The sequence below is a fragment of the Nothobranchius furzeri genome, chromosome 9 (genome assembly GCF_043380555.1).
Source record: "Nothobranchius furzeri strain GRZ-AD chromosome 9, NfurGRZ-RIMD1, whole genome shotgun sequence".
Classification (NCBI taxonomy): Eukaryota; Metazoa; Chordata; class Actinopteri; order Cyprinodontiformes; family Nothobranchiidae; genus Nothobranchius; species Nothobranchius furzeri.
The window spans coordinates 33,387,084-33,675,441 of NC_091749.1; the positions used below are offsets into that span (position 1 = coordinate 33,387,084).

Here is a 288,358-nt window from a genome sequence, read left to right on the forward strand (position 1 = left end):
AACCATGCACACAGAAATGCTCAAAACATTTAGAAAATACACTGAAAAAGCTAGAATAAAGTAGATCATTTTAAGAAGGGATGCACGATATATCGGCATCAATATCGGTAAGAAATTTTGTAAAATATCTGCATTGGTTCAATAAGTAAAACTGTGCTGATATTAACAACAGATATTTTTTCCATCTTGTATCAGTTTGTGTTTCAGGGGGTGAGGGGGGTGATGATGTGTAATTGTATAGCCACATGACAGTGATGGTAGCCATCTCAGAAACAAAAAATGTGTGTGGTGTGTGTAAATCATAATTAGTGAAGGAGTATGAAACTGCAGGTTTAAAAACATTAGACCTTGAATCCATAGTAGCAGCAAAGCAAACAGAGTCACTGGTAGAGCCGCGTTGCTTTTAGCCAATCAGAGGCGAGATGTCCAAATATCAGGAAATAAGACTGCAAATTTTGCACACTTTCTTCACCAGCTGACTTCTACATCCTCTAACATGTGCATCTGAGACCCCCCTTTAATCAATTAATTAATTAATTAAATGGGGGACTAATTAGTTAATCATAATTATTTATTTATTTGACAAAAATTACGTATTAAAAAATTCATGGTGGAACCTTTGTCAATGCATGATTTCCTGGTAGACCGAATATCACTGGTGCACACAACAATGCACAGTGCTCTGCTAACGGGTACGGAAGTGGAATAATTTGAAGGAATTGGCTTGCTTGGACTGCTGCAGTAATTGGGAAAAATAACTTGTAAAATAAAAATAACTTCCTGAAAACTCTGGAGTTCATGACACAGACATTTTTCAGAGATCATCTCTGATCTCCGCTGCTGCTGGGTGGTACAGAGAGCTTAACAAAAGTCGAGGTAAGCTAATTATTTTACATTTATGCAACAGTAATTCCTCTTCATGACCTTTTATCTTTCTATCATCCTCCAGTCATCCAACTGGAACCAGTACGTGTTCCTGATCACTTCTTTAGTCCCCCTACAACACTCTGGTGTTAAAAGTTAGTAAATTTAAGTTCTCGATCATATTTGCACCTGTTCTAGTCTCATTTTTAAGGGTTTTTATTTCTAGATATGCTTTTACCACATTATGAGAAATAGAAATGCTAAATAAAACACCCAATTATACAAACAAGTAAAACTGAAACAATTTGAAAATGGTGCAAAAGTCCATTAATCTCAGTAATTCAACCACACAGAGACAATTTGAAGGGCCAGGAACCAGTTTCAGGTGTTTTCTATTTGCAATTATAAATTTATGTTGATTTGTGACTTGTATACTTTGCAAAGCAAGAATTTGGTCTAGTTCACTAGGCTACCATGGACCTGGAGAAGCGTTAAGAGAACGTGGAATTTCAGAAAATGGCTTTGGATCAAAGCATTTTGGACTTCCATTATGCCTGTGAGAAAATTAGCAGCCTTGTAAGCCAAACAGAGAAGTTTATAGATGTTACTAGCTCTCTGATTGAGGATAATTAATGTTTGGAGGAGAATGTTGAACCATTAACAGAGAAACTTACAACAGGTCCTAAATCAAGTCCTTCAGGAACAAGTCCTGTATCTAAAAGCTAAACACACAGAATCTGAAAAATTAGTCCAGGCAAAGGCATGTTTGTCTCAGCCAGAGAACCAAGAGAAGAAAGACTTAAATCTGAAATCCAAGCATCAGAAGAAGAAAAATTTCAAAACCTTCGAAAAGAAATGTAGCTCTCCAACACATTCTCACTCCCAGCGTGTCAAAAACAAACGCTTGGTCAGCCACCCTCCACGTCTGACCCCTGACGCCAAAAGTGCCCTTTTTCATCACTTATGTGCAAAAAGGGGTTTTCCCTTTTCTGACTGCAGATCCCAATGCAGCGTAAAACTGAAGCTGATGCGGCACCGATCCAACTCATTTAACCGCACCTAAACCTTAACGTTTCGCTATTTATAACCTTCCCCTCACCCTCATCCTAACCTTAACCCTCTTGCTACCTAAAATGTTACTCTCACTGTGATCAAGCGTTTGTTTCCCATGCATTCTGACTGTGAATTTTCGTATTTTCCGCCCAAGGGGAACATTAGAACTTACCATCTGGCGAGGGGGAGGTTACAAATACCCTCTACTTTTAACCTCCACCTTGGTAGTTGAAACCTCCCCCTCGTGTTGGCTCGGTCCAAACCCGACCAATGACGAGGCGGCTCCCTCTGTTCACTTCATAGAGCCGGCTTTTAGAGCGACCGACACATCACTAATGTGTTAGCTAGCAAGACGGTTATGGTTAGGACAGGGGTGAAGAGAAGGTTAAATACAAGAGGATAAGGTTAGGGTGAGGTACAATGAGCTTGTTTGGTGCCCTGGCTGCGGACATCCCATCGCGTCAGTTTTATGCTGCATTGGGATCTGCAGTCAGAAAAGGGAAAAAACCCTTTTCGCACATAAGTGATGAAAAAGGACACTTTTGGCGTCGGGTCTGACGCGGAGGGCGGCTGACCAAGTGTTTGTTTTTGACACTCTGGGAGTGAGAATGTGTTGAGCTCTCTCATTAAGAAGTATGAATAAGCAAAGGGCGAGCTGCCAGAAGCACTTAGGGATGGGTGGTAACTCAAAAACCGTTGGGGCCAGACTTGCAGTCAAGTGTGGTGTGACGTTTGGTGAAAAGAGAGATGTCTGTACATGTGAGGAGGTGTTTCTATCTAGGATCTACTCCGTCCACCATGGAGTATAAAAAAAATACAGCACAATGATTATCTCACAGGAAAAAGATCACCCAATCAATTTATTTGTGTGTATCTTTGTGCTGCATGGGGGGTTTTCTCTGGGGGCTCCAGTTCACCCCCCACCCAAATTTCTAAATCCCTGACACGTTGTACCCTGATGGATCTGCTGGAAAAAGGTAATAGAATTGAACAAGCATTATACACCCTTTTGGGGGAGCCAGGCTCCCCAATAAATCGAGCCCTGCCTATGAGAAAATTCACTGCCTGGAGAAAATGAGATCTTACAGCAGAGAGGAGAGCATCAAGAATCAGAGGAGTGTTTGTCTCCTACAGAGAACCAAGAGGAAATTTGTGGAGAATTAAATCTGATATCAAAGCATCATCGTCTTCGTCTTCGTCTTCCTCCGCTTATCCGGGTCCGGGTCGCGGGGGCAGCATCCCAACTAGGGAGCTCCAGGCCGTCCTCTCCCCGGCCTTGTCCACCAGCTCCTCCGGCAGGACCCCAAGGCGTTCCCGGACCAGATTGGAGATGTAACCTCTCCAACGTGTCCTGGGTCGACCCGGGGGCCTTCTGCCGGCAGGACATGCCCGAAACACCTCCCCGGGGAGGCGTCCAGGAGGCATCCTGACCAGATGCCCAAACCACCTCAACTGGCTCCTTTCGATCCGGAGGAGCAGCGGTTCTACTCCGAGTCCCTCCCGAATGTCCGAGCTCCTCACCCTATCTCTAAGGCTGAGCCCGGCCACCCTACGGAGGAAACTCATTTCGGCCGCTTGTATCCGCAATCTCGTTCTTTCGGTCATTACCCAAAGCTCATGACCATAGGTGAGGATTGGGACGTAGATCGACCGGTAAATCGAGAGCCTGGCTTTCTGGCTCAGCTCCCTCTTCCCCACGACAGATCGGCTCAGCGTCCGCATCACTGCAGACGCCGAACCAATCCGCCTGTCGATCTCCCGATCCCTCCTACCCTCACTCGTGAACAAGACCCCGAGATACTTAAACTCCTCCACTTGAGGTAGGACCTCTCCCCCGACCCGGAGGTGGCAAGCTACCCTTTTCCGGTCGAGAACCATGGTCTCAGATTTGGAGGTGCTGATCCTCATCCCAGCCGCTTCACATTCGGCCGCGAACCTACCCAGCAAGAGCTGAAGGTCAGAGCTGGATGAAGCTAGGAGGACCACATCATCCACAAAAAGCAGAGACGAGATTCTCCTGCCACCAAACTCGACACACTCCACACCACGGCTGCGTCTAGAAATTCTGTCCATAAAAGTGATGAACAGAACCGGTGACAAAGGGCAGCCCTGGCGGAGTCCAACCCTCACTGGGAACAGGTCTGACTTACTACCGGCTATGCGGACCAAACTCACGCTCCTCTGGTAAAGGGACTGAATGGCCCTTAACAGAAAGCCACCCACCCCATACTCCTGGAGCGTCCCCCACAGGGTGCCCCTGGGGACACGGTCATAAGCCTTCTCCAAATCCACAAAGCACATGTGGATTGGTTGGGCAAACTCCCATGCCCCCTCCATCACCCTTGCAAGGGTATAGAGCTGGTCCACAGTTCCACGGCCAGGACGAAAACCACATTGCTCCTCCTCTATCTGAGATTCAACTATCGATCGGACCCTCCTCTCCAGTACCTTGGAGTAGACCTTTCCAGGGAGGCTGAGGAGTGTGATCCCCCTATAGTTGGAACACACCCTCAGGTCACCCTTCTTAAAGATGGGGACCACCACCCCGGTCTGCCACTCCCTAGGAACTGCCCCCGATGACCACGCAATGTTGTAGAGACGTGTCAACCATGACAGCCCTACAACATCCATAGCCTTGAGATACCCAGGACGAACCTCATCCGCCCCCGGGGCTCCGCCGCTGTGTAGTTGTTTGACTACCTCAGCAACTTCTGCCCCCGAGATCGGACAGTCCATCCCCAGGCCTCCCAGCTCTGGTTCCTCCTCGGAATGCGCATTGGTGGGATTGAGGAGCTCCTCAAAGTATTCCTTCCACCGTCCGACTATAGCCTCAGTTGACGTCAGCAGCTCCCCATCCCCACTGTAAACAGTGTGAGCGAGTTGCTGCCTTCCTCTCCTGAGGCGCCGGACAGTTTGCCAGAACCTCTTTGGAGCCGATCGATAGTCTTTCTCCATGGCCTCACCAAACTCCTCCCACGCCCGAGATTTTGCCTCGGCAACTGCCACTGCTGCACCCCGCTTGGCTATCCGGTACCTGTCTGCTGCCTCCGGAGACCCATAGACCAGCCACGCCCTGTAGGCCTCCTTCTTCAGCCTGACGGCTCCCCGAACCTCTGGTGTCCACCAGCGGGTATGGGGGTTGCCACCACGACTGGCACCGGCCACCTTACGACCACAGCTAGCAACAGCCGCCTCGACAATTGCAGAGTGGAACAAGGCCCACTCGGACTCAATGTCCCCCACTGCTCACGGGACGTGGTCAAAGCTCTGCCGGAGGTGGGAGTTGAAGACCGTCTTGACATGTTCTTCTGCCAGGCGTTCCCAGCAGACCCTCACTATGCGTTTGGGTCTGCCAGGTCTACGCGGCATGTTCCCTTGCCATCTGATCCAACTCACCACCAGGTGGTGATCAGTTGACAGCTCCGCCCCTCTCTTCACTCGGGTGTCCAAAACATACGGCCGCAGGTCAGATGATACGACTACAAAATCTATCATCAACCTGTGACCTAGGCTGCCCTGGTACCAAGTGTACCGGTGGGCATCCTTATGTTCGAACATGGTGTTCGTTATGGCCAAACTGCGGCTTGCACAGAAGTCCAATAACAAAACACCGCTCGAGTTCAGATTAGGTGGGCCGTTCCTCCCAATCACACCCCTCCAGGTCAAGCTGTCATTGCCCACGTGAGCATTGAAGTCCCCCAGCAGGACAATGGAGTCCCCTGATGGAGCACTATCTTGCACTCGTCCCAGGGACTCCAAAAAGGGTGGGTACTCTGAACTGATATTTGGCCCATAAGCACAAACAACAGTCAGGACCCGTTCCCCGACCCGAAGGCACAAGGAAGCTACCCTCTTTTCCCCCGGGGTAAACCCCAACACACAGGCAGAGAGTCTCGGGGCTAACAAAAAGCCAACCCCAGCCCTCCGCCTCTCACCCGGAGCAACTCCAGCAAAGTAGAGTGTCCAACCCCTCTCCAGGTCTCGGGTTCCAGAGCCAATGCAATGTGTCGAGGTGAGTCCGACTATATCTAGCCGGTACCGCTCAACCTCTGCCACAAGCTCCGGCTCCTTCCCCGCCAGCGAGGTGACGTTCCATGTCCCAAAAACTAGTTTTCTTGTCCGGGGATTGGATCGCCAAGGCTCCCGCCTTGGTCTGCCACCCGATTCGCATTGCACCGGACCCTTCATGTTCCTCCTGCGGGTGGTGGGTCCACAGTTGGACGAGCCCATGTATCCGGTTCGGGCTGGGCCCGGCCGGGCCCCATGGGCGAAAGCCCGGCCACCAGGCGCTCGCTCACGGGCCCCAACCCCAGGCCTGGCTCCAGGGTTGGACCCCGGTAACCCTCCGGGCCGGGTACTCCGACTCTTCGTTTTAACCGCCATGAAAGATCCTTCGAACCGTTCTTTGTCTCACCCTTCACCTAAGACCAATTTGTCATGGGAGACCCTACCAGGGGCACTAAGTGCCCCAGACAACATAGCTCCTAGGATCATTAGGGCACTCAAACTCCTCCACCACGATAAGGTGACGGTTCAAGGAGGAGGATATCAAAGCATCAGAACAACATTTTTAAAGGACTTATAAAAATGTAGGCAATGTCTTTCATTAAGTAGTCTAAAAAACAAAGATATTAGATGTGCTGTGAACCAGCAGCCAGAAGTACTGGCAGCCAGGTACAGGTCCCCTTGAATAACCCACTAGTCCCTCTCCTCAAAGAGGGGTGCATCCCACTGCACGGCCCTCTCCCAAGGTAGAGGTGTGGCCTCAGTGGTGGTGGCTGGACCATTTCAATGTCCTGTACACAGACTGGGACCAGGCTATCTGGATACGCCCATCTCCTTCTGTTTGGCCAGTCCTTCAAGGCTATCCAGGCCAAGTTGAAGTCACAGAAGGAGAAGACGGAAGCTTTGCACTCCATCATCCCCAGCTGTGATGCAAGGCCCAAGGTACCTCTCAACGCTCTCAAAGCCATAGCTTCCTCGCCTAGAGGAAGATATAGACCACTTCACTCATATATTTATTACATTTGCAACTGTCTCTTGAAGGAATGAAGGCCTTCTAAGTCACACTCAAGAGAATAAAAGCTCTGGTGCACATTTTCCTTATTTTTCCTGAAATTTGCACATCTCTCGTCTATATGGCTAACAGCAAATGAACATGTCTTTGTAACTGTATTTGTTTTTATTAATCTAAATAAAGGTGCAGCATGTAAGAATATAGTGAGAATTCTACAGTAGAAAATCCCAAAAGAGTCTAATGTTTCAGTCATTTTGGAAGGAAGGTTATACTGAAAGATGTTTCATATTGCAGCACTACAATTGTAATTTAACGATGGCTGGCGTCAAGCTCCAGAGTTGTTTAAAGTGGCTGCAGTAACCAAATTTTACCACAGGATGTCATTTTTCCTTTATTTCTACATAGTGCATCTTTAAATAATGTAAACAATTTAAATCAGCTGTTATAATCAGTAACTCAGTGCTTGAGGACCCTTGATACTTTTAATTTTCCTGGAATCTTTTGTGGATTAGTAGTATTTACTCCTACTTGAGTAGAAACTTTACAATAATGCTCTTAGAGTACAGTCTTTGGTCCACCCTCATACCTGTTTCACTCCCACAGGTGCGGCCCTCTAGATGTTTGAACCGCTTAGTCTTAGCCCTAAGCTGAGACCAGGTTGTCACAGGAGACAATGGCTGATGTCCCTGACAACACAGCTTCCAGGATCATGGAGCTCCTCAAACCCTTCCACCACGATAAGGTGGCAATTCTGCAAAAGGGACTTTTTTAAAACAAATATTTTGTTATTTTTTTAAATAGTTTTTGATATGGAAGCGTATTGCATTCAGCCACAAAAAATGAAAAAGGCTTTATTTTTCTGAATTAACGAGATAATTTTTACAGAAAAAATATTAAAATTAAAATAATCCCTCTGAAGTGCTAATCATGCTCTGCGGCATTGAATGGATGAAGTTTTCTGAGAGGGGCGATGCAGGACGTTGCTGCAGTCTGCTCGATCTTATGACTTAACGACATTGCTGTCTGTAAGTTGAACTGGTTGCGGATGATCAGCTTATTAACTGATAGCAGGTTCAAGCGGTGATCCTGCTACTTCAGAAGAGTTTTTCGACACCCCGCCCACCCTCACTCAGACTGCCGGACAGACGGAGATATTCCAGGGCTGAACTACCATTCCTGCCCATTCAGTTCAGAGACAGTAGCTCTTTCACAAAGTGTCTCAATTCCAAAACAAAGTGAAAGTGAATTAAACTCAGCAAACGACATGTTTGAGTTCGTCTATCAACTCATCAATAATGCCGCAGAGCATCATCAGCACTTCACAGGGATTGTTTAATTTTTAATTTACGTTTTTCTATAAAAATTATCTTGGTAAATGGGAAAAGCAGAGCTTTTTTTTACTTTTTTTAATTAAAAAAAATCTTGTTAATTTGGAAAAACAGAGCTTTTTATTTTTTGTTGCTGAATGCAAAACACTTCAGTAGTTTTATTTTCTTCCTTTTCAATGCTTTTAAACATATTTGTTGTTGTTTTTTAGCTTTTAGCTTTATTGAGTTTAAATTATAGCATCAGTAGGGCTCCATAAAAACCTTTAATTTCCAATATAGTTGTCTGGAATTTGCTGTAATTAAGAGAATAAAAATGTCACAGCCGTCACTGGAGCTAAAAGGGCCGTCAGCCATCACCATTTCCTTATTACTCTTTAAATACATTCACCCTCCAACAACATGTGAGTAGTACATCCCTGATGACTTCAACTCACTGCAATGTAAGAATACAACATACTGGATTGTGGTAACTATAATAGGTCTTTAGTACGCTTGATTCATGACAAAACTTTGAATCTCTGAGTGATTCTGGCATGCTTTTGAGCCAAATCCTGTTCAGGAGTTCTGCGGAATAGTTTTTCTGTCACATGATTTGAGTTAGATTAACAATTTGAAAGTGGTCAGTCCAGAGATCGAAAACACAGTTCTCATGAACTCAAAGAGATTTTGCTCCTCCGAGGGGTGGCAACTGGTAGAAATGTCCTACAGACTGCCACGATCTGTCTTGTCTCCCCAGTTTCTGTTCAGTCCTGTGTCCATTTGCTCCCACCTGCCTCTTGTCTCCCAGTCACTTAAGTCCCCAGCTCCTCATGTATTTAAACAACACATTTTCACACCCAAAGCATCAAATAATGACGCGTGTGACCAAGCGTCAAAATATGACGATTAGGGAGCCCCAGCGAGTCGGGAGAGGACACGCAGGGACACGTGTCACCGGGGGCGTCAGTATCCGATGCCAGCGTTGGCACGGACATTATTCCTCGAACCTCTAGCGATCTAATCTTCCCCTCACCCCCATCCTAACCTTAACTCAGTAATTTCCTATTAAGCGTTGCATGCGCACCCTAGTTAAGGTTTGAATGGGGGTGAGGGGAAGGTTAAGAAGTTCACAAGACGGTCAAATGTCCGTCTCACCGCTGGCGTCAGTATCCGACGCTCTGGGACAGCACGTCCCTGCGCGTCCTCTCCCGACGCGCTGGGGCTCCCTAATCGTCATATTTTGACGCTTTGGGTGTGAGAGTGTGTTGATTTAAACCCTCTCAGTCCTGAGTGTCTTGTCTGTTCATTGTTTCCTTGGCAGCGTGCTTCTCATTAAAACCCTTTTACAAATAAAATTGGTATGTAAGGAAAAAAGCAAACCAGGCTAAATACTCACACACTGTTTAGCAAAGTTATTCCTCACTTATTTTACTAAGTTCCCAAGCTTTTTTGTTTGTTTGTGGTGTGGTAATGATGGATGATGTAAGAACTCAAATGGCTGAATACAATAGGAAAACAATACACTAAGCCTCATCACCCAGCATTATCTCATTTGTTTGGTGATCGATAAATGCTTTGCAAAGTGCTGGATCAGTCGGAGATGTAGTGGAATTTACTCTTAGTGTTAAATAATAATTTGTTTGTATTGATTAATGCTAATTAATTATGCTAATTGAGTTGGATTAAACCAGTTCTCCTGCCAATGCCAGTGTTGCGTCCCCTCCTGTCTAGGAGCTCGATGAGGGAGTAACACAGGAAATTAAAACAAGAGGAATGAACTAAATTCTTAGCAAAAGTCAAATGTTTATTATAAGAAAGGTTCATAAATTAGAAGAGGCACTGCAATATAGTAAACAAAAGCACATCTCCTGTATCTAATACTAAATGACATAAATTTAACCCACTGGGAGAAAACCAACTTGACTAATTCAACACAAAATACTGGATAAACCCACAGCAGTATCTGAAAAACTACTCACTAGTGGAAACTGAGTCAAACACTAAATAGGAACTAAATCTAAATAAACTGCACACACACCTCTAAAAGATGTCTTACTGACAACATTAAACTACTAGTCTCACTACTATAAGTTATGTAAGTTCTCAGAGAGAGAGAGAGAGAGAGAGAGAGAGAGAAAGAGAGAGAGAGAGAGAAGAGAGAGAGAGAGAGAGAGAGAGAGAGAGAGAGAGAGAGAGAGAGAGAGAGATAGAGAGAGAGAGAGAGAGAGAGAGAGAGACTTAGGCCTAGTCCACACGTAGCCGTTTTTTTTTAAAACGAATATCCACCCCTCCAAAAACTTGCATCCACACCACCTTGTTTAAAAAAAAACTGTCCACACGTACCCGGATAAATACATTGTTAAGCACATGCCAGACCTGTAGGCGGCAGTACTTCCCCTGTTCTTAACCTCGTCCTTCGTCTGTGGTCTTCCGCAAGGAGCAGTAATTCCGCTTGCAAAAACAAACAGGCAAAAAGCGCTTGAACAATTGATAAAGCGAGCGCAGCTCTGAGGGCATCCATGCTGTCGGCTAGTGTAAACACAGGTCGCACACGTGATGTCAGCATTTTTTTGTTGCGGAAAGTGACGTTGCGGACCTTAAAACTCCGGTTTTGTCTGTCCACACGCAGACAACCAAAACGGAGAAAACGCAGATCTTTACTTTGGCCGGAGTTTTTAAAATGATCCGTTTTCGTGTGAAAAAACTCCATTTTCGTGTGGATGACAGGCCAAAACATAGAAAAACATCTACGTTTTGGCAGATCCCTGGCTACATGTGGACAGGGCCTTATAAGGGCCCGAGCTGTCAAATTGCAGATTCCTTGCAGCTTGTGCTTGTGCTAGTCCTGCGCAGCAGCCACACCTCTCGCCATGGCAGTGAAATGGAGAGGCTGGAACAGTGCTGGAGAGGAGAGTGGCAACCCACAAGCACTGTGGTAAAGCTGAATATGATAACAAGCAAGGTGAACATGCAGAAAGACTTCAAATGACCCAAAACTGCTGTAAAAGAAAATCCTTACTTTATAAATATTAAGATCAGTGCTTCTAATGCTCACCATTAAATCACCAATAGCACCTGCAAGTACCTCTTTTAGGTTTGTTCGTCTGTAGTATTCTGAAGTCTCCAACTCTGGTCTTTAGGATCCATTATTCAGCAGGTTTTAGATGTTTTCCTCCTTCAAGAAACACATCAAGATAATGAGCCATTAACAGGCTTCTGCAAACTTGATCACATGCTGAGGAGGTGATGGGATGGAAGCAGAGAGGAGAAACAAATGAAATATACAGGGCATTGGTCCCTGTGGACCAGGGTTCAGGATCTATGTTAATGCAGTTTAATAAAGGAGCGAGAGCGTGGATATTAGAGAAACAGTTGTTACTGATCATCAGTTTAAAATAAAATGAATAGCAATTTATAAATAAATTGGTGTTCAGCATACAACAGTAAGGAAGAATATTTTCTGATGGAAAACACATCAGTTTTCCAAAGAGTGAACAGCCCACCAGTTTCACTCTGGGGTTAATCTGTGTTCTACAAGCCATATTCAGCAAAAAGAACAACAAACTCAATATGTACATATTAGTCTTAAAATCATGCTAATGTATATTAGAATGCAATAGGAAAATACAAATCGTTTGTGTAGAAAAAAAGAAAATAAGCAACAAATCCCTAAACAACACAAACATAAATTAACCAAGATTTATCAGAACAAACTTCTGGAACAATGTCTAAGAGGTGAGAGCATGTTTGCTGATAAAACATCATAAATTCTTTCATAAACTAACTACAATTAGTCCAAATTTCAGCTGCTAGGTTTTTTACAGGCATGGCACATAGGGAGCATATCGCTCCTGTGCTGGCTCCTCTGCACTGGCTCCCCGTGCACTTCAGGGTGAAATTCAAGGTGCTAACTCTGGTGTGTAAGGCTCTTCAGTGAACTGATCCTTCTTACCTGGCTAGCCTTTTGAACAGTCATGCGCCATCAAGAGCCCTGCGCTCAGCTGATATAGAACTGTTGGTAGGGTTGGGCATCGATTGGAAATATATCTGTGTTTTTTCAGGAATCGTTCAATTTTTTTAAATTTAGATTCCTAGTTTCAATTCCTAGGCTGCCAACTGAAAGAAGAAAAAAAAACATGAAAAAAGAATGTGGTCTGCAAATTCTGATCACCTCTCAGAGCTGATCATACCAGCTGTCTGTCGCTACTACTCTCTACTACTCTGCAACCCGCAGAGACCCTAAGAGCAGCATCAGGGATAGCCATGACTACAGTGTAGCTTATCACTGCCAGTGTGTGAACATGTGTGGGTGAATGGGTGAATAATTGATTTAAGTGTAAAGCTCTTTGGAGTCTTCTGACCCACACAAGTGCAGGGCATAACATATTGCTAAAACCTTTAAGGTAGTGACAAAGTTTGACTTGACGAACTGAAATGGTGTATTTATAGTCATTTCTGAGGTTGTGTGAAAACCTTATTATTTTTCTAAATTTTGCATAAATGAAATTATTTTGGGAACAAATTAAGTCATTTAGTATAAGGACCAAAATATATGTTTGTAAACTTAAGGCTGAATATGTAGCTATTTGGGTTGAAGTACATCAGACAATGTAATGTCCTCTGAAGTGATTGAAACCCGTGTGTGTGTGTGTGTGTGTGTGTGTGTGTGTGTGTGTGTGTGTGTGTGTGTGTGTGTGTGTGTGTGTGTGTGTGTGTGTGTGTGTGTGTGTGTGTGTGTTGTGGTGGGGCAGCAGGCTGTGCTGAGCCGCATGGATTTGCTGCTAAAGTTTGAACAGTTTTAAATTAAAATGTATTGCTCATTCTCAATCTATTGATCTCAGACCCAGCTGTGTCAATACGCCGCCCCGACTATTTTTCCAATAACTTATAAAGATCTGCCAGCCAGGCATAAATTCATTACATAGCTCCGAGTATATATTCTCTCTCTCTCTTTTATCTGTTTCTCTCCCATCTCTTTTCCTCCCAGATTCACCGTTTTCCCCCATCTCCTTCTTTTCTTGTCTTCTTCTACACTCCTCCTCTTATAACCCATATTTCTCTGCATAGAGGTGCTGTTTTCAGGTATGATCACTGATACCAGCACTCTCCGATATTAAAAAAACCCTTCTATTTTCAGTCACTGTACCAAAAATATTTTTGTATAATGAAGGATTAGAAATGAAGTCAGTTAGATAAAAAAGTTCCTGTTTTCATGTTTTGTTTTGTTTTTTTGTCTGGAATAGAAACATTTTTGTTTCAACCCACTGGGGGTCAAATGCTTTTCTTTTAAATAAAGAAAATATTAGAAAAAATATTATATTTTTATGTTACTGAGATCATTTCAACTTCATAATTTCTTCAGAAATGACCTGTTTTCAGTTCTTACTGCTAAAATCCTCTTTATTTTTTGTTCCTCCCTCTCATCTCTATCTGCCGTCTTCTCTCTTCCTTCTCTCACCTCCTCGTCTTTCTGCTTTTTCCGTTCCTCTTGCTAATCTCCCACCTCTTCTCATTGTCAATACCTATCTAATTCCACTTTAGCACCAGTAATTGGCTGATGGATAGAAGCTATGGATTGGCCTCTTCCTGATGACTGCATGACACTTTTCCCCCTCCTGTAGAGCTGGTAATACTAATAGAATTCCAAATCCGCAGCGCTGGGATCCTGTCATGAGTAGGTCAACCGTTGTGTCAAGGTCCTATTGGAAAGCCAGCATCTAACATCTAAATTCAGACTTAGCTGTTTTTTTCTGTTATGCTGGATGATCAGTGTGTGCTGCTGTGTTTTTGCTTCCATCTGTAATTGTTGACTGCCATCATCCTTGTTCATTTTTTTATCCTTTAAAATAAAAATTCAAAGTTGTCTTGATGCTGGTGAAGGTTCTCAGTCATCCAGGTCATGGTAATTCTTGTCTTGATGGTTTGTGAGGTGACGACTGAGTCGTATTTAGCTTGAACATTTGAATAATATTGAATGTCACAAATTCAATATGAACATCATATAAAATATAAAAAAATAGTAGAAAGTGGGAATTCCATGTAAATAAGAAACATGTTTGTTCTGAACACAAGGGTAAAAGAATCTTCAAAACTAAGTCCAATACATGCAATAGAATCTGTTGAATACATTTTTACGATATCACATCTTAAATGTGTGTGTGTTTGTCTGTGTGTGCATGCGTGTGTCTGTGTGTGCATGTGATTCAGTGATGAACTGGGGGAAAAGAGGTTGGCTAAATCAGGTTGCAATGCTAATTCGGTCAGCTGACTGCATAATACAGTGCAGCAGGGAGATGGACTGAACTTGACCCTGTTAAACCCGACCTTGGCCTCTCTTTTTTTCTTCCTTTTTCCCACTCATGCGTCAGCGCAGGGTTCCCAAATTAAGCCAATAAACTGAAGCTACTCAGCCAATTTGGGGATTGAATTCTGTTTTTAAACAGATTTCTATAAAGTGTAGAACACGTAATTCAGGTCTAGAGGTAAGTTTAGATCATCCAGAACCTTCCTTCAACATCTCTTGAATGTTGTCTGTCACTGAAATAAAATAGTTCAATGTTTTTATTTTGACTTGTTTAGTTAGGTGAGTTGCTGTACCAACCTAGAGTAGGTTTCCAATTTAGCAACTTTGTCCTCTTATTTAAAGGTCAACTTTATTCGTATTTTAACAAATGTGCAGTGGTCTCAAGTATGAATGAATGCCCTGTAAGTCATTATCTGGGGAATAAAAGCTCTGGTGTGCCTGGTTGAGGATGTAGAAGTCCACTGGAGGAGAAAGTAGCTTCAGACAGCAGGATTTGGTGTCTTACTTCCTGATATTTGGACCTCTAGCCTTCCTCGTCTGGAGCCAAGGTGGATGAGTCCATGAATGTTAAGTGACATTAGCTACGTTTACATGGGCACAAGTAATCGTAATGAATGCCCTATCAGATCAAAAATTCTTCATGTAAACATGATACAAGTGGTTTCGTCCAATCATCATTCCAACTGGCATCCATGTACACACTCATTCGTATTCTTGGAGTAAAATAATGCCCACTGCGCATGAGTGCAACTTAGGCGTGACGCCTTTGCAGCCGCTCAGGACAAGTCAAAAACATGACGGGAGGTAAACAGAAGTCATCCTGCTCTCCTGTGGCGGAGGAGCTGTAGTGTTATGTACCACTGAGCCTGTAGCTTAGTTAAAGTGATCGGTGAAAACAAAAGCATACAGGTAAAAATGTGAAGAAGGTCCATAACGGGGGGGAAAAAAATGTAAGTTAATGGCTAGAGAATAAGAAAATAAAATGCAAGGGGAAAGACGTGCTTGTTTACAATTTTTTTTCCAGGAAAGACAACTCTGGGCATGCTCGACCTATTTAATCTGACTGAATGCTTGGTGCATGTATGCTCACGGCATGATTGCATAATTTCAGTTATTGTCCATATAAACAGAGATTTGGGACTTTGATCAACAAAGATTTGATTCGGATAGGGGAAATTCGGCGCATGTAAACATAGCTAGTGTAATGTAGGTCTGTCAGGCTTTTCTCAATCAAGCTGTTTCCATTTATTTTTTATCAGAAGCTAATGCAGGAAGTAGGGGGTAAAAGACTATTTTCACAATCAGCCTGCATGTTAAACTCGGAGTGACTGATCATTTTCAAAGATAATAAGTTAAAAAAAATGGTTTCTCAGTGAAACTGCTCTTTAACACATTTCCAAATCCTACTCTGACGTTTTCAGAGCAGCCGTTAGCTGCAACGCTTGCTTCTTCTGATTTTATTCTCAGCAAGTAGTGGGTGATGGCTTGAGCCACTTCTCCATCCCAAAGCACTGCCAGGTGGTCCAGTCCTCAAACTGCAGACAGAGCAGGAGTTGTTTACCCCTCACTGTACAACTGTAGATAAAGGCTGTTACACTTGTGTGTGAAACTTGTTCTACGCATTTGACCCACCCCTGTGGGAAGCGGTGAGCTGCAGCTGTGGCTGCACTCGGGAACCGGTGGGTTATCCTCCCCAATCCAACCCCTTAATTCTGAGTGTCAAGCATTGGGTCCCGTTTTTTTTAAGTCTTTGGTATGACCCGACCAGGAAAGAGGGAAAATAGTGCATCTGTGCTCTTTTAAATATTGAAGGTGGTTTGAATCCTTATTTTTGAAAACGTTTTAGTTGTATTCTTTTTTTTAAAGATGTGAAAACGTTTTAAAGTAAGTGACGCAGCTGCACACGTTTTGTTTTTGTTTGCTTTCCTCTGAGCAGTGGTTGTTTGATCCTCAGTGTTATGGAAGCCATTGGCTTCTTTATTGGCTGACATGTTAAATGAAGCATGTCAGTGCCATAAAAGCGAGTCATTACAACCGCATGTGCAAGAATTAATTCTGTTAACTTACTGTGAAACTTAAATTTTTGCTAAGATGAAAAGTGCATTGCTTTATTATTGTTTCAATTTTGCAATTTGGGAGAAGTTCATTTTTTGTTTGCTTCTTTTAAAAGTTTGATTTTGCAATAATAATTCAGCTTTTCACTTTTAGGGCAGCTATAGCAAGAACACGCTTTCCTGTTAAATATGGAATTGATTATGACGATGATGAAAAAAGAAAAGTTAAAAAGCAATAACAGATGAAGAAACAAGTAGCAGCAAATATGTAAATCAACCATTCACCAGCTTCAACATTTGTTTATTTTAGCTCGGTAATTGATGGTGGGGTTACACGTCTGTGGAATGTTCCTTTAAATTATTCAGAGCCCAATCAGGTGTCTTTTTCTCCTCTGATCTACAGATGGGTATCGGGGGTCATTCATTCTTCTCTCCAGGGTCACCTTTCCCTTGTTTCCTTTTAACACTGACACCCCCTCTCACCCTGCCGATCTCTTTCACTAATGTTATATAGGCTGGTGATGTGGTGCAACATTTGCTCACACGCACGAGAAAACAAAGCAGCTGTGTGCATATATGCGTGCACGCCGGCAGCCCGCACCACGATGCACACATAGCATTCACACGGACGTGCAGACATTGACTCGGCCGTCCTTTCTCTCCTGCAGTGAGCTCCATTGTGTGTCGGGACATTGTTCATTCCCCTTTCTGTGTTTTCATGTATCTGAATGCTATTTGACCTTCTCACAGGTTGCAAGGATGTGATGCTGTGTTGCTCCTTCTGCAGCTTGCTTTGGTGTGGAAACAGCAATAGGTGACATCGCAAACTGCAGGAGAGCAAAGGCTTTTGTTGTTACATGATAATGTGGAGGTGTCGCTGTGGATGTTTGTGTTAATGGAAATCTGCAAGCATGAATCTGTAAATCGTTTAAGTTTCTGTAAGCAGAGATATTTATGTGCACATTCATGATGTGGTGCTTATTTACATACATGTGCAGTTCCTTGCCGTGCATACTTCTGCAGAGTGCAACTAACCGCTGCTATATGTGAGAGCTTCCACTTTACAGTATGTGTGTCTGGTCTGTGTGCTCACCGCTGGGGGCTTGTTGTCAGAGCTTCTCTTGACTGGCCAATTAATTATGATGGCCTACTTATGATGTGTAATGGGATGATTTATTAGTAAACACACAAACAGAGCAGGGACACACAGTCAGTCAGGTAGCAGAGCTACATTTTGTGGGCCGGGATTACATACTGGGGCAAGATCACAAGCCACCTCTGGCTATGTCCTATTGGATCAGAGTGAATATTACACTTTATGATCCATGCATATTCAAAAATAGAGCGTGGGATGCAGCCAAGGCACGTGTATTACTTCTGTTTTCTTTCTGTGTTAAATGCAGTGGAGCTGGTTTAGGATGAAGTCTGAGGAGTCGTGTTTACCAGTTAAGCAAATAAATTTTCCTTACTGGTTTTTGTACCTTAAATCCTTAATAATAATAATAGATTACTGTGGTACTGAATTGTAACTGTCTCCGTTTACTCTTAGATCCAGACCTTAGTTCGGTATTCCAGCGTCTTCTGCCTCTATTGACAGTAACACTCCACCTCACCTTTCCCACCTTTTTTATTAAATTTAAATTTAAAACCCAGAAACACCTGCACATGCATCCAGCACCTATGTACTTATGATTTTTAAAATACTCACCCTTCAAGAGTATGCTTTGTCAAGTTGGTGTCCAAGCATCAGCTGTGCATGCACATTTACGCCGTGTGTGTGTGTGTGTGTGGGTGGGTGTGTGGGTGTGTGTGTGTGTGTGTGAGTGAGAGAGAGAGAGAGAGAGAGAGAGAGAGAGCTGTGTTAGATGTGGCAGCTATAGGTGAAGCAGGTCTGTCCTGGTGGTGAGGAGGGCTATTTGTTTCCTCTGCTAGCCGTCTGAGCTGGGTGGGTGTCCTATTTCTGGATGACACACACACACACACACACACACACACACACACACACACACACACACACACACACACACACACACACCAAACTCTGTGCCCCTCCACCATACGTTGTGGGACATAATTTATGAAGGCTCTGTAACATATGGACTTTTCATCACTCAGTGGCAACAAACTCTCCTAGCTCAGTGTTACACCACATTGTTCTGTTCCTCTCACCATCCTTGTGTTGTTTTTTTTTCCTGTTCTGTTTCCCTTTTTGCTTTTCAGCCAGGCTTTTATCTACAAGTTCTCTGTTTGACGTAAGCAAAAAATCATTTTGGGAAGAATGGTTAAGAAGTTTAAAATATAATCAGTGTCCTTTATAATAAAATATTTAGCCTGTCATGATTTAAATAGCTTGTTTCTTGTCTCAAACAGATGACCTTTGATTTTTCTGTGTGTGTGTGTGTGTGTGTGTGTGCGTGTGTGTGTGTGTGTGTGCGTGCGTGCGTGTGTGTGTGTGTCAGAGATGGAGCTACTTGGTGGTGTGATGACTTTGACACATTCCGATCTTCATGAATCTAAACACGGTGCTGATGCTTGGCTGTCCTATCTCATGGGTGGCTGTATGTTTTCCCTCATTAATCAGTTAAAACACCAAGCATGACAAGTTTACAAGTTTTTATTCAGATTAATATATCATTGTCTTTCCATACGCATGCCTACACGCTGTCACCTGTGTTACGTGGCTCCTCACACCGATCCATCTTGTTTTGTTCTCGGTCTCTGTTCAGACACTCTCCGTGTAACTATTGATGCTACTTTGTCCTAGTGATGAAGCAAGTGGGCCGCTGTTGGGTCGATGTATGTCATTGTTATATTGATGCGAGGACAGACCCCTGAGGCCTGCAGCCTTCCACTCCCCTGAAAGCAATAAATCTATGGCCTACCGTTCCCCGTACACTGTACCGAGCAGAGAGGAAACCTGCATCCACTGACCAACACGCAATCGTTTCACTGTAAATGCAAAATTATGTGCAAAACATTACATGCTGCAACGTCGTTCTTGCAATGTAACTCTTTTTGTTTCAGCATTTTTTTATGCATGCACATCATTTTCAGTGATTAAGCATAGTTGTGTTTAGTTTCAATGAATCATTTTAATTCCCTTCAATCAGCCAGTAGAGGCCACTCACAGCATTCACTAGACAGATAGAACACAACTCTCTCCAACACACACACCCGCGCGCGCACACACACACGGACGGCAGCTGTCCGTTACAAGGCAGAGGAAGTGAGGCTGCAGCAAGAGCATGAGGTGGCAGAAGGCCAAGCAGAGATGAAGTTAAAGCATGTTAAATGTAACAAGTTAATAAAGAGAAAGAAATAACATGAAGTGTTTTACTCCATCCCCTCCTCTTCATACATATCAACTCTGCGCCGCTCAATTCTTTGCTTTTGACTCAGGCAGAGAGAAATTGGTGAGAAATGGAATTGACATTCACTAGATTTCCCGGTGAGGAGTGACAAGTGGAGTTTAGTTTCATGCTGTTACTGTAATCATACACAGCACTGCTGAAAATGTGCATACACAGAGGAAAACAGCTCAGGCAAAACAAATAAAAGAATGATGGAGGATAAAAGGGAAATTTAAAAAAATGAGAACATTTGGAATAGTAGAAATTTAAATTAGCCATCTTCTTAAAACCAGGAGTTATGTAAACTTATGCTAAACTGTTAGTCTGACAATGCTCCTTTGATGGTTCTCGTCGTGGGGCGGGTTCTTACGTTGTCTTTCAAAAGGTCTCAGCATACTACTGGACAATGAACAACGTTACGTACTCACCACAACGAATGTCGGTAAGCGAGGCAGTCCACTGTTAAAAAAGGCAAAAATATTTTCTTTGATGTGGAATTAAGAAAGGGAAAAGTTTAACATGAATCTGTATGTGTGTCTGACAAATGGAAATTGTATATAAATAGATTATTTCTTCTGGAAAAGGAGGCAGAAATTATAAGATGTTTTTCTTCATTCTGCTCCTTTTCGTTCAAATTTGATTTTTTTATATGTATATCTTATTGTTTATATGTTTTATTTGTTTTTATTTTGAATGAAATAAACAAACAAAAAAAAGAATAAAGGACTTAAATACATGTATCTGCTCCTGATTCCAGATGAATAGAGGACCCCGATTGGTCCACAAAGTGGATAGAGCGCTGTAATTGGCCCATCATTGTCGACCAATCACATCACTCTATCAGTTTTAAACCCCTATAGAGAGCTGTGATTGGCCCGCCAGAATACTGTTAGAGGCCACGGAGGTTCCCTAGGCTATTAAACTGCAGGAGCAGAATGCAAACTGGAATGAATGAATGAAAGAATGAACAAATGAATGAATGAATGAATTAATTAATTAATGTTTATATAGTGCTTTACAAAACCCAGAGGGTGACCAAAGTGCTTAACATTGAAGGGACTTTACGGAGTTTAGAATTTTTATGCTCGCGATTGCCCCGTCAGGCCAAAAGCGTAACGGCAGCTTCAACAGTAGACTCGTGCACGAGGCGCACATGCTGTACGTGCACACTCCTTAACGAAAATAACAGCTGAGACAGTCCTGTGTGTGTGTGTGTGTGTGTGTGTGTGTGTGTGTGTGTGTGTGTGTGTGTGTGTGTGTGTGTGGCCCGGAGGACAGGAGAACGCGCAGCTAATTAATAAAATAATTTGGTTCTGTACCTTTCTCTTCAGCACAGCCGACAAAGGTTTATGATGGGTCAGTCCGTCAGCTTCACAGATCATTCCCTTCCCTTGCTTGAAAAATTGTTCCAAAATGAAAAGTTGAACCCACATCTTTTTTATCTGTGAATACAATGCCGTTCGGCGAGTCTCACATAAAAATGTGGGCATCTTACTGTAAAAAAATATACCATTAATGTAAAAAATAAATTCTAAATAAATTATATTCACATCCAGAATCAAACCCGGACCTCTTGCGCGAATGTCCGGCGCCTTACTAGGTGAGCTAAAGCACCAGTTATGTCTTTTGTATCTGTAACTTTTATATCCTTGATGACAGCTGAAACAACGTTCAAAGAACAGTTCGGAGCAAAAATGGCTAGTTTGTTGCTAATTTGCAGGAAATATCTAGAAGAAAGTAGCTAAGGGTCCTCAGAAATGTAGCTAGGTTCATCACTAGGCATTAGGAACAGCGACAAAGTCGCTGAGTTGGCACTACCTCACTCTCTGCTGCTAAAGCTACTGATAGCAAATGCTACGGGCTATGCGTGAGCGTGAACGCGCATGAAGCAGCCTGCTCGACCCGAGCATCTCTCTTTTTCTGTGATTTTACAGAAAAACAGGCAATCACAGTAAAAATGCCAGGGAGGAGAATGTATGAAGAAGAAATTTATTATTTTATTTCCTTTTTTTAGCTGTCAAACTTCCATAATGCCCCTTTAAATATGGAAAGAACAAAAAATTAAAAAGACAATAAAACAATAAAAAAACCACTATAAAAAAGTAAATTATCAAAGCCAGTGTAAGACAATTCAGGACAAATTTAAACGCAATAAAAAAATAAAACCAATATAAAATAATTAGAAAAAAACACTATAAAATAGTAAAAAGAATAAGCACAGTTTACATCACTTCAGGATTTTCAAAAGCCATGCGAAAGAGGTGCGTCTTTAATCCAAACTTAAATAAGGTTGCATCAGTAGTCGTGCATAAGTGAAGTTTGAGTTTGTTCCATAGCTTTGGAGCCACCACCGAAAATGAGCGATCCCCCCACTGACTGTATTTAGATCTCGGAACATGAAGATAAAATTTACCAGAGGACCATGTTTCTCTACTCTGCTTTTGCAGTGAAAGACTGTCACAGATGTAGGATGGTGCAAGCCCATGAATATCTTTAAATGCAAACATTATAACCTTGAATTTAATTCTGAATCTAACAGGAAGCCGATGAAGTGATGGGAAAGCTGGAGTGATGTGTTGACGCCTAGCGATGTTGGTGAGCAGATATGCAGCTGCGTTTTGGACTAGTTGGAACCTGGCAAGATGTTTCTGAGTTTGACCTGTATACAAAGCATTGCATTAGTCCAAACAGGAGCTGATAAAAACATTTATGGCTCTTTCTAGGTCTCTGCAATTTTAAAATTGTTTTACTTTAGCAGAAAGACGGAGCTAAAAGAAGCTAGTTCTGAAAACCGAATCAATCTGCTCATAACAAACATGCTGCTATCAAATATGACACCCAAAATTACTGACATAATGTTTAAAACTCGATGCTAAAAAAATCTAAATCCGAGTGCGGTTCGGGGACTGATGTAAAGGGATACTATGCAACTTTTTCCCATTTTAAATCATTTTCTTGAGCCAGTGTGTGCTAAAATGACCCTTTACAGCAGGGGTCTCAAAGCTTTTTTGGCCTTGAGCTACTTTTATACAATGAAAGTTCAGAAGAGCTACTGCCAGACTTTCCGTGTGTGAATATGGTTTCTATGTTAAAAAAGTCTGTACTTAATGTATCAACATGCATTTTATTCACTAGTTGGTTTCTCTGTATTTCAGTACATCAATATTTTTAAAAAGTACAAGGAACAAAGAGACATTCTGAAAATCAAACAAAACAAAAACATTTTGTTTCTTTTGTTTATTAACTAATCAGATACTTTCAGATAATGAAATACAAATCTACATTATGTGAATATTTTTACTTTTTTTACTTTTTAAATGGATCAGTAACAAAACTTTATTTCTTCATCCACCTGCAGTTGCAGCCGCTGAGATCAGAAACGGAGATGTGTTCTACAAACTGAGCAATTATTCTGCGTATTTCCAGTAGAACATTTTTGCTGAAAGATTTGTGCAATAATCAGATTTTTATTTTACTTTGACAAAATGCTAATTTTAGATGAGATATTACAGAAAACAGGGATGGCTTACCATCAAATTTGAAAGCCATCCTTCGTTAATTACAAGTCAGGCAGGATGGCTCGCTGGCTGCTTCCAGGTGAATGACTTTCAAGTGCAACGCAAACTACCGGTAGCTCGCAAGCTGCATACTGGGATCCCTGCTTTACAGGGTTGATGAAATGTCACTCAGACCCCCACCACACTCTGGCTAGATTACCACATTTGGGACTGCAGAGTGCCAGGTTGGCACCTGTTATTCTTAGAAAAAGGGGAGATGACACCTAGCACAATCTGCTTCCCGCACGTTTCCTGCTTTTTATAGATTTTGAATACAGCTGATTTGTTTAATTAGTTATGAATCACTCCTGAAGACACTGATGAAGGCCGAGGAGACATTTAAGCCGCAGATAACTATTAACAGACTCTAGGAGGTGCTAACAACATGCAAAACTGCCAAGTGTGCCTTTAATCTGACAGAGTGTTTCACTTAAAAATGTTAGTTGATACATATTTTTCTTTATTTGTACCTTTCTTTCTGAGTTAACTCTGATTCTTTCTGGACTCATGTTGTTCTCTTATTATCTTATGATGTAAAGGTATTCTCACCTGAAAGTACAATATAAAAAGTAAATAAAATAAACAATTTAGTAAAAGGAGGAGCAGAAATGGATGGTTAATAAAAGGGAAAACAATAAAAATTATGAAGCTTTTAGTGAAGTGTTCTGCCTTCATAGATACCTGAATTGACATTTAGACCTTGTTGCCTGTAAGAAAAGTAAGAAAAAGTAAATAAAAACGAAATGTGCTGAGGAGCATTGGAAACCTTACGCTGACCTTCACGAGGCAGGAAGGACAGGGCAGTTCTGCAGGATTATGCCTCAAAAGTCTTTGTTATATTTCATCCAAGTTGTGATGCCGTGCTGTGACTAATGTGATGCTTGGGATGTTTGTTCAAAATAAACTTTTTCCCTCCCCTTCAGACCCCCCCCCCCCCCCCCCCATCTCACACACACACACACACACACATCTTTAACAAGTTCTCTCTTTTAACCCTTTTTTTCGGGAATAGCTTTTTATTTATTATTAACGCTGCTTTTTTTTGTTTTGTTTTAGCCTTGTCTTTACTCCACAGCTGCCCACCTGCAGGTAAGGAGCCTTTTATACTGTACGTGTGTGTGTGTGTGTGTGTGTGTGTGTGTGTGTGTGTGTGTGTGTGTGTGTGTGTGTGTGTGTGGTAACATGTCTTGAATTCATTGCCTCTGCTGATCCAAATGTTGTTTGTGATATTATATTTGTGTGTGTGTCTGTCTGTGGATGAATTTGCCTGTAGAGGTGCTATCTGTGCTCAGATAAGACTGTAAACCAGATTTATCTGGCGTGGAAGAGCTTGTCAGTGGGACCACTGTGTGTGCAAGTCTGTGCGTTTAGGTGTGAGTGTGCATGGACGCCACTCTCCTCTCAACTGGTCCATCAGGTGGGCTACTACCTCCTGTAGTGTGTGTGTGCGTGTGCATGTGTGTGTGTGTGTGTTTTAAGGAACTCTACAGAGAATGCTGTATAAGTGAATGAGTGTGTAGGGTCCAGCACAAGATAATGTGATCATGAGTCCATGTAACGCAGCATGACACAGCTTGTGTATTTGTGTGTGCGTGTGTGTGTGTGTGTTCGTGTGTGTGGGTAAATCAAGGCATGACTAGAGTGTCTCTCCATACCATTGTGGAGAGAATGGATTACTCCAACTCAATGCACCAAAACACACAGTTCTCATCTTTAGACCAACTTCTCAAACACATACTTACATTTGCCTCAAATAAACTCTAGGTCAGTCATGGGAGCATACAGGTGTGTGCAGAATTTTTCTTTAATTAATCACATGAGTCTCTTGTAATAATATTACGTCTGCTTGCACTCTTTTTAACTGATCAAACATTTTTAATCTCTTCTCTGCACATGAACTTAAACCACCAGAGTTTCCCAGCAAGTTATCTGCATGCTATAACTCTAGGCAGAGGGGTGTAGCTATTTTAATACACAAAAACATCAATTTCACAGTATTGGACACAATTTCAGATCCAGAGGGTAGATTTATAATGTTAAAAATATCTATACAGAACCAAAGCTTATTTATCGTCAGCATATACTGTCCAAATATTGATGACCCTCCATTCTTTCATAATTTTTTCTCTGTACATTTGGATTGTCCACTTATACTTGGAGGTAATTTTAATTTTTGGATGAACTCTTTAACAGACAGGCTCAGTACAGCCGGGACTCAGCGCAATTGGCAATCCACTAACATAGTTAAACAGTACATGAGTGATTATGGGCTTTGTGATGCATGGCGATCTCTTCATCCTAACCGTAGAGAGTATACTTTTTTCTCACACGTCCATCACTCTCATTCATGTTTGGATTATTTTCTAGTCAGCAGCTCATTGTTGGCTGACATTTCAGACACTGAGATACTCCCCATAGCTGTCAGCGACCATGCTCCGGTCCATGCAGAAAGAGAAGAGCAGAAAAAGATGGGACACACAACAATACATCAGGAGCAAGCTATCACTGAGTCAACGTGATGATGAAATATAAAATCAACATTGTTTAACTGAACAATCACACGATAATAAATCACAGTGCATTTAGTGGCAACGACAGCCTTGAGACAAGTGTTGAACGTGCCCAAGCCCATACTTTTGAGAGCACCATGTGAGCACCTGTGTGTGTACACACGCTTGTTTATGTAAGGTTTCTCTATAGGAGCGTCCATTAGAGAGTGTGAGGGACCAGAGATCTGCCCCCAAAGATGCGTAAGAGACGGGGGAGCTCCAAGTCCCAGAGATCCAGGCGCTGTCCCAGAACACAGGAACCCCAAGGGGACTGCAACCAGAAAGGCCCCCCGCCCCCCTCGAGAGGCGCAGAGGATCGCCCCGGGGGGCCACAACCAGCAGCCGGCAGGGCCCCGGGAGATATCAGCGGCAAGCCCACAGGCCCGCCCGCCACCTCCCACCCCCTAGCCGGCCGAGCCCGGGACCCAGCGACCCGGGACCCAGGGGCGACCACCTCCCCCGGGGACCCAGCAGAGCCCAGGGACCCAGACCCCACCAGGCAGCCACCGGGATTGACCAGGCAGGCACCAAATATTTTAAACCCTCTGACCCGGGAGCCACGAACACTCAGGCAGACCAAGGCACCACACCCCACACCAAGTGTGACGGGGGAGGGCGGGCGAAGATGTATAGCATGCTCCCCATACACACCCTATTCACTTTGGTCCCGGTACTGCTGCACATTGGGTACAACCATCACCGGTTACCAGAGTTTGACCCTTTCTGCTGGGGTGCTGGTGAGCAGGCTCCCCCGCCCAACGCCGAGCACAGCAACCCATCACCCCAGACCCCAACCAGACGGCCAGATCTCCCTGCTAGTCTCCAGCCCCAGGAAGCCAAGCAACAACAGAGGTGTGCTAAGACCCCTAGTCTCCCTCCGCCTGCTCCATTATAGTGTTGTGTGTTGATGAGGTGTATTCCATGGCTGTGGTGAGCGGGCAGTGCAGGCATTGTCTGGCCTATGCCAGCGGATGCCACCGCACCACCCCACTTGCACCCACAGCCCTCGGTGTCTAAGTGCAGTTTAAAATTGGAAGTGGGCACTGGCACTCGGGAGGAGGCTGAGAAATCCCCCTGCCAAATGCCGTTGAATGTGCTCACTCCCAAGGCCCTAAGTTTGTGTTTGCGTGGAATATCGTCGGTGGAAGTGTATAAGGTGCAAATAAAATTGGGGGGTAGGTTGCCACAGGAATGCGGAAATGGGGTCCATACCCGCACTCCCTGACTTGTCCACCCCCCAAGGTCCTATGTGTATGTTTGTGTGATGATGTGAGGGAGCAGGAGGAGAGAAATATGCAGGGATGGGGAGGAACGGCTGGTTTGGCTTAGCCCTCCAGGGAGCCAGCTCCCCCACTGGCCCCAATAGGCACCTCCGTTGTCAAATTGCCACCAAGGGCATGGAGACCCCAGCCCATCCTGCCAGGGCCCAAAGCAGCACCATTACAGAGCCCCACGGAGTCCGAGGGCACCAACCCAGCCCCACCCCAGCAGAAAATCTATGCCCATCCCTGCATTTGCACAACTTCCAGAATATATAAGACATAGGACATCCAGGTAAGGTTGGGTCCTCCCCCTCCTGGACCTCCCCCTCCCCTGTGATTGAACAGCAGAGGAGCCAAGGTCTACATGAGGCCCCTGAACCCGGGCCAGGCACTGCTGCATGTTCCCGCCTTCTTCCCGGCAGCACACATGTCAGAACCCGATCCCCAAGGCCCCGCCCAGATCCCCACACAGGGCCGGCCACCCCCACTTCCCGGGCCCCCAGGCTCCCACCCAGACCCGCCCAGTGGCAATGCAGCCACCAGGCAGTGACCCATGGCCACCGCCAAGACCTCCAAGGGGCCCCACTCACGACCGCAAGCATTCCACCCCCCGATGCAACCCAAGCACCTCCAGAGGGGGGCAACGGCCCCCCAGTCCCAGACACCCCCAGTGAACCCACCTCCAGGGAACATCTGGATACTCCAAACTCAGACCCCCCACCCACATCATCCCGCAGGACAACATCAACGGTCCCCCATCATCGCTATATGATGGAACCGATCAAAGGAGCCCAGAGAGATTGATTTGAAGTGGAAGCAGAGGCTAAATCAAGTGCAATATGATCTAACAAAAGATTTCTATACTGGTTAATGCAGAGAGTTTCTCTATTTTTCCAGTTCAAGAGGATAGTTTTCTTAGCAATGCATATGGCAGTCAGAACCACGTGAACCAAAGATGTTTCAATCGGGACATCATCCAGGTTTCCCAGTAAACAAAGTGAGGGGGAAGTTGGGATATGACATTTCAGACATTTTGACAGATCCTCACATTCTCTACCCCAAAATTCCTGGACAGGTGGACAGGACCACAGTGCATGAATGTAATTGTCAGGAATGTTGTTTGTGCAGTGTGTACAGGTGTCAGACGACACAAACCCCATCTTGAACATCCGATGACCTGTATAGTGTACTCTGTGTAGAATTTTGTACTGAATTAATTGTAAATTGGGGTGTCTGATCATTTTAAAAGTTTTTAAACAAGTTTGGGACCAGAAGTCCTGGTCAAAGCTAATTGATAGATCCACCTCCCATTTTTCAATGGGGATTGCAATTTTATCGTCTATTTTGGACAGTGTCTTATATACTTTAGACAATAGTTTGGGGGGTTTTAGATTATAAAAGTCATATACCCTTGGTGGTGTTTGTAATTCTATTTTATTGAGCATAAATTTTTGTTTGACTACAGATTTAATTTGGTGATATTCTAAAATGCTATTCTTATCCATTCCAAATTGGGAGACTATTCTATTAAATGGGATGAAGTTCAATCCTTCATAAACGTGTTCCAGGTATAGGATTCCTTTGTTTTTCCAGTCCGGAAGGTTCATCATTTTGTTATTTTGCAAAATGTCAGGATTATTCCAGATAGGTGTGCGTCTGCATGGTACTAGTGAAGACTCTGTCATTTTAAGATACTCCCACCATGCTGTCAGAGAGGTGCTGATACTAATACTTTTGAAGATTTCATGTTTTCTTATGCTTGAGCTAATAAATGGTAAGTCTGAAAGCTCTATCGTATTGCAAAGTGTCTGTTCTATATCTAACCAGGACTCATCTAGTGGGTTATCTTGCAACCATCTTGGTATATATTGCAGCCTGTTGGCTAAAAAATAATAATAAAAATTGGGTAAATCCAGTCCTCTGTCCTTGGTCTTCTGAAGCGTTTTTAAGCTAATTCGTGGAGGTTTTTCCTGCCAAAGGAACTTAGTAATTGAGGAGTCCAGAGATTTAAACCAGTCAGCTGGTGGTTTGTTTGGGATCATCGAGAATAAGTAATTTATTCTGGGTAAGACCATCATTTTAATTGTAGCAACTCTCCCCATGAGTGATATTGGTAAGGATTTCCATCTTGCAAGATCATCTTCCACTTTCCTTAAAAGTGGGATGTAGTTTAGTTTGGTTGGATCTGCTAACTTGGGAGAGATATTAATTCCCAGGTAGGTGATATTCCCTGACTCCAATTGTGTATTAAGCAAATTGACAAATGAGAAATTAATTGGTAGAACTGTGGATTTTAACCAGTTTATAGAGTAATCTGAAACTCTTAAAAAAGAGTTTATCAGTTCTTTTGCTTGGGAGAGAGAGGATTGAGAAATCTGGAGAAAGAGTAAAACATCATCTGCATAGACTGATCTTATGTTCTATTTTCTTACACTTTATCCCTCTAATACCTGTTGTTTGCCTAATTGCTGCTGCTAGTGGTTCGATAAAGATAGCAAATAGTGTGGGGGAGAGTGGGCATCCCTGCCTGGTCCCCCTCTGAAGACAGAAGCTAGCTGATATTTGGTCGTTCGTCCTGACACGCGCTGTTGGTGAACTGTATAATGTTTGTAGCCAGTTTATGAAGAAGTTCCCAAAACCAAATTTATGTAAAGTTACAAATAAGAACTTCCAGTTAACTCTATCAAAAGCTTTTTCTGCATCTAGAGATAATATACTAGTTTCTTTGTTTCTACTGTAAGAGAAATCTATCAAATCAAGTAATCTACGTGAGTTAGTGGATGACTATCTACCGTTGATGAAACCAGTTTGTTCAGGGTGTATTATGAAGGGGGTTACCTTCTCTAATCTTTTTGCCAGGGCTTTACAAATCATTTTGAGATCAACATTAATAAGAAAAATTGGGCGATAGCTGGTTGGATATGCTGGGTCTTTGCCTGGTTTTAACAAGAGACTAATAATGGCTGAATTCATGTTTGGCTGTAATCTCAAAGTCAAAGTCATTTTTATTGTCATTTCTACCACATGTGCAGGACATACAGAGAAACGAACTTGAGTTTCAGTGCACACAATTCAGAGATCAGACATACATGGGTAAGACACATGACAAGAATTGGTGACTGCGGTCATTCGCAAAATGAGTCGCGCTACCTTAATAGATAGATGAAAAGGGTGTTACATGAGGATAATCTGCCGCTCTTTTCGATTTCCCTCACCGTTCTGAAAAATGCTGGAGCCAGAATGATCCAGAATTCTTTGTAGAACTCTACTGGGAACCCGTCTGGACCTGGAGCTTTCCTATTAGTCATGGATTTAAGGGCTTCCTGGAGCTCCGCTGATGTTAGTGGCGAGTCCAGGACTGTAACTTGGCTGTCTGATAATTTAGGAAGTGTTATCCTGTCAAGGAACTCATTGATCTCATTATCTGATGGGTTTATCTGTGGCGAGTACAAAGTTTGGTAAAAGTCTCTGAAGGTGTTGTGAGAGACAGAATGTGAAAAAAAAATCCATGAATTCACATGGCAGGATTTTTAAAGAATTTATTTGTAAATCAGGGTGGAAAATTAGTATTTGGTCACTTCAAACAAGGAAAATCTCTAGCTCTCACAGACCTGTAACGTCTTCTTTAAGAAGCTTTTCTGTCCTTCATTCGTTACCTGTATTAATGGCACCTGTTTGACCTCATTATCTGTATAAAAGACACCTGTCCACAGCCTCAAACAGTCAGACTCCAAACTCCACTATGGCCAAGACCAAAGAGCTTTCGAAAGACACCAGGAAAAGAATTGTAGACCTGCACCAGACTGGGAAGAATGAATCTACAATAGGCAAGCAGCTTGGTGTGAAAAAATCAACTGTGGGAGCAATTATCAGAAAATGGAAGACATACAAGACCACTGATAATCTCCCTCGATCTGGGGCTCCACGCAAGGTCTCATCCCGTGGGGTCAAAAATCATGAGAACGGTGAGCAAGAATCCCAGAACCACACGGGGGGACCTGGTGGATGACCTGCAGAGATCTGGGACCACAATAACAAACATCACCATCAGTAACACACTACAACGGCAGGGAATCAAATCCTGCAGTGCCAGACGTGTTCCGCTGCTGAAGCCAGTGCATGTCCAGGCCCGTCTGAAGTTTGCCAGAGAGCACATGGATGATACAGCAGAGGATTGGGAGAATGTCATGTGGTCAGATGAAACCAAAGTAGAACTTTTTTGTATAAACTCAACTCATCGTGTTTGGAGGAAGATGAATACTGAGATGCATCCCAAGAACACCATACCTACTGTGAAGCATGGGGGTGGGAACATCATGCTTTGGGGCTGTTTTTCTGCTAAGGGGACAGGACGACTGATCCGTGTTAAGGACAGAATGAATGGGGCCATGTATTGTGAGATTCTGAGCCAAAACCTCCTTCCATCAGTGAGAGCTTTGAAGATGAAATGTGGATGGGTCTTCCAACACGACAATGATCCCTAACACACTGCCCAGGCAAGAAAGGAGTGGCTCCGTAAGAAGCATTTGAAAGTCCTGGAGTGGCCTAGCCAGTCTCCAGATCTCAACCCCATAGAAAAATCTGTGGAGGGAGTTGAAAGTCCGTGTTGCTCGGCGACAGCCCCAAAACATCATTGCTCTCGAGAAAATCTGCATGGAGGAATGGGCCAAAATACCAGCTACTGTGTATGCAAACCTGGTAAAGACCTATAGTAATCGTTTGACCTCTGTTATTGCCAACAAAGGTTATGTTACAAAGTATTGAGTTGAATTTTTGTTATTGACCAAATACTTATTTTTCACCCTGATTTACAAATAAAATTCTTTAAAAATCCTGCCATGTGAATTCATGGATTTTTTTTCACATTCTGTCTCTCACAGTTGAAGTGAACCTATGATGTAAATTACTGACATCTGTCATCATTTTAAGTGTGAGAACTTGCACAATCGGTGGCTGACTAAATACATGTTTGCCCCACTGTATCTCCCGGGACTTTGCCGGCTGCTGGTTGTGGCCCCCCTGGGGCAATCCTCTGTGCCTCTCGAGGGGGGCGGGCGCCTTTCTGGTTGCAGTCTCCTTGGGGTTCCTCTGTTCTGGGGCAGCACCTGGATCTCTGGGACTTGGAGCTCCCCCTGTCTCCTACACATCTTTGGGGGGCAGAACTGTGGCCCCTCACACTCTCTATTGGACGCTTTTATAGAGAAACCTCACATAAACAAGCATGTGTACACACACAGGTGCTCACATAGTGCTCTCAAAAGTATGGGCTTGGGCACGTTTAACACGTCTTAAGGCTGTCGTTGCCACTAAATGAACTATGATTTATTATCGTGTGATTGTTCAGTTAAACATTGTTGATTTTATATTTCATCATCAGGTTGACACAGTGATAGCTTGCTCCTGATGTATTGTTGTGTGTCCCATTTTTTTCTATTCTTTCTCTTTCTGCAGGTCTAGAAGCAAACTCTTGTTCATTATTGTTTATTTTGTGGAACCCCCCACCCCCTTCCCCCCTCTCTCCCCACCATTTGTCTTTTCCTTTCTCTTTCACCTCTGACTTCGTGTCTGGTCGGAATTACAAAGCATTCAAAAACAATAACAATAAAGTTTTAAGTATCAGGCGTGACATTAAAAGCAGACGCTTTGATGCTCCACCTGAGAGTAAATCTGTAAGGCTTGTTACCAGCATTCAGACATCAATTCTGTTTGCTTCACAGCCAGACAGGACATGGTAAAAAATAACTATGTAAAATAAATAAAATAATATGTGTGTATATATATATATATATATATATATATATATATATATATATATATATAATTAATCACATGAGGAAATGCTATAATGGAGGAGTGAAGGGTTCATTTCTCTGACTCACACTTCAAATGTTTTGGAAGGGTCTGTATCATTCGTTATTTCAGTAAATTTGCAGTGGTCTGTAGAATGAATGAATGCCTTTTAAGTCATTTTCTGTGCTCTGGCGCTCCTAGAAGTTTGGTGGAGGTTGGAAAACAGTAGGATCGTGAGCCTTACTCATAAACATGATATGTGAATATCTCTTCTCTGATTTACTAAAATTAATGCCTCTTCTGCTGCCTCTGTTTGCTCTTTTTTCTTGGGTAAAAAATATGTAATGTTGATGTTTTATCTCCACAAATAACAAAAGCCTGAACATATTCTGTTGTGTGATTTGCTAACTCTAACGTTAGCTTCTGCTAGCTAAGATATGTTCTGCTCTTTCCCAGGTGCTAAATGTACAACAGCCGTCCTTGGTCTCAGGTCAAGATGGCTGAGTGCATGACTGCAAACTTTAGTATGACAGATCTGTGGGACATTTTCTGAGCTGCAAGTTTCCTTGTATTTTCTCTTGGTGGCTAATCCAGGGAATAGGGGTAGAAGACTACACGTTCATTGAACAATCGTTCATGAATTCATTCAGGGTTTTTTTGTGAACGTGAACTGACCTTGTTCGTATTTTGCCTGACGAACGTAAAAGTGAGTGCGTTCGTCCTAGCGTGTGTGAACAGATTTGTGAACGCGTCCTTTCGCCTGTCTAGCTCCAGATCTCCACGGAGCTTTTCCGGAGCTAAAGCCTAACTGAAACATCCTGTTAACCATAGAGTTTATAAAAAGTAGAACCCGCAAAAGTGGCCAAACATATGCAGTAGCGGTTGGTGCGGCGTTGTCACGGTCTGCCCCTGCCTCCCTGACTGTGTCTCTCTCCTGCCCTTGATTAGTCCTTATTGTTTTCAGCTGCCCCTTGTTTACCTGCCCATGTGTTCCTCATTTTCCCTGTGTATTTATACCTCCCTCCTTGTACCAGTCTTTGTCAGATCATTGCCGTTTTTGTCATCGTTGTCTTGTGCTGCTCGTTCCCATTCCGCCATTAAAACCATTTTACTTCACCTGAAGCCTGCATCTTTACCTCCTGATCTGCTCCACCACACATGGTCCATCATCTCCACACCTGCAACGTGACAGAATGATCTGACCAACCTGGACCTGTGGTGAGCTCTGAAACATCTGCCTGGAGGATTATTTTTTTCTTTTTCTCGGTTCAGCAGAGGGAGATTCTGACTCAAGGGTTTTTGGCGCATACTACCTGTTTCCCAGGTGGTCGAACCCTTTCTCCTCTCCTGCTCTCTGCCCTGTCCTGTTTTTACAATGGAAGCCGAGGATCCTGGAGTTTTGATGGAGGTAAAACCCCCTACGCACGCCAACGTTCTCTGGGGTGGTAGGGCTGGTCTTCCCGCTCCATGTCTGCTTCCCTTCACCCGAACCTCCACCAATGGACCCAGCGAATCGGGATGTGCACCTGCTCAGACCGTTTGTCGAGTACCTGCCGTCAAGCTGGTTTTCCTCGCGTCGCTCCTGCAGTACACTAACTTCCTGGTCCACGCCTGCAGGGCCTACGCCTGCAGGTCCTCCATGCTGCAGCCTCTTCTGAGTTCCGCCTACTGCTGCAGCCTCTTCAGGGTCCCACGCCTGCTGCTGCAGCCTCTACTGGGTCCCACGCCTTCTGCTGCTGTCTCTACTGGGTCCCACGCCTGCTGCTACAGTTCCTACTGGGTCCCACCCTGGCTGCTGCAGTTTCCAGGTCCAGTTCCAGTTTCTGTTCATGTCAAGTGTTCCAGTGTCCGAGTGTCCTGTCGAGTTCCAGTGTCCCGCGCCCGCTGCTGTCGAGTTCCAGAGACCAAGTTCCCGAATTCAAGTGTTCCAGTTCCCCGAGTCAAGTGTTCCTGTTCCCCGAGTCAAGTGTTCCTGGTCCCCTGAGTCAAGTGTTCCTGGTCCCCCGAGTCAAGTGGTCCAGAGTCTCCTGTTGTGTGGCTTGTGGGCGTCTGGTATCTGCCCCTTAAGGGGGGCTACTGTCACGGTCTGCCCCTGCCTCCCTGACTGTGTCTCTCTCCTGCCCTCGATTAGTCCTTATTGTTTTCACCTGCCCCTTGTTTACCTGCCCATGTGTTCCTCATTTTCCCTGTGTATTTATACCTCCCTCCTTGTATCAGTCTTTGTCAGATCATTGCCGTTTTTGTCATCGTTGTCTTGTGCTGCTCGTTCCCGTTCCACCATTAAAACCATTTTCCTTTACCTGAAGCCTGCATCTGTACCTCCTGATCTGCTCCACCACACATGGTCCATCATCTCCACACCCGCAACGTGACAGGCGTCTACTCTTCTATGTCTATGCTATGTGCAGGAGTCAAAGTTCATTCAGAAAAATTGAAAAGAGACTTAACTGAAAGATTATATGTTTTTTAATATTTTGCACTTTTAATATGTTTAGTTTGCTACCTCCGTCTGCCTCCTAATACTGTTTAATAATTTCCCATAGGAAAAAAAAATCAAATAATGTTTTCCTCTTTATTGAGAATATACTGTAGGGTATAAACTGCAACTGTGTATGAGTGTTGACTGAACGGGTGCTAACCATTGAAAAAGTTATAGTTATATATATATATTTATATATATATATATATATATATATATATATATATATATATATATATATATATATATATATATATATATATATATGAGAAAAGGAACTATGAACTAGTTCGTTTTTGGAACAGTGAACTTAGTTCAACGTTTTTTTGATTGTGAACTAAGAAACAAACTAGTTCATTTTAAAATGTATGAACTGAACTTTGAACTAGTTTGTTTTTTCCCAACACTGTGTGTGTATATACAGGTGCTGGCCAGTAAATTAGAATATCATCAAAAGGTTGAAAATATTTCAGTAATTCCATTCAAAACGTGAAACTTGTACATTATATTCATGCAATGCACACAGACCAATGTATTTCCGATGTTTATTACGTTTAATTTTGATATTTATAGGTGACAACCAATGAAAACATCAAATCTGGTATCTCAGAAAATTAGAATATTCTAAAGGCCAATGAAAAAATGTTTGTTTCTCTAATGTTGGCCAACTGAAAAGAATGAACATGAAAAGAATGTGCATGTATAGCACTCAATACTTAGTCGGGGCTCCTTTTGCCTCAATAACTGCAGTAATGCGGCGTGGCATGGACTCGATCAGTCTGTGGCACTGCTCAGGTGTTATGAGAGCCCAGGTTGCTCTGATAGTCGTCTTCAGCTCCTCTGCATTGTTGGGTCTAGCGTATTGCATCCTCCGCTTCACAATACCCCATAGATTTTCTATGGGGTTAAGGTCAGGCGAGTTTGCTGGCCAATCAAGGACAGGGATACCATGGTCCTTGAACCAGGTGCTGGTGGTTTTGGCACTGTGTGCAGGTGCCAAGTCCTGTTGAAAGGTGAAGTCTGCATCCCCATAAAGTTGGTCAGCAGCAGGAAGCATGAAGTGCTCTAAAACTTCCTGGTAGACGGCTGCATTGACCCTGGACCTCAGGAAACAGAGTGGGCCAACACCGGCAGATGACATGGCACCCCACACCATCACTGACGGTGGAAACTTTACACTGGACCTCATGCAACGTGGATTCTGTGCTTCTCCGCTCTTCCTCCAGACTCTGGGTCCTTGATTTCCAAAGGAAATGCAGAACTTGCTTTCATCAGAAAACATAACTTTGGACCACTCAGCATCAGTCCAGTCCTTTTTGTCCTTGGCCCAGGCGAGACGCTTCTTGCGCTGTTTCTTGTTCAAGAGTGGCTTGACACACGGAATGCGACACCTGAATCCCATGTCTTTCATGAGTCTCCTCGTGGTGGTTCTTGAAGCGCTGACTCCAGCTGCAGTCCACTCTTTGTGGATCTCCCCCACATTTTTGAATGGGTTTGTCGTCACAATTCTCTGCAGGGTGCGGTTATCCCTAGAGCTTGTACACTTTTTTCTACCACATTTTTTCCGTCCCTTCGCCTGTCTGTTAATGTGCTTGGACACAGAGCTCTGCGAACAGCCAGCTTCTTTAGCAATCACCTTTTGTGTCTTGCCCTCCTTGTGCAAGGTGTCAATGATTGTCTTTTGGACAGCTGTTAAGTCAGACGTCTTCCCCATGATTGTGGTGCCTTCAAAACAAGACTGAGGGACCTTTTAAAGGCCTTTGCAGGTGTTTTGAGTAAATCAGCTGATTAGAGTGGCAGCAGGTGTCTTCTATATTCAGCCTTTTCAGAATATTCTAATTTTTTGAGATACCAAATTTGGAGTTTTCATTAGTTGTCACTTATGAATATCAAATTTAAATGTAATGAACATTGGAAATACATTGGTCTGTGTGCATTGCATGAATATAATGTACAAGTTTCACGTTTTGAATGGAATTACTGAAATATTTTCAACCTTTTGATGATATTCTAATTTACTGGCCAGCACCTGTATATATATATACATATATATATATATATATATATATATATATATATATATATATATATATATATATATATATATATATATATATATATATATATATATATGCCATTTTCTGACAAGAGTGTATGCTTGCTGATTTTTGTGCTCAATTTATCAATTTCCCAGACATCCACATGTCTCACATTCAGCTTTGGATTTGTGTATACATGAAGGATCCTCAAACATGTTTTGTGGAGTTTTATTTTCTTTTACCCAAAGCTTTTATCATTGAAGTTCCAACAATCACATATAATTTAGAGAAAATAAGGTGAAATGGGCAGTGAACCATGAACAACACATGGCATAAGGTAGTATAGCTTTTCTAACTGCACACTAAATGTAAAGAGTCTCCGTTAGCTTGTTGGCTTGTAACAGTTACTGTCTGAAATCATACAGACTGGTTGAGTTTAAGATGCTAAGTGTCCATATTTCGTCCTCTTTCATATGCAGCACCCTGCATACATTTACATTTCATCAGAGATGCTAGAGTCCACCTACAGTGCAGTGGGACTCTGCATCTTATTCAAGGACATCGCTGGTGAGAAGTTTAGAAGTAAAATCAAAATCCTCCAGCTGCCAGCCCACAGTCAGGAAACCCCCCTGTCTGTGGTGGGGATCAACCTAACAACCTTTTCCTTATTAGTCAGCCTCTACATCCAGGCTGACCTATGAAGAGACGGTGGGTGGGTGTGGGATGGCAGCCAAATGTGTGTGTGTGTTTTGTTGAGTGGGTGGGGGTGTTGCTTCCCCAGTGTAAGGACTACGCTGTATCTTCCTCGACTACTCTGTGACAAGACTACATACATCACCACCCCAACACCTCTGTTTCTCTCGCCTCTCCCTCTTCATCATCCTTATTCCCTCTCTCCCTTCCTCCATCCATCCGCCTCCCCTCTCACCCTCCCTCTCACCTGCTCCCAACTCTCAGGAGTGTTGGTGTCTGAATTTCCCTTTTCACCTGCTCACAGCCCCCCACACACGTCTTTCTGGGCCTCCCTGAGTATCATTTACATCGATGATGCCTCATCATTACCCCTGCCCTACTTTATCTATCATCCAGCGGCTCTGCCCTTCTGTGGAGGCAATTCCTTCACCGGAGGCCTTGTTCATATGGTAAATCAACACAGGTCTCAGTTACTAAAACAAGACCTGAAATGTTAAAGTGGAATTGGGCCTCTTATCAAGATACTATTGTCTTTCCCAGGATCCCGTTCTACCTTTTCTTATTCATTTTCTTGTCAGATGACAGATTTATAAATGTTCAGAATAAGCTTGAATCATTCTAAATATACAGAAACATTAAGGTTCCCTCCTTAAAACTCCACCAACTGGTTTTTGTGCACCTTAGAAAGGATACATTTAATATTATCAATGCCTTTTTTTCCAATATCAGTTGGAAAAAACCCTAAGTGAACATAAAAGGCCAATTTCAAATGATGAAACCATTTATAAGACACAAACAACCATTCACACCAATCTGGACCAATGTTTGTAATGGGTAATACAGAGAAATTCTGTTCTACACATTTATTTATTTAACTTTTTTTTACATAATTGTCGTAATTCAACCACTTTAGGTTGTTCAGTATGAACCACTTGTTTAAGGTCAAAGGTCAGAAATTCCCCTTTAGGATTTAGTTGAAGAATTCAGACTTAATGGTTCCAAGAATTACATCAAGTCGCCCAGGTGCAGTGGGCTGCCATTTGTGTGGCACCCAGGTAACCTGTTTAGCTAATTTTGATGTCTCCATCCCAGAGTAGTGTAACAAAATAATAACAATATTAGCAGGTAGAGAGTATGTAAAATAAAATCATACATGCTTTTAAAATTAATTGTAAACCAAACATTTCTTGCTTTTTGCCTTTTTAGATTAAAAAATTGTATTGAAGCTCCTGTGAAACTCATCTGTCTCCTCTGAGCTCCCTGTGATTAAACTGCCGATACTTGTGGAACGTAGAGCTTCTCAAATTTATGGGCCTGAACTCTGGATGCTCTATTGTACATATTCCTTATGCATCAATTGGTTTTAAGAGCAGAGCTAACTTGGGTCATTTGGAGTTGGCAAGATTTCCTGTATGATGACTAAATCCTTTAGATTCGTTTATAATGAATTCATTTAAAATTGTGATGAGAAAGTAATTCTGCACTGTGAGTGGAAACTTGAACAGAGTCCTGGAAGTATATATCACGGGCAGTGAAAGGTTTACTGCATGCTGTGAATTTATCAGGGCTGATTATAAAAATAAACAGCACGGTGGAAAAACAAGAGAAATCAAGATGATACCACGAGACTGTTTGTGAAGCTTAAACTGATCACAGCTGAGAACTGTGTAGCTACTAGCTAGTTTCACATTTAAAGTATTGTGTAAATTTGCTCTTGAAATTCACACACGCACACACACACACACCCACACACACACACACACACACACACACACACATACACACACACACACACACACACACACACACACGTCTTTTTGTTTACTCTTTGATCCACAATACAGCACTGATTACCCATTTATACATTGTTCTACATACTTAATTGTAATGTTAAATGTTATTGAAAAACGTGCGTGTCACCAACATTTTAACATTAAACATGTCAGTTTAACCCTTTAACAACTTTTGTTTCTTATCTAGACACACATTTGAGTTTATAAGAGCTCTTTTTTAAATAGATTTGAGTTTTCCTCAAAAAGCTGCTTTATTGAATCAGAAACATATTTTCTGCCCTCTGGTGGACGCTAAAGTAGCCAAGTACAAATTGTATTTAGTTTTATTGTTGTATTAATATTAGACAAACATGTTTCAATATGTAAAACACAGTATTCAGATTTTTGTTTCATGCGTCAGGCTTTAAAGGATTAACTGTCTCAAGGCGGATAATATCTTTGCACAAGGCTGCAGTTTCCTCCGAGGCTGGTGGAAGTTAGACTCTGAAAGAGAAAGAGAACCATGATTAACCTGGTTGGTTCTCTTGCTCTCAGAGAAAAGTAAACCAGATAAATCACCTGTAGCTCTGATGAGGTACATGTGATTTTCCTGCTGCATGCTGAGGCTAAAGCCTAACACTGCCGAAAACATTACTCATTTCATTAGCAAACTTATCCTTAAGCGACTTGCACATTTCTTTGGAAAATAGCTCCTCATTTCCTAAACCTTCCTTTTTGCCTCCATCCTCAAACTTTTGTGAGACTCTTATTTTGATAAAGACAGGATGTGGTGTGCAGCACTTTTATTGTGATGACCGGAAGTGTGTGGGTTGAGTCCGTGGCCGTCGTCCTCTCTTCATGTGCAGCTTTTATAGAGTTAGCATCCTCCTCTCAGGACCCTCGGTTACACTTTTGGCCCCACGTGTCACGTCGCATTGCAAACACAGGAGTCTTGCATTTGACTGGAACGTTTTCCTCCGAGCTTTGGTGTTATCAACAGATGTAGTTTGTTTCATCCGAGTGTCCTGTGTCAACATGTGCAGCCAGTTACACTGTCCATATGCGTTAGGAGGTAGAACTCGAGGAGAGACTGTCGTTTAACCCTTTCTGCACCGCTAGGGTAACGAGCAGTGTTGGGAATCTTGCGTTAAAGAAATTGATTTATCATTACAAATTACTTTTTTCAAAAAAAAATATTGAGTTAGTAACTCAGTTACCACATTGTGAAAGTAATTAGTTACCTAGTAAACTGTGATGTTACTTTCATGCTCAATAATGCAGTTGTCATGTTTTGCTGTAAATGTCTAACCCACGACATACAGAATCAACACGGAGACTTGGGTAAAAGGTTTAAATAATAATTTATTAAAAGGGGAACAAGGGAGGAGCATAAACGTAGCCGAGATCTTCAAACAGGAATCCGGTGCAGGGATCTGCGGACAGATACTCGAGGGTGGGAACAGGGAATCAAAATTATGTGAAGACATACAGTCTGGAGAGGTGAATCACTTGAAGGAGGAGTGGTCCGGTCTAGGTTGAAGGGGTTATCCTGAGGCTGAGATCCAGTGAGTGAGACGTGGAAGGTGCTGGGCTTGAAGACATGTAAATCCAGGAGGGCATAGGTGGGCTACCGGAGGTGGTTTTGGACAGGGAGAGACTGAGGGACGAGCGGGGTTGGAGTTCCAGCAGGCTGCCAGTCTGAGATGAGGGTGGGGGTTTGTCTGGCAAGAGCAGGAAGGTAAACATGCTAAAATCCAATATTCAAAAACACATCAAAATCTCAAAAGGTCTAAGAGCTCAAATCTAATACGCGAAGTGGCTGTTAGAAGGTACCCAGGTAGAGTAATCATCCAGCGAAGTGAAGGTGTCTCTCAGCTGCTTAAACACTCCCTGGGCGGCTGATGAGCATATAGTCTGCAGCTTGGCCACCTGCGGACACACCCACCTGCAGAAGGAAACTCAAAACCAAAGGGTGATGGCAGAAACAACCCAGTCCATGACAGCAATTGTATTCTATAATATTTATAATGTGAAAGAGTTTTGTAACTGAATGACTCTTACTGTCTAGAATGAACATGTGATATATCAGACATGTTCGAATGTTCTATCTGGAATGTTGATTTCTACTAGGAACAATAGAACTATAGATATCCAGAACACCAGTCTGCCTAATGAATGTTAAAACAGCCACCTCAGGTTTTCAGGGATTCTGAGATAACTCAAACTTATTTCCTAATAGTGCATTTGTTATTATGGAAATCCTTAGTTTTTAATTTCTATAGGAACAGCATAGCTGCTGATGTCTTCATTTGCAATTTTAACTAACAAGAATACAATTAGTACTAGGATAAATTTAATTATTGTTATATAAAATAGGAATTACAGAGTTGTTGGCTAAAAGTAAATTGGCTTGCAACAGTCTTGGTATCATCTTGCATGTGCTGTTTTCACTCACCTTCTCACCTTTCTGAAGTTGTGTTTATTTTTCTTTCCTCCTCATTTACAGATTTGCTTCCATCAATATTTACAGATCCAACCACATTAATGTCATAATTGTCCCAGGCATTTTGCATGGGCCACCCTCCTCGCTGCTTTATAGTGATCGGGAGAGACGAGTGTGTGCGCAACGCTGCACACACTCGTCTCTCCTGTGGCATCATAAATAACTTCAACTTCTCATTGACTTATATTGACATACAAATTTCTGCTGGTGAGATTAGTAACATTACCTTGACCTTGGTTTATTGATTTTTACGTCTTCTGTGGTCATTGAAAGAGGAATGGTGGCTCACACCTTTATGACTCAAAAGCAAAGTGCAAATTGTGGTGACGCTGCAGGATAACGATGTCACCACTAAACTGCACCTCCTGTTACATTCAGCTGTATATAATTGCAGCTAAAACACGTATTTAAGGAGAGCATGCACAGAATAAGCATACTTTTGGTTCAAGTTACTGCACATCCATTACCGTACCGTAATGGATGATGGATGTTGGTACAGTAATGGATGTAATTTCAGCTCATGAAGTTTGCCCAAGATAGCATTTTGCCTATTTTTCATATGTTCTGTCATTTTCTACAGTGTTGAGCAAACCATCAAACTAATCATCAATTTAGGCTTGTGTCCAAACAGAAAGGTTTCAAACTGCATGAAACTGCGATGCTATTCTACTTCTGTGTGGCCAGACAGGTTAAAAAGTTTTCTTTTTCAGTGGACTCACTTGATTCTGTATTTTATGTTTCTTGTTCTGTTTTCTGCACTTACCATTTAGTCTGCCGAAGTCACAGGAGACGTCGCATCAGCGCTTATGAACAAAGCTTGCAGGGCTCTCAGGGTTAAGTCTCTCACTGTTGCTCTGCAGCGCTAAACCAAAGGAATCACACCTGCAAGTGCAGTAGAGGAGGACTTAATAATATGAAAGAAAATTGATTTTCTGGAACGAGATTTCTTCTTTGATAAGGTATTAGCTGGGAGGGGAAAATGTTGTGAATCTTCATTAGGAGCCTCTGATATGCACTGGGATAATCGCAGGGAGACGAGTACTGATGAAAAATGAACACAAAGGGAAAGAGGAGAGAACCATACATTAGGAACAGAAAAAAAGAATGATGCAGAGAGCTAGTGAACAGACAGAGAAAGAACGCTAGAAGAATCACATACGCACACACTTGAATCAGTGACTTAAGCAGGAGTAGGCCTCCCCTAATAAGAGTAAAAATTGATTTCCTTCCACTAGGGTAAGAGAAGATCTAAAGATGATGAAGGTTGCAGTTCATTATAGAAAATTAGACTATATTCCAGCTGCAGGTATATCCCTAATATCTCTACTGTGGCTTTATTCACCATTTCTTCAGGGACAAGTCCAAAGAGGAGAGATGAGGGATCAGAAGAAGTGTATAGCTGAGTAAATATCAGGTAATGAGACAAAAAAAGATCAAATGTGACACACATCAAAATGATAGAAATTTTGGGAATGAGGCAGAGGAAGAGTAGGGAAGTCAGTAAAGTTGGAAGGATGAGAGAGAGGACAGAAGGGAAGAGTTTGCCAAACGGCTCTCTCTTGCAAGAGTGAGTATTAGGCAGAGCCGAGGTGATAATGAGGATAGAGTTAGAGAGGATAACAAGCAGACGGACTGACTGTGGAGAGGGGAATTGAATGAATCTTTACCTTGACTAATACTGCTGAAAGAATTTTACCACAGACCAGCAGAAAACTGTAGATCAACTGCAGCAAGAAACAATTGATCCTGAAGAGCTGAACTGATTGGGGGATGAGAGGCAGGTAGGAGCAATTAGTAAAGACACAGGACTGAACAGAGTGGGGTGACAGGACAGGTTGTGACAGTAACCCTAAATTTGTGTGTGTGTATCCTTTCCTCTCTCTGTTTCAGCCGGTGGGTTCTCTGTTAATGTGTGAAAGCAGAAAGTGGAAAAGATCAAATCCAACTGACCTGAGAATGGTACTGACACCTTCTCACTTTCAGTCACAGATGTGTGAGCCGATGCATGTGTGCTTACTCACATGCAGAGGCGGGTAATAAAGCAAACAAAAGTACATTTATAAAGATGGAAGTGATCACAAACGAGCTGGCGTAGGAGAAATTATAGCTTAGGACATAAACTGGGTAACTGATAAGTAATGAAAGGATGGAATGACAGAGAGCTGGAAGGAAGGAAACAGACAGAGAAATAGTGTGTGTGGGTCAGAATAAGAGAGTGAGGAAGAGATGGGGGAAGGTGAGAGGTAGAGAACATTTATTATGCTGGAGCTTCATCTACAGATACAAATCGCAGCCTGTTATCACGCTGAAGCAAACCTGGCTGGGACTCTAAACTTGGATCCATCTCCACCGCGACATACGCGCACACACACACACACACACACACGTGCGCGCGCACACGCACAGATGTAGCAAGGTGCAACAAGAAACCAGAGGTGTGTCTACTCAATGATAGGATTATAAATGGAGCTATGTACAGTCTCTGAAAGGTGAGAACATCCAGTGGATGGGGAATTATCAGGGAAAGACCAGCAGGTTTTCAAACTTTAGAGACAAAGGTCTAAACTAGTATTTTTTAATTTGTTTTCTTTTTGCATGCTGTAATATAGTTTAGAAGTTTCTTAGTGTTTATTATACTGACAATATGGAGATAACTACAGTGGGATTGGAAAGTTTAGGCAGCCTTATTAATAATAATAATAATAATAATAATAATAATAATAATGAAGCCCTTTATTGTCCCTCATTGGGGAAATTTTGGTGCCACAGCAGCAAAGTTATAGGTAAGTTAAGAAAAACAGATTCACCCAAACACACACACACACACACACACACATATATATATATATATATATATATATATATATATATATATATATATATATATATATATAAATGGAAAGAAAAATAAGAATAGAATCAAGATGGTGTAAATTACTTACAGCAAGGATGTAGTAATGACACAAAAATTTTATTTAAAATGTTATAATAGCAGCATGAGACTAGAGATGGAATAATGTACTATCATCCAATGTTGGACTTCGATTTTGTGTCACGGAGGCTAAATCTGAAATCATGTTAATCTTCATGATTTTCCTGTATAAATTGTTGGTTGTTGTGATAAATGATCTGTTAAATGCATCGTATAGGAGACACAGACGGTGATGTCTGAGAAGTGAAACAAATTTTATAGGATTTACAGAAAGTGTGCAATAATTGTTTAAACAAAATTAGGCAGTTGCATGAATTTGTAAATTAATATATTTAGCAGCTCCACCTTTTGCAGAAATAACAGCCTCTAAATGCTTCCTATAGCTTCCAATGAGAGTCTGGATTCTGGTTGAAGGCATTTTTTGACCATTTCTTTGTACAAAACGTCGCTAATTCATTCAGGTTTGATTACTTCCGAGCATGGACAGACTGTTAATCACCTGCTAATTGAAATAAGGTGTTATAAAATATAATCAAATCTAAAACGTACTGGATACTGGCCCTCCAGGCCTGGAATTGAATACCTCTGGTCTAGAGCTAATGTACTGTGTTTTTGAACATGCATTGAAATAGAGGTACATGCTCAAGGCGCTTACTTTGTTCTTGGGCAGTTGTTACCATCCAAAGTGCTGCATGCCTTGTTGGGTCTAGGTTAAGGTCAGAATTCATGATTCAATAACAGGTTTCGATAAGAAACTTGGCGAAAATGGCCTTCCTGCTAGAGTCCCAAGGTCAAAATGTCTGCTGACCAAAAAGACACAAAGTCCCATTCCACATTTGTCTAAAACAGCTTGATCAACCTTAGGGGAAACCGACTGTTGACTGACAACACAAAGGTGTAGTTTTTTTTAAAGTGTGCTTCCTGGTAGGGGCTGCATGACTTAACTTTTTTAAGTCGACTGTCAAGTAATGAAAAATCGAGTCAACTTCGACTAGTCGTTGATGACGTCATACACCTAAAGCAACTAAAACTGACGATGGGTAACCAAGCATTTATTTTTCTGACGCATGGGTGGGGGGGTTGGTTGGTTCGCTGGAGTTTTTGACATTTAAAATTGCGCCCACATTTTCTAAGTTAAACACATCTCTTTTAACGACGGTAGTTTCTGCATCTTGCTTCAGCCATCTCCCCGCTCCACCTGCGCAGTGGCCGCAAACTCACTGATGCGCCTGCAGCCTCTCAGAGTTGCTGCTGCTCTAAACATTAAAATAATTATTTCATTTTCTGTTCCTCACTTATGATTACCTTCAATGGTGTCTGTTTGTTGCAACCACCAGGTACAAAAACTAACTTGTTTTTATTTGACTTTTTTTCTGTCCTGTCTGTTTATTTTCTTCCTGCATCTCCTTTCAATCCTAAAGAAAAACTGCTACCTGGGTTCATATATATTCACCTTATGAGTTACCTTTGAACTGCAGTTCTAAAAGATCTACCGACCGCAAAAACAGCGGAGTGCACGCCGGCCGCACCAGTGAGGTGCGTCACCGGAGGGCAAAACAGGTGATGCGCTCCGCTCCACAGCAGCGAAACGCATCAGGCACAAATAAAGGACAGAAAACATAAAAGGAAATGAGCCGACATGAACGATCACGTGTTAAATTAGTTTTTGAGGTGGCGACACCTGATTTGATAATGGTACTGTGGCCGTGCTCAGGATGCAGATGTCTGGAGCGCGTCAACGATCAGAGCTTTGCATGCGCAAGCTGGTTAAGGTTAGGATGGGAGTGAGGGGAGGGTTAAATTGCAAGAGGGTAAAGGTCACAATTCGGTCAAATGCCCGTTTTACAGTGGGCGTCAGATGCCGACTCTCTGGCACAGCGCGTTGCCTCCCAATGCGCAGGGGCTTGTCACCTGTTGTCTTTTCCGAGGACTGCATCTTGTCAGTCGTTATCACGTGACAGCGACTAGTCTATGAAAGGCATAAAAAGTCACTACAGAGCAGTGAAGTCGACTGTCCAAGCAGGTAGTACCCATGGAGTTCACACTTCCCTGGAAAGTCTGGAAAGACTGGATTGAGGAGGCCCACGTGTGGAAAAAGGCAAAATACCAGAAGCTCATTGAAATCTGCAGAGGGAATGGGTGTAAAGCCTGATTTATGCTTCTCCGTCTGCGTCAGCGCGGAGCACTCGCAACACCATTATCCGTCCTTGCGTAGGGATCCGGCAGGCACGCAAGTACGTACGGAGTCGAGCCCACTTTTTTAAACATCCGTCGAACGAAACGGATTACGCAAGCTTGTGATTGGTCAGGACGCCGCTGTTGTTTACAGCGCCGCCATTGCAAAGAGAACCGAGGATAACTAGCGGCAGACACGGAGAAGCTTGAAGAATGCCTCGTGAAAAAACTCTAAAAATATGAACGTTTCATCCTCCCGTGACTGGAGGAGTGAAAAGATGCGCAGCAAGTGTTTTATTTGTGGACGGAAATGACAGGAAACGTGGGTTTAGAGGTGGGGAGCGCATGAAGCGGTGGGAGAATGAGAGACAAATATGTCCGTGTTAAAAGTCTCTTATATATACACAAAAAACACAATATAAACACACGATCTTGGACCGATACATGACAGGATACCACAGAACAGCGCTACGCCTTCTGTGGTCCTGCTGGGCAATTGCTTTGCAACTCTCTCCAGGAGACGGAGAAGTAAAAGAGCAAAATGCTTCCGTCAATCCGTGCGTGTCTGTCCCTTGCGGAGCTGACGGAGAAGCATAAACCAGGCTTAAGACTCGCCTTGAACCCACTGAGTTTGGCTGCAGGGCATTCCCAGGACAACCATTGCACCACTTAATCAAACTTCTTAGTATTAGAAGGTTGCAGGAGAGGAAAGCCAACAAAGAAATAAGCAAAGTGGCAGAGAAATTGTCCAGGTGGTTGTAGATCAAAATGGGTGATCCACAGTGGAGCACGCAGGCTGGAGCATGAGCCGGGGACTGATCACCCCAAGCTGAGTTGCCCAGATGAGGTTGTCTGAAAATCAAAAATTCATGAAGAATTTTCACAGATGCTTGAATGTAGTTGTTGCTAGGGTGTTATAACCAGGTATTACATTTGCAAAACATTTTTTTTCTATTCACAGAACAAAAGGGTTTGGATAAGTTTTGTTTTTTTTATTCAACAAATTCTCTTTACTCAAGTTTTTTTTGTCTGATGCTGAAATACGTTCTGAAGTGTTTAGTTGGTTTTGAGATGCCAAAAGCAAGAAAAAGGGGCATCTAAAAGATGGCCAATGTATTTCCACCTCACTTTTATGGACTGTAGAAGGAAAACCACAGAATGGCGAAAACATTCAAACTCGACACAGAAAAGTCCACACAGGATTTAAACCAGGGGCCTTCTTCCTTGGAGGTGGTGTTACTTGTCGTCACACCCACACTGATACTCATAAACATAATTTAATAAACATTTTTGGCGAGCACAGTGGAACAATAGGAGACCTTTGACCACTTCCTTTATGTATTTTTAATGAAACACAGATTTTCAGTTTTGTAAACCAAAACAGCTTGACCTCTTCTCACTTCCAACCACCTTCTGTATCCCTCCCACTTCACTAACTACCTCTGGAATGCAATCCTCCCCCCATCAGCAGCTTGAATCTCTCTGTGGGAGCGAATAATTCATTGTCTAATAAGAGTGGAAATGCAACAGCTCACTTTAGGGAGAGGGTATACGGAGAGCAGGAAGGGGAAAAGGCTTCAGCCGGTCTGCATTTGAAGAGGTGACGCACATCAGTTCTGTTAGCCCCCCCCCCCCCCCCTGCTCCCTCAAACACACACATGCACGCACACACACACAGACACACACCTATACTTTACTGTTTTGCTTTCATTGCTTTTTTCATTCACTCCCTTGCTGCCATTGTTAAACGAAACCTGCCACACTTTCCTGCGCCGAGGCAATTGTAAGGTTAAACACCTGAAATGAACTCTAAAGTACTGTGGGGGTGGGGGGGGGGGGGGTATGGGAAAAGGTTTGGTCCTTCACAGACATTGGACTTTCAATTTCATTTACCTTTAGCCTTCAAGATTTGAATGAAAAGAACAAAAAACATTTTGTTATATAGCGCCTCTCTTGAAGTTGAAGAAATTCAACCTATCACCACAGTCGATGAGGCAGTTCTACACCGCTATCATCGAGTCCACCCTGACCTCCTCCTTCACCGTGTGGTACGCTGGAGCCACCACCAGGGACAAGAAGAGGCTGCAGCGTGTTGTGCGCTCTGCAGAGAAGGTCATTGGCTGCAAACTCCCCTCCATTCAAGATCTGTACACCTCTAGTCTAGGACATTGAGGCGTGCAGGTCGGATAATAGCTGACTCGTCTCACCCTGGACACAGTCTCTTCGACTCGCTCCCATCTGGCAGAAGGCTCAGATCCATTCGGACCAGAACCTCTCGCCACAAAAATAGTTTCTTCCCCTCTGCAGTTGGACTTTTGAATGAACATCCTAGGGCAGCCCACTCAAGTTGATTGGTCCCAGTCACGTGACCCAATGCTGTGCTTGGACCATTCAACAAACACTCAGATAAATACCTACACGGAGTAGATAGCTGCTTCTCTAATTCTTGCCACTTTTTACATTAATAATTGTATCATGAGTGTTTTATTAGTTCTTATATTTGCTTATCTCTTAATTAATTTTTTTTTCAATCTTACCTTCTGCACCTAAATACTGCAGCAATTTCCTAATGTTGTGACTTGGCACACATATGGCAATAAAAACTTCTGATTCTGATTCTGATTCTGATTCTCAAGGTAAGAAATCATGAGACGCTTGCCAAGAACAAAATTATTATTATTTTTTTTACTGTAAATCCTCTAATATTGGCCTTTATTCCATTACCGACCAGGGTTCTCATTTATCAGACATTACTTAGGATCCTTTCTAAAACCGTACTTAAGCTCAACAAAAAAATGTACTTACACCAAGTAGGTTTGTGATCTATCAAACATGGAGTACGCACAGCTGCACGCAATCCCTGCTTCATAAATCAGAGACTAACGAGAAAGGTTCTCAGCTGCTTTTTAGTCACTTCCGCCCTCACCACGCCCACTTACTGCCATAAATAGTCAATGCAAAGTGCTTTGTGGATCTCATCCATATACATACATTTTTGCAGCATTTCGATCACGACCGCAGATCAAGGAAGCGCTATTTCACAAGCAGAAATTCAGGTACTTTTGGGTGAGGTGGACAAATGAAAGGAGGTGCTTTTGCAAAACAAATAAGAGAAAATCCATGGAGTGGCACAGCGTTGCTGAAGCCGTCAATGCTGAGTTCTTCAGAGAGATCTATGGCGGATATAAAAAAATGGTCCAAACGGGATTCGATCCCCAGACTCCCAGGTGAAAGTCACGCACGCCAACCAGTCACCCAAACGGAGATCTCCCTTGTCCAAGTAGCCAGGGCACATGATCAATCGGGTCACAGTGACAGGACACACACTGTCACAGACTCATGATATTTTGGTTCAATCTGTTCCCCTGCTGATATTCTGCATTCCATATTCTGCATTTGCGTGGAAAGTTGCTTACGCAGTTTTCTGACCCCATTTTGTGCGAACGCAAGCTTGATAAATGAGGCCCCAGGTCTCCTGTATTAGCTGGTCTCGCTGTCAGCGGGGGTAAATGAAGGCCGGTTTCTAATAGTGGACGGCTTTAAGGCTCAAACCTAACTGCCGGCACAAACCCATCTGCAGTTTTGATAACTTTAAAGTACTATTGATCTTAAAATATTTTAAAAAATAGCATACTTACCCACTGTTTATGAATTAAAGTCTCACAAAACACAATGGTAAGTCTGATCACGTATAAACAATAGCGTCACTTCCTGCTTCCTTCTCAAGTCTCGCGTGATGTTGTGACTATCGCACGACTTTCCACGAAGCACTCAGCGGCATGGCGCAGTGCCATGTGTGCTGTGTGACCACTTGACTGATAGTCACAAAATCTTGTTTTTAATTCATTCAACTGGCAGTTTATTTTGCCAGTTGAATGAATTGTTGTTTCTGGCGATTGTTTCTTTGGCCTTTACTGTTTAACAATAGGTCCGAACTTTGGTTTTTAACTCTTTAAAAAGTGAAGTACTTGGTCGAACACAATTTAGTTCTCATATCTTTAGCCACATTGTGTGAGCTAAAAAAAGCTACTAAACTAAAAGAAAATACAGAAATTTTTAAACAAAGTTCATATTATGGCATTTTGTTAATATTACCTTTTTATTTATATTATTTTAAATCACTAATACATTTACTGTACTATAGATCTTGTTGCTCTAAATTAACAAAAATGCAAATAAAAATAAAACAAACTCCTAACATTTTTCTCGGTTAGAAAGTTAAGGGGTTAAATTTCAACGTGTGTTTTTGTTTTTATGTATATTTTTTACAATTTGTAATATTTTTCTCATTTGCTTAAAAATTTAGTAAATTAAGAAGTATTTTATTTAAGTTAAATTTACTCTATTGTATTAAAAAAAACTTGAAGTGAAAAATATTTTATGTGAAGGTCACACAAGCGCATTACATCCCTTTCTAATGCATTATCACATTATGACTAATTATATTATTCTGTGACTTCTGTGCTTCCATTGCCGAGGAGGCCGACCGGAGCTGCGACCGCAGAGTTGTCGGTGTCTGTCATGGTGGCAATGCTCGAACCCGATGGTGGACACCAACGGTTAGGGATTTCGTCAAGCTGAAGAAAGAGTCTTATAGGGTATTTTTGGCCTGTGGGACTCCAGAGGCAGCTGAAAGGTTCCGGCAGGCCAAGCGGAATGCGGTTCAGGTGGTCACAGAGGCAAAAACTCAGGCATGGGAGGAGTTTGGTGAGACCATGGAGCAAGACTTCCGTACAGCTTTTAGGAGATTCTGGTCCACCATCCGGCACGTCAGAAGGGCAAAGCAGTGCACTACACACACTATTATAGTGGGGGCAGTGTGCTGCTGACCTCGACTCGGGACGTTGTGGATCGGGGAGCAGAATACTTCGAAGACTTCCTCAATCCCACCGGCACGTCTTCCAGTGAGGAAGCACAGTCCAGGGACTTTGATTTGGGCTTTCCAATCTCTGGTGCTGAGATCACTGAGGGGGTCAAACGCTCCTCTGTGGCAACGCCCCAGGGGTTGATGAGATCCGCCCAGAGTTCCTTAAGGCTTTGGATATTGTAGGGCTGTGTTGGCTTACACGGCTCTGCAATATTGCGTGGACATCGGGGGCAGTTCCACTGGACTGGCAGATCAGGGTGGTGGTCCCTCTATTTAAAAAGGGGGGCTGCAGAGTGTGTTCCAACTACAGAGGAATTACACTACTGAGCCTCCCTGGTTAAGTCTATTCTGGGGTTCTGAAGAGGAGGGTCCAGCGGATTGTCGAACCATGTATTCAGGAGGAGCAATGTGGTTTTGGTCCTGGCCATGGAACACTGGACCAGCTCTATACCCTTAGGAGGGTCCTGGAGAGTGCATGTGAGTTAGCCAAACCAATCTACATGTGTTTTGTGGATTTGGAGAAGTCATTGGGCCGCGACCCTCGGGGGACCCTCTGGGGGGTACTTCGGGAGTATGGGGTACCAGGCCCTCTGATACGGGCTGTTAGGTCCCTGTATGTCCTATGTCAGAGCTTGGTCTGCATTGTGGGCAGTAAGTTGAGCTCAATCCCAGTGAGAGTTGGACTAGGCCAAAGCTTCCCTTTCTGAGTGATTCTGTTCTTAACTTTTATGGACAGGATTTCAAGGCGCAGCCAAGGTGTTGAGGGGATCCATTTTTGTGGCCCGAGGACAAGGTCTCTGCTTTTTGCAGATGATGCAGTCCTGTTGGCTTTATCAGAACATGATTTCCGGCTTTCACTGGAGCGGTTTGCAGCTGAGTGTGAAGCAGCTTGGATGTGAAACAGTTCCTCTAATTTCGAGACCATGGTCTTGAGTTGGAAAAGGGTAGAAGGCCTTCTCCGGGTCAAGAAGAAGGTCCTGCCCCAAGTGGAGGAGTTTAAGTAACTTAGGGTCTTGTTCACGAGTGAGGGAAAGATGGAACGTGAGGTCGACAGGCAGATTGGTGCTGTGTCTGCAGTGATGCAGGCATAGTACCTGTCGTGGTGAAGAGAGAGCCTGGCCAGATGGCAAAGCTCTCGGTTTACCAGTCGATCTACGTTCCTACCCTCACCTATGGTCACAAGCTTTGGGTAGAGACCAATTGAATGAGATTACGGGTACAAGCGGCCGAAATAAGTTTTCCACGCAGGGTGGCTGGGCTTTCCCTTAGAGATAGGGTGATAAGCTTGGTCATCCATGAGGGGCTCGGAGTAACCCAGCTCTCCACATCGAGAGGAGCCAATTGAGGTGGCTCAGTCACCTGGTTAGGATGCCTCCTGGACGCCTCCCTGGTGAGGTTTTCTGGGCATGTCCAACCGGGAGAAGGCCTAAAGGAAGACCCAGGACACGCTGGAGAGACTATGTCTCACAGCTGGTCAGGGAACGCCTTAGGATTCCTCCAGAGGAGCTGGTCCAAGTGGCTGGAGAGAGGGAAGCCTGGGCATCCCTGCTTTGGCTGCTGCCCCCGCAACCCGGCCCTGGATAAGCGGCCGAAAATGGATGGATGGATGGATGAACTAATGATGCTTGATGGAAAAAGGCAAAAAAAAAAAAATAATAATTTTAAAAAAACGTATAAAACATCTCAGCGCAGAAGAGGATTAAAATATTTTGACACAATTTCCTGTCTTTTTATTTCATGCATTGTTTAGGGTGCAGATAACACTTGTTTACAATACCTTATTGAAGTAGAAGAAGTCGGAAGTACATTAGCTGAAATATATCTACTGTCAGAATATGAGAGCAGGAAGGAGAGAGAGGCCCTAGCTGGCAGCAGTGCTGTCTTTTCACCCCTAATTTTTTCCACCTTGTTAGACACTCAGCCGTGGGCCGGGCAAATATAAACACCCTGGCAGGATAGACAGGGATGGAGGCAGGGAAGGAAAGGAGAGGGAGTAAAATGTGTGTATCTGAGATACAAAAGGCAAAAGGATGCAAATAAAGTTGTGGAGGAAAGGTTAGGAGAAGAAAGGATATTTAGAGTTTGATAGAGAAAAAAACAATAATGGCAGTAAGAAGATAAACAGCAGATGAGTTTATTTTAATGTGAGTTCTCGGGTCCTGGCATCTTGCATTAAGTTCTTGGAAGTAGTTTGTCTCCCAAACACAATAAGCTAACATCACACCATCCATCCACTGTCTATACCCACTTGTCCATGCAGGGTTGTGGGGGGCTGGTGGCTCTGGGCAAACAGGTGGGGTACACCCTGGACAGGTTTCCAGTCCATCACAGGTCAACACACAGGACTAACAACCAAGCCAACACACTCACATCTAAGGACAATTTAGAGATGCCAATCAACCTGACAGTATTCACTTCACCTGAATGTTTGAGGGTAAATACTCACACATTATCTCTGTTTCAGGCATCAATTTAACTGGTTTTCTAAAATTAAAAAGGCTCTGAAAAGAAAATAGAATGTTTTATGATTGCTTCTGTCAGTAACCTTGAATTTAAAAAGGAAAACCAAAGCAAAACAAACAAAAAATCCTCCTGTTTCACCGTTTCTGAACCTACAAAATTCCCCAGGACTAAAACCCGTCACCTCCATGTTTCTCTTGAACGGAAGAAAAAAAAATCATGAATGTGTCATTAATGAATCAGCAATGATTACGCAAAGAAACATGAAAAAGACATTCAGTGCAAGCATGACCGATAACCGACAAACACATTTCTGCTCAGTTTCTAGCTGTGATGTTTATGTTTATAGGAATAAACACATTTTTCCTGGGCTGCATTCAAGCAAACCAAATTAGAAATGTTAATGACCCCCATGCGTGTTATTAAAGCTTTTACTTGTAACTGACTCTCCAGCGCTCTCACTCCCTTTATCTTATTCTTTTCTGTGCCACCCGTTGTTGCCCTCGGGTCGTGTGTTGGTTGTCTAGCAGACTCTGACAGTATTGCCGTGGCGACAGAGACAGGAACAGATGTGACTTTGGTTGCCGGGCGTTTGGCAGGAGCACTCATCATCACAGTGATGTAAATGCAGCTGGACGTCACATCATCTGAAGCTTTGTGAGGAGATGGTTGTGTGTGTGTGTGTGTGTGTGTGTGTGTGTGTGTGTGTGTGTGCGCGTGTGTGTGTGTGCGTGCGTGCGTGCGTGTGTGTGTGTGTGTGTGTGTGTGTGTGTGTGTGTGTGCGTGCGTGTGTGTGTGTGAATGCGCACGCACGCTGGTGGGTGAGGGGACTTTGCCCAATGCCAACTCCTCTACCCCCTCACTTTCCCTATGATACACACACACACACACACACACATAGTGACCCCACACAGCCTAGAGGGACTGCAAGTGCACAGCCAGTAACCAGACAAGACGGGGGATGGTGTGTGTGTGTGTGTGTGTGTGTGTGTGTGTGTGTGTGTGTGTGTGTGTGTGTGTGTGTGTGTGTGTGTGTGTGTGAACTCTATCCAGGCAGCAAAAAGTGCTGTCAAACATACAAGATGTTTATTTTTCCTGTTTCTATATTTTGTTTCTTGAGGTATTTTCTTCTATTTTGGTGTGTCTGTCTAGTAAGTTGGAGACAAATGGTTGTTTGGGGGCTAAATGTTTGAACTTGAGCAAGGAGAACCAAATTGACACACTTAAAGAAAACTGAGTCCCGAGGATAGCAGAGGGAGAGATGGAGAGAGATTACAGATGGAGGCATTACTCAAGACATCTGTAATGTGTACACACCAACAAAGAAAATAAACATAGGAAGTGGCCAGTGGATACAAACTGCTGCTGTGCTCACTCCTCTGTGAACTCATTTCCACATTTTGTGGTTTGGAATGTCATTGCTTAAAATCATGTCCACAACCTACTGACAAATATCTTAAGATGATATTTTATTAACATCATCATAGTTAATAATAATATCAATTAGGTAGATTTTATTTTGTAAAAGCTTTCTGTGTGTGTATGTCCATAGCATGTCCGGCATGTGAAAACATAATCTGTGACAACATTAAATATGAGGTATTGTGTGTGTGTGTGTGTGTGTGTGTGTGTGTGTGTGTGTGTGTGTGTGTGTGTGTGTGATGTGCAGATCAGCGGTTTGGCAGTGGTCTGACATTTCCTGCTCTGACATCTTGTCTCAGTTCATATCCCCTGCCAGTGAATGGACAGAAGCCCTGGAGGGACACACTAGCACCGGCTACGCAAACTTGTCTTTTTGTCAGTATCCGTGAAGAGCTCTTCAGTACATTAGTCACACATTCACACAAATGCACACGTACATAAGTATTTTTGCTCCTTTTTTATCCACAGTCCTCCTTTTGGTGATGTCAAATGACACAGTAACTGGGAATTGCAGAATGTCAGCTTTCATTTTTAGTGATTTAATGATAAACGTGATGAACAGCTTGAGAACTACAGCAGTTTTTACCTAAACTGTCTCTCCAATAGACTATTTAAGGAAGAGTATGAAACTGCTGCCCATAAAATGCATATTTTTTTCAATTGTTTTAATGAAAAAAGCATTTTTTTTTTGCCTGTGAGGGTTTAAAAGTTACTGATGTCAATCACCGAGGCAGTCCACCATACTCCAACAAAGAAGATGCAAATACATCCTTTTTCTAAATAAACTTAAGTAACTCTATCTGATCTTGACTCAAATAAAAGCCCAAGTCTAAATAGTCAAAAGTTGAGGCCAAAATAGTTTCAAACGAGCTATCGCCATCTTTGTTTTTTCAGTAACATCCCGCCCACCAACATATTGCTGTGATTGGCCTAACAAACAGAGTGCTGTGGTAATAGAGTTGGATTGAGGGGTTAAACCAAGAGGGGTTCTGGACAGTGCTTGGTTTGTAAATCAAACGTTCCCAGAACGCAAATACTGACGTCAAACCAAAGTTCACTAAAGGCAAAACAGATGCCGGAACACGCACCGGGGTGGGGGTGGGGTTGGGGAAACGGGAGATTTCCCAGTGGCCTGGCCGTTAAACTGGCCCGCTCAGTGATTGCCGGTCATGACGTGTGTAAAATCTAAATAAGCAATCCGTCATGCAGCTCATCAGGGTATCTGCTGTCCTGGTGCTCGCACAAATGGAGCAAACTGGGCGCAAAGACACTCCCTCCCCTCACTTTGTCAGTGCTTTGGACCGGTACCAGCTAGGGATGCGGTATCGGCCTCGATACCACATTTTCAAAAGTATTCGTACTCTTTAAAAGTCCCACGATGCCAGGGACCGATACCACGGTCTTAGAAATGTCTATGTTTGAGCAGCGAGTAAGGGGTTAATCACAGGTGCCGAGCGCCCGCCCCCAGGGTCCCAGCTGTAGCTCAGAGCAGGGAGAAGGCGAGGTGAGACACAGGATAAACAACATGTCAGCAGTGTGGAACTATTTCAAAGTGGATGAAGACAACAAAACAAAGGCGGACTGCAAATTGTGCTCGGCGAAATTGTCCAGAGGAGGCGCAAAAGGTAGCGCATTAAACACAAGTAATTTAATAAAGCACCTAAAATCCAAACACGACAACGAGTACAAAGAGTTTACCGATGCTAAACCAACACAACCCACGCTGCAGCAAACTCTTGCAAGACGAGAGAAAATGTCCAAAGACAATCCATGTGCTGTGAAAATAACACAAGCTATTATGGAGTACATTGCACTGAGTGACCAGCCACTCTCGGAGGTAGAAAATGTGGGATTCCTGTGTCTCCTCCACGTTCTGGAGCCCAGATATGATGCCCCAAGCCGCCGCTACATGACTGACACAGAGCTGCCCAAATTACACGACTCTGTGAAAAAACATATCCAAAGCCGACTGCAAGCCTCCTCTGAGTTTTGTTTCACCATGGGTATTTGGACCAGCAGTGTTAGCCCAGTGTTGCTAATTAGCCTAACTTCCCAGTGGATAGACGAGTTTCACACCACAACGAGCCATATTACATGCGAAACAACTCTGCGGCTCGCACACCAGCCAGGCTATAGCGCATGTGTTTGAGGAAATGCTCCAGACATGGGGTATACCTAAAACATCAGTACACGTTGTGCTTCATGGCAATGCCAAAAACACGATTAAAGCCATGAATGACGCAGGGCTCCCAAGTCTGCCGTGTGTCACGCACACGCTCCAGCTGGCTGTTCACGAGGGCTTATTAGCACAGAGGAGCATAGCTGATGCTATAGCAGTGGGGCGAAAAATAGTTGGGCATTTTAAGCATTCCGCCTTAGCCTACTCCCGCCTCGAGGACATTCAGGGACAGCTGAACCAGCCAATAAAGAGACTGCAGCAGGACGTACAGACGCGCTGGAACAGCACGTATTACATGCTTCAGTCCCTCATTGAGCAAAAGCGAGTGCTGGGGGTGTATGTGTCCGAGCATGAACTCCCTGACTGTCTCACCGCTCACCAATGGGCTCTTATTGAAAAGATTGTTGCCGTACTCGCCCCCTTTGAGGAACTAACTAAAAAAGTGAGCAGCTACGATGCACTAGCCTCTGATGTCATCCCAGCTGTGACTGTGCTTGTGAGACTTCTAAACAGAAACACCGACGAGGACCACGGTGTCAAGACAATGAAAGCAACCTTACTGACAGCTGTCAAGAAGCGCTTCAGTGGCGTGGAGACCAACCCACTGTACTTCATCTCCACCATACTTGACCCAAGGTAAGTCTATATTTTCCTATATTACCCCCAGAAAGCCACATAGCTGGCATTTGTGACAGTGGTTTAGGGGAAACTAAAATCTCCTATTTTTCCACATATGAATAAATTCTTTAATTTTGTTCAGGTATAAAGATCGCTTCTTCGCCACCAACACTGCCTCAGAGGCCAAGCTGCACCTGAAGCAGGAGCTGCAGATGATGTCCAGAGCTGAGTCAGAGGGTAGTCGGGCAAAAGCTGCAGAACCTCCTGCTAAACTGTTCCTCAAGGCCCAGGCCAGCACTAGCAGCAGTCTGGACACTGTCTTTGAAGAAATCGCCATGGAGCAGGCCCAAGCAGCACAGTGTCAGACTCGAAGACTGGGTTCGGGAGTAAGAGCTTTTATTACAGACTGCTGACTGAAAGCGGTTCTGGAAAGGCTGAAGGTTCGATGAGGTCTGAGTAGGAAAGGTGGAGGTTAAGCTGTATTAGCTTCCGAATACTCTGATCATGGATCACGGTGGAACAATGACTGAGTGAAGAGCCGGTGTAGCGTCTTCCATATATAGACATGGATTGACGCAGGTGCAACGTGGAGGGAATCCCCGCGAGGGGCATGCTGGGTAATGTGGTCCAAGACGGGAGCCGGTCAGCTGGGAGAGCCCGGCCTGGGGGCTTGGACTCTGACACACAGCCGCTGGCAGCAGGAGCTGCCATTGAGCTTGACACATACCTCGGAGAGGCCCCAAGCCCTCGTGAAGACAGTCCTCTGAAGTACTGGGGTGTCAACAAAATCAGGTTTCCCACTTTGGCTAAAATGGCCCGTAAATACCTCTCAGCTCCATGTAGCAGTGTGGAAAGTGAAAGGCTCTTTAGCTCTGTGTCACACATTATAGATGAAAACAGAAACAGGCTGACTGCTGATAATGCAGAAAAGCTACTTTTCTTAAAAAAACTGCCACTCACTTTTTCTAAATAGGCTCCATTAAGTGAGACGTCTTAGAGTTTATTTTAATACCTTCCTCAGTTGCACTGACTGCCAGAGTCCCATGTTAGTGGATGTTGTTAGTTTATTCGGATATTGTGCACTAAATAGCAAAGATGTTTATTAATGCCTCTTGTGTTGTCCAAAGCGGCAGAGTTTACAACAAACTGAAAAAAATACTTGAGTTACAATGTTTACCTTTTTTTTTGTAATTATTTATTCCTTAATATGTTGCATAAAAGATGCAGCAGTTTTCATTTTAAATAAATGTTCTTAATTCCAAACTGGTGCCTTGTTTTTTTTGTTAAATTATACGACTAAAGCTGTTACCTGTAATTTTAAATCATGATTTTATTAAGTACTCGGTATCGGTATCGGTAAGTACTGAAATGCAAGTACTCGTACTCGTACTCGTTTTCAAAAAAAGTGGTATCGGTGCATCCCTAGCACTACCAGTCACTCACTACACCTGACACCTTCGGCCCCTCCCACGAGTGGTGAGCCCATGGGAAGAGAGAGCCACGTTCCCTCTTCGGACTGTGCCCAGCAGGGCTCCACGGGTGAAAGCCAGGCCACCAGGAGCTCGCCAATGTGCCCAACCTCCAGGCCTGGCTCCAGAGGGGGGCTCTGTTGACCCGCATCCAGGCAAGGGAACACTGTTTCCATGTATATTTTTCTTCATAAGGGGTCTTTTTTGATAATCATTCTCAAAATAAGCTGCATGGTTGTATAGTTGGTATTACTGTAGCCTTTCGGCAAGAAGGTTGCAGGTTTGAAACCTGGTTGTGCCCTTTCTGATCAGAGTTTGCAAATTGTCTTCATACATGCATGGACATTCTCTGGCTGTTCTGGATTCCACTCAAAGGCCTAAAACATCTATAATGTGTAATGTTTAAGTAACTTTGGATAAAAGCATAGAAAAGATTAATGAACTTAACATAAACTTAAAGAAAATCAACTTGACTGCACCCTATTGTTGTTCAAAAATTCACCTGCATACTCATCTCTCTCCCGGTTCCCCATACCTTGGTGCCATCTTAAATCAACACTCAGTGTGTTTACATGCAAATCAGAAAACCAAACTATTGCCCTGAATAGACTGACATGGTTTTTTTTAAATGCATGTAAACGCGCTAGTGTTACAGAAGGTAAACTGGTTCTGATCGTGCTGAAGCACCCAGATAATGCAGTAGAAAAATGACTGCATCCACATGTAAACGGCTTATTCGAACTGATACTGGTAACTTCCAGAAGTGATAAGATCATTTCCACAATGTGTAACACCATCAAACAGTACAGTACGTACCAAATAAACTGTGCTGCAGCATTGTTGTCCATTCTTTCAGCCATTGTGCACATCCCCTTTTAACTTTGTGTCCTTCGCTTCCCAGTTTGTTTACCGTCTGTGTTGCTATCATAAGCTAACTGGAAGAATGCCGACATGAAAGAGTGCATGTAGCCACCTACTTTCTGTGGAATGAAGTTCAATTTAGAGTTTGGTTTTCCACATATAAACTAGGATAAAGGCTCCTAGTTTATTACTCGACCTAGATTAACTTAGACGCAAATGCACTGACTAACCTCTTAAAAAAAGAAACGTTCCTCATTCTGTACCCAAGATGAACAGAATCCTCACTCTCTCACCAGTTCAGCAGCAATTTCCTAATATGGCAGTAAACACTTCTGATTCTGAAACCGAGCTCTATTTGTCTTCTTCTGTGTGCTGCTTTTCTGTTTACCAAGTTTCCTTGGTAGAAAAAACCCAAGGGTAATTGCGTAAGTATCAAGATTCAAAAAGTCTTTAACAAAGCTTTTATTCATATTGCTGCCTTTTCCGGTGGACACCCTCTGCACGAAGTTTGAATGATACCCTGTGGTCAAATTTGGTTACTGCAGTCCAACTGAAAATAAAGTGAGTTCTCAGTGACCCTTCAGTCTCCTTTTGGTGACTTTCATGGCGGTTGCCAGCTACAGCTCAGTGCCAGAAGATTCTAGATGATGAGCGAAGATGAGTCACAGTAAGTTGATAAGTAAATAAGTACATTTCACTATAATGTTGAAGTGTTGGTGAATGAAAAAAGTAGCAGGAGATCTTTTTAGAGCCAACTATTAATTTCAGCATTAGCATTATTAGCTCAGCGTTAGCGTCTAGCATGCTTTATCCTATATCGAAGTAAAACAAATGGATGTCGTTGCTTCTTAGGTGTACAAGAAATAACTCCTGGGTCGTTCCTTGCACATTCTTTCCTCAGTGCCGGTGCTCTCTGCCAACTGGAGGTGACTACAAATGCTGGTACAGACTTGGCGACTCTTGGGCCCACTTATGTTAAATAATGAATATGTCCCTCTTCAGGCCTCACCCAGCAGGGTAAGAACAAAATCTGTTTCCATGTAACCTTCCAACATGATTGACACATTAGGCTGATTATTTCACTGCTCACCAATGGGCTCTTATTGTCTTTTACAGCTCCAATAAGTCTTACTTATTGGAGCTGTAAAAGACATAAACAATGATGCTTTCTTGCACTTTTTTCCATACTATAAATCTTTGAACCCTGTGGACACTCAAGTTTTTTCAAGAAAATATTCATTTTTGACATGACTGCTTCAAAAGGTTGCAACCTGGAACCTGAGAGAAAGGTAAACAGTAAATCAGAAAAATCTTCAGTAGGACCCACCACTCATGTCGTAAGTTTTTTAGCCTAACCTGTTTTTTTTTTTTACTGTAGTTTTACATAAATCTGCACAATGGGAGAAGACTCAAGTAACATATCAAAAAGCTAATTTGTGGAGCACCTAAAGTCAAACAGACACCAAAAACTTAACTAATTTATAGGAGATAGACTCCTCCTCAACATTTTAGTCTGAAAGCAAAACCTGAATCAACATGTTACACACCTACACGTGTTGAGCCGAGATGATTTCAGCATCTGACTCTGACTAACCAGACCTGCCGTATTCAGTCCCCCCCCATCTTCAGAGTCCACAACCATCTCCACAATGAGGCTCAGGAGAGCTTTGACATTTCTAAATGAAAAGGCTCTCTTTCCAGGGCTGCAACAGCTGACGATTTATGACAACGGGGCCTTGCTGGAACCTTAGCTGCTGTCATCCAGCATAATGATGTTTTGATATAAGGATGATTGGTGGGGCTACATGCTCTGCACTGTGAATCAGGCTTGCATGCATCTGTATGATTGGGTGATTTAATGTGAACACTTCAGTTGTTTACCTGTTGTCTATTGTTTACTCCTTTGCTGAGTTTTTTATTTGGTTTTCATTTCAATCTGACATTTGCTATACCTTTAACTCGGTCATCCTTTTTGTCTCTGTTTTCTAGTGTTTGTTTCTCTGCCTGTTGATCCATCTCGCCTCTGGTTCCTTTCTCTTCATGACTGCATTTAGCTTTTGATCTCCATTTTTCAGTTCTATTTATAGACTTTTCTCTGGCCATTCTAACCAGTAATTTGAAACTTATCCTGCTTTTGCCTCATTTTTTGGTTTCTTTTCTTCCATCTCTCAACACGCACTCTAAGCTGCAACTCCCCCTTTCCAGTCGTGGGTGACAAGCATATAGTTTTTCTATAGTTTCTATTAGAGAATCATTGCATGCTTGAGGGCCCCCACAGATTGGTTACATTTTGTTCAGCAGGGCATTAGTGGGGCCTGTCGAAGGGCCCCATCATCATCAGTGTGTCTGCCATCTTCCGGCGGTGATCTATGATTCAGCCATCAGACATACATAAATCAGAGCGCTAAAAGGATTTCTACTCTACCCCACAACCCCCCCCCCCCTCCTATTAAATTTATGCCGCTGTAAAAGAAAGGAAAATTAGTCACTGAGCCCCCACCCATCTGCTAGTCTTTCTCTTTTACTTTGTAGCTCCCTCTGTGCGATGTGTGGCAGTGAAAAAAATATAATAATAATAAGAGGAAAGACGGGGTGAACAATTGCATGCGGCGCCCATCACTTTCTCCTCTCCTTCCTCCTCCCCCTCTTCTTCTCTCTAATATCATCATTATCGGAATCGTAAAGCGAAAAATAACATGCCAGAGGGGAAAAAATAGGAGAGGGAAGAGGGTTTGGAGAGGGGTGAGTGTTTCCCTCCAGCCTCTAATCCCTCTTATTTCTTCATCCCCTCTCCAATCAGCTCTCCTCTTTCACACATACTTGAATATGCAAGAAATGAATAATTAGTAGAAAATATCTATCCACGCGTTTACTTTGCTGCATGTATGCGGGTGTTTAAACAGTACTGTTGTTTATTTTTTAATTTATTTTGTATTTTGAAATGCACATGCTTTAAGACTTCCTGGTGTATGTGCTTGTGTGTCTTTACTGTTGAATGCAAATCAGCAAGTCGCCCAAGCGTAACGCCTTTCAAATCCCACCGCTGCTACGCTCTGCCCCTCTACTACCAAATGCAGTACAGCAAAGCAGGTAGATGCAGAGTATGGCCAGCGTGTTGTCGTGGGTGACTGGTTATGTGATTGGCCTCTAATCTAGTCATTAACTTCCTGCTTTCCTCTCTGTCTATCATCACTGCCCCTCACATGGAAGGTTTTCCTTGCCTCTACTTAGTGTTCTGTATGTCAGTGTAGCTGCCTGTCCATCAGGTTGTCTGTGAGATGGTCATCTCACGGTCGCCATGTTTGGATTTCTATAATGTCATCACTAAGCTTGAGCTCAATAACTTATTCTTGCCTGATGCTTTAATCATAGATATCTGGAATTTTATTTTTATATTTAACTATACCAGACATCCGCTGCAGCTGGTACCACCTCTGCTTTGCAGCAAGAAGGTTGTAGGTTTGAATCCCGGCTGTGACCGTCCTGCGCAAAGTTAGCATCTTCTCCCCAGGGAGGTGTGGGCTTTCTCCCACGGGTCAATGCCATGCATGTTAAGCTAACTGGAGACTCAAAATTGTCTCTAGGATTGACTGAGTGACTTGTAGTGTCTCCCATGTGGCCCTGTCTCACCCACCTCTCGCCCGATGACTGCTCCCTGTGACCCTACTGAGGAAAAAGCAGTTTAGATGACGAGTGGGCGAGCATGCCAGGCCATTCCCACTTTTCCCATAATAAACAAAACTTTCCTTAGCTAAGTGGAAGAGAACATAAAACTCTAATAATAATCTTAAATTCCACGTTCTCTAAGATATTTAATGCGGACACACACAAAAATATTTTAAAAATATTAATATATTTCACCCAATTTTACTGTCTTTAAAAATTAAAGGTAGTTTATGATGCTGGGAAGAAGCTTGCCCAGTTTTCTATCCATTATTCCCACCTTAGTCCTGCTTGCCATCCAGCTTACAAACCTGTTTGTCTTCTTCAGTAGACCCATGTGGTAGTGGGTTGAGTTTTAGAGACAAACTTATGAGCTCCGTCATGGGAGCTTGAGTAGAGCAGCTGCTTCTAATCAAAATGGGTCGGCTGAGATATTCAGGAATTAGATTAAGGGGGTTGGCTGTTCACTTCTGGAGGTTTTCCACGTATATTCCACCAGGAGGAGAGCCCAGGGCAGACTCAGAAGTCATTGTGCAGGTTATATACTCGGTCTGGTCTGTGAATTCCTTAGGATCCCCAGAAGGAGCTGGAGATGTTCTGTAGGGAGATGCCCCTCCTAGACCTCAGTGAAAAGAAAACTAAACAGCAGTATGGATAGATGAATATATTTTGAACTAAGTTTTGCATCCTGATCAATGTTGTTTTTCAGAGCTTGTTCCTCATTGATATTTTCACTTGATAGTTCCAGCTGTTGTCATTTTCTTGCCTGTTTGTTCTGATCTCATTTCAGTTATGAGCTACTCGGTTTTGTTCAGTTTAGTTTGTCCTGAATCCTAAATTTCTACTTATCTGCAAAGACCTCAAAAATAACTCTCATTCATTATTCAGACAGAAATGTATGTACCAGGACTTCTGTAGAAGGTAAAGTGTCAGAACCACCTTTTTATTTTGATAAAAGTAAATATTACTAGTTTCAAACTACTCAAATTTTAAAAGTAAAATTAATGTAATTTTTAAAAAGCCCAATAAAGACAATAGCTTAAGCCATGCCACAGCACTACAAACCTGCCCCAAGAAAGCATCTTACTAAAGGTCATAATGGCTATAATGTTTTACACAAACATTACTGCTGTAACATTTGAGAAAGACTCCTTGCAGCATATGGCACGTGAAAATTTAGTTTTTGGGGTAAATGAAAGAACTGTATGTTAATTACTGAGCATTAACACGTTTCATGAATTGGAAGATGACAGGTCGCCTATAAGTATTGTTATGTTGTCGAACTTCAAAAGGCATGTTATAAAAATTACTTATTGGCGTGTAAATGTACATCCAGAAGCTGTATGAATCAGTGAAGGTAACAGGTGACGAATCTGGTCACGTCTGTATCAGTGGGTCTAGTGCCCCATATTCACACACTAACAACTGTGATTTCAGTTTTACATTTGAAAACTGCTTTTTGTATTTACTCGTTTTCTTTTTGCTGCTCCGAAACACTCAAGTGTGTCAATTTAAACACAGCAAACCCCAAAAACTCTATAGAGAGATTGTGTTGTTTTTACCGTTTTACCTTGGAAATATCCATTGAAACATTGTTGAAAATGACTAAAATGAAGTCAGGTTATTGAAAAATCTGGTCTAAAGTACATAGGGTGTACACAGGGCGCAGGTCTAGAGTCTTTGGGGGACACCATATTAGACACCATGTTTCCTTCAGACTGGCTTAGGGTGCTATGCCTGTCGATGACACGAGATGATTGGCGGGACATATGACTTACGGAAATTAGGTGAACACGCTCAAAACTACATAGGCAGTAAGAAACACAAATTTAATAACACTTTAAAAGTCTTTCCAAAACATAAGTGAAAGAACAGAATCAAAAAAGAGATGCACTATATTTTGCTAGAGTAGTATTGCCGTAGTATGATGATGTCATCAGCAAGCGCAGGACCCCGAGCAGATCCAGAAAATACAGCGCCAGAAAGCTGCAATCAGCATTGCATTCTCTCTATGGAATTAACTGAAGGACCATCAAAGTATGAGGAGTCATGCCAAAGCTGCATGCTTTCTGCTCCACAGGTAACGTTTACCATATATATATATATATTTTTATCTAGTGACAGTCACAGTGGTCTGGTGTAAAACTACTCGGAAATGTATGTACTGCCCCCTAGCGCCAGGAAACTACACACTGCCACTTTAAGGAAGTTAAACACTTTTTCACAATACTTTATTGATTTTTTTTATTTAATTTAATTTTATTTTTTTGTCGCCAGAGTTGTACCAATGAGCGAGCAAGCAGTGTTAATGAATGTCATCGTTCCTAGAATCAAGACAAGGAGAATGATGGTGAGAGGGGAAAAGCAGCTACTCCACCACTTGCAGTAATCCAGTCTTTGTACGACGCTAATCATATGTAAATCCGCGTTGAAAAGTGATTTGGTTTTCCTCGTATTTGAAATAATTATACAGGCCATGCTTATGGTGGAAAACCTCTTCAGTTTCAATTGGTACATGGATTTTCTGTTGTCACTGCAGAGGAGGATGCTGGCTGGTGTCTTAATCCACCAGACCTGCGTATTTACCAACAACAAGAGAATAATGTGATTGTCATTGTCAGTAACTCTTATTGTTCATTTCACTCAATCAGGTTTGTGAAGGTTACTCTGATTATGTAGTTTATAGGAGAATGCTAAGTATGTACTTAGGAACAGATTACTTGAACTCTGTCTTCTGATTGCTTCTGATTTACGTTAAAGCTTTTCTTTCATGTAATAAAAAAACAGGTAAAGTGTAATTTTAAATTATTCTACTCTGTAGGGTTAGGTCAGTCTATGATTGAACACTAAAACTGTTTACTTTAAATATGTCTAGTGACACAAAGGTTTTAAAGTGAAATTCTGCAGGAAATATTTTTTGAAACTTTGATATTAAAATAAAGAAAAATGGAGGATAAACATAAAAAACAAATATGAAAATTTTCAATGTAAAGCTTTTACACTTGCTCAAAAATGTTAATACTTTATTAAACAAAAATAAACTTCACACACATTTTAAGGAAATGTAGATTTTTATGCCACTTTTAGATAATTGACTTCAAAAACAACTGTTCTACACTGTGCAAGTCTCTGAATCAATCAAATGAGCTCTACTTAAGGGCTCGATAAACTATATCTGTTGCTTTTTTTCTTTTAGGATAATTCCCACGCCTCCTGCTATGGAGCTGTCATTAAACACATTTATTTTTATAGTTTCTGCTTCTTAAATATTTTTAATGCTGCTGATACTGGCTCAAATTTTCAAGCATGCATGAAAAAATGTTTAAACCTAGTTTGAAGTTGCTAGTTGTTAAGTGACAGCGTGTATCAGAAAGTGTGTCTGCCTTTCTAAGCAAGTAGGAAACTGTAGAAGGAATTGGTTTAATTAATTACTAGTTGGTTGGTTTAATTCAAGTAAGTGGGAATAAGAATATTAAAATCCAAGTGACCAAGTTTTTTAAACACATTTTCAGTGGTCTCTTGTATAAATGAATACCTTATGAGTCGTTGTCTGTGGGGAAAAAAGCTCTGGCGCTTCTGTTTCAGGAAAAATAGTCAGCCACGGCAGAGCTGAAGATTTGGAGTCTCATTTTTTGATATTTGGACATCTCACCCCAGACTGGCTAACCGTACATGACTCTACCACTGGAGTTGTGTCATATTGTGGAGTTGCTAATGCTAATGGTTAGCTTCTACTAGCTGAGACGTGCTCTGCTCTCTCCTGGAGGCTAAATCAACAACAGCTTTCCCCCTCATGAGCAAAGATGGGTGAGTCCATGAATGCTAATTTACAGTGTGACATAGATCTCTGTGGCTTTTCCAACCCGAGCATTCCCCCGTCTATTTTCCGTTGGCAGATAATACAGGAAATTGGGGTAGAAGACTTTTTTCATGTTTAGCCTGCGTGTTAAAGTCAGAGTATGAAATGTTTAACCAAACATATTTTTAAGATTTTTCAGTGTAGCAATTAAAACAAATTAATTAATTATGACCAATAAGAGGTGATGATTCCATATAAATATGACAAATCAATCAGATTGATATTTTAATGTTTAATCAGAAGATTGTAGGGTTCTTTACTTCTTTAGTGACCATAAACACACTTCGTATTAATTCAGACAGAGTCAGTATATAGTTTATAAAATTAATTTTTTTTTCCTAAACTAACCATTTATACATGACAAGATATGAATAATGAGATGTGATGTGGTGGATGTGAGGTGATGTGATGGAAGCGAGGTGTTGTAGCAACCATTCTTTGTATCTGAGATAAATTGTGAAATCTGGGTGTAAAAGAATTTGTTCAAGGGTTACATCACAAATTCATTAATAGTATCTTATATGGTATCCCATCCAAATCCCTCACCAAACTTCAACACATCCAGAATCCCCTAACCCACACCTGCTCCAATGACCACATCTCTCTTGTCCATTCAACACCTCCATTGGCTTCTTCTCACTCAGAGCACCACATTCCAAGTCCTCCATAACCCGGTCCCCTCCTACCTCCCTGACCTGCTCCACCATCATGACCCCATTCCATTCCCTCCTCTCCCTCCCTCACCTATGACCAAGCTCTGAACCTGCGGAGACACAGCTTTCTCTATTGCTGCCCCCACCCTCTGGAACTCACTCCCACAGCTCCTTCACAACTGCTCTGACCTCTCCACCTTCACAACTCTTCTCAAGACATTTCAAAACAGTTTTAAGTCTACTTTTCATTGTTGCATAATCTGCTTGTTTTATCTGGATTTTTATAGCATCTCTGAGTGTTTAGAAAAGCACTTGATGAATAAAACGTGTTTTTATTCTATTATGACCCTAAGACCCGTCCTACTGTGGTGTCCCACCTGAAGGCTGAACTTCTGCTGCTGCAGCTCCGAGTCACTGAGGCATGCAAACCTCCAGACCACAATAAGGTGGCAATGACTCAGGGGGAAGAGGAAAAATAATCAACAAATAATAAAATTAAATATTTTTCATCAGGTTTTAGCTACTGGAAACATGCACACACACACACACACACACACATGTGTTGTGCTTATTTTGTTGCAAATTTGAAATAATTATATTCTGCACACAACACCACAGAACCTCAGCAGGCAAAGAAAAACAGCTGATATCCAGCTGCTGGTCTGAGAGCAGAAATAAAATAATAAAAAAGAAAAAGAATCTGAAAAGCAAAATATCAAATCTGTAAGAACACAATTGCTATAGGTCCATAAGTGCATTTGCAAAGTTGCGCGCACGCACACACACACACACACACACACACACACACACACACACACACACGCACGCACACATACACACACACACACAGCACTAGCAAATTAATATTGGACTGAACTCACCAAATTAGATTTTAGCAGCAAACTTGTTGATGGTGAAGAGGAAATTCAGTTCACTCTGCATTGTCAAAGGGGTAATTTCAAACCTGTTTTAACCAGAGAAGTTAACACGCCCTGAAATCATTTAAATTGTTTAATTGGGCAGCTCATTGTCTAAAGGTCACATGGGTGACGAAGGTCACTTGTAATATGGATCAATCAGCAGCCTTAAATGAGCATCTAAGATGACTGACTGAAAACCTGACAAATAATAAAATGATGTTTGTATGTTTATTGTTTAAGCTGAAATGATAGGCCCCTAAACCTCATAGGTCCCTGGCCACGGCCACGGTTGGCCCGTGCATTAAGGCGGCCTTTACAATGCCTGTAGTTTTTAATAATGCCTTGGACAGTTCTTAATCCAGTTTTAGTCGTTTCTCTGCTTGATGCATGCCAATGATCTGACCCTTCTTAAACAGACTAACATCTTTTCCACGACCACCAGATTTGCCTTTCTACATGATTTTTAAGAAATGAGAAGCAGCTCATAGCACTAATGGGGATTTTCTATTTATTATCTGTTTTGCTGTTTGTCTTGGGCAAATGGGCAGAGTTTCAAAATGGTGTGTGTGTGTGTGTGTGTGTGTGTGTGTGTGTGTGTGTGTGTGTGTGTGTGTGTGTGTGTGTGTGTGTGTGTGTGTGTGTGTGTGTGTGTGTGTGTGTGTGTGTGTGTTTGAAACAGACAGTCCTGCATGACACTTGAGTTCTCTGACTGTGAATTGGTTCTAAGCGGGGATCATATTAGATGTAACACCTGCAGCTGCTGACTAAAAACATCCTTTTACACCTTGTGATCAAAAAGTTGAGTCTATCTGTGTGAAAGCGAGGGTGTATTGAAGATAAAAACACAGATTAAAGATAAAGATTGAAGGAAAAAGACACTTCAAGTGTTTTGAAAGAAAACAAAGGAACAATGAAGGCCATGCATTTTGTAAAGAAACACAAACAAATTACTTCATGACAAAAAATGACTTTCAAGTCAAAAACATGTCTTTTTGAAACAATCCAGATTTGATTTCAATTTACTCAAATTACAAATGAAAGAAAGTGGATGGAGTCTGACGACAAAGTGCCACAAAGACAAGAGATTGTGTGCACGGTTGTGACGGAGATGTCAGACAGTGGAAGCAGGTTCTCACATACACACACACACACACACACACACACACACACACACACACACACACACACACACACACACACACACACACAAAGGGCGTGGCTGTTATTTACTTGTGAGAAAAAAGGCTTATCTTGCCCACAGCTGTGAGGTTAAAGAGAGGTCTGACCTCAACTCCTCTCCACTCCTCCACCCCTCATCCTCCCCCAACCTCACCCTTTCCCCTGTGGCTCAAGCGCACACGTTTGCTAAGTAACACAACAAGGGCTCTAACCTGTGACCTGGAGCACATGGCACGTAGCAATGATTCACAATCTTCTCTGTGTGGCTCTGTTGAAATGTTTTGTCTTCTCTAACTTTGTTCAAGGATATTTAATTTTTTCCCTTATAGATAAAACTGAACCATCTATTAGGAACAGCACACAATCATTTAACATTTTTATTGTTTAGTGACCGATTAAACACCTGATACCAGTATTAGACCCAAACTGACTTATTAATATTAGACACTTGTATTGACTTACAGGAGGAACTACAAACAGGAAACAGTACACTAATCTAAACTATTCAAATGTCACTGAGTGATATGAAACAAGAACACAAACAAATAAAATATATAATTGCAAACACGGCTTCCAACTCTCATACACTGATTGTGAAACACACACATCTGACCCTCTACACACGCTGTCATGCCGTCATTGTCGTCGTTTTCCTCTGCTTATCCGGGTCCGGGTCACGGGGGCAGCATCCCAACTAGGGGGCTCCAGACCGTCCTCTCCCCGGCCACCTCCACCAGCTCCTCCGGCAGGATCCCAATGTGTTCCCAGATAAGATTGGAGATGTAACCTCTCCAATGTGTCCTGGGTCGACCTGGGGGCCTCCTGCCGGCACGACATGCCCGAAACACCTCCCCTCCTGACCAGATGCCCAAACCACCTCAACTGACTCCTTTCGATCCGGAGGAGCAGCGGTTCTACTCCGAGTCCCTCCCGAATGTCCGAGGTCCTCACCCTATCTCTAAGGCTGAGCCCGGCCACCCTACGGAGGAAACTCATTTTGGCTGCTTGTATCTGCGATCTTGTTCTTTCGGTCATTACCCAAAGCTCATGACCAGCGGTGAGGACTGGGACGTAGATCGACCGGTAAATCGAGAGCCTGGCTTTCTGGCTCAGCTCCCTCTTCACCACGACAGATTGGTTCAGCGTCTGCAGTGATGCAGACGCTGAACCAATCTGCCTGTCGATCTCCCGATCCCTCCTACCCTCACTTGTGAAAAAGACCCCGAGATACTTAAACTCCTCCACTTGAGGTAGGACCTCTCTCCCAACCCGGAGTTGGCAAGCCACCCTTTTCTGGTCGAGAACCATGGTCTCAGATTTGGAGGCCGCTTCACACTCGGCCGCAAACCTACCCAGCTAGAGCTGAAGGTCAAAGCTGGATGAAGCTAGGAGGACCACATCATCTGCAAAAAGCAGAGACGAGATTCTCCTGCCACCAAACTCGACACATTCCCCCCACAGGGTGCCCCTTGGGACACGGTCATAAGCCTTCTCCAAATCCAAAAAACACATGTGGATTGGTTGGGCAAACTCCCATGCCCCCTCCATCACTCTTGCAAGGGTATAGAGCTGGTCCACAGTTCCACAGCCAGGACGAAAACCACATTGCTCCTCCTCAATCTGAGATTCAACTATGATCAAACCCTCCTCTCCAGTACCTTGGAGTAGACCTTTCCAGGGAGGCTGAGGAGTGTGATCCCCTATAGTTGGAACACACCCTCAGGTCACCCTTCTTAAAGATGGGGACCACCACCCTGGTCTGCCACTTCACAGGAACTGCCCCCGATGACCACGCAATGTTGCAGAGACGTGTCAACCATGACAGCCCTACAACATAGGTGGTTAGTTCTAGTAACACCTGAGTGGCCATGACGTGTTCTGTGACTGATACAATCAGCGTTACAGCCACAAAGGACTATAATATCATAAAACAAATGAAAGATAACAAAATACAGACTCATTATACAGATGATAAAACTAGTTCTAAAGTAGAGAACTCTGTTTAATAATACAGAAATAAACTTCTCCCTGAAAATCGATTGGCTCCAAAGAGGTTCTGGCAAACTGTCCGGCGCCTCAGGAGAGGAAGGCAGCAACTCGCTCACACTGTTTACAGTGGGGATGGGGAGCTGCTGACGTCAACTGAGGCTATAGTCGGACGGTGGAAGGAATACTTTGAGGAGCTCCTCAATCCCACCAATGCGCATTCCGAGGAGGAACCAGAGCTGGGAGGCCTGGGGATGGACTGTCCGATCTCAGGGGCAGAAGTTGCTGAGGTAGTCAAACAACTACACAGCGGCGGAGCCCCGGGGGCGGATGAGGTTCGTCCTGGCTATCTTAAGGCTATGGATGTTGTAGGGCTGTCATGGTTGACACGTCTCTGCAACATTGCGTGGTCATCGGGGGCAGTTCCTAGGGAGTGGCAGACCGGGGTGGTGGTCCCCATCTTTAAGAAGGGTGACCTGAGGGTGTGTTCCAACTATAGGGGGATCACACTCCTCAGCCTCCCTGGAAAGGTCTACGCCAAGGTACTGGAGAGGAGGGTCCGATCGATAGTTGAATCTCAGATAGAGGAGGAGCAATGTGGTTTTCGTCCTGGCCGTGGAACTGTGGACCAGCTCTATACCCTTGCAAGGGTGATGGAGGGGGCATGGGAGTTTGCCCAACCAATCCACATGTGCTTTGTGGATTTGGAGAAGGCTTATGACCGTGTCCCCAGGGGCACCCTGTGGGGGACGCTCCAGGAGTATGGGGTGGGTGGCTTTCTGTTAAGGGCCATTCAGTCCCTTTACCAGAGGAGCGTGAGTTTGGTCCGCATAGCCGGTAGTAAGTCGGACCTGTTCCCAGTGAGGGTTGGACTCCGCCAGGGCTGCCCTTTGTCACCGGTTCTGTTCATCACTTTTATGGACAGAATTTCTAGACGCAGCCGTGGTGTGGAGTGTGTCGAGTTTGGTGGCAGGAGAATCTCGTCTCTGCTTTTTGCGGATGATGTGGTCCTCCTAGCTTCATCCAGCTCTGACCTTCAGCTCTTGCTGGGTAGGTTCGCGGCCGAATGTGAAGCGGCTGGGATGAGGATCAGCACCTCCAAATCTGAGACCATGGTTCTCGACCGGAAAAGGGTGGCTTGCCACCTCCGGGTCGGGGGAGAGGTCCTACCTCAAGTGGAGGAGTTTAAGTATCTCGGGGTCTTGTTCACGAGTGAGGGCAGGAGGGATCGGGAGATCGACAGGCGGATTGGTTCGGCGTCTGCAGTGATGCGGACGCTGAGCCGATCTGTCGTGGGGAAGAGAGAGCTGAGCCAGAAAGCCAGGCTCTCGATTTACCGGTCGATCTACGTCCCAATCCTCACCTATGGTCATGAGCTTTGGGTAATGACCGAAAGAACGAGATCGCGGATACAAGCAGCCGAAATGAGTTTCCTCCGTAGGGTGGCCGGGCTCAGCCTTAGAGATAGGGTGAGGAGCTCGGACATTCGGGAGGGACTCGGAGTAGAACCGCTGCTCCTCCGGATCGAAAGGAGCCAGTTGAGGTGGTTTGGGCATCTGGTCAGGATGCCTCCTGGACGCCTCCCCGGGGAGGTGTTTCGGGCATGTCCTGCCGGCAGAAGGCCCCCGGGTCGACCCAGGACACGTTGGAGAGGTTACATCTCCAATCTGGTCCGGGAACGCCTTGGGGTCCTGCCGGAGGAGCTGGTGGACAAGGCCGGGGAGAGGACGGCCTGGAGCTCCCTAGTTGGGATGCTGCCCCCGCGACCCGGACCCGGATAAGCGGAGGAAGACGACGACGACGACGACGACGAAATAAACTTAGCAGAGGGACAAAACTTCCACAGAGCTGAACACAGGCCAGGGAACCACAGTGAAGAACATGTTTTGGGTCTGGAAATGAAAAAAAAAAAACTAATAATACAGGGAGATATGAGAAGAATTGGTTAGTAGAGATAAGCAATAAAGCACAGAGTCTAATCACTAACAACTTTTAAATCTCTTGAAAAGGGAAAAATAAAACCTTGAATCATTGTAAATCAAGCGTACTCACTTCTGGTTCTTGAAGGCTCCTTCCCTGGATGTTCTAGCTGTTTCCCTGCTCCAAATCACCTGATTCAATGATTAAATTGTCTTCATCTAATTCGTAAGTTCTTCAGAAGCCTGTTAAAGAGCCAGTGATTCAAATCAGGTGTGTTGGAGCAGGGAAATGTGTAAAACATGCAGATGTGGCCCTCGAGGAGCAGGATTGAATAGTGCTGTCATAAATGTTTACATTTTTTAGCAACTGATGACACGGATTCTGCAGTGGTGAAAAGTTGCAGTAAAACATTTAGCTGAACACACACACACACACACACACTCACACAGAGAGAGAGAGAGAGAGAGAGAGAGAGAGAGAGAGAGAGAGAGAGAGAGAGAGAGAGAGAGAGAGAGAGAGAGATAATCACTAAAATGCCACATCCAACCAATACATTCCTTCTGTTTTTACAGACTTTATAGACAAATAAAGCAATAAACTGCTACCAAACATGTTATATGACAGACAGAGCTGTACTGACTCATTTTACATTTACTTAGAATTGTTTTGAAAGCATCACTGTTCGTACCTTTTTAGAGTCAAAAGCAAAGCTGAGCAGCCTGTTGGTTCAGTGATGCCAGCACTGAGTTCTGTCCTCTTTGTCACTCTGCTGCTCCATTGTATTCTCTCTCTCTCTCTTTCTTAGTGACTCTAGGAGCAGTTGTGTGGCGGGCAGTGACAGATGTGCTGTATCACTGCTTCTCTTCATGAAAGGAAAAAGGGGGAAAAAGAAATCATGTCTTGTCCTCCACATGTCTGCTCTCTTTTTAGAGCTGCTGAGGTCCTGGCCCCATTACACTGATTTACACACACTCTCTTCCTTTTTTTCCCCGTCTCTCTTGGTCTCTTCAAGTTAATAGCAGAATGCAGATGAGCACTTTTTCACAAGGAGCTGGACGAATGCGTTAGGCATATATATGTGCATGTGTGTGTGTGCACGTGTGCAAATGAGTTCCTTCGGCCGAGGGGATGAGAGGGTAGTGACAGGGGTCTTGACATGCTGAAGAGGCAGAGTAAATGGGTTTTTCTAAAGCAGTGGAAGAAATATTGCCGTTTTATACCAGGCCAATTTATGTCCCCTTATCTCTTCCTCAAACATGTCACTTTAGCTACTGCTGAATGGTAATTACCACTCTCTCAGTCATTCTTTAACACACACACACACACACACACACACACACACACACACACACACACACACACACACACACACACACACAGATAGTCGCACAAACCCATAGTTAAGAACATATTTAAGTACAAACACGTAGACTAGATGAGTAAGTGTACTTGTGCACATTGTGGCTTAGATTAGTGTCTGTGCAAATAACACACACACACACACACATACACACACACACACACACACACACACACACACACACACACACACACACACACACACACACGCACGCACACACACACACACACACACACACAAGCACACACAGACATGTATCTTACACAAACAAAAACAAACCTCTTAGGCTCTAATGCGTTGAGCTTCATCTTCTGTCGTCCTGAATAAATGTGTTTTCAACTAGATGTGAGATCTGCTTCACGTGGTTCAGATGACCTCACCAATCAGTTAATCCACCTAAATGGCCAGCTATGAGGAGATAAACAGGTAGGCACTCACACACCAGGGATAAATGGCCATTTCTACTCCTCTCATTCTAATTCTGATGGCTTCCCTTAAACTGTCAAAGGAATTGGATCACAGTAACCAGATTTTGATTATGGTTATCAAGAAACCAGATCACAGATTGCCTGAGTGCTCTCTCTGTTCCTCTTTGTTTGTTATTTTATTTTTTAGTATTTACTGTATTTTTGCTTTTGAAATAATCTTTTTTGTTCAGAATGTTTAATATAGAAAAAATACACATTCACATTGGTTAAAAAGCAAGACTTTTGTCCACTTGAGGAAGAAACACTGTCTTTATTACTTAGCAAATTAATGACAATTATTGATTTGTGTCATAGTTGTCCCACACTGGTGTGTGGTGAAACTTGACCTCGGCATTTGACCCATCCCCGTCGGGAGCCGTGAGCTGCAGACGCGGCTGCGCTCGGGAACTATTCTGTGGTTTAACCCCAAAGCTGAGTGTCAAGCATTGTGTCCCATTTTTATGGAAGAATATAAAAATCCCAATTTAATTATTTGTTAGTTATGAATAAAGAGAAGTTGAAAAACGGGGAAAGGGACACTACATATTTGTGTGTTTGTAAATGTGCCAAAGTGTTTGAATCATTGAATCAGTATGTGCATAAGAATGCTTGTGTATGTGCTGAATAGAATATGTCTGTGTGAGAGAAGGTGTGCGTGTGTGTGTGTGTGTGTGTGTGTGTGTGCGTGTGTGTGTGTGTGTGTGTGTGTGTGTGTGTGTGTGTGTGTGTGTGTGTGTGTGTGTAGTCATGGCCTGTGGTGGTGAGTGCCCCTCCTGACCTTGAGAACAGAGCGCTATGTTGTCAGTCTGAGAGCTATAGCTAATGCTAATGCAGAGAGAATAGCCATAAAGTGAAGCCCTCTCATCCACTGGAGTGTTATGTCTTTCACTCACTGGAAGCAGAAAAAAAGTCCAACGTCTTTTTGTTTCATTCAATATCTTTCTTTCAGTCTTTATTCTTTGTCTTCTGTATTCTCAACTTTGTTGAATGTCTCTTTTTTCCCCTTTTCATCAGTTTCAATCCAAGTCTCTGTAATCTGTCTTTTGTCAGTTTCTGTCTTTGGTTTCCCGTCTGTCCTCCCTTGACCTGGTTTACTCTCATGTCTTACTTTTTCTTTAAAACTTTGTGTGTTTTGCTAAAATTGTTTCTTTTCCAGGGATAGGTCAAATGCGTGTTATTGATGTATACCACTGTCATTTTGCTTCTTTTTCTGTTCTTTATGTGGCTCTTTTCTAACCTTTTCATTTTCTTTTCTCAAGCGTTAACCCCTAAATGAAATGCTGACACTCTGAGGATCTTTCCACACACATTGGCCATCCTAAAAAGTTCATTTCCTTCCATTTTTTCCTTTTTATTCCATTTTTTTTCTGCTTGTTCGTCATTTGTCTCTGTCTCAATATGACTTGCACCAAGTTTGCACCAGACCTGCATCAAACACATTGAGATGCATTGCTGGGTATATAACAGAATCCTATGACTATAGATCCACTAAATATCGGACTGCATTTGCAAAAGACTGAGTAATAGAATCAGGGAGAGAAGATGCCATATTGTGAGTATGTATGCCCATAAATCCTGTTAGAGACTGTGTCTGTATTCCTTTTTTTTTTCTATTTTATTTCCAGGGCAACCAGAGTGTCTTACTCTGAGAAACTCAAAATTTAATTTGAACCCATTGTTTAGTCTGCTTCCAATCCACAATCCTTAATTGTATGAAATGTGCTAAAGCTGTGATCCGTCATTGTACCAGTGCTTCACATTATCTCCTCTGACCTGGCTTGGTTTTGTAGAGGCTGAACTTCATCTTCAGAAATAAAAAGGAGACTTGAGGCGCATGGGTATATCAATAAACGCAGCTATTACAGTGAGATAATGCTTCCGGATTTCACGCGGTGTCTGCATATTGTGAACCGCCATGAGCCTGTAATTCAGGCTTTGTAAACTGGTGATAACTTTGAGGTGACATTGAGAAGAATCTGTTTCAAACTTATAAAAGCGCCTGTTGGTTTTTGATACGCTATTGAATCTGATACCAATAATTAATTTCAATTATTGTTGTTTTCTGGAGATGATTTAGAGCATTTCTGCTGTGACAGATAGCAGTGAATAGAGGGAGGCAGGAGAGAGGATGTGACATGGATTGAAAAAGCTGCAAGGCTTTTAAACTTGGGATGTTCCAGTTTTCTGCCACCTGACTCGTGTTTTACAAAAACTTTGTTTTCATCAAACAACTGAGTGATTTTGTTCACCTTAATTGAAACAATTCATTGTGTTGTTTATCTGAAATATAAAATTTATAAAACTATAAATCAAATATATCCACCGTGCCTGATTTTGATGTCATCAGTCCATGTGACCATGAGTGTGTGTGTGCAGGAATGTTTGTGTGTTTTTTCTTGATGTGATGATAGTGGACAAAGTGCTAGGAGCTTGAGCTGTCAACCTGTCACACACTAACAGATATGCAGCCTGTACGCCACCCAGGCAACGCTACATGGCATTTGTAAATTGCATGTGTGTGTGTGTGTGTGTGTGTGTGTGTGTGTGTGTGTGTGTGTGTGTGTGTGTGTGTGTGTGTGTGTTTGTGTGTGTGGTGTTTGTGAGTCCTCATATAAGCTGGTCATATGCTGTCTGGGCATTGCCGGAATACCCAAGCACGTACTTTACACCCAAACTCCCATGTTGTCAGAGTGAGAAAACTGTGACTGATCAGGTCTGTGATGTAGAATCTTTTTTAATGAAATGCTGTTGCATTTTTACTTTTCTTGCATAAAGGAGCAACCAGAAAGAGATGAAGAATAAAGGGGTAAAACACTAGAAATTTGCAAGAATTGCAGTTCAGCGTTTTCTTTTACTATGTAAACTCACCATTTTCATCCTTGTGTGCTGACATGTGGGTCTCCACTGCCTATAAATACTACAAACACAGAAAAAAAACATATTAAAACTTGCCATTTCAAAGTCCTCATTTCTGATGTCACAAAAGGGAAAATGTGCATTAACCACCTCTCATCTGGTTGAGCAGCGGCTCCACTCAGAGCCCCTCCTGAACATCTGAGCTTCTCAGCTTATAGCAGCCAGAGCGGGGAGGGGTGTATATAGCCAGCTCCAGCATGTTTTCTTAATGTAACAGAGGGTACAACTACTGAAATTGCTTAATGTGAGAAAGTCTTTGTGGAAAAAAAGTCCCTAAATGTTTTTTTATTGACCATAGAATGTTTTTGTTGTTGAAGAAAAAAGTCATAATATGTCTCCTTTAAAAACTACATTAAAAAACATTCAAAATGTTTTTTCCCTGAAGTAACTGACAGTGTAAAATTAATAAAGGGTTTAAAAGGCCCATCTTATGTTTTCTTTCTTGTTACTTTGAGAATTTGCTGCTATCCAATCCACCGGGCAGATCAAAACAAGAATGAACACCAGCAGGGGAATTTAGCACATTTTAGGGGGGCACTGTCCAAATGCTGCTGTGCTGCTCCTTCCACCGATGCACAGACCAAACAAGCAGTAACTGAGAGACAAGGTGACATCATTATTACAATGAAGAAATATTCATCCAAACACAATTTTCCTTTCAATAACATAAAGACAAAATAAAAAAAAGATAAAATAGAGAAATCATAACTCTGCGATGGACTGGCTCTCTGTCCAGTGTGTACCCCGCCTGATTGCCCATTGACTACTGGAGATAGTAGTCAATAACCCCCCCACCCCCACCCCCCCGCTACCCTATGTGGACAAAGAGGGTTCAGACAATGGATGGATGGATGGATGGAAATCATAACTTTGAATACAATAATACATTTTCATATCCAAAAAGGAGTGGGTCTAGGCTGACATGATCTGCATGGTAGAAATGGCTGGACCAAATTCACTCAGTATTTACCAACATATATTTTTCACACATCTATTGTAAACGCATGCATATTGGTCCCTGATCTCCATCCAGCAGGTAGACATCATGCTGGTTTCCCTTTGGCTGAACCCTCACTCCTGGTGTTTGTGTGTTGAGCCAGAACGACCAGAATACCAAGCTGTGAGTGTGAATGTGCATATGTTTTTACATGTGTCTCTGCTACAGTATTATTCTACTAAAGTATACCTCCTAGCCTTAAAACCTTTGCGTGTGTGTGTTTTAACCATTGTGATTGTGTGTTCTATACATTTGATATATAATTCTAATGACTTTTTGTGTGATTTTAAAGGGTACATGCATGCTGGCAGAACAGATGGCTAAAATTGAGGAGCTCAGTGTGAGATGAGACATCCACCATGAAACGTGTGTATCGCACACACACATTTACCAACATCCATCATTAATTTCATTATCATAATACCCTCAGTGCGATGCACCCTGCCTGTCACAAATATGATCACTCCTATCATTCTCACCGTTACACCGTAATTATTTAATTACCTTTGTGTAAGGAAGCATTGCTACCATCATTTGTACCTGCCATTGTAAAAAAAAAGTATTAATAATCAGTTGGTATAATTATTCCCTTACTTTCCTTTAACTGCAGGTTTTCCTCATTTAATTACAATGGACATGTTTAAGTGAAAAGAAGTCATATGCATCATTCAAGATAAAGATTAGGTTTTGATCTTGATCATTTTTGTAGACAATGGCAGCAAAATGCATGGCAGGTATAGACTTTAACCCTTGAGCCCGGGTGTCTCCTAACTGAAGGACAAACAAGTGTAGCAGCAAAAGGCCCAGGGCTCCATTAAGAAAAATGTTATGGAAACGTACATGCTGCAGACTTCTCACAGCCTTAGAGACAAAGCTGTTCCTCAGTCTTGAGCCTGACTCAACTCAAGATCAACTATTTTGCTTGAAGAAACTGGGTCGAATAGTTTGTAGTTTTTTATTAATTGGGTCTTTTATTTGCTCTGGTCATGCAGGCCAAAGTATTTTACTGGGGATGCACCAAAATGAAAAATATTTGCCAAAACACTGAAAGAAATTATGCCAATAATTAGAAACAGAATTAGAAGGCCTGTAAAATGAACCCTTTAAGTGTTAAAATCGCAATATTGTGTTTAATGAGTCACAGCTGCAAAAATAATCATTCATAATGTTATTACTTCACACCAGAAGATAGTGGAGATGTGTAACTTCAATCTAAACAACACTTTTGGGTGTTTCTATTGAAGTTTTCAAGGTTTATAGAGTTTGAAAGCAGCCCCCTGTCAGAGGCCCTGACTAAGGGGAGGAAGTGAGGAGCTCACAGAGGGTGAATATTATTATATATTAGAGAGGAGAAACCTTCAATGCTGACAGGTCTGTTCATCGTTGACTAAGCTCTTTGGCTGACTCTGATTCTGAAGAGGAATATTCACCCTCTGATGAAGATTTTCACTCGTCCAGTGAGGAAGAAAGTGATGTTGCTGCTGTGCAGCAGCAACAGTCTGTGGACTTCATGAGAGTAAAAACGCTAAGCACACATGATGCAAAGCTTATTTCAGCGTGTGCAGGTCATGGTGGGTGTAGAAAGGATGGTTAAAAACACCGCTATTAGTGACAGACATGGCAGGAATGTAAAACAAAAAGAAAACACCGGGCAGACACGGTAAATGTGATACCAAATATTAATATTCCAGCGATTGTAATAAACAGCTTTTCTAAAGGGGGAAAACTTAACTTGTGAAATCAGTATGAATGTACTGTTTTTATGAAGCAAAGAGCAAGTTGGAACATGAGGGGTGAAGCAAAAAATGGGGTTTTAACAGAGTTCACGTGACGGTCTGTGTTGGCCGTGGCCGAACTATTGGTGCATCCTTATATTTTACAGTTTTCACCAGACAAACTGTTACTTACCTCCTGTTCATAGACTCATCACCGCTGGAGGTCAGACTGATAACAGTGTCAAGGTACACTGCCTGGCCAAAAAAAAAGCCGTCGCCTAGATTTAACTAGACGATCAAAAGACATTTTGGTCAAAGTGTAAGAGAACATTTTAAACTACAATTAAATACAGATTCTAACACAAAAGATTGTGATATTTTGGTGTATCAGTGTTTTTTAATAGGCAGGGTGTGTATTGGCAAGGATCCAGCAATATGGTATTGTTACGGATCCTGGACTCGTGCACCTTGAACGGCCCAGTCCTGCGCCCTCCATGCTGTTCAGGACCTTGGACAGGTCCTCCGTCAGGCTGGCCTCCGCCTCGGCCCGCCCACTCTGCACCAGCTCAGGACAATCTCCCGATGATGAAATGCTATTGAAAAGACTCCTGTTTCAGTTTCTCAGCGAGACTCACAGACCAAAACCTCTGTCTTTCTCTCCTCGGTTAGATTCGTGTGATATTGAGTAGCTTTGACTAGAGTGTGGATGTTCGTAATTAGTAACCGTTTGTTCGTGTCGAGATCCTGTTTTGATTCTGCCCCAGTGAGGTCTTTCCGTTTTCGTTTTCAGCTTTATAGCTCGCTTTTCGTTTATACCCGTTTGATTATTGATAGCCGTCAAGATTTGGTTTTTAGTTAGTTCCGGCTCTTTGTTTTTCATTTTAGATCAATAGTTATTCCCGTGTTTTCTTCCCTGGGACCGTTTGTCCCAGGTGTTTTGAGTTATCTCCGTGGTGTGTTTTATTTAGTTACCTTAAATTTGAACTTTTCCAGTCGAGGACTGTGTATTTTGGTTTGGAATTTGTAAAAATAAATCCCTTTTATTTACACTCACCCCTCCTTTCTCCGCATCAGTTTTTATGTTACCCCTTACCACAACGCATAACACCTAGGGTTGTAACAGGTATATATCACATTACAGGGGAGACTATTTAGTGAAATACTAAAAACTAAATGATAAATATAATTTTTATGACTGAATATTCTTCAAAACTCAAACTTTATGGTTCCAAGACACATCGAGTGTTACCACAAGATCTTGTTCAGTCAGTCAGAAGCCCGTAAACACTGCTGTGCCAAGTTGAGGGAAGGAAGCTTGGACCCAAAATGCAATTGGACACAGGTGAGACTAATAAACTGAGAGGAGGAGCAGAAGCGGGCAGGGGAGAAAACCAGATCTAAGGCCCTGTCCACACGTAGCCGGGGATCTGCCAAAACGTAGATATTTTTCTACGTTTTGGCCTGTCATCCACACGAAAACAGAGTTTTTTCACACGAAAACTGATCTTTTTAAAAACTCCGGCCAAAGTGAAGATCTGCGTTTTCTCCGTTTTGGGTGTCTGCGTGTGGACGGACAAAACCGGAGTTTTAAGGTCCGCAACGTCACTTTCTGCGACAAAAATTGCTGACATCACGTGTGCGACCTGTGTTTACACTAGCCGGCATCATGGAAGCCTTCAGAGCTGCGTTCTGTCACTACCCGATCCATCAATTGTCCAAGCGCTTTCTGCTTGTTTGTTTTTGCAAGCGGAATTACTGCTCCTTGCGGAAGACCACAGACGAAAGACGAGGTTAAGAACGGGGGAAGTACTGCCGCCTACAGGTCTGGCATGTCCATAACAACGTATTTATCCGGGTACGTGTGGACAGAGTTTGTTTTTAAAACGCGGTGGTGTGGATGCAAGTTTTTGGAGGGGCGGATATTCGTTTTTAAAAAACCCCGGCTACGTGTGGACTAGGCCTAAATCTTGTAAAACAAAGCTACTAAACTAAAATAAACCTAAACACTGTAGAACAAAGACACAGGAGATATAAAGGTAAGTAAACTGATGACCTAAATGGGGAAGGAAACACAACACACTAAAGGAGACTAGATAATCTGAACATATAGAAAACTAAAAACAAGTGAAGTGACTAGGGGGGACATGAGGGAAACCAGGAGGGGGCTGGTGACCAAAGGGACACAGAACATGACATGCTGCCTTCCAAACAGAATGTGATGAACTGATTTTAAATATGGAATCAATATCATAACACAAAATATCACAATATTTCACCATATAAATATTTTCTTTAATCATAGATAGATAGATAGATAGATAGATAGATAGATAGATAGATAGATAGATAGATGGATAGATAGATAGATAGATAGATAGATAGATAGATAGATAGATAGATAGATAGATAGATAGATAGATAGATAGATAGATAGATAGATAGATAGATAGATAGATAGATAGATAGATAGATAGATAGATAAATAGATAGATGATGGACGGACGGACGGACGGACAGACAGATATGTGTGCCTATAGCAGTGTTTAACTCATTTAGCTGGGGCTTTTTGTCTTTAAATGCTCTCACAGTTTAAATGGTAATTAAACAGCAGTTCTGTTGTCAACAGCACACATTGACATTGGCGCCACACACACACACACACACACACACACACACACACACACACACACACACACACACACACACACAGCAAACATGCAAGCACACACACACTGGCCCTGCTGTTTAAATGGTGATTAAAGACCCATTTCAGTGTCAACATCTGGGCATACTTATAAAGGATGACATTAAACGACACACATGTGCACACTCACACAGAAGGCTGGCTGTTACAGAGCTCTTTGTCACGCTAGATTTCCTCTCACCTGAATGAACTAACAAGAATAAATATAAAGCATGTTAATAGAAATTTCATTTAGACGGTGGGACAAACGTATCTCAACATTTACCTCATTTTAGTGGTCATGTCCAGAGAAAGCCTCCGTGACCCCGACACTCAGACATATGCACGCATAAATTAACACAGTTATGGTTGAGGGTTGCTCTGCTGGTGCTTATTAAGCTGGATTATCACACAGACATGTCTTCATTAATCACAGAATCAGACAGACATACTCACGTGGCGGAGGTGTTACTCAGGTGCCTGCCAGCCTTTGCCCCCCGCCCACCGACCCCCACCCCCGCTGTAAGCTTTGCTTTCTCGCCATTTTTGCTCCGCCTCCATCTAATCATTTATCACTCCATTCAGCTCTGTCTTTTCCACGTGTCATTTTTGCAACTAACCTCATCGTTTTATGCCTCATCAATCCTTTTTCCATTGTTGCCCCTCCAGCAGATAGTCAAATGTTTTTAGATACTTTACCTAGCACCATCTTGGCTTTAACTTTATGTTTTCAGTGATTAACCTTAATCAGTGACTTTTTTTTACTTAAAGCATCTGAACTCAATAAACAACAAACACATCCATGCATGTTAAAGTGTTTAACATTTTGTTATAATGATGTTGATCATGATAGCAAAAAGTAAGTGGTTCCTAGTGATGTTTGATCCTGAAGGCCATTGGCTTAAATCTCAACTGTGGCCTTTCTGTGTTTCTGTGGTCTCTTTTTTCACAAGGTTTCTGCAGATGTTGTAGTTAATCTGATGTGTCTGTCCAAAGCGATTTTTAAAAAATTCTTGTTTTATATCAGTCTTTATGTGGTTTTACATGTACGCCATTGTCCGTGTGTTTATGCCTTTGTTGTGTCGTCATTTCAGTGTATTTTATCATTTCTTCTATCTGGCGTTAAGGGAACAATAAAGATAAAACAGATGCCGGCAGATGCCCTGTTTAAAGATGATCAGCCCGTCTCACCATACTGTTAAAAACTCACCAGGGACAGAGCAACATTTAACACAACCCATTTACATAACAAGACACATGGCGATGTGGCTCTGAAAGACAAAGTAATAGAAGGGCGGGCTGGTGTGGGATCGGAGGCTGGTAACAGCGGTCGTAATAAAAGAACAAAAATGACAAATAAAAGATAAAAATGATGACACGGCAACAAAAAAGTGTTTAGTCAGACTGTTAGACATTGAAGAAAAAGCATCACTTACTGGGGAAAAACAAGAAAACAACCTATGCTTAGCTTCTTGACACTGGTTGATAGACTGGTAAAGTGGTGAAATGTGTTTCAAAACCTGTTTTGCTGTTTTATTGATTATTATAAATTAAAGTAAAATCTATTGTAAACATTTTCTGTTAGAAAACTTTTTTGTTTTAGAAAAAGCAACATTTTGCATCAAAAATATCATTTACCTTTTTTTTCTACAATTGGAAACAGTTCCTCGAACTTGTATATGGGGCTGGACGATATAGAAAAAAGCATTTTGATAATCATTTTTTTATATTGATCAATATTAATAATTATTGAAAAATATTTTAAAAGTTGTCGAAAATGTATATTTGCGGCCCTGGCCATTTTATTTTTGGTGTTTTTATTTTTTCTCCACCTCTTCTCGCTGAGACATCTTGATGCCTCATGCTCTGTTTTGGCTTAATTCAATTCAAAAATACTTTATTAATCCCAGAGGGAAGTTGATTAAGTGACATAGCGTGCCTGATTGGTTAGGAGTAAGTAGTGAGTCTAGTATGCTGCTACCTGATAGGTTATAATGAAAAAAGGGAAAATTTTTATCTAAGTTTCTCAACCCATTTTTTTTCTATCGCACCACATGTCTATTGATAGATATATTAAACTATTGAATTATCGTCCAGCCCTACTCCTATATAACATATTAAAATTTCTTAGGGCTCAAAATGTACCAGGAGCCATGATGAAAGGCCAAACAACCCTATAATAACGCCTCACACCATGGTTGGGCGATATGTATAATTTTTCCCATTGCCAATCATCAGTCCAATAAATGTCGATGGGCAATTAATTCATGCGTGTGACATCATGATGCACAAACTAATTTGTGACCACAGAAGTCCAAAGACTGATTTTGTTTTATGGAAGCACAGTGCACATGTTTGCTGGAAGAGAATTTTTTATTTTTCATTTTGTTTTATTTTGTATTTGTTGTTTGGTAGAGTGACATCTAAACAGCCCGTATTAAACATAGTTAAAGTGGTACAAAAACACTTTTGGTATTTTATTTAAGCAAAATGTTTTTTTAACCTAGGCTACTGGGTTTCTTTCTTTTATGAGTTTGGGTAGAAAATGGAATGAATCACTGCTGCATTTAGACGCACTCTGACCTGGGAGCATTTGCTTGCAGCCAGAGGTCACATGATTCATCTATCCCTGTCACTTTTATTTTTAAAATAATAAATAATAATTCAATAATGTTCAGTTTCCATTCATTTCAATTAATCTTTAGTCCAAACAAGCTGATCAGAGTGCACCTGAACGAGAGGCGGAGAAATTGTGATATAATGCCCGGATGCGCTAATCGAGATCGTTTCTTGTTTGTTACCTTTGTGATGTTCTCTGTGCGTAACGTGTAAAATATCTGTCAATAACAAACTAACTCACAGGCAAACAAATAAATAAATAAATAAATCGTAAAGCGTCTAAAAACAACCGTAACGGCTCAGCCCATCACCGATGGTTGAATAATTCGTCCAATCGGCCAACCCTACCTCACACAGGTTAGAGTCCCAATGGTTAATTTGGAAAACAAATTAGGTTAAAGCATTATTTTCATGCCTCTTAACAACGCTCTAACTTAGTATAGCTATACATATATTGTGGAAATTAAAAATAAAATGAAGAAAAGTAACAGTGGTTCTCATGCATTTGTCTAAAACCTCCACCAGTAACACCTTTCGGACCAAAAGCAACCATTGGACCATTCAGCTGTATGCTGAGTGGTCATTTTACCCTAATAGTTCAATGACTCTGCCTGAAGGTAGTTACTCTGTGTACATGGTGGGATGCAGGAGTGTGGACTAATGAGGAAATAAGTGAATGTCCGGCAGAATGTGGAGCAGGGGTTTGCGGGCCATCTAGGAAGAGGACAAGGACCACAAGCTGTGGATCTATCTGACATTCATTTGTAGTTCTGGTAATTCCCAGTACATCCTGGAATGTGTGGTGCTCCAACATTATCTTTTGTTGTTTTCCTCTTGTCCAATAGGATATTAGCAGTAGCTCAGGCTAGCGTTGTTCGGTGGTTAGCATTACCATAACCGCCAATGTTGAAGTGGATTGGGGAATATTAATTTAAGAGTGTGTGTCTTTCTCCATTCACATAGGAAAACAGATCGGGGACACATTTAGGTACATAACCCCTTCTTTCCACCGGAGCCGTCAGCAGCACGTTACTGCAGCAGCACGTCTTGCTTGCGTAAGCTGCTGCTTGGCCCTTCCCACGAGACGCGAAGCAGCAGGGGAGCAACTGTCACCGACTGAGCACGAAGTCACACGAGTGACTTCGTCAGTAAACACAACAACAAGCAGGAGAAAACTACAACATGGCTCCAAAAGGTTTGTGTTTTATGTTCTGTCCGTTTTATAATCGCCAATACGGACCTGAAAAACAAAGGAGACCGCTAGCTAGGTGATAACTTCTCACGGGGCCGCACAGTTAGTAACCTTTTTTTAAAGTAAAGCAACCGGAAGGCAGTACGTTCTTTATTCTGAAAATCTCGGGAGCTTCGCTCCGTTTCCATGTCCGATTTCCTGTCTTGCCTTCCCCAAAAATGTCGAACTTGACCCGTTTCAGAGGCGTCGCGCGTAGAAAATAGAACCGGCGCGTGAAGGCCGCGACATGCTGCTCCCGAGACGCAGTCAACTCGCACTGCTGACGGCTGCCGACAGCTCCAGTGGAAAAGGTTCTGTTGACCACAGCGGTTCCTGTCAGCAGCTATGACGTGCTGCTGCAGTAACGTGCTGCTGACGGCTCCCGTGGAAAGAAGGGGTTAGACACCCTAGACTGCCTATATTGAACAACAACAAGGTAACAGGTTAAAATAAAATAGAATAGAATGTACTAGAATAGACTTTATTAATCCCACAGTGGTGAAATTCACTTGCTACAGCAGAACATACACAGAGAAAAAGGAAGAAGAAATTGAAAGGAGTACAGGTAAACACACAAAGGCCGTAAGCTATTATTATTACCATCAACCACTAGAAAGTTGTGTAGGTCGGATCACAGCTGACCCGTGCCACCCCGGACACAGTCTTTTTGACTCTCTCCCATCTGGCAGGAGGCTCGGATCCATTTGGACCAGAACCTCTTGCCACAAGAACTGTTTCATCCTCTCTGCTGTTGGACTCATGAAAGACAATCCTAGGGCTGCCCACTCCAGTCGCTTGGTTCCAGTCACATGACCCAGTGTTGTGTTTGTACCTGAACCGATCCACTTTGATTAGTACTTACACTGCGTAAATAGTAGCCGTTTCTCTAATTATTGCCACTTAATTATTTTATCATGAGTATATTACTACTTCCTATTTTTGGTTGTCTCTTATTTTTTTTATCTTCTTTTGCACTAAGTACCGCAGCAATTTCCTAATGTTGTGATTTCTCAGAAGTAAATATTAACAATAAAACCTTCTGATTCTAAAAACAACGAATAAAAAGGGAACTGGGGTTTCCAGAAATATGCAGCATAAGGGACACAGACATACGTATTGAACACATACTGAGTGGTGCATTGATGTTACTGTGTACCAGGATAATGCCAGTGCCAGTTAAACTGAGGAGTAATACACTCTTATCGCAGAGGAGATATGGCAGCTACAGTATGTTTTACATCTGGGATGTCAGTCTGCCACTGAAGGAGCTCCATGGTCTCCACAGTGGAACATAGTGGTTGGGACAGGTTTTCCAAGATGGAGGTAATCTTCGCTAGCATCCTCCTTTCACACATACTCAACTGAATCTAGTTGGCATCCCAGAACTGAGCTAGGTTTGTTAACTAGCTTGTTCAGCCTCTTCCTGTCTCGGTCAGAGCTGCCTGCACCCCAGCAGACCACAGCAGAGGGAATAACAGTCATTAGATGTATTTTTTTGTTATTATTCTGTAACTCTTTTAAGTCTTGTAGTGTAAATGTTATTACAACTCACAGTATTTTGTGCATATTTGAGATAAAATCTATACATTTTTTCATAAAAGAACCAAATATGTGCTGAAATCCAAGTACCCTCTTGTCCTCACAACCAACATCCATACAGAATATAGTTTCTCATTCACTCATACAGACTTTTTATTTCATTCAGCTTAGTTCATCAAGTTCAAAAGACATCAAAGTGTCTGTCTTCTGCCTTTTCTGTCATTTCCCGTCTATGCCAGCTCCCTGAGAGAGCATAATTACCAGTACAGAATGATAACACCATTAATAACTGTGTGCACAGTCAGGATGAGACAATTCCCAGAGTAAGACTCATTTCATGCTTTGACAATTCCTCCAGGAATCATGGCACACAAAGAAGCAAAGACCACTTCAGGATTTGTTACATTCCTAATACTAGTTCAGAACGTTTTCCGTTCACTACTTCTCCTTTTTTCTTCTTTTTAATTTTATTCATCTCATTCTATTCCTTCCCCTGACCTGCCATCAGTCTCACATTCATTACATGTGTTTATCCAGCCATTTTCCATTTTGATTTTTATTTCATCTTTTATCTTCTCCTTTCACCCTTCTTTTAAACCATGTTTTAACTGTTCTGCTTTTGTTCGAGGCAGTAAACTGGTCTCACCCTAGATCTCGCTATTCTGTTCCTGTCTTTTTGTCATATCCCTTTTCTCTGCCTTTGCTTCGTTGTCCTTCTGTCCTTCCATCTTTAACCCTCTATCTTAATTCGCTCATATTTTTATTTTCACCCTTCCATTGATCCATCCCTCTATTCAGCCACATGTCCATCTCCCGGTTTACAGGTCATAAATCTGCAGCTCTGCTATAACGGAGCTTCGTCCTCCCCGTCTGTAAACAGACCATACCACTGAGACCATACATCTATGAGGCAGCAGCTCAAAAATAAATAAATAAACTGCATTAATGTGCACACACACATTTATTGTGTGTTTCCTATTGAGGTCCCAAACTCTTAGGGGTTTTCCATTCCTCCCAAAAGTGTTAGATTTTATTTTGCAATATTTCTATAAATCATTTTTGTCATGCTGCTGAAATTTGAGTTTTCTTTTACTAAACATACAAGAAATGGACTTAAAATACACACTCTGTGGATGCATACCCATGTAAGTGTGTGGCCACATAAACACATGCCAAACACAACCCATATTCCCTCTACACCGTGACATGGCCATAACTCAAGCCACGCTACCAGGTTGGGTGAAATATGACAGCCCCACATTGCTGCAGCGGAGAGTGTGTGTACACGCGTGCACGTGAAAAAGAAATAGGCAGAGCATGTGTGTGTTTATGGGAATGACAAGCGTCCACCCCAGTGTCCTTGTCGGTCTCTTAGTAAACTTTTCATTGGGTCAGACATTAGCATAGGCAGCTAACTATACCCTACATGATGGATGGAGCCACAACTCTATCTGTGATGTGACCCATGCACAGAGCCTCAATGGACAGAAAGGGCACTTCCTGGTGGATCATGCTAATGCCTCTGGTGCAGGTGGGAAGGCCGATGTTGAATTTCAATAATGTTGCTACTGAATGTATCTGCAGACGATGCATGAAAATGCTATCTGTTCAACATCAGATGGTCATAAATAAATAAATGTATTAAATGGTCAGGGAAATTCCAAAATCATTGTTTATTACAAATGCGTCACATAGCCCAGAAATCATGTATTGCTGAAAATCGTTGTTCTCCAACACTTCAGTTGGCATTCAAACTCACAATTAGACCATATTTTAGTCGCTATATCGCATTGAGGCAATAACTGGATTTAACTGGGAAAAAAACACATATTGAATCATAATGTTAAACTTTGGTTCTTTACTTAAGCAATATTCTAATATTACTATTTTACATTATTATTGTCTAATATTAAATTTGAACCCTCATTCGGTGTACATTTTAGGAAATCCTCAGGTCATCAGATCAAACGACCTCAGATGTCCGATCATTTAGAAAAAAGATCTAGATTTCACTCAAACTCCATCAGACTTCTGACGAAATGGCATCCATCAGACAAAACAAACTCAGGAGAAGCATCCTGCAGGTAGCGCTGTTATCATTTGCTTTACTTGTATTGTCGCATTTGTTACAAACTTCCTTTCTCCAGGTCAGAGATGAGGTCCTGCCTCAAGCAGAGGAGTATCTCGGGGTCTTGTTCACTAGTGAAGGAAAGATGGAGCGCTAGATCGATAGGCAGATTGATGCTGCATCAGCAGTGATACGTCATGATGAAGAGATAGTTAAGCTGGAAGGAAGCCGAGCTACGTTCTAACCCCCAACTATGGTCACGAGCTTTGGCAGTAACTGAAAGAATGAGATCGTGGACACAAGACGCCAAAATTTGTTTTATCTGCGGGGGGACTGGACTCACAAACCTGAACCACTTCTGCCTTGCTGTGGAGTGGCTATTGATAATGATTAGCTTCTTCTGGCTGAGATGTGCTCTGCTTTCTCCTAGCTGCAAAAATCAATACAGTCTTCCTTGATGCGAGCCAAGATGGGTGAGTCCATGAAAGCAAGTTTACGCGCGGCGTGACGTAGGTCTGTGTGGCTTTGTGACCCGATTGTTTTTCCATCTATTTTCTATCTGCAGCTAATGCAGGAAATAAAGGTTGAAGAGTATTTTGACATTAAGCCTGCATGTGACATTTAAAGTGGCCAATAATATTTTAAAATAGCAAGTACAGATTGGTTTCTCATAAGAATGAACATGCAAACTAAGATTCTTGTTTTTGTTCTAATTTTAATCATTTTCATTCCAAAACGTACGTTTTGCAATAACTTTAACAGCAAAAGTATAAAACTTATCAATGCAACAGATATTTTTACATTTTTGATCATTTAAACCAGTTAACTTTAGCAGGTTTCTTAAAAAAGAGCACATGGACACATCTACTTTGTGGACGTTGTGTGTGGGGTTGAAGTGTGTCTTGTCTAGCTTTAGGCTGGTCAAACTATCTAAGCTGCTGATTTCTGAGTTTGGCTTTCAGAGCAGATCTCAGGAGAACACAGAACATCTACCTTTGACTGAATTACCATGAAGTTCTTCAGGCAACAGAGAAGAGAAAATAGAATCAGGAGCCGGAAGAACCGACAGTATATGCTTTCACTAATTATGGTTTCATTCTTTGAAACGGAGATTATAATATTGCCTGTGGTGATTAAAAACACATATACGCTCTTCTCCACACACAGCACAGTTGTCTATGTGTGTCTAATGAGAATGTTTTTATTCTCCTTGACATTTCTTCACTTTGCTTGATTTTAAGCCCGGATGGGGTTCCACTTTGGGGAAAAATATGCTAATGATCAATTCTGAGCTATTTGCTCCTAAAGTAGACATTTTCCATCTTTTCTTTTCTTACTTTGTACATTTTTCTGCAGATCACCAACCATTCAGTCATCTTTTCAACCAGCTGGCGGCCCCATCCCCTTCTTTTTGGCCAGGGCCAATCATGGTCAGCTGTGTTGTTAAGGGATTAGTGACAGCCCGGTCAGATGGCCTCCTTCAGATCCTATCCCCCAACTCACCAGGGATCAAAGAAGACACAAACACACACACACCAACTTATATCACAAGGGAAACCACATAACATTAGAACTCCAAAACATTCCCAACAGGAGAGCGGGGCATGCTGAGGGCTTAGCTCTTTGACAGGATGGTGGCCTGTTGTAAAAGTGTGCATCTGCTGCGCATTAGTGCAATTTTGTGTTTGCATGCGCTTGTGTCATACATCCTGATGCGTGAGACAGGTATAGGAATGAGATGGATGTTGACAACAGTCATTTGAAATGGAATTGATGTTGGGTTCTTTTCACAGCACGACGTTTCCAATCATATACAAGCTTTTCCGTAAGTGTGCTTTTGTGCAAAAGCTTTGTGTTTATGCATGAAAAAGAAAGCAAGGGGGCATATTTATTACAAAAGTGCACTAACTTGATGCAGCAATTTAACATCCCACTTCACTACTGTCATACACAATCATGCGAGTTGGGGTGGGTGCCCCACGAATGCATCTGACACACAGAAGGGGTACGCACACAGAAACTGCTTTTGTTTCTGCATAGAGCAACACACAAAGCTTATACACAAAGTATACAATGAATGATTATTAAGGAAAAACAGCTATTGACATCTAAACTAGATTAATGATAATATAGAAATAATTGCATATATTATGACTCTTAAGACTAAAATGCACATGCACACACAATAACATGGTGACAGAGTGTATAATTATCCTGTTATCAATGAGACTGCACTTCTGTCGTTCTCTGGACCACTGGAGTGTGTCATTACGTTTTCTCAAAACCTCATCTGTCTCTCACACAGACAGCCACAACCGTGTTTCACTTTTAAAGAGAAGATCATATTCTATTCCTGTTAAAATTATGATAATAATAATGTTAAATCCAACCATCTGATACTAAAATAATGTTGGAAACTCTGGATCAACACTAGGTACAGCAGACACAACTGGCATCTTATTTTATTTATTTATTTGTTTATTTAACTTATGTTTTTCAGGAGGATAAACTGCTTGAGATGTAACATCTTGTTTTCGAGCAGGTCCTCCTACAACACAACCAACATTTTAGTTGGTGGGTTACCTCCCTTAGAAGATATCAAGTTGTTAAAGACAACAAGTCGGTAAAGACGGCTCTCCCTTGCCCTGCCTCTAACATGCCTCCATCTAAAAGGCTGGGTTATCCAGAGTTATCTCTGTAGTTATGCTGCTATAGGCTTAGACTGCTGGAGGACACACTGACCACTTTCCACACTACTACTATCATCTACAATTTGCTCTTTAACTGCATTATTTCCTGCAATTTCAGCTGTTAACTATTTTTTCTCTAAGGGTCTCGACAACGGGAGGCGACAAATGACTACAATCAGCGAAATTTGTCGCTGTCACTTTTATTACCTGACACACGGGAGGCGACCCGCGGCCAGCAGCAAAGCCGTCTACGCGTTCTGTTCCATGGCGAAATCGAAACTTCCTTTGTTTTGTTTGGCTGTGTCAGGTTGGAGGGAATTAAGGTTATTTAAGCGGTTCAGAGTTTAAAAAAAGTGGTAGATGTGATGTTTCACAAGGTGCTGCTAGAGTTATGTGAAATCTTACTTCTGATTTTTCTATATAAAACATAATAATATTCAACTTCTCCATGTTTGCTCAGAGATGTACGGAGCATCCTGTCCGCTCATTGGTCAGTGAATGAAACCTCCGTTGATTGGTCCTCGTCCGAGCGACAGCGATGAAAAGTTGAACATGTTTCAACTTTCTGGGATCGCGTTGCTGGGTCGCCTGTGCACGACACGTGCACAAGCGCAAAATTTCACACGCACGTTTTTCGCGTTTCGCTTGGTAGGAGGGAGACCCGCGATTATCGCTTTGTCGCGCATGTCTCATTGAAAATGAACGTAGGAGAGGCGATGTCGCCTCCCGTGTGTCGAGCCGTAAGTGTTTTTCTCTCCAGAAGAAGCTACAATGATGTCCTGCTGAGCTGTGGTGGCCTCATGGAGGGGGCCATCGGCTTGAACACTGTTGCTAACCATTTAAACATTCTCCCTCTCCTGATAATAACATTTTACTCTTTTTGACATTGAATGTGCTACTATTAGTTTACCCGTTTAATTATAGATTCACTAGAATAAATACAATAAAGTTTATCTCTCACCAAATAGAATATTTACTAAGAAATCACAATATAACCATAGAAGCATTACTTGGTACATATGTTGTGTGTGCATGTGTGTGTGTGTGTGTGTGTGTGTGTGTGTGTGTGTGTGTTTGGGTGTGTGTGCGTGTGTGTGTGTGTGTGTGTGTCTGTGTGTGTGTGTGTGTGTGTGTGTATGTGTGTGTGTGCCTGCATGTCTATAGTCTATCCGGTAGTTTGGTGTCAATTTCAGCCTTTGGAGAGCCACTGTAACAAAAAGAGGCTCAAAGAAAGTGAGATGCAAAGAAGAGACATGCTGTTTTAAACAGACAGTAGATGAAATTGTAATAACACAAGTTTTCATTCATAATCTACAAAGTGATTTAACCCAGTTTTATTCAAAACTAAAGCCATCTCATAAGTACAAATCTAAAAGAGGGATATAGTTTAAAACTAGCACATAATGTTTTTATTTTTTTAAGTTTGAACCGATAAGACGTGAGGATTATGAAGAAAAGGAAAAGACAGAGAAAGTAAGAGAGGTAAACTGAAAATTATATGGAAGATAAAGGACCATATTTTCTGTTGTTATATGAAGTGACAGTAGCCTTACAGACCTACATCGGTCCACGACCTGTAGGGCCAGAAAATAAAAGTTTCACTGATTCGGAGTGGAAATGCCAGCTAGCTTGCGGCCTCATCCCATGACGAAACCTTCGTCGGTGGGTTGACTGGCCTCGAGAATCACCAGCCCTCACCTCTCTTTCAGCCACATATCAGCTTAAAGGCACACACACACACACACACACACACACACACACACACACACACACACACACACACACACACACACACACACACACACACACACACACACACACACACAGAGTAATAGTGGTGACCTGACAGTAGAATCAGAGGGTGAGAACAAAATCTCCCCAAACTCAACTGACCTCTAATTAGTGCTCTTGGCAAAGTGGCTTTTCCTAAACAGACTCACACTGGCACCCGCAAGAATCAACTCACATTTGTGTATACACAGATGATATAGGGGCTAGTCCTGTGCGATGTGCACAGATTACAAATAGATTAAAGGTGCATTATGTAGAAATGAAGTAAAAATGACATCCTGTGGTAAATTTGGTTACTGCAACCACTTTAAACAACTCTGGAGCTTTTTGCCAGCTGTCGTCAAATTACAATTGTTGGTGCTGTGGTATTAGCTCGCAAGAGACAGGGCAACCCCCACTCACTGATGGCAAACGGTCGTTATGTCCCTCCTTCCTTTGGTTTGAAAGGAGGAAAACTGACAATCCCAATAGTTCCCAATAGCCCCCTGCGTTCAGCAGATCATCTGCTGCTGCTCATTCAGAAAGTGAGGTTCAAATCACGGGGGGAGCATGCCTTCTCTCATGCAGCCCCCAAACTCTGGAACACTCTTTCCCTCCATGTGCGTTTGACTCCCTCTGTCAGCAGGTTCAAGTCTGCCCTTAAAACACACTTCTTCAGCATTGCCTTCCCTCCGTGACACTTTATACGAAACTCCAGCACCAGTTTAACTTTTCTTAATTTAGTTTTAATGATTCATTAGCTCACTTTTTAACACCTTGCACTATCTTGTAGCTTTTTTTGTTTTATTTGTGCCATTTCAAATGGCTCTTAACACTCTCTACATTATTTTTTACTTTGGATAGTGCTGTTACCTTTTACCTGTTCTCTTATTCTGTTAGTTTTTAGTAGGAATTTTATCCTTGCTTATTTATGCTGTCTTTGTGTATTTTACCGGATTTCCATGTTTTTACTTTGTTTTGCTGAAATGCTCGAGCATTTGACTCTTTTATGTACATAATTTTGGTTAGCTTCCATGCTGTTTTTAATGGTGCTTTATAAATAAATTGGTACAGTATGGTTTACATATATGGTAAAAATGGTTAACAGCCTGTACTAGATAAGCACCTTCTAGAGTCCCAGAACCCCCCCAAGGTGATTTATATTACAGACATTCATTCACCCATACATACACACATTCACATACTGGTGATGATGAGCTACATTGTAGCCACAGCTGCCCAGTGGTGCACTGACAGTAGTAAGGCTGGCACAGCACCACTGCTGACCCTATATAAGGGGAGCACATATTGTGACGTTAAAATGTGTGTGTAGTCAGTAATTAGCCAAGCTTAGCATGTGCATACAGTCTTACATTTGATCAACTAAGTAAATTTGACACACAGCCAAACATTCACTAAGCAAATCAATACTTACAAAGACGAATGTTTTCCAAGGCACAAACAAAGAAGCTAAGCTAAGTTCATGATTTGTTTATTCTCTTGTTTCTGATGTAAGATGTAAACACCGGGAGTGTAGGAAACAAAATCTACGTCAGTGATGTGAGCACTCACTCTGTGGCGTTTTGCTCAGACACTATAACAAATACTGTTTGTAACTAAAACATTTTAACCTTTTTATAAATATTTTAACCATTTATTAACTTATTAATCAAACTTTTTCCCATCATGAATTTAATAATTAACTATGGCCTAACGACATCACAGAGCGTTAGTCAAGATTATCTCAGAAAGAATGTCATTCAGCTGCTGTTGGAGACAAATTAAACATGACATGTTGTTTCTGTTACTAACTTAATTTAAAGTAGTTGCAGTTTTGCATGGACAATGTTTAAAGCTTAAGCGTCCATAAAAGGAGATGTGAGATGTTAGCACCCTAAACAGTTTCAATGATGTTCACAAAATAAATCCAATGTGTTCTTGGGGGAAGTAGAAATAGACCAAGAGTTCAAGTACCATGGCATCACCCTGGATCTGACACTATCGGTTATAAAACACAATTAACTTCAATGTAATGTCTTCAAAAAATTAGATCATCAATGGCAACTAACTCAGCTAAAATGTTCCTACATGAGATGATATTTTCTCACATAGATTACTGCATCGCAACCTGTTCACTCACTGGAGACACTTTTAAAACCAATAGAAATGTTATTCAAACAGTCTATAAAAATTTGTCACTTCACCAGTGTAATATTTTGGAAAAATACTATATGCTCATTTTTGAATATTTTATTACATTTAAAACTAGCTGTTTACAAAGTTCTGCATGCACTAGCCTGAGAACTGATTAAAGCTTGGGCACCAGAGCCTCCTCTAGAGTAGACCTTCAGATTCCCCACAGAAAAATAACCTTTGGTCAAAAGAGGGAGTCACTTTTGGAACAATGTCCCAACTAATATTAGAGAATGTCCCACCTACAATACCTTCAAAATCCACCTCAAACAGTATCTGAAAAGTTGGCAGTCATGTTCGCACTTTTTTTATTATAAATGTTATTTGTTTGAATGTTGTTTAATCTGCTTTATAATTGTATATTGTCATTATGTTTTGTGTTAATCTTCCTGCCTAGGGACTACAGATGGAAATTAGCAAACAGCCTATAATCTGGCTCATTTACAGTCTGTACAAAAATAATGTGTTCATTAATGTGCAGTGTCCCAAATAAATAAATTTAAAAATGTCCTTTTTATTGGGGGACCCCCACATATATCGGTATCGGAAATTAAGAGTTAGACAACATCAGATATTGGGTATTGGTTAAAAAGCCAATATCGAGCATCTCAAATATATAAACTTAAAGATGTAGTCCTTTCATTCAAGTAAAGTTTTGCTCCTTTTTGCAGGTCTTTGTTTCTTTCTGCCCTCCTCTTCTGTTTTCTCTTTCCATGTTCTTCTCTTCAGAGGCATTATCTAATCTCTTCCAGGGACAGGAGCTGTCTGTAGGCTCGTGAAGCCACCTTGTATATTCATTGAAAAAAGACAGTTTAAAAACGAAGCGGTGTTTAGGCTGAAAACTTGAGATTGTTTATTGATTTTTATTTGTGTCGTTGAATAAGTCTGTCTGACCATGATGTCCCAGAAGGGGCTTGGCTTGGGACACAGCATTAGGCACGCACATGAAGAGGCAGACACAACATGTGACTGTACCGCCACAAGTGGAACCACACACACACACACACACACACACACACACACACACACACACACACACACACACACACACACACACACAGAAAAACATATCATTGAAGCATTTTTTGGGGAAAACATTTGCTATTATTGTTATCAAGGGCGGAAATCCCATTTCAATTTTGGGGGGGGGGGGACAATAAACAGTAAAACTTCAGAGAGTAATTTTTGGGGGGACATGAAAAAAATGTTCTCTACATACAACACTGTATGTCCTTATAAGAGACTGACCTGTGACTCTGTGCCTGTGTCTGACAGGCTCTGGCTGTCTGTGCACAAGTGACTGGACTTTGCCAAATGAAACCGTTTAGAAACAATTTCATAGGCATTTCATTTCTTTCTTATAGATGTCTTTATCAAAATGCAAGTTTCTACTTACTTGACGTTCTGGAGCATTAAAAAACGACCTGATGTCTGCCGTTTTTCGTTTCTCTGCCATTTCAACTGACCTGGTCTGCTGACAGTTGGACAGCAACACACACACAGATGGGATATTGACATTAGAACGGAGCTGGAGGATATTGATCAACAATAATATCTTGCCCATTTTGTACATCTCCATAAGTATCCTTTCTTTTTGTTTTCATTTCAATAACAAGACTGAGGCCTAAAACGGAATAAGCAATTCAGAATAAAGATTTAAAAGTAGATCGTTAATAGTTGAAGCAACATGTCCTGAAATGACATGGCTATTAGCTGACCAACAGCTACACGTGTGGACGGATGTAAAGCATTAATTTTAAGTACTAAAACATATCTAACTTTTTCACAACAAAGAGAGAGAACATAAATGTCAAATTAAAATTTTATTAAATCACATAACATGAAAGCTACTAAAATCCAAATAGTTCCATATTGATTTTAATATATTTGAAAATTTTCTTCTAAATATAGCTAGAAAAAATAACAAACTTCAAATCAGCTTTCACAAGTCAAGTATCAAAATGACTGAAATCTCTTTAATAAATCATAGACATGTTTGTAGGCCAGGGATTCCCAAAGTGTGGTGCGCGCACCCCTAGGGGTGCGCGAGCTGCCGCTAGGGGGTGCGCAAGGTGAAAATTGTAATGGCTGCGGAGCTCAGAGAAGTCTGTCAGATGTCACCATTAGCGTAGAAACTCGTTTGCGGGTGGGCCAAAGAAAAAGTAAGTGGGAACAATGAATGTAATTGAAAACAAGTATATTTTTGCGCGCGCGTGTGTGTGTGTGTCCTCCACATGTGCCCTAGCTTCATAATAACAATGCGCCGAGCTTCAGCACTCTGGCCTGCGCACGCCGATATGTTCCGTATTTGATCATTTTTAACGGTGTTGGAGAAATCTGAAGGTGGTGAGTCATTCTGGCAGATTGTAATTAACACCTGTCTCATGCAGGTGTTCTGACATTGTAAACCTCACACACAGAACATTGTGGATGTAACAAAATAACAAGAAATGATTCCCATTCAGGCTTTTGACAGCGCGCTGAAGATCTGAAGTTCACAGTGCGTCTGTCAGAGGTCAGACGCGTTCCGGCTGAACCACGGCTCACGGGCGCACAAGTGAGCACATCTGGGCTGGGCAGAAGTCATTTTACAACACTGGTTTAAATAGCGCCAATAACAAGACGCGGTGACTTGAGCGGCTGTGCCGCGCGCGCGTGCGTGCACACACACAGATTCAATAAGCGCGCACGCTGCTTTAACTCCGGCGCGCCGTCAGACTGAAGGCAGAAATGAACGCTGCCTCCTCCGTGATAAAAACTTTTAAGAGGTTTTATAACAACATTTTTCATTCAAGGTCAAATTAAGATATTAGCTTCTGGGATGAGTCGGGTCCACTACAGCCAGTGACTCCCCATGAACCTGACCACAACTCCCGTTACTGCAGCATTTGTTGTTCCAATCAGCGTCGCAGCGGATCGCAGATTCAGCCACTCCATAAAACAGCAATGAGTCGGTCTGAGGTAAAAGTGAACATCATGGCTATTTCTTGTCCCCTATTGACATTTGATTACGCACAAGTAGGTGATCAGCTCAGGTTTACCCAGAGCAGAAGGAAGGAGAGCGCTCTGGCCACACAGGTTAAACGTTCCTACTTTAAGAAAACCGTTAAATTGCATTGTTTATGTGCTACCTGGGCACTCTAAATATTTATTTAAAATTAAATCAAAGGAAATAGTAATGGTATCGAATGTTTATTAATTACTATTTAAAAATGAAAGTGATCGGGATTTTTTTTAACCCTGTCTGTTTAGCTTGACATCTTACATATATATATATCTATATATATCTATATATCTATATAGATATATAGATATATATATATATAGAGAGAGAGAGAGAGCCATGCCCTGATGTGGGGGGGGGGGGGGGGGGGGGGGCGTCGACATGGTCGGGACATAGAAGGGGTGCGCGGCTAAATAAGTTTGGGAACCACTGTTGTAGGCTATTAGACAATAACTCTGTAATATTTAATAACTTTATCTAAGTCCTACTGAACAAAAAGATACACAAAATCTAAAAATATATTCTTGAAATATTTGTTTCATTTTAATAATAAAAATTAAAAACATTTACTTTACAAATACACTAAACATACTCTATACTTTATCTTTCAGTTTAATCTATCTCTCACTTTTCTCAGTTTTCATAGTGTTTTTGGGTCTGTGTGGCCAACGGGATCTTTGGCTCTATGTTTTACACTGAGAGCTTTGAGCAACGTGCCTCCACCACACATTTGCTGCAACCGGTTCATCCCTGAGCTGCACGGTGCACCTGCACTTTGACATATTGTAAACAACTGCAGAGCCTGGGGAAGACGGGATAAGAGCGGTTAAACGCTGTGGTTTTCCATATATCGGACCAGTTAGTTTTGATTCTACCATTTTCATCTGCTAAATAGGATGAAACGCGGACATTTTCATCGATCTATAAATACTCCGCAGATTCCAGGGGCAGACCGTGAAAGCGTACGTGTCTGGAAAAATGAACTTTTGATCACCTTAGTGAATGGAATAATAATAGCAGAATAATCCTGGAATGACCAGAGAACATGAAGTGACAACTTTTTTTTTTACTGTGGTGGTGGTGGTCTGTCATAAAAGGATCTCCGACCGGTGATCAAAATCTAAAGATAATCGGTGTCTATGTTTGACATTTATGACCACATTTGACATACATATTTAAGTTTGTAGAACAAGCGTGTGATAAATGACTTACTGCTGGAAACCGCTGGCTTTTTGATTCCCGCCTCCTGTGAGCCTGCGGGCTGCTGTGAAGCTGTGAGGGGGGCAGAGCCGGTGTCGGTACAATATCTGCTCGGGTGCAAGATCGGCTCGGGGACCTTCGACTGCCGATGACGTCAAAGTACGGCAAACCCACTCGGACAAAATACACTACACATCTATACTGTTGGAAAGCATTTAGCAGTTTCGTTATTAAAATAATGTTTCTTAAGACGTAAGTTTGTGTTTATAATAGTATTTGTAAAATAAAACACTATATTTGATTCATGTTGAACTCCTCTTTGAGCACATCCCTTGAAGGATCATATGGTATTAGCAACACCTGTGAAATTGTATTTGCAGGAAAGAAGTGTGTCCCATTTATTGAAGTATTTGTGTTGAGTTTTTGACGTCTTGTCCATGCGTAGTTCAGTTACGCTCATAGCTGCTAGCCAAAGCTCTGGAGTTAAAAGTTTTCTGGCTTTACTAAAATACCTGTCTGTACTTATTTGATTGATGGTAGTTTTACTTTCTATTAGACTCCAAATGTAATCATTTGGCACGTTTCTAATTCATAATTTGTAATAATGTAATCGTCAATATTAGCATTAGCATTCCTATGGGTTTTTCCAGGTATATTAGCATTGCGCTAACCACTCGCTGCCAAATTGCAGCCTTTGCCATTAGAAAATCTCCTTTTGTCACATCGCAATTTAATTGCACATGCAGTTAATCGTTCAGCCCTAATATACTTGCAGCTCTATGCTAAAAGTGTATTTTCAAAGAGGTAATGATGGATTTCTTTGTAAAAGTTGTCCATCTTTCCAATAGAAAAAATTTGCCTGGACCAACGTCACGTGATAACAACGTTACGTGATTACGTAATTCCGTAAGGTTCATGTTCAGCCAATCAATTACTTAGACGTCATCGGCAGTCGACGGACCCGAGCCGATCTTGCACCCGAGCAGATCTTGTACCGACACCGGCAGCCCCGCCCGTTGGAAACAGCGTGTGTGGACCGACTGTACCAACGTGAGGAATTGGGGGGGGGGGGGGGGGGGGGGGGTTTGGACTATAATTTCTCAACAATTAAAAACACATTGTTTTGTATTTGCAGACTAACTTTTACATTGTGGTTTTAGAAGACAATACAGGTTTACTGATAGCATTTATGTGTTGTGTTGTGAGGGGGGACGCATCCCCCCCGTCCCCCCGGGATCTCCGCCTATGGTTGCTATAAATCTTTTTTTAAACTCCTATAGATGTAGAAATAAAATAATATGTTTTTCTTGCTACATGTTTGAAATACAATTCCTAAACTAACTACATTAAAATCTTAGCAGGATTTTGTTTCTGTTGAAAACCCAAGCAAAATGAGGAAAACACAACAATCTCTTATAACAGAATTGTAAAAGCTTGATTGTAAACATTTGGATTTCTTTCAAATCATTCATCTCCATCTTGTAACAGAATGAGTCTGCAGGATGCCTAATGATGGTGACAGATGCTTAAAATCTTCTTCACAATACTCATGCCATTAAACACAAGGCAAGCAGGTGTCGCCCTAAAATTCCCCATCAAGCTATCACCTTAACTACACGGGCAGCAGAGGACATTGTTGTCCTCTGCTGCCCGCTCTCTCTTCATCGATGACACAGTCTGATGGGGTTTACACATTGGATCGTGTGACTGTATCATCGGTGAAGGGAGAGCGGGCAGCAGAGGGCAACAACGTCCTCTGCTGCCCGCAGATAAATGGAAAAGGAAGTGACGCCACCATCAGCATCAGCTCTGAGGAAGTTTACAGCCAGTAAACAAAACTGTCAGCAAGGTAAAAAGAAACCTTAAAAGAACCAAAAATGCAGTTAGAAACTAAACACAGCAAGAGCACAACAAAGATTCCAGTGCTGTTCTTTAAAATCAACACAGTTTTTGTTTTTATGGTAAAGTCACGGTGTGTATTTTCCTGGCGATAGAGGGCAGTACATACCTAAGTTATTGCTAGCAAAGCAGTATTTTTGTGTCGAGACACCAACAGATGGCCATTAGGGTAAAAAATCCTTCGGAGAGCAACCTCCAACAAGCACATCAGAGTCAGTTTCATCACTGGCAACGAGCAAATAAGTAAATGTGTCAAACAACATTCATGGATGACAAAAGTTTTGTGACAATTTGTTACAAATCAGTAAATGCATTTTGTCCTCAAAGGCTCCTGTAAAAGGAAACATGGAGTCTAATATGGCACAGAGACTTAGACCCTCGCCCACATATTTTAGACCAGATTCACTGAAAACAAATAACTCTTTGGATTTACTTGATTTTATTGTGTACATCGGTTCCGCATGATTACAATAAGTTTAACCAATAGAACATGTCTCTTTCCATCTACTAATAAACTCTCTCCCAATAAAAGTATTTTCTTTAAGTGAAACTGCTTTAAAAAATCATGTTGCCTCAACATGATTTTTCTGAACAAATGTAATTTATTTTTTTTTTATTTATGTTAAAATAATTTGCTTAGGTTCAGTGTACAATATTTAATTGTAATACCAACTTGATTTTTTTATGTTAGAATTACTCAAAAATATTGTGTAAACCTAATGCAAAGTAAGTCTGTCTATCCTACTTTACTGTTTCAAGTTGCCTGTTTCCAAATGTAATGTATTCATTGGTCCCATGTCTGTCCAAATTAGAACATGAAAAATATGAACTGCATTGACAAAAAGCCAGAGAACTGAAAAGTTGTTGTAAAACTCGGTTTATTAACATTTTAAGGGCAGAAAATGACAAAGCAATAAACTTCCATTATCACTGACTCTTAACAAGAGATTTATTTTTGTATTCACTTGAGGGAAACAAAAGAACCCGTGGAATTAAGCTTCACAGCAATAGAAAAAGAACAAAACTGCATATCAGTCAGTTTAATTAAAACTTCTCTGTCCTAAATATTGCATTTCACATCCAAGAATTTTAAATTGTGTTTCAAATGAACCTTTCCAACAAAACTGAAAACTTGCTGCTGTGAATGAGCTTCCCCTATCTAAAACATTTCTTGAACAAACAAGGCTTTCACATTAACAATGAGTGCAAAGCTGCTAAAATATCCAGACACAGAAAACCTTCTGCTCTGAATGAGCTTCCTACATATAAAACATTTTATGATAAAATCGAACTTTCATATTAATCAGAATAAAATTGATAAGTGCAAAGCTGCTGAAATATTCAAATACTGGAACTATTTAAGGACCCGCCTGTAATGACTTTTTACTGCGAGCTGCTTTTGGGACGCATCATTTCCACAGTTAACATTGGGCTGGACAGGAAATCACACACGGTTTCAGTGTAAAATCCATGGAAATTTTCAAAATAAAAGTACTGCAGCAATTTCCCTCTGGGATTAATAAAGTATTGATTGATTGATTAAATTCTATTTAATATATGAAACCTACATGTGACCCATTGCCTTATTTACTCCCAGAATCGTTCCAGAAATGCAGTGTTTTTTTTTCTCCATTGCTTTATTCCTGACAGTGGAGAGGAACAACATCATATTTAGGGATGGGTACCTTTGACATTTGAATCTATCCGGTACTAATTCCCGGTACCTACGAATCGATACCGGTACTTAACGGTACCAATTTTCGATACTTTTGAGTGTTTATTATTTTAATTCTCTTTTATAATTAAATATATATATTTTTCTCAATATATAACAATATTTGATAAATATCACGATAAATAACATACAACTGTTTGTATTTTAACATTGTCCTTGTAGTTTTATAAGTTGATTATTAAACTGAAGAAAACATCTTTACTGTGAACAAAATTTACTGTGTATCTTGATTCCTTTTGCCATCTTTTTTCATTAGATTTTTCCTACTGGGAAGTTAGAATTTCCGAGGAGAAAGCGAACGCACCATTAGCTGATAACAATGGTAGCAATGGAAGCTAACATACCAAGCTAACGTTATATTAAAGAGTTTATTTAGCTGCTGGAGCAGATTAAAACGATGATGCCTCACACTTAGATAGTTGTCACTGGTTTCGTCTTCACCCGTCACATTTAGTAAAGTGAAGCCAAACTTTAGAGCGTGTTCATGTTCTTCTAGTCGGGAATTTGGAGTTCCGAGGAGAAAGCGAACGCACCATTAGCGAAACGGAAGCTAACTTATCAAGCTAATTATATTTACCTACCGGAGCAGATTAAGATGAGGATGTCCCACTTAGATCGTTGTCGCTGGTTTCATCATTACCCAGTTACCCATCACATTTAGTGAAGTGGACCCAAGCTGTAGCCTGCATTCTTTCTACCATGCTGCTCTGTTTACAACTGGTTCGCAGCGAGCAACGACAAAACGCTCTTGCACATGCGCAGCTGTCTTGGCAAGTTCTCGTTATGATGGACGGGTACCGAAACGAGGCACCGTTTGAAATGACGTGAATCAGTGCTCGGTCGGTGCTATGGAATTCGGTCGGTAACTTAAAAAGTACCAAATTCGGTACCCATCCCTAATCATATATGACATCAAACAGCAATGACATGATTTCCTTCTTTTTGGTTTAGTGGTCGATTGCATAAACAAACCATGAGCGTTGAAGTCTCGAAGGGTTTTGTGATTTCATGAGTCCAGCGACAGCGAGGAAGACGTGCCACAGCCAAGACTCTTCCGGTGTGAAAAAGACCACTTTGAAGTTCGCAAGTAAACTGTTCCGCTGCCATTTTGCACCACTGGTGCTTCCAGTGTGAAACCGCCTTCAAAAGGAGAGCTGGCAAACACTGATGAGGTCATTCATGCAAACTAAAGATGACAGCGAAAGATTCAGGCCCGTTGGAACCGCAGGAGAGCAATTTTTTATCACTGGGGAAAATAAATAAATACACTTTAAAAACTGCTAAAACCCAGATGCACCTGTAAATGCAACAAATTGTGTTAGAAAACAACTACATGTAATATAGAAAACAAAAGGTTTTCATCACATTTTATTTCTATATGTCTTTTCAAGGTCACCATCCGAACAGATCCAATCTTGTAGTCAACAAGAGGATAAGCATCAAGGAGTTCTCTGAGTGCTACAAGAATCTTTGATCTTGTGGATACTGAGTTGAGTTCAAAGGCTCTATAGTGTTCTCCAGCCACCAAGCTCTCTTACTATGTAGAATACACTTTGATGCAAAATGCAGATTTGGTCAATTTCACAAAATTCCGGCAACCCACCTGTTGGCCTGTGAACCAGTACCATTCCCTTCTGATACGTTATGCTGTTTACTGTCACACTCTGTGTAAGGTGAACCTCTGGTGTGTCAGGGAATCTATCTCTGATTGTTTGCGTCACACCCTGTCCTGTCTTCTCCTAGGTTGTAGTCTGTGTCTCCGTTAATTGCTCCCACCTGCCTCTTGTTTCCCAATCACCATAGCTCCCGTTCCTCATGTATTTAAACCCCTTCTGTTCTGTGTTCCTTGTGGTGTCATTGTTCCAGTGTCAGCGTGCGTCTTTACTTAATAAACCTGTGGAATTCATCCTACCTGTCTGCCTGCTTCCTCCCCGGTCTGGATCCTCGCCTTTGCTCCGCTTCACTCCGCGCACGTCGTGACAGAATGACACCAACCGAACCCGTTGATGGATCCAGCCGGGAGATTATGCCTTGGGAGAACCTGCTCCAGTGGCTTACCCCGACCCACCAGCCGGCTTCTCCCTCTCCAGCCCCAGTTCCGCCTCGCCGCCGCCGGCGTCGCTGACCTTCGGCTGCAGCGTTCCTCCCTGTCCTCCCGGAACCGGAGGCATGTTTGGACCGGGAGCCGCTGCCAGATCGCTCCAGGTTCGTGGGCACGAGACTGGCGGTCTGTTCCCCCGGAGTTGGTCCGCGGCGTGGAGAAAAACGCCGAGCTCCACCACAGCCCTGTGTCCCGGCACGGAGCTGCGGACTCGCTGCTGCCCCTGCCCGACTCAGCGCCTTGTACCCGCCCCCGGCCAGGCCAGCAGTCCCATCACCGGTCCCATCGGCGCCCCCGTCGTCTGCAGGTGGAGCGATTGCAGCCCGGCTGATAGAGCTCCGGGCAGAGCTCGGCCGGTTCCGTGAGCTCATCAGCTGCCAGGAGTCTCATCTGGACACTCTAGCCTCCTCGTCTCGGGGCCAGAGGAGCGAGCCCGGGGTTCATCCAGCGGAGCTCGCCGGTCAGCGGGCTGAGCTGGTCCAGCTCCGTCGGACGCTCAGCCTCAGGGAGGTACAGCAGGACGATCTGACCTCCCGCCTCTCCTCATCGTTCCCAGCTGTCCCAGCAGCGGCTCTGCCATCGGCCCATAAGCCGACAGAGCGGGCCCAGAGATGGAGGGTACCGACCCAGAAGCAGACGGAGCCGGATCCGGTCCAAAACTCGGCGGTCCAGAAGTCGAGGGACCAGAAGCCGACTCCTCCGGGCCAGAAGCAGACGGCTCCGGTTCCGGTCCAGAGGTCGACGGTCCGAAAATCGAAGGACCAAAAGTTGACGCCCCGGGATCCAAAGCCGACGTCCCTGGACAAGAAGTCGATGGTGGCCGACGCCTGTTCCTGTTCTGAAGTCGACGCCCATTCCGTTCCTGTTCTGAAGTCGACGTCCCTTCCTTTTCTGAAGTCGATGCCCCTTCCTGTTCTGAAGTCGACGCCCCTTCCTCCTCTGAAGTCGACGTGTCCGAAGGCGCCTCCTCTGAAGTCGGCTCGTCTGATGACGTCGCCTCTGAAGTCGGCTCGCCTGATGACGTCGCCTCTGAAGTCGGCTCGTCTGATGACGTCGCCTCTGAAGTCGGCTCGTCTGATGACGTCGCCTCCTCTGAAGTCGGCTCGTCTGATGACGTCGCCTCCTCCTCTGAAGTCGACGTGTCTGAAGTCGGCTCGTCTGATGACGTCGCCTCCTCCTCTGAAGTCGGCTCGTCCGATGATGTCACCTCCCAAGTCATCTCGTCTGACGTCGCCTTGTCTGGGGATGCTCTCTGCACTCAAGAGGTCGACGCTCCATCCAGCCCGGCGTCTCCACGGTCTCCGGTTCCGATAGTGGTTTTGAGGGCCGCTCCGGCCCAGCCTGCAGAGACTTTGTCACCGGGGTGGTTTTGAGGGCCGCTCCGGCCCAGCCTGCAGAGACTTTGTCACCGGCCCAGCCTGCAGAGACTTTGTCGCCGGCCCAGCCTGCAGAGCTCCTCTATCATAGACGCAGGCCCTCAAGAGTCCGTCCTCGTCTCCTCTTCTGCTGCAGGCGCCGGCCTCCGAGGGCCCGTCGCCTCCTCTTCTGCCGCAGGCGCCGGCCTCCGAGGGCCCGTCGCCTCCTCGTCTGCCGCAGGCGCCGGCCTCCGAGGGCCCGTCGCCCCCTCGTCTGCCGCAGGCGCCGGCCTCCGAGGGCCCGTCGCCCCCTCGTCTGCCGCAGGCGCCGGCCTCCGAGGGCCCGTCGCCTCCTCATCTGCCGCAGGCGCCGGCCCCCGGACTCTGCTGATCCCTGCCGCCTCTCCATCGTCCTCTGGGCCCCCCTCCCCCCGCCCTGCTCCTGGTTCCTGTGGGCACCTGGGATCCGCCCTTTGAGGGGGGGGGGGGTACTGTCACACCCTGTCCTGTCCTGTCCTAGGTTGTAGTTTGTGTCTCCGTTAATTGCTCCCACCTGCCTCTTGTTTCCCAATCACCATAGCTCCCGTTCCTCATGTATTTAAACCCCTTCTGTTCTGTGTTCCTTGTGGTGTCATTGTTCCAGTGTCAGCGTGCATCTTTACTTAATAAACCTGTGGAATTCCTCCTACCTGTCTGCCTGCTTCCTCCCCGGTCTGGATCCTCGCCTGTGCTCCGCTTCACTCCGCGCACGTCGTGACAGTTTGAGCTATCTCGTCTTTGAGCAAGTCAACAGGTAGAGTTGACACAGCTGAAACCTCAAGTTCAGAAGTGCTAAAACTTGGAGAGCTTAGATGGTAAGCTATCATCATCTGATGCCTCAAGGCCAACGAGAGAGGAATTTTTTGTAGCAGCTTGTGTGTCTGACAACTTCTTAAAAAAGCTATGCTTTGCCTCAAAACGCATTGTCCACTGACTGACAACTGGACCAAACAGCCTAATCATCTGAGGATAGTGCTCCAAATAATGGTGTTTTGGGAGCAGTTTGATGTATGGGAACAACGCTTGGTATCTTAGCCTGTGTTCTAAGATCTTACTTTCTAAAAAAGCCAAAGAGTCATCACTATGTACAGGAGCGACTACAAGCTCTGTGATGTCCTTCAGATCCATGAGAACAAGCCAAGCAGGCTCATTTTCAGGCACAATTGATCCAACTAAAAAAGGTAAAAACCTGAGTAAGCTCCATTTCTCATGTGCATTGCCTCCAACTGTTTTTGTGCTGGAGAAACTTTGTGACACCACATGCGGTTTATTTGCCTTGTCACCAAATTTGTATGGAAATTTCAGAATAGCACTATTCAAATGGGCCAATGTGGAAAAACCTTTTGGATATAAGCACTGTTAAGCAATGAGCCAACTCTACTGGTATTATGCCCTCAAAAACATCATGAGCAAGATCGAGGGGATAACCAAAGTTGACATGAAAGTGAGTTAGATCTTTGGTGAAGATGCATTCCCTTTTTACTCCAAAACAACCTGTGCCTGTTTTTTGGGCTTGTTGGACATGAACCTGATGAAGCTCCTTGGTTCTTGGAGGAAAATCACCAGATGCAACAGAGTATAGTTGAATGTCCTTGTTCTTTCCTATGCAAAATCTACAGTAGTACTCCACAGAAAAACTCTGCAAAAATCCTGCAACACTGTGTGCTCCCAGGTTGTCAGCAACTACACTGAATAGTGTGCCTTTAACTGACTCTCTTAACAGCGGTACATACACACCATGTTCCTCTATTTTCAAATCCTGTAGAAGAGGTTCCAAGATTTTATCATAACCATAACTTTTAACATCGGTGGTTTTACACAAGACTGATAAGTAGATGGATGATAATGAGGAATTAGACCCAGTGGCGGAGCTTGATATGTGCAACATGTGCGGCCGAACAGGGCGGCAGTCTGGAGGGGGCGGCATTTAATTTCCTTTTTTTTTTTCTTTTTTTTTTTCATCAACCGATACATCAACAAAACATAGAAATCACATGTTCTTCATAATAATAATAGTGATGAGTGATGATAATAATAATATTTCTGTAATAAAAGCACAACAAAGTAATTGTTTACGTTTATATTGGGATTTTATTGCGCCCCCTTGTGTCCGCCGCGCCTCTGTAGTGCGCTCTATAGCGCCCTTCATCAGGTGGGGGGCGGAGGGATCTCGGAGAGTGATGATGGAGGGATACAGGTACCGTTTCACATATCACCGCTCACAAACATAATGGAGAAGAAGCGGTCGAAGCCATCTGGTGCCCAATTTCGGAAATAAAGAAAAGAAGAGGAGGAGAAACGAGGAAAAGATGCAGGTATGCATCTCTTTATTATTTAGTTGGTATTTTTCCCGCCTGTCCCCCAACTTATTGATTAACTAACCTCTCTAATCTGTACATTTGCATGGTGCTACGATGATCCCTTCAAATGTCTTTTGCTAGCTTCTTACGTTGCATGTATTTAGAACTACTTCCAACTGCTAGCATTTTCTTAGTCAAATGAGCTTTTATGAAAAGCTAAGAATGGGAAAACCGAAAGGCTGATAACCAAACGCTATCAAATTAAAATGATTCTTTGAGAATTTTGCTGAAATACATTAACGGCGGGCGGCAGGTCTCGCGCCGGCGCCATTCGCCTTTCTTTTTGGACTCGGGGAAATGAGCTACGTATTATTTACCCCACGAAAAACGGAGCGGCAGCGGGCCGCTGGAGGTGCCCTGCTAGTAAGATCCCGTTTAAACTGTAAACTGCCATAAAATAAAAACTATAATAGCTAGAGCGGTCTTTTTTTAGCTGAAAGTTGAGACTGTCTCGCCTTTCAGCACTGTGCGTCGATGATGTCATCGTGTTGCGTTAAGTGTGCTGCACAGCACACCGCGGCTATGTTAACTCACAGTGACCTTGAAGCAGTGTGGGAGAGTTGAGGAATTTAACCAGTTAAAATGGATTCATGGATATTTAATCAATAGTTGTGGCTCCTCTGGTCATTTAGTTCTTTGTCTGCCGGAGACATTTGCTGAATAAGGAAATAAAAACTTAAAATGACAAAAAAAAATAGGGAAAAACACTTGTTTTGTATTTTATCAATTATTAATGATTAATAGATTGGTGTTTTAACTTTTGGTAAAGGAAAACACACAATTTCCAGGCAGCCCCAGTCTGGAGAAGTGATGGTGACATCGGCCGTTAAAAATAAGTAATACTCTGAGGTTTTTATGAATACTTTGTACTTTTACTTGAGTATTTCTCTAACACCAGTACTTTTACTTGTAAATGAGTAATATTTTAACAATGTAACAGTACTTGTACTTGAGTACAGATTTTCAGAATTCTTTCCACCACAGCTGAAAACTGTAAATGCTCATTGTAACATGTTAATTAAAATGCTAAAGCAACAGGCGTGACATGAAGATTGTATTGTTTGTTTTATGCAACATCAGGAGCCCTACGCAGATATTTTGGGATGACATCAGCTGCCACTGAGGAACAGCCATCTACCTCCACTGCTCATACCAGTAGGCCAGTATTTGAACTCGAGGAGGGACAGTCTGCTGGCACCACATCTCCCCAGGAAGATACTTTAGGTGGGTTTTGCACATGTGTGTGTGTCCAGCAAATATTTAGCTATAGACATTTAAATAGTATTTTCACAGAAAATGGGAATTGTTCCATATAGCAATGTGGTGAGTTATGGTTCCATTTTCTGTCAATAGAGAGACCTACCAGTATATGTGAACTTGATGAGAGACAGCCAGCTGCCACATCTCCCCAACAAGATACGTCAGGTAAGTTTTGCACAAGTGTGTGTGTGTGTGTGTGTGTGTGTGTGTGTGTGTGTGTGTGTGTGTGCGTGCGTGCGTGTGTGTGTGTGTGTGTGTGTGTGTGTGTGTGTGTGTGTGTGTGTGTGTCCTGCAAACATTAGAGAAATTTGAATGTCACATATTGTATTTTAATAGAATATGTGAAATGGTCCACATAGCAATGTGTTGAGTTACGCTTCTGTTTTCTGTCAATAGAGAAGCCTGAACGATCAACCAATGAGTCCCATTGAAGGTGATGATGAGCCTCTTTCTTCAGACCCAGCCAAGTGACCATCACCAATTACTGACAGCATACGCACAGAGCTAGTTGGAAGAGGACCTACCAAGGTGCCAACTGCTATCATATTTCCCAGGAATGAAGGCGATGGCAGGTGTTGTCATCATCACTATTTCAGTTGAACTTTGACAAGTGGTGAGAAGGTGGCCAGGAGCTGGATGTTGTATTCAGTTAGCAAACGTTGTTATATATAATACACTCCACGCAATTTGAAACAAAGTTGTAGGTGTAATTTTTTTCTTGTGTGTGTGTGTGTGTGTGTGTGTGTGTGGGGGGGGGGGGGGGGGGGGGGGTCACAGGGGATCTCGCACAGGGCGCCATTTAGGCCAGCTCCGCCTCTGATTAGACCCCTGAGGCTAGTTAGCCAACACCCAATAAACAGCACAAAGCTTATGTTTCTTCCTTGATGTGACAAGAGGGTTGCAGGTTTCAAAGTCATCCACATAAAAATTTAGGATGATCTTCAACTTTTCACTAGCAAGAAAACAATTTCCATTAAATAGAGAACCATCTTTTGAAGAACGGTACACATACGAGTTTCCACAATCTGTCTCTTCTTGCTTTTGATAACTTTCAACAAACTGCTCAACAATATCCCTTCTACTCAACAGCTGTTGTAAAGACTTCAGTAAGGGGATATATTGGAAACTGTGTTTGTTTTTAACATGTATTCAACTGGCTCTACGACACTGAACTTCTCCTTGTAATATAGCTTACGAAGATAAGCTGTACTTAAAGGGCCACCCTTTTGAATGGATCTTTGCACAAGATTACCAGAGCAAATAGCATCAACTGTTTCTGCAACTATAAACTTCATCAACAAGGAGGTTTCTCTGATGAAAGATGTTACTCAATGTGTCATAAAATAATAGAATGGATGCAGAACAAATTAAATGATGGAGTTCCTCTAAAAATACATCAGTGGCTGAACTGGGTACAAGAACCAAATGCTCCAACTTCAGCAAAGCAGCAGCAAATCTTTGCTCTATTATTTCATGCACATTCTCAGTACGAGATGGACCACGTGAAAGAATGACAGCATCAGACTGCTCTAACTCCTGATCATTTTGCTCTAAATCATTTTCAGTTATGCTTTTTACAACTACTCCCTGTTTAAAATCAACTAGTCTGTGATGGCTATGTTTGTGATTTCTGTGTGTTTTAAATGTGCTGTAAATGTTTGTTTTGAAATCACACCCTAAAAACATACAAATGACAGTCTAATTTCTTTTAAGATGTGAATACATGTGAGCAAAATAATCCTTTTCTGATGACAAATCATTGCAACTACACAAGTGGCTGCTAAAAATTGCTTTCACTTTACAAGAGACTTCTGTGCAGTGAATTTTACTTTGATGGACAATAAGGGCATTCCATGTCTTTAAGGTACATGGACAATTCTGGTATGTGCATGGAAAGTGAGAACTATGTCCAAAATGTGGATGCTTTAATTTGTAGTTATGCAAAAGCTTAGACCTACCTGACACAGTTTCTGTGCACCCCTTACATCTCCACATTCCCAGTAACACCTAATCCTGTAAGACACAATCAAGTTAATCATGAGCCACATTATTAAAATACCAGCTTGCAATTAAGATACAAAAACAACATACAATACACAGTTCTAGAAGCATTATAAACATGTTTAATAATATTAAATAATTGTTACTGTTGTTTATAACTATAGCTTAGAATATGGCAAGATGACAATAATCTTGAATTTAGAAATTATTAAATTTCCAGTAGCATAAAACAAACATAATGATATTCATGTTATTATCAACACCATGCTGTAAATAAATATAACAGGGTTTGCTTCACAGTCTCTGATTTCATTGGGAGGGAAAGTGGCTGTCTTGTGCATTTCATACAGATTTATCTTTATTCACGGATGCTCTTTGTGGAGCTCAGGCATGCTTGTTGTTTAAGTCCGGGTAACTGCACACATCCACACTTGCTGGAGGGGAAAAAAAAAACCATCTCCAGCCATTACTCAGAGCTATATCTCTGCAATTTAGACTTTCAAAATAAAACCTAGGGATTTTTAGATAGCACTACCTTAGACTAACACATCTTTGTGTGGATGAACAAAAAAAATACATCTCAAAGTTAACGATGCAGCACAAAGCTTCCAAATGAATTTGAGGGCTGTGTCTCAATTCAGGGTCTGCATCCTACGTCGGCCGGATTCGTCGGCCGGTTACGTCACAGCGCCGCGACTAGGCCTGTCCCAATTCGAAGACTCCTTCAAATGCGGTCGACGAATGCGGCCTTCTTGTCGCCTGAATGAAGGATGGGTCCGGTGTATCATTCAATAGGTAGCATTTCCCAAGATGCCTTGCGGGCCGGCCGGCAGAAAAACTTAAAAACAATGGCGGACAGTGAAGCGGGAGCTGTTGGAGAGGATTTCGCATATAAATGTAAGTATAAACTTGAAAACTGTTAGGTTAAGGACTTTTTGTGATACATGAACGTTATTTTAGTTAGAAATGTTACAGTAAAAGTGTTTGTATTGCGGTCTCGGCTCATATGTTCGGCCGCGCTCGGTGTCGTACTTCTCCCGCTACGTTTCCCCCCTGATTTTAATAGAAGTTTGTATTTTAGGAGCAAAAGAGAAAACCAGGGAATTTATTAAGCTTAGGGCGGAGATGGACCACATGATCACCGGAGCAAAGTATTCGGCGGCTGTGGCATGGAGGTACAATAACATCTCATATTTTAAAAACTCATTTGAGTTTATTTTTTTCTGCGAAAACATGAGGAATAACCCGTTGTCCTCTTTTCTCTTCCTGTTTCTTTTCTTACATGTTTGTTAAGACTATTCTGGAGAAAATGGGACTCCAGGGGAAGGTGCCAGCGATGACCAGCTTCTGGAGCTCATCAGGGAGGACATGAGGCTGCAGAGCAGCAGAGCAGCTGATGCTGTCATTCTTTCACGTGGTCCATCTCAGGAGAGAAGGGAGAATTTTGACAGCTTTTTACTTTGCTAGAAAAAAATGGTTAATAAAGATTAAACATGTACATATAAAAGAAATATCTAAATAAAATCAGTTCTGCATTAAACTCTTGAATTTTATTTTTGTTTACAAATGAGAATTGTTTACTAGAGGGTATCCCGCTGGGTCTTAAAGTCTTAAAAGGTGATAAATCAGTTTTGGTCAAATTAAGACCCTTAGAAAGTATTAAAAACTATTATCACATCTTTGCTCAGGCTCAGCTTGTCTAAAGTATTTTCTCTGAATTAGCTCTCCAACAGTCAAGGAAATGATTAAAAAGCTAAATAAAACGTCGAGCTCCATCGTTTCAAGTTCCTTCTCCCTGCTCAGCGGTTCCACGGTTGCTAGGCGACGGAACGTTCGCCCATAGACTGTACATATACTGGACAAACGGATTCCATTGGCTTCAATAACACGTTTGTTGTCTATAATGGGAGGTGGCCACCACCGCCATTTTGACCGTGTCACAGGTTCCGTCCAGCCCAGACAATTCCATAAAAGGGAAGAGAGGAGGCGCTGAGGGTGTGGCTGTAAGGCTGGGCTCGAGTGACGACACCCAGGCGAACTAGCTACGAGCTAACCTGAAGCTAACCCTGGCTAACCCAAAGCTAAAGCGGAGGTGGGAGCCGAGCTAACGGATGTAGCCACCTAGCTTCAACCCAACCGGAGCTAACTGGAACACCCATCGACCTGAACCTCATACGGTGTTTAGGTGGAGGTTTTCTGCGCCTGTTCGTGAGAAGTACCTGTATTAAAAAAGTTTTAAATCGGTAAGTTTATAATTTATTTCCGTAATGAATACATTTTGCTTTGAGCAAGTTTTCAGTTGTTTTTTTCGGCGCTATCACTCCTGAGTCGCACCAGCCATTAAATGTATCATGAAGAAGAGAAAATATATTTAAGTCGTATTTTGGGGGGACATTTTATTATCTTTCTTACAAAATCTGAGACCAAACGTTTCACATTGCAACACAAGCACCGGTAACCATAACAGAATGAACAGCCAGCAGAGGAGAGGATGGCGGTGTTTCAAACCCTCCCGGCCGGCGTGTAGAGCTCATTCCTGGGCTGGAGCCGGCCCTCAGCACCCCGCCACAGGCTCTAACAGATGCTGGCGGTGTTTCATATATTTCCAAAACGTAATACTTGTTTGTATCTTGTACAGCCAACTAGTCTTTATTCTGGACTCAGTACAATTTACCAAAAGTAAAGAGACATTATACAGATGAAGTAAGCACAAGATAACTTACTGGAAGACACAGAGTTATCATCAGAACCAGAACAAGAGAGCCTGATAACAGTCATGTGAAAATAACAGTTAAAAAGTATGTATGTATAATAGAAATAAAAATATATTAGAATTAGTGTAACTCACTGTGATCCAAACAAATCAGCCATAGCTGATTAGTAAATATGACATGAGGTTTGGGAGTTTTTAAGTTTCATTCTTTTATTAAATTTTTTTTCCTCCATAGCCATTTGGATCATTGGGGACAGCTGAGTGAGGCGGGGTGCCCAGAGAGCTGCAGAGACAACCTTGGCCTCCCTGACGTCTGTGTCTCTTGGTTTGGTTGGGGCGGACCATCGACATACATACATGTGCCGACACTGTGCCCTGTTTTATAAAATGTAGTGTTAAAAATAAATGTTTTTGCTCAATTACTGGAATTTCTTTGGTTAAGACAAAAGTGAGGAATAATCATTTACAAGTTATTTGTACAACAGGCCCATTTTAAATCCCAACAGTTTCTTAGCAGACGATAGAAATGTGTTCTTTACTAACTTTACTTGGTTTGAAAATCTTACTAAAATAAACTTGAGTGCCGTATTGCCAAACCCAATCATACTTGTTACGTAAACATTAGCTTTGAAGATATTTTTTACAGATATATATTTGTGTGCAACAAAAACCAAACTTAAATAATTTGTCATTCTTTATTGAAAAACAACAAAATACAGGTATACAGAAGTGTGGGAAAATGATAATGTGAAAGTATTGCACTATAAATGAAGTGAGATGAGATGAAGGTGAGATGAAGGTGGATGCCAGCGGGCTGGACGCCGGACGAAGAAACCTGGAGACGGATCGCTCAGACAGGAAGGGAAGCGCTTCCTCTTACCTTGATGGAATTAAAGATAGCCGTCGTCTGAACGCCCAACCGTACGGTCTGAGGTCAAAGGTCACAGGAAACACACACCAGTCAGCAGTCATACAGATGCATAAAGATAACTGTAGCCATGGCAACCAGCTGACATGTCCCCACTTTCACCAGCACCTGGTGCCTGCCGGGTCACCTGAATTCCTGTGTGATGTCAGCACGGTCGGCCGTGACTGCTGCCATCAGAGGTGACCTCTGATCAGCTGAATGAACTCACCTTCCAGGGTGACGCCGTGTTAGAGTCGGCTTCATCCTGTAAACAAACAAACAAACAAATGAGTGGTAACATAAACACCACGTCTGGTTCTGGTTGAGGCGGAGGACAACATGCACCTTTCCAGGAGCAGAACCCAGATGTTCTTGTTGCTACAAACAGAGACGAGCAGAGTTAAACCAGGAAGTGAGAGGGACCAGCTGCTGCAGACAGGTGACGCTCACCTGAGCCTGAACCATAGGAGCCTCCTCAGCCATCAGACCTTCTGACTCCAGTTCAGATGCCACCTTGGTGATGTCCCTCAGGCGGGACTCGTTGGCCTTCAGGTCCTGCAGGACAAAAGCACCTGCTGATCACCTTGTTGCTGTCGGGTTAACAGGTCTGGTGTTAGAACGTGGTGGATAAGAATGTTCTGACGGGCCGAGGGTTCTGAACTCACCCTGCAGGACTGGGCCTGCTCCTTCAGGGCCTGGATGCTGCTGCCGTAAGCCGACAGGTCCGACATCAGGGCCTTGTGCTTCTTCAGGAGAGCCTGTGGAGCAGAACATCAGAACCTTCAGCTCGTCTGACACAAGTGGAGCTTTCTCGCAGCGATGGTCCAATCGGATCCGCCACTGTAAAAGAAACCCTGCTCAGTTCACCGCAGACGCAGCTCTGCGGGTGTTTAGTGGAAAAGCGTGAGCCTTCTGCCGGCTGCCACGTGTCATGGCTGCTCTGCAGCGGGAACACACATCACAGCTTGTAAACCGTTTGAAATAAGAGTGACGGGAACACGTTTGTCATCACTTCCTGTGCGAGGCCAGCACTTCTACCCCTAACCCATGAGACGCTCAAACGAGCAACGACGTCTGGTAGACAACCGAAGGAAATGACAAATACAGAAACACTAATTATGAAGGACTGGAAAGAGAGCAAAGAAAAGCGATTGGAGTTTCTCAGGAAGGGACTTCCATACCTCGGCCAAGTCCTCGTCTTTCCCTTAGTCTGGACTTCCAACGATGGGCTCCTTCTCCCTCATCCAGGACTCGGCCTCATTAGCATCCGCAAAGTACTGCTGGGCCTGCAGAGAGTCCTCCAGGTCCTGCCTCCTCTGGGACGCCTTGGCCTTCAGCGTGTCCCAACGTCCATGAAGCTCCCACAGTTTAGTCTTCACTTCCTCACCAGCGAAGTGACCTGGACCCAAAAAAAGTGAGCCAGAACCTGCAGACACCTCAGAAACATGTCAGGACCAGACCTGCTCTACCTTCTTCCACCATGGTCTCTCCTTTCTGGGTGACAGCCTTGATGCGAGGTTCATGACCTGTGATCTCAGCCTGCAGAGCCTGGTGCTTCTTCAGCAGGTTCTGGACACCAATCAGGTCCTTCCCTGAGGACACATGTTAGAGTTCAGCATTATGCAGTAGACAGACCAGTTTAACCCAGGGGTTTCTTTCTTCTACAATCTGCTCTTTAACTGTATTATTTCCTGCTATTTCAGCTGTTAACTTTATTTTTTCTGTAAGTGTTTTTCTCCCCAGAAGAAGCTACAATGATGTTCTGCTGAGCTGTGGTGGCCTCATGGAGGGGGCCATCGGCTAGCACACTGCTGCTAACCACTTAATCATTCTCCCTCTCCTGATAATAACATTTTACTTTCTTTGATGTTGGATGTACTGCTGCTAGTTTACCCGTTTAATTATAGATTCACTAGGATAAATACAATAAAGTTTATCTCTCGCCAAATAGAATATTTACTGTGGCGAGCCCGTGAAGAGGTGTAGGAGAATGCGACAAATTTGTCTGTTAAAAAGTCTGTTATGTACAAAAAACACAATATCATCACACTATTTTGGACCGATACATGACGGTCAGGTCCGGCTTGGGGAGAAAATATGACACGTCTTTCAGGATGGACTTCATCTTTGGTAGCTGGCAAAGCCGGGAAAAGCAGGATCTAACCACCTGGCTAATGTGGGAGTCCATCCGCATCTCTGGGTCCAAAACCACCCCCAGGTTAGTGATGGTTGGCTTCACTAAGCTGCAAAAACAGGGTTGCAGGACAGGACTAACTGCAGTGGGAAAGGGAGGAACACATATTCCAGTTATAAATATTAAATATTTGAACAAATAAATATTTGTTAAAAGGAAGAAACTGATGATGACTTTAAGATTAGAGGAATGTTCTAGAACGGGTCTGGAACCAACGATGGCCCTTTGGATCAAATTTGGATTAAAAAAATAGCTCATGATTTTATTTATGGATGGAATAAAAATACAGGTTTTAAGCATCTTCTCAGTATCTTCATGTTGCACGACTTTCCACAGCAGAAGGACACAAAAACTGCCAGAATTATGATTAGAAAGATTTACGTTTTAATCTCAGAATCCCAACTTTTCCCAGAATCTTCACATTATTCTATGAATTCAGAGAAAATATACATTTTTCAGAGGTCTCGCTCCCCTGTTGTGGATATTTCTCAAAATTCAACTATTTTTTCTTTTCAAAAGCTTTAGTAAGAGTTTGGACTCTAAACAAGTTTTACTTTGTAGACTGCTTGTCTACACCTTCATCAGATCTGCTCATAAGAAAACATTTGGGTTATATTTAATGTCTAGAGAAGATGTTCTTTCTGGGCATTAAGTTATCAAAAACAGATAAAAGTATTTTTTACCATAATTTTAACTGCTATCAGCTGATAAAAATAAAAAAAAAGGGCCTGATCATTAGAGGCGTGTAAGTGAAACCACGCGGATCACACAAACCATCATGCTGTCTATATGACTTTGAAAATATATAGTTTAATTACAGTTTGATTTATTTGACATCTGTATAATGTTTATTATTTTGTTTTTTCCCCCTAAATGCCTAAGTTTTAGTTTTACATGAATATTAGTCATTCATCACTATACATAAAGTTACACATTTTAAATTTTAATAGGGGAAGACTGCAGGAGGGAGCGGTAAAATACAGAAATCCCCAGCAAAAACAAGAAACTTTACGAGTCTGATGAAACCCGCTGGAGTTCCTTCAGCAGGCCTGGTGGCAGCTACAACGGCCCAGTGGCTGTGCTTGGTCAATGTTATCGAGCTCAGTCCGGCTCGGCCGTGAACGAGCCGTGGCGACATCCTGCTCTGCTTAAGAAGAAGTGTTATTTTACGCTTCAGAAGAAGCGTCCGTGTTTTACGCTTTCTCAGAGACATGTCACGTTGCTAAGTTGTTAGCGCCGCGCGCGAACACGTCAATAGTGCAGCGTAGCCTGCTGGAGGTTTTAAGGGTTCAGATGAAAACACCCTACCACTCAGGCTGCTTACACATCGATATTAAGTTGTCGCTGTTGCGCTCAAGCCGTAATACAGTATTAGATGCGGTTAAAGTCAGACATGAAAAACTCCACGAGCGGTCAGACCGCGCAGCAGCTAGGCGCAGCAAGTAGGCGCCGGATCGGTCGGGGATTACCGGATGAAAGAATGGAGCACAGGTGTCCCTCCAAGCGGCGCTGCGTCATCTTTCAACCCATTTTTATCTTAAATGCACTGGGTTTTCCCCTTTTACCCATCGAAATATGCCCTATTAATTATTTTACCGTATTTTACATTTAAATTTCATGGTTAAACAGTACATGCTACACGTTAAAATGATAGTTAGCTAGCTACTTCGGTAAACTCAGCTAGGCAGCAGTGACATAAAATACAAATATAGATTTTAACTTACCGAAAAAAATGAAGTGGAGACTCCTTGGACGCTCTATTAGTGCAATTAATACCACAGCAAGTCATTTTGTCCAACAATTGCACCAATATTATCCAAAACAGAATTCACAAGCACAGAGACTCAAAATCCCGACACAGTTTGCAGGAGAGACCGAGGCTGTACTGAGGCCTTTCCACGGAGCTAGCTATGTGGTCACGTGGGTCTGAGGCGGCGGTCACGTGTGTCGTATGCTCATTAATTATACAGAATTTTAGGCTTTCAATACACTTAAACAGAAGAGTGAGAAAAAAATTCACCCCCCTCAGAGTTGTCATGAGTATAAACTAGATAATTTAGACAAAAAACCATTTTTTGAACCAGGCTGTAAACATGTTTATTTCTGCTGTGAAAATGGCATTTTTAACATGGGGGTCAATGAGGATTTGCTCGCTTCTGGTACCAGCCCCCAGCGGATGAGGGTGGAACTGCAATTTTTCTTACTTCCGGGATGGGACCATTTTTAGAGCGGCATTGTGGGGGCTTGCGTTCGCCGAGGGAGTTCATGAAGGCTAGACCTGTCCAAATTCACAGCCGTTAACATCCGGTCTACCCGGTCGACGGAGGACGCAGCCCACGTCGGCCGGGTGGGCTGGGTCCTTCGAAGGATGCAGACCCTGAATTGAGACACAGCCGAGGACACCGAGCAGATAAGGCAGCCTTAGCAGATCTAGTACCGACACCGGCCGTCTGAGCACGTGACGTCACGCTGCAATGGTTCTATTCCCCCCCCCCCCCCCCCCCCCCCCCCCCCCAATGAACTGTGTATAAACGGTCCGTGCGCACCCCCTCCCCACCCCCACCCTGTGCTAACGGGCGGTGTACAAACGGTCCGCGTGTATGGCAAGCCAAAACTGCCACAATACGCCACTTTCCCAACCCGTCTAGTTAAGAGATGGCAAAAAAACGCCGTTTGATGTGCCAAGACGTCGTAAAATACGGCGAAAACTCTGCCAGAACGCCGTAATTGACGCCGTTCTGAACGGTCCCGTAGAACGCCCGTAAAATACGTCGTTTTTTCCGGACATTGGACGCCGTTTTTTACGTCACCCTAATCCCAGACGCGTTCTCTGTGTGGGTGGCGTAAAATACGGCGTTTGGTACGGACATTGAACGCCGCTTATTTCGCCGTTCTGTGACATAAAACGCCACTTTTAACGCCACTTTGTGACAGTTTTAACACGTTTAAAAGTCAACTTTACTCTCATTTATGCAGAGCCCTCCCCATGGGTTTCTCATCCACTTAATTTAAACTCCAGTGACCCAATGAAAGACGAGGAGGTTGAGGCAGCACTAATTCATCCCAGATTCGCCGGGCTGTCGGGCTGTGCGGATTGCTGTTTTCTAATACAACTCGGCTCTGTTTCAACTAAGTTCACTGTATTGAAAAAGCCTTGAAATGTAGTAATATTATCAACAATGTGTCAACATTATTATTTTTTCTGTCTACCTGTAAAAGGCAGAAACGCTGTTTCAGTCAGACCTGATGATTACTTAAAAGTGTGGCTGCCCCGTATCATTCTGTCCTCGTGGCTCGTGAGTCCAGCTGGAACATCAGAAACATGAACTGCTGTAACACAAATTCCAAATGTTCTAGATGAGCACTTGTTTCTGATAAACTAATCATTATTTCTGTGATTAGTCAGCTTTTTTCTTTTCAATAAACACATGGAAAAATTACAATTATCTCACTGAAAATGGTTTAACAGTGTTGCACATGCATAATAATCTGCACCGGTTTTCACAGTTACAGCATTTGTCAAACTATAATAATAAAATAAAGTGAAAAGTTATTTACAATTGATTACTTCAAGTTCTTACTATTTACATTTTATGCATCGATACTGTAAATGGCTGTTTACTAAGGCATACAAAGTCAGTGCCTGTACTTTTACTGGATTGGCTTAGTGTCTGGCTGTAGAAGCAGAACAGATCGACTGAAGCAACTGTCTCTTTAGGTTTTGAGCACTACAATTTATGAAAAATATTTACAAATTTATAATTAGATATAGATTTAGGAAGACATCGAATGAATGCAACATATCAGATGGAGTTGTTCCTTCTGTAAGAATCTCTGGATGTTAATTAGGCTTCCCGTGTTTGCACCTTATGACACAAAGCAGCTCAGACTGTCAGGTCTTTGAAGTGATGCTTTTGGGCCTGGTCCCTGGTGGTTTCCAGACATTATTTAGTTTGCAGATCTTTAGCTGCACATGTCACGTTTAGGAGCAGGAGGTTAGGACCCAAGATGCAGAACCCAGGATGACAAGAGGCAGGAGTGGATATGTAAGTAAAAATCCTTTATTTGGAGGAAGAACAAAAATAAATCCAAACGGCAGGGAGCCAAAATCCAAAAATCCAGGGAGTCAAAAAGCACAAGAGGGACGAGCAGACTGACAGAACAAATAACGCTGACAAACAACAATGGACCGACAAGAACAATGAGACAAGGAGGGCTTATATAGACAGAGAGGAGCAATTAGGGAAACAGGAAGCAGGTGTGTGGAGTGAGGCTGGAGGGAAGGCAGGTGACAACAATTATCTGGATGGGGAAGAGAACCAGTGGAGGGCAGATAAAGCTAACACTATGTAAAACACAAAACTAAACCTAAAGACTAAGGGAAGAACTCACACAAAGCGTTTCTTTTAAACGCGTTAAAACTGTCACAAAGTGGCGTTAAAAGTGGCGTTTTATGTCACAGAACGGCGAAATAAGCGGCGTTCAATGTCCGTACCAAATGCCGTATTTTACGCCACCCACACAGAGAACGCGTCTGGGATTAGGGTGACGTAAAAAAAAGGAGTTCAATGTCCGGAAAAAACGTCGTATTTTACAGGCGTTCTACGGGACCGTTCAGAACGGCGTCAATTACGGCGTTCTGGCAGAGTTTTCGCCGTATTTTACGACGTCTTGGTACATCAAACGGCGTTTTTTTTCGCCATTTCTTAACTAGACGGGTTGGGAAAGTGGCGTATTGTGGCGGTTTTGGCTTGCCATACATGCGCACCTCAACCCCCGACCAAGCCCCCACAATGCGGGTGAAAAATTGAAGCAATCCCAGAAGTGAAATAAATTGCAGTTCCACCCTCACATGCTGGGGGCTGGTGTCAGAAGCGGGCAAATCCTCACTAGCTGCGTTTACATGTGCCAAATTTCCTCAATCCGATTGAAATCTAGGTTGATCGGAATTTCCGAATCTCTATTCACATGAACACGAACTGAAATGATCTGATCATGCCATGTGTACATATGCACCAAGCATTTAATCCGATTAAATAGGTTGAGCATGCGCAGAGTTGCCTTTCACGAAAGAAAAATTGTAAACAAACGCCATGAAACGAAATGAAAATTGTAAAAACAGAAATAACTATTCTTCCCACTTTCCTGATCCATTTATTCAATTTAATATTTTTATTTAGCTCATAGAAGCTACGTTTTCTTCAGTGAATAACTGCAGATATATGCTTTGCTGCATTTTATTGTTGATTAAAATAAGGGAGGGTTATGTCTCTGTTGGTCCGCGGGTCTGAAGTGACAGCTGTGCTGCGACACAGAGTGTGTGTGTGTGTGTGTGTGTGTGTGTGTGGGGGGGGGGGGGGTGTTAGACTCATGTTTTATTACTGAGCTCTGTTGTGGCTTATTATTAATAACATGTGATAATCAGCTGAAACTGTTGAGAAAAATCTGTTCAAACAAAATAACAGAAGATGTTCAGAAAGTTTAGAAGCCTGTGTTCATCATTAAAAACCGCATCTCAGGTCATCTGCGTTTACGTGCTTTTAACACAGACTTTACTGTCGTCCAGAGTAATTAACCGAGGACGTTTTCCTACCCAACATCAGCCTCCAATCAGGTCTGTAAAACCCATATTATCCTGTGTTCTTTACAAGCGCGTCTCCATCACCTGCTGCAGAAGCTGCTGCGTTCAAAGCTGACAGAAACGGGGATCCGTGCGCTGCAACCCCCACAATAAACCTGCGTATTTCCAGTACACATCTGAACATGTTTGTCGAATGATTTGTGCAATAATCAGATTTTTATTTTACTTCCACAAAATGCAAGTTCTGAATTAAATATTACTGAAACGGGACGGCTTGTCGTCGGATTTAAAAGCCGTCATTTATGAATTCAGGCAGTCCAAATGACAGCGGAGAGGCCCGCTCGCTGTTGCACACATGCGCAGTGGGCATTATTTTACCCCAACAATCCGAATGGCTGTGTACATGCACGTCAATCGGAATGAAGAACGGAGTAAACCACCTCACTCAGTCGGATTGAAATTTCAATCCGATCGGGCCGAATCGGATCAGAATATTCTGATTGACATGTTTACATGCAGAATTTTCGATCTGATTGGGCATTCAATCCGATTAAATATGCGCATGTAAACGTGGCTATTGACTCCCATGTTAAAAATACCAATTTCACAGCAGAAATAAACATGGTTACAGCCTGGTTCCAAAACATGTTTTTGGTTTAAATGATCTAGTTTACACTCATGACAACTCTGAGGGGGGTGAATTTTTTTCTCACTCTTCTGTTTAAGTGTATTAAAAGCCTAAAATTCTGTATAATTAATGAGCATCCGACCCACGTGACCACAGAGCTAGCTCCGGGGAAAGGCCTCTGTCTGAACCTCGGTCTGGCCTGGAAACTATTCCGTCAGTTTCAGTCTCTCAACTTACACCATTAGTTGTGCCGTTTGTGCGTTCTTTTTTGGATATTATTTGTGCAATTGTTGGACAAAATGACTTGCTGTGGCATTAATTGCACTAATAGAATGTCCAAGGAGTCTCCACTTCATTTTATTCGGTAAGTAAAATTATATTTATGTATTTTAGGTCACTGCCGAGCTGAGCTTAGATTTTAACATGTACTGTTTAACCATGAAATTTAAATTTAATAGGGTAAAACCCAGTGCATTTAACATAATGCAACACTTAAGAAAATGGGTTGAAATATAACATGTTGGTGGAGCTGGGTTTCGACTATCAGCTTGTGGAGCTCTGGATGGAAACCGATGTTCTCCACCTGGTTCTCCCCTCCCCGCAGCTCGGGGAGGGGAGAAGCCCATCTATGTCTGATTGCAGCTTCTGTCTGCTGCGCGGGCTGCCAGCTTGTGGAGCTCTGGGATGGAAACTTTCCACCCGGTTCTCCCCAGCGGCTGCTCTGCGCATCTCAGATCGCAGTGGCACTTGTCTGCTGTGCGGCTGCCGGCTTGTGGACCTCTCGGGATACCTCTGTGTTCCACCCGGTTTTACCCAGTGGTCAGCCCGGCGTATCTCTGACTCAGAAGCTCTGGTGTTGTGCACTGTTAACTCCGGTTGTAGCTAGGTTGCTACCAAGCCCCCACAATACGGCTCTAAAATTGGTCCCAACCCGGAAGTACCAGAAATTGCAGTTCCACCCTCATCCGCTGGGGGCTGGTGTCAGAAGCGAGCAAATCCTCATTGACTCCCATGTTAAAAATACCAATTTCACAGCAGAAATAAACGTTTACAGCCTGGTACCAAAACATGTTTTTTGTCTAAATTATCTAGTTTACACTCATGACAACTCTGAGGGGGGTGCATTTTTTTCTCACTCTTCTGTTTAAGTGTATTGAAAGCCTAAAATTCTGTATAATTAATGAGCATCCAACACACGTGACCGCCACCTCAGACCCACGTGACCACAGAGCTAGCTCCATGGAAAGGCCTCAGTACAGCCTCGGTTTCTCCTGGAAACTGTTTTGGGATTTTGAGTCTCTGTGCTTGTGAATTCTGTTTTGGATATTTTTTGTGCAATTGTTGGACAAAATGACTTGCTGTGGCATTAATTGCACTAATAGAGCGTCCAAGGAGTCTCCACTTCATTTTTTTCGGTAAGTTAAAATCTATATTTGTATATTATGTCACTGCCGCCTTTAAACTAGCTGAGTTTATCGAAGTAGCTAGCTAACTATCATTTTAACATGTAGCATGCACTGTTTAACCATGAAATTTAGATGTAAAATACGGTAAAATAATTAATAGGGCATATGTCGATGGGTAAAAGGGTAAAACCCAGTGCATTTAAGATAAAAATGGGTTGAAATATGATGGAGCGCTTGGAGGGACACTTCTGTGTTCCATTCTTCCATCCGGTACTCCCCAGCGGTCAGGCCGGTCAGCCTGACTGATGCGGCGCCTAGCTGCTGCGCGGGCTGACCGCTCGTGGAGCTCTCGGACTCGGAGACAGATCTGACCGGAGAAATACTGCAGCTCAGTGAGTTGTTTGATAGTGCTTGATGTTAGTCTCCAGAAGTCTATAGGGCATACAGGGTTTCCCTTAAATCCCACCGCCACGCCGACAAGATCCCACGTTTTTTTGTTTTTGTTGGCACTGTTTCCCGAAGAAGCAGCGGGAACTACTATGTTGTCGCTTGTGATCACAGCCGGCGGGCAGCAAGGAGGAGCAGGCCGGGCAAGGTGAAGCTACTGAGTTTAAAATTAGAAAGGTAGCAGTTGATATAATTCCTTTTGGTTTACATGTTTCAATAGCATTAAGATAAACGAGTGTTGACGATCTGGACAAGGTTTCCTCCAGTGCTTACTAGGCCAGGTTTTCCTACCATCACCAGGCTAATCATCACTTCTTCATGTAAAATTTAGTTTAACCGCATCTTACACTGTATTACGGCATGAGCACAACAGCGACAACATAATATCGATGTGTGAGCAGCCTGAGAGGTCGGGTGTTTTCATCTGAACCCTTAAAACCTCCAGCAGGCTATGCTGCACTATTGACGTGTTAGCGCGCGGCGCTAACAACTTAGCGACGTGACATGTCTCGGAGAAAGCGTAAAAACACGTTGGATGCTTCTTCTGAAGCGGAAAAATAACACCTCTTCTTAAGCAGAGCATGACGTCGCCTCGGCTCGTTCACGGCCGAGCCGGACTGAGCTCGATAACATTGACCCAGCACAGCCACTGGGTCGTTGGAGCTGCCACCGGGCCGACTGAAAGAACACTAGCAAGTTTCATCAGACTCGTAAAGTTTCTTGTTTTTGATGGGGACCCCCTGTATTTTACCGCTCCCTCCTGCAGTCTTCCCTTATTAAAACTTAAATGATTCTGTAAATTCCGTGTATCAATAGAAAAAATCTGTGTGTCTGCCAGCTGCAGTAAATGTAGTCTCCAAATAATAAATAGGAGGTGCATTCATCTGTGTATCTCCTTTGATCCGCATTAGTGATATTTTCAGCACCAGAACAGTGAAGCAACAGATTCCTGAGTTTGTTAGTAATTTTATTTATTAGGTGCATCTAACCTGTTCTATTTTTTTCTGAAATGAGATCAAATCAGTGCTTCTATGGGGTTGGCTCCACTCTGCACTAGAAATTTTTACTTTATTTAGAGACGCGTCATAATTCCTCCCCAAGCCTGACCTGACCGCAGATATACTGCAGCTCGGTGAGTTGGTTGATAGTGCTTGATGTTAGAAGTCTGTATGCCATACCAAGGACGGATAATGGAGTTGCGTGTCTCAGCACTGACGGAGGAGAAGCATGAATCAGGCTTAAGATCAACCCTCCTATATTCATGAGACCTAAGAAGTCCAATTGCCTTCTTTAAAAATCCATTTGATGTCATACTGAACAATGTATTGTATTTGTATTTGATTCTAATTTTAATGATTCTATTTCAGGTGGAAATGCTGTGTGATTCCTGTGTCCTGTGGCCCATGACCTGTGTCAGTCCGGTTCTGGATGTGGCCCTGCTGACTTATCTGTAGCAAGGTTTTCTGGTGCTTGGGGCCGTTCCAGAGTGTACCTGATCCTTGGAGGTCTAACACTTCACATTCCAGCACACACACGAACACATGCTTGTTGATGTTTGTTGTTCATGATGTTTGTGGTTCATGGTTTACATGTTTATAGTTGTTCATCCCACGTTTTCTTGATGATTCTTAGAAATGTTTCTTCACAGGTGCAGCTGCTGTTTGCTGTTTTTGTGTTGGTTTCCTAGTTGTATTAATTTTTCTCTTATTTACTTGTTTATCCTCTATCAGCAGTCTTTATTCCAGATTGGTTCAGCATTTACATACTGATGTGGTGATACATAACCCAAACCAATATTACTCAAGGGGAACCTCGTACACATTAAGGCTCCTCTTGATAGAGCAAATCTGTTCAGCACATTCTGAGAGACCACCATTCTTCTGTCATGTTGCTGTACAGGACAATTTTAGAGTTTTTCTTTTTAAAAATAAATAGAATTACATTTAAAGTGCAATACTTTCACATTATCATTTTCCCACACTTTCTGTATACCTGTATTTTATTGTTTTGCAATAAAGAATGACAAATTATTTAAGTTTGGTTTTTGTTGCACACAAATATCTATCTGTAAAAAATATCTACAAAGCTAGTGTTTACATAACAAGTATGATTGGGTTTTGCAATACGGCACTCTGTTTATTTTAGTAAGATTTTTAAACCAAGTAAAGTTAGAAAAGAACACATTTCTATTGTCTGCTAAGAAACTGTTGGGATTTAAAATGGGCCTGTTGTACAAATAACTTGTAAATGATTATTCCTCACTTTTTTGTCTTAACCAAAGAAATTCCAGTAATTGAGCAAAAACATTTATTTTTAACACTACATTTTATAAAACAGGGCACAAAGTGTCGGCACATAAAAAAAAAACTTAATGATAAAATGGGCCCAGAGCGCTGCAGAGTGAGTGCAACATTGTGGTTTGAAGGAAGAACAGTTTAACAGTGTAATGGCTACAGATAAATTACATCATCAACACATTAGCTATAACAGTCAGGGATATGTTTATCCTGTTTGCCTGAAAATAAATCGGTTCTAAAGGCCAAATTCAAAAGCAGCGAGACTCCCACCTGGAAGTCTTTCACTGCTTTTGGAGCTGGCCTTTAAGACAATTTGGAAATATTAGTTAAAAAAATATCATTTCCCCTATTTGTGAAATGAACTGTCTGACAAAAATATCCCGGACTGTCATGTCTGATGTGAGAATGCACAACAACTGCACCATTTAAACTAGAAATAAAAGTAGCCATTACATTGTTGACGAACCTCCTGGCCTTCTCAATTTTGGCAGGTTTTACACCTGCCCTCCATCTACACCTTTGGGTGATGGATGACATGATGATGGTCATGAGGGTGGAGAAGGTGAAGCTGTGCAGGTCCTCCTTCATCATGTTGACCAGCTTCACACTGCTGGCCACCCCCATGTCATTGCCGCCGCAGTGGATGATGAGGACATGAGGATCTGCTCTTCCATGCAGGGAGTGGAAAAAGAAGGGGAGAAGGTCTTTCCACCTCAGTCCGCCCCAACCGAACCAGGAGACACAGATGTCAGGGAGGCCAAGGATGTCTCAGAGGGTCGCTGCAGCTCTCTGGGCACCGCGCCTTACTTAGCTGTCACCGATGATCCAAATGGCTATGGAGAAAAAAAATAACAGGTTTGGCCTAGCTGTTTAAAGTACAAAACCATACATGAAGTGGTCAAGACAGGTATTTGGAACTTACACTTGCTGCGTTGTGTAGCTGATGTTGGACACACAGGCTGCCATGGTGACCTTTTAACAGATCTAAGAAAAAAATGTAATAAAAGAATGAAACTTAAAAACTCCCAGACCTCATTTCATGATTGCTAATCAGTTATGGCTGATTTTTTGTTTGGATCACAGTGAGTTACACTAATTCTAATATATTTTTTATTTCTATTACACATACATACTTTTTAACTGTTATTTTCACATGACTGTTATCGGGCTGTCTTGTTATGGTTCTCATGATAATTCCGTGTCTTCCAGTAAGTTATCTTGTGCTTTCTTCATCTGTATAATGTCTCTTTACTTTTGGTGAATTGTACTGAGTCCAGAATAAAGGCTACTTGGCTGTACAAGATACAAACAAGTATTACGTTTTGGAAATATATGAAATGTATTTAGCCTGCTAATTTATCTCATATACTAATAACTACCGTATTTCCCGGACTATAAATCACACTTTTTTACATAGTCTGGCCGGTCCTACTATTTCCGGAGCGACTTATATAACAAAATATGTAGGCTACACCGCGCTGCTGCGGGCCGACTCCGACCCAAGAATGAGTTACCCTGTCCCGCTGGGAGGGTTTCAAACACCGCCAGCATCTGCTGTAGCCTGTGGCGGGGTGCTGAGGGCCGGCTCCAGCCCAGAAATGAGCTCTCCTCGCCCGCCGGGAGGGTTACCGGTGCTTGTCTTGCAATGTGAAACGCTTGGTCTGAGATTTTGTAAGAAAAATAATAAAATGTCCCCCCAAAATACGACTTAAATATATTTTTTCTTCTTGATTATACATTTAATGGCTGGTGCGACTCAGGAGCGACTTATAGCCCGGAAAACACGGTACTGAAAACTTGCTCAAAGCAAAATAAGGGTTCATTACGGAAATAAATTTGAAACTTACCGATTTAATACTTTTTTAATCAGGTACTTTTCACGAAAAAGTGCCGAAAACCTCCACCTAAACTTCGTGTGAGGTTCAGGTAGATGGGTGTTCCACAGTTAGCTCCAGTTGGGTTGTAGCTAGGTATTTACATCCGTTAGCTTGGCTCCCACCTCCGCGTTAGCTTTGGGTTAGCCAGGGTTAGCTTCAGGTTAGCTTGTAGCTAGTTCGACCGGGTGTCGTCAGTCGATCCCAGCCTTACAGCCCCACCCTCAGCTCCTCCTCTCTTCCCTTTTATGGAATTGTCTGGGCTGGACGGAACCTGTGACACGGTCAAAATGGCGGTGGTGGCCACCTCCCATTATAGACAAAAAACTTGTTATTGGAGCCTATAGAGCTCCGGGAGTTGACGTCACTTCTCCCGGCATGCAACAGTTCAAATCGAAACGGCGCCATATTGGCATGCAGAAGCCGGCAGCTGGACTATTTGTTATTGTCATAAAACTCAATCAAACGGGAAATATGGTAGATTCCTGTTGTGCCCCAGGATGCAGAACAGACGCGGACGACATAAGGAATGAGCCGTCTACAGGATTCCCCAAGATCCGGAGCGCCGCAAACGTTGGATCATTGTAATAAAACGCGCTAGTGACCGGGCGAAAATGAAGCTGTGGGATCCCGAGAGTAAAGGTTTTCACTTATGCAGCGACCTCTTCATATCAGGTACTTAAACCAACGTTTCCTCAACGTGTGTGGTATTTATTTTAAATGCTTTTATTATGATTCTTAGTGGGCTTCCTAAATTTATTTTGGCGTGGCTTTTTCTGTCTTATTACTCATAGCAGCAAGTAAACATCACGTAAAACGTTCCCTCGTGAGTTCTGCGTGCTGCCGTTTCCGTGTTTTATGATCACAGCAATTAACCGGCAAAGCTGTATTTAATTTTTAAGCAATGGTTGATCAATTGTCAGATCACACATAAAAAGCACTTTGGATTGCTATTAGGGATGAGCCGGATACTCGTTTCAGACGAGTATCCGGTACGGATAAAGCATTTTTGAGGAATACGAGCATGAAACAAGTAAAGCTCGTAAATATCTGTAATCGTGCTGAAGGAAAATCCTCATTGGGTAACTGACTGTCTTCACGCTCTGCGATTGGCCAGTCAAATAGAGTGCCCGCCCCTCCCTACACACAAAACTGCAGCCGGCCGGGAGCACAGTCCGTCCGTCTCATCCACGCACACACACAGACGGTAACAGATCTCGCTGTGATTGCTTCACTGTTGCTCACGTTTCTTCAGTTTTCCCTAGGTTTTCTTCAGCTCGCCTCTTTTTCGGTTGAATATTTAAGGTTACTTTTTTCGTAACTTACGTGGTGCATTTGACAAGACAGAGCTGACGTGCTGCGTTACTACCTCCGCTCTTTTTTAAAAAGTATCCCAGGGGCACGGTAAGGTTCGGAGATGTTTAGTCTATTTAATTTCTGACTGTATAAAACGATTTATTCGGTTTTAAAGTGTGAAGTAAACTCAGACGAAGTAAAATCCAAGCGGATCCCGTTCATGTTGATGGTTACATCCGTGCTTGTTTACCTTTTTTGCATGCCAAAATGGCGTCCACTAAATGAGAGTCACGTGGGGTCCGGAGCTCTATGGAATCGAATTTTCCAGTATATTTGTCGATGGTTGCTACCTCCGTTAGCTTAGCTCCCACCTCTGCGTTAGCTTTGGGTTAGCTTCAGGTTAGCTTGTAGCTAGTTCGACCGGGTGTCGTCAGTTGATCCCAGCCTTACAGCCCCACCCTCAGCTCCACATCTCTTCCCTTTTGTGGAATTGTCTGGGCTTGACGGAACCTGTGTCACGGTCAAAATGGTGGTGGTGGCCACCTCCCATTTTTCTTCAAAAACGTGTTATTGGAGCCTATGGAAACCCATTGTCCAATATTTATATGTCGATGCCCCCGACGGAACGCGTGCACCCGCCGCATTGAAAGGCTGGCAACCTTGTAACAAGTTTGTTCGCAGCTGAAGCCTAGCCACCGTTTTTAAGGTTTAATTTGATGCAGTCCTGCGCTGCATGTTAATAATTCTGAGAACTCAATGCACCAAACATGGCATCTATTTTATAGTGCTCTTTCTGTGGTTTACTTAGCTTGTTGGCCGACAAAATTGCTACACACACAGACATATAAAAAAAAGGTTACTTTCCGCCGAACAAGAACACCGAACGTTCGACAGTCCACACAGCGTTATCAACTTAACAGCATTGAAAGCAAGCTAGCATAGTGCTCTGAATACATAACTCAACAAAAACAATCTAGAAATGGCTCATGCTTAATCTTAAAGTAATTTTACTTACTTTCTCACTTAGTATCCATGTGCTTACTCAGACTCCACATTAGCTCTATGCGAGGGAAAGAGCCGCAGGCTTCTGCTGCAGGTGGTTACACCCGTCTCCTCCAATCTTGTTGGGTGATCACAATCGGCTGAAAACGCTTTCAATCGTCCAATAATATTTTATGGCGCTTTTTTTGAACAGTCTGTCATTTCCAGTTTTAGTTGAACATGACTATATTGATTTAAATTAGACAATGTAATCACTTTTTGTCAATGCAAGAAAATTTTGTACATTTAACATTGTGGAAAAATAACTCAAGTCTACTTCAATAAATCATGTATACAGAAGAAACATGTATAAATTGTGTAACGCCTACAAAATATTATTTAGTATATTCAAAGACCTGCCAATTACCTTTTTTCAGTGTTCTATAGTTATATGTTACGAAGCCGCCAATATTTTTCAACAACTGGGCAACATTTCATTTTTCTTTTTTTGAAGCATGATGAACTACATATTTAATAATGACCAATAAGATGTGATAATTCCATTAAAATATGAAATATCTATCTGATTGATCTTTCAATGAATACTCAGAAGATTCTAGGGTTCATTACTTATTCAGGGACCATAAGCACACTTCGTATTAATTCAGACAGAGTCAGGTATATAGTTTATAAAAATGTATTTATATATTTTTCCTAAACTAGTGATTATACATGACATGATATGAATAATGATATGTAATGTAGTGGGTATGAGGTGATGTAATGTGATGTGTGAAATGTTGTAATGGAAGCTAGAAGTTTTAGCAAAACCATTCTTTGTATCTGAGAGAGTTTGTGAAGTCTGGGTTGTAAAAGTGAATTGGCTGTTTATTTATTAATTAAATATTTATTTACCAAAAACCATCCGACGCAATCTGTGTCGAATCTATGCACACTTTTCTGTGGAGATTCTCGTGCAATCCAGGGGGTCAAGAGATCGTGCTGGTCATTTCCGGTGGAGTGGTCCTCTGATATTAGGAACCCGTAGATTAGCTCCGATAGGACCCGTCTGGTCTGAGATCTCTCCAGGGGACGACAGGAAGCTGGAATGCTTGTTTACATCAAAGTCTGTTTGTTTGTGTTGGGTTTGAGAATTTGAGTGCTTTAAGAGCTCAATATATATTAACTCTACTTATGACCAATAAGCTGTGATACTCTATCTAAATATAGAATATCAGCCTGCTTGGTCTTTACTGTGTTAATCAGAAGATTCTAGGATTCTTTATTTATTCAGGGATTGTAAACACTTCGTTTTGATTCAGAAAAGAGTCAGGTTTATAAAAGTAAAAATTTATTTTACAAACAATTAAAGCATGACAGGTTAACTAAGTGTTTACTGTGATGGATGGAACTAGATGTGATTTATGAAACCTATGTGTGAATGTGATGTTATCAGAACTTCCGTATCTAGGAGAGCTGAGTTCTGGATGTAAAAGAATTTGGTTTGCTTTAAGCTATGAGTTTATTATTATCAAAAACACATCAGACACAATCTGTCATGTCTCCGTACCCACTCGAAGACCCTTGTGATAGATCCGGAATGTCAGAGTCCTTGGACTTCCAGGCACCGAGGTCCGTAGAAGAAACTGCGGCACTACTAGACCGGTCTTAGAGTTGTCTCCAGGTCACAACAGACTGATGGAACCGCGCGTCTGGGACTCTTAAGGAGTCTAAACAATATCAGCTTGTTCTGCAGGAACTGTTCGCTATATCCGCTTCGCAGGTGCAAAAAGATTTTGACGACGTGTCAAAAGCTTTGATGGTTAAAGAGGTTTTGCTTCAGATGGCTGGTCTGAAGCTTTTCTCAAGAACTGATGAATCACCAGTGATCCAGTTTTAATGTTCTCATGTTATGATTTGTGTAGCCAACCAGAGGTTGACAAGTTGAGGAATATTACCAAGACAACTCAGAAACACGCCTTCTTTGATCCGGATGCTCTGATCTGGGGTAAAGGACTATCTATGTGTCACACATTTACTTTGTCCTTGTGTGAGTGCAAATGGTTATGACCTTGTCATATAAACATGCTGAAACATATATGAATCAATGTAATCATAACAAAACATTCATTTCAAACTTCAATCATTGAAGCACAGATTAATGAAAGCATTTCATTATTTTATAATTATTATAAGTAGCAATAAACAAACGTTTATTTATTGATTATTTAACTCATACATTTTAAAAGTTCATATTTAATTTAAGAAATCATTCTTTGATTTAGCAGCTAATCCGGGCTACGAGTGTTCACTTATTTGGAGGCATGAAGAGTCCTTTAGGACGATAAGGGAAGCTTGAATCTTGAGGAGAGAACATTATTGTTGACAATTCGTTATCATGTGTTCAGAGCTGCAGAGAGGCTCTGAGCTCCAGCTGATAGGATGAAGGCAGGCTGATTTAAAGGAAACACATGCAGTCTCCTGTCTCCATTTTGACCAGATGTTGAATGGTCAAACTGTACCTAAAACTGACCATTGCTGGACGTTACATTTGGCTCTTAGAAGAGCAGTGTGTCTGATATCAGCTGCAGCATTGCAGAGAGGCTTTGACTGGAGGTCAAAGGATAAAATGGTTTCAAAAATGCTTCTTCCCCAATTTGGCCGAATTGGGAGTCAGTTAGAAACTGAATTAATTGGGAAGTAATTCTTGTTTTATTAAACCACAATGTTGATAAATTTGGCAAATCAGGATTTGTCACATTTGAGGGTTTTATTAAAACATTTCTCAGAAGCCACGCCTTACTTCAGATACCAAGGTGGTTAATACTTTGTGAATGAGAATGTTTTAAAACACTTACGTGAAGTGAATATTAACATTAATAGGTATCTTATCAAAATGTGTATGAGTGTAGGCCAAAACCTTACAATATTGATTAACTTGTTAAATCCAACACATACTGATCTGGTGTAGGAAATATTTGAAATGTATCATTGCAGGAACAACATTCATTTTAAAGCCATCAAGGGTTAAAGCACATATTCAAACATTTTATTTAAACACCATTCATTCAACACAAATAATTATTTAACTTTTTAAGCTGTAGAGTTATTTATCCTTCAAGATGACTTTTCCTCAGAGTGAAAATGCAGGAGACTTGCAAGAGGCCTTGAGTGAGAATGTGATGACTTCTTGCAGGAGCAGTAACTTGGGCAGAGGCTTGTTTGGATTTGGATGTCCAAACTGATGGTGTTTTCCTGTCTACAAATATGGTGGTCCATATGTAGGTGAAAATTTATGGAACTAGGATTGGGACAATATTCAGCATAACTTGTACAACTGCATGGTGGCGCAGTGGTTAGCACTGTTGCCTCGCCGCATGAAGGTCGCAGGTTCAAAGCTCGCCTTTCTGCGTGGAGTTACGTGTTCTCCCCATGCATGCGTGGGTTTTCTCCGGGTACTCCGGTTTCCCCCACAGATCACAACATGCCCTATAGGTTAAAAAATAATTGTTGTAAGTCGCTTTGAGTAAAAGCGTCTGCTAAGCACATAAACATAAAACATAAACATTCAGCATAACTTGTACCAAGTTTTGTAACTTCGAACATGTTTCATCACATGTAACTTTGGATTCGTAACTCGTAACTTTAGTTTTCTAACTTGTAATTCTCAATTGGTACTTGTATTTCTTGTTTTGTAACAGGAGCATTGTATTTTGTACATGTATTTTTCATTTTGTAAAATCAAACTTTTATTTTGTACATTTACTACTCATTTTGTAACATCAAACATTCATTCAGAAACATGAAACTTTCGTTTTGTAACTAGCAGACTTCCAAATTGAAAAAATCAAGGTACAAGTTTGAAATCAAAACTTTCAAAACACACATTTCATTCTACAGGTACAAACCAAATCCTACAGTGTTACAGATATTTTTGTCTCGATTCTAGCGTCAGTGGGAGGAACTTGGGTGGAACCAATGAGAGCACGAGTCTTTGCTACCAATCACGTTTCTCGAATTCCTGTCCAGTCATTGGGAGAGGAGGGCAGAGCTGTAGAGACGACACTCCGAATGTCCGAATCCACAGGAAGGATGCTTATGAGTATGGATTCATGCCGGTCTAGCAAGACCGGGTCCTTGAAGACCGCTCAAACCGGAAGTCAGCGGCTCTGAATTCGGACAGCCTAGCCTTCACCTTTACGGTGGCCCGCAGGTCCCGTCACAGCCGTGGCGGCAGCTATACGCAAAGGAAAAATGCTAAAGCTAGCGAAAATGGAGCAGGAATATTAAGGAGCTGCAGCAGCTTCACGTCCATCAGCAGCGTTTGTTCACAACCGTTTTCAGGTAAAGTAATTTTGTTTATTCTAGAAGCTTTCAGGACTTACATGTTAACTTTAGATGGTTTCATGTATGTTTTAAGCTACATAATGAACTTGTTAAACGTACACAACACATTTCTACAGAGTATTATCATGTAGGTAATTATTATAAACCAAATGCATTATAAATGTTAAATGCAGCAGGATGTTTTCTAATGTAAATTGGACCTTAAAACTTCTTTTGCATCAAATGGAGGTAAAATGCTTTAAAAAACAGGCTTTTTAATAAAATAGCATTGAACTGTTTTCAATGTGCATTTGTTTATTCAACTTAAGCCTAATAATGATTAGATCTGTCTTAAAACAGTTAATTCTCTGTAGTTTTTATTTAACTATTCCCTGCTGCTTTTCTTTAAACTGAACAGAATCAGTGTACTGCAGGTTATATGTTTGTTTTACATTTTTCTATAAAAAAACAAACACATTCTTATTTAATCTATTACAGGTCAGCATACACTGTGCTGCACATCTGCCTCTGTGCTGGTGAAGTTGTGGGTCTGCAGGATGAGCCTGAGGAAGATGTGTGTGGAGGAGGTCAGTGGTGCTCTGTCCTGGAGGAGGTACCAGCAGACCACCACTATTGTTAACAGGCAAGCCATTCACAGAGATGTAACAGCCGTCGTCTGAGCCAGCCCAGCAGGCCCTGTAGATGGACGATGGAGTGGACAGTGAGAGGAAGCGTCCCAAAGCTCTCTCTGCAGACCGTCCTGTATGATGTTCCTCTGACCAGAAACATCCAGCCACGGTTCTGCTCCAGCCCTCCATCCACGTCTGGATCCTCCTGCAGCAGATCCAGCTGCACTGATAAAGACTTCCTGCTCACTCAGTTTAAATAAATGATCCAGGAAGAGTCACTCAGGTTAATCCTGCTTTAACCGTACAAAACTGTTCCATGCTGGTTTTGATCTGTAAATAAGTTTAACCTATTATAAATAATCTTGTCTCCTTACCATCTTTTCATTTTCTGTTCATGTAACATGTTCAAAAACATCTAATAAAATTGGTGATAAAATCAATGACCAGAAGGAGTTATCAGTTAGTATTTGTTTTAATAAACATGTTCAAATATCAAACAGCTAAATATTATTAACATGATGACGTTGAAGGCCTCTCTCCCAGGATGACCAGCCGGTAAAGCCTCTCCTGACCCTGGACACCTGCAGTCCTACAGAGAAAATCAGAGACCACAGGTGACAAAAAGGCAATAAACACATTTTTACATTTATCCACATGAGAAGATAAAAGTTATATTCTTCACACAAACTTTTTACTTCATTAAAACGTGTCAGCTGTGTAAATCCCTGAATGTAAAACTACTTTTCACAGAAGAACTTCTGTGGTTGTGTGTAAACAGCTTCACTCTTCACCTCTAAGCTTAATAAAAACGCTTCTTTGCTCCGTTGTCCTTAAAACAAATGACAAGTTGAATTCGCTACACACACACACACACACACACACACACACACACACACACACACCACAGGAATAACTGGGACCCGCGATACAAACTCGTTCTGGCTGATTTCTGCCTAAAATGTAATTTAAAGAACAAATATACAAATGAAAAATGTCTATAAACTGAACCGCTTTAAGCTGTTTAGATTTCTATGGCTAGTTTTTAACAAACTTACGTTTAAAACTTCGTAGCGCTCCCCATTTTCTCTGCCTGTTGAAAATCCACAGCCGGCGCGCAAAGCATGCTGGGATAGCCTTGTTCTGTGAGGAGACAACGAAGCGGTTAGCTAACACTTCACAATGCAACAAAATGATCACATTTCATCAACTTACCTGAGAAAATCCTTCCAAAACACCGAAAATGAACTGCAGTCAATGCAGCAGCGGGGCTGTTTGGAACTATACGAAACTACATGAACCACGTGACTTCCCCATTCCATAGGAGTCTATTGGAGCGTCGTAACTCTCTACAGCTCTGACAAAACTCTGCCCTCATCTCCCAATGATTGGACAGGAATTCGAGAACCGTGATTGGTAGCCAAGACTTGTGCTCTCATTGGTTCCACCCAAGTTCCTCCCACTGACGCTAGAATCGAGACAAAAATATCTGTAACACTGTAGGATTTGGTTTGTACCTGTAGAATGAAATGTGTGTTTTGAGAGTTTTGATTTCAAACTTGTACCTTGATTTTTTCAAATTGGAAGTCTGCTAGTTAAAAAACGAAAGTTTCATGTTTCTGAATGAATGTTTGATGTTACAAAATGAGTAGTAAATGTACAAAATAAAAGTTTGATTTTACAAAATGAAAAATACATGTATAAAATACAATGTTCCTGTTACAAAACAAGAAATACAAGTACGAATTGAGAATTACAAGTTAGAAAACTAAAGTTACAAGTTACAAATCCAAAGTTAAGAGTTACGAATCCAAAGTTACATGTGATGAAACATGTTCAAAGTTACAAAACTTGTTACAAGTTACGCTGAATATTGTACAAGTTACGCTGAATATTGTCCCAATCCTAGTTCCATACAATCCTAGTTCCATAAAAATTGATCACTCGGTACGTTACATTGTCAACAACATTTCGATGGGTATTTCCCGAGATTAATGGTAAAAACTACACATTGTCACATTAAATTCTTTTTAAACCCATCAGAAGACAGCACTGTTCAACCACATAAAACACAGAAGTGTTTTTGCAGAATTAAAATAAAGTTGCATTGGAGGTGACTAAATGTGGACACTTACATTGTATATTTTGAAATGACTGACATTTGTTTTACAGATAGAGACCATGGCCTTGAATCGGAAAACGATAGAATGACTTCTCTGGGTAAGGGGCAAGGTCCTGCCCTAAGTGGTGGTGTTAGTGTCTCAGGGTTCACGAATGGTGGGAAAGTGGAGCAAGAGATTGATAGATCATTTATGTAAGGAGACAGATAACTGCTTAGAGGACAGAGGCAGCTCATTTTCCCTGTCACCTTTCCCTCTTTCCAAAATAATTCCCAGAACTCCTTTATTTGAAACATAGCTACTGGTGTCTTCTGAGTTCTGAGAAAAGAGTCAAGGATGTAATTTGGGTGCTGTGTGAAAAGATGGAAAATAGTTTAATAACTGTCTCAAAATGAAACATAGTGAGGATCAACATGACTTTTATAATAGGGAGCTTTGAGAAAACTACTTTTTACTGCTCCCCATGGCACCCGCTCTTATCAAATGGTCCTTTGAAATCCTTCTAATCAAGACAGTTACCCTGTGAGTGTGTGTGTGTCTGTCTGTGTGTGTGTGTGCGTGCGTGCGTGTGTGTGTGTGTGTGTGTGTGTGTGTGTGTGTGTGTGTGTGTGTGTGTGTGTGTGTGTGTGTGTGTGTGTGTGTGTGTGTGTGTGTGTAAAAGAGAGAGAGAGAGAGAGAGAGAGAGAGATAGAGAAAGCTGGGATTGCATAGATGTACATGATTACATTCGGTCTGTTTGCATGAGCCTACTTTATGCTGTTCTGTTGATTTTGATCTGTGTGTATGTGAGTGTGTGTCACAACACGTGTTGTGCCTATATGTGCAGTAATTTGCGTTCTCAGCTTGGCGCCCCAGTAATTATTCAGACAGTACCTTTTGCTCCAACATAAAAAGCCTTCATCAGCCAAACATGAAACAGCTGAGAAGCCGATAAGGCTTCAAACGCCAAAGAGAAGCGGGAAAGGTGAAGAGATGCATGACGGGATAGATGAGATTGTTTTTCTCAGGGGATTTGCTTTCACACCAGTCTAACATCACCGTTCAGACTGCACATAGAGTATTAGATTTTTTGTAAGTTAATATAAGTTTTTATAGTGTGATATTTTCCCAAAATGTCAAAATATCATGCTAATGTGTTTACTGTGTAAATTCTTATTTTTAGTAATTAGATATGTCATTACCCATGTTGGGAGTAATGGCATTTAAGTTTAACGGCATTACTAGTGTTATATTTTATGTTTTTAATGGAGCAATCTAATTACTTTTCCCATCGTTGCAATGTTGTTAGCGTTACCGTGAATGTAAAGTGGTGCGTTACAACAATGTGGCTGAATGAAGCACAGCAGTTGTCACACCAGTGATGGTTCAGTTGTGCACAAAATGGCTCTCGAGCGACTGGGGCCAGAGTGACACCCGCCATCCCATCCCACACTTTACAAATGGCAAGAATGAACACACACATAAGGGTGTTTGTTTGCAGGTCAGAGATGACTGTGTGCGGCGCCTGGCTGGGACAGTTATTACATTAGCATGATGGGACTTGTAAATATTGGTGGGGACATAATAAATAATTCCATAAATTGTGTGCTGCATGTATTTTTTTTTGTATAATATCAATATTGCTGATATGTTACAATGGATTGTGGTTTAACCCTCTCAGGCTCAAAATAAGTTTTGATAAAAGGACGAACAACTAAGTCCTTCAGGGGTACTTCTGAGTTAAAAAATACTCATGAAATACATATGTGGAGTAACCAGGTAGGTAGGTTTTAATGTTGCAAATCTGCAACACCTGCCTCCAGAGGGTTAAGGTGTTTTAATTTAGTGTATGCATCTTCAACTGATTTAGTAAAAAGATTCAGATTTGAACCCCTAATATTAAACTACACACAGTTAAAAAGGTTACTACAATTGAAACAAATGTTTTTAACTACTAAATATGTGATTTTGTACTTAATTAAATATTTTATTTGAAAAAAAAAAAAAAACACTTTGTGTCCAGGCATCTTACTCTGTTAAAATGAACTCTCTGGTACCAAAATCCATCTGTGATTAACAGTCACCGTTGAGAGATTAGAGAGGGAGGAAGTTTTATTTTGGCTCAGATTAAAAACACACTCAGATGTGCTGAGAAGCTGAATCTTTCCATTTAACCATAAAAAAAGATATTGTGCTTCATGTTTCTTTTTACTTGTCAGTTTGTCCATACATCCATATTCATGATTTTCCCCATGCATGAATATTAATCCTGCCTTAAAGAGCGAGAAAAATAAATAGGGAAACAGGGAGTATGACAGTGTGTGCGATGTTGAATTCATGTCAGTTTCAAAGCCCCTGTGTCTCTGTTCCTGTGGCTGACTTGTACCAACATGCTAATCAGCTTTTCGTTGCACCCTGTTTTAGCTAATTGTCGACATATTATCTCGGCTCCATAGTAATGTATGCACAGCGCCCCACTGCTACATACAGACAATCCAGTCAAGTACACTGCTTTTGTTTCAACAAGCAGCTCAGTGGTAACATTTAAATATAGAATTGCGTCCAGTGTGCATTGTTATGCACGACTGGCACTCTCATTTCCACTTTTTCTCATTTCCTCCTCTTTCTTTTCCTCTGTTTATTGTTAGTTTCAGCACACATTTTCAGCTCAATTTATTCCTTTCATTTTCCATCACTGAACTTCTCATCTGCTCTATGTCTGCTTGTTAGAAAACTTTCCCTGAGTTGATGGCTGTTTATTTATTTAGGTGTGTGTAGGTAAGATTTTGCATAATTATAATTTAGCCTCACATGTTATGTTAAAAATGGGTAGTTTTTGCTTGCTTTTAGAACCCCCTAGTGTCCACTTAGTAGAACCAAAAGCAAAACATATCACCTCGCTGTGTGTTTGTCTTTGAAAGTGAAATGTATTTATCTACTTATAAAATTACTGTGTTTGACTCATCGGCACTAGTCATTTAGAATCTTCTGATGCTAAACCTCACGGAACGGCAGTAACTCGTATGTTTGGAAAAAGGGCTGCAGTACCCTGATTTGACCACTGGGTGTCATCAGCAACACAGTGTGTGCAGTGGAGCCGGCAGAGAGGAGGGATAGTGAGTGTAATTTTTTGATTAATGTTCCGTTTCTCTGGGAGGTAGACATCAAAAACTGGATTAACTAGCTCATCCAATGCCACAACAACTGCCATTTTTCTGTTAAGACCTCTCTCAATATTACGAGATATTAAATTTGTTTTTTCGAGATAATTCTTGTAAAATGTTTGATGTGTTAATTACGAGAAAGTTTATTGTTAAAATAGATTAATCTCACATTATAATGAGACACTTTCTTGTTTTTACAAGCTTTTATATTTGTTTTCCTCACACTGGCAGCGATATGCTTCAGTACTTTTCACTGTTATTTAGTAGTGAATTTCATGCTGTAGAAAAATATATCCAAAATTCAGTATTAATCTCCTTAAAGATGCAAATTTTTCTGATAATTCTGAGGCATTCAGCAGTCTTGCTCACACTGACAGGTGAGTAGGTTTAGAATGTGCTGGGAGACACACTTATTACATGCTGTATGAATAAACAATGAACTAAGATTTAATTACATAAATTGTAACTTGGTAAATTGATGGCTGGTCCATGTAGTGCATGTAACTTATCAGTGGACTCTCAACAGAATGGTAGTATCTAATAAATATGCCATGATGAGTGCAACAAATCAGCTTCTGGCTCAGATTTATGCCCTTAATAACTATATTTGGCATAATGCTGACACCCGCTCTGCAAGACAAAACGAAACATATTTCAGCCAGTGATAAAACACAAACATCTTTTTCTTCTCCTCTCTGTGTTTAAGCTACAACTTTTCCACAACACCTTTTTCTTTACGGCCTTTATCAGACGTAAGCATCAGAAGGAGATTCTCGTTCCCCTGTCCTTTTTTAAAGTGGGAATTATCTGGCAGATCTCCTTTAGGTATTAGTTTATGAGCCATGACATAAGCTATGAATGAGAAACAACGAGAAAGACCTGAGAACATTAATCATGGAGCAACATAAGGAATAGACGGTTATCAATTCCCACAGACCCTGTGATTAGGAGGGGAGAGGGGTGGAGAAAGAGGGTGAGGAGAAGAAAAGCTGAGGAAGCAAAAGTGTTGAAAGGACACATGTAAAAAGGGAGGTAAAATAAAAGCTTGACAAAAATGGTCTCATTTCCAGGAGTGATTGAAGCTCAAACTAAATTGTTGCTGTCATTGACCTAGTCCACATTAACTGAAGAGTGCTAATTTGTTATGAATTAAATTCTAAAGTTATTTATAGTTATAAATAACAGTTTTAATATTAGATTATTTGTTTAGTGGTTCTTTTGTCTCTGCTTTCTTGTAAAATAAGCCTATTTCATGGATAATTTTTTTGACCTAACACTGCAGGAAAGGCCTGTATCCCACCATAGAGCAATACATCCCATTAAAATAAAACTATGGTTTTGAAAAGATTATGTAAAAAATGTGTAAAGGCCTTTTTTTGTTTGTTTGTTTTGAGAGGATAACAACTGATGATGAATTGGAGGATTCGTGGTTCAAATTTAGTACGGAACCAATAAATAGTGGGTTTTTTCTTTCAAAAATAATTTGGCTAACAAGGCAATTTTTTCATAAAAGGGCAAATAAAAAAAGGTCAGTATAACATGAAATTTCAACTTTAGCGCCTTTTCAGAAATAGTTTTAGTAACTTAATATTTAAAAAATGCACAAGAAAATTCTGTTGGCATATGGAAAATAACTTTTAATGTTTTATGATTGTTTCACTCTAAAAAGATCTAAATGAAAAATAAAATGAATATGGATCCTGAAATTGTTTAGTCTTGTGTCGTATCGTGGGTAGAGATTGAGGGTATCCCTCTTCAAATGGGTCCAGTCGTACCTCTCAGGGAGACCGTTTTCAGTGCATGTTGGAAAATGTTCGTCGTCTGTGTGATCAGTGGACTTTGGGGTGCCTCAGGGTTCTGTTCCGGGTCCTCTACTTTTCTCTTTATATATGCTACCAGGATGTGTTTTCAGAAAGTATGATCTCGTTCATTGGCTTTCTGTTAACTCATTCACTGCCAGCCGTTTCCTGATCAGTAAAGCCTTTTGCTGGCAGCGTTGCTCACTGTTTTTAATGTTTATTAAGAGTCACAGAATGATGCGCACTAGGATGTCGACGCCAAAACAAAGTGGAGGCTCACCTCTTACATCAGGAAAAATCCACACGTTTTGAGCTTTATCCATTCTTTCATAATCCGTTGTCGAATTGTGATCGGCAGAAGCTTTTCCGGTTCGCGCCTCACTTTTTTTTACAGTAGCGGCCCAACAATCTCCTAACACATGGATTTTCTGCTTCCTGATCACGTGACGTGTGACGTATGCAGATGAAGGTCGGCTTTAGAACTGAGATGTTTGTTCTCACAGTGCGGGGGCTCGTTCTGATGCCCACACAGCAAAAAAAAAAAAAAAATGCAAATGACGACTTTTGTCATCAATGGCAGTGAATGAGTTAAGGTCAGGATTGATTTTAAGATAATGCAGTTGGTTTTTAAATGTCTGCATGGGTTGACTCCCTCATGTGACCTTATTCAGCCCTATGTCCCATCTAGGACACTGAGATAAGCTGACCATCATCTACTAATGTCATAAATCTAAGGGTGCTAGAGCCTTCTCTGTGGTGGCTCTTGTTCTGTGGAACAGCTTGCTCCTTGAGGTCAAGACAGCTGATACAATAACCTCTTCCAAAGAAGGCTTGAAATCGCATTTGTATGCTTTAGAAGTGGTAGTCAATAGGCCATGAGGTTCTCTTAATCTTTTTTCATCTGATGATATTGTATTGTTGTTTCATTCATTTGAAACTTGTTTTATGTATTTTAGCCTCTTGCAATGCAATTGTCGGCTCTTTTATTATGTTTAATGCATTTAACTTTACTGCCTATGTAATGTACCCAAAGGCCAAGTACATAAAAATGACCAGAAATTAACTTTTAATTCCAAGACACAAACTGTGTCACTCACCCAGAGTCGCATTACTCCATGTGACCAGGGTCTGCAGGTTAGAATGACTGTCTGAGGTGTTGGGTGGCTCTTAAAAGAGCCGTTGTGTCTGAAATCACTCGCAAGCATCGCAGAAAGGCTTTGACCTTGGGGTCAAAAGAGAGCATGATCTCAAAATGCTTGTTCATCCGATTGGGCTTATCAAGTGAACGGCGAAGACTGGCTAGACCAGGAAGTGTTCTAGCTTTTATTAACTTTTGTTTATAAATTAGACAAATCAGAATTTTACATGTTAAAACGGTTACCAAAATACCTCAGAAATCACACCTTCACTCAGATACTAAGAGAGGTTAACTCTTAGTGTGAAGTGCAAATGTTATCAGTTATGTGAAGCAAAAATGTGAAACATTAATAATAATATTATTATAATGTGTTGGATTGATTAACATTACATCAACGGAAACTAATCTGGTGTAATTTAAAATCTGAAATGGATCATTACAGGAAAAATATTCATTCGAACACATCATTGATTAATGCACAGATTATCCAAACACTTTGGGATTTAAAAATCTTGTTCATTCAACACATTTGATTTTACATATATATATATTATATGTGTGTGTGTGTGTGTGTGTGTGTGTGTGTGTGTGTATGTGTGTTCAATAGGAAGGGAAAGAAGCTCTGGTAGCTTGTATAATATTATCTCCTGCACAGAAAATAGTGGTATCATCGGCAAACAAAACAAATGTCAGTGTATTTGTTACTTTACTCAAATCATTAATATATAACAAAAATAATATTGGACATAACACAGACCCCTGTGGTACTCCACAAACAATGTCCAACCATGAAGATGAACCTTCACCAAACTTCACAAAGTGTCTCCTCTGCTGTAGATAGCATGTCAGCAGCTCAACACTACACCCCTAATCCCATGCCTCTCTACCTATACAGGTGTAAAGTATTTTATGAATCAAGGAAGATGATTTTTATTCAGAGTGAAAGTGCAGAAAGTCTCATCTTCTGCATGACTTTTGTTCCAGCCAAGGTAAGGACAGCACATATTATGGCTAACTTAACTGGTTACACAGTCGCAGAATCCTGCTTTACTTATTTGGAGACCAGACACGTGTAATGCGTCCTTGGATGTGTGACGCAGTTTGTGTATGGAAATTAAAAGTTAATTTCTGGTCACTTTTATGTTAATTCTTTGCCTTTGGGTACTTTACATAAGCAGTAAAGTTAAATGCATTAAACATAATAAAAGAGACAACAAATGCATTGTAAGAGACTAAAATACATAAAAAGGTTACAAAAGAATGAAACAACAATAAAAGATCATCAGATGAAAAACGATTAAGAGAAGTTCATGGCCTATTGACTATCACTTCTAAAGCATACAAATGTGATTTCAAGCATACTTTGGAAGAGGCAATGGTATCAGCTGTCTTAACCTCAAGGAGCAAGCTGTTCCACAGAACAAGAGCCATAACAGAGAAAGCTCTAGCACCCTTCGATTTATGACATTAGTAGATGAAGGTCAGCTTATCTCAGTGTCCTAGATGGGACATAGAGCTGAATAAGGTCACATGGGGGAGCCAACCCATGCAGACATTTAAAAACCAGCAGCATTATCTTAAAATCAATCCTTAACTTAACAGAAAGCCAGTGAACGAGATCATACTTTCTGGAAACATATCCTGGTAGCATAAATAAAGAGAAAAGCAGAGGACCCAGAACCAAACCCTGAGGCACCCCAAAGTTCACTGATCACACAAGCAATGAACATTTTCCAACATGCACTAAAAACGGACTCCCTGAGAGGTATGACTGGAACCATTAGAAGAGGGACACCCTCAATCTCTACCCACGATACGACACAAGACTAAACAATTTCAGGATCCATATTCATTTTATTTTTCAGTTAGATCTTTTTTAGAGTAAAACAGTCATAAAACTTTAAAAGTTATTTTCCATAAGCCAACAGATGATATTTTTGTGTGTTTTTTTTTAAATATTAAGTTACTAAAACTATTTCTGAAAAGGCGCTATAGTTGAAATTTCATGTTATACTGACCTTTTTTTTATTTGCCCTTTTATAACACATTTGTCTTGTTATCGAAATCATTTATTGAAAAAATAAAATCACATTTTTATTTTGTTTATTGGTTGTGTAGTGAATTTGAACCACGGGCCCTTTAAGTCATCTTCATGTTATCTTGTATACACAGCAGTGTTGTTTTTGGTGAGCATCTTAGTTTTAATCATAGTCTTAGTCTTGACGAAGAAAATGCAATTTCGTCTAAGTCAGTTTTAGTCGACTAAAATTCAAACGAGATTTTGTCGACAAAGAGTATTTGTTTTTAATTTTACAAAGCATTAAACAGAGTAATATTAGCTAACAAATTAACCCTTTGATGCATGAATTATGAAATCTTCAACCATGATTTTTTTAACAATTATTTTCATTCATCTTTAGGTGTGAATGAAACAAATTTCAACAAATTTTTTTTTTACATTTAATAATTACAAATACTTTATTACATGTCCACCTCAGTGGACAGCGTGCATTCTGAACATCTGTTGGCTTGACTTACTGAAGTCCAAACGGAGGGGCTCAAATGCAATAAAGTCTTCAACAGCTGTGCATAATAGCAAATAAATAAATAAAAATAACAATTTTGAATACCTGTCCACTGTAGTGACCATTATGCATCAAAGGGTAAATTTATAAGTCAGACATGTACTCTAAGCTACTGGAGAGAGTTTCATACTAACATTATTTATTTTATGGCTATGGGACAAAATCTCAGCTGTCCCAGATTTTGTAAAAAAAAAAAACATTCTCCAGACTGGTATCTTTTTTTTTTTTTTTACTTAACTGAAAATCACAAAAATGTTTATAATTTATTGATGCAGATGCATCATTCTGTAAATTTCCACTAAAGATATTTATGATTTTCTTTCCTTAACAGAATCGACTCTTAGGGAGCCTACGAAGTATTCTACACAATGTTTATATAGAAATCAAGAAATGTGTTTGTTTAATTTAGTATTCGTACTAAAGTCTTCTAATTAAACATTAAAAGACCAATCAGATTGACATTTCATGTTTACGTGGAATATCACATCTTATTGATCAATTAATATATATATATGTGGTCCATCCGTAAAGCTACACTTACTGCATGTGCAGCACTTTGGGGTAATGGCTATTGCTATCTATATGTGCTATATAAACCTTAACCTTTTAGGCGCCATAGTTTTTCAGTAAAATATGAATTTTTATATCACTAAGAGCTTGTAGCTTAAATCTGGTTAGAGATAGAGGAATGTTGAAAATTAGAAAAATCTTCATTATGAGCCAAATTTTGTGATAGGTCCAAATTCACTCACATAATTTGCATATTATAACATCATCAGGTGGCAGCCATATTGGATTGCATCACATTTGCAGATTTTTTTTAATGTTTTTGTCTTATTTTCTTAGTGTTGTTATTGTTTATGATACATATGTACATATTCCTATGTAGACATATACATATATATATATATATATATATATATATATATATATATATATATATATATATATATATATATAATATTAATTACTTTATTGGTATTTTGTTATGTTTACTGCAGATAAATCAAGAACACTATTTTTGGTGCTTCAGTGTCATTAACACATTTCACCCATCCCTTCTTTGGTTTATTTTGCTTATAATTGTTATGTATATATATATATATATATATATATATATATATATATATATATATATATATATATATATATATACGTATAAACAATTATAAACAAAATAATACTCAGAACAAATGCTTTGTAGCCATATTTGTCTGTTTTTTTTTTGGGTTGTACAGCCTCAAGGTAGACCTTCCCTTGAATGCAATGGTCATTTCATCCAAGGACAGTTCTTTCTGCGGACCATAGATGGATGTAAAGAGTGGAATTATCATCTTTATAATGGGGCGCACCTTGAACAGTCTGCCATGACCTGGTTGACCCCTTTCAACACGCTCTTCATTGTTTACAAAGTGGAGAAAAGGAAGGATGATCTCAAATCTGTTTCTTGACATCTCTTTGCTGAAACCAGTTGTGTATGTTGGCCAAAAGCCAGCCCAATAATCCTCAGTCTCAGGCTTTTCCACAAGCCCCATGCAGAACTGAATGGCAATGAACGCCTTCATTTCTGGGACAGTTACATCGTACCAGTCATTATATCTGGAGCTAGATTTCAGTTCCTCCCTCTCTAAATACTGGTGAGCATATCAGTTAGTTTTAGTTGTGATGAGGGTCCAGAATTCCTCATCCAAAAAAACTGACAGAAAATCAATGTGTTCTGAATTTGACTCATCCCTGTCTCCACAGTATCCAACTGGCTCATCAAAATGCCTGATCCACTTGAAATACTGTTCCTCTTCTCCCAAACTAACCCAGCCATCATCATTATTATTGTCACTGAGGCTGTGTTGGGCCACCCCCCTGCTAGCAGTGATTGTTTTCCCGCGGTTCCTCCCCCTCCTGCTGCAATTCCCTTGGTTTACACCCCTGGAGCTGAATCGATCACCAGCGAAGTTTTCACCGGCCCGATCACCGCCACCACATCCAGCCCCCCCACCCCCACCCCACCCCCCCCACCCCCACCCCCCCACACACACACCCCCCACCCTGGAACGGTGGAGCGAATGATCAGACCCAGTACGAGCTGCTCGAGCCCCTCCGCCACGTCTCTTCCCCCGACCCCGGACACGGTGACGCGGAACATCGGACAAGGTAAGGGCTGGATGGGCTGCTTGTGTAACCGCGTCGTTGCTGACAGACTCCATGTTGCGGCACGCTGAAGCCACGCTTTCCGTCTCTCTAGAAGACCACAGATCATCCTCGGAAACGAAATATTCTTCCTCCGAATCTGAATCTGCCAGTACTACACGTAGAGCTTTGTCAGCACTGAGCATTCCTCTCGGCATTGTGTTTTTTCCCTCTACCACTCGCTTACTCTCACCCGATCTGACTGCTCTGACAAGCCCCGCGGGTCTCTGCGACTGGTGGGCTGGGTTCAAGCTCTAAATACTCCAAAAGTTTGAATAGCAACACACCCACAAATGCTGCTTGGATTGAAGTTACAGGTGTCTGCCACCCCGCTGGGTAACATATTAACTGCATGAGGGCTCATTTCTGCTGCTGCGGCTTATTAAATCCAACATTGCTGAGCTGAGCTTGCCACTATTCATTTCTTGGCATCCAAGATTTTATCTTTAGCTGACAAATTCACGAATTTCACAAAAGCATATTTTTCGCTTGTTTTCCAGCCTAGTTCAGTAAAGATTTTTCCAAAAAATTGCTATCAATAAATTTGTATGACACTGTGACTCATGCATGTTTTATTGCAATATTTGTGTAGCCTAATAAAGAGGAAAAACATTTATTAGCTGATGTGTGAGTAAAAGTAACTGGTACCTTGTCTATACCTGTGCATTGTGAGTCGAGAACCTCCTGCCTGCTTGTTCTTGAGCATTTTCGTGGAGATTTATAGACAATTCAATCCCCCAACCCCCGCTTCAATCACCATGCAGCTGAATTATCTCATCGGTCACATTAATCCAGCGATTACATTTGATTTAATTTTCATAATAATTAAAGTGAACCATCCCTAAAATTAAAGCTGAGTGTGTGTGTGTGTGTGTGTGTGTGTGTGTGTGTGTGTGTGTGTGTGTGTGTGTGTGTGTGTGTGTGTGTGTGTGTGTGCTGGATGAAAGGACATGTGCTTGTAGATGACAAAGCTGTTTTTTGTGATATTTGCTCCTATTTTTGTCCATTTGTTACTCTTTGCCCCCAATCCCCCGATTGATAAAATTGAATAACTTAGCATAGCACAGACACCTCATTGTCAACACAAAAAGAGAAAATCATCCACTGTGCTGAAAAATGCAGGACCAGGAAACCTCAACATGCAGGTAGAGAACCCACACCCTGGAAACAAAGTAGGAGTAAAACCTCCAGATGCACCGGAGACCGAGTGTCTGATATCTGCAATAGGTGGCAGCAAAGATACAGTAGATCTCCATTCCTCCATGCAGACTGTTTCACTGACTGTACCTGTGTTTTAGACAGACATTGGCAATTAATCTTTTATCATCAGTTATTTAGAAAATTCGGAGACAAGAATTAAAATCCAGTTTAAAGAGATTCTACCTAAAAGTAGTTTTGAGCATTTCTTTCATATCACACCACAACAGCATTCACAACTTTTACTTCATTTTACTCACAGTTCATGTTTTTCTTTTGCTAAAAACAATTCTCAATTCTGCAAATATCCTAGCTTATTGATCGTAAAAAATAAAACTATCCCACTGTGCAAAGACCTAGTTTGGACATCCTACAGACGTGGTCTGGATCAGCAGATTCAATATAGACACGATCTGCACGTCCATGCAACGTTGACTGTTTGCAGGGATGTGTTTTGGTGTCATAGTGGTCCTGATGTGGGACACATATGTTCCTGTTCTTCTGCATCAGTTAACTCTGCAGATGTTCCTTCACAGAATAAAACATGCTAAGAACACACACATAATTCCTAGACAGTTTTTCCAATAATCCTGCAGCCATTTTTCTTTAAAATATAATTGTATAATGGAAACAAATATTGTATTTAACCAGGAAGTTATGTGCTTAATTCACCACTTGGACGTCGACCCTCACATGTTCTCAAGCTGTAATGCACAGCCAGCTTGGGCAGTAAAGCAATGGCAGTTCTCTGACAAATCGGAAAATTAGCCAATTGTGCATCCAGACCTGCAGTCTGCAGCCAGAATCCCACATACAAGGCAAGGAAAAATCCTGTGCATGTTTAGCTAATGAAATCAAACATGCCATGCAGTTTTGCATGTTAATGCTGGCAGTGGGTGTCAATAGCATTTAAAGACGTCAGCAGGTGGATAGCGAGATGGATGGCCCTCTGCCTGCCTTCAACTTCCTGCTACAAGGAAGCTGAACAGTTTCTGTCCTAAATAGAAAACTTCAATATCTATTTGGATGGAAGTAAGGAAGACTGCTACGGAAGTATAGGAAGCAGAGACGGATGGCTGAGTGGGGTAAAGAGTCAGAATAAAGACAAAGAGAAGGAGGAAAAGAAGCTTGCCCTTGAGTGCAAATTGCGCCGCACTGACAATGTTGTCATTTGTCAATCAGTGGAAAAACCATAGGGGCAACATGTTTAATGGTTACGGATTGGCAAACCTGTAATAAAGACTAAAACTTATTTGTTTGTTTTTTCTTTTGTCAATTTAGTCAGTTTACAACGTGAATGAACTCATAGCTGAGGCACACACGGCCTTGTGGTATGAAGCATTTGAACTTTTTATTCATGTTTTGGTTTATTCTAATCTATTTGAAAACAATTCTCAAAGTTTTGCTGCTAATTTGGGATCAAGTTGAAATAAATGGAAACATGAGGAGCAACATTGACAATCAAAACATACTTTTTAATCTCGGGTAAGGAAAACACTTTCTGTTTACACTGAATAATCTTACAGTCCACACCTTATTTAGTTCAAATATTTTTTTATTACAAACTTCCCAATGCATGGTGTTTTTTTCATGTGCATGTTAATTTGTATTTTATTATGTAACCTGCCCTCATTACACTCTATTTTCATTAATAATAGTGAAGCTTTTTAATTTCTTTTGCAGAGCCTAAATTAAATGTGTCACCGGTTAGAATAAATAGCGAGGACTCGATCTCACGTGTCCTCTCTACCGTTCCTTTTCTCTCTGTGTTCCACACAAACAGGCAAAGGGATAATTTACAGGATAAATAAAGCATTGCTCCAATTAGTCTTCAGTCAAATAAATTAGTCATAAATTCTATCCGCTCTGTTTTATGGGTCAGGAGATTCATGATGCAGGTTGCTGCAGAAATATATCCTAAAACAACCAAGTTTCTCTCCGTGTTCTTGCTCCAAAAAAACGTAAAGCTAATATTTCTAGCATTGAGGATATGGCGCTAAAATGCTAAATCATTACATTTAACCACAAGCTACTTAAGAGTAAAATGTAAATGCAATTTAGGAATCCGAGGTGTCATCCTCTCTCAAGGATCTCCAGAAAGATCATTGCTGACCCCTCCTACACTGGAAATAAACTTGAGTTCCTGCGGTTCAGTCAGACCTGCTGCTGGTAAACTCTCTCTAATTGTTGGTCTCAACATTATTGCTAAAATTTTAAATTAGTAATCAGTCTAACTTCTGTTTTGACGTTTTGCACATCTAGCTTTGCATATATATATATATACATATATACACACATATATACTGTATATATATATGTATAAATATGTCTGTGTGTGTGTGTGTGTGTGTGTGTGTGTGTGTGTGTGTGTGTGTGTGTGTGTGTGTTACAGTGAGCAAATCCAAACTTATCGCTTGGTGATTAACCCATTTCAAATGCAACGGGAAAAAGGACAGACTATCAACAAGTAGTTAACAAGCAAGCTTTGTTTTTTTTTTTCAAACACAAAACTTCTGACAGTTCAAAATTAAAACATACAAAATTCTTATTATTTACTTTAGTTTTTCCAGTTATTTATGAAACCATTTGCCAATGTGGGTCCCTCTTAACAAAATCATCTTTCTTCTTTGTGTTTTCTATTTCAACATTATTCCCTTTTTTGACACCTGAGTTAAATTCAAGTTTGTACTAATTTAAAAAATTTTTTGTCACAAAAACAGAAATATACATTTGCATATACACAATGTAAAGGTGCTGCTGCTTGTGTCGGAGTCACGTCGAGCCATAGAGACGGTGGAACACAGCAGTGTTTAGGTAGAGCGATCAAACTCTTTTCTACTTCTCTATTTTCTTTTCAAAAGTCAGAGCCCATCCACCATTTTTACCTCTTGTTTTTTTATCTGTGTGTAGTAGATAATTTATCTTTCTTTGATAGAAAGACAGTGTGTGATAACTTTGTTCTAAGTAGTTTATTATTTTTTTATTTTGACAATGTGCTCTTTCCTCCAGCATCTATCTTTCAGTTGATGGTTGTTTTCCTCTGTCCCTCTTTCCTCCCTCGCTCCCGGTCTGCTTCCTCTTTGCTGGCCCTGTCTCCTGGGCACCGACCTCCCACTGTGACCCCACAGACCCACAATGACTTTGTGCACAGTGCAGTCTACTTGGTAGAAGTCAGTGCAGAGGCTGCAGATATGAGCTGCAAACTTTTTCAGTCTTGTCAGCATAAAAGTATGTGTGTGTGAATAGATCCTGTTGCATCCAAGTCCTCCATCTGTTTGTGTGTGTGTGTGTGTGTATCCTGTTGCATGGTAGTCCTCTATCAGTGTCTCCCTCCTGATCCAATTGATTGTTCTGGGTAAATTAGGACCAAGAGCTGGTGATGGGGACAGGAGTGAGTTACACACTTCACCCCTGTCCTTGCCCTCCACCTGTTTACTTCCAGCTACATTCAGTCAATCATTCATTCATTAATCCATCAATCATGCATGTTTCTTATTTCTTAGATAGTAAACTCATTGGACAATTGCATGATGCCATTTCCAAAGTTAATAGGATAAAAGTTAAAACTGACACGTTTTTTGGACTAAATACAAACAGAACCAAAGAGAAATACACACTAGTGTAACGGGCGGAACTTGAGGACCCTTGAGGACACCAAACATAGTAAGGCGTTTTTAACAGTCTTTATTATTCAATTCAATTCAATTCAAAAATACTTTATTAATCCCAGAGGGAAATTGATTGCTGTAGTAGCTCAGAATAATAATAACAATCAAGGCATCAAAGAGTTATTGTATATTACAATGGCTGTTGGCAGGAAGGATCTCGAGTAGCCGTCAGTGTTGCAGCCAAACTGAAGAAGCCTCTGACTGAAGACACTCTTCCGTTCCACACTGTCGTTCTTTTTAAAACACAGAAACAATTTTGTTACCTGTTTTTTCGCTACGTTTCGTCTGAGGCTGCAGACTTCCTCAGGCTGATGCTGATGGTGGCGTCACTTCCTTCTCCGTTCATCCGCGGGCAGCAGAGGATGTTGTCGCCCTCTACTACCCGCTCTCCCCTCTCCGATGATGCAGTCCCATGCGCGGTCTAACGTGTAAACTCCATCGTCCCTGTTCATGGTCCCACATCCACGTCTCCTTATCTCGATAGCTTCTTTAATCCATCTTTTGTATTTCTGTTGTTCGGTGTTTATGATCCTTGTGTTGTCCCAGTCCATTACATGGTTTTGTCTTCTGCAGTGATCTGTTACAGCTGACTTTTTTATTGTACTTTCTGCTTCTTCTTTTGCTGCTCTTGTGTGTTTTCGACTTGTCTCTTTCTCACACTCCTTTCTATGTTCTATTGTTCGTGTGTTGAGTTGGCGTCCGGTTTCTCCTATATATGTTTTATTGCAAAGTTTGCATGGGATTTCGTAAATGACTCCACACTTAAGTCCAGCTGGTATCTTGTCTTTTGGGTGTACTAGTCTGTTTCTAACTGTTGTGTATGGTTTTGTTGGTGTGTTTATATTGTGTTTTTTCATTGTTGCCCTTATTTTTTCTGTTATGTCTTTGATGTATGGTAGGGTTATCACTGGTTTTGGTTGTTGTCTTTCTGGGTTTCAGGTTCTTTGCTTAGGTTGTTCTTTTCTTTCTGTTGTTGTTTGTTGTTTTCCTTTGTTGATTGCCCATGTCGGGTATCGGCAGGTCTTTAGAGCGTGTTGTATGTGTTTGTCCTCTTGTTTACGGTCTCTTTCTTCTGTTACAATGTTTGCTTGGTGATATAATGTTCTGATTACTGACATTTTGTGTATGGTGGGGTGTTCTGATGTCCATAATAGATATTGGTCTGTGTGTGTTTTGGTTTCCTGTATGTGTTCATGTTTAGGGTTCCGTCGGTCTGCCTGGTCCCTAAATGCTATGCTGCCTTCTGTTTCTGACTCATAAGTGAACTTTATGATGCCTGTGTCGTCAATGTTGTTTAAGTGTTGTGTTAGTGTTTCTGTTTGTCCTTTGGGTATGGTTTCCAGTATGTCATCTACGTAGCGTTTCCATAGTTTTATTTAGCTGTTTGGGGGGTGAGTGGCTTTGGCTTTTTGTTCTAGGTCTTCCATGAAAAACTCGCACAGGGTGGCTGATAATGGGTTACCCATGGCGAAGCCTTCCAGTTGTTTGTATATTGTGTTATCGTATGTGAAGTAAGTGGAATTAGCTACCAGTCCTATCAGTTGTTATATGTCATCTGCTGTGAGGTTTGTTCTTTTGTGTAAAGTCTTGTCCTGTCTGATTCTGTTAACTACTATCTCTATGGTTTTTTGGGTTGGTGTTTTTGTGAACAGGGATATGACGTCGTGTGAGATGAGTATGTTGTTGTCTTCTATTGTAATTTCATTTAGTTCTTTTGCCAGTTCTATGCTGTTTTTGCAGTGTTGTTCTGTATTCCCTAATAACGGGCTGATGACTTTGCTAATATCTCTTGCCATGTTGTATGTTGGTGTACCCATGCTGTCAACTATTGGTCGAAGTGGGGTGTTTTGTTTATGTATTTTTGGCGTTCCATATATTCTTGGTGTTATGTTTGCCATAGGAATCCAGTGTTTGTACATTTTTTCTGTTATTTTGCCTTTTTCTTGTAGTGGCTTCAGTAATTTTTTCATGTTTTTCTTAATGTTTTCTGTTGGGTCTTTTTAAAGTATTTTGTATGTATTTTTGTCCTCTAGCATCTGTTTCATCTGTTGTTTATATTTTTCTCTGTCCATAACAACTGTGGTTCTTCCTTTGTCTGCCGGTAGAATAATTATCTGTTCATTTTTGGATAAAGCTGTCATGGCTGATTGTTCTTCTTTTGTAATATTGCTGTGTTGAATTTGGCTGTTTTTTAATATCCCAACTACGTTATTTCTAAGTTCTGCTTTCTTTCCCTCATCTGTGATCTGTTGACATGCTAGTTCTGTTTCTACAATGAATTCATCATATGGTATTTCTTTTGGTGTGACTGCAAAGTTCAAACCTTTAATATGCTCTCTTCTGCTTCTGTTAGTTCGTATTGTGAAATATTACATACCCATGAGTTTGGTGTGGAGTTATCTTGTATTTCCTCCTTCTTTTTCTTGTTTATGAGTTTGTTTAACTTCTTTATGTGTCTTTCTTTTACTTTTGTGAACTCTTTGTCCTGTTTTTCCATCATGTGTCCTTTAAATAGTTCCTCCATTTGTTTGTCAAGCTTGTAATTCCTTTTTAAGTCCAGGTGTCTTCTTTCCATACCGTCTTATACTTGCTTCTGTTTGGTTATGACGTTTCCAAACATCCTCTGATGCCCGCGGATAAACGGAGAAGGAAGTGACGCCACCATCAGCGTCAGCCTGAGGAAGTCTACAGCCGCAGACGAAACGTAGCGACAAAACAGGTAACGAAACTGTTTCTGTGTTTTAAAAAGAATGACAGCATGGAATTAGAACCAAGACACAGCATGAACACACCTAAGACACTCTTCCGTTGTTGGACAGTCTTGTGAAGAGAATGCTCAGTGTTGTCCATAATTTTCTTGATTCTCTGGAGAATCCTTCTTTGCATTATCTCCTCCAGTGGTTCCACAGTCATCCCCAGAACAGAACCAGCCTTTTTCATTAGGCTGTTGAGCCTTTTCAGGTCCCTGCTTCTGATGCTGCTACCCCAACAGACGATGGCTGAAAAGATTACACTCTCAACAGCAGACTTGTAGAAGATCTGCAGCATCTTGCTACAGACATTGAAGGACCTAAGCATCCTCAAGAAGTGCAGTCTGCTGTGTCCCTTCTTGTAAACGGCTTTGCTGTTCTTTCTCCAGTCCAGTCTGTTGTCCAGGTGAACTCCAAGGTATTTGTATTCCTCAACCACCCCCACTTCTTCTCCCATGATGGAAATAGTGTTTGACTCCACCCTGTTTCTTCTGAAGTCTAAAATCATCTCCTTAGTTTTGTTCACGTTCAAGGTCAGATGATTGTTTCCACACCATGCCATAAAGCGCTCCACCAGCTCTCTGTACTCAGCTTCCTGTCCATCTCTGATACACCCGACAACTGCAGAGTCATCTGAGTATTTCTGTAGATGACAGGTCTCTGATTTCTACTGGAAGTCTGAGGTGTACAGGGTGAAAAGGAATGGTGAGAGTACAGTCCCCTGTGGTGCTCCAATGTTACTGATCGCCTGGTTTGATGTGCAGTTCTTCAGCCTCACAAACTGTGGTCTGTTTGTCAGGTAGTCTTTAATCCAGGCGATAGTTGAGGCCCCCACCTGTGTCTTCTGGAGTTTCTGGAAAAGGACATCAGGCTGGATTGTGTTAAATGCACTGGAGAAATCAAAGAACATGACCCTGACAGTGCTTCCTACTTTGTCCAGATGAGAGTGGATTGGTTTAAGCAGCTGGATGATGGCATCTTCAACTCCAACTCCATGGTGATAAGCAAACTGCAGCGGGGCCTGATATGTTCTAGTTTGCTTATTCAGGTGGACCAACAGGAGTCTCTCCAGGACCTTCATGGTGTGGGATGTGAGGGCAACCGGTCTGTAGTCGTCATTGACTGATGGGCAAATTTTCTTTGGAACTGGAACAAGGCAGGATGTCTTCCACAGGACTGGAACCTTCTCCTGGGCCAGGCTGAGGTTGAAGAGGTGCTGCAGAATCCCACAGAGCTGCTCTGCACAGGCCTTCAGTACTCTGGGGCTGACACCATCTGGACCTGCAGCCTTGTTCCTGTTCAGTCTCTCCAGCTGCCTCTTCACCTGACTTCTAGAGACAGATAGGTGGGAGGGGGAGGTAAATGGGGCAGGAGCATCTCCTGACTTGGTTGAAGACAGGTTTATAGAACCAGAAGAGTCCATGACTGCGTTAGAGGACAAAAGAGCTGGCGTGTGACAGGAAAATGTTGGATCAGAGGAGGATGGGATGTCTGATTGGCTGGGGACAGGTGAGGAGGATGCTGGGTTTGTTCCTGAACTGAACCTATTGAAGAACTTGTTCAGTTCAGTGGCTGTGTCCAGGCTGCCATCTGTGCAGTTCTTCCTCTGCTTGAAGCCTGTGATCTTCTTCATCCCTGACCAGACATCTCTGATATTGTTCCTCTGTAGTTTGTTCTCCAGCTTCTTCCTGTATGCCTCCTTGCTGTCTCTGATCTTGATCTTCAGTTGCTTCTGTTTACTCCTCAATAATTTCATGTCTTCCTCCTTGAAGGCTCCTTTTTTCTCATTTAGCAGATTCTTCGGTTCACTGGTGATCCAGGGTTTGTTATTAGCGAAGCATCTCACTGTTCTGGTGGGTATGATGTTGTCCACACAGAAGTTTATATAGTCAGTGACACATCCAGTCATGGCATTGATGTCCTGTTCATATCCTTGGCAAAGAGTCATCCAATCTGTGGTCTCAAAACAACTCTGCAGGGCTTCTTCAGCGTCCTGTGACCATTTTTTCACAGTTCTTCTTGTCACAGGTTGCCTCTGAACAAGTGATTTGTATTCTAAGCAGAGAAAAACAAGATTGTGATCTGGTTGTCCCAGAGGAAGTCTTGTTTTGGACATGTATGCATTCTTTGCATTTGAATAACACAAATCCAATGTCTTGTTTTCTCTGGTGGGGCAGCTGACAAACTGTTGAAATGTTGGAAGTGTAGCAGAGAGCGAGGCATGATTAAAATCACCAGATATAGCCACAAATGCATTGGGATGCTGGGTTTGTAGCTTAGCGACAACAGATCTGATGGCATCACATGCATTTCGAGCAATGGCTGAAGGTGGAAGATAAACGGTTGCCAAGACAACTCTGGTGAACTCTCTTGGCAAATAATATGGGCGACAACTTACTGCCAAGAGTTCAACCTGGGCTGCAGAGACGACTTTTCACTGAAACATGACCTGGATGGCACCATCTGTTGTTGACAAGCACTGCCACTCCACCTCCCTTTCTTTTCCCGCTCCTCTTCAGATCTCTGTCTGCTCGTACGGTCAGGAATCCTGGCAGAGAGACGCTGGAATTGGGGATATGGTCCTGCAGCCACGCCTCACTGAAACACATAACACTACACTGCCGATACTCAGGCTGAGCCCTTGAAAGGGCTTGGAGTTCATCCATCTTGTTGGCCTGTCATCTCACATTGCCCATTATGATCGATGGAAGAGATGGTTTGAATTTCCTCTTTCTCTGTCTCCGTTTTGCTCCCACTCTGCACCCACGCTTCTTGCGTTTTAGCTCATTTGGGATTTGTGGCTTCAGTTGAGGTATTATTTCAGCCTTCCCAATGTTAATCAGCTGCTGGTTACGCATCATAACAAATGCTCAAAAAGTGAAAAAATAGCAGTAAATATCCTCCAAGCTTCACAGCACCAGAAACAGAAAAGTAAAATGTCCAAAAAATACTGTTTTTCTTGAGAAACTAGAAGAAACAATGTCCAAGAAAAGACAAAACTTACATATAGTCAACTGAGCTACTCCAACATGCAGCCACCCAGAGCAGCGCAGTTCTGCAGAATCGAGCCATAAGCTAATAGGAGGCGTTATTGAAGAAAACTCAGGTAAGTGCAGTGTCGAAGGCAGGCGTGGGTCCAAACCAAATCGGAACTAAGCACGTACAGGGAGCAGGCTGGAGACGTGGTCTTAGACAGGCTAGGGTTGTGGTGGCAGGCAGAGTTCTTGGTGATGGTCAGGCGTGGAAATGAGGTCAAGGGACTGTGATCAGGCTGGAAGGAATGCTGGAAGATTTACTGGCAAAAGCGTTCAATAATCTGGCACTGGTTGGAGAGCAGGCTGGGTGTTATATAGCAGAGGAGGCAGGTGTGTGGCATGAGCTGATGGCAGGGTGCAGGTGATAATAATTAAGTGGCTGAGGGCTTGATTGGGGAGGCAGCTGAGGCAGAGGAGGGTGGCAGCCTGGGAGTCATGACAGTACCCCCCCCCCCCCCCCCCAACCACACACACACACACACACACAAAGGTGGATCCCAGACGCCCACAGGAAACCAGAGCAGGATGGGTGGACGGGGACCAGGAACGAGAACAGACAGACACCAAGAACACAAAGGAGGGCCCAGTAAAGGGCACCCGACAAAGCAGAGTTCAGGAGGGCACCAGGGAGGCCGCACAATGTTCAGGAGGGTGGCGCCGAGGCAGCCAAATGAAGAGACGTGGCTCTGGGGCTCGGCGACGAGGACACAGGAGCTGGGACCATCGATGTCTGGGAGGCCTGCGATGTGGAGCCAGGAGCAAAGGCCAAGAGGATCTGGGGGGCACGCGGCGACGACAAACCAGGGACCAGGAGACTCTGGGGGCTGGCGGCGATTAAACAGGGACCAGGAGAATCTGGGAGTCCAGCGGTGACGAGGCAGAAACTGGAGGGCTCTTGGGGGCCGGCGATGACGGACGAGGGACCAGGGGACTCTGGGTGGCCGGCGAAAGGTAACCAGGAACCAGGAGACTCTAGGGGGCTGGTGACAGGGAACCAGGGACCAGGAGACTCTAGTGGACCGGTGGCGACGAGGCAGTGGCCAGAGTGCCCTTGAGGGCCGGTGGCAATGAGGCAGTGGCCAGAGGGCAATTGGGGACCGGCGACAATGGACCAGGGACCAGGAGGCTCTGGGGGGCCGGCGGTGACGAGGCAGGGACCAGGAGGTTCTAGGGGGCCAGCGGCGACGAGGCAGAAGCCGGAGGGTCCTTGGGGGCCGGCGGCGATGGGCGAGGACAGCGCCAATGGAGACTGGAGGCACTGACTTGACTGGAGTCCCAGAACCTGGAGCTGACTTGACTGGAGGCGCTAGCACTGAAGGTGATGCCGCTGAGTTGACTGGAGGCGCTGGTGTGGAAGGCAATGCCACTGACTTGACTGGAGGCTGCGGCGATGCCGCTGACTTGACTGGAGACGGGACCTCCGGAACCAGAATCCCTGGAGGCAGAGGCGCTGACTTGGCTGGAGGCGCCGACTGGACTGGAGGTGGAGCCGCTGCAGGAGGGGCCAATAACTGGGCTGGAGGCGCCGACTTGACTGGAGGTGGAGCTGCTGCAGTAGAAGCTGGTGACTTGGTGGGAGGCGCTGGACTTGGCGCTGACTTGGTGGGAGGTGCTGGACTTAGCGCTGACCTGGTGGGAGGTGCTGAAGGCGCTGACTTGAGGGGAGGTGCTGAAGGCACCGACCTGGCTGGATGCGCCAACGTAGCTGGAGGCAGGACCGCCGGAACCAGAATCCCTGGAGGTGGGTGCGCTGACTTGGCTGGTGGCGCTGACTTGGCTGGAGGTGGGACCGCCAGAACCAGAATCTCTGGAGGCAGGTCCGCCGACTTGGCTATAGGCGCCGACTTGACTGGAGGTGCCGGACCTGGCGCCGACTTGACTGGAGGCAGGACCGCCGGAACCAGAATCCCTGGAGGCAGGTCCGTCAGCTTGACTGGAGGCGCCCACTTGGCTGGAGGCGCCGACTTGGCTGGAGGTGCGACTGCCGGAACCAGAATCCCTGGAGGCGGGTCCGCTGACTTGACTGGAGGTGCTGACTTGGCTGGAGGCGCTGACTTGGCTGGAGGTGGGACCGCCGGAACCATAATTCCTGGAGGCGGGTACGCTGACTTGACTGGAGGCGCCGACTTGGCTGGAGGCGGGTCCACTGACTTGACTGGAGGCGGACCGCCGGAACCTGAATCCCTGGAAGTGGGTCCGCCGACTTAACTGGCGGGGCCGACATGGCTTGTGGCGGGACCGCCGGAACCTGAATCCCTGGAGGCGGGTCCGCTGACTGGAAGAGGGTCTCCGGGGCCACCTCCAACGCATTGTTAGGAGCCCTCTGTGCAGGATTGCCGTAGCAGGTCTGGACCATCGACATATATACTGGACAATTCATTTCCTTGGGCTCCAATAACAAGTTTTTTGGCTAAAATGGGAGGTGGCCACCACCGCCATTTTGACCGTGTCACAGGTTCCGTCCAGCCCAGACAATTCCATAAAAGGGAAAAGAGGAGAAGCTGAGGGTGGGGCTGTAAGGCTGGGATCAACTGACGACACTCGGTAGAACTAGCTACAAGCTAACCTGAAGCTAACCCTGGCTAACCCAAAGCTAACGCGGAAGTGGGAGCCGAGCTAACGGATTTAGCCACCTAGCTACAACCGGAGCTAACTCTGTGGAACACCCATCGACCGCATGGAGTTCAGGTGGAGGTTTGCGGCGCTTTTTCATGAGACGTACCTTTCTGTGAATAAAAAATATTAAATCAGTAAGTTTATAAGTTATTTCCGTAATGAAAATATATTTTGCTTTGAGCAAGTTTTCACTATTTATCACGTACCATATTTTCAGGACTATTAAGTCGCTCCTGAGTCACACCAGCCATTAAATGTATAATGAAGAAGAAAAAAAACATATATAAGTCGTATTTTGGGGGGAAATTTTATTTTTCTTACAAAATCTGAGACAAAGCGTTTCACATTGCAAGACAAGTACCAGTAACAATAACCGAATAATGCGCCGCAGCAGCGCACCACGGTCTCCAGCAGAGGAAGGCAGTGTTTGAAACCCTCCCAGCGGGACAGGGGAACTCATTCTTGGGTCGGAGGCGGCCCGCAGCAGTGCGGTGAAGCCTACATATTTTGTTATATAAGTCACTCCAGAGTAGCAGGACCGGCCAGACTATGAAAAAAAGTGCGATTTATAGTCTGGAAAATACGGTAGTTATTAGAATTTGAGATAAATTAGCAGGCTAAATACATTTCATATATTTCCAAAACGTAATCCTTGTTTGTATCTTGTACAGCCAACTAGCCTTTATTCTGGACTCATTACAATTCACCAAAAGTAAAGAGACATTCTACAGATGAAGTAAGCACAAGATAACTTACTGGAAGAAACATAATTATTATCATGAGAACCAGAACAAGACAGCCTGATAACAGTCATGCACTGTAAAAAAAATTCCGTTGTTTTTACAAAATTATTTTGGCAGCTGTGGTTGCCAGAAAAATACTGTAAAAAATACTTTGAACATGTAAACAGTTTTACTGGACATACAGTAATTACAACATTGTTTACTTGTAAAATTAACATGTTGTCTCATTATTTAATACACATTTTTAATGTGATTTTATAAGGGATATTTTGTTAAAATAAAAAATTTTTACTGTATTTTTAACAAAATATCCCTTATAAAATCACACTAAAAATGTGTATAAATTAATGAGACTATATGTACATTTTTACAAGTAAACAATGTTGTAATTACTGTACGTTCAGTAAAACTGTTTACATGTTCAAAGTGTTTTTTACAGAATTTTTCTGGCAACCACAGCTGCCAAAATTATTTTGTAAAAACAACGGAATTTTTTTACAGGTGAATTACACAACATTTTTCTGATGAATTAACCTGAGCATGCTGTTATTTTATGCCTTTTTCCAGTTGGATTTACAATAATGTTTGTTTTGTTGTACATTAAATTAAATTCAATCTTACTGAAAAAGACCTTGCATAACAATAAAACTGTTAAAATGCCAGTGCAAAATTTTAAATACTTCCTGAAAATTTTATTTAAATTTGCTTACAATCTTTTTCTTTTTAGTAATATTTTGTTAGGCATATGTAATACTATTTCTAAACAAACTATGATAGCCAACAAACGTTCACCACCTAAATGCAACTTTAAAGAACAATGAGGCTTTATATAGAGAATCACTAATGGAAAGAAAAAAAAACGTACACTTGCATACCTTTCAAACTTTTATTTTGAGCCTAATTTAACCAACCGCAAAAATATGTGGAAAAGTTTTAAGGTCCACAATTTTCTTACAAAGGAAAAAAATACTCTGCTGTCATGAAGAGCTTTAACATTCTAATAATTTCAGAATGCAACTTTCTAGAACAGTAAACATCAGTAGCGGTTTTAGGCACGGGCAGACAGGGCAGTTGCCCGGGGCGGCATTTTTTCATGACACAAAAGGGGCGCACAAGCGCTGAGTAAAAAAAAAAAAAAAAAAAGGAAATCTGCGCCGCGCCGAGGTTTTCTATTATCTGTCATATGACAGTGTCTGGATTGGAAACAGCAAGTTGGCGCCCCCTGCAGTTGCAGGCGCTCCTGCTGACTGAGAACGTTCACGTGCACCGTGTGTCTATGAAGAACAGGAAGGGGAGGGGTGCAGTGGGGGAATTCACCCCTGCGTCTTTCCCAAATGAAATGAGCGTGCAGGGGCTGAATCAACTGTATTAACATGGCTAAAGTCAATCACATCTTAACGTTCTTCCATATTTCATTCATAATATCATAAACACAGGCCTATCATTCTTTCAGGTTTCTCTGAATTGTGTGAAATGGCCGAATAAAAAAAGGAAAAACAAAACGATTTTGTGGTCACCCCCCATTAAGGTCAAATTGTTTAGTCCTGACTAAAGGAAACTTACTGAGTCAGGAGCCAAACAGAAGAGATGAACATAAAAAGGCTAAAACCACCAGGTGCCCCATTCAGGGGGAAAAAAAAGAGGAGAAAAATAAAGGTATGTTCGCTCTCATGATGCATGTTTTCAATTATTTGAACCAGTTAACTGGGATTTTAACGGTTAAATGCGGTCAACTAATTGCTAACAGAGCTAATAGGGCTGAAATATTGAAACGAATATTCAAATGGTTCGAAAAAAGTCCTTGAATCATTTTTTACTGATTCAAACTAGGATTTGTTAAATGCTCGCTGCAGCCTGTGGCCTGCCTGAACAGCAACAAACACATGTTGATCATGTTCACATAATAATAAATAAAACAGCTCTACAAGCAGAAGAAAACACCCCAGTCACCACTAACTATCCTGTTTATTTATTGCAGATGGCTGCACTGATTATTTTACATGATTTGTTCTGTAAAAGTTGGCATTTTTGTTAGTCTACAGTTTTTTATGTCAGTTTAAATTACAATTTCAGAGGCAATTCTAAAATATCATGGATCATGAGATCTATTGGAGATCTACCCCAACTTTTGGACTGCTCTGCCAGTCACTGTGGCTCAAGCTGAGAGGAGCTTTTCAAACTTGATCGTCATACCTGAGGTCACCTATGTTTCAGGGGCGGCTCACTAACCTGGCTCTGATTAGTATCAATCACTCAGTAGGGGAGCAGATTTCATATGATGACATTATTGATGACGTTGCATCAAGGTTAGGTTTTAATTTTAGTTTGTGTTTTCTGTTCTAAGTGCAATGCTGTAGTGATTATCTTTAGTTTGTTATGTGTGAAATACTTTTGCTATTCAGAATATTTATTATATATTATGTTCATATTGTCTTAATATTTAGTTATTGTTTGTTTTTGTATATTTGATTCTATATATTTTGATACAGTATATAATGTGTATTGCTTTACATTCTGACAACTTCATAGTAATTAATGTAAATATGTGCAACTTAGAAAAATGAATGTTCAATAGTCGTTCTAATAAAACATGCCTGTTTGTAGAAAACATGCGTGTGTTTATGCAGGTGGGGTGGTGTGGTGGTGGTGGTGGTGGTGGTGGTGGTGGGGGGGGGGGGGGGGGGGGGGGCTCAAAGGGGGCCTCGCCCGGGGAGTAATTCGATGTAGAACCGCCACTGGTAAACATACTACCACAAAATCAGTATGGATTTGCTACAAAGCAAATACAACAATGGAGAAACTGCGGACACTTGAATGCAGTGTAAATTTTTATGGCGTTACTACTTCGCAACAGTCTCATAGTTTGAAAACTTTTTTTTTTCTTTTTTGACTTTTGTCCAGTTGCAGACATCACACCACTTGTGATCTGAAAGTTCTTGAATCAAGGTGAGGACCTTGGGGTACACATTATTTTTCTTTTTTTTTTTACAAAGGACAAAAAAAAAATACTCTGCTGTCATAAAGCAAGAGCTTTAACATACCATTAATTTCAGAATGCAACTTTCTAGAACAACAAAGGTACTAGCACTTAAAATCAGAATGGATTTGCTATAAAGCAAAAACAGAAATGGTGAACACTTGTATGCAGTCTAAACTCTTATATGGTTACTTCTTTACAACGGTTGGAAAACTCACTGACTTTAGTCCAGTTTCAGACATCACGCCACTCATGATCTGAAAGTTCTTGAATCAAGGTGAGGACTCGGGGGTTCACATGCAGTCTGGATTTGCCGGTTTCTTCCACTTTGGTGCCCTTTTCCGGGTTGATAGAGAAGAAACACCTTAAGACAAGGAAGACAAACATAAAACTACATCAAAATTTGATTCACAAAGCACTGAACTTTAGATTTAATGACCAAGTTCACAGACAAATGGTTTTGTACCTTTTTTTGTATTATGACTGTTCACTGAGTTTAACATTAGGGCTGAACATGAAAATGGTCTACCAGTATCTCCTGCATTAGCTGTTAATGAAAAATAGACAGGGAACACTAGGATTAGAAAATTCAGACAACTGCACATCACATTGTAAAGTTAGCATTCATGGACTTGGTGTCACGGTCTGAGGTATTTCCCTGCTGTCACTCCCTGTCTTTTGAGTTTCCCTCTGCAGGTGGGCATGTCTGTAGGTGACCAAGCTGCAGCAGATCTGCTCATCAGCTGGCCAGGGGTATTTAAGCAGCTGGGAGACTCCTACACTTCGCTGGATGATTACTCTACCTGGACAAACCTACACACTCATCTCTGACTGGCAGAACTCTGGAGCCCACATCATCTGGATCTCCAACTCCGCTCGTCTCTCAGCCTCTCCCCTGGCCAGAACCACCTCCAGCTGCCCACCTAACCTTCCTGGACCTCCCCAAGCTCAGCTCCCTCCACGTCTCATTTCTGGATCTCAGTCCCTGCTACCCAGACCGGACCACTCCTCCCTCAAACCAGTTCCCACCTCTCCAGACCGTAAGTCCTCTGCACAAGTCTGATTCCCTGTTCCTTCCGCAAATTGGATCTAACTCCGATCTGTCCACAGTTTTCCCGCACCAGCTTCCTCGTGCAAGAACTCAGCTACGTTTACGCTGCTTCCTTGATTTCCCTTCAATAAATTCTTATTTAAAACATTTTACACCATCTCAGATCTGATTCTGTATGTCGTGGGTTAGATTTCTTCACCACAACATGACAGAATCATCCAGCCATTCCTCTAACCTCAGTACAGAATCAGTTCCCTCTGTTGTTTCCGCCACCCTAGCTCAGCACAGTGATTCACTCCAAGCTCTGTCTGATCAACTCTCCCACACTAACCACACCTTGTTTGAAGTAGGAACGATGGTAAAGAAATTAAGCCACAGACTCACCTCCCCGGAGCAAGCCTCATCCCCCGCTCAGAGTCTGCCCGGACCCGTTCTTCCTACACCATCCAGTCTGCCCAGCTTCCGGGTCGCTACCTCTCCTCCACCGGAGACGTTTGACGGCAACCGGGAGGTTTGTCGAGGTTTTCTCCTCCAATGCCAGCTGGCTTTCCAGCGATCTCCGGAGTCTTTTTACACCGATGAAATTAAGATCTCCTACATCATCGGTCTTCTACGAGGTAAGGCACTCCGGTGGGCGGAGGCAAAAAGCCGGAACCCGCACTTCCTTAAGAGTCCGTTGGATGAGTTTCTGGCGGATTTTAAGATGACTTTTGACAAACCTGAGTCAGCGGCTGAAGTGGCCAGACAGATTTGGAGCTTACGTCAAGGGAGGCTCTCAATCGCGGATTTTGCCATAGAGTTTCGGACCCTAGCCGCCACTTCCACCCTCGATGAAGCCTCACTTAAGGGGGCGTTCACCCAGGCTCTTAACGAGCAGCTTCAGGATCAACTCGCTTTCTGCCAGGAACCACCTGATCTCGAGAGCCTCATCGCACTGTGCAGTAGGATGGAGAAGAGACATAAGGCACGCCAAAGAGGTAACAACTTCCCCTTACCTTCTCGTCTTAACTGCCCGCAAAATGTGTATCCAGCAGCTCCAGCTCCGCCCCCCAGTGAGCCCATGCAGATTGGTCGAGCTAAATTAACCCAAGAGGAGAGAAACAAGCGCATGAGTTCAGGGGCGTGTTTGTATTGTGGCATGTCTGGGCATTTTGTGGCCAACTGCCCCAAGCAGTTAAACTCCAGGTCCCATCAGTAGCCCCGAGAGTACTGGTGGGAGGTTATCGGTCAGATTCAAACTCTCGGTGTTTGCTGGAATGTTCTCTGTCACATAATCACATTACTCTTCCCTCTCTCGCATTAGTTGACTCTGGCTGTGAATTGAATCTGCTTGACCAACAGCTAGTGGAGCAACTCCGGGTTACCACTTTCCCTCTACAAACACCCTACCGTGTATCCTCTCTGGACGGAGGCTCCCTCACCTCTATCACTTTCAAGACTGCACCCATTCGCCTTATGACGTCAGGTAACCACAGTGAAGAACTCACCTTTTTTGTATTTCCTTCCCCTCAGTCTCCTGTGGTCCTGGGTCATCCCTGGCTTAAGAACCATAACCCCCGTATTAACTGGGTCACAAACCAAGTGGAGATGTGGAGCAATAACTGTCATTTAACCTGTTTGGGACCAGCCCGTTCTAGTTCCGAGCCTCGAGCCCTGAAGACCACACCACCCGACCTCACCGGGGTTCCGCCTGAATATCACAACCTCCAGCAGGTATTTTCTAAACACAAAGCATCCTCATTACCACCTCACCGCCCTTACGATTGTGCTATAGATCTTCTCCCTGCAGCACCTCTTCCCTCTAGCCGTCTCTACAGCATCTCCAAGCCTGAACGTGAAAGTATGGAAAAGTATATCTCCGAGTCCCTGGCATCCAGCATAATTCGGCCTTCCACTTCTCCTCTGGGTGCTGGCTTCTTCTTTGTCTCCAAGAAGGACGGCACCCTGAGGCCTTGCATCGACTACCGTGGTTTAAACCAGATCACAGTGAGAAATAAGTATCCATTACCCTTACTGTCATCCACTTTTGAACCCATACAAGATGCGACCATATTCACTAAGCTGGATCTTAGGAATGCTTACCATCTGGTTCGCATCAGAGAGGGAGATGAGTGGAAGACGGCTTTCAAAACACCAATAGGACATTTTGAGTATTTAGTCATGCCTTTTGGCCTCACGAACGCACCTGCCGTTTTTCAGAACCTGGTTAACACTGTTTTGAGTGACTACCTGAACAAGTTTGTCACAGTATATCTGGACGACATTTTGATTTTTTCGAGGACCCCCGAGGAAGACACTGGTCATGTCCGAGCCGTTCTCCAACGCCTACTCGAGAATCGGCTCTACGTTAAGGCGGAGAAATGCGAGTTTCATGCCCCATCTGTTAAGTTTCTGGGTTTCGTACTGGAGAGTGGAAGGCTGGGACCTGACCCCGAAAAGGTGCAGGCAGTTAAGGACTGGCCCACTCCTTCCACACGCAAACAGCTACAGAGATTTTTGGGTTTCGCAAATTTCTATCATCGGTTTATTAAAGGGTACAGCCAGATAGCCGCCCCTTTAACACAACTAACCTCAGTAAAGAGGCCTTTCATTTGGGATGCTGAAGCCTCCAGGAGTTTCTGTGACTTAAAGGAGAGGTTCATTCAGGCCCCTATTCTCACCCGTCCAGACCCTGCAAAACAGTTTACACTCGAGGTCGATGCCTCGGACACTGGAGTCGGGGCTGTGCTTTCTCAAACCTCCCCCACAGATCACCGCCTCCATCCCTGCGCCTTCTTCTCACGGCGCCTCTCTCCTGCCGAGAGAAATTACGATGTGGGAGATCGTGAGCTCCTAGCTGTGAAACTCGCCTTGGAGGAGTGGAGGCACTGGCTGGAGGGAGCTGAGCACCCCATTGTGATATGGACGGATCATAAAAATCTCTCCTACCTCAAAGAAGCTAAGAGTCTCAACCCACGTCAATCCAGGTGGGCCCTGTTCTTCTCACGTTTTCACTTTATCATTTCCTACAGACCAGGCAACAAGAACATCAAGCCCGACGCTCTCTCACGACAGTTCTCGGTGAATTCGGATCCCGAGCCCACTACCATCATACCACCGGATTGTGTCCTGGGAGCCGTTACCTGGGAGATACGGGATCAGGTGCTCGAGGCTCAAAGGAACTACCCCTGTCCCAATCAGGTACCCAACCGCACCCTGTTTGTTCCTCCTTCCGTCAGGCATAAGGTGATTAACTGGGCCCACACCGCCAAGTTTTCTGTCCACCCTGGTATCAGTTGTACCGTAGCCTTAATCCGGAGGTCTTTCTGGTGGCCAACAATGTTTAAAGATGTCAAGGAGTACATTTCCGCCTGCCAAACCTGTGCCCGCAACAAGGGAAGTAACCAACCCCTTTTTGGACTATTACATCCGTTACCCATTCCCTCCAGGCCCTGGTCCCATATTGCACTAGACTTTGTCACCGGTCTTCCCCCTTCTCGAGGCTTTACGGTTATTTTGACTATTATCGACCGTTTCTCCAAGGCTTGTCACCTAGTGCCGCTAAAGGCTCTACCTTCTGCCGCTGACACTGCCACTCTGCTTGTTAAGCATGTTTTTAGGCTCCATGGCATCCCTGCGGAGATACTTTCAGACCGCGGCCCTCAGTTTATCTCAAGGGTGTGGAGGGACTTCGCCACCTGCTTAGGAGCTAAGGTGGCGCTAACATCTGGTTTTCATCCGCAGTCAAATGGCCAATGCGAGAGACTAAATCAGGAGGTAGAAGCCATGCTCCGTTGTCTGTGTTCTTCTAGCCCTTCCAGTTGGAGTACCCACCTTCCTTGGATCGAATACGCCCATAACGCCCATGTCTCCTCCGCCACTGGACTATCCCCCTTCGAGGCCTCGACAGGTATTCAACCCAGTTTTTTCCCTTCTGTATTTCCCACCACAGTTTCCTCCGTTCCTCAGTTCCTGAAGGGGGCCCGATGGGTTTGGGCGGCCACACAACAGGCCCTACAGAGGACTTCAGAACGCAACCGGCGTCTGGCCGACCGGCACCGGCGTCCTGCCCCGGACTATGCGCCTGGACAGCGCGTCTGGCTCTCCACCAGGGACATCAGATTAAAGGACCACTGCAAAAAACTTTCCCCCACATTCATCGGTCCCTACACGATTTCTGCTGTCGTCAACCCGTCCTCCATCCGCTTGGATCTGCCGTCCCACATGAAGATCCACCCCGTTTTTCATGTCTCCCTCCTTAAGCCTGTCATCTCCAGTTCCCTGTGCCCTCCTGTCGACCCTCCGCCTCCTGTGCGTCTCGCTGACGGGGGCCTCGGTTACCGTGTCCAGCGCCTTCTGGATGTGCGACCTCGTGGCCGAGGTTTCCAGTACCTGGTCGAGTGGGAGGGTTATGGCCCGGAACATCGGCAGTGGGTCCCGAGGTCATGGATCTATGACCCCTCTCTCATCCGGGATTTCGAGTTGGCCCGCTCCTCCTCCTCCTCCTCTGCTCGGCCGCCGGGTGGCGTCCCTTGAGGGGGGTGGGGGGGTACTGTCACGGTCTGAGGTATTTCCCTGCTGTCACTCCCTGTCTTTTGAGTTTCCCTCTGCAGGTGGGCGTGTCTGGAGGTGACCAAGCTGCAGCAGATCTGCTCATCAGCTGGCCAGGGGTATTTAAGCAGCTGGGAGACTCCTACACTTCGCTGGATGATTACTCTACCTGGACAAACCTACACACTCATCTCTGACTGGCAGAACTCTGGAGCCCACATCATCTGGATCTCCAACTCTGCTCGTCTCTCAGCCTCTCCCCTGGCCAGAACCACCTCCAGCTGCCCACTTAACCTTCCTGGACCTCCCCAAGCTCAGCTCCCTCCACGTCTCATTTCTGGATCTCAGTCCCTGCTACCCAGACCGGACCACTCCTCCCTCAAACCAGTTCCCACCTCTCCAGACCGTAAGTCCTCTGCACAAGTCTGATTCCCTGTTCCTTCCGCAAATTGGATCTAACTCCGATCTGTCCACAGTTTTCCCGCACCAGCTTCCTCGTGCAAGAACTCAGCTACGTTTATGCTGCTTCCTTGGTTTCCCTTCAATAAATTCTTATTTAAAACATTTTACACCATCTCAGATCTGATTCTGTATGTCGTGGGTTAGATTTCTTCACCACAACATGACACTTGGCCATCTTGGCTCATGATGGGGAAGGCGCTCCATGGCCAGCCAAGAGACATAGCATAGGAGTTGCCAACAGGAATCGGATGAAGAAAACAGCAGAATTTGGAGACTTACATCCTATTTGTGCTAGCTCTGCATTGTTGATTTTTTATCTCCACAAAGAACACAAGCCTTAAGGAGTTGTGTTGTGGAGTTGCTAATGCTAACTGTTAGCTTCTACTAGTCAAGATGTGCTCAGCTCACTTGTGGATGCTAAACCAACAACAGCTGCCCTTCTTGTGAGAAAAGAAAGGTTGAGTGCATGAATGTAAATTTTCAGTGTGATGAAGATCTGACTGGCTTTTCTAATCTGAGCATTTTCCTTTGTCTATTTTCTATCAGAAGCAAAAGCACAAGATCGAGGTAGAACACTATTTTCACTTTCAGCCTGCATGAAAAACTCTGTGGCCCATCACATTTCAAAACTAACCATAAAAAAAATGTTTCTCAGTATACCTGCTCTTCAAACTATAAGCAAAACAAAGACATGGTACATTCTTCTGCAATACCTTTTTTTTGTAAATCACCTCTAAAAACATACCTCTGCAGAAACTCCGGTGTGCACGCTAGACCTGATGGGTAATGAATGTTCAGGCAGTAGTAGCTCCCAAACATCATGCAAAATGCAGAGATGAAGCAGGAGACGTTGTTGTGCCCAACTTCTTGATCCACACTCAACATGAACCGTTTAGCATAATAGCAGGATCGCCCTAAAGAGAAAACAAGAGAAAATTAAGACTTCTGATACAACAATAATATGTATATTAAAAAATGGAGAAAATAGTACAAAGAAAAACAATGGCATAGTAAGGTTTGACAAAATAATGATTAAAAAAATGAAAATATAAAGAAAATGACAGAACACAAATATCAAGTACAGAGGAAAAACATAAGAACATTGTCAAAGCACAAACAACATTTGCAAGACAGATTAAAGAAAACAAGACAAAAAAACAACCAGAAAAAAACAACAACAAAATATTCTGAACTTACCACACACAGTGTCATGGGGACATTTTCCATCTGTACTTCTTCAGCCAGACATGTGTCCTCCACGTAGAAAAACATTGCTTCTTCCTTTTCATTAAAGTAGTGAAGAAGTAGGAGCACCATCTCTTTAACATCTTCGGAATAGCCATCCAGTTCTCCTCTTATCATCTTCAGCTTTGTTTGAGCCTGGAAAAACCGTTTGTTTTGGTTCACACAAACAGTGTTCATGTAGTTTAGCAGTCGTTTTCCCTTCAGATCCATGTTCCGCATGAATGTTTCCTTCAGTCCAAGCCCAGTTAGTACTTTGTAGTGGACAGCCATGCCAACGTCTTCAAATAAAAGTGGCCACTCTCTCAAGATCTCTCGGATGCTTTCCCCCTGGTTAACATCTTTGCGCTGTGTGTAGAAAGTTGCCTTCATTAATTGCTTTATCTCCTCGGGATTTGCCTCCTTTTGGGGACACATTGTCTTAAGCTTTTACTTCTTCAGCTGCTGGCTTTCAGGGGTTTCTCCAAGTGGCAGGAATTTTACATCCCAGTTGATGCATCCATAAGTGTCTTGAACCGAAGCTCGCTGTTCTGGAGTAAATTCATCAGTGTCTGAGTTTTCAGAGCAGTGCTTTCGCTTTCTTATTTTGGGAACTGCAGATCGCTTCACGTTCTCTAGTCGATATTGCAGTTGTTTGACCAGAGAATGATAGCCAGGGCCAATGATATCACCCTCGATGACGTCTTGTAGATTTTGGATATTTTGCCACCATCTTTTTTGCTACTTCTGTTGAACTTCTTTTACCTATGGAAGAACTTTTTTTCATCATTTCTGATACCACAATCCTGACCATCTCCCTCCTCATTTTTGGACTTGGCCGTTTTCCTCTCTCCAATGACTGCATCAGTTCCTCTGGAAACTTTCTCCACGGTACCTCAAAGGTATCCACCCAGTCGATTTCAGATGTCTGGTTGCTGTTGGAGGAGTTTGATGACACGCTCAGTGGGGAAGAAGAATGCAGAGATGCAGGAGCTTCTGGTGAAGTACAAACTGGAGACCTGCTGCTTTCAGGATCCTGGTCTTAAAAGCACATATAAAACACAAACACATACAAGTTATCAGAACTGACTATGAATATCATGTTTGCAAGTGATTGTGTAAAAAATTTTTTGGGCAGCTAATGTTTCTAGTAAGACACTTAACTTACATCTGGATTTCCAAGCAGCAAGGGCTTTTCTGGCTTGTACTGGCCTCAACGCTGATAGCAAGTCATCCTCGGCAATAAATTGGAAGTCGTTGTAAGTTTCCACTCCAATTGACTTTAAAGTTTCTTTGAGGATTTCTTTTGAAACCTCTGCAAGGTCAGGCAATACGCCATTGATAGCGCCACGTAGAAATGTTTGTTCTGCCATTTCTGGAATAAAATAGACAAGATTTTAAGAGCGACAACGATAATTGTAATTAAACATATAGTGTACTATGTACAGATCAAAAAGCCTTCCACTTAATGTCAAATATATCATATCTGTCTCAAACTTTTTAGTTATGTACAGTGGCGGCTGGTGAAAAATATTTTTGGTGGGGCTGTGCTATTTTTTTTTTTTTAAACAAACTTGTGCTTTCTGAGCTTTGTGCACAACTTCACTATTTCCTGAATTAAGCACAGCTCTTTTATTTCCTGTCTTACATCATTGGACAAACTGATTAATCCAGGTGTGTCTGACTATTGGCACGCTGCCTTGCGGACCAAGGTTGAAAAATACTGCATTAAATTGCACATAAAATAACACGACCATAAATGGTAAATAGGTAATGCAAGAGGCAAGTAACAAAAACATTTTGTTTAATTTCAACATTTGAGTGAACACCAAAAATTATGAGCAGGTCACTGTTACAGTAATGGTAGTAAACACTACTTAGACAAAATGCCAGAAATTTACACTGTTAAATATTTCTGGAGTGTTGTGCCAAGGTCAACTTTATACAGTGAATAAAGTGGATGCATTTGTGTATGTGTGTGTTACCTCATTTGTACAGACATTTTGCCCTTCTGTCTTTCTGAGTGGCAAAGCTCTCGATGAGCTTTTTATTGAAGTCAGGAATGTTTGTGACAAGCTTTTTTTTCCATGGAGAGCATGGCAAGAGCATTCAGCCCATCCTGTGTCATGGTGTTCCTCAAGGAAAGTCTTAATCCTCTTTAAAGTAGAAAAGCACCTTTCTGATTCGGCTGTGGTCATGGGTGTGGTGACAAGAATCTTCTTTTGCATGGCTCAGGATGGTGTGAAAAACCTGTCATATGATAAATAAAAAACAACAGATAAGTACATAGGAAACACTTTTATAGGAAATAATGTCATCAGTATCCTCTTACAAATGTCATATTTCCCAGTTTTTGGGACAATAAAACATTTCTGATTCTCAATCAGATGTTTTTACATTTGAGGTAAAAACATCTAATTGAGAATCAGAAATGTTTAATTGTCCCAAAAGCTGGGAAATTTGTTTGCTGCAGCAGAAGTGTAACAAGTAAAATGGAATCAGATTGATGTATGTACAAATTTACATGAAATACACATTTACGTGATTAAATATGTATAACTAGTATGTGTGTTGAAATTAGTTTTTACAGTTATTGCACATTAAACATGTTATTAAACAAATGTCCCGGTTTGTGGGACAACCAAGGATTTCTGATTCTGATTGTCTTGTTCACAGAAATGTAATGTACAGCTTACCTCTGCTCCCAGCTGCTGTTGTTCCCTGCATGGCAACGTTAGCTCTGCTGCCTAGCATGGCTAGCTTCACCGTGTTGTTGTCCATGTGTGCCCGGGATGACTCGTGTTTCTTCACCTTCTCAGAAAAATGTTTCATGTCTGTAACTCCTGACTCATCCATGCCTTATCTGTCCCAGCCATTTTGAATAACAAACACGGAAAGCAAAGTAATGCATTAGCATGATTGTGTCCAGCTAGCCAAGCCTTCTGGTGTACCAATTTGGGGAGAAGCCTAGTGTGTACAGTTTACCTCTCTCCTTCTCCTGCTGGCTTATCTTTATGTCGGGCTGATCTGGTCCAAGCTCTTTGACATTAAGTTTTTCCACCATAGTTCTCCTCTTGAACGGATACTGGAGGAGACCGAACTGAATTCAGTGGCTGCTGAGATCCGGTATCCATGCTGGTTGTAGTCACCGGCGGCGTCCATGTTACATCTGCGTCACGACCAAAAACGACTCTGCCGAGTTCTACCGAACACCAACGAATTCTTTGGCGGTAGCTCCATCGCCCATCATGCTTCTGAAACGTTCTGAAACAACGTCGACGCTGATTGGATACATTCCCATTCCTACCCTTTGATATTCTTGTCAGCAATTGGACAGCTGGTCTCGTCCTGTTTGGGCGATTGAAAAACAGCACACAGCCTCCACCGCTCGGCAGAGCTCGGCAGAGACCGGCAGAGACCAATATAGATATATATTAGGGCTGCAACAAACGATTATTTGGATAATCGATTAATCGGATGGGGTCTCGACACGATTAATCGATTAATCGGATTACATAGGGACATTTTTAAAAACTGCTAGGGAAACGTTATTTTTCTCCTTCCTTCACTTTATTAAACACACCATTATTAGAAAACAGTTCAATAGCAGAAAAACAACATGCCATCACCTAAATTGTCTTATAAGGTGTATAGACAGAGACCCTAAGCTACACCTATCTGTGACCTAAAATGCTTGGTCCAAGTTAAACAGCTTAAAGAGCAAGTCAACCCCTACCAGAGTCTAACTCCACTCCCGCTTCATGTTTGAAAAATGCAACACATGCTGTTGCCTGGCAGACCGAGAGGGCGGAGCCGCTAACAAATACATACACACTCAGGCTCACGACAGCATTGTGACATCATAATGTACCAGTTTACATCATAGCATACTTCTTAGCCAATAGCGGTGGCAGATTTAAATTAAAATACAGTGCAGAGTTTTTACCTGACAACGGCACAACACTGCCAGTTTGAGGCAGAATATTTAAATTTTAACTAAGATGCACTGAAGTGCCAAATTATTGATGACACGTGTCTGCAGCACGATTAGACACTCGTTTATTTAGTTTATCAGCAAAAAAAAGTTTATTTGGGGGTGACTTGCTCTTTAAGGGCAATTCTCATCTGTTTTGTTTGATCTCATCTGTAGACATTTATTATAATTGGGGATGTCAAACAACTAATTTTTAAATGTAATTAAACATAGGCTGTGAATTAATCAAAATTAATCACTATTTCCAAATATGACTGAAACAATACCAAATAAAACAAAAATAAATGAATGCCATCCTCCTTGCGATGATGCCCTGGGCAACTGCCATAAAGTCACATCAAGAAATGTTGCTGATCATTCCAATGATCCCAAATAGACTCACATTAGGCCCCATGAAAGCAACTGAACCCAAAAATATATTAACCAGTATATAACTGCACTCACACAACATGCCTGCAGCAACAGTTAGGACTCCTCCCTCCCTTTTAAGAGCGTTTTCGCTTCTGAGGACATTGTGGTTGTAAAGCCACATGTTAGTAGTCTGGCCCCGGTGTAATCAACCAGTTTCTGCGGAAATGTGACGGCGGAACCGGTTCGCAGCGGCGCGAGTCTCCCCCCCCCCGCCTATCTAATAGCGTCGCGCTTACAATTTTATAGACTTTTTTTACAAGCTTAGGGCATGTCTAGCGTGTGTAATAATCCGGGGCTTGGGTGAATCACTTTTGAAAAGTTTTTAACTTACCCGGACACCGAGCTCTCTCCTTCCTCGCTGATGATTCTGACATGCTTGCGTTTAAGACGCTGCATCATCACCGTAGTATCCCCGTGCCATGCTAAGTCTGACCTACAAACGTTGCATGTCTTCGCCTGATTTAACTGAAAATGCTCCCAAACTTTAGAAGTTTTTACTTTTTTGGGGTCTCGCTGCTTCTGCCATGTTCCTCTTACAAACACCTGCCGGCTCTCCACCGGTCTGCGCGCAACGGCGGGCGGGAGGGGAGGGGGCTTTTGGAAGAGTTGCGCAACACAAACGAATTCGTTGCCAACGCTTTTAGTAATCGATTTTCATCGAATTTATCGATTCGTTGTTGCAGCCCTAATATATATATATATATATATATATATATATGATTTATTTTTGTTACAAAACACACAATTAACGTAGAATATGTGATTATTGTTAATTTTATTTATTTATTTTTTTAAATAAAAATTAAAAACACGGAAAAACTGGGAGGGCGGCGCCCTATCGCCCTCTACTGGCCAGCCGCCACTGGTTATGTACATCCTTAAGTTTTTATGAATCTTTTCTTTCCCTGTTTTGCTTTGCAGTGGGATTTCCATCATGGTACTCAAAGACTTTTCTATTTTGAAAACACTGTGTTTCAGAGGAATAAATTATTGTCCATTTACCTCATAAGATGTCAAAGGGTAAAAGTCAACCAAGTCATTTATGTTAAGACACAAAGTGCTTGAACTCTGTTTTGTTACTGAATAGAGGTGGTGTTCAGAATGATAGACACCTGTTTGTACATCCACAACAAAATATACTGCATTTTCATTTTGAATGAGGATTAAAACAAGTTGTCCAAACTCCATAGACTCATCATATTTTGATACTAGGAACTGCCCCTTTTTGTACAATGTTCCCTTATATTGGATTTCTGTGGAAACACTTGTATTGTTTTCTGAAAATCCAAGGTCTTTCACTGCCTGTTTTATTGCATCGCTGTACAGGTTGGAGTAAAAAACACAACTGTCGTTGACCTGCAGCAGCTGATTGCAGCTTGTGCCCGCTGAAATGTATGCCTGAAACATCTGATGTCTTTCTGACAGTGTTAGGCATATGTTTTAGAAGTTTTTTAAATGCCTTGCAAATCTCTTAAAATAGCCATGTTTACTCTCAAAACGCATTGTCCACAACCTAATTAAAGGGCCAAATTTCAAAATTAGTGCTGGATAGTGCCTTAAGAAATGATATTTTGGTTTAAGAGGAGTTTCAGGGAATAAAGATTTTCGAGCTTCCAAATATTCTTGGATTATTATGTCAAGATAGGCAACTTGTGGCAAAGACATTTTTTGTGCACAAACCAAATCAACAATGTCTTTGAGTTGGAGAGTTGTCTGCCAAACATCATCTTGTGGATTTTGTATCTTGTCACCAATGATCACAGGCAAAAGTCTCAACAGGTTCCAGTTTTGAACAGCCTGACCTGAAAGCCTGTTTGCCTCAGAGTGGACTGAGCATGGCTTTGTGAGAGCATCTGATCCTTTGTACTGAACTGTTTGATTCGCCGGTTCAACAGGGAATAAGTAAACAATTTCTTTGTTTTTACAAAATATTTCAAGTACAGTGCTACATCATATGACAAGATGCCTTCAAATAAGTCATGGCCTAAGCAAGGTAGAAGGCCAGGTTCACAGACATGAAAAGACTTTAGTGAGTTAAACTCAGAGCTTACCTTGACGACTTGATTGCTTCCAGTTTGTAGATGAAGGACAGCAGAGTTGTAAGCTTCAGGGGTGCGCTGTGGACCACAAGCATTTGGATCATTTTCAAAGTCTTTACGTGTGATTTCACAGTACCTACAAAAGTACTTAGAGGTACTAAAGTTTTCAGTAAACCCGCCGATGCTGTGTGATCCCAAATTGTCACCAGCGATACAGAAGAGTGCTCCTTTGATAGTTTCTTCACCTGCGACAATGCTGTTTTCCTCTAAATCTCTTAAATCCATGAGAAGTTCAGAAAAAATCTTAGCAGTTCCAAACTGTTTTAAATCTTTCTCTGCACACAATGAAACAAGAAACATGTGATCAGTGCTTGACCGGACATGAACAGGTAAGTTAGCCACAGATAGATAAACAGCAACAACTTTGTGTTTCTTTTTAGCTGATCCAAGAGGATTTACAATTTCGAAGGCATCTTGGTACAGAATGAGTTTCAGGCACCCAGGATTTTCAATGAAGAACTGGTTGCACTGAAAGTTTTGTCCATCACTTATGTCAGAAAACATCAGAGTTTGTTTCACTGGGCCGTTGCAACACTGAATTCTTCGGATTCTAAAAGTGTACTTAGTGTCTGTTTAATGGGTATGTAGTAGTAAAATCTCTGAGTCATGTTTTCATCATTCCCTAAATTAATTTGTTTTGGTTCTGTGTATTTGAACACTTTTTTGAATGTATGTGCTCTTGAATATGTTGTTCTTAGTGGTCCTCGATGACAAACAGAAAAAACATCTGAATCTTTCACGCAATCACATACTTTAGCAATAACATCATCTGCTAGACAAATGTCATCTTTTAAAAGTGACTTCAGTTTACTCAAAGTGTAATCCATTCCCAGCTCATGTACGTTTTGCATCTCTTCAACGATGGTCTGTATTGAGGATGCTGGTAGAAGCTGCTGTCCTTGAAGTTTTAGGTAGAAATGACACAAATTTCTGAGGAAAGCCTCACTGAAATTTGGAGACAATTCATTTGTCAGTGTGCCATTTGGGCTCTCGCTTGGCCCATCTTCTTCTGCCTCACTACAAATCTGAAATGTGCTTTCCTTGTACAAAGCATCAATATTGAGCACAGTAAAGCCTCTATGTTTACGGGACATATGAGCTGTGAATGACGATTTAACAGTAAAATTCTTTTTACAGCCTTTTACTGGGCACGCAACGGGCCGTCCCTCCATTATATGCTCCTTTAAATGAGCAACAAGTTCTTTCACGGTTTGACTTTGGCGGCCACACAACGAAATGGCGCACTTCAATTTTTCAACAACGGCTTTAGCTGATTCAGGATGTGAAAGCACGTTGTGAACTCAGTAAAAATGAGTTTTAAACGCTGCATATGTACAAAATGTCCATTTGCATTCAATGCTGAGGCATTTGAATAAACAACTAGGTTCGTTTCTGTGCACTCTGCAGTGCAACACATAGCCCCTCAATGACTGTAAAGTTTTACTGCAAAACGTGCAGGCAAGCAAGTTTAAACAATGCTAGAAAACTTCAAAGTGTGACAGCTCCGGCAAAGCTAAGCTAACTTGCTTTGCTGCACGATGAAACAAAAAAGAAAAAAATTCCCCTAAAAACAAACCACTGTGCTTTTTACATTTTATGGAAATGAAAGTTAGCTTACAGACACTTGACATTGACGTGGTCCTGTAGGTCCTCTGGAGAAAAATTTCGGGCGGAATTCAGCCTCAGAGTCAGAGCCGTTAATTCAAACTTCGTCCAAACGGAAGTCATGCGAGAACGAGGGCAGAACGGAGAGCTGGAAGAGCGAAGTGTCCTCTGCCATGAGCTAAATACGTTACAAATCACTATAGCCTTGCACCTATATTGGCCACAGTGGGGGAAATTTTGAGATTGTAGCAAAGAACTCAGTAATTTTCCAGTTGAGTTGGGTGTTGTCTCCGTTTGTGATGGCATGATGTACGGAAGACTGATGCTGCCAAAAATGAAAAATAGAACAAAAATAAATAAATGAGAAAATTGGAAATAATTAAACAATGACATAAATTTATTTATAATTAAATGTTTCGATAGAACTTTGTTTAATCTATTTATTAGTTTATTTCTTTCTATTTTTAGTTTCAGTTCCTCATTTATTTATTTATTTCCTCATATATTCATTTATTTACTTTTAGTTTTGCAAGGACAATTCCTTCACTTTGATTTTCTGCATTATAAAATGTATCTTATATCATCGACTAAGGATAAAGTGAAACGTGATTATTTGCTATAGCTTTTTTGATAAATGTGTTTTATTTAATGCACTTGGGACAAGGAAATAAGGCAAAACTTGAATGCATGAAAGCTTTATTTATTCAAATTGTATATATTTTTACAACCACTATACGCATTCTGTTGGAGCCCCTATAATCCTGGGTCACACAATGACTAATACTCTGTGCCATCACTGGTGGGTTTCTGAAGAGATGAACTGAAGCCCAGTGGGCCAGTCCCACCAATGCCATCTTGGCCTTGTCACCTGTCTTGTCACTCCTGGAAAATGGGGAGCCTAAGTCAAACCCATCTACTTCTGGTGACGGTGGTAGAAGCGTTAAGTGTCTGACCCATGATCAGACAGTTGCAGGCTCAACCCCCACTCAGTCCATCACTGTCATTGGGTAAGGTATTTTTTGTACCTGTAAACATTATTTTCTGCTGTGTATTTGGCATTTTTAACATGGGACTCAATAGGAACTTGATATCTGGAACCAGCCCCTAGCAGATGAGGGGGGAACTGCAATTGTTAAAAATGTATTTATTTTTATAAATTATTACTGAAAATGTAAAATTTCACGGTAACAGGAACACTTAGAATAGATGTTGTTAAGAAATATTGATGAAATAGAAAAAGTTTGTAAACATGATACAGAGAATCCGAAACATTATAAATCTGGGCTTTGAAACTTGCTGGATTGTTTTGGTCTGATTTTCATGGAGAAACAAATGTGCTGCCTATAAAATTTGACATCCATCCAATCAGAAAGAAATGTGATGAAACTATATAAGGCGCGTTACATGCTCCTCCTCAGTCATGTTTGATTTCATTTGATCTTGAGATTTTCCCTCTGACTGGGGAGTGTCGGTGTGTGAAATCAGTTGATGTGTAGTGTATCTGCCAAATTCCTGCACACCACACACTAAATTCATAATTTAATAATCATAATACTGTACAGAGAAACGTATCTTTAAAAACAATATAAATTGTGTATTTTTTACATCATAGAAATGTAAAAAAAACAGTATGTTGTTTCTAAAGTTACAACTTTTCTCTGTACAAATTGCACAAATCTGTGTTTTTCACATGAAAATACAATAGTATTCACATTTTTTTATTTTAAAAATTACAATAATTGTCTGTTCAACATTATACAACATCATGCTGTAAAATAAACACCATAACACTGTATTGTGCTCCACAACTTTTTTATGTTGAGATTTTACAAAATTTTCCTGTTAATTCTATTGACTTTTTTTTTACAGTGTGTGAAAATAACAGTTAAAAGTATGTATGTGTAATAGAAATAAAAATATATTAGAATTAGTGTAACTCACTGTGATCCAAACAATAAATCAGCTGTAGCTGATTAGCAATCATTAAATGAGGTCTGGGAGTTTTTAAGTTTCATTCTTTTATTACATTTTTTTTCTTAGATCTGTTAAAAGGTCACCATGGCAGCCTGTGTCTCCAACATCAGCTATACAACGCAGCAAGTGTAAGTTCCAAATACCTGTCTTGACCACTTCATGTATGGTTTTGTACTTTAAACAGCTAGGCCAAACCTGTTATTTTTTTTCTCCATAGCCATTTGGATCATCGGTGACAGCTGAGTGAGGCGTGGTGCCCAGAGAGCTGCAGAGACCCTCAGACAACCTTGGCCTCCCTGACGTCCGTGTCTCCTGGTTCAGTTGGGGCGGACTGAGGTGAAAAGACCTTCTCCCCTTCTTTTTCAACTCCATGCATGGAAGAGCAACTCCTGATCTGCAGTGTGAATCTGGTGAACATGAAGAAGGACCTGCACCAGCTTCACCTTCTACACCCTCATATCACACTGTTGAGAACTGTACTTCCTTCACAACCCAATGTTCCACTCACTCTGCAGCTCTCTGGGCCCCTTTTATTATTTTAAGTATTTTTTAAATGCCCCGACACGTTGTGTCCTGTTATTTTATAAAATGTGACGTAAAAAAATAAATGTTTTTGCTCAATTACTGGAATTTCATTGGTTAAGACAAAAAAGGAAGAATCATTTATGCCAAGCTGTTTCTACAACAGGCCTGTTTTAAGTCCAACAGTTTCTTAGCAGCCAATAGAAATGTGTTCTTTACTAACTTTACTTGGTTTAAAAATCGTACTAAAATAAACAGAGTGCTGTATTTCAAAACCCAATCATACTTGTTATGTAAATATTAGCTTTGTAGATATTTTTTACAGATAGATATTTGTGTGCTGAAAAAACCCATAAACTTAAATAATTAGTCATTCTTTATTGAAAAACAATAATATACTGGTATACAGAAAGTGTGGGAAAATTGATAATGTGAATTTATTGCTCTTTAAATGTAATACTATTTATCTTTAAAAAGAAAAACTCTAAAAATGTCCTGTACAGCAACATGACAGAAGAAAGGTGGTCTGTCTGTCAGAATGTGCTGAACAGATTTGCTCTATCAAGAGGAGCATTTTGTGTAAGAGTTTATGTTATTGTAATATTGGTTTGGGTTATGTATCTGTGACACGATCCAGGTGGAATGGAAGGTGTCACTAATATTAAAAGGATTAAAATAGGTTCTAAAAAAACAAGGCAAGCAGTGCGACAGCCAAAGCAAATTAAAAAGGTACATTTATTACAAAACCCTGATGACGCCAAGGAAAAAAAAGTGTTCAATCAAGTGTGCGCAGGGCCCCAAGGGACAAGGCGGTCTAGTCTGGCCCTGCTGAGCTCTCGACCAAGGAATCTCCAAGGCTGGCGTCGTCGTCTGGGAACCACAGGATTGCCACATGGTGGATCCAATCCGCCTCCTCCTCGGCCCAGCCCCTGTGGCACACAACACCTCCGGCAGTAAATAGGTCCCCGGCACCAGACCACGCACAGAGAGAGAGCAACTCTAACACTGCCAAGCACTGATCAATTACTTACGCAGAGTAACCCTGCCCGCCTGCTGTGTTGCGCTCTGTGCCCTGGCATCTCCGGCCGCGGATATCTCTCCGCTGTTGCTGCTGCTTCTCCAGCCATCTTCTTCGCCATCACCTGCTGGGCACTCCTGCTCCTCCATCCCGCCATCACCTGCTGGGTACTCCTGCTCCTCCACCCCGCCATCACCTGCTGGGCACGGCTGCTCCCCCACCCCGCCATCACCTGCTTGAGCCTGCTACTCCTTCTCCCCGCCTTCAGCTGCTGGGCACGGCTGCTCCTCCACCCCGCCATCACCTGCTGGACACGGCTGCTCCTCCACCCCACCAACACCTGCTGGAGACTGCTGGTCCTCCACACCGCCATCAGCTGCCTGTGGCCCAGGCCCAGGTCTCACCTCTCCCTGCCCGCCCTGGATCCACCTCCACCCACCCAGGCTTAAGCTTCCCCCTGCCCGCTGCACATCCAGCCGGCCTCTGCCCTGTCCCCTCTCTCACCTGCATCACACACAGGCTCATCAGGCTCCCCCATGCTCGCAGCCTTCTCCCACCCACACAGCCTCTCCAACGTCATCCAAACCTCCAGGTAACCCACCCTCAGCATCAACCCCCCCCCCACCCCCCCCACCCCCCCGCCCCCAACACGCTCACCCTCACCCGGCTGCCACCTGGGACAGACATGTCATGAAATGAGAGATGCACAGACCTTATCAAAACTAACCTAAACATTTTTGGCCTATACCTTAGAAATCTGGCTAAATGATGAGCCAGACTTTCTGGAAGATGAATTTCCATCATGGAGCTGGGAGCTCTAAACTGGGTGGCTATATAAAAAACAAAGAAACAGCACATTTATAAATGTTTAAAAGAGCATAAAATCACGTGTAACAATAATCTGCAAAACAAATTAAAACTAGAAGGTGATAATAAAATGTTTACATAGAAGATTATTAAAAATAATTCACCTTTGCTACGGGTAAGGCTTCACGTCAGCCTGGACAAGTGCATTCTTGCAGCTAATCAGTCTGACAGCCAATGTCTTGGGTAGATTTAGCCTGAAAAAAAAATAGAAGCACATTGTTGTTGGAGATTATAAAGTCAGATAATATACAAAAGAAACTGTCAGATATAGGCGCTTTATAACCTTCCTAGATTGTGATCGTTATTATAATGTAAAAGTCAGTCACATATGATGTGGAGAGCCTGAAATGCGACCTCCTGAACAGAATTCCTTACAGAACCGGGTCACGCTGTGCTGATTTCATGCTCTAATGATGTCTGTCAACTAGTGCTTCATTAGTTACAGTCACTGCTGCAGAATCGACTGACACAAAAACAACCCGAATTTTCTCTGAGCCTGACAGTAATAGTCATGTGGACCGTTTCGTCGGCCAGGGCTTCGAGATATGTTCCGATTCGCCGCTGATTCTAAACTTACATCCCGTTTCACATTTTGTGAACTTGACAAATTGTCACACCCTGTCCTGTCTCCCTGTTCAGTTCAGCTCTGTGTCTCATCAATTACCCCCACCTGCCTCTTGTTTCCCAATCACCTTAGCTCCCGGTCCTCCTGTATTTAAACCCCGTCTGTTTTGTGTCCTGTGTGGAGTCATTGTTTCATTGTCCAGCGTGCGTCCTAATAAACCTGTTAAGTGAATCTTACCTGTCTGCCTGCTTCCTCCCCGGTCTGGATCCTCGCCTTTCCTCGGCTCACTTTACCGGCACGTCCTGACACAAATTAGCCCGAAGGAAGTGCAGACCTAAGTAAACCACGTCTCTCAAACTTTGCATTTAGGTAGGGAATTGAGCTGCAGTATATCTGCGGTCAGGTCTCTCTAAGAGTCCGAGAGCTCCACAAGCGGTCAGCCCCGTCCGAGAGCTCCACGAGCGGTCAGCCCCGTGCAAGAGCTCCACGAGCGGTCAGCCCCGTCTGAGAGCTCCACGAGCGGTCAGCCCCGTCCGAGAGCTCAATGAGCGGTCAGCCCCATCTGAGAGCTCCACGAGCGGTCAGCCCACGCAGCAGCTACTAGGCGCCGCATCGGTCAGACATGCACCGGGCTGACCGCCGGGGAGAATCAGGTGGAAGAATGGAGCACAGAAGTGTCCCTCCAAGAGCTCCATCATATTTCAACCCATTTTTATGTTAAATGCACTGGGTTTTACTCTTGTACCCATCGACATTTGCCCTATCAATTATTTTACCGTATTTTACATCTAAATATCATGGTTAAACAGTACGTGCTACATGTTAAAATCATAGTTAGCTCGCTACTTCGATAAACTCAGCTAGTTTAAAGGCGGCAGTGACCTAAAATACATACATATCATTTAATTTACCGAAAAAAATGAAGTGGAGACTCCTTGGACGCTTTATTAATGCAATTAATACCACAGCAAGTCATTTTGTCCAACAATTGCACAAATAATATCCAAAACAGAATACACAAGCACAGAGACTCAAAATCTCGAAACAGTTTCCAGCTTTGTGGTCACGCGGGTCTGAGGCGGCGGTCACGTATGTCAGATGCTCATTAATTATACAGAATTTAAGGCTTTCAATACACTTAAACAGAAGAGTGAGGAAAAAATTCACCCCCCTCAGAGTTGTCATGAGTGTAAACTAGATCATTTAAACAAAAAACATGTTCTGGTACCAGGCTGTAAACATGTTTATTTCTGCTGTGAAATTGGCATTTTAACATGGGAGTCAATGAGGATTTGCTCGCTTCTGATACCAGCCCCCAGCGGATGAGGGTGGAACTGCAATTTTTGTTACTTCCGGGGTTGGGACCAATTTTAGAGCCGCATTGTGGGGGCTTGGTCTGGACGGAGGGTTGGAACCTCTGTGCGGCAATGGCTTGATTGCCAGGTGTGTTCCCCAGAAAGGTGACTCCTGTGCCTTCCCCAGCTCCATGAACTCAAGGAGCGTGAGAAGCTCACCCGCTGGGTCCATGACGAGTCAGATTATATTGTACGTTGGCTCAAGGCAGACCCAGGAGTACATAGACCTGAGATGGGAGCTCAACTTTGCCAGTCCTGTGTTGGAGTTGGGTCTAAGTATGGCCAGATTATTCTGTAACAGGTGGAACTTGAGGACCCTTGAGGACACCAAACACAGTAAGATGTTTTTAACAGTCTTCATTAGCCAGAAGCTAATAGGAGGCGTTACCGGAGAAAACTCAGGTAAGGGCAGAGTCAAAGGCAGGTGTGGGTCCAAACCAGATCGGAACTAAGCAGGTACAGAGAGCAGGCTGGAGACGTGGTAGTAGACAGGCTAGGGTCGTGGTGACAGGCAGAGTTCTTGGTGATGGTCAGGGGTGGAAACGAGGTCAAGGGACTGTGATGCGGCTGGAACGAAGGCTGGAAGATTTACTGGCAAAAGCATTCAATAATCTGGCACCGATTGGAGAGCAGGCTGGGTGTTATATAGCAGAGGAGACAGGTGTGTGGCATGAGCTGATGACAGGGTGCAGGTGATAATAATTAAGAGGCTGAGGGCTTGATTGAGGAGGCAGCTGAGGCAGAGGAGGGTGGCAGCCTGGGAGTCATGATAAGTAGAGTACAATTTTTTTTTTCTTTTTTTTTTTACCGTGTCCTGTCTGGCTGTGAAGCAAACAGAATTGATGTCTGAATGCTGGTGACGAGCCTTACAGATTTATTCTCAGGTGGAGCATCAAAGCGTTTGCTTTTAATGTCACGCCTGATACTTAAAACTTTATTGTTATTGTTGTTGAATGCTTTGTAATTCCGACCAGACACGGAGACAGAGGTGAAAGAGAAAGGAAAAGAAAAGGTGGGGAGAGAGGGGGGGGGGGGGGGATCCACAAAAATAAACAATAATGAACAAGAGTCTGCTTCTAGACCTGCAGAAAAAGACAAAAAAAAACAAAAGGACACAAAAAAGGGACACAACAACAATACAACAAGATCTACCTATCACTGCGTCAACTTGATGAAAAAAAAAATATATATATACACACATACATATATATATATACATATATATATGTATATATATACACACATATATAATCAACATTGCTTAACTGAAGAATCACGATAATAAATCACAATGCATTAAGTGCCCACCATAGTCTTAAGACCTGTGTTTAATGTGCCCAAGCCCATACTTTTGAGAGCACCATGTGAGCACCTGTGTGTGTACACGCACTTGTTTATTTAAGGTTTTTCTATAGGAGCGTCCAACAGAGAGTGTGAGGGACCACAGATCCACCCCCCAAAGATGCGCAGGAGACAGGGGGAGCTCCAAGTCCCAGAGATCCAGGCGCCGCCCCCAGAACGCAGGAACCCCAAGGAGACTGCAACCAGGAAGCCCCCCCACCCCCCCCCACCCCCCCCCCGAGAGGCACAGAGGATCGCCCCGGGGGGCCACAACCAGCAGCCGGCAGAGTCCCTGGAGATATCAGCGGCAAGCCCACAGGCCCGCCCACAGCCTCCCACCCCCTAGCCGGCCGAGCCCGGGACCCAGCGACCCGGGACCCAGGAGCGACCACCCCCGCCGGGGACCCAGCAGAGCCCAGGGACCCAGACCCCACCAGGCAGCCACCAGGATCTATCAGGCAGATGCCAAAATCTTAAACCCCCAGACCCGGTTGCCACGAACACCCAGGCAGACCAAGGCACAAGCCCCCACACCAGGTGTGGCAGGGGGAGGGGGGACAAAGATCTATATCATCAAGAGAAGTTCCAGGAGAGGGGAGGACCCAAAGGCCCCACCTGACATATACAGGCATACACAAACACAGTCACACGCTCCCTCCTTCATGCTCACACATGCACATACAACCCAAGACTTACAAAATGCACGCCGGACACCCACTCATGCTCCCCATACACACCCTATTCACTCTGGTCCCGGTACTGATGCACATTGGGTACAACCATCACCGGTAACCAGAGTTTGACCCTTTCTGCTGGGGTGCTGATGAGCAGGCTCCCCTGCCCAACGCTGAGCACAGCAACCCACCACCCCAGACCCCAACCAGGCGGCCAGATCTCCCTCCTAGCCTCCAGCCCCAGGAAGCCTAGCAACAACAGAGGTGGCTAAGACCCCTAGTCTCCCTCCGCCTGCTCCAATATAGTGTTGTGTGGTCATGAGGTGTATTCCATGGCTGTGGTGAGTGGGCAGTGCGGGCATCATCCGGCATATGCCAGCTGATGCCACCACACCACCCCACTTACACCCTCAGCCATCAGTGTCTAAGTGCGGTTTAAAATTGGAAGTGGGCACCGGCACTTGGGAGGAGGCTGAAATATCCCCCTGCCAAATGCCGTTGAATGTGCTCACTCCCAAGGCCCTAAGTGTGTGTTTGTGTGGAATGTCGTCAGTGGAAGTGTATAAGGTGCAAATAAAATTGGGGGGCAGGTTGCTACAGGAATGCGGAAATGGGGTCCATACCCACACTCCCTGTCTTGCCCACCCCCCAAGGTCCTATGTGTATGTTTGTGTGATGATGTGAGGGAGCAGGAGGAGAGAAATATGCAGGGATGGGGAGGAATGGCTGGTTGGGCTTAGCCCTCCAGGGAGCCAGCTCCCCTACTGGCCCCAATAGGCACCTCTGTTGCCAAACTGCCACCCAGGGCATGGAGACCCCAGCCCATCCTGCCAGGGCCCAAAGCAGCAGCATTACAGAGCCTCACGGAGTCCGAGGGCACCAACCCAGCCCCATCCCAGCAGAATATCTATGCCCACCCCTGCATTTGCACAACTTCCAGAATATATAAGACATGGGACATCCAGGTAAGGTTGGGTCCTCCCCCTCCTGGACCTCCCCCTCCCCTGTGATGAAACGGCAGAGGAGCCAAGGTCTACCTGAGGCCCCCGAACCCGGGCCAGGCACTGCTGTGTGTCTCTGCCTTCCTCCCGGCAGCATACATATCAGGACCCGACCCCCAAGGCCCCGCCCAGATCCCCACATGGGGCCGGCCACCCCCAAACCCCGAGCCCCCAGGCCCCCACCCAGACCCGCCCAGGGGCATTGCAGCTGCCAGGCAGTGACCCATGGCCACCGCCAAGATCCCCAAGGGGCCCCACTCACAACTGCCAGCAGTCCACCCCCCGAGGCAACCCAAGCACCTCCAGAGGGGGGCAACACCCCCCCAGTCCCAGACACCCCCAGTGAACCCACCTCCAGGGAACATCCGGATACTCCAAACTCAGACCCCACACCCCCCCACCCACACCATCCCGTAGGACAACATCAACGGCCCCCCACCCTCGCTATGTGATGGAACCGATCAAAGGAGCCCAGAGAGATTCATCTGAAGTGGAAGCAGAGGCTATATCAAGTGCAATATGATCTAACAAAAGATTTCTATACTGGTTAATGCAGAGAGTTTCTCTATTTTTCCAATTCAAGAGGATAGTTTTCTTAGCGATGCATATGGCAGTCATAACTACGTGAACCAAAGATGTTTCAATCGGGACATTGTCCAGGTTTCCCAGTAAACAAAGAGAGGGGGAAGTTGGGATATGACATTTCAGACATTTTGACAGATCCTAACATATTCTACCCCAAAATTCCTGGACAGGTGGGCAGGACCACAGTGCATGAATGTAATTATCAGGAATGTTGTTTGTGCATTGTGTACAGGTGTCAGACGACACAAACCCCATCTTGAACATTTGATGACCTGTATAGTGTACTCTGTGTAGAATTTTGTATTGAATTAATTGTAAATTGGGGTGTCTGATCATTTTAAAAGTTTTTAAACAAGTTTGGGACCAGAAGTCCTGGTCAAAGCTAACTGATAGATCCACCTCCCAGGATTGCAATTTTATCGTCTATTTTGGACAGTGTCTTATATACTTTAGACAGTAGTTTGGGGGGGTTGAGATTATAAAAGTCTAATACCCTTGGTGGTGTTTGTAATTCTATTTTATTGAGCTTAAATTTTTGTTTGACTACAGATTTAATTTGGTGATATTCTAAAAAGCTATTCTTATCCATTCCAAATTGGGAGACTATTTGATTAAATGGAATGAAGTCCACTCCTTCATATATGTGTTCCAGGTATAGGATTCCTTTATTTTTCCAGTCCGGAAGGTTCATCATTTTGTTGTTTTGCAAAATATCAGTATTATTCCAGATAGGTGAGCGATTGCATGGTACTAGTGAAGACTCTGTCATTTTAAGATACTCCCACCATGCCGTCAGAGAAGTGCTGATATTAATACTTTTGAAGCTTTCATGTTTTCTTATGCTTGAGCTAATAAATGGTAAGTCTGAAAGCTCTATCGTATTGCAAAGTGTCTGTTCTATATCTAACCAGGACTCATCTAGTTGGTTATCTTGCAACCATCTTGGTATATATTGCAGCCTGTTGGCTAAGAAATAATAATAAAAATTGGGTAAATGCAGTCCTCCTCTGTCTTTGGTCTTCTGAAGCGTTTTTAAGCTAATTCGTGGAGGTTTATCCTGCCAAAGGAATTAAGTAATTGAGGAGTCCAGAGATTTAAACCAGTCAGCTGGAGGTTTGTTTGGGATCATCGAGAATAAGTAATTTATTCTGCGTAAGACCATCATTTTAATTGTAGCAACTCTCCCCATGAGTGATATTGGTAAGGATTTCCATCTTGCAAGATCATCTTCCACTTTCCTTAAATGTGGGATGTAGTTTAGTTTGGTTAGATCTGCTAACTTGGGAGGGATATTAATTCTCAGGTATGTGATATTCCCTGACTCCAATTGTGTATTAAGCAAATTGACAAATGAGAAATTAATTGGTAGAACTGTGGATTTTAACCAGTTTATAGAGTAATCTGAAACTCTTGAAAAATAGTTTATCAGTTCTATTGCTTGGGAGAGAGAGGATTGAGAATTCTGGAGAAAGAGTAAAACATCATCTGCATAAAGACTGATCTTATGTTCTATTTTCTTACACTTTATCCCTTTAATATCTGTTGTTTGCCTAATTGCTGCTGCTAGTGGTTCAATAAAGATAGCAAATAGTGAGGGGGAGAGTGGGCATCCCTGCCCGGTCCCCCTCTGAAGACAGAAGCTAGCTGATATTTGGTCGTTCGTCCTGACACGTGCTGTTGGTGAACTGTATAATGTTTATAGCCAGTTTATGAAGAAGTTCCCAAAACCAAATTTATGTAAAGTTGCAAATAAGAACTTCCAGTTAACTCTATCAAAAGCTTTTTCTGCATCTAGAGATAATATACTAGTTTCTATGTTTCTACTGTAAGAGAAATCTATCAAATTAAGTAATCTACGTGAGTTTGTGGATGACTGTCTATCCTTAATGAAACCAGTTTGGTCAGGGTGTATTATGAAGGGGGTTACCTTCTCTAATCTTTTGGCCAGGGCTTTACAAATTATTTTGAGATCAACATTAATAAGAGAAATTGGGCGGTAGCTGGTAGGAAATGCCGGGTCTTTGCCTGGTTTTAACAAGAGACTAATATTGGCTGAATTCATGTTTGGTTGTAATCTGCCGCTCTCTTCGATTTCCCTCACCATTCTGAAAAATGTTGGAGCCAGAATGATCCAGAATTCTTTGTAGAATTCTACTGGGAACCCGTCTGGACCTGGAGCTTTCCTATTAGTCATGGATTTAAGGGCTTCCTGGAGCTCCGCTGATGTTAGTGGCGAGTCCAGGACTGTAACTTGGCTGTCTGATAATTTAGGAAGTGTTATCCTGTCAAGGAACTCATTGATCTCATTATCTGATGGGTTTATCTGTGGTGAGTACAAAGTTTGGTAAAAGTCTCTGAAGGTGTTGTTTATTCTTTCAGGATCATATACTATATTCCCGGTTGAGTCTTTAACAGCAGATATGGTAGTTTTCTCTTTATTTATTTTTAATTGGCTAGCTAAGAATTTACCTGATTTATTACTATGTTCGAAGTTTTCCATTCGTAGTCTTTGTGCTAAAAATTGTGTCTTTTTGTCAATAATTCCATGAAGTTCTAATTTAGCTTTCTGTAATTTGCTCATTGACTCTTCTTCTGTGGATGCCTCTAAAGACTTGATGATTTCTTCTAACTCCTGAATACGTTTGTTTTCCGCTTTTTTCTTATGTGATGAGAAAGAGATTATTTTACCTCTCATCACCGCCTTTCCTGCCTCCCAAAGAATAGATGCTGATGTTCCAGGCTGGTCATTATGTTCTAAATATAAAGCCCACTCCTTTTTAAAAAATTCTATAAAACCTTCGTCTTTAAGCAGTGATGTATTAAACCTCCAGTTTTTGCTTGGTGGGATTGTGTTTTTATTTACCAGAGTTAAAGAAACCGGAGCATGGTCGCTGACAACTATGGGGTGTATCTCAGTGTCTGAAATGTCAGCCAACAATGAGCTGCTGACTAGAAAATAATCCAAACGTGAATGAGAGTGATGGACGTGCGAAAAAAAAGTATATTCTCTACGGTTAGGATGAAGAGATCACCATGCATCACAAAGCCCATAATCACTCATGTACTGTTAATCTATTTGTGGTTTGCCAATTGCGCTGAGTCCCAGCTGTACTGAGCCAGTCTGTTAAGGAATTCATCCAAAAATTAAAATCACCTCCAAGTATAAGTGGACAGTCCAAGTGTTCGGAGAGTACAGAGAAAAAATTATGAAAGAATGGAGGGTCATCAATATTTGGACAGTATATGCTGACGATACATAAGCGTTGGTTCTGTATAGATATTTTTAACATTATAAATCTACCCTCTGGATCAGAGACAGTGTCCAATACTGTGAAATTGATGTTTTTGTGTATTAAAATAGCTACACCTATTTGCCTAGAGTTATAGCAGGCAGAGAACATGCTGGGAAACTCAGGTGTTTTAAGTTAATCTGCAGATGTGTCAGATCTATGAGTCTCTTGTAACAATATTACGTCTGCTTGCACTCTCTTTAGCTGATCAAAATTTTTTAATCTCTTCTCTCTAGAGCCAGTCCCATGTACGTTCCATGAGACAAACCTTAGTGCACCCATAGATGTGTGTGTGAGTAGCTATAATATGACGCCTTCATGTGTATGAGATAAGATAAGTAATTAAACGCATATATTAATCTTATAGTAAATAATAATAATAAGGGTATTGTTATAATCATTATTATCATTTGCAACATTAAATATAATAATAATAGTAGTAAAAAAACAAAAATAAAAAAACAACTTTAATATAAAAATATTAATGCTGATGATGATAACGTAAAATATATAATAAAAAACAATAGTAGTAATAATAATAATAATAACAACAACAACAAGGCAAGCCCAACAGTGTTTTGATTGTGCAATGAAACGCCTTAGGCTACTTATCTGTGTGACTGCGTATGGAATCTATGTGTGTGTGTGTGTGTGTGACTGCGTATGGAGTCTGTGTGTGTGTGTGTGTGTGTGTGTGTGTGGGGGTGTGTGTGTGTGTGTGTGTGTGTGTGACTGCGTATGGAGTCTGTGTGTGTGTGTGTGTGTGTGTGTGTGTGTGTGTGTGTGTGTGTGTGTGTGTGTGTGTGTGTGTGTGTGTGTGTGTGTGTGTGTGTGTGTGTGTGACTGCGTATGGAGTCAGTGTGTGTGTGTGTATGTGTGACTGCGTATGGAGTCAGTGTGTGTGTGTGTGTATGTGTGTGTGTGTGTGTGTGTGTTTGTGTATGTGTGCGTGTGTGTGTGTGTGTATGTGTGCGTGTGTGTGTGCGCGCACACGCAAGTTGTGTGCTGCAGTGTGGAAAGAGAAGAAAAAAAATTGTGCCATGCAGATGTAAAAATCCAGAAGCAGATTAAAAAAAAGGGAAAGAAAGGAATGATAAAGCTTTAAAAGAGAAAAAAAGAAGAAAGAAAAGAAAAAGTGTTGTGGTTGTGAGGTGGTGAGGGAATAGGTGAACATTTCTAAACGGATCTAGCAGCTATAAATCCTGACGTGTTCAAGTGAGTGCTTTTAATAATAATAAATTTGTACCTGAAGTGTGTCTAATAAAGCCAGTCTGTTACTCCTCGTTCTTTGTAGATCTTACCGTCAACAAACAGTTTATCCACGGAGATCACAGCCCGCTTCCCATCTTGGATAAACTTCTTGCGCAGCGGGAAGAGAACTCGGCGGCGATCCAGAATTTCTTTAGGAAACTGATCGTTTACGCTGTAATCTTTACCTTTAAGCTCTCTCCCGCGGCTTTTAACAAGATCTTTCTGCTTAAAGTGCTCAAATTTAGCCACGATGGGACAAGGTCTTCTGCTGTCTGTTCTCCTGGCTCCAAGGCGATGTACCTGATGAAAGGTGATGTTTCTCACCGTTTCCTCCGGTATCTTCATGTGAGTGTGGAGAAAGCTCTTGATGGTTTGTTCACAATCCTCCGCTTCTCCTCCGGTCTGCTCTGGGAGGCCTGCGAACACCAGGTTATCTCTCATGCTGCGTGATTGGAGATCCAGAACCGTCTCCTTTAGATCTTTATTGTCCTGGGAGATCCAATCTAATCCTACAGTTAAGGAGGAAACCGATTCCTGCAGAGACGCGTTCTCAGCCGCGAGACGTTCCACCTGCTCCTGGCTAAACTCCAGAGATGTTCGGAGGTCCTGGAACTCCTTGTTAAGCACCTCAAGCAGGTGGAGTCGTCCCTCAAATCCCAGAAGCCGTTTATCTATGGACTGTAGTAAATCTAAGACATCCTTGTGGGGAGATGAGGCCTCGGGCGAGTCCCGGGGACGGCTCCTCTTGGTCAACGGCATTTCTGCCTCAGCTGCTGCTGCTTTCTTCTGTCCCATGACAAAAAACTCAAAAACCTCGTCAATATATGTTTGCAAATTTTCCAGATTTTCTACACTTACCTCCAGATTGAGTGTGTTATATTTACCAGATTTATTAATTTTTTTGCGTTGTCAGTGAGTAAATTAGGCAAAAATCTGTCTTAATTGTTTGTGGAAGTTGATTAACAAGCTGCCATCTGCTTCAAGACGCCGCCGTGTGTCCGGTGATCGGGCCGTCAGCGCATGCGCATGCTCACCTCAACTTATAAGTAGAGTACAATTACAAATTAAGAGTGATGACAGAGACAACCAAAATGTTGTGTGATGTTACATAAAACCAAGCAAGCTTTAAAATGACTTGTAGTATTTACTGTTAATCTCTAGAAATATTAACGGAAATGTAGAACATCAACAGGACTCCTTCATTGCATACTCAAAGGGGCTGTGGAAAACCACCCTTGAGGCCAATTGCAAGCCAATTGCACAAGTCTCCATCAAATGTGGCATATACCAAGGAGGTGCCCTTTCCCCACTGCTGTTCTGCATAGGTCTCAATCCCCTCAGCCAAACAATTAAGCAGAATGGCTATGAATACCAACTCAAGAATGGAACCACAATCAGCCACCTTCTCTACATGGATGACATAAGGTTTTATGCCAAAAGCAAGCGAGACATCTACTTGTTGATCCAGAGCACTGATATCGGAATGCCATTCGGACTCGAGATGTGTGATCGGGTAGTGATAAAGAAAGGGAAGGTATTCCACACAGAAGGGATCTGGCTCCGAGAAGGAGCAAAAGCAGACATTAAGGACAACAACAAGTACCTCGATATCCCCCAAGCAAAAGGGCAACCTTGATAAAGCCGCAAGGAAACGAGCCACAGCCAAATACCTAAGGGGGTAATGCAAGTTCTAAGAAGTCTGGAAGTCGGCTCAATGGCAAGAACAAGATCTAGGCAATAAACGGCTACACCCTGCCAGTAGTCAGATATCCTGCAGGAATAAAAAGCTGTTCAAAGTAAGAACTACAGACCATAGCTTTTAAGACATGGAAGCTCTTAACAATGATTGGGAGGGTTCCATCCCAAATCCAGCACCCCGAGACTGTACACTAGCCATAAAGAATGAGGCCAAGGACTATTGAGTGTGAGGGCCACTGTCCAGGATGAAACATCCAAGATCCATCAGTATATCAAGGATAAGGCCCCAACAGATGATGTGCTCAGCGAATGTCTCAGAGGAGGAGATGCTGGAAATACCATCATGGGAGGACAAACCCCTACATAGGATGTACCACTGACATATACTAAAGTGCTGATATCAAGAAATCCTACCAATGGCTAGAAAGAGCTGGTCTGAAGGACAGCACAGAGGCACTCATCATGGCTGCACAAGAACAGGCCCTGAACACCAGAGCAACAGAGGCCAAGATCTACCACACCAGAAAAGACCCAAGGTGTAGGCTATGCAAAGAGGCCCCTGAGGCAATCCACCACAGAACTGTAGGGTGTAAGTTGTTGGCAGGCATTGACTGGCATTGTGTACAGAAACATCTGTGGAGAGTATGGACTGGAAGCCCCAAGGTCAAAGTGGGTAATACCCCCTAAGGTGGCTAAGGACGAGAGAGCCAAGCTCCTGTGGCACTTCCAGATCCAGACTGACAAAATGGTGATGGCAAACCAACTGGACATTGTGGTGGTGGACAAACAACAGAGGACAGCCATTGTGGTTGATGTGGCAATACCAAGTGATGGCAACATCAGGAAAAAGGAACATGAGAAATTGAAACAGAGGTATCAGGGCCTCAAAGAACTCGAGAAAGCCTGGAGAGAGAAGACATCAGTGGTGCCTGTGGTCATTGGGACACTCGGGGCAGTAACCCCCAAACTGGATCCCAGGAAAACATCAGACATCTCAGTCCAGAACAGAGCAGTTCTAGGAACAGCTAAGATACTGTGCAGAACTCTCAAGCTTCCAGGCTTCGGGTAGAGAACCCAAGCTTGGAAGGATGAGACTACCCGTGGAGGGTGATAAGAGAATTTTAAAATTCAGCTTTAATTTCATTTATTCATATAGTGCCAAATCAAGACAAAAGTCATCTCAAGGCACTTCACAAAGTAAACATTCCAATACAGTTAAGTTAATTAAGCCAATCAGTATAAAGTTTCCTCTATAACAAACGTAGCAAATTACATCAAGTCACCGACAGGCATCTGTGTCTTTACAGCAATCCTCATACTAAGCAAGCATGTAGCGACACTGGAGAGGAAATCTCCTTTTTAACAGAAAGAAGTTTCAAGTGGATCCTTGCTCTAATGAAATAGATTACAGTTATTTAATGAGCCATAAGGCGTGGGATTCCATAGGAAATATTAAATCCACCTTACGGATCAGTGGGTTATTTAAACCAGAAGATTGGATCTTTTTAATGCCATTCCGTATTCACTCAGAGACAACAGAAGAGAGAGAGTCAAGTTTAAAAGGTAAGAATTTTATTACTAACAAATTAAACTAGACTGACTTTAAAACTAAAGTTATAGTGTAACTAAAATGGATGAGACGGTGAATGGATGACGTGTGATGTTAAATCAGAAACAGCAAATCCGAAGAAGCAATTGTTCTGACGGGAACTGAAGGTGTTGCTTTCACATTAAGCTTTGGTTAGGAGGTCCATAAACACATGAGACACCATTGTCGGTCTACCTACCCTTCGTGGAAGTCCTCTGTAGATCAGGAATGTCGAGGTCCAGTAGGCCCTCTCTGGAACCGAGCCGGTAGGAAAAGCCGCGGTTCCGATCAGACCCGTCTTTGAGTTACTTCCGGGTACACGACAGGTTGTGGCATCTGGTGAGACCCAAGCCTGGGTTTGGATGGTTCAGCTTTTGTTCTGAAAGGAATTGTTGCCACTGGTTGGTATAGCGACGAATTTTTCAGCTTGTCGTCGTTCTTTCGGTTAAAGAGTTGAGATCAGGATTGGCCACTCCATCACTTTCTCTGGAACGCTTTGAACTGGCGTTAGAGCTGACGTGGCATAGTTTCATACTTCGGATGTTTTGGTTTATTGTCAAATGAAAAATTATTAAACGCCATCAAAACCACGCCTCCGTCAGATCAGTAAGATTCTGATTGGATCAGTGAAAGTAATGTGTTATGTCTTTTTAACGCTATGTGAAATGAGTCCTGTTGGAATACTTAAAGTCACATTACTTATTATATTCTATAGGATTATAATAAGGTAATTAATATTTTGATTTCACAGATCGGTCACATCTTATTTATTGACTAACACTTTGATGGATTAGCTTTATTAAAATAGAGTTATTTGATTAATTAAAAGAAAAAAGTTCATTCTTCGTTCTTCTGTTGAGCTGAAAATAAGTCTTAAGCTTGTACTCATATCGGTCCAAGAGGGTTATGCCAGATGAGCTAGCAACATTGTCCGTTATTGAGTCCATTAAGTCCACAGGATCAAACCGTTTCTGTATGAAGTCACAAGCTGCAAAACATTTCAGCATATGAGATGGCAACAAGGGAAGAGAATGACAAATACCTGCAGCAAACGTGAGCTTATTTGTTCACATAGGCTTTACAAACATTTGGGTCCTCCACCCTTTTATACTCCCCGAAATCTCATGGGATTTCCTGGAAATCTCGTGAGAGTTCACAAAGTCATGAAAGTTTTCCAGACATGAAACCAGGAGTAAAAATAACTGGGGAAAAACTACCCAGAGCAACTATAAAAAGGGAAACAAAATGGTTAAAGTAACCATGGGTCACACCAGCTATCAGTAGGATTTGGAGCACTTCATGCTTCCGTCTGCTGAAAAGCTTTATGGAGATGAAGATTTCATTTTTCAGCACGACATGGCACCTGCTCACAGTGCCAAAACCACTGGTAAATGGTTTACTGACCATGGTATTACTGTGCTCAGTTGGCCTGCCAACTCTCCTGACCTGAACCCCATTGAGAATCTGTGGGATATTGTGAAGGGAAAGTTGAGAGACACAAGACCCAACACTCTGGATGAGCTTAAGGCTGCTATCGAAGCATCCTGGGCCTCCATAACACCTCAGCAGTGCCACAGGCTGATTGCCTCCATGCCACGCCGCATTGAAGCAGTCATTTCTGCTAAAGGATTCCCGAGCAAGTATTGGGTGCATAACTGAACATAATTATTTGAAGGTTGACTTTTTTTGTATTAAAAACACTTTTCTTTTATTGGTTGGATGAAAAATGCAAATGTTTTGAGATAGGAATTTTGGGTTTTCATGAGCTGTATGCCAAAATCATCAATATTAAAAACAATAAAAGGCTTGAACTACTTCATTTGTGTGTAATGAATCTAATATATATGAAAGTCTAATGTTTATCAGTACATTACAGAAAATAATGAACTTTATTACAATATGCTAATTTTTTGAGAAGGACCTGTACCTGGTATCATTGAGCTTGTTTGCTCATTGGCAGGAGGACGAGTGTGACTGGCTGGTCCTTCTCACAAGAATAGATTTGGAACTGAAATGAAAGTGTCCCACGTTCATATACAAAATACCAAAGGAGATATATAATTTCCTGTCTTTCAAGTTCAAGTTTATTTATATAGCACCAAATCACGACAAGAGTCGTCTCAAGGCACTTCACATAATAAACATTCCAATTCAGGTCAGTTCATTAAGCCAGTCAGAAATAATGTTTCCTATATAAGGAACCCAGCAAATTGCATCAAGTCACTGACTAGTGTCAGTGACTATACAGCAATACTCATACTAAGCTAGCATGCAGCGACAGTGGAGAGGAAAACTCGCTTTTAACAGGAAGAAACCTCCAGAGAATCCTGGCTCAGTATAAGCAGCCATCCTCCATGACTCACTGGGGATCGAGAAGACAGAGCAGAAGTTGGAAGTCTGGATTCACGTTTCCAGTCAACATCTGCCTTGTTTTGTAAATTATACTTGATGTTTACAAGGAAAACCTTGAGACTTTCAATAATTTGTGATAGTAAACTGAACATTTATATCCATAAATAAGACTCATTTTATTGTATCTAATTATCCATTTGCATGAATGAACATAGATGGTGTCTGCTGTGGGTTTTTAGACTTAAACTGCCCCCAGGGTGAACAAATTATTTGCCCACCAAGAACTAAGACTCTTGAGTATGTGGTCAGAGGTAATCATGTGTGTGTGTGTGTGTGTGTGTGTGTGTGTGTGTGTGTGTGTGTGTGTGTGTGTGTGTGTGTGTGCACTCTGAAGTGTGTTTTAGGCTGCTGCAGCCAGCCAGTTGAGGTCAATCATTCAATCATTAAAGCATGTCACTGGGTAGTGCACAGGTTATTTCGGCCAATCAGAGGTGCTGTTCTCAGATCAGAGAAAGAAAAACACAACGACTGAAAAGAAGAAAGACAAAGCTTCTGACTATGAGTAAGATATACACCAAGCTTTAAGACAAACTGTGTTTATTTTATATTCTTTCATTCAGAATCATTGCTTGTGTATAGCTTGTGGAGTTCTGTTGCATCCTACTTGTATTTGTGTCACAATGCAATAGTTTAAATAATTTTATGATTTCTTTGGCAGGGAAGGGGTGTGTTGATTAGAATTTCTTCAATTTGTTGTAAATAATTAATCAGGAACTTTTTTAAGAAACTTGTCTTTTTTATGCATTTCTGCGGAATGAAGACACCTTCCAACAGTTACCTGAGTAGAACTAGGTTAGACAATCAGTTTCGGTCGTTTAAACTACTAAAAATAACAAAGCACTGTAGGAGTTGTATTGAGATTATTTTCTTCTTTGATTCAAATTTGTTTTACTCCAGATTTAAATGTTAACAACTTGGAATGTTAATATTCATTTCAATTCAGTTTATTTATATGGCGCCAAACCACGACGAGAGTTGTCTCCATTTACTTTATAATGTAAAGTAAATATATTAGAAAAATGTGTAAAAATTAGTACAGAAATATTTGTAAACAGTTCTACTTTTGTATAAACATAGATCTGTTGGCCACTTAAAAAATTTTATTCAGCTTAAATGTACAATACAGCAATTCTATGACTAAGACATCAAGAAAGTACCTGAAAAATCTTTTAAGAATACATTCAAATTGTATGTCAAAAACAGCATCTCCGTGTAGAATAAGTTTCTTTTAAATAGTTAATCAACATTTTAGCATTTAGTTTTCATTTTACCAACCACTTCAACAGACCCATCATTCATTCAGAAGACTAACACAGTCAAATAGCCCTCCCCGTCTTTCAGGTAGGTGAACTTTCTGAACTTAATTTTATTTTCTTTACTTTTATTTATCCAGATGAGTCAGGTGAGAACTCATTCTCATTTACTACAATCTGGCCAGAAGGCAACAGCAAGACGCATAGTTACATCAAAGAAAAACAGGTAAGATACAATATGTACAAGCAATCAAAACAGACTTACTGTAAAAACAGTCTTTAAGTATATATATGTTTGAGTCTGCTAAGTAAGATGTTATGGTCCTCTAGGTACAGTGAGGAACATAAGTGTTGTAACACCCTGCCATTTTGCAAGTTCTACCCAAGCCCCCACAATGCGGGTGAAAAATTGAGTCCAACGCGGAAGTACCAAAAATTGCAGTTCCACCTCGCCTCGGTCTGGCCTGGAAAATGTTCCGTCAGTTTCAGTATCTCAATTTAGACCATTTGTTGTACCATTTGTGCGTTCTTATTTGGATATTATTTGTGCAATTGTTGGACAAAGTGACTTGCTGTGGCATTAATTGCACTAATAGAGCGTCCAAGGAGTCTCCATTTTTTTCGGTAAGCAAAATTATATTTATGTATTTTAGGTCACTGCCGAGCTGAGCTTAGATTTTAACATGTACTGTTTAACCATGACATTTAAATGTAATAGGGTAAAACCCAGTGCATTTAACATAATGCTGCACTTTAGAAAATGGGTTGAAATATAACATGTTGGTGGAGCTGGGTTCCGACTATCGGCTTGTGGAGCTCTCGGGAGACCGATGTTTTCCACCCGGTTCTGCCCTCCCTGCAGCTCGGCACATCTCTGTCTGATCGCGGCTTCTGTCTGCTGCGTGGGCTGCCAGCTTGTGGAGCTCTGGGATGGAAACTTTCCACCCGGTTCTCCCCACTGGCAGCTCTGCGCATCTCAGATCGCAGCGGCGCTTGTCTGCTGTGCGGCTGCCGGCTTGTGGAGCTCTCGGGAGACCTCTGTGTTCCACCCGGTTTTACCCAGCGGTCAGCCCGGCGTATCTCTGACTCAGAAGCTCTGGTGCTGTTCACAGTTAACTCCGGTTGTAGCTAGGTTGCAACCTCCGTTAGCTTAGCTCCCACCTCCGCGTTAGCTTCAGGTTAGCTTGTAGCTAGTTCGACCGGGTGTCGTCAGTTGATCCCAGCCTTACAGCACCACCCTCAGCTCCACCTCTCTTCCCTTTTGTGGAATTGTCTGGGTTTGACGGAACCTGTGACCTGGTCAAAATGGCAGTGGTGGCCACCTCCCATTTATCTTCAAAAATGTGTTATTGGAGTCTATGGAAACCCATTGTCCAATGTTTATATGTCGATGGTTCTACCACTCATGATGGAGGGGTAGGGTCTGAAATTCACATTGTAGCTGCATTCCCACTGTTGGAGACAGCATTTGTTTGCCTCCACCCCATCCCATGGAATTTCAAAGATTTCTCCAGGTGTTTAGCCATGCTAACTTTACCATTTTTGTTGGATGGACCAAACTGTGTGTGTGTGTGTGTGTGTGTGTGTGTGTGTGTGTGTGTGCACGTGTGTTTGCATTTCAATGAGCTGATGTAATTGTTGCGACTACCTGTAGCACTATCACTAACCACTACTATGTTGCAAAGGTAAATGTTAAAAGGTAAACAACCATAGACAGACAATCAACAGAGATTAGGAGCTGACTTTTAGAAGCTATAGCTCAATAAAAACTGTACCGACTGAGACCTGATCTCATTCTTCAAACTGGATCAGGAAATCTCAATGCCAGGGTGTTGATTCTTTCACCAACGGCGTGTCACTGATCCACAGTCTGGCAGCATCAACCACTAAGAGTCCCAAAACCAACGGGACATGTTTGTTAACGTGTTTGAAATCGTTCAGCTCTAAAGTTCAGTAACCCCAATAAATGTTAATGTAGAATATGATCTTGATTTTATTTAATTGACCTACCAGTGTTTCAAATTTCTAGATTTTCTTTCTGTTCAGATTTTCTCCAGTATTTCTTTTTCTGTGAAGCATGAACCTGTCTGGAGGTTGTAACTCGATCATAGACTCAAGCCTGATCTGAACTTCTGTTTATCTGGATGCCTTCCTGCTTGCTGTGGGTTCCTATTAATACACTGCAGCATTTTCTGCCTGCCAGGCTCTATGAACACACGCACGCTAACCAACTCACAGGCTGGTAACGGGACACTTAAGGCATTTTGAGTATTACACACTGCAATCCACTTTAGGCCACAATGATGTCATTGGGACGCCTCATATTTGTGACATCACTACAAGCATAAAAAATTACTTTAACGTGTAAAATTAACTTTCTGTTTTTAGGGCTGTCAATGATGAATGTTTTTTATTTTTGATGTATTTTTTCAAGCCAAAAACATGGCTTCTTCCCTTTTTTATAGCTCACTTGGTCTTTTTTTGAATTAATCAAATTACCCAGTTTCTAAAAGAGGTTGTTTTTAGCAGTCGTCTATAGTAGTCATGATGCCTTGCAAGTGTGTGTGTGTGTGTGTGTGTGGGGGGGGGGGGGGGGGGGGGGGGGGGTTGCTCTGTTGCACCTGTCTAAGCACAGAGAATTCAGCCAGTGGAGAAAGTAGCTTCACAAAACGGGCTTGTGAGCCTAACGTCCTCTTTCCTGGTTTCCGTGTCTGGTTTGATGATGTTAGGTTTTTCGGTTTATGGGATGAAGCCGGAGTACCCGATAAAAAATAGGAAGCCAGTGTACAGAGGGCAGCACAGGACTGATGTGATCCCACTTCCTGGCCCCAATCAGAAACCGGGCGGCGCTGTTCTGTGCAACCTGAAGACGACGCAGTGATGACTGACCAAACCCAGCATAGAGAGAATTGCAATAATCTAATCAAGAGATTACAAATGCGTGGAGTACCTGCTCCAGGTGGACTCTAGACAACATGGGTTTGATTTTTGATAGGCATAGCAGATGGAAAAATCAGGATCTGATCACGGAGTTGATGCGAGCATCAAATTTAAGTCCAGAGTCAATTCTCACCCCCAAGCTAGTAACAACTGGCCGCAAAAAGGGTGAGAGATGGCCCAGATCAACTGAACATAATCCCTCCCACGTGTCCTGGGTCTCCCTTTAGGCCTTTTCCTGGTTGGACGTGCCTGGAAAACCTCCCCAGGGAGGCATTCAGGAGGCATCCTGACCAGGTGCCCGAGCCACCTCAACTGGCTCCTCTCGATGTGAATCTAATACCTTATTTTATTTTTTTTTTTTTTTTCACATTTTTCATTTTCCCCATTTTAGCAATAATTGAAAACCAGATCTCATATTTGTTTATTACCACTGCAGTTAGTTAACATTCTCCGCTCATTCTTTTGTTTCGAGTGATTGAATCCATCCACTGATGTGTCTCTGTTCTCTACAAGCTTTCTTTATTCACTGTTAATCCTTTTTATGCTCCTCCTACCCCGGAGCCCCAGTGAGATCACGTTGATTTAGCCAGAGGTTGATCTTATGATTAGTATTCAGTTGTCAGAATGTGTCAGTCAACTTTTAAAGACCCCTCTCTATCCTCAAAACCCCATTATCCTATCTTCAGTCAAATATCAACATATAGTACTGCATCGATGCGTGTGTGTGTGTGTGTGTGTGTGTGTGTGTGTGCGTGTGCAAAAGGCATCAAGATGCATAGCAGCATGATGCTGGTGGAAGATCTCTACTTGTATTAATGCAGATACATGTGCACCCTCCTTATTTCCCAGGAAGTCACCCTCTAACGTCTTAAATGACATGAAAGGAGCCACAGACAGATATATGCATGAATTAATTGGCTTGAATAGAAGTATTTAGAAGTTTAATCCACAGGGATTAAAACAAGCGGCCCTCTTTGGATTTAAGCTTCTGTGCAGTTTTAACATAGGATTGTTTTATTTCTCTCCATTCTCCTCCTTCTCGCAAGCTTCCACCTTTGGTTCTCAGTCAGTGAGCCACTAAAAAGTCTTCAAGTGTAGGATTAGCCCAAAAAAAAGAAGACAAAATTGTTAATCATACTAAAAAAAGACCTTGTAAAATGATTAAATGGTGCCACAATGTTTAAACTTCAGTTTAGATGACCATTATTTTTGGTGTTTTCAGACTTTTTTATTTTCCCCATATACAGGTAAAACTCGTAGAACTAGAATATGGTGCAAAAGTCTATTAATTTCAATAATTCAAAGGTGAAAAGGTGAAACTAATAAATGAGATGGACTCATTACATGCTAAGTGATATATTTATTTGTTCTAAATGTTATAATCAGGAAGGAGGTAACCAGTGGCCTGAAAATATTGACAGTACCCTCTGTCATGACTCCCAATCCTTCACCCTCCTCTGCCTTCATGCAGCACACCTGGTCTCATTATCAAGCCTCAGCCAAGCCCTGTTTCCCTGACTACCACTTTCAGCTTCATGCACTTCACCTGCTTCTGACTCCTCAGCTCATCACTCACACCTGTTTCCCCTGCTACAAAAGAACCAGCCATCCAGTCATTCAGTGCCAGATTATTGAACTTTATTGCTAGTAAATCTTCCAGCCATTCACCCTGCCTGATCTCAGCCTCCGGACCTCGTTTTGGCTCCTGACCCCTGCCTTGAACTCTGCCTGCCACCACGATCCTCGCCTGTCTGCTACCTCGTCTCAGCCTGTTCCCTGTACCTGCTTGTCCTATCTGGTTTTGACCCTCGCCTCCTCTCCGACTCTGTCTCCAGCCTCGCCCTCCTTTAGTAACTCCACATCCAAATAAAGACGTTTAAAGGTGCTTTACAGTGTTTGGTGTCATTATGGGTCCTTCTAGTTCAGTTCATGACACCCTCCTTTTGGAACACTGAAGCTCTGGTGCATGAAGGATGGTCTACTTCCACGCATTATGTGACCTTTAACCCAATAAGAAGTTCCACTCTCAAAGGTGGAAAAGCTGGAGAGGCTGCTCTGCTCATACATAAGGAAGCGGCTTGGCCTTCCCAGGTGCCTTACCAATATTGGGCTCTACAGTAAAGGGATGTTAAAGCTTCCCATCGCCAGTCTATCAGAGGAGTATAAGTGCACCAAAGTCAGAATAGAGATGATGTTGTTGGAGTCAAGGGATCAATTTGTAGCCCAAACTACCCCCATCCTGGCCACTGGGAGCAAGTGGACTCCATTGGCAGCAACTGAGAAGGCAAAGGCTGCACTCAGACACGGGGACATCGTAGGCCAAGTGCAGGAGGAGAGATGCGGGCTTGGCCTTGGGACCAGCACACTGGCTTGGAGCAAGGCCAGTCCATAACAGAAGTGCAAGCTGGTGGTCCAGGAGGTATGCCGGGAAGAGCAAGCACAAAGGTGTATTCAAGCTGTTGCGCAGGTAAAGCAAGGTAGGTGAATAACATGGGAAGGAGTGGAGAAGAGGAAGATCTCCTGGAAAGAGATGTGGGAGATGGAGGTATTTAGGGTGAGCTTTACAATCAGGGCTGCCTATGCCCTGCCTTCTCCCACAAACCTAAGCCAGTGGTATGGTGAAGACCCCACATGCCCTGTATGTCCAAATCCAGCGAAAAGCACATCTTACTGGGCTGCAAGACTAGCCTTATCTAAGGCCATTGCATCAGGGGGTCACCAACTCTGGTCCTAATTGAAACAAATTAACAGGCCAGTGCAGAGTTAAAGAGAGGAATAAATTACCCCATTCAGGTGTGGTAGAGCAGGAAACACAGAAAACTAGCAGGATGGTGGCCCTCAAGGCTTGGAGTAGGTGACACCTGCTTTAGATGGTCTCTCAGTCTAGGCTGATTTACTGAAATAAATGGACTTTCGCACCTTTGCAAAAGGTTTTTTTACAGGAAAATCATTCAGCTTTGAACAATCTGTGAAAATCTGTGGAATTCAAATCTCAGCATGTCATGCAAAAAAACCCCGTAAAAACTTCTTATGTGCTTGGATTTAGTTGCCAAAACAGGACAAAATTTGTAGTTTTCAAGAAAAAGAGAGGGCAGAAGGCAGAGATAGATGGTAGGTGACTCAGGAATATTTTAAACTGAGATAATAGCTCATAATTTTTGACAATCGCTTCCTGGAGGTAGTAATAGTTCTAACTTTGCCGCCTGTTTCACCTCTGAAACCGCAGAGGTTTCTCTCACCTTTTTATCCACATATAAATCCACATATGTTTGTTTTTTCTTCCTGTCTTTATTTATAGCTCCTGCACTGTGAGTCTATGAGAGGCTGAGCAGATCAATGCTTATAGATTGGCTCATTGGAAGCGATTAGTTATGGGTTTTTATAAAGCTAGTCATTACGGTGCTTAATCTTGCAGAAAATTAAATTTAGGGTTGTGTACAGTGTTTTGGTTAAAAGTTGTTGATATTTATTCTCACTCACTTACCAGCTGCTATCCTTCTACCTTCTTTGCATTTAATAAATTGGGCATACTTGTTGAGCAAGTGTGTGTGCGTGTGTGCATGCATGCATGTGTGTTTGGGTGAATTTCTCTTTTGTTAGAGCTTTTATATTCAATAACTTTAAAGTGCTGCTCATGGTGGCGGTGGTGCTGCTGGTGATGGTGGTGGTGGTGGTGGTGGTGTGTGTGTGTGTGTGGGGGGGGGGGGGGTCATTTTTAACTCTTGACACTTTGCTTTTGTTTTTCAAACTGCTTTGCGACTCCAGGTCCAGTTTTAATTTGCAGAATTGGTCATGAAGTCCTGGATAACCCCTTCTCCCCCTCTGCTTTGCCAGAAATTCCCACCCCATTCCCATTACTGTTTCCCTTTTTTTATCCATCCCTTCCTCCCCTCTGCTCTAAAACCTCCATCTTTTAAATTTCTTCCCTCTTTTTCCACCCCCTTATACTTCTTTCTGATCACCCATCACTTTGAAACTGTTTATTCTTTGTTTTCCTCAGATCAAACTCTCCCACCACATTTTTGACCCTGATTTTTCATCCCCACTTTCTCCTCATCCTTTTACTCCTTCACCCCATCCACTAACCTCACATGCTGCTCTGAGTATCTGTTCTGTTTCCCCGACATTTTTCTCTTTCTTCCTCGCAGTTCTCTTGTCTTGTCCCAGTACGTGTTAGTGTGTCCCTCAAATGTGCACACAGACACACACCCCACACACAGTCCATCCTTTCTAACTAAACAACAGGCACCTACAGCATTAAACATCACTTCCCATCCCACCTTTACATCATCAACACTGCCTATCCTCCTCCTTCTTCTCCTCCACCCCTTGATGATATGCAGAGTAGAGCAAGCAAGCTCCTTTTGTTTAGCTTAGCTCAAATGAAAATTGCTAATCAATTTTTACCCCCTCTTATTTCATGGCATGTGGTTCCTGCCCCTCCCCTGCCAGCTGTCATTATGTGGTTGTGGTGCAGGGCTGAAAGCTTCATTAGCAGGAGGACACCATGTTTTGCCCCTCAGCACTGTATTCATGGAATTACTAAAGATAGGACATCGTCTGGTGTGACTTATTATATTAGTTAAAAAAATCTTGTGTTTTGTATCTCAGTTGTTTTTCACTGGAATATCTTTTAAAAGCAAACCTAATCTGGTGACAAACTAGATTAGGTTGTTGTGAGGTGTACAGTAATTTCTTGAAATTGGGTTAAAAAGGGGGTTAAGCTGAGGCCCCTAATGCAGGTATGAATGCAGAGATCAGAGGTCAAAGGATGGTGAAAGTAAAGGGATGAAAGTGTGACTTCTGATTTTACCTGCCCCCTTATTTGCTCCTTCTTGTTTGATAAATGCAAACAACAGTTATCCATCCATCCATCCATTTTCTGAACCCGCTTTGTCCACGCGGGGTCGCGCAGGGGGGGGGGGGGGGGGGGGGCTATCTCCAGCAGTCAACGAGCAATCAGGTGGGGTACACCCTGGACAGAGAGCCAGTCCATCGCAGGGCAACACAGAGACACACAGGACAAACAATCATGCACACACACACACACACACACACACACACACTCACACCTAAAGACAATTTAGACAGACCAGTCAACCTAACAGTCATGTTTTTGGACTGTGGGAGGAAGCCGGAGCACCCGGAGAGAACCCACGCATGTGCAGGGAGGACAAAAAAAGTCAACCTTCAAATAATTATGTTCAGTTATGCACCCAATACTTGGTCGGGAATCCTTTAGCAGAAATGACTGCTTCAGTGCGGCATGGCATGGAGGCAATCAGCCTGTGGCACTGCTGAGATGTTATGGAGGCCCAGGATGCTTCGATAGCGGCCTTAAGCTCATCCAGAGTGTTGGGTCTTGCGTCTCTCAACTTTCTCTTCACAATATCCCACAGATCCTCTATGGGGTTCAGGTCAGGAGAGTTGGCAGGCCAACTGAGCACAGTAATACCATGGTCAGTAAACCATTTACCATTGGTTTTGGCACTGTGAGCAGGTGCCAGGTCGTGCTGAAAAATGAAATCTTCATCTCCATAAAGCTTTTCAGCAGATGGAAGCATGAAGTGCTCCAGAATCTCCTGATAGCTAGCTGCATTGACCCTGCCCTTGATAAAACACAGTGGGCCAACACCAGCAGCTGGCATGGCGCCCCAGACCATCACTGACTGTGGGTACTTGACACTGGACTTCAGGCATTTTGGCAGTTCCCTCTGCCCAGTCTTCCTCCAGACTCTGGCACCTTGATTTCCGAATGACATGCAAAATTTGCTTTCGTCTGAAAAAAGTACTTGGGACCACTGAGCAACGGTCCAGTGCTGCTTCTCTGTAGCCCAGGTCAGGCGCTTCAGCCGCTGTTTCTGGTTCAAAAGTGGCTTGACCTGGGGAATGCGGCACCTGGAGCCTATTTCCTGCATACGCCTGTACACGGTGGCTCTGGATGTTTCTACTCCAGACTCAGTCCACTGCTTCCCAAGGTCTGGAATCGGTCCTTCTCCACAATCTTCCTCAGGGTCCGGTCACCTCATTGTGCAGCGTTTTCTGCCACACTTTTTCCTGCCCACAGACTTCCCACTGAGGTGCCTTGACACATCACTCTGGGAACAGCCTATTCGTTCAGAAATTTCTTTCTGTGTCTTACCCTCTTGCTTGAGGGCGTCAATGATGGCCTTCTGGACAGCAGTCAGGTCGGCAGTCTTACCCATGATTGCGGTTTTGAGTAATGAACCAGGCTGGGAGTTTTTAAAAGCCTCAGGAATCTTTTGCAGGTGTTTAGAGTTAATTAGTTGATTCAGATGATTAGATTAATAGCTCGTTTAGAGAACCTTTTCATGATATGCTAATTTTTTGAGATAGGAATTTTGGGTTTTCATGAGCTATATGCCAAAATCATCCATATTAGAAACAATAAAAGGCTTGAACTACTTCAGTTGTGTGTAATGAATCTAATATATATGAAAATCTAATGTTTATCATTACATTACAGAAAATAATGAACTTTATCTCAATATGCTAATTTTTTGAGAAGGACCTGTATGTATTAGTTTAAGCTGTCTGTCGGTTTTTAAAGTGATAAGTGTCTCACAGGCTTTTCTGTCTGCTTTGAGCTACAGTCAGCACAGAGAATTTTCTACAGACATACATTAGGTTGAGTTAAAATCTGTTTAAACTCAGCTGAATAAAATTACAGCTCAATAATCACCGGTATCACCAGAAAAAGTCATAATGTTGTACCTTTACTCTTAAAACCTTTAGTTCCTGTGCAGGGTCATTTATGGCAGTTGGCAGGTGTGAACTTCAGCTGGTCAATCAGTCGGTAGTGGGTGTGTTGAGTCAGCACCGCAACAAGAACCCCTGTTTGTGATATCACAATAAGGGAATAGAAATGCCTATCACATGTAACCCCGGTTTCTCTCTGAAAGAATCATTGGCGCGGAATGGCAGTGATTCAAATAGAGTCCATTATAGTCTATGGACTGTTTAAAACCAGCAGTGACGCGGCAATTTCAAGGTGCATCCCAGATAGGATTACCTTCTTTTTGGTGTAATGGCAGATTGCAAAAACAAACCATGACCTGAAGTCTCAAGGAATCTTGTGATATAGCGAGTCAAGCAAAGAGCACTGTGAGGAAGCCGGGCCGCTGCCAAGACTCTCCCGGTGTGAAAAGTACCGCTTTGATAATCGGAGTAAACCGTTACACTGCCATTACGCAGTGCTGATGCTTCCAGTATGTAACCGGGGTAAGAGAGAGATGCTGCTCCTCCTGGATTTTAGAATGTCTGAACGAGTGATGGGTGGGCATGGTCGGCTATATAAATCACTTCTTTATTTTAATTTTAAGTTGAACTAAAATGATAGATTGAAATCTAATAAAACATTAAGCTAATTTTGCTTCAACAACAGCACATATCTATGTCTGTCTGTCGAAGTTATTGAAATTATGAAAGCAAACATGGCTGGATTCTCAGTTTTACCTGTAATCTTATTATTTTTCTTCTTTTTCTCTAAATGTGTGTACTGCTGTAATTAGTGATTTTCGCACTGTGGGATTAATAAATTATGCCCTGTTCTATTCTTTAAATTCATATATGCCAGTTGGGGAAAAAAAACGTTTGGGGGATTTTGGCCTCTACAAACTTCCGTATCAGTAACTGGTTACGGAGAGGAGGGGTTTGGCTCGTTTCTGCAGATTAACAGGAAAACATTTGGCAGGGAAGCCCTGTCAATATCAGCTGGTGACGTGTCATTTTGGCCGTCACACAGGTCGTTGTTCTGGGCGAGGGAACCGGGCCTGCCTGTCCCATCAACAGCAGGTGAACCTCACTGCTCCTCCCACCTCACAGCCAGAGCAGAGAGAAGCGCATCAACTTGGATCATACAGGCCCAATCTCAATACTCGGCCTGCAGTCTTCAGCAAAGTGCACTTGGAGAAAGTGCGCGGTAGTGTTCGAGTGCGTTGTACACAAGTGTGCACGTAATTGCAGAATTGAGACTGGGAGCATTGCGTCATCAATGCCGTGATGCTGGTCACTGTGAAACTTTTTACAAAAACCTTTATTAACTACTTTCAAACAAACAAGAAAGCAATTATTTGAAATAAATGTAACTTCATTGCTGCTTTGTCTAAAACAGGGATTCCCTAAGTGTGGAGCTGCTGCTAGCGGGTGCGCGAGGTGAAAAGTGTAATGGCTGCGGAGCTCAGAGAAGTCTGTCATATGTCACCATTAGCGTAGCCAGAAACTCATTTGTGGGTGGGCCTAAGAAAAAGTAAGTGGGCACAATAAATGCAATTGAAAACAAGTATATTTTGCTTGTGTGTGTGTGTCCTTTGCATGTGCCCTAGCTTCATAGTAATGATGCGCTCCGAGCTTCAGCACTATGACGCTGTCAAAAGGATGATATGTTCCGTATTTGATCATTTGTAACGGTTTTGGAGGAATCTGAAGGTGGTGAGTCATTCTGGCAGATTGTAATTAACACCCTGTCTCATGCAGGTGTTCTGATATTGTAAACCTCACACACAGAACATTATGGATGTAACAAAATAAATCAAGAAAAGAGTCCCATCTGAGCATTTTAGCATTATTATATTATTATATTAGCACACTGACTGTGGGACAGCATTCTAAACGTGTCAGGCTATTAACAGCGCGCTGAAGATCTGAAGTTCAGAGTGCGTCTGTCAGAGGTCAGACGCGTTCCAGCTGAACCACGGCTCACGGGTGCACATGTGGGCTGGGCATAAGTAATTTTACAACATCGGTTCAAATAGCGTCAATAACGAGACACAGTGACTGGAGCGGCTCATGGAGCTGTGCCGCACACACACACACACACACACACACACACACACACACACACACACACACACACACACACACACACACTGATTCAACAAGCACACGCTGCGCTGTGCCGTCAGACTGAAGGCAGAGATGAGCGCTGCCTCCTCCGTGATAAAAACTTAAGTGGTTTTATAACATTAAGATATTAGCTTCTATTTTGGGGTGACGTACATGGTCGGGACATAGAAGGGGGTGCGCGGCTAAATAAGTTTGGGAACCACTGGTCTAAAACATTCAGAGTATCAAATAACCATCCTAAAATGAACTAATTTCATTAGAAAATGCATATTTTCAGAAAAGGAGCTTGAACCTTTTCTCTTTCAGCAATGACTTGTGGGTAATTCCCTTGCCTGAGGTCTGCATCGCTGTGGACTTGGGTGAAGTGCAGATTAAGGGTGCGATGGGGGCGTGGTCAACTTCCGCACTTGAGAATCAGGACACCCTACGCACTCGCACCTCTGGCCGGGAACACAAAAATGAAGGGTGCAAGTGTGCAAGTGCGATTTGGCCATAGATGGGATTCTGTGTGAAATAAAACCAGTTAAATAATCGCCTCTGTGTTGCTTGTGTGCGTGTTGTGCAGTAGCTAATATAATTTATACAATCAGTTTTTTTTTGTCATAAGCCTGATTGCTTGGTGCCCCCCTGTCCACTAGGTGCCCTCTCACTGTGTGTGATGCGTGTTTAGGGAACGCTGGCGCTGTTCTGGAAGGTACTAGAAATTATAAAACTTCTGAAATAGCTTTATGTGACAGGGATTTAGTGCAAAGAATACACATGTTTGGTTTCAACCATAAAACTATTAAAACTTAAGAAAAAAAAAGCCATAATATGCCCTCTTTAAGACAAAATAAGGATTTCAGGATTAATACCCAGGGTTTTTCCTGGCTCAATTTGAGGCAGAGGTGGTACGATCCTGGCCATGCGCCAGCACATGCATACTGTGTGCATTCAACTGCCTCACTTTTTTAAAGGCAAAATATTAGAAAAGGCTCAATAATATGCATAAGATTAGTGTTTAGTTTCCTGTTTCCCATCTGGTATTTATAGTTAAAAATATTAAAAAAAAATGACATACATTCCAGTAACATTTTAAGTTTGTATTAATAACACTCATCTTAGTCTAAGTAACAGAAATATAACCAGTAAAATATAATGCATTTCATTAACATGCATTTGTATTGGAAATGATAATAACATTTAATTTCGCATGTCTATTAGGTACGGGTTGGCAACAATCCAGTTCAAGTTATGTTCAAAGATAGAAGCGTTTATGAATTATATACTACAACGGCTTGCCGTATTCCTGCGCCAGCAGTAATGTATGTGACTCGTACCCTGCAGCAGTTCTGATCCGTAGCGCTGCAGGATTTAGAATAAACAGGATGGTGGGGACTTTTCATCCGCTTGTCGAGTTTAGTTTTTCTTAGTTTTACGGTCATTTTCCTGTGCGCCACTTGATTGTGAGACTGCTACCCATTAGCTTTAGCATTAGCCAATCTGCGTATAGCTGCACTTTTGTGGGCTGTGTCTCAATTCAGGGTCTGCATCCTACGTCGGCCGGATTCGTCGGCCGGTTACGTCACAGCGCCGCGACTAGGCCTGTCCCAATTCGAAGACTCCTTCAAATGCGGTCGACGAATCCGGCCTTCTTTTCGCCTGAATGAAGGATGGGTCCGGTGTATCCTTCAATGGGTAGCATTTCCCAAGATGCCTTGCGGGCCGGCCGGCTGAAAAACTTAAAAACAATGGCAGACAGTGAAGCGGGAGCTGTTGGAGAGGATTGCGCATATAAATGTAAGTATACACTTGAAAACTGTTAGGTTAAGGGCTTTTTGTGATACATGAACGTTATTTTAGTTAGAAATGTAACAGTAAAAGTGCTTGTATTGCGGTCTCGGCTCGTATGTTCAGCCGCGCTCGGTGTCGTACTTCTCCTGCTACGTTTTCCCCCTGATTTAATAGGAGTTTGTATTTTAGGGGCAAAAGAGAAAACCAGGGAATTTATTAAGCTCAGGGTGGAGATGGACCACATGATCACTGGAGCAAAGTATTCGGCGGCTGTGGCATGGAGGTACAATAACATCTCATATTTTAAAAACTGGTTTGAGTTTATTTTTTTCTGCGAAAACATGAAAGGAATAACCCGTTGTCCTCTTTTCTCTATCTGTTTTATTTCTTACATGTTTGTTAAGACTATTCTGGAGAAAATGGGCATCCAGGGGAAGGTGACAGCGATGACCAGCTTCTGGAGCTGATCAGGGAGGACATGAGGCTGCAGAGGGAGGCAGAGCAGCAGAGGGCACAGGAGAGAAGGGAGAACTTTGACAGCTTTTTACTTTGCTAGAAAAAAATGGTTAAGAAAGATTAAACATGTACATATAAAAGAAATATCTAAATAAAATCAGTTCTGCATTAAACTCTTGAATTTTATTTTGGTTTACAAATGAGAATTGTTTACTAGAGGGTATCCCGCTGGGTCTTTAAACGTCTTAAAAGGTGATAAATCGGTTTTGGTCAAATTAAGACCCTTAGAAAGTATTAAAAACTATTATCACATCTTTGCTCAGGCTCAGCTTGTCGAAAGTATTTTCTCTGAATTAGCTCTCCAACAGTCAAGGAAATGATTAACCCCCAGAGACCCACGGTTGTAATATTACAACATCAGATTTAAGTCTACAAAAATAAACCTTCCCCATTTTTTTTTCTTTTTAAAACCACATTTACATTGCTAATAGGTCCTATTGTTAAGTTCTGCAACACTATTGGCTGTTAAAATGTGTAAATAGGCCAGATTATCTGGCCTCCTAGAACAACATGTGAAAGGTTAAAAAAAGATTTTGCAGTTGTTTTCTAAATTTGGGTTTCTGGGGGTTAAAAAGCTAAATAAAACGTTGAGCTCCATCGTTTAAAGTTCCTTCTCCCTTCTGCCCAGCAGTTCCACGGTTGCTAGGCGACGGAACGTTCGCCGAGGGAGTTCATGAAGGCTAGGCCTGTCCAAATTCACAGCCGTTAACATCCGGCCTACCCGGCCGACGGAGGACGCAGTCCACGTCGGCGGGGTGGGCTGGGTCCTTCGAAGGATGCAGACCCTGAATTGAGACACAGCCTTGATCCCAAACTTTGGACCGGTGTCGGTACAGGATCTGCTCGGGTGCAAGATCAGCTTGGGGTCCTTCGACTGCTGATGACATCAAAGTAGTTGATTGGCTGAACATGAACCTTACGGAAGTTACGTAATCACGTTACGTTGTTATCACGTTACTTTGGTCCAGGCAAATTTTTCTGTTGGAAAGACTTTTCCAAAGAAATCCATCATTACCTCTTTGAAAATACACTTTTAGCATAGAGCTGCATGTACATTACAGGGTGTCCGCGGGGTTTTAAAAAGTATTAAAAAGTGATAAATAAAAATAGTCAAATTTAAGGCCATTAAAAGTGTTAAATTTGGTCTCAGAGGTATTATTTTTTCCAAATTAGGTATTATTTTTTTCAGACTATCAGGTGTCGTATTCTGAACATCGACATAGAAATATATTCCGAATGAAATGTTTCGAACGATTATAAAAACAAAACAAGCCGATTATTTGCTCCTCCCACTTGCGGTGCCCTGAGTTAAAAATGAAGCGCTCCTCACAGTGTTGCCAACTTGGCGACTTTGACGCTATTTCTAGCAGCTTTTCAGACCCCCTTCTTGACTTTTCAAATCTTAAAAGTACCTACTACCTAGCGAACACCTCAGAAACATCTCTGGTAACCCTTAGCTACTTTCTGGATAACTGTCGTTGACATTTCCTGCAGGTTAGCTAAACACTCCGCCTGCGCTCCGGACCGTTCTTCAGGACATTAGGAAAGGGAATGATGTAGTGATGTGTCAGTCGCTAAAGAAACAGCTCTCAGAGCCGGCTCCCTGTTGGATTAACCAGAGTGAGTGACACACACACCGAACCTGCGGGCTCCTGAGCCGATAAAAACGGCTAATGTGCGTGTGCAGTGTGCTAAACACACATGCAGCTTGCCCCTGATTGCTGTGAGACCGGGTTGGGGGGTGGGGCTGCAGCTTTGGTTGGGACAATTATTACCTTAACTGATGGACCTGTAAATAAATAGTTTATAAATAAGGTAGAAATAAGTTCCTCACGCTGTCGCTGATAAATAATAACTAATCTCTCTGAGGACACGGTGCTAGTGTATTCTCCTACAGCACCTTGACACGACTAAATAAATGTTATGCAAAATTTAGTGAACATCAATTTATTTACATTTATTTGTTATAAATGCCACTGTATAATTCTTGCTGTCAGTATTTGCAAGATATTGATATTTGGGTCTGTACTGGTTAGACTTACATGAGTTAAACCAAGGTCTACAGCCCTTGGGTCATAAACTATGAGCTGTAAGTATATTGGTCTTTTTATACTGGGAATCAGGAGTTATTTTAGTGATCATCTTGTTTTTTGTTTATTTTTGCCCTGATTGTGCCCTGAGCAATTTTATGACTGAATAAAAACAACAACAAAAAAATCTACATAAATTGAAAAATCGTATTAAATAATCGAGATCTCAATTTCAGTCACAATAATCGTGATTGTTGTTTTTGCCACAATCGAGCAGCCCTACTTTAGCATATCCGGTCACATAATGATGACGTCATATTCAGTGGTCGTTCTGCATCATTTCAGGCCTCGTGGTCAACTGTCTGAACCGCTGAACAGAAGTGCCTGGTGTGACGGCTTCCTCTTGTTGTCCGTCCAGGGTTATTGGAGTTGCCTCAAATCACCGCACACATACAATCAGGCCACAGACACAGGACTGTCCTTCAGAGCTTTTTACTGGCAGGATCTGATGTAAAAACAAGCACACAATAATACATCAGTGTGTGTGCGCTGCAACTGCATACAACGGTCTCCACCAGCTTTCATTACTGCTTTTCCTTTTTTTTCCATCATATGATCGTATAGTGGCATTTAATAACAACAGCAATATATTAATTTAACAACTTGCATTTCAGAGCAATACATACTTTCTTTTTGATAAAACATATAAAATAGTTAATAGTACCAACAATGACAGCGCAGCCGCCGACAGTTGAAACAGTTAACTGCCATCAGTAGGTATAACAGTCAACTGCCACCGGCAGTTGAAACAATAAAACATTTACAAATCATATTTTTACCAAACACATCTGAACGTACCTGATGTAAAAACAAGCACACAATAATACATCAGTGTGTGTGCGCTGCAACTGCATACAACGGTCTGTTCAAGGCAAAAAGAAAAAACCCAAACATTACTAAAAGGACTGAAAAGCTAGCTTCCATTAGTGTGAATCTCGTCTATAAAGTTATTAATTTAATGCAAACACAGCTAACCTTTTTCAAAATATGCTCTAACAACACTTAAATATCTGTAACAAGTCCTATTGATATATTAATTAAAGGTTAAAATGACTTAAAGTGCAGAGCGGCTTCACAGTACACCTACCTCCACCAGCTTTCATTACTGCTTTGGTGGGAGGGGCTGTGAATGCGCCTGAAGGACCCGTTGCATGCAGTTGCGCCTAACCACCAGTAGGCGGCTCCAAAAACACAAACAATCACTGCACATTACTTTTGGTGAAATTCACATTTTCATCTCTGTTACACCCACCCCTGCTGAATTTCAGCCAAAATTATGAAAGTGCAAATACCATCACCATGACACAAAACCTCACATTACTCAACGTGGGTGTACACAGTTCAACTTAAACAGTATCCTCTATAAAGGATGAAGTGGCAAGGAAATGGCGCCCTATTCCCTACCAGCTCCTGGAAGCAGGATGCAGCCTACATCCTACATAACCCACGTGTAAAACAAAAAGAAGCCCCTAAACCAGGACTAGTACTAAGTTATGGTATATATCTATTATAAAATACAAAACACAGAACAAAGAACAAGATACAACTTGTTTAGAAAAGGGCATATTATTATACATGCCTCTACTGAAACATTTGAAAAACTGAATTAAAAACTGTCCATAAGCTGACCAGCATCGTCACTAATAGCCATGTTGGTCATCACCTGAATCAGCCTATTGACAGGCTTGACTGTCCTACCAACACGGGTTCTGACTGTGTGGACTGAGTCAGTGCCAATAGCAGACTGAGCAACCAGTGAAGTGTGTGAGAGAACACTCTGTCTATCAGCAGAGGGAACTAGCAAGGGATAAGGGTCATAGCCCGTCACACTAGGGGACAACAGAAGCCCCTCGTCTCCCTCCACTGCAGAGACCATCTCGCTGACGGAGTTGTTCATGTGAGCAGCATTACGGGATGCATCAGGTAAGGAGCTGACCCACTCTTGGGTTCTGATTCTTGAATCATTCTTTTCAACAACCGGTTCCGGTGTATCTGATGCAGTAGTAACATCAGATCCATCAGGTAAAAGGGCAGAAGAGTCGACAGACTGACTGGCTGTATCAAAGGGCAAGAAATTCACAAGCATCAAGAGGTTACGATGCACAACTCTGACCTGACCAGTGTTGGGATGCTGTATCTGATATGTGTGGGTTGTAGGATTCATGCCCACGACAGTAAACACTGTAGACTCCCAGCGGTCAGTAGTTTTACGCTTCCCTCTCTCCCGTTTGTTCGAGACTAGGACACGGTCTCCGACACCAATAGGTTTTCCTTTTGTGCGGCGGTTGTAGAGGCAGGCCTGCCGTTCCTGTTCCCTGTCGGCATGACTTAGAGCTATGGCCATGGCGTCCTGGAGATCTTTTGTCAGGGATAGCACATACTTGTCATAGCCACACAGTTCAGGATCTCTAAGAATGTTCTTAAAAAGCACATCAACAGGGAGGCGTGGCACTCTTCCATACATCAAATAAAAAGGGGCATAGCCTGTAGTCTCGTTGACTGTGCAATTGTACATGAAGGTTAATGTCTGAAGGTGTTTTGGCCAGTTCTGTTTTGCATCAGGTGGGAGAGCTCTTATCATGTTTCCCAGTGTTCTGTTGAAGCGTTCTGCGCTACCATTGCCCATCGGGTGGTAAGGGGTTGTATGGGATTTCCTCACACCCGCAACTTCCAACAGTTCCCTTATGAGCTGACTCTCAAAGGAGGGACCCTGGTCCGAATGTATCCTTTCAGGAAACCCGTATATACAGAAAAATTTGTCCCAAAGCTGCCTCGCCACCTGCTTTGCAGATTGGTCACGACAAGGAAAGGCCTGTGCAAGTCGTGTGAAATGGTCGGTCACAACCAACACGTCAACAGACTTGTTATTGGAGTCCTCTGCAGTCCAAAAATCAATGCACACGACCTCCAATGGTGAAGATGTTTTGATACTTTCAAGAGGTGCTCGACCTTCTGGATCAGGGGATTTGCCAATAACACACCGGGGACACTGGCGAACATAGTCTTTAACATCACGGTCAATGTGGGGCCAGAAGAACCTCTGACGAGCAATAGCCAAGCTCCTAAACTGCCCTTGATGACCAGCACTGTCATGAATCCCCTTGAGAACCTCAGCCTTTAGAGAATCAGGAACTACAAATTGGTGACGCCTCTTGTTGGTTACTGGGTTTTTAGAAAGTCTGTACAGGATTCCATTGGACATTGTAAACTTTTCCCAGTGTTTGAGGTACCTGGTGACCATGGCTTGCTCTTTGGGTTTCTCTCTTCTGGATGGGCGACGGCCACGGGCAACATAGTACAACACCCTTGATAGGACAGGGTCGTTTTGTTGTTTCTCACGCAACTCGGTTTCTGAAAAGACAGGTAGGTCATCCTGAACTGGAAGGATTAGCTGAGGTAGGTGTTCGAGGGTGTTAACAGCTCGTAGCCTAGCAGCAGATTCCCATGCACTTTGTGTTTCGAGAATAGCATGGACATCATCTTTTGTGAAGGACTGAAACTTTGTGCTGTTAGGGAGTTGCGACATGCTGGAGTGCTGGTCCTTGGCGTTCGACTGCCTAAAAGCCTCCTGGACTGAGCCAACTGAGACAGGGAGGGCCTCATTAAGGAGCTGGCTGTACGGTCTTTGCAACAGCTTCCTTACTACAGTCGACTTAATAAATGGCTCGCGACTTAAGGCATCCGCCACCAAATTCTTTGAGCCAGGGATATATTTAATGTCAAAGGCATAAGAAGCCAGCTTTGCCACCCATCGCTGTTCACAGGCATCCAAATGTGGCTTGGTGAGGATGTGCGTGAGTGGGTTGTTATCCGTCCACACTGTGAACATATGTCCTTTCAGCCAATGGCTGAATTTGTCACACACCGACCATTTGAGTGCCAAAAACTCAAGGCGATGGGCTGGATACTTTCTTTGAGCACGTGTGAGAGACTTGCTTGCAAATGCCACTGGCCGGGCCACACTCTCACCTTCCTGAACCTGTGATAGGACTGCACCCAAACCATCCAATGAGGCATCTGTAAACAGAACAAATGGGCGAGTGAAGTCTGGGTGGGCCAGAATTACTGAGTTGACCAAAGCTGCTTTAAGCTCCATGAATGCAGAATGGTGTTCATCTGTCCAGTCAGCTTTAGTCAATTTGCGAAGCACAAGCTTACGCTTGGTGGGTATCTTCAACTTGCGTTTCTGTTTTGCACCAGCAAGCAGATTAAAGAGTGGCCTGGCTACAGAGGAATAGTTGGGGATGAAATGCTGGTAGTAGTTAATCATGCCTAGAAACGAGCGAACACGAGATGGGGAAGGGGTGACGCCATCTGGTTCCATGAGATCTGCAGTTGACATGTTACTGATGGACTCAACTTTAGCGGGATCTGTGGATACACCAGACTCATTGATTATGTGTCCAAGAAACTTCACAGATCTTCTCATTAGCCAACATTTCTTTGGAGCAAGCTTCAGGTTGTGGAACCGCAGGCGGCCGAACACCATCTCCAACCTCTTGAAAGTCACCTCTTCAGAGGGGCCAAACACCAGCAAATCATCAAGGTAGCACAATAGACTGAGAAAGTTCTGGTCACCAAATATGGACATCATCATCCTCATGAAACTAGCTGGGCTGTTGCACAGTCCCTGGGGGAGCCTGTTGTATTCGTACAATCCCATGGGTGTTGTAAAGGCAGAGTATTTTCGGTCATCTTTGTGTAGTGGCATGTTGTAAAAACCAGATGTGAGGTCCATTGAGCAGAAGAATGTGTTCCCTCCCAAAGCAGCTAAGCAGTCTGCTTGATGTGGTAAGGGATGGGCATCCTTCAGTGTTCGCCTGTTGAGCCATCTGAAATCTGTGCAGATCCGCAAGTCACCATTCTTCTTCCAAACTAGAACGAGGGGTGAGGCAAACTCACTGGTGGATTTGCAGATTATTTCCTTCTCCTCCATTTCATTTAGGACTTGACGAAGCTTCTGGTATTCAGCAGGCGGCACACGGCGATAGGGCAACCGAAAGGGTCTCTCATCAGTGAGTCGAATCCTGTGCACAAACCCTTTTGCCTCTCCGCAGTCTAAGTGGTGGCGGGAGAACACATCCTCATAGCTGATCACAAGGTCAGCCAGCTTTCTCCGCCAACCATCTGACACGTCACAAGACTGCAGGTCCAGATCACCCAGACCAACACTTTTCAGTCTCTCCTGCACACAGTCATTGTTTTCCGCTGTAGGATCAACAGTGCTTTTTACAGTGGTAGCTTGATATGAGCATGTTACATCTTGCATAACCAAGTCCTCCATAGCAAGACAGGTGTAGACATCGGCCAGTTTAGCATTTCTACGAATGGTTACAGGACAACTGGAAGCATTTAGGATCTTGAGAGGGACAAATCTGTCTCCCCAGAGTTGTGTCAACGCTCTTGCCACCAATATGCCTCTGGGAGCAGAGTGGGAAGTTGTGGGTTCAGACATCACAGTCAAGCCAGGTGATAACCTTGTATCCTTGGGAAGTTTGCCCCATAAAAGATATTCAGTTCCAGCCTCCAAAGTGACAGCTGTGTTACATCTCACAGTTCCGATTTTGTCTGGGACATCCTCACCAGAACGACGATCCAGGCCAGCAAGCAGAGAGAGGAACTCCTCAAGCTCAGGGTGATCTAGGTTTGGTGTGGAAATAGCTTCCCAATAGGAGGAGTCATTCTTTAGCTGGTGTAACAGATGCCTGATGACATTGGAGCCCACGAGCAGATCAGCCTGTTGGTTATTTACAACAAAGGTGGGGACCAATAGCTTACATCCATAGATCTCCATCTCCAGATCTATTATTGAAGTTGGTTTCACTCTGGCACCACCACATCCCACAAACACAACATCAGTACCCTCCTGATGAGAGATAACAACACCCGCATTAATTAGCGACTGCAGGGCTACTTCACTCAGTGAGCATGCCATCGAACCACTGTCCAGCATGGCATCAAGAGTCACTTTGCCATCGACTTTAACATGCATATAAAACAAGCTGTCACTCTTTTTGACCCTTTGTGTGTCCTGAACAATAACATTTTCTGATTCATTCAGTTTCTGTATATTTTGGTACAATTCAGCAGCATCAAATGTGTGGGAGATTTTACCTTGACCCATGTGACCTCCCTCCAGACATAGGTCACCTAGTTTCCCTGCATATTTTCTGTAGGGGAAGTATTGGTTGGGCAGGACCATCTCGTGTGGTCTGGGCTGAAACATGTGAAACAGAGTCGGTCTGAACGGCAGTGGGTTTCTGTTGTATGCTTGTCATCATTGCACACCCGACAGTTCATAACAGATCTGGCCCGGCCCTTTGTGCGCCCACGACGAGCATATGAGGGCTGACCACTAGGCTGAACTTTGGTGAGAAGCTCCCTGAGCATCGACACTATGTCACCAAGCATGGCACCCTCTTGTGGCTGACTGAGTGGGGCAGAAGCTGGAGACTGGAACTGGCATTGCACTTCTGTACATTTACTCTGCTGCTTCATAGGCTGTAGGGAAGGAAAACATGTCTGTGCAGCTGGAGTAACTGAATCACCTTGGAACTGCTGGTTCTGCACCATCGCAGGTGCATAGGATAAAGGAGTTTCAGTGGTTGGCTGCACAACATGATGGAGCAGAACACCATCAGGCATATGTACATTACTGGAGACTCTGGGCTCAACGTGTGTCTCAAAACATAGTAATTGGGCTGCAGATGGTTTGTGCATTGGTGTTTTAATACTGGACAATCGCTCTCTTTGGTGTTCATCTAGCCTCTCCTGAATGTCTTTGGGGGTCCACTCATGAATCTGTTTGTACTTAAACACTGAAACTAGTTCTGTATCAGGGCAGTGCTTTACAAACATTTTAGCAATTTCGCTACCAATATCCTCAATGCGCTTCCCTTGACGCTTCAGACCTTCCTCAGCCATGTCTGCAGCCTTATTAAGGCGAATCCAGTAATCAACAGCATCCTCTTTCTGGAGTGGCAGTGTGGAGTAGAAATCTTGTAGAGGCAGACAGGAGGATGTGTTACTGAAGTACTGTATCAGCATGTTATAAATTACATCTGGGGAGGATGTAGCATTTAAGGCAGGATTACTTCTAAGGCCAATCTTAACTACATCTCTGGCTCTACCCATCAACTTCCCCATAATTTCCTCTTTTTGCATAGAAACATCATAGTTCTGCCGTCTAAGGTAACCTCTCATCATTTCAACCCACTCAGTAACAGTGTACTTGTCAGAATTGTCACCTTTGAAAACTGCAGGTGAGGTTTCTGATTTTACAATGACATTAAACCTTTGACCATCTGAGACAGAAGCGTCCTCAACATTGGCACTGTGCTGTTTCTGACAGGTACCACAGGCTTCTTTTCCCCCAGCAACGCCAGAAGATAACAGTTTATTTGCAATTGATTCCCCAATCTGTGAACCTAACTGATAAATCATGTCACTTATTTGGTGTAAGTCATTACCAACAACAGGTGTTGAGTGACTCTGGCCCCCAAATAACATCTGACCAGTAGGTGTCTCATCTGGATCCCGAGCTAATCCCTGGGGTTTACTACTACTCGCAGGTAGTATAGGTGATGCACCCAAATCAAACCCAACAGCACAACCGGGCTGAAAAGTAAGTCCCATTACACCTCTACCTCTCCCAAAAGAGGGGTGACTGTTCACAGTTTTACCACTTGGTTCAAATCTCTTTGCCATGTTAAGATAAAGCAGAAATAAAACACACTCAATTAAAATCCAGTGGTAATTAGAAATAGAACTACTGTTTCCCTTAGTTCATAAACCTTGTGACCCAATTGTGGAGGTCTTGAAGTGAAGAGGTAACTTGCAGGTAGACGACACAGTAACCTCCGGTGAACCGCATCAAGCTGCTCAGCAATCCGGGAGTCACGGCACCAGTGTGACGGCTTCCTCTTGTTGTCCGTCCAGGGTTATTGGAGTTGCCTCAAATCACCGCACACATACAATCAGGCCACAGACACAGGACTGTCCTTCAGAGCTTTTTACTGGCAGGATCTGATGTAAAAACAAGCACACAATAATACATCAGTGTGTGTGCGCTGCAACTGCATACAACGGTCTCCACCAGCTTTCATTACTGCTTTTCCTTTTTTTTCCATCATATGATCGTATAGTGGCATTTAATAACAACAGCAATATATTAATTTAACAACTTGCATTTCAGAGCAATACATACTTTCTTTTTGATAAAACATATAAAATAGTTAATAGTACCAACAATGACAGCGCAGCCGCCGACAGTTGAAACAGTTAACTGCCATCAGTAGGTATAACAGTCAACTGCCACCGGCAGTTGAAACAATAAAACATTTACAAATCATATTTTTACCAAACACATCTGAACGTACCTGATGTAAAAACAAGCACACAATAATACATCAGTGTGTGTGCGCTGCAACTGCATACAACGGTCTGTTCAAGGCAAAAAGAAAAAACCCAAACATTACTAAAAGGACTGAAAAGCTAGCTTCCATTAGTGTGAATCTCGTCTATAAAGTTATTAATTTAATGCAAACACAGCTAACCTTTTTCAAAATATGCTCTAACAACACTTAAATATCTGTAACAAGTCCTATTGATATATTAATTAAAGGTTAAAATGACTTAAAGTGCAGAGCGGCTTCACAGTACACCTACCTCCACCAGCTTTCATTACTGCTTTGGTGGGAGGGGCTGTGAATGCGCCTGAAGGACCCGTTGCATGCAGTTGCGCCTAACCACCAGTAGGCGGCTCCAAAAACACAAACAATCACTGCACATTACTTTTGGTGAAATTCACATTTTCATCTCTGTTACACCGGCATATTTTCTAAGTAAAATAAATATGTGCAATACATTGTCAACATCAGTGAGTCTCTAAGTCTATTCTTTTTGTATGTTATATATGTTAAAATATGTGTAAATAGGTTGCTGATTAACACTTGCAATTTAGTGTTGTGATGGTTTTAAAAAAATTCTGAAGGTAGTAAAAAAAAGTATTAAAAAGTAGTAAATTTTACTTAAGGATTGCTGTATATACCCTGCATTAGGGCTGAACGATTACTGCATATGCAATTAAATCGCGATGTGACAAATTGAGATTTTCTAATCGCAAAGGCTGCAATTTGGCAGCGAGTGGTTTGCGCAATGCTAATGTACATGGAAAAACCCATAGGAATGCTAATGCTAATATCACCGATTACATTATTACAAATTAAGAATTAGAAACGTGCCAAATGATTACATTTGGAGTCTAATAGAAAGTAAAACTACCATCAATCAAATAAGTTCAGACAGGTATTTTAGTAAAGCCAGAAAACTTTTAACTCCAGAGTTTTGGCTGGCAGCTATGAGCGTAACTGAACTACGCATGGACAAGACGTCAAACACTCTAAACACAAAATACAAAAACACAAGACGGGACACACTTCTTTCCTGCAAATACAATTTCACAGGTGTTGCTAATGTCTATGAACCTTCAAGGGATGTACTCAATGAGGAGTTCAACATTATGAATACAATAAATACCATTATAAACACAAACTTATGTCGTAAGAAACAATATTTTAATAACAAAACTGCTAAATTCTTTCCAACAGTATAAAGATGTGTAGTGTATTTTGTCCGAGTGGGTTTGCCGTACTTTGACGTCATCGGCAGTCAAAGGACCCCTTGCCGATCTTGCACCCAAGCAGATCTTGTACCGACACCGACACAGACACCGACAAAAAAGTAGCACAAAAACTAGACTTACTGCAACTATATAACAAGATTATATATACTGTGTTATTATATCTCCCCACTTACAGTTTTGTTGATCAATTGTCTAAGTTGTTGGTTGAAGTACACATCCAAAATCGTAAAGTTGCAGGAACTTTGTTAAAATCATTTGTTTAATTTTATTTGTCTCGAAAGACATTTATGTCTTAAATGTGCAGCCAACTGGATGATTTACCAACAAATTCATTAGTGTTTTGAGAAAGAACCTTATTATCTAAGTAATTGGAAAAGGGTTAGAGAAAACTTTTAAAAGGTTTCTAAAACAACTATTTTTTTAAGAAACTGTTTTTGAGCCTAGCACATACAAAATTGTAGGGGCTCAAAAGGCCCAGAAGCCCTGATAAATGGCCAAACACAACTCTAAAGCCTTACAATGCAAATACTTTTTTGTCCCACCCACTTGGCCAGGACATAAATATTAAATGAGCTGCATGCTGATTAACTGGTTTTCTTTGATGGTTCTATAATGCTGCATGAAGCTACATACTGTGCACAGCCCTACATATTTACTGTACATTATTGGTGTCAGTCAAATAGTCAAGCTATAGGCCTGGAATTCATTTAAAGTCTGGATACTCCAAGTACATTCTGGAACACTATGTGTGTACTCTGACGACCTTTGTTGTTTTCCTCTCATCCAGCAGCCGTTAGCAGTAACTCAGGCTAGTGATGTTCTGCGATTGGGACATGCAGATTTAAGTTGGTGTGTCTACGGCTACATTCACACTGCAGGCCTAGATGCTCAATTCCGATGTCTTTGAGTAAGTCAGATTTATTTTTGTGTGGCTGTTCACATTATGACTGAAATGCGACATCAGACTTACTCCAATGTGAACACTTCTTGGCCTCAAAGTGACCCGCATGCACAGAAGACAGGAAGTCACACTCAGTGGAGTCGAAACCGAGAGGCGGAGTTGTAATATCAAAGCCTTCGCTAACAGTTCATCCACAAGATCAGGATTGCACCTGTCAAGTCTTCCATTTTAAACTTAAAACTGTTTTAAAAACTGTTAACTACTTTACTACTTCTTCCCACTGTCATCCTGAATCATTCCTGAAGCATTTACGCTTAAATTTTGGTAACAAGATGGCACCTGTGCTTGGTTTAGCCGCGGTCACTGGCCACTTTTTCAAACTTTTCTCTATTAACCTCCTCCTTTCTGCCTTGCTTCTGTCCGGAATCCTCTTCGGTAGTGTCCCGGCTACTGTCTCTTAGGTCGCCAGACTCTGTTGTCCTTCCGTTTGTCCGCGATCACCCAAGATGCACCGAGGATTTACCTCCCTGTGTGTTGACGTGAACAGCGCGCTGGCCAGGAGCCAAACGCCAATTCCTATCTGAACCCCTCCAGCTATGTTTATCTGATCCCAGTGTGCTTGCTATAACTAATGCTTCTCTGGTTTCTAGTCAGGTCCCTGCTTTCTTTAAGAACGCTGAAATCCACCCGCTTCATAAAAAAACGAATCTTGACCTCTCTCTCTATAGCAGCTTCAGACCCATCTTTAAACTTCTGTTCATCTCCAAGATCTTGGAAAAGGTTGTGGCAAAACAACTCACAGCAGCTCTTGATGAACATAACATCTATGGTTGCTTACAGTCAGGTTTTCGAAGAGCTCATTCCACAGAAACAGCTCTTTAGGGTCTCTCAAATGACCTTCTGACACCGTGATGAAGTGGACTGTTATGTTCTGACTGCAGCATTTGACACTGTTGGCCATCACCTGCTACTGGAGAGGCTGAGAGACTGGGTAGGCCTATCAGGAACTGCTCTGGAGTGGTTCTCCTTGAATCTGCCTGTGCGTTCTTTCTCTGTGGCCGTCTCCAAGTTTAGGTCCTCTGCCATCTTCCTCACCCTCGGTGTCCCACAAGGTTCTGTGCTGGGGCCTCTGCTCTTCCTCCTCTATCTGCTTCCTCTTCAGCACATCATGAGCTCATTCAAAGGAATATCCTACCATCTTTACGCAGATGACATCCAACTGTGCATCTCCTTTAGGCCATGTCTAAGCTGCAGCTGTTACACACCTGCTTAGACTCTATTAAAACATGGATGGCTGGGAGCTTTCTACAGCTGAATGAAGATAAGACTGAGATCCTCATCTGTGCCCCAGACAAGCTGGTTCCCAAAGTCAGTGACTCTCTTGGTCAGCTTGCTTCTCACACCAAACCTTCTGTCAGGAATCTTGGTGTGACCTTTTACCCAGCTCTCACCCTGGATTCTCATGTCAGTTATCTTGTTCGCTCTTCCTTCTTCCATCTCAGGAACATTGCTAAGCTGAGTCCCATTCTGTCCCGCTCTGAACTTGAGACAGTTATCCACACCTTCATCTCCTCACGCTTAGACTACTGTAACTCTCTTTTCACGTGTCTGAGCTGAACCTCCCTGAACCGTCTACAGATGGTTCAGAATGCCTGTGCTCGGCTTCTAACCAAGTCCTCCAAACACACCCACATCACCCCGCTTCTCCTCCAGCTTCAGTGGCTGCCAGAACAACTTCAGGGTTAATTTCAAGATCCTGGTTCTGTTCTGTAGGGCCTTACATGGACAAGCACCATCATACATTGGTGATCTTCTTAGTCCCTACACCACCAGCAGGTCCCTGAGGTCCAGTGACCAAAGCCTACTGGTTGTGCAGCGCACCAGGCTAAAGACCAAAGGTGACAGGCCATTTGCTGCTGTGGCCCCCAGACTCTGGAACTCTCTCCCCCGAGCCTGAGATCAGTGGACACAGTGGTCTCCTTTAAAAAGCAGCTGAAAACGTACCTGTTCAGGCTTTGGTGTGACCTTCTTCACCACCCTCTCCCTATTCTGCTCTTATTTCGCATTTCCCGGGATCCACTGATTTCCCTCTTTCCTTTTCATTTTCTCCTTCCCTTTCCTTACATATATTTTTATCACAATTTATATTTTTTTCTAATTTAAAACATATTTTTAATAATTAAAAAACATTCTTATACTTTAAATTTTATTGTTTTTGTGAAGCGTCTCCTGATTTTTATTTTGAGAGGTGCTGTATAAAAGACCAAAAATGTTCCGATATTAAGTTCATTCACAGAGAACCCCCTGCTCTCATGGAAACACCCCACCCCTCCCTTCATGGAAACAGAGACCGGTGAGACGCTTCCCATCAGCAGCACTTCCCACTCCCGTTCTCATGCTCTTCTGTGTTTCTAATTCCTAAACTTAAAACAGGATGTCCAGACAGACTCCTGAATCCTTCTGTCAGCGCTTCTCCTCTGGAACGTCCACACACAACGCTCACCTCCACTGACTCAGTGACGTAGGAGACGGATTTAATGCGACATGACCGTTCAGACTGCAGCCGCTTTCAAAAACATCAGATATGTATTGGATGCAGTACTATATATGAAAGTGACATGGGTTGGATTTGAAAAAATGGGATCTGTGCTGTTCAGACTGTCATAATAAAAATAAGACATGGGTCGCGCGTGGGGAAAAAAAAATCGGATTTGATGCACTTTTGCCTGCATTGTGAACGTAGCCTAAACTTAAAATCTTCTTTAAAAACAAACCATTTCTCAGCGACCATTACAACTTTGCTAATTTACAGCAGGTCAGAGACATTTTGGTTAAACATCCAAGCTGCCTAAATTCAACAACAAAATAAATGTGGTTTTGAATTGTTGGTGCCACAACTTTTTCTAAATAATCCTTATTTTTGAAAGTTATTGACAGATCACTTTCAGCTGCACTGCATTATCCCAAGAGCTGTCTTTAAACTTTGGATTTGCACATCACAGGGAGAACAGTGGAAAACTGAATGCACGGTGTGCACACGCGCATGATTGTGTATCTGTGAATGAGGGAGAGACAGCCAGGGTATGTTTTGAGCCAAGTGGAAAAGCAGGAAGAGTTGCTAATCCATGTGGCTGGCCGAGCAGAAAGGCCATTCATATTTATAGCTACCTGAATCACATTCTGTCAAACAGATGTCCAATACTCAGACCAGGAACAAGAATATCTCTGCAACAAGAATGAAATGTGGGTTAAACGAAAAAGGAGAAACCAGAAATTCTGTTATAGCCTGCAGAAACATCATGCCCACATGCAAACACAATAATCAGCAACGTTACCATGAGAAAAAGTTTGATATAAAGTAGTAGAATGAAATGTATGGAAACAAAATGAAATGTAACCAGTATCCCTATTTTTATAATTTAGTGCAAGAATGGCACATGATTGTGACGTCATCACTGACGCAGCTGCCCCATTGGTGGACTACAAGTCCTTACTTGTTGTTTGTTACTACTGTAAACAGCGTTCTCAGTCTCGTTCTTGCGTCTTAAATTATTCTATTATTCATTTGATTGGTTATATTACACAACTATAGTAAATCGTTCCTTTGTTGTGGGGTGACACACATGATTGCCAGGGAAAAAGGTGGAAAATGGGCTAGTTTTCAGTTTTCCTGCTTGGAGGCACAGCCACGGAGACCAAGGGTTTTTGCTCAATGCCAAGGAACCTCGCCTTGTTGTCTTGGTCCCACCCCGGTTGCCTAGGAGATACGTCATCAGGAGCTGCCAAGACGTGTTCCAAAGTTCATGTTCTACCGAGGCGTGTGTTCCCCATTTGTTAGCCGTTTAGGTAGCTGAGCAAGGATACACGGGAGGTGTCTTGTAGCCTAGTCTTGGTCAAAAATTACCCAGAATGCACCGCAGTATTTTCAAAAGGATGGCGGATCAGAAGCCGGCAGCTACGTCGGGAACAAATTTCAAGTTTAAAAGTAAGTCAACTAATTTAAAATGTTTTTTTTTAGATCCAAAGAAGTTTTCTATTTAATTTAAAAAGTAAAAGGCTTGTTATATATTTATATTGAAACTAATACGCATAAACTATAACGTTATCTCCCGTGTCCCGTGACGTTACATGACTGCTGTGGAAGCTGCGGTCATGTGATGCAAGTCTGTTCCAACCATTTTCTTTGACCAAGGAAGGCCAGTGTCCTCGTAAGCAAGGCGCCTGGCCTCACAAGGCCAGGTGCTTTGACATTGAGAAACACCCCAAGTCTCGTAGGCTTGCATGAATCGCAGCTGTAAAGTGACCAAACATCACCTTCCAGAGTATTTTCATTATGGTAAGTTGCAGATAGTGAACATTTTTTTTACATATCGTATCTTTCCTTCAAATGCGACATGCACACACACACAGGCTACACATATCGGTAAGCTAATGTGGGTGCTCTGACACACAACACAACTTGTCCTGTTACACTTCTCACGTGGGATGACATGTTTGATTGTTTTACTAGAAAAACAACAAATGAAATGTTTGCCTCTCATCCGGATGTTTACATCCGCTCACACCACTAACAAGATAGCTGAATTGTCTCTTACGCAGAACTGCATTGGCAACAATATGTCACTGGTGCTCCGGTCTTGGGTCTTTCATATGGATCAAAACCATTGATAAAGCTGATTTTGTCCACATACTGGTCTACGACATCTTTATTTAATGTGCCGCTGTTTATTCCACATCCTTTTGAGGATTTTAACATGCTGTTTAACACTTTCTTTCACACAAATCCGCTTCTTCTATGCAACGTACCACTCGCTTGTTTTCACCTTAACCCTAACCCTTTTTTTTAAACAATCAACAATCAATTTTTGTTGTTGACTTCTATCAGTGGCTTAATGGATGACCTTTTAATGAAGAATGTCAAAAAGAGCTTCTGCCATATTTTATGAAATGTAATGTAAAAGGCAGTGGCGGCTGGCCAGTAGAGGGCGATAGGGCGCCGCCCTCCCAGTTTCCCCACTGTTTTTAATTTTTATTTAAAAAATAAATAAATAAAATTAACAATAATCACATATTCTAAGTTAATTGTGTGTTTTGTAACAAAAAAAAAATATATATATATATATATATATATGTATATATATATTGGTCTCTGCCGGTCTCTGCCGATCTCTGCCGGTCTCTGCCGAGCGGAGAAGGCTGTGTGCTGTTTTTGAATCGCCCAAACAGGATGAGACCAGCTGTCCAATTGCTGACATGAAAATCAAAGGGTAGGAATGGGAATGTATCCAATCAGCGTCGACGTTGTTTCAGAACGTTTCAGAAGCATGATGGGCGATAGAGCTACCGCCAAGGCTTTTGTTGGTGTTCGGTAGAACTCGGAGAGTCTCGACTCCAGCACGTTTTTGGTCGTGACGCAGACGTAGACATGGACGCCAGTGCGCCTACAACCAGGATACCGGATCTCAGCAGCCACTGAATTCAGTTTGGTCTCTTCTCCAGTATCCATTCGAGAGGAGAACTATGGTGGAAAAACTTAATGTCAAAGAGCTTGGACCAGATCAGCCCGACGTAAAGATAAGCCAGCAGGACAAGGAGAGAGGTAAACTGTACACACGACGCTTCTCCCAAAATTGGTACACCAGGAAGCAGTGGCTAGCTGGATGCAATCACGCTAATGCGTTATTTTGCTTTCTGTGTTTGTTATTCAAAACGGCTGGGATCCACAGAAGGTGGATGTGGAACTTGTGTCTCATTGGGGACTCCATTCATTCTCTGACTGAGGAATGCAGCGCATCAGTGCAGCAGCCAACAAAGAAACGGAGGACGTTTGGACAGGGAGAACAGCAGCTGGGTGCAGAGGTAAGCTGTACATTACATTTCTGTAAACAAGACAATCAGAATCAGAAATCCTTGGTTGTCCCACAAACCGGGACATTTGTTTAATAACATGTACATTGTTTAATGTGCAATAACTGTAAAAACTAATTTCAACACACATACCTATTATACATATTTAATCATGCAAATGTGTATTTCACGTAAATTTGTACATACATCAATCTGATTCTATTTTACTTGTTACACTTCTGCTGCAGCAAACAAATTTCCCAGCTTTTGGGACATTAAAACATTTCTGATTTGTCCCAAAAAGTGGGAAATATGACATTTGTAAGAGGATACTGATGACATTATTTCCTATGAAAGTGTTTCCACTTTCCATAAGTCCTAACAGTGTAAATTTCTGGCATTTTGTCTAAGTAGTGTTTAATACCATTACTGTAACAGTGACCTGCTCATAATTTTTCGTGTTCACTCAAATGTTGAAATTAAACAAAATGTTTTTGTTACTTGCCTCTTGCATTGCCTATTTACCATTTATGGTGATGTTATTTTATGTGCAATTTAATGCAGTATTTTTCAACCTTGGTCCGCAAGGCAGTTTGCCAATAGTCAGACACACCTGGATTAATCAGTTTGTCCAATGATGTAAGACAGGAAATAAAAGAGCTGTGCTTAATTCAGGAAATAGTGAAGTTGTGCACAAAGCTCAGAAAGCACAAGTTTGTTTAAAAAAAAAATAGCACAGCCCCACCAAAAATATTTTTCACCAGCTGCCACTGGTAATAGGGATGTGAATCTTAGAGCAACACACGATTTGGTTCGATTCCAATTCTCGGGGTGCCGATTTGATTCAGAATCCATTCTCGATTTAAATCGATTCACAATCAATTTTAACAAAAAGTGTCAGTTGGATTAACTACTTAGTTGTACAAGTTAGTTAAAGTTATGGAAAATGTTTATTTAAATTGGTAATGCCTAAAAAATGCAAATTTACAAGGTAAAACAAAAGTGATTCTAAAACTGTAAACAGAAGCAATCTTTTGATCAAAAGGCAACATTTATTTTTGCTTACCTTGTAAAATATAACAAATATTTAGTCTGTCTTCCTTTGGATTGTTGCTTCAACTTATAACAATATTAAACCTGTACAAGGTGTTACAAAAAGAAATTATTTTAGTCTATGTTTCAGTTTACATTTATATTTGTTTGTGAGTTTGAGCTAGATTTAGGAGCGGGGGTTTCAAAGTTCAGCAAGGGAAAGAACACATAATAAAACCTGGTAAAAGATGGTCTGATTAACCTTTGATTCACACTTAACAAGTTTGACACTTTTTTTTATTTGAGATAAAATTCAAAGCTGAAATTTTATATTTATTACCTTAATAAGGTTTTAAAATAATTTGTTTTCAAATTAATAAAAATGTATAAGAAAATCATTTGTTACTTTGTGGATCTCGGTAATCCTCCCTTCTGCAGCGGCAACCTCACAGATCTCTGGCTGCAGTGGACCAGCAGAGCTTACCCAGCTCTAGTTTTTGTACCCAGCCAGCCCTAAAAACACGCCGTATTTCAACCCATCTTTGACCAAGCAGTTTAATGTTAAACACACAAAATGCTGCCCTATTTAACCAGCGAAATTAAATACTGAAATAAAATTTTACTTATTGATGAAAATGAAGTTGCTAGAATATTTGTTTGTGCAATCAAAAGCACAGCTTGCCATATTTGTCCAAATAATTCTGCGATAAACATCTTAATGTAAAGAAGATGCATCTAAAGTTCAGAGAGGTGAAATGACCCAACGTCTATTAGCATGAGTCAGAGGCTGAGGCCTTCTGCAGAGCTAGCCGCTGGCGCTAGCTCTGACTGCTCATGCTACCTGCCAATCAAATCTTATTATTCATATTCATAAAGCATGTCATTACACCAAAATGGAAGAGTTTAATAATAACAGGCTGTAAACATGATTATTTCTGCTGTGAAGTTGATATTTTTAACATGGGAGTCAATGAGAATAGCTCGTTTCTGGTGCCAGCCCCTAGCGGATGAGGGGAGAACTGCAATTTGTGTCACTTCCGTGTTGGCTTCAGGTCTGATTCCTTCAGGTTCCTCCTTGGTTGCTGCTCACCTCGTTTGTCAAAGTTGTTCTGTTAGTAAACAGTTGCATGTTAGAATAAATTAGACTTGACTCGATATCCACTGATATCTGACAGCCTGATTCATACCAGTATAAGATGACGTGCTTCAAGAAGAGAGCTGATACACTCCTCTAGAGAAAAGGCTGAATAGGACTGTCCGCTGTTTAGCATAGCAAGGAAAAACATGTTCACACATAAACATGTACAGCTCTACCTAGTCACACACACACACACACACACACACACACACACACACACACACACACACACACACACACACACACACACACACACACACACACACGAGTGCAGTGTTGCTGCAGATGCATGAGCACTCAGCTTTCATATTTATTGCTCGTGACAGGACCTGCACAGACACGATCTGTATAACTCACAGCCACATTTATTTCATGTTTTCCTGTGTCCCCCTTCCTCTCTCCCCCGGGTATACTTACCTTCTCACCCTCGCAACCTTTCCACCTCTGCACACTCTTCTCCTGACTGAAACTAGGGCTTCCATTCTTTTTCCTTTTCCTCTCTTTCTCCCATTACTTTGTCTCCTGTTCTTGTTCACTCCACCTTCTTTTCTTGTATAGATATTTTATCCCCTTCTCTATATTGAGATACCCCCTCACAGCATTCCCAGTGACCCTGTCTATGACCGATGACCTCAAGGGTAAACGTGAGGTCCCACCTCTCCAGGAAATAAAGACATTAGATTCCTCCAACCGTCTGACCCTGTCTCACCTACCTCGTCTTGCCTCACCTCTTACTCTGTATCCCTCTCTCTAAATCTCCTCTGTACCACCTCCTGTTCTGTTTTCTTTTGCTCCCTTACCTCCATCCCTCACCTTACTGTACTTTCTGTTTTGTCCTTTTACTTCTCTATCTATATTTCACATCCCTTATTCTCCCTCCATCATCTTATAAAATGTTACAACAATGATTGAAAATATAAAAAGTGACACAAGTTTTGTTTTTTTTCTCCTATTTTAATATTTTTAACAACTGTTCAAGATTAGAAAACATAAGAGCTTCTTTTTTTGTGGATCATAAGTAAGAAACAAAATGCTAACGTTAAGACTTTGATGGATACATTTTTCTTTTCTGGGTTGATATTTAAAGAAAAAGAATACAAATATCTCTTCTCAGAAGACGCCTTGCTCCAGTTTCTTCCTCATCCATGACCTAAGATCAGATTCTGACCTTTCTGTATTGTACATAAAGCTTCTCAGAGATGAGGCTAAACGAGTTGGTAAGGGAAGCAGTTGTGTTAAGCAAACCACCTTGTGAAGAAAAAACATTTTTATGAGATGTGTGTGTGTGTGTGTGTGTGTGTGTGTTTGTGTTTGTGTGTGTGCATGCTTAACGCTGGTAGCTACAGACTACCAAAGTATTGTGTTTCTTTCATGCACTTCTGCATCATTAGTGTGTTGTTTTTTTCATCCACGGACTGAAATGGAGTTCCCCTGAGATTATCATTCTTCTCTCCTGAGTTTCCTTGTTCCTGGGAAAAAAAACAGAGATGGAGAAAAACGTATGTCTGGTGCAGTTGTTCGCTGCAGCAACGCGTCAAGCATGTCACCTGAGTAGCGCTGGACTTTATGCATATTCATACCGTTTTTGTTTCATAGGACAGAGAACGCAAACACAACACAAAGTGTGCACACTTGAGTTCTTTCCACACGTCTGCTCTGCTTTCAAAGCTCTTTTCACTTTACTTTGAGATGTTTGTCTGAACTGAACAGAAAGGAGAAATTTTCTTGTGCAAATGCAGAAAAGTCATTACATGCTCTACAGCTGCAAATATGTATATATATATATATATATCTTTTCCCCCCAATATTTTAAATGTAATTGTATGAGTCATCACAGTCTATTGTTGAAATGATCAGCCATAGAACTAGCTTTGCCCTATCAATGAAGCAACATTTACTGAGTGCAATAAAATGTCTATGATCCTAATTTATCTCATGGTTTATTCCATTAAAACCAGTTTGTTTCATCCTAGCAAGTTCAAAGAGACAGCATGTAGTTTTTACCATTCATTTCTGAAAATATCCATCAAAACTTTTTTTGGAAATGAATAAAATGATATTCAGTTGTTGAAACATATTGGTAGCTTCAACCCATATAACCATAACAATTGGGTCTAGAGTACATAGGGCGCAGGTCTAGCATCGTTGGGGGATGCCATATTAGATGCTATGTTTCCCTCTGGCTGGCTCAGGGTCCTGCGCCTGTCGATGATGTCACACGAGATGACTGGCTGGACGTACGACTTACGGAAGTTACTTTACCACATTCAAAAACATTTAGGTAGTACGAAACACAGATTTAATAACAAACTGCTAAGCTCTTTCCAAAACACATGTGAAAGAACAGCATCAAAAAGAGATGCAATATATTTTGGTCACGTGGTATTGCCGTAGAATGTTAATGTCATCGGCAGTCACAGGACCTCGAGAAGATCCAGAAACTACAATCGGCTTTGCATTCTCTCAATGGAATTAAATGAAGGACCATCAAAGTCTGAGGAGTCACGCTGAGGTGGCATGCTTTCCACTCCACGGGTAACAACGATTACCGTAATGTTTTTTAAACTAGTCATGGCGATAAGGTGTAAAACAGGTGTCACCAACTCTAGCCCTCGAGGGCTACCATCCTGCTAGTTTTCTGTGTTTCCTGCTCTGCCACACCTGAATGGAGTAATTTAACCTTCTCCTTACCTCTGCACAGGCCTGTTAATTACTCGTTCATTTCAGTCAGGTGTGTTGGAACAAAGAAACCGCTACCGTGCAGGATGGTAGCCCTCCAGGACCGGAGTTGGTGACCCCTGGTGTAAAACTACCCTGAAATGTATGTACTGCCCCTTAGCGACAGGAAACTACACGCTGCCAGTTTAAAAGAAGCCATCCGGACTTCTGGCTTACGTACGTGGGAAGATGCTCTCCTCCTCTCTCCAGGAATTTTTCTCAGCTGACTAGAGAAAGATCCTCAAATGTGGAGCAAAGTATTTAGTGGATAAAAACAGCAGCTTAGCAATCTCCAGAGTGCTTGCTTTCACAGTGAGGCAGACACCCATGGGACCATTTATGATCCTTTTATTGATTTTTACAAACAGTGGGGGGGTTAGACAGACAAGTAATGCAGAGAATGTGTTGTTTAGGTTTCAGCACTGATGTTGCAGAGAGTATTTTTAATTTTAGAAAATAATAGCCACTAACTTCCTCCAGCAGTTAGTGACAGTTTGTCAGTTGTTATGAATCCTGTGATTGATGCATAATAAATAATTCAAAAATAAGTCTCATTGTTACAGAAGCAGAGCATGTTTTCTAAATATGGCTGACCTTGAGCAGGCTTTAGCTTTGATGTAAAATTGTTATAATGGATCCGATAGCCGGTTTCCAGCCACTCTAAGAAGCCGCGTGGTCCATGTAAATAAAAGTGGAGGTTACATTTTAATATTAAATTAAAAACGCAATATAAACATGCTAAGCATATATGTCTGTTGTGGAAAAAAAGTCACACATTACTGTAATTAGTACATTTTGACTTTATTTGTATTATATAATATGAATATTATTACGACGAACTAATAGTTTCTGGGGATGCTCAGTTTATGTCAGATCCAATGAAATATTATTCAAGAATAACTTGAAATTGTTCTATAAGTGAACATAATATTGTAATATTTTAATGAAGCTTAACGAAAACAGTTTAACTCAAAACAGTGATCTATTATTTTTATTTATTGACTTATCAACTTTTCCTCCCAGAGTTAGTGTTTTTATAGGATAAATCATTTCCTAAGAGTGAAACAGCACTCTCGCTGAAACGCCAGTTTGTGTGATGAATTACTCAGACTCAGCACCACGGACAGAACCTCTGCGTTTTACCTTGAAGTACAAATAATAAGTAAAACAAAAGTTAGTCAAATGAAACCGGTTCTTTCAGCCTTAACTTTGTTGTCAGAAAGCAAACCTTTGGCCACAGTCGGTAAATAACCTTGCCTTTTTTTAAGGTAACCTGTACTTTCTGGATGACCTTTCAGTTGCGTCATTTCCCAGGATGATTTTTTTTCTTCTAACTTTTCTGAAAAACAGACAAAGAGGGATGCATTATGATATAAATAGTTTCTTGGATAATTAATATTTATAGTGACACTGTGGTTCTCCAGTTATTTTCAAATGTTTTAATTTGAAAATCTTTTCACTGACAAAGGTCTCCCAGCATCCCGAATGTTGACTTTTGCATCAAAACGAAGAATGAAATAAAATTAGGAGCTCATTATAGTAAATGGACTTTGGTGTGTGTATGTGTGTGTGTGTGTGTGTGTGTGTGTGTGTGTGTGTGTGTGTGTGTGTGTGTGTGTGTGTGTGTGTGTGTGTGTGTGTGTGTGTGTGTGTGTGTGTGTGTGTGTGTGCATGTGTGCATGCGGAGTGTGTGTGTGTGTGCGTGAGGGTGCGTGTGTGTGTGTGTGTGTGTGTGTGTGTGTATGCATGTGTGCATGCGGAGTGTGTGTGTGTGCATGAGTGTGTGTGTGTGTGTGTGTGTAAGCGCACGCGCGTGGGTGTTTGTGTAGGCATGTGTGTGTGTGTGTGTGTGTGTGTGTGTGTGTGTGTGTGTGCACGAGCGCATGCATGCAGGTGTGTGGGTGGGTGTGCGAGCGAGTGTGTGTGCGGGTGTCCGTGATTGTTGTTTCTGGGAGAGTTTTTTTCTTATTTAGCTTAGTTTACAACAGATGGGCCTCCTGTGACCCGCAGGCACCCCCCTACCCCTAACACACACATACACTCACACACGTATACGAACAGTGCCTACGGATTTGCTGGTGTAAAGCTCAGAACTCTGCTCACAAAGACTCTAATTAACATTATTCTATTTATTTGACAATATAAAAACCCTTGTAAAGTAATTCATCAGTTGCATAAACACCTAGGAACTGTTGGACAACATAGAAAAATGTTTTCATCTATTATTTTTTTCTTTGCATACATGAGTCTTATTATGTAGTCGACTGAATACGAGAATAAAAACAGATTTGTCATAAATAAGTTATTATTTTTACATTTACCAGCTGTGTTATTATTTAATATGATATAGTTCACTTACCTGTTGTATTTGTTAGTTTGAAATTTAAAAGGATTGCTCAAACTGTTTGATTGTTTGTTTTTTATGTGGGAAATAATTTGCAATAAGATCCAAGAAAAACTATCAGTGTGATTTTCTCACGACTGTCACATCATGAATTTTACACTCAGTGGTTCTGGACTGGAGCTCTAAAACATTTCCTTCCCCATAGTGAAATATAAAAACACTCTATCCATGTTGTTCTTTAACACCATTAAAAACTAGAAGTTGTGTTCTTTGCTCGGGAGATGCAAAAAAAAACAGCTGGAGAGGGTGTCATTTTCAGTCCATTTATGTGGACTACACACACACACACACACACACACACACACACACACACACACACACACACACACACACACACACACACACACACACACACACACACACACACACACCAGGAGTCCATGAAACCCACAGGGGAAAACACAATTCACACTGCTACCATGACAATAAATGTCAAAGGTCAACTCAGGTCAGATGGAAAGAAAAAAAAAAGGAAAGGGAGGTTGAGATCTGGAGTAAAAAAATTTTAAAGGTGTCAGTGAGAATTGGGTGCAGGGAGTGTTGAATAGAGTAAATGATAAACATTATGAAGTTGAGAGGAAAAAGGGAGAAAAAATAAGAAGTACAGGTGGGGGAAAGGTGGATATGAGGCTCAGAAAAATATTGTGAGAACAAACTATTATTAAAATCAAAATGGGAAGCAGAGAAGCGTTGTTTTATGAAAATATCAGAGATGGAAAAGTCATCGGATGGAGTTAAAAATTTCTATAGGTGACAAAATAATAAAGATGTTTTCTTGTATGTGATCATTTAAAGCACTTGATTCCCTCAACTGATTATTTTTACCAAATTAAAACAATAAACAATGAAGAAATGATGAATATTGATAGTTTTTTTTTTTTACCTTTGGAGTGACGCAGGAGGTTTGCAAAGCTCCTCCAAGGTTTTACACTTCCCGCTTGTCCTATTTGAATATTTTGACACCTTCTAACATTTTTATTCACAAGAACAGGAACCAAAGGCTTCTACCTCTCTTCTTTGCACGTGTTCTTTCAGTCATGCTCTGCTTGTTGTCTTCTCTCGTCCTATATCTGATCTGTTCTGCTGTCTCTCAGCAGCAAACCTGCGCCTATTAAAGAACGACAGAAACACAGAACGATAGAAGATAAAGGCAAAAAGAGAGAAAGAAAGGTGTTTGTGTGTGTGTGTGTGTGTGTGTGTGTGTGTGTGTGTGTGTGTGTGTGTGTGTGTGTGTGGGTGTGTGTGTGTGTGTGTGTGTGTGTGTGTGTGTGTGTGTGTTAAAAGGAAGAGAGAGAGATTTCTGCTCATCAGACAGGAAGTGGATCTCTTACAATAGCATTCTGACGTTTCCCTTCTCTAATTTGGAAAACTGTTAAGATCCCTTTTCTAGATACGGTGTATACACACACATGTATACACACATACACACACCTCTACACACACATTTGCACACAGACGCGTCACTGCAGGTGAAGAAGATAAGATGCAGCTGCTGAGCTGGAGACAGAATCGCTGAGTCAGCCATATTTATTCACAGACTTAAGACAATTATTAATTCACACTTACACACACACACACACACACACACACACACACACACGTTTGCACAATTATACGTGAGCCTAACCTTACTTACAGTTTCATATTTGGTATTCAGCCGATGCTTCAAATACAATTATACTCACAAAACATAGAAGAAAGGAGAATAAACAGGCAGGAAAAAGGAAATTAGCCCTAAAAAGATGGAGAAGGTGATCAAACAGGTAAAATATGGAGAGTGAGTCAAAGCAGGGGAAAAGAAGGTCTGAGCAGAATGAGATAGAAAGGCAATTCTCATATATTTATTTCTGATGTTTTATTGTTAAAGCCCCATTCCACAACATTTAGTCCTTAAATAATGCTTATTTTCTGTTAGTTTTGGCAGCATACCATTATCTATTATGTAAATTTTTGGAGCTGTGATTGTGTTATAGGGTCCCACGTCTGTTTACTGCAGAATAAAGCTTTAGACCCGCGGTCCGCCTCCAGAAGTACTGACTGTATGTTGCTTTACGGCAGCTTCACGTAGATGTAGACCCCATAGATATGAATAAGTAAATGCCTCATCAGGTGCTGGATAGCTTAACAGCATTGCCACCATATTGGATAGGTCTCACTCTCTAAAGCAGTGACTGTGGAAAAGCAGAGTGAGCAACATGTGTCGGATTTTATGAAAAAAGCTTGATGTGTTTTTTTGTTGGGTAGCACTTTCCTTAATATTAATGAATGGAGACCCATTTAAAAAGGCAGCCGGCCACTACAGCAGCACCAGCCCATAGGGCATCTAGGTATATATGTCTGTGGTAGATCTGCAGTTTAGATACTTGAGCAGTGGCAGATCCACCAAAGAAAGCTAGAAATCTCTCATCAGAGAAATCTACGACAAGAAAAAGTGAACACGATAGAGCGAGAGCAAAGACCAGAGGCAATACTGGGCCGGCTTTTCCTCGCTGGAGAGCTCTTCTTGAAAGAACGGCATGTATGATTTTGACCTAGCCCTAGCCGTGCTGCTTATGGATAGGTGAGTGATAAATTATTTCACTGAGGTTATTGTGTTTGGTCGGGCATAAAGTTGTTGTACAGTCCTGATATTTTTTTCTTTTTTTTCTTTTATTCTTTATTCAATGCTGAAACGCCGCTTCATGTATTTGTTTACGCACGCAAGTTGGAAAACAGCCAGTAAACATGCCTCTTACCCCAATATTCCACTACCTCTGCTCCGCCCCCGCCTTCCGCAGCCGCTCGCTTCCGAACTCAATTTTTACTGGTACCCGCTCTACAACGGCTCCGCTCCGGTGCGGAGACCTGGAGTGCGCAAACAGGCATGCACGGGATTTTCGAGATCTTGCGATACAGTCCGAGCAATGAACGCGGAAGTTAGATCCAAACACCCGTTGTGTGGGAGAAGCATCAACATGAACTGTTTAATCTGCCCATCATTTGTGTTGAGAGATCAGCAGTGTTTGGATCAACAAAGGGTGACTACTTTGATAGTAGAAACTGTATTTATGGCTTATTTTTGTGCATTTGAAGTTCAGCTGCCATTGATAGTTGTTAAAAGTTGTTAAACCTGTGCATATGAAACAAAAAACACTTTTTGTTTATCGATTAATTGTGAAATAACGGAAGTTGTGCTTGCTCCCTTTCCTGTTGGGCGGTTGTGATTTCTGTTCATTGACTGCGGAGGTGCTCCGGCGTCCGGCAAAAATAGAATCGATCCTATTTTTGCCGGATGGCGGAACGGCGGGCGGCGCACTGCGCCACACAGCCGCAGTAGTGGAACAGCTCTGATTGACTACAACGGGAAAGATGTTGCTGCGGAGTTCGTGCCAGAGCGGAGATAGTGGAATTTTGGGGTTATGTGCTACTGAGAGATTTGATTTTATGACAGTTATGCAGCAAGCCTGGAGAGGGCGACAGAGAGCATATGTCTGCAAAGTTCAAGAGTGTGTCTTTAAAAAAATGTAATAATTGCAAGTATAGATTGTTTTTGAAGATGATTAAATTTTTGTTTTGATGGTGTTCCTGTATTGGTTGCTTTGGTTCCTGCTCTCAGGTCATGCTTGCATTAAAAGAGCTTTCATATATGGTCCAGGATTTTTTGACATTTTATTGTATAAATTTAGTTGATTCAGCTCTTCCTGTCTCTGGAATAACCAGAACGAAGTATTTTCCTTTTTATTATTATAATAATAATGATTATTATTATTAATAATAATATTAATTTTATGTTGAGTGCATGACTTGGGATTGCATTTTGTGCTGTTTTGCTGACAATAGCTCATTGTACCATTGTCAGAACATTAAAATCAGTAAACGCTACTTTAATATTGGGTCTGATTGAAACATAATGAAAGAGAAAGTATATATTTGTCTCATAGTGTAAACCTTTACAACATTGGGACGAGGTTAGCAATAATTTTGTTAGTTTTTTTTTACAACTATCATTATGATATAAGCTGTAATTTTGGATGGGCATGGTTTGTTTTTGTTTGTTTTTCTAGAGGAAAAGTTACCTGTTGATCATAGTTCTTTGACATGAGAGAGTATCTTTAGGGCAGAGCTACAGGCCCTGGAGCATACAAGTCATACTGCAAGGGTCCTTGGTTATAAAAGAAAAAGTAATAAATTTATAAATTTTGGTTAAAATTTTCAGCATTTGCGTTTGATCTCCAAAATTATGCACTTATGTGATGTGGATAATTGTATATTCTATGTTTTAACAATGGACTCAAATAAATATTAGAAAACATGTACAAAATTTAAAAAGCATAGTCTAACTCTAAAGAACTAGCCTTTAGATCATGACTGCACATCACATCTTGGTTATTAGCTGCATTTTTAATTGTAAAAAAGGTCAGATCTTTTTAACAGTGATGACCTGTCAGGTGTTAAAATCTGTCATTTTCTCAGTCAGACTTTAGGTTAAGTCCTGCAGCAAATCTCTGCAAATTAATTTTACATAAACAAAGAAATGTGATGGTAATCAATCTCATCTCAAATACAAACAATTGAAAAAAAAAAAAGAATTCAGTGCCGGATTCACCTGGAAGAATTTACCTACAGAAACCCCGACGGGCTTAAACTGAGCGCTGCTCCTTTGTACCCGTGATGAAAGAGGGATCAGGTTTTTATATGTACCACAGCAGGGTCAACTTTTGTCTGATTGATGAACAAACAGCTGGGCCATCCCTAAATCCCAGTTGGAGTTTACACGCACAAACACACACACACACACACACACACACACACACACACACACACACACACACACACACACACACACTTGCAGAGTAAAATCCCATAGTGTGTGTGAACAAACAGAGGATGAAAGGCAAGACAGCGAGGGGAAGAGCACATATAAAGAGCTGCTGTTTTATTAATGAACCTGGAAACAGGCTTTCTCAGGATGTGTGAGTTGGTTTGTGTGTGTGTGTGTGTGTGTGTGTGTGTGTGTGTGTGTGTGTGTGTGTGTGTGTGTGTGTGTGTGTGTGTGTGTGTGTGTGTGAACAAATACAGTTCAGACAGCCGCTTTGGTTTGTGTTGTTGTGTGATTGCAGGGCCAGCCTTATTCGCGCGCACACACACACACACACACACACACACACACACACACACACACACACACACACACACACACACACACACACACACACACACACACACACACACACACACACACACACACACAGTCTCTAATAAATTCCCCCTAATTCATTCTCTCTGTTCTCTGGGGAAGAGCCAGCAGTTAGCCTGATCCAAGGAAGCTTCACGTTACCTTCTCTAAATAATTGATGCTCTGTCTCTGAGTTGCACTCACTTGCTTCTTTTTTGCTCTCTGTATATCTATCTATTTTTCTTTTTTCATTCTGTCTGGATAATTTATTTTTGTCTCTTATTTCTCTGTCGCTCTGTCTGTCTTTTTTCTGGGTCTTTTTGTGCTTTTCTGTCAGTTGGCGCTACACAAAAGAAACAAAAATAAAACAATTATTGACATATGTTCAAACTTTATTGCAACAACCAGGAGATGAACCTTACAAATGTGCCTGTATTTCTGGCTCTGTGTTTGTTAGCAAATAGTAATTAAAGTGAGAGAAAGTTGGGAGATGATGAGGAGGGATCTCCAGATGCCCCCTTCAAAAATTGTAACATGGACAGTGTCTGTGTCTTTTTTAGTAGTGTGTATAGTGTGTGTTCCTGCACACTGTGTGTTGCTGACGTGAAACAGAAACATCCTCATTGTGACTGTGGCAGTATGTAACTGTTGTGTGTGTGTGCGTGCGTGTGTGTGTGTGCGTGTGCGTGTGCGCGCGCACGTGTGTGTGCGTGTGCGCGCACGTGTGTGTGTGTGTGTGTGTGTGTGTGTGCAGGGTTTCTTTCCCCGCTCCCATAGGAACCTAACCTCACTAACCAGGGGTTAAGTGCTGCCTCCTTTTTCTCTTACATTCATCTCGTCTTCTCCCTCTCACTCCTAAATGCTATTGCCATTTTTACATTTCCAGCCATTGCAATTTTTTTTCTCTCATATTCTGTTTCTCTGCTGAGGATTGACCACAGAAGTTTGAGTGCATACCATTTACATGTGCTGTTCCCAGTGGAATCTATTACTGCAGAATGTAACAGCATTGCACAAAACAAAATATTTCACTAAACATAGCAGTAAAAGAGAAAATGCATCAATTTCAACAAACCGTTACCACATTGTAATTGAATGGGAAAGGGGAGGATTACAGATCATGTTTGTATTGAACAGAACTACTTTCTGTTGATGTCTTTTTCAGTTCCTTTCAGTTCCAGAACTTGCTGAACAGGTGATTCAGTCATTGAATCAGGTGAGTTGGAGCAGGAAAACAGCTAAAACAGTCAAGGCCTTGGTCCTTTAGGACCAGGGTCAAATAGGTCTCCCCTACTGTGTGCCCTTTGGAATGCTTTTTTCTGCTAGTGTTTTCTTGTGGAATAATGAGCCATTGGTTAATGTTCAATGTACAATTAAGTTTTTGTGCGAGGCTCAGATATGATTAGGCAATCTGAAAACAATAATAAATGTAAATGCCCTGTATTTGATGTAGCACCTTCCAGAGTCCTGGAACCCTCCAAGGCACTTTACAACACAATCAGTCACCCGTTCACACACACATTCACACTCTGGTGGGGATGAGCTACGATGTAGCTACAGCTGCCCTGGAGTGCACTGACAAAAAGAAAACCTTTTATTAATTGTATTTACTGTATAGTTTTTATGAACAAACAATCAGAAACATTATATACATTGTCTATTGACCCTTTGCACTTCCATCATCTAATCATGTGCATTTGAACAGAGGCCAAAAGTGGCAACGGAGATTGTATTTATTTTTTTTTTGTTTGTTTGTTTTTGGTTTTGTTTGCCAATCAAGCCTGGCAAACTGGTTCAAGCCCAGTTCACTTGTTAGACGAAGTAGCATAACTGTGCTTTTCTTCTTTATTATGTTTGTGTTTATGTTTTTTGTTTATGTATTTAGCAGACACGTTTGTCCAAAGCGACTTGATCAAACCATCAGGTTGCCCTTGAGGCTAACAACAAACACTATTGTCACGTTGAGAGGATGGTTTGGACCCAAAATGCAGTAACTCAGGATGACACGAGGCAGGAGTTGGAATAAAGTAAAAATCCTTTATTTTAGGAGGAGAACCAAAAATACAAGTGGGCGAAGGCAAAAACCAAATAACTAAACTAAGACAAAAATCCAAAAGCTCACCTTCTGAGCAGAGAACTAAAGACTGAGACTATAGACTAAAGACTGGAGACTGGAGACAAAACAACGCTGACCAAGAAATACAAACACAATGGACCGACACAAGACAAAGACAAGACAGGGCTTAAATAGACTGGGAGGAACAATCAGGGAAACAGGAAGCAGGTGTGTGGAGTGAGGGCTGGAGGGAAGACAGGTGACAACAATTCATCTAAATGGGAAGCAGAATCAGAGGAGGGCAGATAAACGCAACACTGAACTAAAAGACTAAGGGAAGGACTCACACACACACAATCACACCAAAATACACTCACACACACTGAATTGGGGAATGGACACACACACACACACACACACACACACACACACACACACACACACACACACACACACACACACACACAGACACACACACACACAAACACATACACACACACTGAGTTGGGGAATGGACACACACACACACCCACAACAGACACAGAGCTGGGGACAAAGAGGCTGGAGCTACAACTGGAGGGGATGGGGATGATCGAATGCCTACAAACAGAAAACACATAAATGAGACGCAGACAAAGGACACATGAGGGCGCTATGAGACACAAAAGGGAATCTAGAGAGGGATGGAGGACACCAGGAGACACATAAAGGAGGGGGCAGACGCAGACCATGACTACTATTCAGTCAATCCTAGGTGGCAGTGAGGCAGCATAATCAATCATAGAGGGAAGCGAATATGGAGTGTGCAGTAGAGTGGGGGACAGGTGCTGGGAGGGTGCTAGTTTAGAAAATCCAAAGGGTTCAAGTGAAGTCAATTGAACTTCTTTGGTTTCTTGAAGACGTTTTGCTTCTCATCCGAGAAGCTTTGTCCGTTCTAACTAGAATATGGGAGAGCCAAGCTTATAAGCTGCAGCTGTCTATCGTTATTTAATGAGCCGAAACTACTCAGGGGACCTCGCCTCTTCAGCCCCTGATTACCATGACCTGGATGACTGAGAACCTTCACCAGCATAGTTTAAAGAGATGTTCTCTGAAGAGCTGGGTCTTGAAAATTGACAAGGAAGCCCCTGTTCTAGTAGTGCTTGGTGGGTCATTCCACATCTGTGGAACAACACATGAAAAGAGTCTGAATTGTCCTGAGCGTGGTGTAGGCACTGCTGGTTGACGATCCTGTGATGACTGGAGCGGCCGGGCCGTGACGTAAGCCTTTGCAAGAGGAGTCAGGTAGATGGGAGCCGTACCATCCAGGACTTTGTATGCTGCTGTTAGCGATTTGAATTTGATGCGTGCTGCTAGCGGTAGCCAAAGGAGTTCAACGAACAGAGGGGTGACGTGCTCTTTTTGGCTGATTGAAGAACAGATGTGCTGCTGCATTCTGGGCCATTTGAAGAGGTCTCAGAGTACAGGTTGGAAGACCAGTTAGGGCATTGGAGTAGTCAAGGCGGGAGATGACTATAGATTGCACCAGGAGCTGGGTGGCATGTTGTGTTAGGTACAGTCTGATCTTTTGCATGTTATACAATGAAATGCGGCATGAACGAGCGACAGAGGCAACGTGATCTTTACGTGGGTACGTGGGTATTTACAGGTTCTGTAAATAGTTTCATTGATGTCCGTCATTGATTTCCGTCATGGATAAAAGAGGCAGCCCTTTGAGTAGTGTGACATCACATGTGAATCGAATTAATATTATTCCCCATTTGTTCTTGCTGCTAGAATGCTGCTTAGATTTAAACTCAAACTGGGTAGTTTGAGGTTTTTGATTCCTAATTAGAATGATCTAATTTATACTGTTTATTACCATCAACCTTTTAATGGCACCCTTGGCAGTTTTGCTTGCTTTTACCACCCCCTGGTGTCCGTTATTAATAATCTGTGGTCAAACTTAAAATGAAACGTATCTCCTCGCTGTGCGTTTGTTCTTTTAACACCTTAATCTAACAACTGAAATGTCTCCTCAGCCTTCCTAAGTGTCTATAGGAGTGAATCATCTCTACATTAAACAAGTCAGCTGTGTTTATGATCTACAACATGTAGGGAATGTGCTAGAAGCAGACTGCAGCACCAGGTATGTCAGTTCCAAGTCCACAGGTGGTGACCCACCAGTCTGATGTTGCCAATGTGGTGTTCTGGCCACAGGGTGCGGTGGGGGTCTGAGTGACATTTCATTAACCCTGTAAAGGGTCATTTTAGCACTTACTGGCTCAAGAAAATGATTTAAAAATATGAAAAAGTCTAAAAATAGCCTTCAGAGAGTACAGACGCTTTTTTCTCAGCTCCCTTATCTGCTTCCCCGAGGCTCTTGTCCTGTCAGCCTACAGAGCACTTCTCTGCATTTCTCCTGAAACCACTACTCTTTTTGGAAATATGGACCTAATTAACTGGTCATTCAACGCGATTGATAAATTTTTTTCTACGATGAGAATGGAGAAGGGGGCACCCACCTGTCCCGAGGGGACATTCACAGCGGGATATGCACTCGATTCTTGGGAGGTCTGGCGAATCGTGTGCCTTTCTCAGTTGTCCATCGAGGATGTGGAAGATTTGTGGATGTTCGGCCTCATGATCACTGGATTTCTTCTGATTGGAGTGGGAGGATATCTGGTTTTCTGGAAATTTGGGAAGACGGGAGCGATTGGAGTGCGACCCGCGCCCATGGAATGTGCCGCTCGTGCGGCGACCTCACAGACTGGGCCGTTACTCGAGGTGAACCGTAAGCTGGATAATGTCCTCGCGGCGTTGCCTGTATTAGTACGCAAGATGGATGTCATCTCGGAGAGGGTCGCCGGACGATGTGGGGATGTTTAGAAAGTAAAATTGGCTTCACTGGTGGACATGAATGACCACTTATAAACTCCAAGGCAGAGAGGGAAATTATCTCTGCCTGCCCCAAACAAAGTCATGTTTATCCTTTATCTGACGCCAAGGCAGCCTCTCAAGGCTGCTCAACTCACCACCACGAAAGGAGGAATGCCGACAGATGCTGTGTCCCGACCTTCCCCCCCCTGCCTTCAGATTGTGACTTCTGCTGAGGTCAGCGACCTGCGGGAAACTCAATGTGCTCTCTGTTCCTTATCTCCCCCTCCCACCTGTTGGTCTGCACCTGGTTGATGCGCCGTACCGGCAGCTCCCATTGGAGGCTTCAGGATCCCACCCAACCCCGCCTCCCCATCGGACTCTGATGTTTGTATCTGTGCTGTTTGTGCTTCTATGTTGAGGAATTTTTTTTTGTATAATAGAGTTACTCCCCGCTGGGTCTAACTCTGCTATGCCTTTTTTTTTTACCTTACCCCCAATTATCCTCATGTAACACCCTTTTCATCTATCTATTAAGGTAGCGTGACTCGTGTTGCAAATGACCGCAGTCACCAATTCTTGTCATGCGTCTTACACATGTATGTCTGATCTCTGAATTGTGTGCACTGAAACTCAATTTCGTTTCTCTGTATGTCCTGCACATGTGATAGAAATGACAATAAAAACGACTTTGACTTTGACTTTTGACTTTGACAGGTATGTCAGCTCCAAGTCCACAGGTGGTGGCCCACCAGTCTGATGTTGCCAATGTGGCGTTCTGGCCACAGGGTGCGGTGGGGTCTGAGTGACATTTCATTAACCTTGTAAAGGGTCATTTTAGCACTTACTGGCTCAAGAAAATTATTTAAAAATATGAAAAAGTATGCCTTCAATGTGTCACTTCTTTTCAGATGTTCCAGTTTTAGAGAGTTTGTTTACTTTGCAAGAAATTTGTCAGTGGGCATTTTTAATAGGCAAGTTTGGGAAAAAGGTAATTTAGGCCAAGCTTGATATTTTTAGAAACAACACACCTGAGTTACTGTCCTGATTACAATTTGACATTTGATACTTAGAGAAGAGCTTCACTGAGAAGCCATCCATCCAGTTTTATCCGCTTATCAATGGTCAGGTCACAGAGACAGAAGCCTAAGAGAGGCCCAGACATTCCTTTCCTCTGGGGAATCCCAAAGTGTTCTCTGGCCTGCCAAGAGACATAGTCCCTCCAGCGTGCCCTGCGTCTTCCTTTAGGTCTCCTCCCATTTGGATGTGCCTGGAAAACCTCACCAAGGAGGCGTGCAGGAGGCATCCTAACTAGATGCCCGAGCCACCTCAACTGGCTCCTTTTGATGTGGAGGAGCAGGAGTACTCTTAGCTTCTCATCCAATCTCTAAGGGATAGCCGAGACACCCTGCAGAAAATGATCATTTCAGCCACTTGTATCTGCGATCTCCAAAGCTCACGACCAAAGGTGAGGGTTAGATCGTAGATCGACCAGTAAACTGAGAGCTTCGCCTTCTTGGTCAGTTCTTGTTCAGTTCAGCACAATGCCCTCATCACTGCAGATGCAGTACCAATCCGTGTATCGATCTCCCGATCCATCTTTCCCTCACTTGTGAACAAGACCCTGAGATACTTAAAATCCTCCACTTGGGGCAGAACATCATCCCTGACCTGGAGAAGGCATTCCACCATTTTCTGATTAAAGACCATGGTCTTAGAGGAAATTATTTACATTCCAGTTGCTTCACATTCAGCTGGGAACCTCTCCAACAAAACTGTTTCCTGCATTAGTTTCTTATAGAAAATAGATGGTGAAATGCTAGGATTTGAAAAGCCTCGCCGCTTTATGTCAAGCTGTCACATGGACTCACCCACCTTGACTATTGATGGGGAAGGCTGTTGTTAGTTTAGTGTCCAGTAAACAGCACCTTTCAGCTACTGGAAGCTAAACATTAGCATTATCAACCACACCACACAGAAGAACTCCTTCAGGCTTGTTATTTGTGGAGATAAAACATGAATGTTTTAACGTAAACAGAGTTAGTGGTAGAGTCAGATTGCTGTTAACCAAATCCAAGGTGAAATGTCCAATAATCGGGGAATAAGACTCCAAATTCTGCCATCTGCAGCTACTTTAATAAAAATATTAGTAAATGACCTCGTTAAGTTAAACAAGTTATTTTATTTTTGACAAAGTCAATTGTACCTTTCTCCATTGCCTTCAGTTGGTTCAAATCGTCTATGTCAATTTCATTAATGGGACTTAAAAAGCACATTATGCTAATGATAGCTTCTCAGCATTGGCTCCTGGTTAGATTCTGTATTGATTTTGAAATCTTACTTCTCACCTTTAAAGCTTTAAACGGCCTTGGCCTAAATACATCTCAGACATATTGGCATGGTGTGTACCTCTTCGACCCTTACGATCCATAGACAGTGCCCTGCTAACTGTTCCCAGGTCACAGCTTGTGACAAAGGGAAATCAGGGTTGTTTCTGCTAGATACCACACACACACACACACACACACACACACACACACACACACACACACACACACACACACACACACACACACACACACACACACACACACACACACACACACACACACACACACACACACACACACACACACACACACACACACACACACACACACACAAACTCATGGAACATCTTGCTTTGACCTCAAAAGTGCAACACAACACAATACAGTTACAGTCAGTACACAGTAAAGAAAAATTCACCAGAGCACTCCATGTTATGTCCATGTACTGTTTGTGTGTGTGCGTGTGTGTGTGTGTGTGTGTGTGTGTGAGAGAGAGAGAGAGAGAGAGAGAGAGAGAGAGAGAGAGAGAGAGAGAGAGAGAGAGAGAGAGAGAGAGAGAGAGAGAGAGAGAGAGAGAGAGAGAGAGAGAGAGTGTGAAGGGGGCGAGAGAGAGAAAGGGGGAGAGCACCTCTTTGCTGGTTGGTTCTTTGGTGAGAGACTGTCAAGTGTCAAGAGTCTCTAATCCCTGCCATCAGAGACACACACTCCCCCTACACACACACATGCACTAACAAACTCTAACTAACAAATTCTTATCAGCTTGCCCAGTGAACCATTATGTGTGTGTGTGTGTGTGTGTGTGTGTGTGTGTGTGTGTGTGTGTGTGTGTGTGTGTGTGTGTGTGTGTGTGTGTGTGTGTGTGTGTGTGCGTGTGCGCGTGCGAGTGAGCGCGAGTGCACACACGCCGACGAGGGGGTACCAGATCTCCCTTGACAGAGGTAATCCTGTTTGGTGGAAGGTCTGGATATTCCAACTGGTATGTGTGTGTGTGTGTGTGTGTGTGTGTGTGTGTGTGTGTGTGTGTGTGTGTGTGTGTGTGTTTATTTATGTGTGCTTTTTTAGTGTGTATCCTTTTGCAGTGGGTCAAAGAGCCTAAATCCACAGACTGTTTGCCCAACACTCTAAACTCCTCCTCCAGTTTTAACTACACTGGGAATCTGTGGCTGCTTTCTAACAAATGAGAGATGATGGTGCCACTTAAACAATGTGGTGCAACAATATTTTATCCTGTTTGTTTCCAGAACAGCGCCATTAGCCCTTTCTGTCCTGTTCTTGTCTCCCCTTGTTGTGTTAATGTAACTCACCTGCCCCTCATTACCCTACCCACCTGTTTCCGTGATTGTCTTTGTGTATTTAAACCCTCTGCGCCTGTCTGTGTCAGATCTTTCTCTAGTCTTCCCGCCGTGTCTTCCTACCTGCCATCATTCAGTAAAACAGTTCTTTTAACATGGCCGTTCACACCCTGTGCCTTCTCTCCTGCATTTATGTCCGAACCAATCAGCTGACAGTTTGTTTCTTGAGAAATAAGTGTTCCATAATGTAATCCATATCAACTGTTCCCTGTCACATGACCCACGTCAGCTGATGTGAGGTGCCTCTCCTGATTGGCTCCTTCCACGTCGCGGCAACCATGAAAGCCGGCTGTGGGGGAATACTTCCGGGCTCGACTCCTGCTGTGGCTGTAAGCTTGTTGCTTCTAGAACGGCGTTGGAAAACAAAGCGTTTTTCTCCCCTCAGTTCATTTATACACTCATTTTACCTCAGTGGTAAGTGTCCTTAACATCTACCAATAACACCCTTTTACTTGTCAGTGACCAGTCGATCGTTTTCGCTGTAAAAAATGACCTTGTTCGGCGGAGTTCCCACCGCGAGCAGAACTTTGGTTCAAAAACGCTGTTTTTGAAACACTTTTATTTACTTAAGCACTTTAATGGGCTTAACTTGAAACCAAGAGCAATCGAATGATTATTGTTTTGTGTTGCCTTGAATTCGGCTATGCTGTCTGTCAGACAGTTGTTTTCCTTTGTTGTTTTTGTATTTGTTTGTAGCAAACGCTACTGGAATGTATAGATTGAGCTACGTAGCCAAGATGATTAATAATTGACCTGTTGTACATTCGTGATATGTTTACCGGTAAACTGAATCGAAATTGATGTGCTAATGAACATTTCTCTGGCCTACAGGTCAGGTTTTTTTCCCCCTTGTTGAACTGATCTTCTTCATGTTGAAGTGGCGAGCTGGTAGGACCATTCTTTGTTTTTTTTCTCCATTGTATGAAGCTGGACCCTAAGGAGGAATACCTTAAAAGTGAGCCTTAAGAAAAAGAAAGAAAGAAAAAAAAGGAAACTTTAACAAAGGACCAAAAGAACTCTTTAAAAAAGTCTTAACAAAAAGGACTCTTGCACTGAAAGATCACATTGGTTTATTTTCAGTTCTGGGCATTTATTTATGTGTATGTTATATTAACTATTGTGTTTGTATTTGTGCATTTATTCAATATATTTTTGGCACAAGATATTGCAGTCTTTGGTCTCATCATTCACACCATCTAGGCTCCATAAAGAACTATTTCTTCTGTGCGTCAAGTAACCACACCCATTGCAATACAACTAGCCCTTAACTAACTTTACGTTACAATAAACTAGAAAACAATATTTGAATGCAGCTGCATAACAATCAGCTGTTGAGGTGTAGCCTAATTAGTAATTTCTCCCACACTCACTAATATGTTATATATAATATCAGAATCCTAAACCCATCAATCCATCCATCCATGTTCATCCGCTTATCTGGAGTCGGGTCGCGGGGGCAGTAGCCTAAGTCGAGAGGCCCAGACTTCCCTCTCCCCAGCTACTTGGGCCAGCTCCTCCGGGGGAATCCCAATGCATTCCCTGGCCAGGTGAGAGACATATTTCCTCCAGTGTGTCCTGGGTCTACCTTTAGGCCTTCTCCCGGTTGGATATGCCCGGAAAACCTCACCAGGGAGACGTACAGGAGGCATCCTAACCAGATGCCTGAGCCACCTCAACTGGTTCCTCTCTATGTGGAGGAGCAGCGAATCTACTCCGAGCCCCTCCCGGATGACTGGGCTTCTCACCCTATCGCGAAGGGAGAGCCTAGCCACTCTGCGGAGAAAACTAATTTCAGCCGCTTGTATCTGCGATCTCATTCTTTCAGTCACTACCCAAAGATCATGACCATAGGAAAGGGTAGGAACGTAGATCGACCGGTAAATCGAGAGCTTCGCCTTCTGACTCAGCTCTTTCTTCATCACGACAGGCCGGTACAACGCCTGCATCACTGCAGATGCAGCACCAATCCGCCTATGTTTATGATTCTGGGATGAGAATCAGCTCCTCTAAATCCGAGACCATGGTCGTGAATCGGAAAAGGGTAGAATGCCTTCTCCGGGTCAGGGATGAGGTCCTGCCCCAAGTGGAGGAATTTAAGTATCTTGGGGTCTTGTTCACAGAGGGAAAGATTTATCGTGGGATCGACAGGCAGATTGATGCATCTGCAGTAATGCAGGCGTTGTACCAGTGTATTGTGGTGAAGAGAGTGCTGAGCCAGAAGGCAAAGCTCTTGAACTAGTCAATCTTTCCAACCCACACCTATGGTCATGAGCTTTGGGTCGTCACCAAAAGAACGAGATTGTGGATTCAAGCAGCTGAAACTAGTGTCTGGGCACTCCCTTAGAGATAGGGTGAGAAGCTCGGTCATCCAGTAGGACGTCAGAGTAGATCCGCTGCTCCTCCACATCGAGAGGAGTCAGTTGAGTTAGCTCGGGCATCTAGTTAGGATTCTTCCTGGACGCTTTCCAGGTGATGTTTATTGGGCACGTCCAACCAGGAGGAGATGTACAGGAAGACCCAGGACATGCTGAAGAGACTATGTTTCTCGAAAGCATGATCCGTCTCTGTGGTGGTCCTTTTTAACATTTAATCAACAATCGCACTGTTTTTCACCTAATGTATATTTTAGATAGTAATGCAATTAGTCCAAGTCCAAATGTTATTCTTACTAGTCATCGTTGACTAAAGGTGTCAACAGCTATTTTGACACTAACTTAATAATTTTATTTACAACAGCAGAAGTAGGAATAAAGTTTAACAAACCTCAAATTCTTGAAATCTAAATAGTCGTATCATTTATTAGGCCGATTGGATATTTTCTCCAGGCATCTACTATAAATCTATTTAACTTTTTAAATGAGCAGCAGATTAAAGTTAATGTCTTAGAATCATTTAAAAGAAGTGTCCCAAAAGTTTTGATTTTTGAAACATCTTTATCAACACCATAAAATAAAAAGGAAACTGTGCTGAAGTTAGTTTTAGTTAATAATAATGACATTTATTGTATTATATATATTTCTGGATGTGACACTGATACAGCAGGTATGATCCTCTGTTTGTGTTGCTGCTGGTCAGTGACAGACTACAGAAAACAAATCAACAGCTTACACTTTATATAACTTAGTCATCCCGGGATTGTTCTATTAGATTATACACATGGTTTCCATATGTGTTCAATTTTTAAAGAAAATTTGTGGATTTTTTAAATATTTTCCACATCATGTAACTTAGTCAAATTTTATTTTGTCATTTTATTTTTAGATGGTGTTCTCTCTCTCTCTTTATTGTGAAAAGGTTCCAGAGAGGTTGTAATACTGTGTAGCTCTGTAGGGATAAAAGCTCTGGTGTTCCTGGTTCTGGAACCAGAAGTTAGTTCGAGGACAGGGGAGCAGAAAAGGGCAGGAATTGAAGTCTTGCCCTTTATTATTTCTGGATAGTCTGAGATCTTGCCTCTGATCGGCCTAAGGCGGCCCCCCACACCCCCGGTTGTTTTCCGATTTTTTTTCTCTCAACCCAATCGCGTCCCTGAAATGGATGAATGGATGGAAATTATTATCTCTTCAAGCAAAAATGTTTTAAATCACATGATATTATGAGACAGCATCAGTAACATTTTAGGCGAATGGCAAAAACAACAGACGCTACAATTTAAAGGATGCTTTAATAGTATTCAAAGTACATGTTTTAGTGATGCATGTTCACACATAATTGTTCCTAAACTCCACCTGAATGAAAAGATTCCTCTGAATGTAAATAGTAAGCATGAAGCTGACTGAATGTGTTATGGCAGAATTTGAGCAAATCTGCTGACTTGAGTTGATGCTGGGTCTCAGATTGTTCCTCGCAGGAGTGAGCGTGTTTAAGCTGTGTGTTTAGGGAGCGTTGCAGTCTCTGTTTTTCAGAACATCAGCGGGAGGCTAATGGAGCAGCTTTGTTGGTTTAAAAGAATTACCAGCCTCTTTCGCCAAAATCAACTCATAATCAGCTTTACTGGCAACACTCAGCTCACTGTCACACCACTAACACACACACACACACACACACACACACACACACACACACACACACACACACACACACACACACACACACGCACACACGCACACACACGCACACACACACACACACACACACACACATACACACACACACACACACACACACACACACACACACACGCGCACACACGCGCACACACACACACACACACACACATACACACACACACACACACACCCACACACACACACACACACACACACACACAAATAAATAAAACACAATGAGATGCTAACTCTCTGGTGAAAACTGGCTCAGTGAAAGGAAAGAGCAACAAAAGGACACAGGAGACAACATACCAGTTGGACAGTAAGAGAGAGAGAGAGGTAAGAGGTGAAGCGACTGAAAAGGAGGAGCACAACAATACAACGTGGGTCTGAGGCAAAACAGCAAGAGGTTAAATGCTACTGGGTTATCGGTAATTACCAGTTCCGCCTCGTAGAACATTGCACTGGACATCAAAGAATGAGCCACTTTTTGTTTCCAGGCATTCCCCATATGAAAAACACAAACACATGTTTTAATATCCCCAAAGTTTAACTGTGGGAAACAGAAGGAAGGCATGAGAACACTGGGAGAGATGGAAACTAATGAAGATGAGCAGTAATGTATGCATGAAAAAAGACTAAAACTAACTAGTGAGAGTGAGCCTTATAATAAATAAATAAATGTTACAGTTACAGACGAGAACAAAATTGTTGGTACCCACTCTTGGTGGGCGACGGTGGCACAGGAGTTAAGTGCTCAGCCCGTAATCGGAAGGTTGCAGGTCCGAGCCCCACTCAGTCTGTCGCTGTCATTGTGTCCTTGGGCAAGACACTTAACCCACCTTGCCTGCTGGTGGTGGTTGGAGGGACCGGTTTCGCCAGTGCTCGGCAGCCTCGCCTGTCAGTGCGACCCCAGGGCAGCTGTGGCTACATCGCAGCTCATCCCCACCAGTGTGTGAATGTGTGTGTGAATGGGTGAATGACTGATTGTGTTGTAAAGCACCTTGGTGGGTTCCAGGACTCTAGAAGGCGCTATATCAAATACAGGCCATTTACCATTCAGTCAATGAAAGAAAAACCCACAACGGTCACAGAAATAGTACAGGCCAAAAGTTTGGACACACCATCACATTCAACGTGTTTTTATTTTTATGACCATTTACATTGGGAGATTCTCCCAGAAGGCATCAAAATTAGGAATGAACTCATGTGAAGTTATGTATTTAACCAAAAAGGTGAAATAACTGAAATCATTAGTGATGGGAATTCCGACTTTTTTTAGAGAGCCGGTTCTTTTGACTCATCTCACCAAAAAGGGCCGGCTCTTTCGGCTCCCAAGTGGCTCCTCAGATTTTCTGCTGCGTAAAGTATGTTTATCACCAAAAATAATGCAAAACTATATGTAAAATAATTTACTAATGTAAAAAAGGCAATATATCAAATATGTATAATTTATATGGATTTATTAACTGAACACTTTAAGAAATCTCAACTTTCTGACTGCTGTCGCTCATTTTGTCACAGTCTTCATCGCACTCTCTCTCTCGCTCGCCTTTTTCCTCCTCCTCATTCCCTCTCGTCTCCCTCTGCCTGTATGTGCTTTGCTGTGTGTCTGTCTGAGTCTGATCCTCCCTCTTCCCAGTCCCTACTGCTCTGTGTGTGGACAGTCTGGACACGCAGTCACACATGTTGACCAATCGCCTGTAGCTTTCACCAAAGCGGGGGGTTTACGGCTCCCAATGACAAGCCGGCTCTCGTCATTCACTTCATAGAGCCGGCTCTTAGAGCCGGTTCGTTCGCGACCGACACATCACTAGAAAACATGTTTTATATGCTATTTTCTTAAGAAAGAAGCCACCCTTTGCTCTGATTACTGCTTTAGAGGTAGTCAACTGAAATGGTTTTCCAACAGTCTTGAAACTTATCAAGAGAATGCCAAGCGTGTGCAAAGCCAAATAATTGGAATGGTAACAAAAGAGCCCAGAAAAACTTAAAGAGATCCAAGGTGAACATCAACCTCACAGAACATCAGTGTCAGATCGCACCATTCATCATTGTTTTAGCCAAAGTGGGAGATGACCAAGGACACCATTGTTGAAGACAAATCATAAAAAAGCCAGACTTGAATTTGCCAAACTGCATGTTGATAAGCCACAATGCTTCTGGGAGAATGTCATATAAAAATGAAGCATATCAACAAAAGAACACTGTCCCAATTGTGAAACATGGAAGAGGGTCTGTTATGTTCTGGGGCTGTTGGCTGCATCTGGCACTGGGTGTGTTGAATCTGTGCAGAATAATGAAATCACAAGACTATCAAGGGATTGTAGAGAGAACTGTCCTGACCAGTGTCAGAAAGCTTGGTCTCGGACGCAGGTCATGGGTCTTGCAACAGGACAATGACCCAAAAATATGCAGCTAAAAACACCTAAGAATGTCTAAGAGGAAAGCATTGGACTATTCTAAAGTGGCCTACTATGAGCCCTGACTTCAATCCTATTGAGTATCTTTGGAAGGCGCTGAAACATGCTGTCTGGAAAAGGTGTCCTTCAAACCTGAGGCAACTGGAGCTGTTTTATTGCAGCTTTATTTCTTTTCAAATACAGCATAGTAGAAGATTTGTTTTGACTTTTTTTGCTGTCAAGTTTCAGCTAACGCTGTAGCCTTCAGTGCTCTGAGGAAAGCTGACTTTCATCTGTTAAATTTCATAGAACTTTTATTTATTCTTACGTTTGTCAGAATCAAGTTATTTCTGTGACCATTGTGAGATTTTCTGTTATTGACCAAGGAATATGAACAATTTTGTCCACGTCTGTAAATTTCTGTCATCTTTGAAGGAGTTATTTTATTAGCCACTGTCAAGCCCATCTGATGGTGAGAAATAAAGCAGTTCAAGTCGCTTTGGTCAAATCTTCAAAATAATGTCATGCAACCTCACGCAACATGGCAGGATGAGCTGCTAGAATTAGAATGATGTGAATTTGGGATAGATAAGAATAGCTTTTTAGAATATCACCGAATTAAATCTGCAGTTAAACAAAAATTTAAGCTTAATAAAGTAGAATTACAAACACCACCAAGGGTATTAGACTTCTGTAATCTCAAACACCCCAAAATACTGTCTAAAGTATATAAGACACTGTCCAAAATTGACAATTGTCATGTTCTGCGTCCTGTATCCCCCTCATGTGTCTCCTCGTGTTCTCCAGCCCTCTCTAGGTTCCCCTTGTATCAGTATCTCCTTTTAATTCATTTTTGCTTCCTTCCCCAGTTAGGTCTGGTTTCCTTCCCTGCTCCGTTCTGCTCCACCTCTCGGTTTTTAGTCTCACCTGTGTCCAATTCCCTTAATCACCCAGCCCCTGTGTATATAACCCTGTCAGTGTGTTGTCAGTCCATTGTTGATGTCGGCATTGTTTTTTGTCCTCCTCGAGTTTCCCAGGTCCTTTGTGCTTTTTGGAATTTGCTCCTCCTCCTTAATTAAAGGAATTCATTTTCTTACAACCTCTCCTGCCTCGAGTCGTTCTGGGTTCTGCATTTTGGGTTTGACCTCCTCCTGCCGCAGAGTGACAGAATGGACCAAGCAACACTGGATCCAGCCGAACCCTTGACTCCACCCACATCACACCGCTACAGGTACTGTGACGACCCAGATTCTTGCCGAGACTTCATCGAAGCCTGCACTCGTTACCTGGGCCCGGCTTCCTCGGAGTTCGACAAGGTCTCCCTCGTGGTTAATTTGGGTGGTAGCACCCTGGCGTGGGCTGGGGACTATTTTGAAGTACGTCCAATCAGATTGGTGTCTTTCTGGGAGTTTGCCAAATGGCTGCAAGAGACCTTTGGCCGTAACTCACCTCCTGTTCATGCCTCCGCCTCCACACCCCTGGGACACCAAGTCACCTCCCAGAGGTTGCGCCTCGTCCAGTTCCAGCGGTGGTCCCAGAGGTCGCACCGCATCCGGTTCCAGTGGTGGTCCCGGGGGTCACACCGCATCCAGTTTCAGCGGTGGTCCCAGGGGTCGCTCCGCATCCAGGTCCAGCGGTGGTCCCAGAGGTCGCTCCGCATCCAGGTCCCGCGGTGGTCCATGAGGTCGCTCCGCATCCAGTTCCAGCGGTGGTCCCAGAGGTCGCACCGCATCCCAGTTCCAAAAGTGGTCCCATAGGTCGCACCACATCCAGTTCCAGCGGTGGTCCCAGGGGTCGCTCCGCATCCAGGTCACGCGGTGGTCCCAGAGGTCGCACCGCATCCACGTCCAGCGGTGGTCCCAGAGGTCGCACCGCATCCAGTTCCAGCGGTGGTCCCAGAGGTCGCACCGCATCCCAGTTCCAAAAGTGGTCCCAGAGGTCGCATCGCATCCAGTGCCCGCGGTGGTCCCCAAGGTGCGCACCACATCCAGTTCTCACTGTGGTTCCTGAGGTTGCACCGCATCCAGTTCCAGCGGTGGTCCCAGAGGTCGCTCCGCATCCAGTTCCCGCGGTGGTCCCAGAGGTCGCTCCGCATTCAGGTCCCGCGGTGGTCCTTGAGGTTGCTCCACATCCAGTTCCAGCGGTGGTCCCAGAGGTTGCACCGCATCCCAGTTCCAAAAGTGGTCCCAGAGGCCGCACCGCATCCCAGTTCCAAAAGTGGTCCCAGAGGTCGCACCGCATCCAGTTCCCGCAGTGGTCCCCAAGGTCGCACCGCATTCAGTTCTCACGGTGGTCCCTGAGGTCGCACCGCATCCAGGTCCAGCGGTGGTCCCAGAGGTCGCACCGCCTTCACGTCCAGCATTGATCCCGGAGGTCGCTCCGCATCCAGTTCCAGCGGTGGTCCCAGAGGTCACACCGCATCCTCATCCAACGGTGGTCCCACCTCACCCTGTCCAAGAGGCTCCGGTCCAGACTGTCCAACAGGCTCCAGTCCAGCCTGTCCAAGAGGCTCCGGTCCAGCCTGTCCAAGAGACTCCGCCTCCAGCCCCGTCAGCGCCACGTCGGGCACCTTCATCTTTGCCTGCATAGTCTACGTCCCCTCCAGAGTCTTCGTCCCTTCCTCCTCCACCAGAGTCTTCGTCCCTTCCTCCACCTCCAAAGTCTTCGTCCATTCCTCCTCCATCAGAGTCTCCGTCCCTTCCTCCTCCGCCAGAGTCTTCCTCCCTTTACCCTCCTCCAGAGTCTTCAGAGTCCTTTCATCCTACTCCAATGTTGTTCTCCCCTCATCCTCTTGAGTCTTCATTCCGTCAGCCTCCTGCATCTTTGTCCCCTCAGCCTCCTGAGTCTCCTGCATCCTGGCCACCACTGGTTCCCTGTTGCTGGCCTCCCTGACTTTCCTTTCAGCGAAACTGAAGAAGCCTCTGACTGAAGACACTCTTCCGTTGTCGGACAGTCTTGTGAAGAGAATGCTCAGGGTTGTCCATAATTTTTTCTTGATTCTCTGGAGAATCCTTCTTTGCATTATCTCCTCCAGTGGTTCCACAGAACAGAACCAGCCTTTTTTATTAGGCTGTTGAGCCTTTTCAGGTCGCTGCTTCTGATGCTGCTACCCCAACAGACGATGGTTGAAGAGAATACACTCTCATCAACAGACTTGTAGAAGATCTGCAGCATCTTGCTACAGACATTGAAGGACCTAAGCATCCTCAAGAAGTGCAGTCTGCTGTGCCCCTTGTAAATGGCTTCGCTGTTCTTTCTCCAGTCCAGTCTGTTGTCCAGGTGAACTCCAAGGTATTTGTATTCCTCAACCACCCCCACTTCTTCTCCCATAATGGAAACCCTGTTTGACTCCACCCTGTTTCTTCTGAAGTCTAAAATAATCTCCTTTGTTTTGTTCATGTTCAAGGCCAGATGATTGTTTCCACACCATGCCACAAAGCGCTCCACCAGCTCTCTGTACTCAGCTTCCTGTCCATCTCTGATACACCCGACAACTGCAGAGTCATCTGAGTATTTCTGTAGATGACAGGTCTCCGATTTCTACTGGAAGTCTTAGGTGTACAGGTTGATAAGGAATGGTGAGAGTACAGTCCCATGTGGTGCTCCAATGTTACTGATCGCCTGGTTTGATGTGCAGTTCTTCAGCCTCACAAACTGTAGTCTGTTTGTCAGGTAGTCTTTAATCCAGGCGATAGTTGAGACCCCATCTGTGTCTTCTGGAGTTTCTGGCAAAGTACATCAGGCTGGATTGTGTTCAATGCAGTGGAGAAATCAAAGAACATGACCCTCACAGTGCTGCCTGCTTTGTCCAGATGACAGTGGGTTGGTTGAAGCAGCTGGATGATGGCATCTTCAACTCCAACTCCATGGCGATAAGCAAACTGCAGCGGGTCCTGATATGTTCTAGTTTGCTTATTCAGGTGGACCAACAGGAGTCTCTCCAGGACCTTCATGATGTGGGATGTCAGGGCAACCGGTCTGTAGTCATCATTGACTGATGGGTGAGTTTTCTTTGGAACTGGAACAAGGCAAGATGTCTTCCACAGGACTGGAACCTTCTCCTGGGCCAGGATGAAGTTGAAGAGGTGCTGCAGAATCCCACAGAGCTGCTCTGCACAGGCCTTCAGTACTCTGGGGCTGACACCATCTGGACCTGCAGCCTTGTTCCTGTTCAGTCTCTCCAGCTGCCTCTTCACCTGACATCTAGAGACTGATAGGTGGGAGGGGGAGGTAAATGGGGCAGCAGCATTTCCTGACTTGGTTGAAGGCAGATTTATAGAACCAGAAGAGTCCATGACTGCGTTAGAGGACAAAAGAGCTGGCATGTGACAGGAAAATGTTGGATCAGAGGGGATGGGATGTCTGATTGGCTGGGGACAGGCGAGGAGGATGCTGGGTTTGTTCCTGAACTGAACCTATTGAAGCACTTGTTCAGTTCACTGGCTGTGTCCAGGCTGCCATCTGTGCAGTCCTTCCTCTGCTTGAAGCCTGTGATCTTCTTCATCCCTGACCAGACATCTCTGATATTGTTCCTCTGTAGTTTGTTCTCCAGCTTCTTCCTGTATGCCTCCTTGCTGTCTCTGATCTTGATCTTCAGTTGCTTCTGTATACTCTTCAATAATTCCCTGTCTCCCTCCTTGAAGGCTCTTTTTTCTCATTTAGACGATTCTTCAGTTCACTGGTGATCCAGGGTTTGTTATTAGTGAAGCATCTCACAGTTCTAGTGGGTATGATGTTGTCCACACAGAAGTTTATATAGTCAGTGACACATCCAGTCATGACATTGATTTCCTCTTCATATCCTTGGCAGAGAGTCATCCAATCTGTGGTCTCAAAACAACCCTGCAGGGCTTCTTCAGCATCCTGTGACAATTTTCTCAAAGTTCTTCTTGTCACAGGTTGCCTCTGAACAAGTGGTTTGTATTCTGAGCAGAGAAATCAAGATTGTGATCTGATTGTCCCAGAGGAGGTCTTGTTTTGGACATGTATGCATTCTTTGCATTTGCATAACACAAATCCAATGTCTTGTAACACAAACCCAATGTATTCATTTTCCGGCTCTTCATAATAACAAAACTCCACGAGGTGTACTCGGCTGCTCAACAATACGGTGAACTGTAGAGAATTTCCAGTTCTCTCCTGACCTGAGCTGAGTCTGCCCTGCCGGTCTTCTGTGTGTTTCTTCATGGGCTCTGTACCCCTGCGCCCAAAGGCTTTGTATTGGAGGGGGGTTCCTACATGCATGGGCTAGTTAGCGTAGGTCTATGTTAGAGATTGCTGTGCCCAAAGTAACAGGAAATATGTCACAAGACAATTTGGTAGTGGTAAAAGTGAAAAGACTCTTTTGAATTACGGTTAAATGCAGATTATACTCAGCACTTACAGTCTGTATGATGTAGAGATAATTTAGTTTCATTTTCATGTTTTTTATACTTTTTTGTGTGATTCCTATGTTGTTCTTCTTTTTCTTGTTGTGAAAACAGTGGGGCAGCGTCCTAGTGCCCCCTATGGATGAGCTGCAACTGGAAGTTTTAGTTTGCTCCTGTGATCATTTATATTTTTGCTATTCCCCATGTCATCTTCTCATTATTTAGCTTACCTCCCCCTATGATTTTTGCCTTTTTAATTATTTCGTTATGCTGCCCTGTCAGCCATTTATTTTCTTTATTTGTTTGACCTTTTGTGTTTTCCCTGCCTTTTTGATCTGTGTTCGGGTCATTTTGCCCATCTTGTCATGACATGCAATTTTTCAACAACAAAAAAACCCAGTTCTATTTAAAATGTACTTAAAATTACAAAGTTATTGAATTTGTAATATTATGGAGCTGACAGGACTGAAAATAACTGTGAATGTTTTAAATATATATTTAAAAAGGAAAAACTTAGAGATAGTAATTACAGATTTGTTGGTCTGTGCTTTCTAAATTTATTTATTCCTAATTAGTATTTTTGCCTCAATCTCTTGTTTATACTTTATTTACTGATTTTTTTTTTCTATAAAATAAAATGAGTTTGTACACATTTCTTTAATCATTCATATAAACTCAGTCAACCAGGAGGAAAGCAAACACATCCTTAAAGTACATTCCCTACCTCACACACACACACACTTACACACACACACAAATCACACCAACTTCTTTCCGTACACTTAAACACGCTGAAACGAAATGCTCCATCAAAGTACTCCAGTGAAGTAAGAAAGGGAGGCAGAGAGAGAAGGAGGGGAGAGGTCTGAGATCCAAGAAGAGAGTAGAGAAGAACAATGGCTTTAAGTCCTGACAAACACTTAGCTGAGGCCTTTAGACTAACACTTTCCAGCAGACATGTCTGCCTGCATACCAATAGCAAATACTGTCATTGCCTATCTGACTCAGAAGCTTTTGATGTTGTTTTCACAGAGATGGAGAGAAGTCAAGTGAAGGAATGGAGGTGGAGAACTGTAATGAAAGGGTTAGAAGGAAACACCAAGGCAAGGTGTAAAGAGAGAGATGAGGGAAAGAAGAAAAATATTCACTACAAATAAGGTAAAGTCACTTCCTCTGTTTCCTTCAATCGGAGTTTAACTGTCAAAAAGAAGTAAAGAACCGCTGAGTGATCCTTTCTTGATACCTATTAATCTCTATTTGAATATTTCTGGATATTGTCAATTATTTCACAATTTGTATTTGTTTTTATTAATACTCTTATGGTATATTGTTATGTGAACCTTTGATCTTATTTGTGTAATTTTTAATTACTCTGGTTTTAACGTGGAAACACGCATTAGATGAAGTTTACAGTTTGTTTCCTGTACTCATCACAAACATATCATTAGTGTGCATGTGCATAAACAGCACATGTGTTATCATGCAAAGTGCACAAGCCCTGGCAGGCACAAATGAACATACCCCATGCACTTTTGGAAAACACACACACACACACACACGCACGCACGCATGCATGCACACACACACACACACACACTTGTACCCTCCACTGCAAGTTGATAAGTGTGTTAGGAGGCAGGGAGAAATTATTAATTATCAGGCTAATGGGCACCAGGCTGAGTTCTGCTTCATTAAGCTCTAACTGCTTGTGTAAATACTTGTGTTTGTGTACTTGTGTATCAGAGGATTCTGGGACCTCTGAGTAATACACAAGAGTGGGTGTGGGTTGTGGACATGAGTTTACGCACACAGTCTTTATACACACAGTCAGACATTGTGTCAGAAATCATGTCTTCATGAGAAGGATGGCAGAGTTCTGTGATTTTCCAATGTGACTGTGTGAGCAGTGGTCACAGTTTATCACACATGTAGCAGTAATTTAATAGTTTTAAAGACAAGTGGAGCTCCCATTTGCCAAAGCAAAGTTCCAGCATGTACACTTTAGTGCAGCGATGGTCTTGTTGCGATTGCAGCTTGTGTTGAGTACTTTAGCTTCCCTTCTATTGCTTGGAGGGTTGTGCTGGCTACACTATGATAAGTAAAACCAGCACTGACTTTAATCTGTCTCACTCCCACTAGAAAAGAAAGATAAGGACAAGGGAACTGAGGCAGAGGGAGAGTGAGACAGTGGAAGTCTAAGGGAAAAATGTTTTCATGCCTTTAATTTAGATGAAGCTCCCAACAGAATGTTGACAAAGACAAAATACGTGTTTTTATCGGGTTAGAGTTAGGGTTAACACAAGATGGTAATAGTTTTATTTTAACAGTCTCCAATTATTTTTCAGGAGAAGAACAATTATATGGAAGTTTTTTTTATGAATTCTGTAATTTGTAGATTTTCTTTTTGAAATATTTCACAAACTTGACAATAAAGTTCTTTTATGGGGCATTTTGGTTTTGTGTGTGTGTGTGTGTGTGTGGGGGGGGGGGGGGGGGGGGGGGGGGTGGCACGTGTTTCTCTAAAAATAGCCCTGATAGTAACATAAGCAGGGTGCCAGACTCAATGGTTTTTCCCATTGATTAGATAACCAGCTAATGCACAATCATCCCAACCATTCATGCATGCACAAGACACATACACACAAACTAATACACTGAACTAATGAGCTGGTCAAGACGACCCCCTAGGAGCAGCCAATCACCACTTTACCCATAAGATGGACGGTTGGGGATAAAAAGAAGAAAGAAAGAGAGAACGAGCAGAGGCAGAAAGAGACAAAAAGTGGAAAGAAGCAAAAGATTATAGAGTCAGAGCGTAATAATACAATAAGAAAGCATAGAGCTAATGTGTGTTTGTGTTTGTGTGTGTGTGTGTGTGTGTGTGTGTGTGTGTGTGTGTGTGTGTGTGTGTGTGTGTGTGTGTGTGTGTGTGTGTGTGTGTGTGTGTGTGTGTGTGTAGTTAAGATATCCCTGAGGGGTGTCTTCTTGCCATCGATATGTGTATCCCCATGTCTGGGTGTATGTGTGCGCTAGAATTACCCAGAATGGTTTAGCGATTGACTGGATGGCTAATGGTGGTCTCTGCTTTCCTCTGATGGTCATTGACTAGGCCTTCTCATCAATACCTGTTTTTACAGCTATTTTAGAGGTGTGTGTGTGTGTGTGTGTGTGTGTGCATGCGTGTGTGTGTGTGTGTGTGTTATCTAAAGAACAAGTTGCCTCTCCTTTACACAACCTGTTGCATCAGTTCTCTTGTCTGCTACAGCCACTTACATATCTTCATCAAATTTTGTGAAATGTTAGGTTACAAAAAAGAATGGAATAAAAAACTATACTAACAGCAGTACACTGTAGTACACTGATTCAAGCAATCTAGAAATAAAAACATGAATGTGTATGAGTGTGTTGAGAAATGTATATATGTCTGCATATGTATATGTGTATGTAAACTTTGAACTTGAAAAAAGTATGCATGTACACATAGAATGTGTACAATGCTCAGCATAAATGAGTACACCCCACCACAGTTGTCAGAAAACATTTTCTATGAGACACCAAACTACAAAATACTCCCACAGATGTGGGCCATGGATTGCAAACATGATGTGTTAATTTGCACACACACAAAAACGTGATTTTTCCTAACAAATCAATTTAAGCCCATGTTGCAAGAATGAGTACGCCTCAGTTATAGTTATAGGGGAAAAGCCACACTTAAGACCACACAGTTCAATTTAACAGGCATTCAACCACAGGTGAGTCTAATGGTTCCTTTAAGAGGTGTCCAACAGACAGGTGACTATAAAAGAACATTACTTAACAAAGAAAAACCCTTCCCATTTCATGCTGTCAGCAATGGCTCCACATGGAAGAGAAGAGACATAAAATCTGAGAAAGGAAATAGTTTCTTTACATAAAAGGTGAGGGCTACAAGAAGATCAGCAACGCTTTACATAACAGTCAAAATACTGTAACAAAAGTCATCCAAACATGTAAGAAAAATGGAAATACAACCATCTTACAGAGACGTCCAGGCCATCCATGGAAGTTAACATCTCACCTGGAGCATCTTCTGATGAGAAGGGTTGAAGAAAATCATCATGTAAGTTCACTGCAGTTGCAGTAGAAAGCCAAACTGGAGTGGTCGTTTCCTGTGACACCATACGGCACACACTGCAGAGGAATGGTATGCATGGGTATTGTCCATGAAGGAAGCTTCTCCTGAAGCCCGTGCACAAAAAAGCACATCTAGGATTCGCTAGGACCCATGCTGAACACCTGTGGGGAATTCTGAAGCAGCAAGTTGAGCATCACTCTCCGTCCAGCATCCAGGCTCCAAAAGAGGTTATTCATGAAGAATGGAAAAAAAATAGATGTTGCAATATGTCGCCAACTTGTTCATTCCATGCCTAGAAGACTTGGTGCTGCCCCTAAAAATCACAGTGGTCATACAAAATACTAGATGTAGTAGTTTTTGTTGTGGGGTGTATTCATTTTTGCTTCAACCAGTTTTAGTAAAACTGAAAAATTTTGAGATCAGTTATTTTATTAACCTTAATTTTACGTTATGGAGTTTAACAAGTGTTCAATAAAACCCAGCCTTGGGAAACTTCTGGAAATTGTTCTTTTGTTCATTGAGCTCCTGCATAAATTAATACTTTTGAAAGGTAGTGTACTCATTTATGCTGAGCTCTGTATGTATGTAAATATGTCCGGATTAGAAATATATATTTCATATATACATGAAACTATTCACAGATTTCCCAGTGTTGTCCAGAAAGAAAAGTTCATTTAGTATCCATTCTGCATGGGAACGCCCGTATAAGTGGTCCAAGATTACATCTCACCCACTCACCCACCCCCATCCTCCCACACTCGTCTGTTTCCTTTTCTGTTCTTCCTCCATCCTTCTCCTCCTGTGGCCATCTTCTCAGTTTGGAAAGGACTTTGTGTCTCAGACACACAGCAAGACTATCACCACTCCACCCAGGAGACCACTCATCTCTCACTTCTCATACCCCCTTCCTCTCTCTTTGCATCCAGCTACCCATCTACCCATCCATCGATTGCCGCTATTCTTGGGCTTCTGTTATTCCTCTCCTGGTCGAGCTCGGGTTTCCCTTCCCTTTCCACCACTCAGCTGTGTGTGTGTGTGTGTGTGTGTGTTCCTCCACCTTACACTGTGTCACTTTGCCTGTCAGATTCGATTATGTATCAAACCTGCTCCAGAATATTTATTTTAACCAGTAATAATAAAGTAAATAAAGATTGTAACTAAAACTAACCGGGGATGTTTTAAAATCTATTTTAAAACACATAAAATGATTCATAATTTTTATCTTGAAATGGGACTTAAGTCTATATGCATTAGTGGCAACAGTGGTTTTGCTGCCTAGTTACATGTAAACGGCTCAAGTGGCCCACGCATTGACCATTACAAAATGGAATTTCTATGGGAACAGCAGAGAGATCCGAGATCGGATTAGTAAGTTTTTCTTCCGCCTATGCACTTATTTATTACTTTATTTCCAGTTCGCTAAACTTTATAAGTTCGTTTTTTCCATATTTCCATGAATTTGTCAGAACCACATGCAATATTTCTGGAGGAATACCCAAATTAAGAAGGGCAGGCAAAACGACACGCGGCAGAAATTCCCGATCAGATGTGAGGCTGGGGATTTGGGGAAAACGATGGTACTCGTGATTAAAATGTTTTTATAAGTTAGAGAGCAGCAGTAAAGGTTAATAATAAAAGCTGGTCTTTTTGGTAGTTATCACACATCATTGCTGATTCTCCTTCATTATTCAGCTTGTCATTATGAAGGATCTGAGAGGCATGATAATAGCCATGACTTTGTTACCTCTCATGCACGTTGCTTTCTGTGTCTCACAAACATTTTACATCTTCTTTATTTAACTGAGAATGCAAGCGCCATGCTGCAGAGCAGATGTGGAGAGTGTGTGCATGTGTGTGAGCAGTAAGGACATTTTTGTGTCTTATTTCAAATCAAAGCAATTCCAGTTTTGTCATCCATCAATGAGGGGTCTAGAGTTTCTCATGTTTTTGCATAACCAGATTGTTTCTTCTTTAAAAACTGCCTGAAACATAAAACAAATGAAAAAGCAAAAGGAAAAATTGCAGAAGTTCTTGATGCCCCTGGGATAAAATGTATTTCCTGCTTGATGGAAAGATAAAGAAAATGTGCCCTACACACAGGAACAGTAGATCTATTACATGTTGTACTTTCCATCCACAACTTATCTGACTATGGGGAATTTGTTTTAGAGCCTGGTAACTGAGACCATGCCGAGACCTAAAGGAGGGCCTGCTGCAGTTGATTGTTGCACGGAGAACGCATGTAAATTATTATTTTCATTCTCTCTGAGACACTTCCTAAGTGAACAGACAGGTGAAATAAAAAAATGAGAATATGGTGAAAATGTCCATTTATGTCAGTAAATCAGCATAGATTGAGAGACCATTTAAAGGGCCCAAATCATGATAAATCCACTTTTTGGAGCTTTTTACATGATACTGTCATTTCCTGACCCACCCATTTTTGGCTACATTCGGCATTTTCTTGTCTCGGCTGCAAATGTTTAATTTTTTTTTTTTTGGAAAAGTCTGCAAACACAAGGATGGAAACTAAGTGCCTCATCAGGCCCTGCTCCTCCCCCTGAAGCTAGTCTTGGGTCTAGAACACGATTCCCCTGAAAGTATGTCACTAATGCCCACTTTCTCTGAGCTGTGAGTTTAAAACGCTTGATTTCATGCTGTAGTTGTGAATGTCTTAGTCTGTGTCCTTCTACTGACTACAAAGATGCACAAAGCATGTGTCTAAGGCGACAAATATTTTGTAACAGACTTGGTAGTCTAGTGGTTAGGGGAGCTGACTGGCATGCTTCATCATATTAAGACACAGAGTCACTGGTCCAGAGGCAGGACACTTCATAAACCCAATCCAAAGATAAAAAACATCTCCTGAAGTCAATTTAAAATCAACATTTCACCTGATATTTATGATTGTGGTGTGTAGAAGGATGTAAGGAAGACACCTGAGTGTAAAGAGAATATTCAGATGTGTTGGCGTAGGCGTTTGCTCGCAGGTTCGTCTAGCCACGCTCCATTGTAGCCTCAGCCTCACATTGGATTGAACAGTTTTGTGTCTAGCTAATCACAGTGCTCTATGCTTGTTGGGTGGGCTAAGAAAGAAAGAAAACAATCTTTTATACAGCGTCTCAAGATAAAACAAAACCAATGAGGTGCTTCACAAGCAACAGATCTGCGATAGAGAAAAACTACAAAGATGGTGTCGGCTCAGGAACGTGGCTCGCTCGAAACGGCTTCGGCATCTAAGTCCATTTTTGGTTCTTTTTTTAACACAGGTAAGGTTTTTCTTTACCTTGCTGACGTTTCGTTTGCGGCAGCAAACATCTTCGGAGCTGACGCTGATGGTGGCGTCACTTCCTACTCCGTTTATCCGCAGGCAAAAGAAAAAAAGAAAACCCTTATCTGTGTTTAAAAAAGAACCAAAAATGGACTTAGAAGACAAACACAGCAAGAACGTACAAAAGAGGCTTTGGCATCAACTGGACGACTTAGACTTTGACTTTTCTTTAACACATATGGAGAGAGAGGTACTTAAGTAATTTATTTTGCAAAAGCATGTGTTTACTTCTTCTTTAACGGTGTATGGTGGACTGCCCTGTTGACTGATTTCTGTATCAATAAAAATGTTTCGTTACTTTTTGCTAATTTGGTCCAGTTGTGTGCGTTGAGAGTTTGAAGGACAGTCAAAGATTTGACCCCATCAGTAGCTTACTAGGCTACAGATGTGTGACATTTCTGAAAAATTATCCACATGCACACGTGCATATTTTTGGAAAACCCTAACCCTTAGCAGGAGAACGTGTTGATTTAAAAGGGAAAACTTTCTGGTGTGAGGCACCATCGCTAACCACCAGGATGTTGTGCCATTCAAAGCCCCGAGTGAATAATTTATATTTATTCTATTAATAACATTCAGGGAATAGTTTCAGGGAAAAGTGCTGATAGAAAATGTGATTAATATTACTTAGTAATGTGGTAAATAAATATAGGACATCGGTTAATGACCAGGATGTGAAACTCAACGAAAAGGACGTGAGTGTTCTAAATATTCGGTGTCATTGGATAAAGTCCTCTGTCTCTGTATTAGTGTTCTTGTCTTTTTTCCAGCAGCAGATTGAATGCACTTCCACATACCTCTATGGAAATGAAGTCACACACACACACACACACACACACACACACACACACACACACACACACACACACACACGCACGCACGCACGCATGCACACACACACACACACACACACACACACACACATACTCTTTGTGGGACAATCAGGTCATTCCAAGGTAAAAGGACTTAGATATAGTGAAATATTCATACTTTAGAGGAACTGTGTGTGTATTTGTGTGTATGGGGATGTGTGTGATTCTGTATGTGTGTCAAGCTCATGACTGCTACAAGCAGTTCTCTTTAATTGAGGTCCTGATGCCTCAAGGAAAATGCTTAGGAGAAAGGCATAGAACCAGCAGTGTGCTGGAAGAACACACACACACACACACACACACACAGAGAGTTATAGAACCTCAAAAGCTTACGCTTATAAATACAATTTTGCTTTCAGCCACAGTTAATAATGATTAAAATAATTTGCTGTTTACTGGTTACTAATTAAAATGTGTTATATTATTAGTTATATTTCACCTTTTTGACCAGATTTTCTTTGTTTTCCAGGCTTGAATGTTGTAAAGCTAGATTTAAAGTAGTCTACCAAACCAGAAATGTGCTCAGTTGTATCATTTTTCTTCATCTTCCTCTTTCCTCTAGTGAATATAGCTATTTTATTGTTTTGAGATGTTCTTTTTGTTTATTTAGTGTTGTCTGGATTGACGTTTACTGAAAGGGAGGAAACAATATCCGTTTTAAAAGCAGTCTCCTACTTGCAGTCTGAGAGATCTTGGGAAGAAATGAATGGGATTGTTTTGGAAGATAAGTAAAGAAGACGGTGTCAGGATGTCTGGATGTAATTCCAGGTATTGGATCAGCCGATCACTGTTGCTTCATGTCGGCCGTACTGGCATGAGTGTAATTTAGATGTGTCATTAGTTTGTAACAGAGCTTCACCCAAAAGTATTAATTTGATTAATCATTGAAAATAAAAAAGTTGGTGTGATTTTGTAAATTAACTCTGCAAAATTGGACAAAACCTGACTGAAGGTATAAATCCCTGTGGTCTTGTTTGTAGCCATAAGGTTTTCTGCTTTTGCACATTTGACGTTCTGACATTGTTCAGCCTCGCTGCGTTATAGGTTGACTCATCAGTTGATGAAAGGAGTGCAACGCTGGCTCGTGCACAGAAAAGCAGGCTTTCATATAACAGGTAATCCAGAAGATCTTGGACACACTGGAAGTATGTTCATGTGATCATATGATCACCCGCGCTTGTAACCTAGTCTACTGATCCAACATTTAGAAGACAAGTTTATTAGATTTTTTTTCTTAAGAAAAAATGCACATTTTTATTTGAAAGAACTATTTGGTCACTAATTTAATCAATTTTTAGCATGGCTAATTAGAGATAAATATCTGGTCTCTGCAACAAAACAAACAAAAGAAGAATGGAGAGAGGAGAGGTGTGTCCCCTCCCTCTCTACTTTGCACCCACCTTCTAATCCCCTAAAAGCACTTACGAGATTGGGGTTGTCCGCCTGCCGCTGCCTGTTCGTCTACCCCGTTGGTCGCCACGGCAGCTGATTGGAGGAGTCCAGGCTCTTAATTGGATCATGAGGGTGTGATGCAGGCGACAGCAACCACATTATGGGAAGCTGACTTTGTGCAGAGTAACCGTGCCAGGATGACCCTTTCCCTGAGTGTGTGTGTGTGTGTGTGTGTGTGTGTGTGTGTGTGTGTGTGTGTGTGTGTGTGTGTGTGTGTGTGTGTGTGTGTGTGTGTGTGTGTGTGTGTGTGTGTGTGTGTGTGTATTTATACTGGCTGACCCCAATGTGAATAAGAGCTTCTGTTTATCAAGAGGCTGAGGATGCAGGAGAGGATAGATTGATGAAGAGAGGATATAAAAGTAGAAGAGAGAGAGAAAATAAGAAAAGTAGGTTAAATTAGGAGGAGAAATCTAGATGAAGTCATTAACATGAAAACAGTGTTTAAATTTTTTCTCCCACAAACTTATACTTCCTTTCCATCAGTGGCGGTAGGGTAGGATTGATGACATGATGCAGTGAATTAATCCCCCTGAATCTTGTGCGTGTGTGTGTGTGTGTGTGTGTGTGTGTGTGTGTGTGTGTGTGTGTGTGTGTGTCTTTCACTTTGCTGCAAAGTGACTGTGTTGTCCGTTACAGTGTAAATTGATAGCACCACTGCTCTTTGCCACATTATGCGGTGCGTAGATCTGTACATTCAGTTTCCTCACTGCATTCTATATCACACCATCATGCACACCTGATCCCACAGACCCAAGTCACACACCAGCACGAATATTTCTAAACATTTTCACTTAAAGCCTTGATGGTTCTACACACACACACACATGCACACTCTTTTCCTTTTATGAACTTTTGGTGGAACTGATATATTTTAGATGCGTAGAACACAATTTGTTAATTAAGACACTCATGAGTGTCTTTTTGTGTTGAATGTCTTTAACACCGTATCGTCTGCAAGGCTGCAGAAATGCTAAAAGGACAGAAAATGTTAAACAAAAAGATGATTCTCCAGCTTAAGTTAGTATCTAGTTTCTACCATTTTTGCCATTCTCAGCTGTTGCAGGTTTGATTCCAGTACCACTGATGCATGTTTGAATGCTCCTGCCTCTGTAGATGTCTGACCATGTTTGTAACATGTGCATATGTGTGCAGTCATTTATTAGTTTGGTTTTCTGTGTGTGTATGCGTGTTTCTAAGACCGTGTGTGTGCAGCGGTACAGCAGGGGCATCTGATCTCTCCACCTTTTAAGAACATCAGAGGGTGTGAAAAGCACTGATTGCCCTAACCACTCTCATTGGGACTCAAACCCCCAGCTTAGTTGTGCTTGAGCGAGTTTTGAGAGACACGATGGGGAAAGGGAGATGTGTGTCTGTGTGTGAGGGAAGAGAAGGGAAGAGAAGGAAGGATGAAGAAACGAGGGACAGAAGAGGGAGTTTGGAAGGAATTAGTCATGAGTAGAAGCGGAGACTTGGAGAGGAAATCGAAGCGAGTAAGACAAACGGGTGAACTATGCTAAGAGATGAGATGAGCAAGTGGGGGAAAAATAGTCAAGAAAATAAAGCAAGACGTGTAGAACCTTGTCAGTGTTTTGACATAAAAGACATCAAGGGCAGAAATAATGTCAGTTTTTATGTTTGACTAACTTATACAATAAAAGTGATTTGAGCAGAACTTTCAGGATCAAATGTTAAAAACTTTCCTCATTTGATCAGTTGCATCTATCTGATGCATTTTAGATCTTTAAAAGATCATTTACATGAAAAAATAGTTGTACTGTCAGATCAGTGGAAATCCTTGGTCATGGAAGAGATTATTTCATCATTGCCTATTTCTCTTTTTCCTGATATTTGATTTAAGCTGAGATTTTTCTTCTCTAAGTTGAAAACTCAAACATACACAAGAACATGATCTACTTCCATCTCCGCTGTAGTTTTTTTCTTCCTTTCTTTCTCTCATAATGTTGTTTTATAAAGTTCCATTTAGTGTTTGTGGTGAGATTTGGGATTTTTTTAAGCATTTTTTGTCATTGCTCATAGACATCCTACTATCCTCCCAGAAGCTGCTGTTTTGTTGAACACCTCACCGCCATTTGAATTGCTTCTTTTCTCAGTTGGTTTCCTTGTTGTCTCAAGCAATCGATCAAGCCGTTTATTCTGCATCGTTTTACAATTCTTGAAAACCTCAACAGTGATGCTTATGGATTTGAGTTTGATGAGTCCGAGTGTTGAAAAAGATCTTAAAGTTTTCATCAAAAAGAGATTTTAAATGACCCATAGCTCTGACAAGCTACATAATGAGAAGGATGAGGATGTAAGATAAAACTCCTGACCAAGGTTGTTCACCGTGTCTACCTACATTCATTACTATGAAGGTAAGTTAAGGTAAGGTTACAAGTTAACAAGCTTCCACTATGCGTTACTAAATAATCATACATAGCTCTTTTACAACGTTATCTGGGAGATGTCAGAACTAAATGAGTCACAATGTTAATATTGCTTCCACAATGTGCTAATGTTTGCTAGTAAAGAGCTAGCATGTCATCATTTAGAAACCCATAGCAGAAGCTTGTTAACTTACATTCATGGTTACTAAAGTAGGTGGACACATACAATTTAAAACCTTTGTTATTTATCTGATTTCGGCATCCTAGATGTGACATGGAATATCTGGTGTACATCACTGACCGTTTCCTCCGCACGTCCTTCAGAATGCCATAGAGAACTATAGAGGTGGAAGCAGCGCCGAGTGACCAGGTGGGCACCCCTCCAAAGATTAGCTTAGTGGAATAGGCCACAAAATTTAATTGCGAGAGAGATATACCAAAAATGTAACAATAACAAACTGCATTTCTTATTACCGACCTTATGTTACTTATGTCAATATATTAAGGATTTGAAAAAATTAAAAATGTGTGTAGGTTGCCGATACAGTGCTCCAAATACAGATCCCGTGTGGACGGAGTGGATTCATGTAACCTAAGTCATGTGAATCCACTTCATCTAATCTGTAGCAAGGAGAAAAAGACAGTGAGGCAATGGAGGATGATTAAAACGCTGAAGCAGTGGGTAGGAGCAGCGGGTAGCGGTTGGTGGTTGTGTGTGTGTTGTTGGAGATTTTTGGTGGAGTAGACTTCTTCTCAACCAACTCTAGCAACCCATCACTCCTTCTAACTGCCTCTATACTGGTAGTTATCATCTATTCATCGTTATCGATTTCCAACGTAGAGGTTAACTGTACCCCCTTACTGCCAATATTGGGACACAAATTCTGAGATGACACGAGTTTTATGTATATGGACAGAAAAGCCCACTGGCTCATGGTTTTGATATAAAATGGGAGGTTCCCACCTCTGCCATTTTGAACGTGTCGTACATCTCGTCGTGCCCAGACAATCAAGAAATGGGGAAAAGAGGTGGAGCTGAGGGTGGGGCTGTTACAGAAGGAACAAGGTTGAAACAAAGGAACCAATGTAGCTACTAGCTGACTTAGCTAACCCAAGTAGCTAACAAGGGACTCCGGGGGTAGCCGACCCGCATGACCATTTGGATTCTGTTTGAGGCTGAAAGAAAGAAAGAAAGAAAGAAAGAAAGAAAGAAAGGAAGAAAGGAAGGAAGGAAACAAACAAACAATATTTTATGTAGCGCCTCTCAAGAAAAAAAATCAGGAGGTGCTTATAAAAGAAGATTTCAAAAAACGATTCGAAATATGTTTAAAATTAGAGAAAAAATTTTTAAATTGTGATAAAAAGCTGTAATGTAAGCAAAGGGAGTGAGAAGATGAATAGGAAAGAGGGAAGTGAGTGGATTGCAGGGAAAGGCGGAACATATAGAGAGAGCAGAATAAGAAGAGGGTTGTGACGAAGGTCATGTAAAAGCTAGCTTGAACAGGTGAGTTTTCAGCTGCTTTTTAAAGGAGACCACTGAGTCCGCTAATCTCAGACTCAGGGACAGAGAGTTCCAGAGTCAGGGGGCCACAGCAGCAAATGATCTGTCAAGCAAGAGAAATGCGGTAAAGTGACCACAAAATCAACTCAAAGAGCAACAGTGGTTCTATAATCTCCCTCCGAGAGCTCCACCTGCAAACAGCACAACTACAGTCTGACATGGAAGCAAGTTGAAAGCACTTCTCAGCCTCCTCGGGAGACGGGAGTGTGCCGCCTGATTGAAGCAGCTATTTCCAGCCAAGAGACAGGA

At 42.4% G+C, this 288,358-nt stretch overlaps 3 protein-coding genes across 7 annotated transcripts; 2 read left to right on the top strand and 1 right to left on the bottom strand.

Annotated features, from left to right (window-relative positions):
• The first annotated feature begins 659 nt into the window (after positions 1-659).
• On the top strand, positions 660-191,666 carry LOC139071766 (basic proline-rich protein-like). 3 transcript variants are annotated; one of them, XR_011521579.1, is made up of 4 exons: positions 660-876; positions 24,563-24,595; positions 189,606-189,667; positions 189,757-191,666. XR_011521579.1 is itself a non-coding variant. In XM_070554788.1 (3 exons), the coding sequence occupies exon 3, from the start codon at positions 26,253-26,255 to the stop codon at positions 26,961-26,963; it is 711 nt and encodes a 236-aa protein (XP_070410889.1). In that variant the 5' UTR covers positions 660-876; positions 24,563-24,595; positions 24,780-26,252; the 3' UTR covers positions 26,964-27,330. The 3 variants fall into 3 exon arrangements, 1 of the variants encoding a protein (XP_070410889.1); XR_011521580.1 differs by lacking the exons at positions 189,606-189,667; positions 189,757-191,666 and adding an exon at positions 81,789-101,072; XM_070554788.1 differs by lacking the exons at positions 189,606-189,667; positions 189,757-191,666 and adding an exon at positions 24,780-27,330.
• Positions 49,362-60,506, top strand: LOC107381221 (zinc finger BED domain-containing protein 4-like). The gene is made up of 2 exons (XM_015952797.3): positions 49,362-59,264; positions 59,389-60,506. The coding sequence occupies exons 1-2, from the start codon at positions 58,603-58,605 to the stop codon at positions 59,657-59,659; spliced, it is 933 nt and encodes a 310-aa protein (XP_015808283.1). The 5' UTR covers positions 49,362-58,602; the 3' UTR covers positions 59,660-60,506.
• Positions 120,353-124,634, bottom strand: LOC139071768 (spectrin alpha chain, non-erythrocytic 1-like). 3 transcript variants are annotated; one of them, XM_070554789.1, is made up of 7 exons: positions 124,497-124,634; positions 122,048-122,170; positions 121,760-121,977; positions 121,244-121,336; positions 121,029-121,133; positions 120,808-120,956; positions 120,353-120,599 (listed from the first exon to the last, which is right to left on the bottom strand). In XM_070554789.1, the coding sequence occupies exons 4-7, from the start codon at positions 121,307-121,309 to the stop codon at positions 120,548-120,550; spliced, it is 372 nt and encodes a 123-aa protein (XP_070410890.1). In that variant the 5' UTR covers positions 121,310-121,336; positions 121,760-121,977; positions 122,048-122,170; positions 124,497-124,634; the 3' UTR covers positions 120,353-120,547. The 3 variants fall into 3 exon arrangements, with proteins under 3 accessions (XP_070410890.1, XP_070410891.1, XP_070410892.1); XM_070554790.1 differs by lacking the exon at positions 124,497-124,634 and adding an exon at positions 122,746-123,902; XM_070554791.1 differs by lacking the exon at positions 124,497-124,634 and having other exon boundaries at positions 120,808-120,843; positions 120,924-120,956; positions 122,048-123,901.
• Positions 191,667-288,358: the final 96,692 nt, after the last annotated feature.

Bases quoted from the DNA above. Each gene is read 5' to 3' on its own strand.
- LOC139071768 (XM_070554789.1), bottom strand. From the start codon at position 121,309: ATGTCGGACCTGTCGGCTTACGGCAGCAGCATCCAGGCCCTGAAGGAG. The intron at 120,957-121,028 runs GTGAGCGTCACC...CTCTGTTTGTAG, and splicing joins CTCCTATGGTTCAGGCTCAG to CAACAAGAACATCTGGGTTC. The intron at 120,600-120,807 runs GTGAGTTCATTC...CTTTGACCTCAG, and splicing joins ACACGGCGTCACCCTGGAAG to ACCGTACGGTTGGGCGTTCA.
- LOC139071766 (XM_070554788.1), top strand. From the start codon at position 26,253: ATGCGTAAGAGACGGGGGAGCTCCAAGTCCCAGAGATCCAGGCGCTGT.
- LOC107381221 (XM_015952797.3), top strand. From the start codon at position 58,603: ATGCTCCAGACATGGGGTATACCTAAAACATCAGTACACGTTGTGCTT. The intron at 59,265-59,388 runs GTAAGTCTATAT...AATTTTGTTCAG, and splicing joins TCCACCATACTTGACCCAAG to GTATAAAGATCGCTTCTTCG.